This window comes from Danio rerio, chromosome 4 (assembly GCF_052040795.2).
Source record: "Danio rerio strain M-AB ecotype USA chromosome 4, GRCz13ab, whole genome shotgun sequence".
Lineage (NCBI taxonomy): Eukaryota > Metazoa > Chordata > Actinopteri > Cypriniformes > Danionidae > Danio > Danio rerio.
Genome location: NC_141024.2, coordinates 50,242,583 through 50,530,940, shown reverse-complemented (window position 1 = coordinate 50,530,940; position 288,358 = coordinate 50,242,583). Strand labels below are relative to the sequence as shown.

Sequence of the window (288,358 nt, the reverse complement as noted above, 5' to 3'; positions counted from 1 at the left end):
CGAGATCTAGAAACACGCTCCCGTAGAAATAATAATCAAATTTTTGGAATCCCGGAAGGAAGCATTCTGAATGAAAAGGGAATTAAGTTCTAAACACCACCGCCGGCAAGACTTAAAATCTTTTTGGTAAACGGGCCGATCATGTACAATTCAATGACGGAGGCATCAAGAGATCTGAAAGAAAAAGGACTGATAAACAGCGAATAAGAAACTATTATAGGAATCCCTGGGAAAGAGAAACAAAGACCTTGGGAAAAGGTTGGAGTGACATGGAAGAAAAGTAAGGAAAAACATCAAGCGAAGATCCGGGAAAAACTATGTGAATTTCAAAGGGACAACACTAGCTTTGTTTGAAAGGGTAAAACCTGACAGATCCTAACAAAAAACTCTAAGAGACTGGTAAATCTTCTTGACTTGATTCACCGATAATGGACCAAGGTTATAATAGTTTTGGATTTTTCATTAGTTTTAGTTTCTATTTCGTTTTGACTTTTTATTTTAATTTTTTTTATAATGTATTTATTAATTTTTAAGCAATACAGATCAGAGGTGGGACCAAGTCATTGTTTGGCAAGTCACAAGTAAGTCTCAAGTCATTGCCCTCAAGTCCCGAGTCAAGTCCCGAGTCAAGACAGGCAAGTCCCGAGTCAAGTCCCAAGTCAAAGGCAACAAGTCTCAAGTCAAGTCCAAAGTCCTATAGTTTGATTTTCGAGTCTTTTTAATGTATGGCTGTAATATCTGAATTTATTAAACAAACCTTTTTTTAATGAAAGAACATTGCTTAGATATATAAAGATACAAATGTAATTTTCTGAAAAAGTGCTAAACAGTGCTGCGTCTCGTCTACACAGCCTATTGCACAAGAATGAGTTCCACCAAAAAAAGAGTCCATTTTGCCTCACATCACACAGAAATTGCAGGTCTACTGCTGTCTAGTTCATTAAGTTTAGTTGTGCTATGTTATGTCTTCAGTGATCAACTTGTGATTAACTAAAACTATATAAACAACCTCAATGAGGCAGCAGTAGACCAACAACTCCTGTATGCTGCAAAGTAAAATTGAGTGAAATTGGTATTTTGTCAATTGAATCTCGTGTGTGCTAAAGAGATGGAGATGCAAATCTGTCTAGCAGCAATGTAAAATGGTAGCACATATTCTAATTGAAGTAGGCTACTTCATACAAACAATAACGTTGTTTTCTTCACATAACAATGAAGAACTTTGCTCTCTACCTTGTGTGATACGCTGCTCACGCGCAAATTTTCTCGCTCTCAAATATACACTGCTCACACGCACATTTTCCTGCGCGCTCTCAGAGATTATATACAGAATTTGTGTCTTGTGTTTCCTCTTCCTTTTGTGCTTTTTGATATGATTTATATTGAGGCACTATTTATTAACAATAACCAAAATACTAAAATAGACTTATTAAATTTTTTATCTAATAAACCATAACATTTTGGCTGTATGTTATATGATGAGATATTTCCAGTTTTTAAACACTTAAAGACACAGAGAATAGATGTTGGATGTAAAGAATGCATTTTGTTTTACAAACATTTATTAAACATCCAAAAGGTTCACCATACTAATCAAATAAAAAACATTTAAACAAAAATATAACTAACGCAAGCAGAAATGTAACTGTGATAAAAATAAGGAAAAACTTGATTAGGTATTATAGCCTACTGTATTATTCACTCTTTAAATAAATCTCACTATCAATCCCATTTTATCATGGCAACTAAAATAAAGTGAACACGTCTCTGCTGTCTTCCACATTATTGATGAGATTGTGGAGAACATTTTCCATGTCATCCTCTTCATTTTGAGGAAAAGCTGTTCCACAGGGCCCCTGAACACATCTATTGGCATGGACAGGGTTTTGAACAGTACTATAGTAAAGTACTTTAATTAATCTGTTGGGGTAATATTATAGTTGCTATGGTAACACAAGTGTAATATAAACAAATGACCCAGTGCTGTAGTTTTTTACAATAAAGGGTATATTATACTACAATTCACCACACTTTACTGTAGTAAAACTACACTCTGTATTTCATTTTATTAGTTCACTATTCTTAATACTACAGTATGCTGAAGCATTCATTAACAACTTGTAAATAATACTAGGCTTAAACATAGGCAGTATACCTAACTCTCAAAAACACTAGTATTTATTATAGAATTTACCTTAACCTCATAGTTTTTCGTGTATTGTTACTAAATAGTGTAGCAATATATAAACCATATCAACATTCTGTAATAATCAATTTATCAGGAGGATCTCTGGAGAGCAAAAGCAGGAAAGGTATGAAGCGCCAGTGTGGACAAAACTCTAGCAAACGCAGAGAGACTGAATACGCGCGTGAGAGACCAGCAAATCAGATTGAAGTACCTGCCCACTGGTGAAAGTAATGTCAGAGCCAATCAGATTTTTCTTTCTTTTCATAAAGAACGGGGTTCGAATCCCACTTAGGCACTTGTAAACAATCATTTTAGAACATTTTGTCAAAAATCCCTACTGAAAAAACAGCTTAAACCAGCCTAGGCTGGTTGGCTGGTTTTAGAGGGGTTTTGGCCATTTCCAGGCTGGTTTCCAGCCATTTCCAGCCTGGTCTTAGCTGGCCAGGCTGGGAGATGACCAGCTAAAACCAGCTATGTCCAGCTTAAACCAGGCTGGTCAAGCTGGTTTTAGCTGGATTTTGCTGGTCAGTTTCCAGCCTGACCAGCTAAGACCAGGCTGGACATGGCTGGAAACCAGCCTGGAAATGACCAAAACCCCTCTAAAACCCGCCTGGTCGACCAGCTAAAACCAGCTTACCAGCCTAGGCTGGTTGTAGCTGGATTTTTCTGCTGGGATATTGTTATGTTTAACCATTTATTAGAGCCACAAAGTATCTAAAACTTGTTTTCATGTTTGAATAGCCAATAAATGTGCTAAATAAATTAAAATAGAAATACCCACAGTGAAACAGTTATATAAATTTAAATATTAGTTTAAATACATTCATAGTGGTTTTAAATATCTTTTAATATGTAAAGTAGAGAAGTTCACATTCAACAAACTGAATAAAACAAGTCTTCGTTTTTAGTTTATTTAAAAACAATTACAAATGGAGTAATTCAACTCACAATTAAATGATCTCATTGAGTGATGGAATAATAAAGGTAAAACTTTAATTGAATGATCAGTCAAGTGTTTTCCTAAATGAAATCTGTTAAAATAAGAGTCCTACAAAACAGGAACAAAGACACTCATGAAACAAAATGTGATTGTTAATTGTATTTTTTATTAGATGGTTGGTTTTAAGTACTTTAAAAATAGTAGATAATCCTTAAATATAGAGGGGGAAATACAGAAAAACAAACAAACAGAAATTCAACAATATAGATGCATTACATTACAATCTCACAATAAAATTTTTATAAAAAACCATATAGAGGACTAAAATATTGCTAAGAGGCATAACATCAACAATAATAAAAATACCTTTAAGGTTTTAAATACTAAATAAAATTAATAGTATTAATCCAAAATATGAAAAATGTAACACTTTACAATAAGGTTGTATTAATTTATTAAGTTTATGTATGTACTAATGTGAACAAACAATGCAGTGCAGTTCATTACAGTATTCATTATTTTATGCTTTCATTAATGGAAATAAAATTATTGGTTAATTCTTGTTAAATCACAGTGCATTAACATTAATGTTAACAAGCATAACTTTAAATTGTAATAATGCAATAGTAAATGTTAAACTATAATTAATAAAGGTTTAGAAGTATAGTTCATTATTAGTTCATGTTAGTACATAGATTAACTAAAGAAACCTTATTGCAAAATGTCACCAGAAAATAACAAAACACTTTTTTCACAGTTTTAAGAGCTTTAAAAATAAATTATATATCTAGTTATTATGGCATGCAATTAATGTTACTACTAATTAAATAGTTAGAAAATACTGTCAGAGGATGGGCAAAACACAAAAATAAAACATAATATGCGCATTGACACAAACGACCAAGTGCAAAAACATAAATTACAGCCATGTTCATTCATAATTATTTTTGAAGTGTTTCAGTCAGGTTTCAGGGCTCACCACAGTACAGAAACCGCCTTAGTGAAAATAACCAACGATTTACTCTTAGCTGCTGACCGAGGGTGCGTCTCGCTATTAGTTTTACTCGATCTTAGTGCGGCATTTGATACCATTGACCACAATATCCTCATAAATCGCTTAAAGTCTACAGGTGTCCAGGGACAGGCTCTACAATGGTTTAAGTCATACTTAACTGACCGCTACCAGTTTGTGAATATTAATGGACAGCCTTCACAAATCTGCCCAGTAAAGTATGGGGTGCCTCAAGGATCAGTTTTAGGCCCTTTACTGTTTACAATTTACATGCTACCTATGGGAGACATTATTAGAAGACATGGGATCAGCTTTCACTGCTATGCAGATGATACTCAATTATATATTTCCACTAAACCTGACGAGACGTCTGAACTTTCTAAACTAACTGAGTGTATCAAAGACATCAAAGACTGGATGACCAACAATTTTCTTCTCTTAAACTCAGACAAAACAGAATTATTACTTATTGGGCCTAAATCTTGCACACAGCAGATCTCGCAACTCAATTTACAATTAGAGGGATACAAAGTTAGCTTTAGCTCTACTATAAAAGATCTGGGTGTCATATTAGACAGCAATCTAACTTTTAAAAACCATATATCCCATGTCACAAAAACTGCCTTCTTTCATCTGAGAAATATCGCTAAATTACGAAATATGCTATCCATCTCAGATGCAGAAAAGCTAGTCCATGCTTTTATGACTTCGAGACTGGATTACTGTAATGCTCTATTTGCTGGCTGCCCAGCATCCTCTATTAACAAACTTCAATTAGTACAAAATGCAGCAGCCAGAGTTCTGACCAGGTCTAGAAAATATGATCATATAACCCCAATTTTATCCTCCTTACACTGGCTGCCTGTTAAATTTCGTATTGAATTTAAAATATTACTTCTCACCTATAAAGCTCTAAATAATCTAGCTCCTGTTTATCTAACCAACCTTCTGTCTCGCTACGAACCAACTCGCTCCTTAAGATCTCAAAATTCAGGGCTTCTGGTAGTACCTAGAATAGCAAAATCAAGTAAAGGAGGTCGAGCCTTCTCTTTCATGGCTCCTACACTCTGGAATAGCCTTCCTGGTAATGTCCGAGGCTCAGACACACTCTCCCAGTTCAAAACTAGATTAAAGACCTATCTGTTTAGTAAAGCATACACTCAGTGCATCACCTAGCAGGTTCCACACTGGCTTCTACATCTTGCTTATATACACTATGAACAGCAGCTACGCTAATTATTCTCTTTATTCTCTATTTTCACCTGGGGATACTCATCCCGAGGTCCTCAGATTAGGCGGAGTCACTGATTGGATCCAAGACCAGCGACGTGATGATCCCAAGGATTCCATATCCGGGACCAGGCCATATCCTGAGCTGCTGCTGCGCTGATGGTCGTGGGGAGTGGAGAACATGAGTCTGATTCCAGCGACGCTCCAGGGACAGACGAGTCTTCGCTGAGGCCATCTTCCAGCATAAACCACGGCGAATGAAGTTCTGCACAAGACTTTTGGCCAGCGGAGAAATTAAAATGGTCGTGCCCAACTGAGTCTGGTTCTCTCAAGGTTTTTTTTCTTCACTCCCACCAGGTGAAGTTTTTTTTCCCTCTCCGCTGTCGCCACTGCCTCGCATGGTTCAGGATTGGTAGAGCTACGCATCGATGAATTTGCTCTTCAGTGTTTGAACTCTCAGTAATGATTAAATCACACTGAACAGAGCTAAACTGAACTGAACTGAACTTAAACACTAAAACCTGAACCACACTGTTCCAATTACTATGACCATTTATGTGAAGCTGCTTTGACACAATCTACATTGTAAAAGCGCTATACAAATAAAGCTGAATTGAATTGAATTGAATTGAGTAAAACAATGCTTTTGCACAACAGTAACACATTGTGAGTAGTAAAGTCTCTTACCTTTGACAGATGTTGTAAATCCGCTGAATAAAACAAAAGGAGCAGATCGCGGATGTGTTTATTTCACTCTCCGAGTCAGAATGAAAATGGCATCTTCAAATTTCCCGCTGGTGCAAAAACACGGAAGTGCGCCACAAAGCGCTAGTGGTCGAAAGTATGCGTGCATGCTCTCTGTCACACACGCACACACAAGCAGAGATAGAGCTTTCTGTGTCAACATACTTTTTATCTTTGGGCTTTTTATAGAAGGTAGCAAGTCTTTACAAGTCAATAGGCGCAAGTCCAAGTGAAAGTCCAAGTCATTTATGTTCAAGTCCAAGTCGAGTTGCAAGTCTTTTTATATTTTGTCAAGTCGAGTCTTAAGTCATCAAATTCATGACTCGAGTCTGACTCGAGTCCAAGTCACATGACTCGAGTCCACACCTCTGATACAGATACAACAACAAACAAGTGAACAGAACCTGGGGAGAAAGAAAAGAAAGAAAAAAAAGGGGGGGGGGGGCATTAATTAAAGTAGCGATATTGCATCCTTGTTAAATCAATCCTCTGATGATTATGGAGGTTATGTTTAAACCCATATGTAACAAAAATGGATCCCACCTCTCATGAAATAAAACATCTTTGCCATGTAGGACACAAGTTAAGTAGTCCAGTGGTACATATTCAAGTATTACCCTGTGCCATAAAGACTTTGTAGGAGTTTTGTCCGTTATCCAGTTCAGGAGAATACATTTTCTTGCACAAAATGTCAGGAACTTGCAAAGTGTTTTTTTATGCTTGTCCATATTAATCTCGTCGAATATCCCAAGCAGCATATGCTTGGGGTCACAACCAATATTAAAAGATAAAATTCCACTAATTTCTTGTTCAATCATGGCCCAGAACTTTTGAATTTCCCTGCAAAGCCAGAAACAATGAACCAGGTCTCCTTCCTCGGTTTTACATTTCAGACACATTGGTGACAACTCCTCTTTAAACTTGTGCCTCCGTGAGGGAGAGATGTGAGCTTGATGTAGAATTTTCAGTTGCATTGCTTTTACTCTGTTACATACACTTAGGGACATTGCATTTTTCCAAGCTTCCTTCCATTGATCATCTGTGATTTGTGTATCAAGGGTCCTTTCCCAAGTCTCTTTCAAGAAGCCCGTATTTAAAGAGCCACAATCCTTCAGGACTTTGTAGAAACAGCTTGTGGAATTGTCCCTGTATGAAAAAAGTTGTCAACTGAAATGTCCTGATTTTCAGACAGTCATTTTCGAGTACTGTAGTGTCTTTTTTCACAAAGTCTCTCAAAGTTGCAAGTAGCAGAAAAAATCTTGTCGCAGAATATTATATTTATTGGTCAGTTGGTCAAAAGACATTAAAATATTTCCATCAAACAAGTCATGTAATGTGGTGAGACCTTTTTGTGACCAGACTTTAAATTGTGGGTCTTCAGTTCCTGGCAGAAAGTCAAAATTATCACAGATGGGGTAAAGGTTGAGGTGAGTAGAGATCTCCCTTCCAAACGTTTTATAGATTGCCATGCTTTGATAGTACAAACCGTGATGGGATTATTGCAGGCAATTTTCACTGATTTAAGCTTTTTTTAAAAAAAGCACATTTCTGAGAGGGATTTTACAGAGTGAACTTTCAATGTCAAACCAAACTGCACTCCAGTCAGAAATAAAGTGCAAATGTACGCTTAATTGGTATTTTCGAATGTCTGGAAGGTCAAGACCACCTGCCGAGGATGAAAGCATTAAAGTTGAAATTTTAATACGTGCTCTTTTGTTTGCCCAAATAAAAGAATTAAACCAGCCATTCAGTTTCCTAATGATTTTGTGTGTAAAATTGATCTGAATCATTTGAATAGGGTAGAGTATTCGCGGTAGAATATTCATCTTCAGAAGGGAGATCCGACCCATCCAAGAAATAGGGAGAATGTTCCATCTTTCTAGGTCCATTCGAATGCGTTCAAAAAGTGGAATAAAATTGGCTTTATACATTTGTTTATATGAGGGGGTGACATTGATGCCCAAATATGTTAAACCTTCTGGGGCCCACCTAAATGGAAATGATGGTAGTGTTTGGGGTATTTGTTGTAAACTTCCTATAGGCATTGCCACTGATTTATGGTAGTTAATTTTATAACCAGAAAAATCTTCAAACCTGTCAATCGTTTCTAAGAGTTTTGGAGTAGAGGTTTCAGGATTTACCATGAATATAAGAATGTCGTCAGCATATAGAGCAATCTTGTGTGGTTTGTTTGATACCATAAAACCATTAATTTTATTATTTTCCCTTACTGCTTCTGCTAATGGCTCTATTATTAAGGCAAACAGAAGGGGTGAGAGAGGGCAACCTTGCCTTGTTCCTTTCTCAATTTTGAACATAGAGGATCTACAGCCATTAGTAAGTACAGCACTAAAAGGCTAATTATAAAATATTTGTACCCACTTAATAAATTGTTCACCAAGACCAAATCTATGTAACGTATGGAATAAAAAGGGCCATTCGATGCAATCAAACGCCTTTTCCGCATCTAATGAGATCACAAGACCTACTGATTGTTGTTTAGCAAATTGAATCACATTCAAAAGACGTCGCATGTTATTTACCGAGTTACGGCCTACAATAAAGCCGGTTTGGTCATCCTTTACTAATATAGGAAGAAAGCCTTTAAGGCGGGTGGCCAAAATTTTTGAAAGGATCTTCAGATCTACATTTAGCAGTGATATGGGGCGATATGACGAACAGTACTCTGGTTGTTTTCCTTTTTTCAAAATTAAGAATATATTTGCCTCTCTCAGTGACTGTGGTAGGCGGCCTTATCAGAAAGAGTCATTAAACATATTTAATAATGGATCCACTAATAAGTCTTTGAATCACAACTAAGTCCATCTGGACCAGGTGCTTTCCCAGATTGTAAACTCTTTATTGCTGCTAGAACCTCATTTTTAGATATAGGGGCAATAAGGGGTAATGACTGATCTTCAGAAAACGTGGGGAGATTAAGTGTCGAGAAGAAAAGCTCTGTGGTTTGTGTTGTGTCTCCTTTTAGTTCTGATTTGTAGAAATTCTTAAAATAATCTTTAAATGTATTGTTAATGAATATGCTGTCCATAGAGTGTTTACCGTTACTTTCTATAATAGATTGTATAGATTGAGAGTCAGATTTTTTCTTTGTTAGGTGTGCTAAATATTTCCTAGCTTTATCCCCATGTTCATACATTTTCTGCTTAGCAAAGTGAATTTTCACTTCTGCCTGTTTTGTTAAAAGAGAGTCTAACGCAGACCTTAGCGCCGTAATTTCCTTTAGTTTAACAGGGCTTGGTTTATTAATGTATGTTCTCTCAGCATCCCTAAGCTTAGACTCTAAAATCTCTTTTTGTTCCGCTTGTTTACGCCTTTTGCTATGTGTGTACTCTATTATAATGCCTCAAGAAAATGCTTTGGTTGTTTCCCATAATAAGGATGAATCTTCAGTTGAGACCGAATTGATGGACATAAAAGTGTTGAATTCCTCTGTAAAATATGTAATAAAGTTATGATCAGCTAATATAAATGGATGAAATCTCCAACCACTGGCTTTATTATTTTGATTTCCAAAGGAAAATTCAGTGAAAACTGCCGCGTGGTCAGATATTATTATATCTCCGATTTTGCAAGATGTTATGTGCTCCAACATATTTTTGGGAGAGAATAGATAGTCTATTCTCGTGTGACAACTATGAACTTTTGAAAAATAAGTGTACTCTCTCTCTGCAGGGTGGCAAGCCCTCCAAATATCTACATAATCAAAGTCTTCACACAGGGCCTTAAGTGTTTTAGCCTGTACTGATAGTAACGGTTTCCCTGCTGGGAATTTATCAATAATAGGACATAAATGGCAGTTAATGTCACCCCCAGTGAATAATGTTTTAACTCCCCAGTCTGCTAATTTGACAAAGGCTTCAGTAAGAAAATTATTTGGGTGACCAGGAGGCCAATAAATATTCATGAAGGCAATTTCTTGAGAGGGTGCTCGCTGCAGAGCCATTTGAGGAGAGCTGAGCTCCAGCGAGGGGGAGCATGAGCTGTCGCTCCTCCTCCTGTAAGCTGTTTTAATGCGTACACCAACCCCACCCCTAACTACCCCCAGTGACATCACTCATAGAAGAAGTGCAAAAAAGGTGGAGCTCAAGCTTAAGCTCCCCCTCGCTGGAGCTCAGCTCTCCTCAAATGGCTCTGCAGTGAGCACCACTTGAATTTCTTCCCCATGTAAAAGCCCTTTTAGAAGTACATAGCGCCCTCTAGTGTCTTTAATAACTTCCACTGATTGAAGTGGCACACCTTTTTTAATTAAAATAACTACACCCCTACTCCTTGAAGTAAAAGAGGAAATATGGGCTTGGGCATAACACCCCTGCGAAAGCTTAGTATGTTCTTGGTCATTTAAGTGGGTCTCTTGAAGTAATGCAGCGTCCAACCCCTCCTTGTTTCGATAAGTCAGGACCTTTCTTAACAGGTGTGTGAATTCCATTAACATTCCAAGTACAGACCTTCAGATTTACCATTTTAAGTATATATTAAACATAATGTGACCCCCATTTATATAGATAAGGTTGCATGAATATCGTACGAAAAGGGAAAAAAGAACGAAAATGAAAAAAAAATGGGGAGATAAAAAAAGGATTCATCCAAGTATACAACAAATACAAAACTGGAACAATAGAACAGTCATTAAACATCAAAATATTTCACACCAGCTCTCGTTATGAGAGTAACTGTGAATTAGAGGCCCCTTAACGACAAAAGGAACTACTAAGAAAACTCCTACCTAAATATTAAGCGGTAGTGCCGCTATAAACATCAGCATGGTTTTAATAAACCGAACAGTACGCCTTATTGGCCAATATTTCTCAAATACCCAGATAAATTCACAATGTCTGCCTTCACGTTAATGTGTGAGTGTCTGTGGTATGAGTTGGGCGACTATCACGCAAGTGGTCTCCCATCAGGTGATTCAGGTACTATCGGTAGACGTTGCATTCAACAAGTCTAGAAATGCCACAACAGCAGCTGGGTCATGAAACACCTTCACTGAGCCACGAAAATTTACCTTGAGGAGAGCAGGGTAAATTTGCCTATATTCCACGCCTATGGACTTCAGACGTTTCTTGACTTCGTCGAACATCCTGCGTTTACGGAGAACGGACGCGGAGAAATCCTGAAAAATCATCACTGTGCTGTCTATAAATTTAAAAGGAGAACCTCTGGATCCCAGCTCCCGCGAAGCATTTAACACACGTTGTTTGTCTTGGAAATTGTGAAATCTTACCAGGATAGGACGTGGTCGTTGTGTGGCGGGGGGTTTCGGAGCGAGGGACCGGTGCGCTCTTTCTAACTTTATACGGCCCTCTTTTGTTGTGATGACGAGGGTCTCAGGAAGCCATGACTCGAAGAATTGCTTTGGATTTTCACCTTCTATGCCCTCAGGTAATCCGACAATTTGGATATTCTTCAGTCTGCCCCTGTTTTCAAGGTCGTCCGCCCTTTCATTCAAATCGTGCATAAGTTTCTCCAGACTTTGTAGTTTAGTTTTGAAAGGGGACAATTCGTCTTCCACCTCAGATATCCTGGTTTCTGCTTCTGCAATCCTTTTATTATGCTCGTCTAGCTCCGCGTGGTGCATTTGCAGTAGCTGTGATATCGGGTCCATTTTATCATCTATGAGTTTAGAGATATTAGCTGTAATCTCCGTTGCCGCGTCCGACATTGGGTTTGTGGATGAGCTCGTGTTAGCGCCGTCAGGATGTTCGTTAGCCTCTTCACGGCTGGTAAACTGCGTTTTTTTACGTAGCATATTTTTCGATTGCCTCAGAAAGTAGTCATTCATGTTCATACTGTAAAATACTGAGTCTGCGCGTGTAAAAACGTAACCTACTGAAAGTTTTAAAATAAAATATGACAACGTGACACTACCGCTTAACTACACACAGCCTTCCTTCAAACCGCCATCTTGGAACCGGTAAAGGGATATTATTAAAAACATATTGATTAATAGAAACATAAAAATAAAATTAATTATAGGTACATGATTACAACACAACAGTTATAAATAATTGTTATTAAGTATAATAAATATATATTAGCAAAAGGCATGCATTTCTTTTATCAGATGGGTAATTATAACACATTAACACAATAGTAATCATAATAATAAACATTTAGCCGCAAAAGACAAAATTTTATTATTCAGAGCAGAATGACTGTAACACATTAGTTATACATAACTATAATTCATATAGCTCATTATTATTTAGCAGCTATATCTTATGGGTACATCATTGTAGTAACAGTTATACATCATATAAACATAATAAACATTTAGCAACAAAAGGCAGGCAATTACAGCTTTAAATTTATTCTTACAATTCATATAGCTAATGAAGATTTAGCAGAGAAAGACTATAATTTTGTGTAAACTTTATTTTGTTTTAGGCTAAGAAATACGGGGGGAGGGGGCTGTTGATATAGAGGTAAAGTTGGTTTTATATTCGCACATTCGTTCATTTAGAAGTCTCTATATTGTTTACCATGTTACTTTGAATATTCGATCGGAATTAGCATGCAAAATATGATTTGAAAACAACATCAACACTGTTTATTTGACTATGAACAATGTTGTACTTTGATAGTCATTGGCTTCTAATATGATTTCACTGTTTGGAGTTTGCAAATAATACTTTAAAGGAATTATATTATTAAGGGGAAAGTCTGACAGTGTGAATATAAAACCAACTTTACCTTTATGCTGTTGATGCGTCGACAAACGTTTTGATAAACACAAACAACTGTTTATACAGTACATATGCATGTTCATATAGATACAGTTATTAAATTAAACACACATTCAAACAAATTAATGATTTCTGCAATCGTATCTCAAGTCTGTAATGTTAAACAGGGTGCGGGTCGTAATCTTTAACACTCAATCAATCAATCAAGCCTTTATTTGTCACTACACTTTCGTATAGCGAAATTGGACCCCCCAGACCATAGACAAAACATCACAAACAACTTTTCAGGGGAGACAGATCTTAGGAGGCAGCATTTAGAAACGAAGAAAGATACATTTGGACAGTTAGGCTAAAAAACACCCCCTCAGCTGGCCCTTGATTAGGACAAAGTGAGAAAAGGGAGAAAAACAGCCCTATCTTAGCATAAGCACACCGGCAAGACACAACATAGACAGAAGGGATGGGAACAGGGGTAATGGAAAACAATCCGTTGAGTGCGGGCAGCCAACTGGCCCAGCAGCCAACACTATGCACAAAACAGTGAACTTAGGGTGACTTTTGTTAAAATTCTTGTCATACATTAATAAATCAGCGTTAGGAGGCTAAGACTGTGACATAACAAAAGACTACAATAAACAAAACAGCTTTTATCAGTAGATTTAAACGTTGACAAAAAGAACTTACCTTGATCTGTTATATTGTGCTGTGCGCTCGTGAGAATACAGCGGTGTTGTTATTCATTTGCATATGCCGCAACGCGATTGGCTCTCATCCATTCTGACAATGGAGAGCGAGAGCCAGACGATCCTGATCCAGGTAGCGCCACAGAGACTTAGTTAAAGGTCACCTACAGTGGTAGAAACGCTGAACTTTGTCTCAAAAGGTCTGCTACATAAACCCTTATGAAAGTTTGCTGTGACAGACAGAAAGGTAATAGAAACGCCCAACGTGGGGCTCGAACCCACGACCCTGAGATTAAGAGTCTCATGCTCTACCGACTGAGCTAGCCAGGCAACTTACTTAAGAACTAGACACTGTTGACATCAATACCTTCCCTACCCGTGACAATCTTCTGCTAAATTCTGAATTCATCTTGTAACGCTGGACAGAATGAGGCCCAGGATCTATGCCCAGTGCACGTGTTAGCAGTTGCAAGCCTGCAAAATGCTTAATTCGTCCCTGGGTGGGTTTGAACCACCAACCTTTCAGTTGCCAGCTAAACGCGCTAACCGATTGCTCCACAGAGACTTACTTAAAAGTCACCTACAGTGATAGAAAAGCTGAACTTTGTCTCAAAAGGTCTGCTAAATGAACCCTAATGAACCTGCGCAATACGCAAGGCGCAGCGCAATAGTCTTTTACTACTTTAAGCTCGGCGCAAGGGTCATTTTCAGGCAGTGCGCCACGCTGTTTAAATAGCAAATGCATTTGCGCTCAACTGTGCGCCCATAGGCGTTCTGGTCTAAAAAAGCAGGAGTGTTTTGGCGCGTTGCTATTTTGAGAAACTGTAAATAGTCTGATCTTTAGACCAGAACAAAGTCCGTCTATTGTCTGGCGCAAAGTGCGCCTGGCTTACACACTACACACAAGATGCAATACGCAAATATCTTTACATATGAAAAAGATATAATATATTAAGGATATATAATAAGGATATATATAGTATATAAATATAAATGATTAAAATATTACAAAACATATTAATTTATAGCCTACATTAATTTAAAAACCACTGCCTTCATACTTTCTTCATCTCGGGAGGCTTTTTCAGTTCATTCAATTTTCTTTTGTATAATGTTATCATTATTAGCAGTATTATTTATTATAGCCATATTAATATTTGTTTTATTAAAAACAAGCTTAGATTTGTCCACCTGTCAGGTTTTAGACCATATGGGGCATAGCGGGTGTATTTGGAAATAACTCAGTATTTTGACCAAACTTTGTTATTATTATTCATTTATTTTAGTTTGCTGGAAATTAGAACTGAATTTAGAAATAGTTTGAAACAACTCTTTGCACTTAACAAACAAAATTAATGTCTGTGCGGTAAGGTTTCCCTATCCACGAGAGCAAAAGTGAAAGTGAACTTACTTTACGTCATGTTAATAGCAATGCGCTTATGGCGTGACGCAGCTGGCTCTTAAAGGTAATGGAAGATGAGACTCTGATTGGTTTATTCTCAAAACACACTTGTAAATCATTAAGAAAATAAACTCAACCCTTTTAGACCATGCGCCATGATTTTCCCGTCCTTAAGTTAGCATAAATGCATTCGCCCTGAAAACGTTTGCGATCTGCGCATGGACCGTCAAAACAGAGCCCACAATGTCAATGTACAAAGTTCACGCACGTGCGCACACACAGATGCACACACACTGACAGACAGAGCGTGTTTAGCTTCCCACTCTTTTTACACGCATATGTGACAGGATACAGCTTAATCTTTACTGCTGTATAGATATCTGTCATGTTAATGTGCAAAATAAACCTGATTCTTTTATAATTGTTCTGACAAGCGGCTGTGCTGATGAAGTAAAGCTGAAGTGAATCACTGTACTTCATTACACACGTGCACTGTTTTAAAACACTTTAAACATGTGAAACTTACTCTTGATCACATTTGATGATGATTGATGATCCTAGCGAACTGAACAGACCTTTTATTCCCGGTTGCTTTGTGCACGTCTGGTCTTGTTGACATGATTAAACACGTGACTACCGGGACATGTTACTACGCGAAGCTGTCAATCAATTCGGTGGGCGGGAGGACTGCGCTTCTTTTTATCTTGTGTGATCAGATCATTGTTTCTGCACTGACACGTTGTTAGTATTTGCTTGCTGAAAGAAAAAATTACATCTTCTTTTTAAACTTTGTGTTTATGCTATTAACATACTGCTTGTTTTTTTCTTTCTTTGCAGTATTGGATTACATCTAGTCCTGATTGCATTTTTACTCCAGTTCCAGTCCAGCACAGTTATACCTGCCAATCAAGCACCTGAAGCTACCAAGCAGATGTCTGGGCAGCTGTGAGCCAAACTCTTAGGAACATTGGTTCTCCAGGAAGAGGACTGGACATAATTTCTGTAAGTGATTAACCTAGCACGGCTCCCCCTCAACTGGAAGCAGTAACTGGGAACCAAGACTCAACTGGTGTGATATGTTAAGATTATCTAAAAAATAAATTTTCTATGAATATTAATTTAATCTTTTTTATAGAATTATCTGTTGTCTGAGACCTGACTCTGGTGGCCAAGAATTACATTTCTCTTTTCTGCTTCATACAAAACTATCTATCTTACAGTAGCCAAGCTCAGTCAAAATAAAATCATCATATTGTTTAAACTTAGTTTTATCAGGTGATTGAAGTTGACGTGCAAACTCACTGTGTGCAGACACCTCTGCATGGAAGGCTGTTATGCCAGTCTCACAATGCATGAGCAGTGTATATTTTTTCTGCGTGCATGCTAACAACTGGGGTTCTCAGGAATTGCACAGAAATGGTTTTCTGCATGCATCCATCTATTTGTTTTCTATTCAACTAGTTTGTTTGCATTCTTCGTCTCTCTTTCTCTCTCTCTCTCTCTGAAAAAAATAAATAAATCAAAGCCTTAATTTGTTTTGAGTGTAGAAATGTCTAGAACTTTGTCATCCTGGAACTCCTGTAAAAATGGTATTTCCCGAGTTTCCCCAAAACATTCTTTACTCTAGAAATTTTAGGGTACAAATGGTAGGGAAAATACAAACATGAAAATTTAACTTTGTTTTGTTTAACTCAATATATTTTTTATGTTTTGTCTCACTTAGGTGATACAAAAAGCAGCTTGGCCACAGCATCCAAAGTGAAAACTTCTTGCAAGACACAGGGTGATGGAAAGAGCAGAAGATCAGTGATCAGACATAAGTATATTGATGCCCCTGAGAGGACAGATTTATAAATTAATGTTATATATAGTTGTTCTGTTTTATCATATATATATATATATATATATATATATATATATATATATATATATATATATATATATATATGTGTGTGTGTGTGTGTGTGTGTGTGTGACATTAATAACTTTTACATTGTAACACAAAACATAAAAAATAGTCAAAATGCATGAGTAGTTTTGAATCAATAAAAAATCTAAATGTTTTTAAAGCACCAAATCATTTGAATGGTTTCATGTCGGACGCAAATGCCTTAAATGCAGCTTTGACATCATTGGAATAAATTATATTTTAACATATTCAAATTGAAAAGTTAACATATTAAAAAGGAATAATTATTTACAAGGTTACTTTTATATTTGCATTTTTATAAACTAAAGCAGTTTTGTCCCAAACCTTTGAAAAATAGTCCATGTTGTCTTTATATTTTTAGATGCTTCATTTATTACTGATTTTTCTTTATGCTTTCAAAATATGTAATTATGCAGTTGAAGTGATATTGTGCTATTTTGCTACATAGTAGAAGTGAACTAGTTTTGTTCTGTGTTAAAGCCACAATGGCCCTGCATATAAGTGCTTTACTGGGACCTTATAGGCACATTTTGTGCCTGGACTCAACTTAGTATTAGTGGGACCTTACTATTTTGTTAATTACTAAATACCCACAGAGCATGCTTATAGGACATACTTCTGACCCAGATACTGTGCCCCAGTATAGCTATACTTCGCCCAGTGTGGCCATATACACTCCTCTTTGTGTGGACTTGCTTTGGGCCCACAGTGAACTTCTGTTTCGAGTGGGCCAGCCCACAGTTTGGTCTAGCGACATTGTATATGTTTTTGGTATAGACATGTTTGTATGGAAATTTGTGCACTAATACTGTACACTCAAGTACATGAAGGTGAGCTTAAGCAAACTGCATAAAACATTCAAAACTAAGAGAGACAATCTGCTAGTTCAGTGAGACGTCATGCAAAGTGGCTTCCGGGTCCAAGCGCTCTATTCAACTGAATGGGGAGACTCGTGAAATGGTAATAATAAATGTTTACAAAGCGATTTAGTTTCGAAAATCAAGATCACAACATATATGTCCATGCCTAATATACAATGGCCAGAAAGTAATTAATTTTTTTATAAATTGTTAAAATTCTGGTATTTGTGATGCAGCAAGCCCAGAGATTGTTGCGTATACTGACTTTATAAAAAATTAACTTTAATGTGTGATATGAATAAAAAGTGATCATAAACAAATAATTTCTCAACTCAAACGAGTGGCGGCTTGGACCCGGAAACAGTATTACATAAGTCACCAACACGTCACCACTTAACAAGTGAATAGAAAAGCATATCTTAATTAAGATATAAATTGTATCCCATTAAAATATTGTAGAAATTATCCTATAGGAATGGTTCCAAAATATGATGCTTCTATTTTGTCTGTATAAATGTGCGAGTCAGATTGATTTAGATCAGAAGTCCACTTCATGTTCATTAACTGATTTCACAGTTGAAAGTGCTACAATTAACATAGACATACCCTAGACAGCACAGCACAGCACCACTTCACTGCTCTTTCTGTGACAGCCAGGGGACTCATGCAGGATTTGAACCCAAGACCTCTCGCAACCTAAGCGAGAATCATACCCCTAGACTAACAAGTCCTGAAGTAGCACCCAGCAGTGCCACAAAAAAGTCTGTGAAACTGGTCTAAACTACTTTTTGTTCATGTTGTTTTTGTTACGTGCATCAGCAACCCCCATGGATACATATTTTAGTTTACAGGCAGAAAAAAAGTGGCCCAGTGGCCTAATGGATAAGGCATCAGCCTTCGAAGCTGGGGATTGTGGGTTCAAATCCCATATGGGTCGTTTTTGATGCAGTTCCTTTTAAGTTGGCTGTGCAGCACAATCCAGTGTGACCTTCAAAAAGCTAGGTTCATACCCTTAGGTCAAAAAGACATGACAATGGAAAACTCTTCAGAGAAGCTCTTTTGTCATTAGGTGTACACACCAGATCGTCTGAAAGCAATAGGAATCCTAAAGTGCTTTTTTCTGAGTTACAAGAACTTACTGAGTCATACAACAGATATAGTAAATGCTTGTGTTGGCCCAGTGGCCTAATGGATAAGGCATCAACCTTCCAAACTGGAGATTGTGGATTCAAGTCATGTTTGTTGGGTTACTTTTAAGTTGTGTGAAAAAATCCTGACCACTCGAAGCTTAGGTGTGATGATCTGAGGATAATAGTTAGCTTAGAATTCTCAGACTTGCTGCACACTTCAATTAAGATTCTTCCAATCTTGCTCGAATCTCACTGTCAAGTTAGAAACTAAATGGTTCCGCTAAGCTCTGGTAATGGAGATCTTGACTTCAAGTACCCCGTGGCTCTCAACTCACGGTCTCATGTTAGGTGGATGGTGATGAAATGCAAACAAGAAAATAGCTGCTGAAAGGTTGTGATTTCAAGTTAATGAGAGTGGCCTTGACTGGAATTCGAAACTCTCACGACCGGTCATACTATACGCTAGAACCATACCCCAGAACCAGAGACGCGAATGTGAATGATTACAGAAAGAAAAAGTTTGTCCATTAGTTTTTATTTGACGGAATTCAAACTGGCATTGAGATCCTAAAGTGCAGTTTTCCATGCAGTGGCATCTTGTTGAAGGCATACAAGAGATCCTTGATAGAAGACTGGTGACATGGCCCAGTGGCCTAATGGATAAGGCATCAGCCTCCGGAGCTGGGGATTGTGGGTTCAAGTCCCATCTGGGTCGTTCTTGAAGGTCTCACTTCTACTTGGGAGCAATGTTTGGTAGATGAAACACAGTAGCTGTGAAAACCTTGAGATGTTTTAGTGTGTCATTAACTTCCTTCATTGTCATCCATATTTCCTGTTATGACTAAAAGGGTAACAAGATTCCTAACACGAAAGGTCATTTTGAATCCTGCATGGTGCCTACAGAGAAGAGACTGCGTACAAACACAAAAATGGTGCTTGCATATAAAGCTGGTGCGTTGTTCAAGATCCATGAACAAATCTAACAACCGAATCATTGCCACTGCTTTTTTGTCTATAATTGTACAGGTTAGGCTAATTCAGATTAGAAATCAACTAAATGTTTATTAACTAAAGTCACAGCAAAAGTTGCTTCAATTAACACAGAAACACCAAAGCATCACTGCTTTTTCTGTGACCGACATAGGGCTCGTCTGGGATTTGAACCCAGGACTTCTTGCAACCAAAGCAAGAATCATACCCCTAAAGCAATGAGCCCTTTAGAAGCACTGCAGTGCCACAAAAAATTCTGTGAAACTGGTCCAATCTACTTTTTGTTCATGTTGTTTTTGTTACATGCGTCAGCAACTCCCTGGATGCATATCTGATTCAGTCCTTCAGCATCTTTTTTTTCTTCTTCAAATGAAAGTGTTTTACAGTAAAATCATTATGAAGTTGGTCTTTTGTTGCTAATAATTTATTTATATTATCTGATATATAACTAATTCTATTATATAGCTTTATCTCTTAACCAGGAGAAGGAGGGAAAATGCACTCACTCACTCAATGCAGTTGAATCAATGAGCAAAAAACAACACATTAAAGGTTACCAAGACATATATCACAACAAGAGAGATCTGTTATGGTACAGGCACAAATCAAGTGACAAAGAAATCAAGAAAGCAACTTTTAATCAGAAACTTCCACACCACAGCACATCAGCTTCTAAATGCACCCACTCTGTCTAAGGTAGGCTCATATATATATATATATATATATATATATATATATATATATATATATATATATATATATATATATAGCAGCTGGGCATAGTTAATCTGAAAGCAAGTTGGGCCGCGGTCACACTAGAGTTTGTGCTTGCAAAATTCTTTCGTACAGCGCTGCAAAAAAATGCGGGATAAAACAATATGATTAGACGTTGCTAAAAGCGACTGATTGCTCCATATAGCTCATGTTTTGATCTTCTATTGGTCTCATGCACTCACGTAATGCAAATTTCAAGCTTTGGTCTTACCAGATGCTGCAATCTAATCGTGGGAAAGACACTTGCTCCTGAGCAGATTCGAGCTTAGGGATGTGTTGCTGTCACACCAACGAGTCTGCCGTGAGTTTCAAAGAACACATTATACTGACTAGTTGCCAACTTAAATGTACTCTCTCATGTACTTAAATGTACTTTTCTGCCAAATTTTACAGACGCAGAGAGGACACAAAGCTTCCTAGTGAAGAGTGTTCACTGAGTGTTCCAGCGTTCACTGAGAGTGCACACACTCAAGCAGTTTGGCTGTGTTTAAAACCACATCTGGCATCGGTGGAATTCAAACCCACGCCCCGGAAGAGACTGGAGCCTAAATCCAGCGCCTTAGACCTCTCAGCCCCACTACCCTAGATGTATCCATGCAGTGGTCCCTTCTCTGCCAAATTTTACGGAAGCAGAACAGCAGAGAGGACTCAGAGCTTCTAGTGAAGCCCTTCAACTTTGGCCAAGGAGTCTACATTTGGATGTGAGCGGAAGCGTGCAGTATCACTTTGCAAGTGAAGGAACTCATCGGCATATTGCAGTGGTCAACACAAGTTGAATCTGAAATCTTGGGCATCTCCAATGGTCTCATTCATTGAACTAGCTTGAGGGCTTATACTATCAGGATAACAGAGCGCCAATTGATTTCGGGCTCCTCTGACCAGTACTTCTATGCAGATGTTCTAGTACCCTTCGGCTAACTAGCCAATGATTAATTAAATCAGTTAAATTAAAAACAATGGCCCTTGCGCATGCTTTTGCTCTCTGCCCCCTTTCGCCTGCCCGGACACCGTGCCGCCACGCGATTGGGTCACCACGAACTTCCACGCAAACCTCTTAAGTTTCGAGACTCACGAAACTGCACGAACTTTCGCAAAACCGACTCTCAGCAGTCCGTCACCTAGGTAACCCAGGACAACAGCCATTCACGAGCGTGTGAATCCCATAGACGTCATCGAAGCGAGAAACTACCCAATCAGGAGCACCGTGTTTCCCCAAGGCCAGCCGGCGAGGGAGATTCGACTTCAGCAAAAAGGGCGCAAGTAACACAAACTAATGTTGTCTCTTGCTGATCTTGTGCAGATTGATCTTAAGCAGTTAAAGATAAGCCATATCTCTGCTTTTGTGGTTTCTCAGGTGTTATTCTAAGATCTTGCAAGAAGTATTAGAATTAATTTAAGACGTTGTCAACTCATTTTGCATCCTCTGAACTGCCTCTGTGTGTATGTGTGAATGTGTGTGTTTGTTTGTTGTTTGCTTATTACGTAGTTAGTTTCATTTATCGTAGTGTAGCTCAATAAATCTTTGTACTCATTTTGTAAGAACTGTTTTCTTGTTTATGTGCTTCTAAGTCATTGCCTTGAGCTGTAGATCTTGTTACCTTGCTAAAAGTTAAACCAATACTGTGTTATGTTATGATCGTTGGCCACGTAAATAATATAAACAAGATTGGTAAGATACGATGTCTTCTATTTGCGGGACAAATGGTAGATAAAGTGTGAATCTTTTGATCTGATTCAATCTAACTCATTTGAGTCAAAACAATGATTCGAATCTTCAGGATCCGATTCATTGAAATTAGCTATTTAATCCCTGATCGATATTAAAACGTAGGTTGATCCCCTACACAAGTCTGTTTGCTCAAGCAGAGAGATCATTCTCAAGCATCCTAAAAGGACTGCCTGGCAGCGGAGGGATTAGAACCCATGCCCCAGAAGAGACTGGAGCCAAAAACCAGCGCCTTAGAACCCTTGGCAATGCTATCCCAGATGACTCCATGCAGTGGTCCCTTTTCTGCCCAATTTTACGGAAGCAGAGAGGACGCCGAGCTTCCTAGTGAAGCTCTTCAACTTTGGCCAAGGAGTCTACGTTTGGATGTGAGCGGAAGCATGCAGTATCACTTTGCAAGTCTGTTTGCTCAAGCAGAGAGGTCATCTCAAGCATCCTAAAAGGACTGCCTGGCAGCGGTGGGACTTGAACCCACGCCCCCGAAATGACTGGAGCCTTAATCCAGCGCCTTAGACCACTCGGCCACGCTACCCCACCTTCCTGTCAACCATAGTTCTTTCCCTATTTGAGCACCCCTGAAGGCATTTAAAGTCTACTCCAAACGGCAGCCAGCTGCAATGCATTTAAGCACCTGATTACAAGGTAACTGTTATTTCACAAACGAGTGAAATTACTCATTCCATCACAGCAGACCCCACATTGTTGTTATTATATTCAAATCCAGTTGTAGAGTATTACTACTTTAATTGTGAATCTTTACTGTTCCTGTTTCAATAGGGCTCTTGCTAAAATGAGCAATGGCAGAGAGAGACTTCCAGTGCAGACTTTGTTAAGATGCTGCAATCTAATCGTGGGTGTTATGGCCCAAACTCTAATCTGGCTCGAATAACAACAACAATCAAGGTTTGAGCCGAACATATGAAAGACACAGAAGTTTGAAATGGTTACATTGACGTTCCGTCAATACGTTTTATTTTTCCATGAATCATAAGTTTTCAAAAATTGACAAAACATTAACAAAAATCAAGTAGACAGGTAGGGAAGCTAAGGTAAACAGGTCTCTGACTAAACTGTTTTAAATGGACAGATCTTACCTAAACTCCCGTGAAAAGGAATAAAAAATAGGTGAGTCTTCCGGGCCACTGCTTACCTTCGCTAAACTAAATAAATAACAGAACGTGACTATGAAAAATAAACCCCTACCTGCTACAAAACAAAGTATCAAAATAAACAAACTAGTTAACACATTACAAACTAAGAATCAAAAGATGAACAGGAGCAAAACATTAAATGGAGCAGCATCTAGATGAATGATCGCTGGGCTTGCGCAGCACCGCCAGCCAGACCGCCTGAGCGCAAGCCACCACCGAGCTGAGGGAGGGCGAGAGACTGCAAGACAGAGAGAGACAGAGACGCCATTGCTGTCAGCCTTATATAGTGGGAATCCCCAGTGACGTCACGGGCATCATCCAATCCTGGATAAGCCGGGTAGAAACACTCATCCTAGTACTTGATTGCAACAAGCACAAACTGGGAATAAATAAATTAATTAAATAACACAGACCCACATAACACCCTTCACCTTAAGAGAATAAATTGTAGAGAAGAAAAAACATCTTACCTGAAAAAAAAACTACAATTTATTCTATCAGATGCGTGATAAAGCGTCCGCAATAACATTATCCTTTCCACGGATATGCCGAATGTCTAGTTGAAACGTTTGTAAAAACAAACTCAACCTCATCAAACGCTGGTTGTGGTTTTTCATCCGACTAATGAAAAGTAAGGGGTTGTGATCTGTGTAAACAATTAAAGGATACGAAACAGAACCAATATAAACATCAAAATGTTGGAGAGCAAGGACAAGTGCGAGCGCCTCCTTTTCAATGGTTGAGTAACCTCGGTGATGTTTATTAAATTTCCGCGAGAAGAAACAGACAGGGTGTTCGATTCCATTTATATCTGTCTGGAGGAGAACAGCACCTGCACCAGTGTCACTTGCATCAACAGCAAGAATTAAAGGAGAAGAAAAATTGGGCGCAGATAGGACTGGAGAACTAATCAAAATGGCTTTTATTTTCTCAAAACTCATCTGACATTCCTCAGACCATTCGAATGGTACTTTTGGACTGAGAAGGTCAGTTAAGGGACAAGCAACTACAGTAAAATTTCTACAAAAATTTCTGTAGTATCCAACCATCCCTAAAAAGCGACGGAGTTCACAGCGCGTAGTGGGCACTGGAAAATTACGAATTGCCTCCACCTTTGACTCGACTGGACGATTTGTCCACCACCCACAATTTTCCCAAGATAAGTCACAGCTGCTCGACCAAATTCACAATTTGCCAAATTGATAGTGAGGTTGGCACTCGACAGACGGTTGAATAAGGTCTCTAGTTGTTTTATATGCTCAGACCAAGACGTGCTATAAATAACCAAGTCATCCAAATACTCTACGCTGTTCTGCAAGCCTTCAATTATGCGGTTTACTAAACGTTGGAAAATTTGGCCGGTGCGTTTCGAAGGCCGAAAGCCATTACGGTGTAATTTAGAAAACGATCTGGTGTAACGAATGCAGATATTTCCTTAGCACGGTCACTAAGGCCCACCTGCCAATAACCTCGGAGCAGATAAATTTTTGAAACAAAAACCGCATTCCCAACGCGATCCATGCAATCCTCCATACGAGGTAACGGATAACTATCAGGCTTGGTGAGATCATTTACACTTCTAAAATCAGTGCAAAATCTAAATGTGTTGTCAGATTTTTTACAAGCAAACAGGGTGAACTCCATGGACTAGAGCTTGGTTCAGCGATGTTATTTTCGAGCATGAAATTTACCTCTTATTGCATCTGTTCTCGCTTTTCTGGACTTACCCGATAAGCATGCTGTTTTATTGGTAACGCGTCACCCACATCAATATCATGCTCAATTAAAGACGTACGGGTAGGAACATCCGAGAATAACTCAAGATGATTTTCAATAAGACCAACCACATCCGATCGTTCAGCAACTGTTAAATAGGAAAGATAAAAGTCAAGGTTTTGGACAATCTCAGAATTTTTTTGTCTTCCCGCCACTAACTCAGGAGCAGGAAACTCCACGTCTTCCTCCTCCAACAACACGCTGTCAGCAACAATGGGAGACAAAGGAGTGATCAACGGATTAGCACTGGACAGCGCACGGTGATCAGGAATTTCAGCACCGGACAGCACCTCGTTAGTCAACTGAGTCTCTGTGGGCAACACAGTTAAAACAGCAGCATTCTCTCTAGACACATTTGACGATCGTTCAAAGTAAGGCTTAAGCATGTTTATGTGACACAGCCGAGTTTTTTTCTTTCTGTCAGAAGTAGCAATCACATAGTCAAGTTCACTCACCTTTTCTTTAACTACATACGAGCCATAATAGCGAGCCTGCAATGCAGAACCTGACATTGGCAATAGAACGAGCACCTTATCACCTGGAACAAAACTGCAAAGTTTAGCACGCTGGTCAAAACGGCTTTTCATTTTCACATAACGAAATTTGAAAGCTATTGACACTGTGTCATTTTCTACTTCTATTGTTTCTTCCAACCTCTCTGATGTCATTAATATCTCTTCCCCATCTATGATACTGTCCAACTATCACTCTATTATTTCTGAAGTCCTGCAGCAGCAAGCTCCTATTAAGACCAGATATGTCCCCGCCAATCACACTTCTCTCTGGTTAACTCCTGAGCTCCGTACTCTCAAGGCCACTGGTAGACAGCTTGAAAGTCTCTATAGGAGAACCGGTCTTACTGTTCATTATTTGGCCTTTCAAGACCATCTTAAATCATATAAATCTGCTCTCATCTTAGCTCACTCTAAATTCATTCCTGCTACAATTAATAAATCAAGCAATAGGCCACAATCACTATTTAATACAATAAATAAGCTTACTAGCCCCCCACCTCAAAGGGCCTTAGCTTCAACTTTTGCTGTTTTGCTGTTCCTATTTGGATTATCTGCTCGATAAGACTAATGCTGTCCACCAGTGCGTTCCCACTGATACAGAGCTCAGCCATCCATCATGTCTCTCCAGTCAGTCTCTGTCTTGCTTTTCACTGACGACCCCTGATTCTGTCTCTAAGCTAATATTGAAATCCAGCTCATCATCATGTCACCTCTATCCTGCTCCTACCTCTCTCCTGAAACTCTGCCACTCTGTTATCTCTCCTGTCATCTCTCACTTTATCAATTCATCTCTCACCCATGCATCATTTCCTCTGCCACTAAAAATTGCTGCCATCACACCTGTGCTTAAGAAACCCAACCTTGACCCCTTGATTCTATCTAATTTTAAAATTTCCAATCTACCTTTCATATCTAAATTACTGGAAAGTACTGTTGCTGCCCAACTCCAGTCTTTTCTAGTTGATTGTAAACTCTTGGACCCTTTTCAATCTGGTTTTCGCCCCCTCCATAGTACCGAAACTGCACTTGTAAAGGTAGTGAAAGATCTATTGCTTTTTGGTGATTCTGGCTCCTTGTCTATATTACTTCTACTCAACCTCAGCTCTGCCTTTGATACAGTCTCTCATGATTTACTTTTCTCACGTCTCTCTGATCTGGGTGTTTCTGGTACTGCTCTCTCTTGGTTCTCTTCATATCTCTCAGATAGACAATTCTTCATCTCTGTTATGGATTTTCAGTCACCTAATGTCCCCCTGAAGCGAGGTGTTCCCCAGGGATCTGTTCTAGGCCCACCATTGTTCTCAATATACCTAATCCCACTTGGTCTGATTCTACAACGTCACGGTCTTAACTATCATTTTTATGCAGACGATATTCAACTTTACTCCGTATGTACACCTACCTCATCCGCCCAAATTGATAATATCTTTGCTTGTGTGAAGGATATTAATAATTGGCTCACCTCAAATTCCCTAAAACTCAACATGGACAAAACTGAGATAATTTTTATTGGCACCCCAGCACTTACCAGCAATATTTCCACCAGTTTCTCCGGTGAGATTGCTGGCTTGCACATTAAAACATCTACTTCTGTAAAAAAATTAGGTGTAATCTTTCACTCCACACTCTCTTTTCAGTCTCACATTAAATCTGTCACTAAATCTGCATTCTTTCATTTACGTCACATTTCACAACTACGTCCCTTCATCAGTAGCAAGGATGCTGAGACTGTCATCCATGCATTAGTCTCCTCACGCATCGACAGCTGTAATGCTCTTTTCATTGGCCTGCCTGCCAGCCTCATCTCCAGATTACAGTATATTCAAAACTCTGCAGCTAGAATACTCACTCATACCAAACGTTCTGCCCACATTCTTGTACGATCTCCATTGGCTCCTGGTGGCATACCGCATTAAATTCAAAATTCTCTTCCTTGCATTTTTATCCCTAAATAACCTTGCACCCTCCTATCTCTGCAACATGCTTGTCCCCTACACCCCAACTCGCTCTTTACGGTCTGCTGACTCTGGCCTTCTTGCTGTCCCTCGGTACCGCCTCTCTTCAATGGGGGGCAGATCATTTAGTGTTATCGGTCTTTGTCAGGTGACGTAACCCTCGCGACCGCCGAGTTGCATCATGGGTGTTGGCCGCCATTTGTGTTGTATCAGAGTTCGCGAGAGCAGTTTGCAGGTCTAAGCGATTTTCAAAACAAACACAATGTTACGTTCTTGCTGCGTTAAGAACTGTAACAGTAAGTCGCACGATCGAAAAGGAAACAGAATTAATCACGACGACAAATATTTTAAGTTTCCCACCTGGAAGCAAGGATATGGAAAGAATGTGGCAGAAATAACAAAGAGACGTTGGATGGCCTGGGTTGCTGCAGTGAGACGCAAAAATATATGTTTTGCAAACATATCTCCGTATATGTATGTTTGTTCTCGACATTTCCACAAAGGTAAGCACTTTTTAAGCTACTTTACGATTATCATTGATTGGGCTTTTAAATGCTCATGTTAATTCAATGTAACACTTCTGTTTTGAGTGTACAACATTTTACAATCTGATAGTAAAGCTAATTGTAAAAACAATTTAAATTCACGGAAGTTATAACTGACTTCAGCTGATTTACTCACCCCTTGTAAAACGCTTTATTTGTTTTTTTTTTTTTTTTGAAAACTTCCAGAATTTTTATTCATGTAGAGAATTTTTGTTAAATTTTTGAAAACTCCACATCTCAGCTTTATGAAACTGTTATTTTTTTTATCATTTTGGAAATCACTGTAGAAAAATCTAATTTAAGGAATTGAACAATTATAAGAAAATTAAATTCTATGACTGAGTTAATACTTTAAGAGGTTAAGCGTTAAACATATCAGGTTCCTTATGCTTAAAAGTGACATACTGCCATATGTAGCAATGTAGTGCTTTATTGTACTTATTCTTTCTATGTGAACAATGTTTTGCTGTAATTACATTTCTATTTTTGTTTTATGCAGGCCAACCTGCTTATGAAATGATGGACACCGACCCAGACTGGGCACCATCTCTACATCTGGGCCACACAGAAATTAAACAGACTGACACTGCACGCTCTGCAAGACGAACCAGGAGGGGGGAAATAAAGTCTACACTGCACTCAGCTGAACATGGGGGAGAACGACGTGCAGAGAAGGTGAGAAATGAGATTGAAGATTGTGAGAGACACACTGAGGAAAAAAGATACACAGAAGAAATGACACATGAGGTTGAAGATGGTGACAGACACACCGAAGAGGAGGTGACACATGAGGTTGAAGATGGTGACAGACACACTGAAGAGGAGGTGACACATGAGGTTGAAGATGGTGACAGACACACTGAAGAGGAGGTGACACATGAGGTTGAAGATGGTGACAGACACACTGAAGAGGAGGTGACACATGAGGTTGAAGATGGTGACAGACACACTGAGGTACATGAGACATAAACTGAATGTAAATTGTGCATTGACAGGTACGTGGAAGTAAACCGTCTTTTGGAAGAGAACCGACAGCTGCGTTGTGAACTGGACAAATACAGGATGTCGGAAGGATTTTTCAACAATAATGATGACAAAGTAAAGTACTACACCGGTCTCCCAAATTTAGGAACCTTTATGGCCTTATTTCACTTTTTGGTGCCCCTTATGCCTGACCAAAACAAAATTCTTAGTCCATTTCAGATGCTGCTTCTAACCTTTATGCGCCTCAGACTGGATTTGCCTGCATAACGCTTAGCCCACCTCTTTCACGTTTCACCAAAGACAGTCTACAGAACATTTAGTGAAATGATTTCTTTTCTGCACGCAAACCTGAAGCGCTCCATTGTATGGCCAGACAGAGAAACTTTGCACAAAGTTATGCCTCACCAGTTTGTGCAATCGTTTGGACACAAAGTAGCAGTAATTATTGACTGCTTTGAGATATTCACAGAGAAACCATCTAATCTTAAAGCATGTGCACAAATGTTTTTCAGCTAAAAGCACAATCATACAATGAAGTATTTGATAGGTATTACACCAAAAGGTTCAATTTGTTTCCTATCAAAAGGGTGGGGTGGCCGTACAAGTGACAAACACATCACACAGCATAGTGGGTTTCTCAACAATTTGCTGCCAGGCGATATTGTTTTGGCTGACAGAGGTTTCGACATAAAAGACTCTGTTAGCATGTTGTGTGCAGAAGTCAAACTACCGGCCTTTACAAAGGGTTACAGTCAGCTAGCTGCTAGAGATGTGGAAGAGACCGGAAAAATAGCACATCTGAGAATCCATGTGGAAAGGGTAATCGGGAATGTTTGTCAAAAATACAAAATCTTAACAGGAACTGTGCCCATCAACATGATACTTCCATGTGATGGTGAAGAAGTTACATTTGTAGATAAGGTTGTAACTGGTTGTGGTCTGTTGTGCACTTACAAACCTGTGTCCTACTGTTGTGTAGTAGTTTTAGTTTCAGCATGGGTTGAAGAAGCCAGATGTATAAATGAATTCCTTGAAAATTTGATAGATTCACAGCTAATTCCTTTGCATTTTTGTAACTTTACTTTCCCCCTAACTACTAGAGTGTGTTTGGTGTGTGATTTTTCTTTCTGAATAAATATGCATGAACAAATGTAAATAAAAGGAGAATAACAGAAGATGTGTTTTTATCATTATTTTGTTTTAATCACAAAAAGAAACTTGTATATTCAAACAAAACATAAGGTAAACAGTAATTATTTGAGCAAAATAATGCTTTAAAGAACTGAAGTGCCTTTGCTCAAAGGTAAACATTGTCAAACTGTAGTTTTATTTAAACTGAAAGTTCACCGTAACATTTACATGTACTTGCTAGTTACTTTCCCGCAAGTACTGACAACCCTTTATCAGTCTCTTTCGTTTGTTGAACACAAATAAATATATTCTGCTATAAATATGTCATATATTATGTAAACATGTCACTTTATGTCGAACACTTTGGGACAGAACCAACTTGCCCGCAAAGTACTGACAATCCTTTCTCAGTCTCTTTTGTTTGTTGATCACAAATAAATATGTCATATATTATGTAAACATGTCACTTTAAGTCGAACACTTTGGGACAAAAAAAACTTGCCCACAAAGTACTGACAACCCTTAATCAGTCTCTTTCGTTTGTTGAACACAAATAAATATATTCTGCAATAAATATGTTATATATTATGTAAACATGTCACTTTACGTCGAACACTTTGGGACGGAACCAACTTGCCCGCAAAGTACTGACAATCCTTTCTCAGTCTCTTTCGTTTGTTGAACACAAATAAATATATTGCGATATAAATATGTCATATATTATGTACACATATCACTTTAAGTCGAACACTTGGGACAGAACCAACTGGCTTCTTTTGCAGGTGCAAGCTGCAGCCCCACACATTTAAAATGGAACCAAACTGTTTTGCAATTTTTATTGTCACAAGCTACCATGTTGTCCTTGCTCTCAGGTCCACGACAAAGGCACCACAACTTAACAGCTGTTTTGCTCCTGCCCATCTTTGGTTTTGTTGAGGTGCGCTGTTTCTTGCGGAGATTTTCTGCTGGAACAAAACTGTCTTTGAGAGGCATCTGGCTTGAAACCTGAGTGAAGGCAGCACCAACGAGTTCAGGGAGACACACACACTCAAATAATAGGTGTGCTTTTTTGAGAACGGCACTCCACAGCTGGGGGTCAGGTGTAATACGCAAAACGACACAGTCTTATAAAGTCCACAAAATGAAATCACAATACTGTGCTTCAGCCACAAAAATCTGAGTTTGGACTTGAATGTAATATGGACTTGATCTTTTTAGTTGAAGCTTGCCATTCACAACTGTCAAACAGAAGTCTTTGTCACTGCATGCTTCCACTATTTTGCTGTCCCGGTACTTATAAGGGCACTTTATCTTTATGCTGCCTCTTCCACAGCAAGCACACTGCACTAAGCCATCCGGTGATGCTCCAACCTGAGGAAACTTGGGGTTAATGATAAACCCGCACTCTGTTATGTTCATGTAAGTATGATGTTTGGCATTGCACAGTTTATACTGTTTTCACCCATTTTCCTCATTATTCCTTCCCCAAGCAGTAGCAGGAAACTTGTTTGCAGTAGTATTGGGGTAACACACTGCCCTAACTGTTGATAGTGCAGGATTGTTTAAGTCAGACACAAAGACAGCATGCATATTAGATGCAGTAATTCTCCCAGCACGAAAGTGACACCAACTTGCACATCTGTGCTGCTTTCTTGTCTGTCCTTCGATGCTGTGTGCCTGCTCAGATGAAACATCAGCCTTGCAGGTTAAGGTTTTGCAGTGCTGGCGCAAAACGGACAGTTCACTGCCGTCCATTTTTTATCCCGCAGACTGTGCAGAGACTCAAGTGCTGAGAACGGCTGTACAGGGTCCACAAATGCCTAACAAGAAAAAGGCATGGTGGACAGAAAAGCAGCTTTAGGACATGCTTTTTCTATCTGCGCGAGGAGGGAGTCCCACTGTTCCTGTGTTGCAATGGCAAACATACACTTGTTCTCTGAAGTCCGTAATACTGGCACACTTGTAACTTCACCATTCAAAAGGCTGTTTAAAGACTTTCTTTTTGCCTTTGCTGAAGTAAAGTCTATTCTGTGTCCTGCCTCCGCTCCCACTTTTGTGATGTTCGTAGGTATCATCCAGTATGCAGGCTGGCCAGTCACAGTGGTTGTCTCCCTACATCGTACTACTGCCTTCAACTTAAAAAGTAGAGCTGCCACATGTGTGCATGTTTCTGCTATTCCTGCCATGCATGTGCAGTGACAACAGGATACAGCACCTGTTAAATTGATGATGGCCCAAGGCTTGAGTGGCGTGTCATTTAAACGCTGTGAGTGCAAGACCTGTATATAATACAAGAGTAAACATATTAATGTTGGATTCAATACACTTTTTAACAATGAAATCTGTAATGTATTTGACTAATAAAACACAATGTTAAGTTACTTTTTTGTTCTGTTTTGCTTTGATTACATTTATTGCTCATATTTGTATAAATACTTTCGACACAAGCATCTGTGTAATGATTTGCAAATGTAAATATTACATTGTATTTAGATATTAGAAAACTGCAATACACATTTAGATTTTATTACTCAATGATAGTGTTCAAACTAAAGCAATGTATATTGGAAAATTATTGGAACACTATTAAACAGTAATACATTCTAATTATGTATTGCAATGTTCTAATATATAACAACAATCTAATATTTATATTTACAAATCATTACACAGATGCTTCTGTCGAAGGTAATTTTACAAATATGAGCGATAAATGTAATCAAAACAACATTTATTTAAATATTCTGGACAAATACCATGACATTTTGTCATTTATATTATTATTATTTACAATATTATCAGCTTACCTTTGCTGTTACAACTGAGTTGTCACAGTCTGTCTGTAGAAATGAGTACAAATCCTGTACCCAGCCGTTTGTGAAGTGTCCATGGGCTTCTAAAGATTTGTAGTTTCTAAACTGTTCACTTGTGTATGCACTTACACCATAAACAAGGTAGTTTACGATGTCCAGGTAGGAAGTAGGAGGAAGGAAAGAGGGGTCGGCACTCCATTGTTTTGAAGTAATTTCGTATGGATCGATGTCCTGAATAAAGGACAGTTTTTCAAAATAGCGATCTTTGGCATTTTGGTTAAGTTTGTTGCGGTACAACGTCCTCTCCGTTTTCGTGTGTTTTTCTATCCAGATGTATACAAAACTTGTACGGCGCTGTTTTGTCTCTCGAGAGTTGTTGTGTTGTTCATAGAAACGATACCACCAAAATGGCGCATGTGTGACGTCACACACAACAAACGCACGTGACTGACAAAGACCGATTGCACCCAAACTCTAGAACTCTCTACCACGCTCACTCCGCTCTGCTAATAATATCTCTGAATTCAAATCCCGAAGATTTGATTTTATTACAAGAGACAAACTAGAGGTAAGAATGCATGAAGGAAATAAGAAAAAGGTGGAGTGGGGAGATTTTATACAATAATGGGGATGGGAGGCAAGGGAGAGGAGTTGCAATTTTAATAAAAGAAAACAGTGGGTTTTATGTAAAACAATATATAGTGACAAAGAGGGGAAGTGTATGGTATGTGAAATAAAGTATGAAAAGAAAAAAGTAATTATGGTGAACGTTCATGCCCCAACAAAGGAGTGCAAAAAGAACGAGTATTTTAATGTACTTAGAGATTATTTAAAGAAACATGAAAGAGTTATTATCATGGGTGATTTTAACACTGTTTTTAGTAAATTAGAAATGGCTGAGGGAATGGTTTTTAAAACGGAAAAGGGGAGAAAAGAACTGAAAATATTGATGGAGGAAATGAATTTAATTGATGTGTGGAGAGAAAGGAATGAACAGACAAAAGAGTACTCAAGAAGACAGTTAGTGGGGAATTTTTGTTGTCAAACAAGAATTGATTTTATTTTATGCACAAGAAATGTTGAAGGGTTTATAAGCAAGACCAAATATGAAGAAGCAAGTCTGAGTGACCATAAGCCACTTTTTATGAATCTAGACTGGAGTAATGTGAAAAGAGGGCCGGGGGTATGGGTTTTAAACACAGCGGTTTTAAAGAATGAAGACTATGTTTTAAGTGTAAAGGAAATTATTCAAAAGGAAAAAGGGAATGAAATCTATAATGAGGACAAAAGAATGTGGTGGGAGAACGTGAAGTATTTAGTTAAAAAGTTTACGATAAAATATTGTAGACAATTACAAAATTGTAAAAAATATAAGGAAAAGGAGCTGAAAGAAAAACTAGAAAACGAATTGAAAAATGAGAATGGAAAAAATATACAAAAGATAAAAGAACTGCAAGGAAGATTAAATGAAATGGAGGAGGAGAAATTTGAAGGTGCAAGATTAAGAAGCAAAGCAAAATTTACAGTGGAGGGGGAAAAGTGCACTAAATTTTTCTTTGATCTAGAGAAGAGAAGAGGGAAGTCAGAAATGATTAGAGAAATAAGGAGCAGAAATGGGAACATAGTAGAACAACATGAGGAGATTTTGGAAGAAATAAGATCATATTATGAGAAATTGTTTTGCACAGAGGGAATAAAAGAAAAAGAAAAAGGGGAATTACTAAATCTAATAAAATCAAGAGTAGAAGAAGGGGAAAAAAGAGAATGTGACGAGGAGATAAGAGAAGAAGAAATAAAAAGAGCAATTAGTGGATTGAACAAAAAGAAAAGTCCAGGAATAGATGGGTTGGGAAGTGAATTTTATATTGCTTTTAAAGATATTTTATCTAGGATTTTAAAGCAAGTATATGATGAAATTTGAGAAATCATTAAATGTTACGGTTTAATTAAGTTGTCTGGGGAAAATAAACGTAACACTTATAATATTAAATTATTACTGAGTAGATGGATGGAAAATACACCAGGACACCAAAATTTACATTCAATTCATTTATTCCTTTTATGAGGAGAAGAAAAATGAAGCCAACAAAAGAGAGGCTTACATGTGTGCGCTTTGTACAATGTATATATAATAATAAGAAGAAGAAGAAGAAAAGAAGAAGAAATACAATCAAAAGTTTTAGGGGAAAAAGGAACTAGAGTGGCGCCAAAGCAAAGAACTAAACAAAACCAAAAGCCACCTAAACTAGAACACAAGATCCCTCTCTAAACTTACTAATAAAAATCAAATTGTGAAAAAGAAACCAAAATCTTCAGCGTTTGCGAAGCAACACCTAAACTCCCTGAAATAATAAGCAAAAATACAAAATGTGGCGCTCACCCACTTACCTAGTGTTTCTGAACATTGAAGTTACCTACGGGCAAAATGTATGTGAAGTGGCTTAGTAAACTATTCCCTTTTCCCCAAAAAAGAATGATAAACTATTTAACCATGACTTAATTTACATCGATGTAGTTATTCAGAAACACAGAACAAAGCATACATTATGAATAGCAGCAAGCGAACACAAACCAACACGCACACACATAGCACTCTGAAAAACAAGGCGGGCCGGTCGAATTTAAAGTCCGTGGAACGAAATCCAATTGGTCCACGAGGAAACGCCCTAATGAGGAGTGACAGGCTCGGGATCCAATCAGCAGGTACCTAGTAGAGAAAAAGTAGCGGAACAAAAGGTGATAGGGCGAGACAAAGAGCGAATGACAGTCGAGGAGATGCGAAGAGAGCGAAGGGAGATAAGCAAAACAGAGAGGGAGAAGGCACAAAAATACAAACTCCCACGGACCGTAACAATCATCCTCCAGCCCCGGGCTACCTCTCGTAAGCAGGGTGAGAGAGGAGTATGAGCTCAGGTAGATCTTGATGAACTCCCCCGACTTGTTTCTGTTCTAATGACAGATATCCAGATGGCTAAAGGGAGATATATGGCTTCTAAGAGCTTGACTACGGTGCCAATTTAGAATGTTCAGTTTACTTAGGTTACGTGTTTTTGGGCTGTGGAAGGAAACTGAGGAAAACCCATGTGAGCATGGGGAGAATAAGCAAACTCTCCACAAATATCAACCAGTTCAATGAGGGCTCTTCTTGCTGTGACAATCTTTCTGTGAGGCAACAATACTAATCACTGGGCTGCTGTGTTGCCCATTCTAGAAAGGAGGAGGAGTAGGGGTGGGAGGGGAATTCCTCAAGATAAAGATAACTAAGGTTAGAAACTCTGGTTATTTATAGTGAGTTAGGAATCGTCTGATTGGTGAATCATGTGTTGGTTAATGTGGAACCAGCCGTGGACAATCATAAGCATGTGATCCTCTCGAAAGTAGTTTATAAATAAACCTCACGTCAATTAACAGCCAAACTACATGAAAAGGCTGCTGTTATGCATATACTCATGTTTGTGTGGACAAGGCCTTAATTTTGAGGACTCTGCTCTCCATTGTGAAGCTCCATGTGATTGCTGAGGCTTCTTTTATGTTTAAAGCCCTTTCCACACTCAATGCATATAAAACGCTCTCCTGAGTGAGTCTTCATGTGGTTCTTTATGGAGTATTTGTGTGTGAGACTCTTTCCACACAGATCACATGTGAACACTATGGTTCCAGTGTGACCATTCATGTGGTTCCTGAGGTTAGCATTACATGTGAAGCTCTTTCCACACTGCGCACATGCAAACGGCTTCTCTCCGGTGTGAACTATCATGTGGTGTTTGAGTGTGCTTTTATATGGGAAACTTTTACCACACTCTGTGCATGTGTAAGGTTTCTCTCCAGTGTGAATCCTCATGTGGAGGTCAAGATTTTGTTTTTTAACAAATCTTTTACCACACTGTGTGCAAACAAAAGTTCTTCCTCCATTGTGAGTTCTCATGTGGACTTCAAGGTTGCTATTTTGACTATAACTTTTTCCACACTGAGGGCAAGAGTAAGGCTTCTCCCCAGTGTGAATTCTCATGTGCACTGTTAAGTTTCCTGTAGTTTGAAAGCTTTTCCCACACTGTTGGCATGTGTATGGCCTCTCTCCAGTGTGAATTCTCAAGTGCACTGTTAAGTTTCCTGTTTTATGGAAGCTTTTCCCACACTGTTGGCATGTGTACGGCCTTTCTCCAGTGTGAATTCTCATGTGCACTGTTAGGTTTCTTGTATTATAGAAGCTCTTTCCACACTGTTTGCAAGTATAAGCTTTCTCCCTAGTGTGATCTCTTATGTGAACATCAAGCTTTGGCTTCTGACTGAAACTTTTTCCACATTGTTTACAGCTGAAATTACACCTAGGTTTGGATTTCCGAGGTCTTCCACGTGACAAAGTCTTTTTCGTCAGTGTAGGTTTTTCATCAGTCGTCATGTCTTGCTGTTTCTCTTCCATTTCATTCTGTTGATGAGTCTTTTCTTTCAGCAACATCAGGTCTTAAAAAAAAGAAGAAGTTAAATTTAGTATGAAGACTCAAAGCGATAAGCATGAAATGGATGTTTCACCCACAAATATAAATGACCATACCATTTACTCTCTCATTAGCTTTTAAACAATTCCTTTCTTCTGGAACACAAAGAAAGCTAACATTTGTTTTCACAATATCTTCTTTTGTGTTCAACAGAATCAACAAACCCCATAAAGGTTAAAAACCACAAGAGGTACAGTAAATGGTGAGGCTATTTTCATTTCTGTTTCATAAATATCTTTAAAGGGTTCCTATTATAAACCTTTATTATTATTATTATTATTTTTTTTTAAAGAAAAACTTATTAATATTATTATTTTTTATTTTTTTGAAAATAAGTCTTTGGTGTTCCCAGAATGTGTCTGAGGTTTTGGCTCAAAATCAGATCATATTCCTTTGAGAATATTTAATTTTGGTGGTCTGGAGGAAAACCAAGCTCTTTTTGCGCCTGTGGCTTTAAATGCAAATGATCAAATGCACTCGCTCAGGATTACTCGTGTTGAGTTCCCTCATGTGTATCTTCCACATGATTTAAACATTTTTAACTTGCTTGGAAAACTTGATTGGAGCAAACCCTGCATGTTCATAGCAAGTACGCATAATTTACTCTTCTATTTGTGAGTTTGCATTATTGTATATAACTTATGCAAATATTTCCTAGTACTGAGTTGAAGCTGGTTTAAAACATATGCTGGATAAGTTGGTAGTTCATTCAGCTGTGGCGACCCTTGATGAATAAAGAGACTAAGCCAAAGAAGCTTAGCTGAAGACCTACGTCGTGACATTTTATATACCTGCCAAGATGCAGAAATGCCATCTCAAAAGGTTACCTGCTGTTTGTCCAATCAGGGACAGTGGCATCTTAAATATACAAATAATAATGTTAACCCAGGGTTTGCCAATGTGAAACGTCGGTTAATGAAAACCCAGGATTATTTTATAACCCTTAGGGGCTTAAATTGGTTCTATAACAGTAAGTAGTTGCCATGGTAGCACACAACATAATCAATGCATCTGTGCTCAACCTTCAGGGTTTCATGACAGTAACGTGCACAAGCAAGTTATCTGGATTATTTTGACTGAACTCAGATTAGTTACATCAAATGATCTTCGAATTTCTGTTATGGAACCAACTTAAGTGTGGACGATTAGTTCGGCTCACTGAAGCCAGGTTTTCAACTTTAATCTCCACTTTTCTAAACCACTTTCATGAAACAGCCCCTGATCTCACATGCTATTGTTTTAGTGCTTCAGTTGCCTATTGGAGAAATGACCAGGAATAACGGTAGAAAACGGTCACACTACTTGCTCTACAAACAAGTGTATTCATGTTTATTCATACAAAGAAAAATAATAAAATAATAAAATATGACTTTGCAACATCAAGCAGCATTAGGCATGGGCCAGTATAAGATTCTGACGTATGATAACCTTGAATAAAATATCATGCTTTCACAGTATTGTGATTACTGCTCTAAAATATATTCTTTTAAATGTCTAGGTATAAAACAAACACTTTTTTTCCCTTTAAGCACAAAATATTTTCTTTTGAGAAATATTTATTTATTATATTTTGGAGCAGTAATCGTCAGGCTAAATCATTCAAATGAATCATTGACATCTGTTGTTTTCATTAGTTTCAAAAACAGATTGCTTTACGATTTGAAATGATATCTTTAGATATTTTTTCTGCTGGAGATAGTGTCTTAAAATGTAAAAAAAAAAACAACAAAAAAAAAAAACACTTGCATCCAGTTGAAGACAGAATTCAGAAGGGGCTAATAATTCTGTCCTTAAAATGGTGTTTTTCTAGCCGAAAAAAAAAAAAAAAGACTTTCTCCAGAAGAAATAAAAATATTATCATACAAACCGTGAAAATTTCCTTGCTCTGTTAAAAACAATTTGCCAAATATTTAAAAAAGAAAAAAAAATTCAATGGGGGTGTGGGCTAATAATTCTGACGAATTTTGGCGGTTTTAAAACCTTGACTTTTCCAAACCAGGCTACACCATGAAAGGAGTTATCATCCCTTGCGTAAGCAGCATAACAATGATTTTAGGATCTAAAAATTATTTCTTTAAAAAAAGTGTCAAACGCAAAAATTCAATGGCTGCGCCTGCTGGTACACAAAGAATATGGTCAATACTGACGAACTTCACACTCAAATTTTTGCATATCATCAGCATGCTGTAATCCATTTCTTAAGCAGAAAAGGTCATTTTTAGACTGGTTTGTTGGCCAGTTGTAGTCAGTGCAATGCTAAACGTTTTAGTTCCACTATAATTTGTTCCTTTTGTCTCACGTCGTCCCACAACAACATAAATATAGTTTAGATTACTGTACAATGTTTTATAATAATTTATTATTTTAGTATTTATTTAATTCCGCATATTTAAAATTGGGGGCATCCATATGACACACTTTTAACACAATAGCTGGTAATTAAGTATTAAGAGTATGATAATGATGCAATTCTAACTCAGATACTTTCTGTGAGAACTAGTAACATCTACTAAAATCAAGTTTAACCCAGAAAGAAGTTGAGAAAAAAGGGAATTGTGATCAATGTGACATATGCAAATGAAAAGTACTAAGCCAACACTATCACTGTAATAGCAGATATCTTCTTAGGAATACTGTAGGTCAAATATCGTCAGCTCAGTTAAACTTTTTTATATAGCGCCAATGCTCAAGGATGCTTAGAAGAACAAGAAAAGCAAAATGAACAAAACAATTAAAATGTCCTGTTTAAAATAAATAAACAGAAACAAAATAACTTCTATTCAACACTTACTTCAACAGTTTCTTTATATGAAAGTAATAACAAAAAGAAATCAAAGTAAGTCTGAGCAAGAAACAATAGCCACAAATGACCTGATTAAAACTAGTATTCCATTTTTTATAGTGATGTATTGTTAGAATGGAATGACATTATGCTATTTAATAAATTAAACCTTCGGTAATACAATTATTACACACTTTTCTGTTACTTTTTAAAATCTTTATATTGTCAGCTCAGTTAAACCTTTTATTCATTTATTGTTTTTATTTATTTTATATAGCGCCAGTGCTCATGGACGCTTTACAAACAGTAAAAGAGCAAGAAAAGCAATAACATTAAGAAGATAGAGAAAATGGGAAACTAATAACACATAAAAGAATGACAAAAGACACGAGAACAAGTGACGAAAGAAACTCATTCCTGTCTTTCAATGAGTGCTTATGTGCATTTAGGAGAACTAGGCAGCACACTCAGGGCTGCAAGAATGGATTTAATTTAGTATTCTTATTATTAAAATATATCTGAATGAGGATCAGATTTGGTGTTTGAGAATGAAAATCAACCTGTTTGTTCCTGCAGATCTTCCTGTTTGACTGTGAATGTTTCTTCAATCTTCACATCTTCACTCTCCTCTTTAATAAACGCCATCTTTACAACAGTGTGGACATCAGTCACTTCAGCAGGAAATTTTCCTCTGCTTTTGGACAATTTATCCTGTTTAAAATGAATAAAACAAAAAAAATGTCCTGTTTAAAATTAATAAAACAATGAACAGAAACAAAATAACTTCTCTTTAACACTTTCTTTATATGAGAGTAATTAACAAAAAAATCAGGTAAAATAGTAAGTCTGAGCAAGAAACAATAGCCACAAATGACCTGATTAAAACAAGCACTCAATTTCTCCTATACAGTGATGTTTACTTTGAACAGAATGACATTATGCCTATTTAATAAATTTAACCTTCATTAAAACACTTATTACACTCTTTACTGTAACTTTATTCAAACTTTATTCAGGTATGTTCTTAATTGTTTTGTTTGTTTGTTTTTTATTTTATTGTCCGCTTACAGCAATGTGTAGCACTTTTTTTTGCACAAGACAAATTTCCTCTTGTGGACAAATAAAGTTTATCCTATCTTTATTCAAATAATAGTCCTCATCACTGTGATTAAGATAGAACAACATTGTATAAAAGGTTAAAATAATATTGTTAACAGCAGGTACATCATTTATCGTTGAATGAAAAACCTGAAACTTTAATCAATCAGTTTTTTATCTGTGCAAAAGCTTTGACACAAACCTTTCTCCAGTTGAATCACAGTGCGGTAGCGGCACAGTCTTATGACATCACACACCACACCAAAATAAAAGTCTTTTTTTTGTTTTGCTTAGTCATGACTTATTGATACATTTCTCACACCTTTTATTTTCGATTTTACCTCATAACATTCTGGCTTTTCTTTGAAATGTCACACTCTATTGGTGCATGTAAATATGCTGCTTTTACATCCATGTCATGAACAATCAGATTTTCTTTGCATTAACACTCTTACACTAGTCATGTTAGCAGTTGGAGAAAAGACTTATCATAGTTCTCTTTGGCAACATACATTGTTTTTGCAAAAACCCATTTACCCACTAGACCTTTGCCTTTAGGTAGGTTGGTGAGAGCAAAAGTTGCATTCTTTTAACAATTGCATTTCTTCTACCATAGCTTTAACCTATTCACTTGCATTTACTGATGTAACCACGTCTTTGTATCTTTGTGGTACATTACAAACAAGTCAATAACAATAATCAATGTTGATCACATCACCTTCAAAACCACAAGCATAATCGCTTAAATAAGCTCGCAGGATTTTAACTTCTGGTTTATCTTCCACCGGTTTGTCTAAAATGAGCTCTTCCTTGGCACTTTGTGGGCTCAACTCTGGGTCTAATTTCACAGACACTCCAGGACTTCCTGATCTCAAAATCCTCCTCTACAACTGGAATCTTTGATTCACAATTTTTATCAGATACAAACTGAACAAGTCTGTGTTTCTGTACTTTTTTCATGTATGCTGGACTAAATACAACGTTGAACAGTGCATCCACGCATGTATAGATTTTACATTTTATAATGTTAGCATTCAGATATTATTTGAGTGTAAATTCAGCATGTGCAACTTACGTTTCCAGTCCTCAATGAAGAAGTGGGATGAAAAAATGGCCTCAGTGGGCTTTTCTTTGTAGGTATTTGGTAATAATCGCAATGTAGAAGTCAACAATCGTAGTTTGTCCTCAAAAGTTGTTCTCTTTTAGCTAAATAAGCTAATGAAGCCTCTGTTAGTGTACACTAGGCACTCGAGAATGATTGTCCCTCTACCTGTTGTTTCAATCTCCTGAGAACTCTGCTCATCTTCAGAACGCAAATGAAGACACTTTAAAAGAAATCAGAGAGCTCCTTCATCAGTCATAGACAGCAAGAGATCTGAGATGCTCAAAGTCCAGAAAAGGAACCAAAAACGATGTCAAAACACGTGACTTTTGTGGTTCAATTGTAATCGAGCTCCAAGAACATTTTGTGTGCAAGAAAATGGGGAAAAAAGCAGCCATGTTCAAAGTAGGAACTGTTGAACCATATAGTGTTTTTTTTTTTGTAGTTTTTTGCCCATGTATTCTCTTTATTTGCATTCAGCAGCAGAAACTCAAACAGATTTGGAACTAGAAGATGAGTAAATGACAGAATTGTATTTTTTTTTTGAACTACACCTTTAATGCTTCTGTAAGTAAAGGTAAATTAAATATTACTGAAGATATTGCTAAAGAATGGCAGGAAACATGGAACACAGATAATAAGTGACGACAATTCATGTGGAAAAAAAGAAAACCTATATAGGCCTATAAAGTTGTAGAAATAGAAAAGAAGAGGTCATAATTATGAGGATGAGATTTGTACTCAGATATTAAGAAGTAATGTTGTTGTAGTATGTCTACCTTTATAACCTTTATAAGTTTCTTTCCACAGCTACACAAAAGATGATATTTTGAAGACAGCTGTAAACCTGTAACCATTGACTTACATAGTAGGAAAAACAAATACTACTAAAGTCAATTGTCACAGGTTTCTTCAAAATATATAATTTTTTTGTTCAACAGAAGAAATAAATAAAACAAATAAAGGAAGAGTAATTGATGACAACTACATTTTTGTGTGAACTTTTAACTGTTAAAACTATCAAAACAGAGCCAACATAGGTTAATCTTTGAAAACCAAACTACTTCCAATATCATGTTAGGCCTAATGGGACCGCTTTTATTTTAAACCTTACTAAACCACACTGAAACATGACTGAACATTTTCACAAATTGATATTTATCTATAATAAATAAACCGTATTTTGTGGTCATTGGAAATTGGCAATAACTTTAATGTTGACATTAATTTAAACAGCAAACTGTTGGAGTGCTAACGTTACATAAACACTACGTTCAAAGAGGATAACATTATACAACTGGACGCATTGCTCAATTAAATGAATAACTAATCACTCAATGAGTCCAAACTTTTACATATAATGTTGAACATTTTAAGTAAAATCACTTTAAATACCAAATTATCACTTACCTGAAGCAAATGACAGGCGGGAAGAATGTTAAGCTCGCAGAGTAGATTTGTCAACTGAAGAGTGGTGTGGCAGATGTCTGCTAACGATAGACCTGTGTTCAGTTTCACGTGTTTTCCAAATGCAATCCCAAAGTCAGCCAGAAGTTGATGTCAACCGATGTCGGCCATAGCTCAGCCTTACTAGGCTCTTGTGTGTTTTTTGTTAACTGGCCCACATACTGCAAAAGGAGCTGTGAGCCAGAAGAAAATTCCCGCCTTTTCTGAATGTATGGCAAAACATATATGGTAATAATCTGGCCCATATCTGTAGAGCCATGCCATACCTCAGCCACATGTGCCAGCTATCACCCACATTTGGCCCAAATGTTCTTGCTATCTGGGGTTTTGTTTTCATTTTCTCTCTGTGAGAGCTCATCTGGAGTCACGTGTGGATTAACAGTGTACGCGACGCTCGACAACAATAACTTACGTGTCTAAGGAGGATTATTGTTTACCTGAGAGCTGTTCTCATCTGCAAACGCTGAGATCCGGATTCGCTTGTAGTCTTCTCTTCATAAAGACGCGGCTCTAGTTGCTGGTAATTGTCCTGCCTCTACAGATTTGGTAAGTGAGCGTCCAGTGCTCTTTGTTTATTCAGTTTGTTCGTATCGAACTAAGTTAACTATAGCACCAAGTGTAAACATGTTACCACCACAACTAAACTTTAACCTCGTGTAGGGTTTTTACCGCATTTTGTGACCGGAATAACACGCGCGGCTTTCTGACGCTACCTGCCGAGTGCATCTAAGTTTCCGGGAAATGCGGAGGGTTTTTTTCTCTCATCGCCGTGCGGTATCAAACATTGCATGAAAAATACACGCGTAGAGCAGATCCTCGAATCAAATATCTCGTTTGTCGCGAGGGGCATGAATGAATTCCCTGAATGAAAGAGCCAAACTGCAATTAAAGTCCATTTAATAATTTGGCAAATAATTAGACTACAGATGTCCATGTAGGTTAAACACCATCACTTTCTCCTGTGTGTTTATTTTGACTCTGAAACTCGCGCGTGCCCAAATAGACACTCCCACACCCTCCCACTTTAGTTCCTCTGAAAACTCCCCCTAAACAGAGCTGGACCAAACACTTTTCTGACTTTTTCCAAAGTAGAGGTGTGAAAACACCCTGCTGAAACGAGGGGGTTTCATGGCCCTTTAAATGTAAAAAAACTCAACAAGTGCTTTATTTCCAATACTGTAGCCTAAAACAAGCAAAACAAAGATCACATTTCCCAGGTAATTTCTCTGCTATGGTAAAGGGATATTATTAAAAACATATTGATTAATAGAAACATAAAAATAAAATTAATTATAGGTACATGATTACAACACAACAGTTATAAATAATTGTTATTAAGTATAATAAATATATATTAGCAAAAGGCATGCATTTCTGTTATCAGATGGGTAATTACACTGTAAAAAATTGCTGTTAAAAAACGGTCAGATTCTACGGTAAAATAATGTTTTTTAACTAAAACAGTAATATTCTGTTAAAAACAGTGCATTCTGGGTAACATTTTTGTTTTCGAGAAAGTAACCAACTGCAGAAAACTGTGAGCTAACAGAGTTCAGATTCGATGTTTTGAAGTCTGTGTTTGAAATCACACTTTGTGCCCTTGTTCACTATTTCATACACTAGTTAACTAATATAGTTCACCTGACAGTTTTAATGAACACTAATGAGTGAATTCAGACACTGATGAACACCTGCTGTTAATAATTACAATTACTGAAGAAAATAAACAAGAAACACAAACAGTGACTTGAGTTACAACATTAAATAAAATCAAATCAAATAAAACAGCTTCAGTCTCAGCAGAGGATCATTAAACAACTCTACAAACAACAGCAGACACACTTATTACTGACTGATTTGACTTCCATACTATTCTCATTGAGATCCAACAGAAATTAAGGTGTTTTTTGTGTCACCGTAATGGAGTGAGGGGCTGGTTTAGTTGGGCTCTTCACCCTTGAACTTATTAATTCAGACTCTCCAATTACTATAATGAGTTAACAAAATGCTTGTATTATAGCAATCAAGTTGGAAAGTCAATAAATAGAGAAATCTGTCTGAAATTAGTTCTGATAAGTGTTTTTGTTATAAATCTGGAAGAAGGGTCTCATGCAATAGATTTTATGCTTAGTTGCAGCTATTGATTTAAATAATGAGAAGTGGAAACAGAAAAGATACCTCTGTAATTACTTAACAGTTAAGAAATAACATATAAAAACAGTTCAGTTATGACAAATACACACTCAGACCTGATGAATCTGACCTTGTATCTCAACAATGGTAACATCTCAAATGTTTCATGCTGCAATGCATGCTGGGAGTGGCACGGTACAAATATCCCAGCATGCATTGCGGTATAAACAAATGTTGTATAATGGTCTAACAGTTTTCTTTATTTGTGTTTGATTCTGCTGTTGTTTATGTTTAGACTTTCAGTTGCCTGTTTGTGAGTTAAACTGTTAATTTTGTTAGTTGTCACCATTATTGAGGTTCATATGCTGATTATTGATGTCTCTTTGAGTGCGATTTACACCATAGAGCAGTGTTATTGTCCAAGATATTCTTAAAAACTTTCAGAAATCATTGCCATATATATACATATAATGTAAAACAATAAATTTAACATTGAATAGGAGCAGTAAATTTTATTATACTAAATGAGAACAGACTCTGCCATTTATAGCAACATGAACATCCCCAGATCTTATTTAGGTTTTTGGCTGGCTTGCCTCAACAAAGGAGTTTTTTAAACAAAGTTCTTAACAATTACAAAAAAACATTAGAGATGTTACCATTGTTGAGATACAAGGTCAGATTCATGAGGTCTGAGTGTGTATTTGTCATAACTGAACTGTTTTTGTATGTTATTTCTTAACTGTTAAGTAATTATGGAAGTATCTTTTCTGTTTCCACTTCTCATTAATTAAATTAATACCTGCATCTAATCAAAAAATTTATTGCATGAGGCCCTTCTTCTAGATATATAACAAAACATTTATCAGAACTAATTTCAAACTAATAGATTTCTCTAATTATTGACTTTCCAACTTGATTGCTATAATACAAGCATTTTGTTAACTCATTATAGTAATTGGAGAGTCTGTATTAATATCTTCAAGGGTGAAGAGCCCAACTAAACCAGCCCCTCACTCCATTACGGTGACACAAAAAACACCTTAATTTCTGTTGGATCTCAATGAGAATAGTATGGAAGTCAAATCAGTCAGTAATAAGTGTGTCTGCTGTTGTTTGTGGAGTTGTTTAATGATCCTCTGCTGAGACTGAAGCTGTTTTATTTGATTTGATTTTATTTAATGTTGTAACTCAAGTCACTGTTTGTGTTTCTTGTTTATTTTCTTCAGTAATTGTAATTATTAACAGCAGGTGTTCATCAGTGTCTGAATTCACTCATTAGTGTTCATTAAAACTGTCAGGTGAACTATATTAGTTAACTAGTGTATGAAATAGTGAACAAGGGCACAAAGTGTGATTTCAAACACAGACTTCAAAACATCGAATCTGAACTCTGTTAGCTCACAGTTTTCTGCAGTTGGTTACTTTCTCGAAAACAAAAATGTTACCCAGAAAGCACTGTTTTTAACAGAATATTACTGTTTTAGTGAAAAAACATTATTTTACCGTAGAATCTGACCGTTTTTTAACAGCAATTTTTTACAGTGTATGTTCTGTTCTTGTTTTTTCCCTTCACTATTTCTTCATTTGTTCATTGTTAATCCTCAATTATCATTTAATTAGTCAGTTAATTAATGAATTTACTTCAGCTTTGCTACATGTTTCTTGAACACTCAGTAGTGTGGACACTTCAATAAAAACTGAAGTATATGCTCTGGGGTTTAAAGGGTTAAAGGTGTGAGAGGTAAAAACAGTGTAAAAATGTATTTTAAAAGTAATATACTGTTAATTTAAACTACGGAAATAGACTGTAAAAAAACAGTAGATTGCTGGCAACCACAGCTGCCAGTAGATTACCGTTAAATCAAGAAAAAAACAGTATTTTACTGTTAAACCTGAAGCTAATTTCTTCTGTCTGTCACCGTTGTGGAGGGGAGTAGAGCCAGTGTATGAGTTAAAGATGAACAATGAACTGCTGATGTTATTCTGCATGTTTCTCTATTTAAAGACAGCGGCTGTTTAGTTGCTGATGCAGTCAGAATCTCTCTGGTGATTCCAGATTTACATGTATGTGTGCTGTTGTGAAAAATTTTCTAATTAACTAAAATAAGTAATCATCATAAGTATGCTTCTAAGCATATATAGCACATTACTTCATAAACTCATTCAGCAGTTGACCAAGTTGAGGCAGTTGCTTTCAGTGAGCAAAATGAGTTCACTTGAGTATTGTGTAAATCAATGTAGTCCATGTATTTTTACAGCAACATACTGTAAAATAACAGTACATTGCTGGCAACTGCAGCTGCCAGTATTTTACTGTTTTTTAACAGGACAATTTTTAACAGTGTACCCTAAGAAACAGCACTCAATCTGGCTGTCAACAGAACTGGTCATGTGGCTGTTTTCACCAATTTCCGGTAAGATTAGTCCCTAAAAGCACTGAAATATTACATACAAATGTTCCCAACTCTTTTCTTACTGGTAATTAACATATTTCTGTCAAATATTTATTTTATACAGATGGTTAGCACCTTAGCATAGGTAACGCTAGCGTTAGGCTAAAGTAGTGTTTATAAAAGTTTTGGCTTTTAATTACATCTTTATGTGTAGATGAAAGTTTTTTGTCAATGTTTAATTGGAGGTAGTCTAGTATATTTAGCCTAAAATATCTACTGTACTGTCAAAAATAAAGTAAAACCACTTGTGAAAAAACAGCTTAAACCAGTTAACAAAACTTACACTGTTTTAAGCTGTTTTTCCAGCAGGAACGTTAGAACATACTTTCACAGTAAAGTTAAATATTGATTTTAAAAAGTGCTTTGTGATTTCAGGACTGACACAATTACCACCACAACAGAATAGTAGAGATTTAGGGTGCTTTATCTGTAGTTCGCTTCATTTGGTCCGGACCAAGGGCAATAAATGATACATTGTTGCATTTTCTGCCATCTTTGGGTTGTTTTCTTACCACATTGTTGGCTTTAGTCCGAACCAGTTAAAAAGAATTGAAATGCAGTCATCTGACAAAATCCACATCTCTCATTGGCCAGATGTAGTTGAACATATTTCCTAAACTGCTTTTCGATTAGTCAGAATTCACATGTGGAAAAATGCCAATGAACTCCCGCAAGTAAACAAACCAGCAGACACAAAATGCCACTTTTTACTATGAAGGGATGACTACGCTGGCTGAGTCTATGCCTGCTTTAGACAAACTATACATGTTTTTTAGGGTCCCCCCCCCCCCCCCCCTCTCTCTCTCCGTTGGTAAAGCGCTGTCAACAAATATTTTCCTCCATATCAAATAATGCACAGCACATCGGCCTACGGCAGCTGGATTAGTCCAAAAGACGCAGTCCTTTTTGCAGTTGGGCCTGTTTTAGTACAAATCATATTCTCACCACAAACAAACCGCTCCAGGGTTTGTTTGAAACCGTACTGAGACCACCTCTTCAAGCAGGTCTCGATCAAGTGACACTGAGGGCCCTAACATACACCTGGCGCAATAAGGCGCAAGACGTGTTTGCCTCAATGTGTTGCTATGTTCAGACCAGCGCAACCATAATTTTCCCGTTTTGCATCACTTTGTTTAAATAGCAAATCAAAAAAAAAATTAAATACAAAGTGAACTTATTTGTAAAATATTGGTCTTTGTGCTTTGTTTCAGGAAGCAGAAAGACAACTGGACGAAAGAGAAATTGACTAAGAGATGCACACAAACAGAAACAGCATATAAAAATTTAATTGTTTGACAAATGCTTTGTTTTCTGCCAATAAAGCCAACTTTAATAACATTTTATTGATTAAGCTCTCTCTGTCTCTAACATTCAGAACAAAAAATAACATTCTAAGTCGGTTCCCTGAACATTTTGAAAACGTTATGGGAATGTAGTGTATAGAGGCCTAGAGGGATATATTAGTGGTCCCCTAAACGTCCTGAGAACATCCTGAATGTTCTGTGAAGGTCCCCAAAATAACATCCCCCACACCTTTAAAGAATGACCTTCTTAGAACGTTCTGGGAACGTTACTGACCATGACCTTAACACCAACAGGGACGTTCTGAGAACGTTCTGGGAATGTCAAAATTCTATCCGGGATTTTCCTGACTTTATAGAAGGCTTCCTGGGAACTAGAACAAAATACCTGCTGAAAATATTAAGAGTACACTGTTAAAAATTGTCCCGTTAAAAAACAGTAAAATACTGGCAGCTGCAGTTGCCAGCAATGTACTGTTATTTTACAGTATGTTTCTGTAAAAATACATGGACTACATTGATTTACACAATACTCAAGTGAACTCATTTTGCTCACTGAAAGCAACTGCCTCAACTTGGTCAACTGCTGATTGAGTTTATGAAGTAATGTGCTATATATGCTTAGAAGCATACTTATAATGATAACTTATTTTAGTTAATTAGAAAAGTTCGGTTTAACTCTAATGTCTTATTTTTCACAACAGCACACATACATGTAAATCTGGAATCACCAGAGAGATTCTGACTGCATCAGCCACTAAACAGCCGCTGTCTTTAAATAGAGAAACATGCAGAATAACATCAGCAGTTCATTGTTCATCTTTAACTCATACACTGGCTCTACTCTCCTCCACAACGGTGACAGACAGAAAAAATTAGCTTCAGGTTTTACAGTAAAATACTGTTTTTTCCTTGATTTAACAGTAATCTACTGGCAGCTGTGGTTGCCAGCAATCTACTGTTTTTTTACAGTCTATTTCCGTAGTGTAAATTAACAGTATATTACTGTTAAAATACATTTTTACACTGTGTTTTTACCTCGCACACCTTTAACCCTTTAAACCCCAGAGCATATACTTCAGTTTTAATTGAAGTGTCCACACTACTGAGTGTTCAAGAAACATGTAGCAAAGCTGAAGTAAATTCATTAATTAACTGACTAATTAAATGTTAATTGAGGATTAACAATGAACAAATGAAGAAATACTGAAGGGAAAAAACAAGAACAGAACATACAAAACTTTAGTCACAGCTTTATAATGAAATAACCTGAAGAACAACAAATGATTAAATCCTTTAAATGATCAGCGGATGATTAAACAACTCTACAAACATCATCACCAGCTACACTTATTACTTAATACATGTATTTTTGTATAACATCTACTAAAGTTCTTCTTGAGAAAAAGTTAAACTTTTACGTCACCATCATGGAGAACAGAGTTTGCTTTAGTTGGGCATTTAGCCCTGTCATATTTAACATTTATATATCTTGGCTGCTGCAATTGTTAAGAACTTTGTTTGAAAAGCTCCTTTGTTGTGGCAAGCCAGCCAAAAACCTAAATAAGATCTGGTGATGTTCATGTTGCTATTAAATGGCAGAGTCTGTTCTCATTTAGTATTATAAAATTTACTGCTCCTATTCAATGTTAAATCTATTGTTTTACATTATATGTCTATATATGGCAATGATTTCTGGAAGTTTTTAAGAATATCTTGGACAATAACACTGCTCTATGGTGTAAATCGCACTCAAACAGACATCAATAATGGTGACGACTAACAAAATTAACAGTTTAACTCACAAATAGGCAACTGAAAGTCTAAACATAAACAACAGCAGAATCAAACACAAATAAAGAAAACTGTTAGACCATTATACAACATTTATTTATACCGCAATGCATGCTGGGATATTTGTACAGTGCCACTCCCAGCATGCATTGCAGCATGAAACATTTGAGATGTTACCATTGTTGAGATACAAGGTCAGATTCATGAGGTCTGAGTGTGTATTTGTCATAACTGAACTGTTTTTGTATGTTATTTCTTAACTGTTAAGTAATTACGGTGGTATCTTTTCTGTTTCCACTTCTCATTAATTAAATTAATACCTGCAGCTAAGCATAAAATCTATTGCATGAGGCCCTTCTTCCAGATTTATAACAAAACATTTATCAGAACTAATTTCAGACAAATAGATTTCTCTATTTATTGACTTCCCAACTTTATTGCTATAGTACAAACGTTATGTAAATTCTGTTTTACAGCAGTTTGAAAGTCTTCTTAAATGAGTACAAGGGTGAAGAGCCCAACTAAGTCAGCCCCTCACTCCATTACGGTGACACAAAAAACACCTTAATTTCTGTTGGATCTCAATGAGAATAGTATGGAAGTCAAATCAGTCAGTAATAAGTGTGTCTGCTGTTGGTGGAGTTGTTTAATGATCCTCTGCTGAGACTGAAGCTGTTTTATTTTATTTGATTTTATTTAATGTTGTAACTCAAGTCACTGTTTGTGTTTCTTGTTTATTTTCTTCAGTAATTGTAATTATTAACAGCAGGTGTTCATCAGTGTCTGAATTCACTCATTAGTGTTCATTAAAACTGTCAGGTGAACTATATTAGTGAACTAGTGTATGAAATAGTGAACAAGGACACAAAGCGTGATTTCAAACACAGACTTCAAAACATCGAATCTGAACTCTGTTAGCTCACAGTTTTCTGCAGTTGGTTACTTTCTCGAAAACAAAAATGTTACCCAGAAAGCACTGTTTTTAACAGAATATTACTGTTTTAGTGAAAAAACATTATTTTACCGTAGAATCTGACCATTTTTTAACAGCAATTTTTTACAGTGCACAAGAAAGAAACTCATTCCTGTCTTTCAATGAGTGCTTATGTGCATTTAGGGGAACTAGGCAGCACACTCAGGGCTGTGAGATGGATTTAATTATGGGTATTATTACAATAAAGGTTCTGTCAAATCCATGAATTCATGCTTAACTTCTGTCCATTCACTCACAAGTTAATTTCATGAAAAGCTAAACCATTAATGAATGATGACTGCATGAGCAACAAAAGGTAATAAAATTATTATATTGATGAATATTATAACAATATCAACCTTTGCTAGTTTCCTAGTAACCCATATGTTAATATGAGGACAATATATCACAATAGTCATTTATGTCCTATAACTTCATGTTATCTGCTTCACTTACCTAATGTTTTGGAAAGGTAACAAAGTTGAGTATTGATTCATTTAACTACTTGCAAGTTATAGAGTTGTTCATCTATGAAAAATATAGAATGTTTATTTGCTGCTCATGCAGTAATCAGTATGGTTCAGCTGTTTATCACAATTATATGTGCATTACTTAAGCATTATTGCATATTATAGCACCTGTAAATTGTCAGGAAAAAAATATGACTACAAAATATACATATGGCATCCATCACAAAGAAATAACTTTTGACTTTTTAATCATAAAAAAACAAATATGTTCTGTTGTCATTACTTGCAAACACACCTGTCTCTGACTGCCCTTCTGCTGCTGTTTCTGTCTCCCCCTCGTACCCTGCGGGCTGACTCTCCTCACCCCCCCTCTCCATGTTCCCGCTTGTCTCCCGCGGGGACACGAAGGGGTCGAGGAAAGACAGTACCGCAGAGAACTTCCACTTCTTCCCTGACCCTGCTGCTGACCCACTTCTCTTCTCCGTCTCCTTTCTCCTCTCCTTCAAATATGTGTCCCTCAGACTCTTCCACTTCTTTCTGCACACTTCCTCTGAATAAACAACAACCCATAAGTGGGAAAGTAGTTGTCACATAATTATGGTTTTAATAAGCTGAAGTAGCTGGCTTCAGCTTGCAGTCTCAATACGTAAACACAGACATATATGAGTATTGAGTACTGTTTTATTTACTTACCAGATTGTCCGACCTCCTCACTCACTTTCTTTCAAGCAAGATCCTTTTTACTCCTGTTTCTGTAGTGAAATGAGCTGCTGTCATACAGCTTGGGATGGCCGCACACCACAACGATAACCCGCTCCTCCATTTTAAATTCTGCCTCCTCTCGTCATGTCAAAAGGACGCAACTAGAGCAAGCTCCTGAGTGGTTAACGCGACGCAAATGTCCGCCAAAGTTGAGATTTCTGAATTTGAGTGATTTGCGCGTCAAACGCGCAAAACGCTCAATTCGTACAGCGCCTATCGCACCATTCGCGTCGCAGGACGTCGATTCGCGCGTTTGCATTGTCTTAACATGTAAATCACTCGCGCTTGACGCGCGTGCCGCGTCCAGTGTGAACGCAGCATTAGAGAGGACAAGTCTGTTTATATTTCACTAGTCTAAATAATCTATTTAATTAATTTAATTAATAAATTAACTATATCAGTTATCTATTTAACTTTAGTTTACTTAGTTAAGATGCCTGTACTAAAGATAATTGTTTTTTCTGATTAGTCTATATTGGAGGTATGTATTTAATTGTTGTTTGCTTGGGTATTCTGACTGTACTAAAATGTGAAAACTGAAAATTCTGTGACCATTAACTCACCTTTACTTGTTCCAAACAAGATTTTATTTTATTTTTTTCTGATGTTGAACAATAATATCCAATAACTTATAATCTCTTTGGTTGTTAAAAACAGTAAATGCTGAATTAAGATTGTTCTTTTGTTTATTGTTTTATTATTTATATTGTCAGACAGCTAAAAAAAATTCACTATATGTGTTGAATCAGCTGCGCAAAGCGATTGGCATACAAAAAAATCTTGTAAAATTGATAAATATAAAGATTTTACGTTTATCGTGATAAATATCGATATCAACTGATATGAAAAAAATTATTGTGATATTTTTTTTGCCATATCGCCCAGCTCTACTATACAGTAGTGAGAACAACATCAACTGCATTACAAGTTCAAAACAAAAACAACACCTGGTACCGTTTAAACCATTGTACCAGATTTCCTAAGCTAAGAAACAGTAAAAAAAATGTAGCAATCTAGCACAGGAAGTACATAAGCAGCATAAAACAAGTAATGACTCTCTTGAATTTCATCATGGACAACATGAACTGGTTGGAGGAGAAACAGCGGACCTGTCGATTTATGTAAAACCGCCGGCCTCTGGGGAACAACAGGAGGACCCTACTATGGAAGGAAATCATGCTACTGTCAATGATAATACAGAATGCATATGTGAACATGAGTAAAGAGATAATCTTTCCCCAGATGAAGGACAATCGGATAATGAAATGGAATGAGACCTATCAACAATCGACTTCTCAGCCTTACTGAAAAGGGAAAAGCTGACCGATAAGCTGAAGGGGACCACTGCTGCATCAACATTACAAATATTAACCTCCAGAGGTGGATAGTAGTCAAGGAAAATGCTGGACAAGACAAAAACTTGAGTAATTGGTTTGCCTCCATATTTAAATCTTGGGGACAATGGTTGATAAAGTTGACGTATTTGGAGGTTACCATACTTGTTTTAGCTTAACTTTGTTGCTGTGTTGTGTCATTCATCAGATCAATGCTAGCCAGTGCTGCTGCCACACACATGGTTACTGTGCAAGTACAAGGAACCGTGCAAGCCCACCTCAACAGTGACTATGGCTATGAAAATATGCTTCCAAAATCCTCAGATTGGTCCATTGATGAGAACGTTACCACAAACCTGCTTGGATGAGTATCAAACCTTTTTTATCTTTTGTTTTTGAGTGTGCCGTAATTCTTGTTTTTATGTTATTCCTGTTTTGTGGAAAAGTAAGGGAGATTTTCAAGCGTAGACAGACCTTTAGAATAATGAATAGTGTAGGCAGGTAGTTAGAGGATATTTTGTTTTTTATTTTGGCACTTAGACTCTTTTACATATATATGCCAAAAATTATTCCTATACAATGCAAGTAATCTTATGTTGTTTTCTATTTTCTTTTTCCTCTCGTTCTTTTTTATCAGAATGACATGAATGAAAGGAGGGTTTCAAGCAGGTCATTATCTGTGCTACGAGACAGAAGTGCAAACAGAAGGACCTGAAATTAAGGATATTAATCCTATAATCTACAATATTATCTTTTAATACTATATTGGTTATGTTTCTGGGTATGAAATGGACATTTATCGAAGCTGCAGGGTTCACATACTCACAGGGAAAAAGGACTTGAACTGAGTGCTTAATGGAACCAACTGTCACGACCCGGCTCAAAGGCAATGACAAAATCAAAGGGACGACATACACCAGATGGTTTGGTACCAAAAGTATTTATTTAAACATTAACGAATAATAAAGTGCTCACTTTAGGTAAGCCAAAATCAAAGATTAACCAAAGCTAAAAAGAAACTAAACAAAACAAACAGGAGCAAAAGCACGGCTTTCCAGAAGCCAACACTGCTGGCTTTTATAGAGGGGAACTCAAGTGTTCCCAATTGAGCAGATGAGTCTCTGTCCTTCCCGCTTTCGGCCGATCAGTGGGTGGGTCAAAGAGACTTGTCACACCAACGATCATCTTGAAGCTGGCGAATGCTGTAAGAGTAGGCTCTACTGATGGCTTAAAAGCCTGCTGCTCGCTCCAACACCAGACAATACTTAGTAGTACCTCTGGCAATGTGGGAGCAATCATCTGAAGACCAGTAGACAGTATCTTTTACTCCTTTCTAATCAAATAAAGGGGGAGATGTTTGGTTCCGCCTCTCCACTGGAGTGCAGCATAGGGAGGTTGACATTTGGTAAAGACTGTGAAAGGCAACTTTTTGTTGCATTAGTGAGGTTGATTGTACTGATATGTTCGTACCTTATGCTGCATTCCGGTTGAGGGTTAGGAAAGAGACTTTCTTTTGATATAGTCCCTCTAAAGGCTGATTTTTACTTCTGCGTCAAGCCCATGCTTATGCTACGGCGCTGACGCATAGCCCTACGCCGTGGCCGTCGATGTTGCTGACGTGCACCTGTCAAAAAATTTAACTACACGTCGTGCGCAAGCTCTGTGATTAGTCGGCTTAGTAGCGCTGACGAGTCTGATTGGGACTGAGAGCCTTGCAGGCCCAATAGAGCGATTGTTTACAAGTGTGAAGTCCCGTGAGGAAGCTCCAGATAAAAAGTTTGTTTTGTGTTTACCTCATAGTAAAGTTGTTGCACGTCCGCCGGTTTCTGCTTAAAAAAGAGCGAGTTTGAGTCACTTGTACATTCAGGAAGTGTTCAGGAAAAACAAAGCACCAGCGAAGAAACTCAACACAGAGGAACATTTACACCTCACTGCCAACTAGCGTTTCGGAAGTGTTAATGCAGACCAACAGAGACAGCGCGCAGAAGTATAAATGCACAGCTACGCGTTGAATATTTAGCAGACCAGAATATTTTTTCCACAACAATTTACAATCACTTGTCTAACTGTCTTTGAATAAATCATAAGGTATGAACTCCTATTTTACAAACATACAAGGGCAATTAATGTCTATTTGCTCCGTGCGCTGCTCCAGATAGACAAACAAGCTACATCATCCTTTACCTTAGGTTCTTCGCAACAATATTAGTCCATTTTCAGCTTTTTCTGTTCTTGTGTGAATGAGTAATCCCCTGCTATGTCTTGTAAGTGCCAAATGCAACAAATTTGGGTCATGAAATTCCAAAATTCAAAAAAATACGATAACGTATTTACAAAATGACCCTTTTTTTTATACTAGTCATTTTTCAAAATCTTTTGTTAGACTTTGCACATTACTTTTCTAAAATATCTATTTATATATAATTGCAGTTTATTTATATTTGTACATTATTTATTTTACATTTAATGTGTGAAGGCCGTTTGGACATTGAAAAATAAAATGGAAAAAAGTACTACTGTGCCATTTGCTTTTTTGATATAGTGTTATGATTTTGATGTGGTTATGAAAAAGTAAAATTATGATTTTTGTGATAATAACCCTTGTAATATCTTGTTTTTCACTTTTGACAGGTAGGAAACTTGTGTTGTTTTTTCCCACCCTTCGGTTAAACTAAAATGATTCTTGCATACTACATGATTAAGACAAAATAATTTTTTCTCGTGCGTCCTGACATATGCTGGTAACAAACAAAAACTGTCCTCAGTTTGATAGAACACACAGGGCCTGAGTTATGCACTAAGACTTGCTTTAAAACAAAAAAAAACAAAGCTGTTTGTGTTGAGGTGGTTCATCATAGGACAGAAAACATATATATCAATAGTTAGCATTTAACAGCAGTGTTTTTTGTAATTTCAAAGGGTTTTCTTTAAAATGACATCAAGATATAGCATTTATTGTACTTTATGTGGGTGTGGTGAGACTTTAAATTTAGGTAGGGGGAAATACTTTTTTTTTTGACATGTTACCTTCTTCCAGTTGGAATAGAATAACTCTTGCATGCATTATTATAGGGAGAAATGTATTTTTCTTGTGTTTACTGACACCTGCTGGAAAAAAATGGAATTTTGATGGAGCACTCAAGGCCTGAGTTCCACATTTTTAACTTCAGTTTATATAAAACAGTATTTTATGAAATTTCAAAGGATTTCTTTTAAAATTATACCAAACTTTTGTATTTATTCCTATGCATGTGGTTATGGAAAGCTTTTTTAAATCGGAAGGCCAAATTAAGGCGGAAATACCCAAAATAGCCCAAAAGCTTAACAGGTCAATTTCTGATGAGCTGCTGAAACTCATCCCACACTGATGTTGCGGTCACACTAGAGTTTGAGCATGCGACATTTTGTTGTATGGCGCTGCGAAAAGGGGCGGGATTAAACAAGATGATTAGACATTAAAAAAAGTGAGCGATTGTCCAGAGAGGTCATGTTTTGATCTTCGATTGGTCTCACACAGTCAAGTAATGCGATTTCGCAGGTCAGAGTTTACCGAGCTTGAACTCTGCAACGCAGTGAACTGCAAAACTTGATACACAAACTTTCGTTTACAGTCTGACGGATTTGCGTGCATATGAATGGAAGTCTATGGGGAGAAAGGTCCAGTGTAACCGTGGCTTAGGTGCAAGTAAATGGTTTCTCTCCAGTGTGGATCCTCATGTGTCGGTTAAGTTGTGATGATTGTATGAAACTCTTCCCACACTGAGTGCATGTAAATGGTTTCTCTCCAGTGTGGATCCTCATGTGGTGATTAAGGGATGATGATTGGCTGAAACTCTTCCCACACTGAGTGCAAGTGAATGGTTTCTCTCCAGTGTGGATCATCATGTGTTGATTAAGGTTTGATGATCGGCTGAAGCGATTTCCACACTGAGTGCATGTGAATGGTTTCTCTCCAGTGTGGATCCTCATGTGGTGATTAAGGTGAGATGAGCAACTGAAACTCTTCCTACACTGAGTGCATGTGAATGGTTTCTCTCCAGAGTGGATAGTCATGTGTTCATTAAGGGATGATGATTTGCTGAAACTCTTCCCACAGTGAGTGCATGTGTATGGTTTCTCTCCAGTGTGGATCATCATGTGTAGATTAAAGTTTGATGATTGGCTGAAACTCTTCCCACACTGAGTGCATGTGAATGGTTTCTCTCCAGTGTGGATCATGATGTGTCGGTTAAGTTGTGATGATTGTATGAAACTCTTCCCACACTGAGTGCATGTGAATGGTTTCTCTCCAGTGTGGATCCTCATGTGGTGATTAAGGGATGATGATTGGCTGAAACTCTTCCCACACTGAGTGCATGTGAATGGTTTCTCTCCAGTGTGGATCATCATGTGTTGTTTAAGAAATAATGAGTGTCTGAAACTCTTCCCACACTGAGTGCATGAGAATGGTTTCTCTCCAGTGTGGATCATCATGTGTTTATTAAGGTGAGATGAGCAACTGAAACTCTTCACACACTGGGAGCATGTGAATGGTTTCTCTCCAGTGTGGATCATCATGTGGTAATTAAGGGATGATGATTGCCTAAAACTTTTCCCACACTGAGTGCAAGTGAATGGTTTCTCTCCAGTGTGGATCCTCATGTGAATCTTAAGATCGCCTTTTCTTCCAAAATTACTTCCACACTGAGTGCAGGTGAAACGATTCTTGTCTCTCCTTTTCAAAATACCATCAGTCTGTAAATGAGTTTTTTCCTCAATTTTGACATGATGTTCCTCCTCTTTCCTCTCATTCTCTTCAATTAGGTCTGAAATAAATAAAACATTAGTTTTCATTAAGTCTTAAAACCCTCATCAAAAGCGTAAAGGTGAAAAGACACTGGAAACATTGGCTACACACTGTAATTTTGATGCACATTAAATGTAAAATAAATCAGATCATATTTTGTTCAGTCCATTAACGTATGCACATTTAAGCAGATTCAATTCATCTTCATCTAGTCCTTTTACAATGCAAGTTGTGCTGAAGCCACTTAACTTAGAAGTTCTGGTAAATTGAAACTGTGTCAGTCCAGCTTTCAGAGTTTCTCATAAAAGTCATTTTGGTCATATTGATCAGACACAGATTTGAAAGCTGTAAAAAGCCTATTTTTATCCATATATATTCAGAATTACAACAAAATGTTTTTCTAAAATTTGTAAAGCAGACAGGAGATACTTGTTCATTCTGTGCCTGACTGGTAAATGCATCGGAAAAAAAAAAAAGTTCTGAGGTAACAGTTGAACAAACAGCTGAATATTTGCCTCGCAAACATGAGACATACCTGTACAGCATCTGCATAAAGGCTGAAATATGCACCTTTCCCCTTGTGTGCTGTTGGGTCATTTTCATCCATTCTGGGTTGATTTTGTGGATTCATTTGGTCAAAACTTTCTGTGTTTTAACAAACGGACTGATATTTGGGAACATCTTATTTTGACATAATCTGGGAAAATGCTTTGAAATAAAAAGCAAATCTCTCATCCGTTTCTGTAATAGTTAAATTACAGTGAGTTCATGCATCTAGCATATTGTTTTATAGCTATATTCTACTGTAACATGCATATATACATATATATCTCACAAAAGTAGCAGAACATTCCAGGAAATCCCTAATATGGATGACAATTAAAATTACAGTTAGCATTAAATAATAAATCGACTTTCTTATAAATATACCTAAGATGGCTGGAAGTACACATATAAACCATTTATTGGCGCAGTCGTGTAAATGATCAGTTGAAGCCTTTTAATATTTACTCAGATCTTATTTTCATTCAACAGCAATAGCTGGATGCCTTCATCCATATTAGGGATTTCCTGGAATGTTCTGCTACTTTTGTGAGGCATATATGGAATTTCTGCTCAAGTGTAAATGAAACAGGCATTACATGCATTTAAAGTGCTACAATGCCCACATAAACCTATTTTGAGGAAAACTAAAAAAAAAAGAAAATAAATAATTTTCTACTTAAGAAATAATTTATTGTACCATTTTTGATACAATTGTTGTTATTTAAAAAATAGTAGCCTATTGAACATCAATATATAGCAAAGTAATGAAGTCAGAAATTCCAGTATCTGGACAACATTACACCTTTGGAGGAGATCGGAGGCTCAAGAGGTATGATATGGCTCATAACAGACTAGTAAATGAGAAGTGGGTTAATTTATAAATGTTTTTTTCCATTTTGATGTTACGAGTTACGCTGGATCTAATCTCACTATATTTGCTAAAAGTGATATTTAATTCACCTTGTTCTCTGTATCTAACGTAGGGCTGGACAATAATATAATATCAATATATCACGATAGATTTTTTTTCAATAACGGTGATATGATTTTTAAACTCATTTCCGATATTTCGATACATTTGTGTATATGTTTTACATATGTTTTATTATGTTTTGTTATATAATATATATATATATATAATATATATATATAATATATATATATATATATATATATATATATATATATATAAGATTTTCTACCTTGTATCATTTGTCACTAAATGACTTTCCGTGCTCAGAATGAGCGTGATGTCACTTGCATGATGACAGCGCTCAGAAGTTGGTTAAGCTGCTCTGCCACAGAAAGCTACAAAATGAGCGACCTAAATACACATATAGAGGAACAAGCTTCCAGAAGTAAGAATGCAGACAAAGTAGTTGATGTGGACGTTGTTCGGCTTTTTAAGTTCCGATCAGCTTTTTGTTTCGGCGCTCTGCAAACTGTGCGGGAGAGCGATGCCGACTAGCATCGGAAACACATCAAATAGGTTCATAAAAGTTTAAATCAACCTGTCGCCTCACCATCCACCTTCCCGACACCAAACACAGATGGCTATGAGCCGCAGTGTAGGGTTTTGCATGTCTACACATGAATATACACATATAAACATATACTATGTTCAAAACAAGTATGACACTTGCACATATTTAAACCTACTGCATGCATACACCCACATACACATACACAGACATATAAACTCGATCCGAACATAAACTTAATCCTTGGATTAAATTAAACACAAACACACACAAACACAAAACTCTCTGCATGCTGGTATAGCACGCAAGGAAACTTACAAAATAAAATTCACAAACATATGTATCAGGAATCTGGTTATTTCAAAGCTGATGAAATAGAAAGAATTTGAATAATAGAAGTATTAAATCTGTTAAATAATGAAAATGTGTTATACAAAATGTTAGTTTATATAAATAGACAATATAAAAAAAATAGAACTATTTTATGTTAAATCTTTTAACTTAATTAGGTAAATACATACACAAAAATAGTCAGAAAGAACCCTAAAAGGACGTTTAAGATAAAAAGCAACCAGAACTTTAAATATACTCAAACAACTCTTTTCCTTTGCAAATATTAATGTAGCCTATACTCTTTTTAATTTGTTTTTTAATTATAATTATTATTCTTTTTCTATTTGGATTTTGGCATTATTTGACCAGAAATAATAAACTGCAGAAAACAGTCACGCTACTTGCTCTGCAAACAGGTGTGTTCATGACTATAAATACAAATAAAAATAATAAAATGAGAAAATATGACTTTGCAACATCAAGCAGCATTAGGCATGGGCCAGTATAAGATTCTGACAATATGATATCCTAAAATATATTTTCTTCTGAGAAACTTTTAAAACATTTTTGAGCAGTAAACATGTCAGGCTAAATAATTGAAATGAATCACAGATTTCTTTACGATTTAAAACAGCCTCTTTGGTCTTTACTGCAGGAGATACTGTTGTCCTAAAAAACAAAACATTAAAAAAAATCTTACATATACTGTAGGAACGGTGCAGCAGGAAATGTTGGCGGTTTTAAAACCTTGACTTTTCCAAACTGCGGTAAACCTTGAATATAGTTATTGTCCCATGCCTCAGCAGCATAACACTGATATTTATGATCTAAAAATTTATTCTTTAAAAAAGTCTCAAACAAAAAGATTCTAATGGCGCCGCCTGTTGGTGCATGAAGAATATGGTCTATATTCTGCGAATGTAAAATATTTTATAACAATTAATTATTTTAGTGTCCATTTCATTTAGCATGCGCTTTATTGGGGGGATCCACATTTTTTACATACTGTAAACCAGAGTTTCTGCAGGTTTTACAAAGATTAAATTTAAGACTTTTTATATTTTTAAGACCATTATGAATGAAATTTTAGACTCATAAAGGGCTAAAGGCTAAAGAACTTTTCAAATGGCCCAGATGGAAAAGATTTTTATTTGCCCCATCAAAATAAAATTTCTTTTTAAAAATAAAAAAATGAACAAATGTTTTTAAAGTTTTAAAAACTATAACAAACTAAATCTATGCACAACAATCTGTCCAGGTTGATATCCACAGCAGTAAATACATGGAGCACGTTTAAACAAATGTTATTGGGAGTAAAATAATTAAACCATTATGATAAATAGAGTTAAAAAGACCTTTTTGAATAAAAAGTTGAAAGTTTTATTAAGTTGAATTGTTGGTGATTGAATAGGTTTTGGCCAGATTGGGTAGAAAAACATGAACAAAAGAAAATAAAGACTTGTATAAAAAAGATTTAAGACCTACAACACAACATTTCAGTAAATTTAAGACTTTTTAAGGCCTAAAATGTTAAGTCTTTTATGAGAATACTGTAGGTCAAATATCGTCAGCTTAGTTAAACCTTTTATTAATTTATTGTTTTTATTTATTTTATAAAGCACTAAGGATGCTTTACAAACAGTAAAAGAACAAGAAAAGCAATAACGTTAAGAAGGTAGAGAAAATGGGAGACTAAAAACACATAAAAGACAAAAGACATGAGAACAAGTGACGAAAGAAACTCATTCTGTCTTTTAATGAGTGCTTATGTGCATTTATGAGAACTAGGCAGCACACTCAGGGCTGCAAGATGGATTAAATTTAGTATTCTTATTATTAAAATATATCTGAATGAGGATCAAATGACTGAGTTGGTCTTTGAGAATAAAAGTCAACCTGTTTGTTCCTGCAGGTCTTCCTGTTTGACTGTGAATGTTTCTTCAATCTTCACATCTTCACTCTCCTCTTTAATAAACGCCATCTTTATAACAGTGTGGAGATCAGTCGCTTCAGCAGGAGTTTTTCTCTGAGTTTGGACACTTTATCCTGTTTAAAATTAACAAAACAATAAAAATGTCCCGTTTAAAATAAATTAAACAATGAACAGATACAAAATAACTTCTCTTAACACTTGCTTAAACAGTTTCTTTTAATTATCAAAAAAAGAAATCAGGTAAAACATTTTTTTTTAAATAGAGGTAAAATTGGTTTTATATTCGCACATTCGGACTTTCCCCTTAATGATATAATTTCATTAAAGTATAACTTAAAGTAACTATAAAGTACAACATTGTTCACAGTCAAATAAACAGTGTTAATGTTGTTTTCAAGTCACACTTGCAAGCTAATTCCGATCAAATATTTAAAGTAACATGGTAAACAATATATAGACTGCTAAATAAACGAATGTGTGAATATAAAACCAACTTTTCCTCTTATCAGAAAAGTTTGAGAAACCCTGCTTTAAAACACTATTACACTCTTTTCGGTTTCAAACAATAGCCCTCTGCTACTGAGAATAAAATAGTACTACGTTGCATAAAGGGCTTAAATATTATTGTCCAAAGCAGGTACATAATTTAGCATCGGATAAAAAAAAATCTGAAACTTTAATTAAATCGGGTTATATCCGTAAACGTTTAAAAACACAAACCTTTCTCCAGTTGAATCACAGCGCTGAAGCGGCGCCGCCTGATGACGTCACACGTCACGACAAAATAAAAGTCTATTTTGTTTCGCTTTTTTGCCACTTACTGTTGCAGTCATGACTTATTTATACATTTCTCCCATGTTTTTCACTTTATAATATTTCTGCTCTCTCTTTCTCTCTCTCTCACACATTACACATTTTAGGAGCTTTTTTGGCATGACAAATAACTACATTTGTATTGTCAAAGCAGTGCAGCGTTGCTGTGTACAAACAAGACAGTGAAAAAAGGGCAGTAGTGCAAACAAATATGGATATAAAATATAATACAGAGAAAACACAGAAATAAATAAAATAAAAATAGATTAATGAAATTAAAAATAAATTAATAAAAATAAAAAGATTAATAAAAAATATTTAAAAAATAGATTAGATTTCTCTCTCTCTCACACAAACACACACTTCAGTATTTAAAGTTGATCAAAAAAATTTAATCTAAACATTTTAAGCCAATTTTGAGAAACTTTTTTTAATCCAGTTCATGATGACTTGCATGTCTACTACACATTACTTCCTATTAATATCTGAGTCCAAATCTCATCCTCATAATTATGTCCTCTTCTATTTCTACAACTTCATAGGCCTATATAGGGTTTCTTATTGTTTCATATAAATTGTCGTCTCTTATAATCTGTTCCACGTTTCCTGCCATTCTTTAGCAATCTTCAGTGATAATATTAAATTTACGAAAGCATTAAAGGGGTAGTTCACATAAAAATTACAATTCTGACATTTTTTTCATCCTCTACTTGTTCCAAACCTGTGTGAGTTTCTTCTGCTGAATGGAAATGAAGAGAATAGGCTACAGGGTCAAAAGGCAGCCACTATATGGTTCAACAGCGCCTACTTTGGGCATGGCTGCTTTTTTCAACATTTTCTGGCACACAAAATGTTCTCAGAACTCGATTACAACTTAACCACTAAAGTCACAGTCAAAGTCAATGTTTTTGGTTCCTTTTCTGGACTTTTGAGCATCTCGGGACTCTTGCTGTGTATGACAGATGAAGGAGCTCTCAGATTTCATCTAAAGTGTCTTCATTTGCATTCTGAAGATGACCAAAGTTCTCAGGGGATTAAAACAACAGGTAGAGGGACAATCGTTCTCGAGTGCCTAGTGTACACTATAACACGCATTCCACCACTGCTGATATACAGCCACATTGCACTGCTTTATTTATTTATTTATTTATTTATTTATTTATTTATTTTTATTGCAATAACAACAGGCCATTACAACAAATAGAAATACAAAAACTGATAGCACTGATACTTGTGATGATATTGCCAGGTAGGAGGCGACGTTCGCGCGACCTTGCACAACGTTCCCTGAAAGTTCGCTAAAGGTAATAAAAATCCAGAACCTTTACAGAACATAAGGGACGTTCTTAAAACGTTCTCTTTTAGTCATAAAATAACGTTACCAGTATGACTTAAGGAGGACATTCTGTTTTGGCCATTCTATGGTCACATAATAACGATACAAAGAGAACCTTTCTAACATTTACAGAACGTTTTCACATGGTCTTTTTTTAGTCATATAATAACGTTATGAATATGACTTTAGGAGGACGTTCTGTTTTGGTCCTGCAATGGTCACTTAATAACGTTACAAAGAGAACTTTTTTAACATTAACAGAACGTATCTACATAGTCCTCCTTTAGTCATATAATAACGTTTCGAATAAGACTTTAGGAGGACGTTCTGTTTTGGTCCTGTAATGATGTTACAACAACATTTCACAGCACCTGGAATTAACACAAATGAGTTTGAAGTTACAGTGTGTCTCATCCATTTGTGATTAATGTAAAAAACAATTATCTACAAAGGACAAAAGTAGCAAAAATGGACAGTATGTGATGGCTTTACTGTGTTAAACGGAAAAGGTTTTGTCAAAGAGTATCTTTTATATTCTCTTGTGAATGTCTACGCATATTTGTATGCACAAACACAAGTGATAATCAGAGGGAAAAACATCTTTGTTACATACCAGGTGAATAAGAGGCTTTCGAGAGAGCTGAGCTGAGCTGCTCACACATGTTCTGTTCAACTAAAAAACGGAGGAAAGAAAACAAAATTGGCACAGAAACAAGTTACATTTTGATTGTTAAAATGTGAAGACACTTTTGGAAAGAAATAATTGACCTGTTAAGAGTGTGTTGACTGTCTTACAGAAACCAGTAAAGAGCTGCATGTGCTTTAAGATAAATAAAGGACTCTAAACTCACATAAAGAACAAGTTCAGTGATAAATAAATGACAAAAAAATGCTAATAGTTAGCTCATTTCAATATATTGACTAAACTTGACAAATAAAACCTCAATGTGAAGTTCAGAAATTGTTTCTTTTAACAAATGATAATATATCACTGTATAATAATATAAGACTTGCATGACTATTATATAAGTGAATGTAGCTGTATGTATTGAGACATCAGTGTGGCTTGAGTCTTCAATGGTCATTTGCATCTTTACACAAAGACTTCAGCCAAGCAACTCTGAGAAGCTTCTACAAAAACAACACACAACTCTTGCATTACCTTTTAACCAGGCTTGGGAAAAAATAAATTGAAATGTCTTTCAAATCAAAATACCTCAACATAAGTGTGTCAATATTATCAACAACATGCAGCAGCCAAACTAAAAAATAAGCTTCCATCAATAGTCCTATTCACCTTATTCTCAGATGTCGAGCGGGCGCTGCCATTTGAATCTTTTTGTCTCGCGACTTCCGGTCACATTCACTTCCATTCATTTTTTGACGTTAACAACTGCTCGTTACGCTGCTTGATGTTGCAATTTAATATTTTCTTATTATATTATGCTTCTTGGTCTGTGTAGTCATGCAAACATTTGTTTGTTGAGCAAGTAGTTTGGCCATTTTCTGCCGTTTATTATTCCTAGTCATTTCTCCCATATGCGACTGAATCGGAAGTTCTAAGACAATCGCGAAAACAGGCACACTTCCGCGTTTTAGAATAAGGTCAATAAAACAAAAGCAACAAATCAAATGAAGATGGCTAAAGTCAACTTATTTTCCCAATACATCATTAATTCTCTGTAAAACTGGTTTGTAAAGCTGCTGAACTTTCCATCCCCCACTGTAATGTGTCTTGAGTCTTCACTGCTCCCCACTGCTCATTTGCATCTTTATACCAGCATTAATGGAGGGCAATTGAGTCTTATCCAATCACATTCCAGGTCCTGTAGCTTAGCAGGGTTGCATCTACATATTCTGGGTTCCTAACAGAAACGTCATTGGCTTATTTTGCTAAGTAAAGAGATCAACTTTGTATGACAAACTACGATTGTTGATTCCTACATTGGGATTATTACCAACAACAACCTACAAAGAAAAGCCCACTGAGGCCATTTCTCATCCCACATATTCATTGAAGACTGGAAAGGTGAGTTGCACATTCTGAATTTACTCTTAAATAATATCTGAATGCTAACATTATAAAATGTAAAATCTAAACATGCGTGGATGCACTGTTCAACGTTGAATTTAAGTTCTTCAGTCATTTTTAAAAGCTTCATTACAACTTTTTATTTAGTTTTTTGTTTGTTTGTTTATTTGGTTATGAATATTGTTTTTATCCTGACAAATGGACTGTAGCCCAGTTTCAACCCAAGTTAACCTAGTTAAGTTTCAACCTATTACATATATAGGTTGGAACTTGGCAGGCAGCTTTAAAGAATTTGATGTTTCCCCATTCAAACATACAAAGAGGTGGTAACATCAGTTGAATGCAAGTGAATGAGTTAAAGCTATGGATAAAGAAATACAACTGTTTAAACAAAATGCAACCTCTTACCAACCTACCTGAAGGTGAAGATCTGGGGGGTAAATGCTTTTTTTCAATTAACATAAAGATTGATGGTCTTACAAATACAAAACAGAAAGCAGATAAAGTATAAAGTGGAAAATGTATTAATAATTCATGACAAAGAGTAAGTAGGGGAAAAAGCTAAACAAAAAAAAAAGACTTTTATTTTGGCGTGGTCATATAGCTGTGCCGCTCCCGCACTGTGATTCAACTGGAGAAAGGTTTGTTTTAAAGCTTGTACACAGATGTAAACCAACTGATTAAAAGTTCAGGTTGTTAATTTCATGCTAGATGTACCTGCTGTTGACAATATTATTTTAACCCTTTATACAAAGAAGTAGTATTTTACTCACAATAAGGTCTATTGTTTGAATAAGATAGGATAAACTTTATTTGTCCCCGAGAAGAAATTCTTGTCTTGTGCAAAAGAGTGCTACAACGTTGCTGTAAGCAGACAAAAGTTTAAAGTTTAAATAACTTTAACTTTTGTTAAAAAACTTTGTTAAAGTTTAAATAAAGCAACATGTAAGTGTGTAATAAGTGTTTTAATGAAGGTTGAATTTTTTTAATTGCATAATGTCATTCTATTCTAAATATACATCACTATATATAAGAAATAGAATAATGTTACTAGTTTTAATCAGCTTATTTATTTATTGTTTCTTGCTCACACTTACCTGATTTATTTTTGTTAATTACTCTCATATAAAGAAACTGTTGAAGCAAATGTTGAGAAGTTATTTTGTTTTTTGTTCATTGTTTTATTTATTTTAAACAGGGCATTTTTTATTGCTTTGTTAATTTTTACAGGAAAGTGTCCAAACGCAGAGAAAATATATATATTATACGGAATGACTAGTTAAAACATGTAGTAGTAATGAATAGTTTTTACTTGAAGGGCACCTATTTTACCCCCCTTTCATAATTTAAGATAAGTCTTTTACGTCTGTAAAGTTTCAGCTCAAAACACCCATCTGATTATTTTTTATACATTTTAGAACGTTGAGATTTTCTGCTTTAATAACTTTTACTTAGTGATTAAACATTTTTTAAATTGTCTTAAAATGTTTAGAGTATAGGGTTTGATTAACTCCAAATATGTGTGTCTGTGTATGTCAGAAAGTGGAGGGAGAAATGTGTCAATAAGTCATGACTGCAACAGTAAGTTTAAAAAAAAGACTTTTATTTTGGCGTGGTGTGTGACGTCATAAGCATGCGCCGCGCTGTGATTTAACTGAAGAAAGGTTTGTTTTAAAGCGTTTACGCTTTTATAAAGCGATTGATTAAGGTTTGTTTTTTTTCATTCAGTGCTAAATTATGTACCTGTTGTTGACAATATTATTTTAAAATTTTATACAACGGAGTACTATTTCACTCACAGTAATGAGGACTATTGTTTGAATAAAGATAGGATAAACTTTTTGTTCCTGAAAGGAAATTTGTCTTGTGCTAAAAAGTGCTACACGTTATAGAGGTAAAGTTGGTTTTATAGTCACACATTCGTTCATTTAGAAGTCTCTATATTGTACACAATGTTACTTTAAATATTCGATCTGAATTAGCATGCAAGTGTAACGAGTGGTGGGCAAAGCAAGGCTTCGTGAAACAATGAAACAGTCGAAGCAAATGTGTGGAAGCTTCGAAACGTTTCGAAACCCCACTCTACAGTGACACCTAGTGGTAATTTTTTATGTATTGCACTGAAACAGTTTCAGCAAAGAACGATTGAACAAATTGAGGGATTAAACCCAACTTTGTACATGAATTCCCTCAAGTAACATAGTACAGTGGGTAAGGAGTCAGACTTCCATGCAGGGTTAGTAGATTTTGAAGCCAGTTTGTTGCAGTTGTTTTAAAATGCTTTAATACCAGTTGGTAATGCTTTGCTCTTGTATCGTTTTGTTTCAACATTGGTCTGATATCCGAATAAACAATTTGTGAATAAATATGTCTTGTTTTTGTCTTAAAACAGGGTTGTTGCTAGATCAAAAACGGTGGCCTGAAGTTATCAATAATTATTTATATTATTCATTAAATTTCCCATTTATTTTATTTTATTCATGTCTACCCTAACCCTAAACCCAACCATACTGTAAAAATATTTATTATTGTTTTACAGTGTTACAAAAATGATGCTAAATTGATGGCGTAACTGTAGCTGTATCCTATTTAGGCTACACAAAACAGAAACATGATTAAAATACATAAAACCATGATTCCAGAGTATTTGTACAAGTCGGGATTCGAACCCAAAACATCATGCTAGGCATAGAATCAATTAGCAAACACACAGTCCTCTAAGCCATATGAGACAGAGGTAGCTTGGAGACCTTGGCAGTCAAATTAGGATTCGCCAGGTCTCGAAACGTTTCTAAGCTGATCGATGCTTTGAATCGCTTCAGTCACGTGACTAGGTGTTTCGAACACTTTAGTCACGTGACTTTGGTGCTTCGGATCATGCTTCGGTGCAGTGTTTCGAAACACTTGCGCTTCGGGATCTCGACACTTTGTCGAAACATCAGTTTCACGTCAGCCATCCCTAAGTGTAACTTGAAAACAACATTAGCACTGTTTATTTGACTGTGAACAATGTTGTACTTTGATAGTCATTGGCTGCTAATATGATTTCAGTATTTAGAGTTTGCAAATAATACTTTTATGAAATTACATTATTAAGGGGAAAGTCTGAATTTGCAATTATAAAACCAATTTTACCTCTTTTTACACGTTGCTGTAAGCAGACAATAAAGTAAATGAAACAAACAACACGATTACGAACATACCTGAATAAAGTTTCAAAAAAGTTACAGAGATGTAACAGTGTGTAATAAGTGTTTTAATGAAGGTCTAATTTAATGTTAGTCCATTCTAAATTTACATCAATATATGTAAGAAATAAAGTACTAGCTTTAATCTGCTCATTTGAAGCAAGTGTTGAAGAGAAGTTATCTTATTTCTGTTCATTGTTTTGTTCATTTTAAACAGGATAAAGTGTCCAAACTCAGAGAAAAACTCCTGCTGAAGCGACTGATCTACACACTGTTATAAAGATGGCATTTATTAAAGTAGAAAGTGAAGACCTGAAGATTGAAGAAACATTCACAGTCAAACAGGAAGATCTGCAGGAACAAACAGGTTGACTTTTATTCTCAAAGACCAACGCAGTCATTTGATCCTCATTCAGATATATTTTAATAATAAGAATACTAAATTAAATCCATCTTGCAGCCCTGAGTGTGCTGCCTAGTTCTCTTAAATGCACAAAAGCACTCATTAAAAGACAGAATGAGTTTCTTTCTTGTTACTTGTTCTCATGTTTTTTGTCATTATTTTATGTATTATTAGTCTCCTATTTTCTCTACCTTCTTAAGGTTATTGCTTTTCTTGTTCTCCTACTGTTTGTAAAGCATCCTAAAGCACTGGTACTATATAAAATAAATAAAAACAATCAATTAAAAAAGTTTAACTGAGCTGACGCTATTTGACCTACAGTATTCTCATAGAAGATATCTGCTATTACAGTGATAGTTTGGGCTAGAGTTAGAATTAAATCATTATTATAATAACTAATTACCAGGGCTATTGTGTTTAAACAAAGTGTTTCGCAGGGTCTTAAAATGTCTTAAATTCCAAAATCTAAATCTAAAAATGCCTTAAAAACTCTTAAATTTACTGAAATATTGTGTTGTAGGTCTTAAGTCTTTTTAAACAAGTCTTAATTTTCCTTTGTTCATGTTTTGCTACCCAATCTGGCCAAAACCCATTCAATCACCAGCAATCCATCTCAATAAAACTTTTTATTCAAAATTGTCATTTTAACTCGGTTTATCATAATGGTTTAATTATTTTCCTTACAATAATATTTGCATAAATGTGCTCCTTGTATTTACTGCTGAGGACATTGACCTGGACAGATTATTGTGCAAAGATTTAGTTAATTATAGTTTTAAAACATTTAAAACCTTTGTTTATTTTTTTTTAAATTTTTTTTTACATTTTAAAAAAGTTTAGGTTGGAAAAAGTGTACGGATACAAGTAAAGCTTGTTTTTACACAATATAATTTTTTTTTTTGCTAAGAAATATATAAAATACTGTGTTTTTATATTAATTTATTATTGTATTATTAAATGTATTTATTAATTTTTATATATAATATAATTATATATAGGGCAAATAAAACCCTTTTCCATCTGGGGTATTTGAAAAATTCCTTATACTTTAGCCCTTCTTGAGTCAAAAATTTTAACCCTGGTTTAAAGTATGTCAGAAAACGTAGATGCCCTAATTTTAAATATGCTGGATAAAATGGACACAAAAAATAATTATTATTTTAAAACATTGAACTACAGTATTCTAAATTATATGACGATTTTGTGAGACGACATGAGACAAAACAAATTATAGTGGAATAATAACGTTTAGCATTGCACTAACTACAACTGGCCAACAAACTAGTTTAAAAATGACTTTTGCTGCTTAAGAAATGGATTACAGCATGCTGATGATATGCAAACATCTGAGTGTGAAGTTCGTCAGTATTGATCATATTCTTTATGTACCAGCAGGCGCCGCCATTGGAATCTTTTTGCTTGAGACTTTTTTTACAGAATGAATTTTTAGATCCTGAAAACAGTGTAAAGACCCGCGCACACCAAGATGTTTTTTGCGTTTTTAGCACTGTTGCCTCATGACGTTTCTGTGCAGAGTTTACACATTCTCCCGGTGCTCACATGGGTTTTCTTTCCACTGTCTAAAAACATGCAACTTAAGTTACTTGACTAATCCAAATCGGCATCTAGTAAGTAGTTATCTCTTAAGAGCAATCACTTTCTGTTCATTAGCTACTACAGAAGAGTTCTCGAGAACTCCCCTTTCGTCTTGCAAATGGGAGCCCCAGGCTCGTTAAGTGTAAACTTTTGAAATAAATGAAATGAAGTAGTAAAGTATGTAATCTTGCCATCTCATCATCACTCCAGTTTACAGCAAACGTGGCATTAAGCATTTGCATGTGCTCATTTATTCATTTTCCTTCGGCTTAGTCCCTTTATTCATTAGGGGTCGCAACAGCGGAATGAACAACTAACTTCTCCAGCATTTCTATTTAAACTGTGAATGCCCTTCCAGCTGCAACCCAGTACTGGAAAACATTTGTTATATAACATAATTTATCTACAATAATTCAAACTCAGAAATATAGGCGTAAGTTATGTGTACTTGCTATGAACATGCAGTATTTGTCTCAATCAGGTCTTCCAAGCAAGTTACAAATGTTTAAATCCAGTGGAAGATGCATATGAGGGAACACAACATGAATAATCTAGAGCGAGTGCATTTGATCATCTGCATTTAAAGCCACAGGCACAAAAAGAGCTTGGTTTTCCTTTGACCGCCAAAATTATATTTTCTTCAAGGTATATAATCTGATTTTGAACTAAAACCTCAGACGCATTCTGAGAACACCAAAGACTTATTTTACATCTTGTAAAAAAAGGTTCATAAAAGGAACTCTTTAAAGGGATACCATTTTACTCTCATGTTTACATGTGGTTTTAAACCTTTGAGTTTCTTGATTCTGTTGAACACAAAAGAAGATATTGTGAAAAAAATGCTGGCTTACTTTGTGTTCCATAAGAAAGGAAATGTTTAAAACCACATGACGCAGAGTAAATGGTAAACTCATTTTAATATCTGGATGAAACATCCATCTTTTGCTTGTCACTTTGTGTCTTCGTACTAAAGTTAACAATGTTTTTTTTTTTTTTTTTTTTTTTAAGACCTGATGGTGTTGAAAGAAGAGGCTCATGAACAGAATGAAATGGAAGAGAAACTCCAAGAAATAACGACTGATGAAAAACCTACACTGACTAAAAAAACTTCATCACGTGGAAGACCTCGGAAATCCAAATCTGCGTGTAATTTCGGCAGTAAACAGAGTAGAAAGAGTTTTAGTCAAAAGTCAAACCTTGATGTTCACACTAGGGAGAAACCTTACACCTGCGAACAGTGTGGAAAGAGTTTTGGTCACATACAAGGCTTTGAAAACCACATGAGAATTCACACTGGAGAGAGGCCTTTCAGTTGTAAACAGTGTGGAAAGAGTTTCACTCAAAAGGCAAACCTTGATGTTCACATGAGAGTTCACACGAAGGAGAGGCCTTACACCTGCGAACAGTGTGGAAAGAGTTTTACTTATAAACAAGGCTTTACAACCCACAAGAGAATTCACACTGGAGAGAGGCCGTACACATGCCAACAGTGTGAAAAAAGCTTCTATCATCCAGGAAACTTTGCGGTGCACATGAGAATTCACACTGGAGAGAGGCCGTATACATGCCAACAGTGTGGAAAAAGCTTCTACCAATCAGGAAACTTTGCAGCGCACATGAGAATTCACACTGGGGAGAGGCCGTACTCTTGCATCCAGTGTGGAAAGAGTTTTAAGCAAAATTGCACCCTTGAAGTCCACATGAGAACACACACTGGAGACAGAAGTTTTATTTGCACACACTGTGGAAAACGTTTTTCTCAAAAACATGACCTTAACATCCACATGAGGATTCACACTGGAAAAAAACCTCACACATGCACACAGTGTGGGAAAAGGTTTACTCAAAAAACAAGTCTTGACAACCACATGAGGATTCATACTGGAGAGAAACCTTACAGATGCACAGAGTGTGGGAAAACTTTCCCACATAAAAGCTCACTCAAACACCACATGAGAACTCACACTGGAGAGAAGCCGTTTGCATGTACTCAGTGTGGAAAGCGCTTCACAACCAAAGCTAGCCTCAAGAACCTCATGGATGGTCACACTGGAACCATAGTGTTGACATGTGATCAGTGTGAAAAGAGTCTCACACGCAAATAATCCATCAGGAAACACATCAAGAAGATTAACTCAGGAGAGGACCCTTTTAGATGCAGTGAGTGTGGAAAGGGCTTTAAACGTAAAAGAAGCCTCAACACTCACCTAAAGCTTCACAATGGAGAGCAGAGTCCCCAAAATTGAGGCCTTGTCCACACAAACACTGGTATATTCAAAACGGCAGCTTTTTCATGTAGTTTGGCTGTTCATTCAAGTGAAGTTTATTTATACTACTTTTGAGAGGATCACATGCTTATGTTTGTCTACGGCTGGTCCTGCATTAGCCAACACATGATTTACCAATCAGATGATTCCTGACTCACTATAAATAACCAGAGTTTCTTACCAGGACAAGTGTGAACTTTTGAATACATATCAAGTTTTCTGAAGATGAAACCCTTTGAACACCTGCAGGGCTGCAAGAACCCAAAATAACTCTATATGTTGATAGATTGTATGACTTGTTTCATATGCAAACAAGTATCTGCATCTGAAAAGGTGTGAACCAAATGACCTACAGGAACTCAAGAGTTGTGACCCAACCAAAGAAGTAGGCTGATCTCCAAGGGTTACATCCTTTGTTATAAAGTAATGTCTCACTTTGGGTTAAGTTAACAATGAGTTAACATCGCTGCTGAGGAACTGCACTATTCATTGTCTTCGATAAAGTCTTCTCCCCGTAAGAGCTTTGGTCAGCTTACTTATTTTATGTATTAAAGTCATCTATGTAAAAATTAATTAAGCTGTATTCCTCCTCTTCCCATCTACTGTGTGCCACCACTCAAGCTAGATTAGCAACACCTGTGTTTTGCCCTATAAAAGTTTGTGTGTAAAAAGCTCACATGAAAAAATTCCACACTTACGAATTGTTTATTAATTTACTTATCAAACATCAAATGAGGCATCCAGGGTGATTTTGCGAGCCCTTTTACTCGCTCTGGAAGAGTACGGTTCTTGAAGTGTTGGCAGGGAAGTGCCAGTAGCCGCATTTCCACTATCGGGCCAGTGCGAGCCAGGGCTTTTATCGGGCCGGGCCAATCGCCCGGGAGATGAGTAATGAGGCCAAAATTATGTTGCGTTTCCACTGTCGGGCTAGCAGTCGCAGCGCGTCCCCAGAAAGACCCACGAATCAAAAACAAATTAAAAACCATAAAAATGAAGACAACCGAAACAAACAAATGACACGTTACTGTACAGCAGTACATTATATGTTTATAAGCACAGACCTGTGTATTACCATTTGTAACTGATCTGCTTTTCACTCAATAACTTCAATTGACACCAAGCGCTGCTTTCCTCCACTTTATTTAGTCTTGCAGAAGACAATTTAACACAAACACGTTGTCTTTTGGCTTTACTGCACATTCGACCCCCTCATCAATACAGAGCAGCATTGTGAGGTTGAATGAATTATTTTCTTAATAATTTATGTAATTACATTTGGTAAATTTGACAATTTATACACAATTACACACATAATCTCTTATAATTTTACACTTTGAGAAATTATCAATTTAAAATGTATAGGAAAACACTTTTTTCCTCTACAGTTACAACAAAATGAAAATTTCTTTATCACTAGAAACCAGACTTAACTAGATACAAAAATGTGTAAAAGTTACACACAACAGAGCCACCTGGTGGACAAAGTTCAGCGTTTCTCCCACTGTAGGTGACCTTTCACTAAGTCTCTGTGGCGCAATCGGTTAGTATGTTCTGCTGTTAACTGAAAGGTTTGTGGTTCAAGCCCATCCAGCGATGAGTTAAGCGTTTTGCTGCCTTGCAACTGCTAACACGTGCACTGGGCATAGATCCTGGGCCACATTCTGTCCAGCGTTACACGATGAAATCAGGATGTGGCAGAAAATTTGTATGGGTAGGGAAGGTATTGATGTAAAGAGTGTCTAGCTCTTGAACAAAGTGTTCACCACCCTGGCTAGCTCAGTTGGTAGGGCATGAGACTCTTAATCTCAGGGTTGTGGCTTCATACCCCACGTTGGGTGCTTTTGTGACCTTTTTGTCTCTCTTTCAGCAAAATTTCAATCGAGTTTATATAGAAGACCTTTAGAGACAAAGTTCAGCATTTCTGCCACTGTAGGTGACCTTTCAATAAGTCTCTGTGGCGCAATCGGTTTGCGAGTTTGGCTGTTAACTGAAAGGCTGGTGGTTCAAGCCGACCCAGGAACGAATTAAGCATTTTTCTGCCTTGCGACTACTAACATGTGACCTAGGCATAGATCCTGGGCCATATTCTGTCCAGCGTTGCAAGATGACATCAGGATTAAGCAGAAACATTTTTCATGGGTAGGGAAGATATTGATGTAAATGGTAACTAGCTCTTGAACAAAGTCCTCAACAACCCTGCTAGCTTAGTCGGTAGAGCATGAGACTCTTAATCTCAGGGTCGTGGGTTCGAGACCTATGCTGGGTGTTTCTGTGACCTTTTGTCTCTCTTTCAGCAAACTTTCATTCGGGTTCATATAGCAGACCTTTAGAGACAAAGTTCAGCCTTTCTACCACTGTAGGTGACCTTTTACTAAGTCTCTGTGATGCATTTGGTTAGCGTGTTCGGCTGTTAACTGAAAGTTTGGTGGTTCAAGCCCATCCAGTGACGAGTTAAAAATGATCCTGCCTTGCAACTGCTAACACGTGCACTCAGCATAGATCCTGGGCCATATTCTATCCAGCATTGCAAGATGAAATTAGGATGTAGCTGAAAATTTGTATGGGTAGGGAAGGTATTGATGTACACAGTGTCTAGCTCTTGAACAAGGTGCTCATCAGCCTGGCTAGCTCAGTTGGTAGAGCATGAGACTCTTAATCTCAGGGTCGTGGGTTCGAGCCCCACGTTGGCTGTTTCTGTGACCTTTTTGTATCTCTTTCAGCAAACTTTCATTAGGGTTCGTATAGCAGACTTTTAGAGACAAAGTTCAGCATTTCTGCCACTGTAGGTGACCTTCCGTTAAGTCTCTGTGGCGCAATCAGTTAGCGCGTTTGGCTGTTAACTGAAAGGTTGGTGGTTCAAGCCCACCCTGGGATGAATTAAGTATTTTGCTGCTTTGCAACTACTAACATGTGACTTGGGCGTAGCTCCTGGGCCATATTCTGTCAAGCGTTGCAAGATGACATCAGGAGTAAGCAGAAGATTGTCATGGATAGGGAAGGTATTGATGTAAATGGTAACTAGCTCTTGAACAAAATCTTCAACAACCCCGCTAGCTTAGTTAGTAGAGCATGAGACTCTTATTCACAGGGTCTTATGTTCGAGCTCCACGTTTGGGTGTTTCTGTGACCTTTTTGACTCTCTTTCAGCAAACTTTAATTTGGGTTCATATAGCAAAGTTCAGCGTTTCTACCACTGTAGGTGACCTTTCACTAAGTCCTTGTGGCGCTACCTGGATCAGGATCGTCTGTCTCAGCCTCTCTCCTCGTCCAATTGTTGCGCTTGCTCTCCATTGTGAGAATGGACGAGAGCCAATCACCGCACTCGCTCTCCATCGTGAGAATGGACGGGAGCCAATCGCCGCTCTCGCTCTTTATTGTCAGAATGGATGAGAGCCAATCGCGTCGCGGCATATGCAAATGAATAACAACACCGCTGTATTCTCATGAGCGCACAGCACAATATAACAGATCAAGGTAAGTTCTTTTTGTCAACATTTAAATCTACTGATAAAAGCTGTTTTGTCGATTGTAGTCTTTTGTTATGTCACAGTCTTGGCCTCCTACGCTGATTTATTATTGTATGACAAGAGTTTTAACAAAAGTCACCCTAAGTTCACAGTTTTGTGCATAGTGTCATGAGCATAGGTCACGGCCCGCACCCTGTTTAACATTACAGGCTTTTGATACGGTTGTAGAAATCATTGATTTGTTCCCACGTGTGTTTAATTTAAAGGGGTGGTCCACTATGATCTCATATTTTAAACTTTAGTCGATGTGTAATGTAGCTGTGTGAACATCAACAACATCTCTGAATGTAAAAAGTTCTAAGTTCAATGCAAAGGGAGACCTTGGTTTTTACAGAGTTAGCTTAGCAAATCCTACAATGAAAAATTTTAGGGACTACAAAAAAATACTTCCGCCCCCCTGTGACATCACAAGTTCATTTACTGCGCATCTCACAATGCGCATGCAGGTAAGGGCCGTGGCCAGAAGCACTTTAACGTTATAGCGAGATGAAGCTAAAAATGCGTCTAAACGGCTGTTTCCACAGAGCTTCGTCTGTTTCTGTATTTAGGCTTCCAAAGGACACGACACAAAGACAGAAGTGCCTTCAGTTCAATATTAATTATCTTCCAGAGAATTATAAAATACTCAGCAAGCATGATTTGACAAAACAGCTCCAGAATCTCTCCAAGTTCAGTGCTGGATTCGGCTAAAATCTCCTCAAAGCAGAAGTTGTAAGCTACAAGTAAGTGTTTTTATTTGTTAAAATTGATCATGACATGTACAGTGTCTAGCATTAACGGTATGCTGTAGCAATGATGTAAACAATGCGAAATGCTGCTTTGCCGGCAAACGATTTAGCTACAAATTCATATCTATCAGCCAAACTGCTGTAACACACACTCACTCCACCAGCATGTTCGTGTCTCTTATGTGTGTGCGCACGGGACTGCTGATTGTCTTTAGGCAGCTTTTCCATGTGTTTCACATCTCAGATAATGAAGTCGCAAAAGATATGTGGATGATTCATATTACTTACACCTGCATATTCCGGATACTCGTGAAAGACGTCATAACGCATAGAGTTAAAAAAAAATACAGATTAGCTTACCTGACTAGTGGTCGCAGCAGAATAATAAATCAAGGCTCAACAGGTAGCATAAACAAAGTATGGGGAGAAAACAGAATAAACGAGGGCTGAAAACAAAAGGAGCACCACTCCACGGGCCTGTTTCAGTAAGGAGGTTCAAACAACTCAGAGTTTAAACTTGAACTCTGAGTTGATTTACCGAGAGATTAAAAACTCTGAGTTTTCGGTTTCAGAATAGCTGATCTGAGTTGGGTCAATCAACTTCGAGTAGACCAACTCAGAGTTAAGCGCGCACACCGTGACTTTAAAAAGGCATTATCAATGGAGCGCAGACATTACGAGTGACTATGGCAACATCTTATAAAAGAGATCACCATTTATTTCTCCAGCTGAACTTGATGTTCTCATGCAAAGTTATAGCAAATATGAGCGTATATATTTGAAAAGAAGCAACTATCAGTGAAGAAGAGACAGTTAGCGTGGGAAAACAGCTGCTCAAGTTAATGCCTAATTTCACTTTTTAAGTATTTGAATATTTAAGTATAATAAAATAAGTAATGTAATTTGTGACGTTTATATTTTTTTTATAAACTTTTTTTATACATTTATTAGTTGTGATAGAGGTTACAACCTCTACAAGTGATAGAGGTTAATATAACATTTAGAAGGTAAGCAGTACTAAAAATAATTTTTAGAAAGAATAATAATCCCATTAATCTAGTTACATGCATGTCGAAGGTGAATTTAATTATTTATTTAAAAAGGATAAGCCATTCTCGTACAGTTCTTCTGTGTGTGACTAAAATGTAGGCAATAGCTGTGTTTCCATCCAAATATATTACATAAATTTATGTGCAAAACTGGAATATTGCATAAAAGATGCGAATAAAATTCCATCCAACGAGTCAAAGAGAAAAAAATCATCACTTCCTGATTAAACTGGCACCAAATATCAACAGTAAAAACAGAATTTACTGTGGTAGAAGAAGCTGCGTCAATTTATTCTTTATTTAGCTTAATTAATGTACTTGCGCCTCGATGTCAGAAGACAATGCTGAAACACAATGAACACGTGGGGGCGTCTGAAGCCATGAGACGCGGAGACCCTTGACACGCTCCAGACGTTCGGAGGTAATTAATAATATACACTAATACTGAAACAGTTCAGGCATTTTAGAATGACTAAAACAATATTTAAGACGTGTTACAGTGTGCTCAGCCTGCTGGTTTGTTCATTTACACACATTTTCATTATCATATGATCATGATCTTTTTTTAATGTACATGCTGTAATTTGTTCAGTAAAAGTGTTTCCATCGTAGTTTATGCACACATTTTCTATCGAATAAAAGTTTATCCTACTGAGTTATGCGTGTTTTTTATGCATATTTAAAAAAGTTATGTGCATCATGACGTTTCTATCAATCGTTTTTATGCACGTATCCAAAATAAGCATAAAAATAGGTGGTCGGAGACGTAAGGCTAAGGCGAGAAATACCGCTTCATCTTTAAAAAAGAGGAGGAGACAGACAGAAACTCTGAGTTTAGAGAATAAAACCTGCTTCTGACCAGGTTAGATTCACAGAGTAAGTTACCACAGTAACTGACTCTGAGTTAAAGTTACCTCTCTTTCAGAAACAGGCTCGACTTACCCTGCTTTCTCCAGTTTAACAAACCTGCCATTTTGAAACGGAAAACCCAGAGTTTCTCTCATTTCAGGGTTAAAATACTCTGAGTTTTCAGTTAACCTCCTTTCTGAAACAGGCCCCACATCTGGACGGCCGCTCAAATCCCCGTCACTGAAACACTGCAGCGCGAGCTCTTAAATCGCCAACAGTCAATGGTCTGCAGGTGCGGAGGAATCAACTTAAAATCAAAACACAAACAGATACAAAACACTAGGGGCCTGTTTCAGAAAGGAGGTTAACTGAAAACTCAGAGTATTTTAACCCTGAAATGAGAGAAACTCTGGGTTTTCCGTTTCAAAATGGCAGGTTTGTTAAACTCGAGAAAGCAGGGTAAGTCAAGCCTGTTTCTGAAAGAGAGGTAACTTTAACTCAGAGTCAGTTACTGTGGTAACTTACTCTGTGAATCTAACCTGGTCAGAAGCAGGTTTTATTCTCTAAACTCAGAGTTTCTGTCGGTCTCCTCCCCTTTTTTAAAGATGAAGCGGTATTTCTCGCCTTAGCCTTACGTTTCCACCCACCTATTTTTATGCTTATTTTGGATACGTGCATAAAAACGATTGATAAAAACGTCATGATGCACATAACTTTTTAAAATATGCATAAAAAACGCGCATAACTGAGTAGGATAAACTTTTATTTGATAGAAAATTTGCGCATAAACGACGATGGAAACACTTTTACTGAACAAATTACAGCATGTACATTAAAAAAAAAGATCATGATCATATGATAATGAAAATGTGTGTAAATGAACAACCCAGCAGGCTGAGCACACTGTAACACGTCTTAAATATTGTTTTAGTCATTCTAAAATGCCTTAACTGTTTCAGTATTAGTGTATATTATTAATTACCTCCGAGCGTCTGGTGCGTGTGTCTCCGCGTCTCATGGCTTCAGACGCCCCCACGTGTTTATTGTGTTTCAGCGTTGTCTTCTGACATCGAGGCGCAAGTACATTAATTAGGCTAAATAAAGAATTAATTGACGCAGCTTCTTCTACCACAGTAAATTCTGCTTTTACTGTTGATATTTGGTGCCAGTTTAATCAGGAAGTGACGATTTTTTTTCTCTTTGACTCGTTGGATGGAATTTTATTCGGATCTTTTATGCAATATTCCAGTTTTGCACATACATTTATGTAATATATTTGGATGGAAACATAGCTATTGCCTACATTTTAGTCACACACAGAAGAACTGTACGAGAATGGCTTATCCTTTTTTTTTTATAAATAATTAAATTAAATTCACCTTCGATATGCACTGTAACTAGATTAATGGGATTATTATTCTTTCTAAAAATAATTTTTAGTACTGCTTACCTTCTAAATGTTATATTAACCTATATCACTTGATCAATAAAAAGGCAGACACACAAGTGCACTGTTAAATCATTTAAAACTAATAAATGTATAAAAAAAAAGTTCAGAAAAAAATATATAAACGTCACAAATTACATTACTTATTTTATTATACTTAAATATTTAAGTTCTTAAAAAGTGAAATTAGGCATTAACTTGAGCAGCTGTTTTCCACGCTAACTGTCTCTTCTTCACTGATGGCTGCTTCTTTTCAAATATATAAGCTCATATTTGCTATAACTTTGCATGAGAACATCAAGTTCAGCCGGAGAAAGAAATGGTGATCTCTTTTATAAGATATTGCCATAGTCACTCGTAATGTCTGCGCTCCATTGATAATGCCTTTTTAAAGTCACGGTGTGCGCGCTTAACTCTGAGTTGGTCTACTCGAAGTTGATTGACCCAACTCAGATCAGCTATTCTGAAACCGAAAACTCTGAGTTTTTAATCTCTCGGTAAATCAACTCAGAGTTCAAGTTTAAACTCTGAGTTGTTTGAACCTCCTTACTGAAACAGGCCCTAGAAGGCGACAAAGTAACATAAATAAATAAATAATAAATACATGGACATGTAACATCCATGCTTCTAATGATTGCTTATGAAAGGTTGATCATTTAATGGGAAGTTTAGTACATTTGGAGTCACAAGAAAGCAAAAAGTTTAATTCAAGTTCAAGTTCTATTTATTTATATAGCACGTTTCCAACTGCCACAGGGCTGCACAAAGTGCTTTACAGAGAGAAAATAAACACATGATGTGAGCATAAAACAGTAAAAATAGGAATAGGCTCATAATAAGAAGGAACATAGAAAAATTATCAATAAAAGAGCAAAAATAAAAAATAGTAAAAATAATAATAAAATAGTTTTTCCTAATTAAAAGATGCTACCACAGTTGACCAACTCTAAACACAATAGAGAACATGATTGTTTTAATCCAGCACATTTGTCAAAGAAGAGATTTGTAATATAAAACCAGTGAATGACTTTGGTAAAGGCAGTGCTTCATCCAATTCATTTTAAACATTGTCAAATCAAGAACAGTGAGTCCACCTTTAGAAAAGCTTATTGTTTTTCTTTTGACATATTCTGTCCCGTTTTTCCAGATGAACTGAAATATAGCTCTATCAATCTCTGTACACATTTCGGGATTATCATATACTGTAAGGAGAGAGCGGGATACAGCAGCCTTGATATTCCTTCAGCTTTGGAAAGTAGAAGACGTCCATGGATAGTCGGGTTCCTCTGAGACCAGCAATTAAACACAGTTGACTTTCTTCAAACATTTAGAAAAGTTCTGATCCTTTCAGAAGAACATTTATTTATTGTAATACTTCAATATGTGATGGTGTGCCTGACCTTAATTCCACAAACATCTGAGATATCACAATGAAGAATTGTCAACAGATTTTTCTGATTAACAGAAAGGCCAGAAGCATCCAACAATCATTGTAATGGCTGTGATATTTCAGGGACTTGTTTTTATTATGTATAGAGACACATGCATCATCTGCACTATTTGAATACCTTCAACATTTGAGCAATTGACCACATAAAGATTAAGAAGCTCTGCAACCACCAGAAACTGAAAAGGGGAAACAGTACAACCTTGTCTGATTCCTCTTCCAATGACAAAACGTGGAGAAGCTCCATGAGGCAAAGACACATTACTAGTGAAGTCTTTATACAGAGTCTGAACAGTTCTCACAAACTCTTGACCAAAGCCAAAATGCTTCAAAGTGTCTGGATGAAGGGATGCTCGACAGCGTTGAAGGCCTTGTAAAAGTCTAAACACAAAATGAGAGCATCATCGTTCACCAACTCTGAGCAATCTAAAAGGTCTAAAACAAGACGGATATTATTGAAACATGTCAATCTTTCATGAAACCTGATTGTGAGAGTGAAATGTGTTTAATCTTCTAGCATATACTGCAGTGAGAATTTAATAATCAGAATTAAGCAGAGTTACGGGACGCCAGTTATCAAGAAAAGGTTTCTCCTTATTTGGTTAAGGGATCAGTGTGATTATGCCTTGCTTCATTGATTCAGCTAATCCTCCTCTATCTGAGCTTTCTTTGAACATATTCAACATTACCAAACAGCCTATACAGTTCAAATGGCAAACCATCTGGTCCTGGGCTTTTATTAAATGGGTTTACTGTAATTATAGTGTCCAATTCCTCTACAGTTATTACAGTCTGCTCACCTCTTCTCTTTTCTGAATTAAGAAAAATAGGTTGAATTATTTTCTTCAAATTCTGGCCACTTGACCTTATGAACGCACCTTTGGCCGTCTCCACATAAAGAGTATCAAGGTCTTTCTTCAGTGTATATTACTTCTCTTTGTCCTGTTCGCTAGGAGAGGAGAGACATAAGCTGCGTCCCAAATCGCATACTTATGCACTATTCTACGCCATTTTGTAGTATAAATAGTGTAAGTAGTGTGTTCACACTGAAAATATAAAAAATAATAAGTGCACTTTAATTACCCGGATGATGCACTCATTCAGCCGCTAAAAGGAAGTGTGTAATGATGGACACTTCACACACTCAACGACTGCAGGTTTGCTCACATAGCAGAAGGGGCGAAGCTATCGGACGCACATGTTGAATAACTTTATTTATTTTGGATGGTGAAAGCAAAATTCTCCTATGAGAGTGTAGGAGATTATAGCGCCTCCCGATGGTGAATGCGTCAATACTCACGGCAGGTATTATTTGATAATTCGGTTGTTTATTTCAGTGATTTGGCAACCGTCAAACGTCATCAGGGAAACGGTTTGAATTTCCGCTTAGTAAAAAAACATTAGTGTGCCATTTGGGACAACACTACATACATGTACTATCCTGTTGAGTGTGTAAGTGCGTAAGTACATAGTGCATGAGTGCATAGTGTATAGTGTGCCATTTGGGACGCAGCTATACACTATTGTTTATACCCTGAATGATTGCAGAGCTCTTCAATTCCCTTGTGTTGGAGAGTTCTTTGCCAAACTGTATAGAGAAATTCAACATTCAAATGTAAAGGTTTCCCATTTTCTCATTGCAGAGTCTGAATCAGATTTGTTCAATTATTTGCTTAATACCTGAACAGTATGAAGAGTATTGTGAAAAGGGAGTATTTAGTTTACAATAGTCTGGCGGTCTAAGAACGCAATTGGAAGCCTTCGATATTTCAAGATCAATACACGCATGATCAGTTAGCAGAGCTTGAGAAACAGTACAGCAATTAATAAAAGAAGCTAGTCGATCAGATACCAGACATAAGTCTATTCTAGATCTTTACCACATGTCTGCTTTAAACCAAGTAAAACAGAGCTTACTGATTTCATGGCCGTGTCTGAAAGCATCCAACAATGAAAGACGTTTACAAAAGTCGATTATAACTAAATTAAGTAGTGTCTTTTAAAAGACAAGTCTATATGGTGTTAAAAGACAACACAGACGGGTTAAATCTGTCTTTCAATGTTGAAGTAGAGGGCTTTAATTACACAATCTATGCTACTTCAGAGAGTGTAATAAAATGTTTTGGCTGTGGAAAATTTGTCATTTGGTCCCTGCTTGCCCTGATGCGGTTGATCCTGCTCAGAGTGCTGTTTCTGACATTACACCTGCTGCAGAGACTGTGGCATCTCCTGCTGATGCTCCAGTCTCTGAGGTGGCAGTAGAGTCTGAATCAAATACATTGACTCTGGCTGAAATTGTTGCAGGCACTTCTGTTGTACCTGCTTCAGTTAATTCTGAGATAGATGGCATGAATGGTCACATTGTTACATCAGTATTGACAGAACATATAGCAGTCACTGGAAAAAGCAACGAGGCTGGAAATGAAGCGGAAATGCAAACTGAGGCATTTTTCAAAGCTCCAAGGAGAAAAGGCAGAGGTAAGACGACAATACCACAGGCCAAAGAAGACAAGAGCGAGACTGAAAGTGCAGTTTCAGACAATGACAGCGATTCTTCAGACTCCAATGATTCAGGCAGCTCTTTTCTTTATCACTAAATGAGGATGAAGAGCAGCCAGTGGTGTACAACACTGAACAACTAACTCAGCTTTCAAGAGAAACAAAGAGACTGAAGCTGAAGACTATTGTCCAGATCCATCTGCTCTTATAAGAGATGTAAAAAGGTGCATGAAGGAAGGAGCTTTCTGTGATCAGGAAGTGTACCGTCTTAGAAAATCCATGATAAAAATGAGAAAACAAATGCGTGAAGATGAAGAACAGGACATGGTGTGATAGCTTCTTCTGTTTTGGACTGCTTCTATCATTTATGAGAGACATTAAGATTGGAGCTCTACACTTGAATGCTGCTAGAAACAGTCAGAAGAGAATGTGTCTGTCTGAGTTTATAAAGATAAAACGTATTGATGTGACCTTCATTCAAGAGTCTCAGAGTGCTTTATTTAATGAAATAGACTGGAGAACAGAATGAGATGCTCAAGTGTTCATGAGTCACATGTCCTCTAATAGTGGAGGAGTAGCTCTATTGCTTTCACAGCAGTTTTCACCAATTCTATGTGGAGAGAAAGAAATAGTCAAAGGACGTTTATTACAAATGAAAGCAAAACTTGAGAATATTTTAATGACTTTTTAAATATTTACGCTCCTACAAAAGCAGATGAAAGAATAGATTTCTCCAATGCTTTTAGTGCTGTCCTTAAAGATATCAAATCAGAAGAGTTTTTCATTTGAACAGCACAGAGAATGAGAAGAGAGATCCAAATCACTCAGAAACACATCCTGCTTCACTAAAAGTGCTTCCACAATGAGTAAGAGTGTTTGATTTATGCGATGTGTGGAGGAATGATCATCATGAAAATAGACAGCACACTTGGGCACATAGTAAGAATCATTTTATTTCAATGGCAAGGCTTGATAGATTTTACATGTTTCATTTTCAAGCAGATTGTGTCAAAGATTGTAAAATAATTCCTGTTGGGTTTTCAGATCACTCTTCTGTTATTTGTACTATAATTGTTCATTCTGTGGAGATTAGGAGTGTCTATTGGCATTTTCATACGTCCCTTTTAAAAGATGAGGCATTTATTGAAATCTTTTCTCTTTTTGGAGGAATTTTAAAGAAGAAAAACATCTTTATTCTTCACTGCAGCAATGGTGGGATTGTGGCAAGATTCACATTAAACAATTATGCCAAGAATACACTTTTACTGTCACTAAAGGAGTCACTGAATCCATAAAGAAACTAGAGGATGAACTAACAGACCTGTTTAACACAACAGCAGCTACATGCAGTGATCAATCTGAAACCCGGAAATCAAACACAGATTTGCTGGCTGATCTTTGAGGAGTGAAAGCACAAGGAGCATTCATTCATTCATTCAGGTTTAATCAACATTACACAAATGGATGCTCCTTCTAAGCTTTATTAGTCTCGAACAGAAAAATGGCCAAAGTGGAATTATTCATTCACTAAACAATAATGCAGGAGAGGAACTTTATAATCCAGTGACATACGTAAACATGCTGTTCACTTTTATTCAGAATTATACAGATCATATAGAAGTTAAAGATCTCCCAAACACTGATGAAGACTCTAATGCCATGCTTGAGCTCTCATTGTCACAGAGTGAATTATACACAGCGGTAATGAGTATGGGAAGTGGAAACACTCCTGGTATTGATAAATCCCAGTAGACTTCTTTTAATCTTTGTGCTCCGTGATAGGTGATGATGTTCTTTTGGTTCTTGATGACAGTTTGAATAAAGGTTTACTCCCATTAAGCTGCAGAAGAGCTGTAATTACTGTGTTACCAATAAAGGAGACTTGCAAAGAAGAAGCAACTGGAGACCAGCATCACTTCAGTGCACCCATTATAAAATACTGTCAAAGGCATCAGCTACACGATTGAGTAAGGTAAAAGGTCAAGTAATACACCAAGATCAACATTATTAAATACAGAATAGATCAAATTTTGACAATATTTATTTGGTTAGAGATGTTTTAGAAGTAATTGGGTATTAATTGTGGACTGATCTCTTTAGAGCAAGAGAAAGCGTTTGACCGTATACAACATGAATAATTAATAAAGCTTTTAGAAATGTTTGGTTTAAGCCCAGCGTTTGTAAATATGATCAATGTTTTGTACAGAGACATTCAAAGTGTATTAAAAGTCAACGGTGGTCTAAGTGCTGCTTTTACAGTACAGAGGAGTTAGACAGGGATGTGCTGTGTCGGGGATGTTGTACACACTGGCTATCCAACCTTTGCTGAATAAACTAAGCTCTGAGATAAAGGGTGTGTGTGTTCCTCATTGTGACCTTTCTCTGCATCTTTTTGCTTATGCTGATGATGTTGTTGTTTCATATCGATTGCGGAAAACATTCAGAAACTGGATTTTATTGTAAGTGATTTTCAGAAGATATCCTCTGCTAAAGTCAACTGGGGAAAGAGTGAAGCCCTGCTTGTGGGTAGCTGGAGCGGTGTCCCTCCCAAGTTACTTGGAGGTTTGACTTGGAAGAAAGGAGGCTTGAACTACCTCGAGTGAAGATGACTGTGTTCAGAAGAACTGGAATGGCACGCTTGAGAAAATACAAGGACTTCTACAACAATGGAAATGGTTACTTCCCCAGTTATCGTATAGAGGCCGCACACTTATAGTTAACAGCTTGGTGGATCCTCTATATGGCACAAGCTGGCGTGTGGAGACCCCCCTATTGGTTTACTACCGAATCTTCAAAGAGAGATGGTCAATTTGTTCTGGGACAACCTACATTGGATCCCTCAAAGTGTTCTCTTCTCACCAAGAGATGAAGGAGGTCAAGGCTTGGTTGATCTTGTGAGTAGAGGAGCAGCGTATAGACTGCAGGTCATCCAGAGACTATTGTTTGGGCCCAAGAGTCTTGAAAAGCCGGTGGTTTTTGTCAGGAGATGACACTCCAGGATTGATGGACATATCAGTATCCAAAACAATGCCACGATTGAGAGACATTGTTGACAAACCAGACACTGGACTGAGTGAATCTTGCTAAATGTATGGGAATAGGATCAGTAAGGTTTGCACAGGAACTCTTAGATAAACTGAGTGTGATGTTGAATGAAAAACACTGTTGTAGAGTTCTAGTCTGGATCTTTTTATTCCAGATGACGAGGAGTTTTCCCTGATATCAGAATTGAAGCTGTTGTTGGAGATGTTGGGGATAATAGTCTATCGCTGTGTTTTAATGAAAGTGCTGATGTTAGTTCAGCCGAAGGTGAAATATTTGACAGAGATATTGTGAAAATAAATAACAAGCACATTTTAAAAGACAGAACTGACACGGTATGGAGAAACACACTGGCAGTAGAAGAAGTCATGAAAGCAGAATGGAGAATGATCTATAAAGCAGCACTGATGAGAAGAGGAGGACACTTGCAGTGGAGAATATTACATGCTGCTGTAGCTGTGAACACAAATGAGCCCTAATATCAGTGAGATGTGTCCATTTTGTCCAGAGAGAGAAACTATTGTTCATTGTTTTACAGAGTGTACGAGACTTTCTCCACTGTTTAATATCCTGACTGCTTTATTTTTACCAATGCCTCATTTCTGTCCAAAACAAGTTTTTATTTGAGGTTTTCAGTAAAGCAAATGCAGAAATACAAATGTCCACTAATTCATTTCTTATTGGCCAAGCAAATGAGCAATCTGTGTTTCTAGGAGAAATGAAATCAACAAAGACATGGACAAAACACTGCATCTATTATTAAACACAGGAGTACATCTAGAAGTGTTGTGGAGTTAATGACTATAACTTGACAAATGCAGTGACTGTTGTTGAGTGTGAATGGTGTTGTGATGCTGGACTGTGTCTGTCATCAATCAAGAATTGCTTTATAAATGAACTAATGTCAATAATAACACATGTGGAAATGAGATGCACAATCACTGAATAATTACAATTACGGGTTTTTATAAATTTAAAATCTTTTTCACTCTCTCTCTAATTTTTTTTCTCTTTAATTCAATAGTTGCTTTATTGTCATGACAAATGTTACAGATGTATTTCCAAAGCAGTTCTAAAGTTTACATAGACATAAAAGAACATACATATCTAATAAAAAACACGTAAACAGTAAAAAAAAAAAAAAAAACTGAAGTACATATAATAATGAAATAAAAATATGAATAATATATAACATTATTATTCAATATATCATATTAATACTCAATATACCACATTATTATTTAATATGTCACATTATTATTCAATATATCATATTAATACTCAATATACCACATTATTATTTAATATATCACATTATTATTCAATATATCATATTAATACTCAATATACCAAATTATGATTTAATATATCACATTATTATTCAATATACCACATAATTAATCAATATATCACATTATTATTCAATATATCACTTAATTATTTAATATATCACTTTTTTAATTCATCACATTGTTTTTCAATGTATCATATTATTATTCAACATATCACATCATTTATATAATATTATTCATTTATAACAATAAAAATAATAATAAATCTGAATAATCTGTACATTTAACAATCAACAGTTAGGATAAAACAGTAATAAAACTAATAATAATCAGTATATTTACAATGGTTGATTTATAATAGTCTAGGTGTGTGTGTGTGTGTGTGTCACTGAAGTTTTTCTTGGTCTGCTCTCTGTTTGTGTCAGGCATTAATGTATTGGGCCGCTAGAAGGACACACTCAGTTTTTCCCCTAGTAAACACTGCAGCTAGGGTTGTATTGTCTGACTTAGTGAATTGTGGGTAAACGCTCTGTAGTTTAGTGTAGAATGTTTCTCTGATGTGCTGATAGTTTGTGCAGCGGGTGAGGAAGTGTTCCTCCTTCTCCACCTCTGCCTGGGCACAGTGTGGGCAGACGCGTCTCTCTCTGGGTTGCCAGTTCTGTCTGTATCGGCAAGTCTCTACAGTCAGACTGTGAGCACTCATCCCGTATTTGTCTTATTAGTTTACTCTCTCTCTCACACACACACAAACACACAGTCACACTGTAGTCAACACATGCACACAAACAGCAGTGAACATGCACACACACTCTCTCTCTCTCTCTCTCTCACACACATGCAGTAATAAACATGCACACACACACACACGCACGCACGCACACACTGCTGCTGACTGCTCCTGCAGAGGATTCTGGGTAAATCTCTCGTCAGTCTTCAGCTCAGTTTCACTGATGATCCAGGATAAAACCCAAACCCAGGGCAGAGCGGCTCAGTGAATGTGGTCTGGACTGAGTGGATGAGGCTCATTGTGTCTCTATAGATGTTGTAGAAGATCAGAGATCCTGCACTGTAATCCACAAACACTCCTATTCTACTGCTGAGCGGCTTCACTGGGAGATCAGTGTGTGTGTTATTGTGACTGAATGAGAAATTGGAGGAAGAGCAGAACAAACTCCAGGACTGAACATTATATCCAAACGCACACTCAACACCTCCTCCCTTCCTCCTGATGCTCTTATATGACACGGATATACAAACACCAACATCTCCACTCCAGTCAATCTCCCAGTAACAGCGTCCACACACACTCTCTCTGCACAACACCTGAGGATAATCAAATCTGTCTGGATGATCAGGATACGGCTGATTCTCTTCCACACTCTTCACCTCTCTGTTCTCCTCAGACAGAATGAGTTGAGTGTGTGCTGTGTTTGGATCCAGAGTGAGGAAACAGACATCTGAACACAAGAACACACACATTTACAACCACAGCTGTGTGTGTGTGTGTTCGTGTGTGTGTGTGTGTGCATGTGTGTGCGTGTTTGTGTGTGTGTCTGTGTGTGTGCATCTGTGTGCGTGTGTGAGAGAGAGAGTTTGTGTGTGTGTGTATGTGTGTGTGTGTGCATGTATGTGTGAGAGACTGAGTTAGTGTGTGTGTGTGTGCATGTGTGTGTGTGTGTGTGTGTGTGACAGAGAGTAAGTTTTTTTTGTGTGCGTGTGTGTGCAAGTGTGTGTGTGAGAGAGTTTGAGTGTGTGTGTGTGTGTCTGTATGTATGTGTGTGATAGAGTGTGTTTGTTTTTGTGTGAGAGAGTAAGTTTGTTTGTGTGTGTGTGTGTGTGTGTGTGTGCATCAGGCACGTGCACACATAGGGCTCAACCTGTGCAGTGCACATGCCCTTTTTAGTGTTGGATAGAAAGTGCCCTTCCAAAATGATCAATAGTGCCCCCGCGACACACTCTCTCCCGCCCTTCAGTAGGCGCGCGACAACACTGCTCTTGATTACGCGCACTCATCCCCCGCTTTAAAGTACGCGCGACAACACAGCTGCTGAGAACGCTCGCGACAACACCGCTCTTCAGTGTGTAAGTGAGTGAGTTTGTATGTTTGTATTTGTGTGTGTGTGTGTGTGCGCGTGTTTGTGTGAGAGAGTGAGTTTTTGTGTGCGTGCGTGTGTGTGCATTTGTGAGTGTGTGTGGCTGTATCTATGTCTGTGTTTGTGTGTGTGTGAGGGAGAGGGAGTGTGTGTGCGCACATGTTCACTGGTGTGTGTGAGTGTGTGTCTGAGAGAGAGTTTGTGTGTGTGTGTAAGTGTGTGTCTGTGTGTGTGAGAAAGAGAGTGAGTTTGTGTGTGTGTGTGTGTGTGCGTGACATGCGTGCGTGCATGTGTGAGAGTATGTGAATGTATGTGTATGTGTGTGTGTGTGTGAGAGAGAGTTTGTGTGTGTGTGTGTGTGTGCGTGTGTTTGTGTGTGTCTGTGTGTGCGAGAGTGAGTTTGTGAGTGTGTGAGTTTGTTTGTGTGTGTGTGTGTGTGAGTTGTGTGTGTGTGTGTGTGTGTGTGCGCGCGCATGTATGTGTGTGAGAGGTAGTTTTTGTGTGTGTGCATGTGTGACATATGCCTGCGTGCCTGTCTGTGTGTGTGTTTGTGTGTGAGTGTCTGTGAGAGAGTGTGTGTGAGAGTGTGTGTGTATGTGTGTGTGCGTGCATGTGTGTGTGAGAGACTGTGTGTGCGTGCGTGTGATTATGTGTGTGAGTGTGTGTGTGTGTGTGTCTGTGAGAGAGTGTGTGTGTGTGTGTGAGAGTGTGTGTGTATGTGTGTGTTTGTGCGTGCGTGCGTGTGTGTGTGTGAGAGACTGCGTGTGTGTGCTGTGTGTGTGTGTGTGTGTAGTCCTACATTTGCGTGGTCCTGCTGTAATCCTCGTGTGTCCTCCATGATCCAGACTGTAAACACACACAGATGGAGAGAATGAGCTGTTTAGTTTCCCCCTCAGCTAATAAGCTAAAGCTAGCACTGAGCTGCTCAGCTACACGCTCCAAACTCTTGAGCTAAAACACACAACACTTGTTGGTTGAGCCGAGATGCACAATGAATGTAACACAGTGCGTTCTTTTCCTCTGCTGTTGGTGAAGCGAGCGCAGATACTGCTCATGTTGATGGAGACACCCTGCTGCAACATTCATTTATTACAGTGATCACACTTAGCTTTGCCATCGTTCTTCAGCACATGCAGCCTTTGAGCACATGTTGCAGTCCATCTCTAAACTATGTTCAGATTATTAAAGCTGCTCGCCAGCGCCCAAGTTCCTGACAGATTAGCAAGTGAAAAATACACATGTGTGCACAGAGAAGAGGAATCCAGATGTTGATTTTAGAACAAGAGTCTGAACATTAATCCAAGTGTCTGATTCCAGAATCTGAATCCATCTTCAATCCCCAACCCTGTTTCTGACCTGATATTGTAGGATTCTTCAGCAGAAATGGAGGAAGAAGTTTCTCTGCTCAGCTCAAATGCTGAAACTGTACAGTGTGTCCCGCTTAAGCCTAGTTCACACTACAGGATTTTAAACATCAGAAGATCGCTGTTCCGTTTACACTACATGACTTGACTTTGTGTCTTTTAATCTCTGAGGTGTGCAACACTCCGTGAACGATCCACAAGAGGGGGGTCACACACTACATGATCTGACAACAACTCATTCCCCATCAGCTCATTCAAGCTACCAAACCACAGCCAATGAAATTTTGAGGGAGGAGTCATCAGAAAAAGCTGAACACTATTGGCTGCTTGTGTGCTGATGACATCACTGACAGTGTTTCAAGCTTTGGAGAAAGCATTTAAAAACATCGTCAAATCAGCTGATTTATGAGCGGATTAATCACTCATCTGCAAGGTTCCAGTGGATAGATACACAGAGAGTTTTTAATTTTTGTAATTGTATAACTCTTTGAAATAAAACTAACAAATAACACCCTGCCGTTTTCTAACCATCAGTGTATTTCTTTCTGACATTGTTATTTTTTTATTACAAAACAGTAAAGAACTGAGCATTTCTGCCTTAAATTACCATATTGGTCAAAATGACTGCATGCATGTCTGATACTTTTCGCTGTGACTTTCAATATGTGTGCATTTTCTTGCCTGGCAACTTCCTGCTAAAATAAACAAAACTTTCTGATGGCAAAATCATCAATTTACTTCAGATATCTTTCAAAACTGCATATTCTGTGCTGTTAAAAAGCTCCTGTTTGAAAGTGAAAATGAAAGCCAAGACCTTTAAGTGTTTTAGTATCTTAACTACATATTTATAGGCTGTATTACCAAAAAAAGATTATATTTTTAGGGTAATGGTGTCATTAAATATGATGCCAGACATTCAAAGCTTAATTTTAATATCTCAATAATAGCTTTGAATGTAAATATGTTGTGACAATATGGCATTTTATATGAGAACGGTCAGAATGAGCAGTATGGTAATTCTAATAGTTACACAATTCTAGTTCCAATGTTAATATAGCCTCCTCTCATGTCTGTGCTAACGCAGAATGAAGCGAGTGCACCGATGCCCATTCTGACCAATCACAGATGTTTCTGATGAGCTCCTGAACACACAGGCATTCAGCTCATGTTGATATGCTCTCTTATTGGCTGCAGCTCGTCACTACATCTGACCACACTCGGGGTTGAGTCGGCCGACTGCTCTGGAATATTCAGCATGCTGAATGTTGGATTTCCGTCTGCGAGGTGTGGGCGACGTGTCAGCGAGCCTCGTTGATGCGTTGTTTAGTAGGTCACACATACAGAGCGGCGAGCGCCGTGCACCCGCAGATTTCTTCCCCATCACAGCCCGATCTGTCGGCGAGCTCGTTAACTTCCAAATCGGGCTCAAATCAGGCTTAAAATCCTCTAGTGTGAACTAGGCATTAATGTCACTGTAACTGAGCCAATACACTCCAACATTTACAGAGGAGATTCATTTCACACTCAATGATTTGCTCTTCATAGACATGACTGGAATACTCTACAAGCTGTTTCTTCTGTCTGTCCTCACCCCATAACCCTCAAAGAAAACTGAAGCTGATCACAAAAGAGCTTTCTAGTGTCTTTTTAAAGCCATTCAGTGTAAAAGCACAAGGCCAGTGCTGCTCCACATACTTGAGTTTGTCCAGTGTGTAGTTTGGATCCTCCAGTTGTTCAGAGAGCAGCTTGACTCCTGAATCTCCTGGATGATTGTAGCTCAGATCCAGCTCTCTCAGGTGTGAGGGGTTTGAAGTCAGAGCTGAAGACAGAAAACCACAGCCTTCCTCTGTCACCATACAGCCAGACAATCTACAAACACAGCAATAGTCCACATCACACAGTTGGACAATCACACATCTCTTTGTGTTGTGAAGATGCTGACTGCTGTTTCTGCTCATGTCAACAGCAGTGATGAACACACACATCCTGATCAGCTCTCCTTATTGATCGAGCCCTCGCATCAGCAAACACACACACTCACACACTCAACAAGGACTCGACATCATCTGTAGAAGTGTACAGAGCAAAGACGTTGTTCATAATACACCACATCAAGCTGTAAACTCTGCTGTGAGGAGGAAGAAGACACACTTGATCATCTTAAAGTCATGTATTAAGTGCTGCTATTCAATGATCCTCCACATAGTTGGATTGTTTTTGTCATGTGAGAGACATTCTACAATACTGATTCAGGATTTTTTGTAATGATCAATAGTGATGAGTAAAGTAACACTGTAGGGTCATATTAGGGTATTTAATGTTCCCATTCTTGAACGCATTACTTATTCAAGAATCCATTGAATAAATGCAGGATAATAAACCAACAGATCATTTTCAGCAGATCACAATCATCTGTGGACATTTATAAAGTTAAAGTGAAGTTACATCTGACATTTCACTTTCACATTCACACTTTAGCAGAGAATGAAGAGAATAGCAAACCTGTAAACCCAGCTGAGCAGTGTTCATCTAGTGTCAGAGATCATACACACCTTTTACAGTGTTGATGTGTGCTAAAATCATCAATGACAATGAGTGATCGTCCTCTTTACACTCTTTTGAGCTGTTAATTGTGCAATAGTTTTTGCACATCAATAATGCATCATCTTAAAGTGATTTTATAGTTGATTTTAATATATTAAATAGATAAAAGTGTGATTTGTAGATGATTGACACCTAGATGCAGGATTACAGCTGGTTGTATGACTGTAAGACATGAACTCAAATGTTGCAGAGGTCTGAAATGTGTAATCAGGTGTAGGACTGGGTAATGTCAGACAATATTTATTAATAATTGCCTTTAAAGATATCTTCATATCTGATAATCTCGTCTCTCCACTCACATCTGTCATGGGACATGCCCACACACGCACACACACACACACACACACACACACACACACACACACACACACACACACACACACACACACACACACACACACACACACACACGATCTCTGAAGAGGAATAACTAGAGAAAAAAGAAGCGCTGGTGAACTCCTCTGAATGACCAAAACACCCAGGCGGGACAGAGCAACAGACAGATGCTGAGCTGCTTATCTTGGAGGATGGCCAGCACAAACTCAATGCAGCTTCACACTCTCGTCCAGCCCTACATCACAGCATCATCAAGACGCATTTATTAACTACTAAAACTGTGGACAAGCAAATATGATACAGCCTATAGATACTGTCTAGCCAGTGCTCAGACTAATATGTGTGTAATGTGTTGAGGCCGCAGCTCATGATTGGCCATCCGCTTTCTCTTTCACTCACACATTCCTCTCCAAAGCGTGTGAGGGGGTCTAAACCTCAGATTATACTCATGAGCAAAAGGCCCGATCTCTCCTTCACATGTCTGGAGCTTTGTTTGCTTTATTTGTGTGTTAAAGTCATTCTAGATGTCTGTCAGCCTGTTCCTGTGGGTGAGATGGAGCGACTGACACATGAAATAAAGCTTTAGCATATGCATTCATCTACAATCTAAAGGGAAGTGTCGTGTTATTACTAGACCATTTACACTTACAGACTGGGCCGACATTCAATTGATCACTTCACTAGATTATCTTCCCTCAATAATGTGGATTATCTAATCTAATCTAACTTGATCTAATCAAATCCACATCGCCCAGCCCTAATCAGGTGTCCAGACTTTTTTTTTCTAGATGTCTGTCAGCCAGGAGTCTTGAGAAACAGAGCGGTGTCCCACATGTGTCTGAGTGACAGTGACTGATGCGCACTTGAACAGGGCACTCATATGAAGGAGGAGCAATAAGACGCAGCCGCAGACAAGCGTATCACACGAGAGTGTCAGTGCCCATTCTAGACTCACAGTGGATGTAACAGTGATGTTCCCTGTTTTCCAGACAAACACGCTCAACCAATGGCTATTGCTGGACCAAGTTCATGTCTGAATATTAGCGAGTCCTAGACTACAGAAAGAAACGTCTTGAGTCTGGACTCGAGTACTACAGCCCTGACAGTCACAAACTTCAGCTTGTAGATCAAACTTTACTGTATAAAGAGCCACAGAACATGACCTGATCTTCATTTGTATATTATATTGTGGACGATGATGTAAATAAACTAAAACAAACACAAACCCACTCTCTTAATGTCTCTTTCACCAGCCTGACAGTCACATTCACACTGATGGAGCGTTAGGGGACTTTTATTCTGTCAGCTGAGAAACATCTGATCAATAATCATGAGCGCTGACTCTCCTTCACACACAGCCTTTCTGACAGAAGATCTTCAGTCAATATATTGCTTCATGTGAATGAGTAATCAGGATTATTTTTAGATCCAGTTGTAATAAATACATCAGTTCACCAGGTCCCTTACAGTAAACTGCTGAATACATGCTTATAGTGTGTCTTCATATTATTGTAGTGGTTTAGATCTGTGGTCCCCAACCCCCAGGCGGGTGCTGGTGCGTGGATCAATCAGTACCGGGCTGAACAAGAATGAATTATCTTTAAGTTGGCAGATAAAGAAGCTGCATTTAAACTAGATTTGTGGGGACGGCGCGTGAACAGGCATATCGGACGTGTTTCAAACATTAGCGCGGATTTTGTGTGAGACTGAGCCTGCGCCCTCACTCACCAAGCTGGTGCACGATCACCAGTCTTCACTGTTAAAGGAGTTTGAGAAACACTTTCGCATGTCGAGATGTACATGATACTGTATGTGTGTGTGCTGGCGCCCACGGGCTGTTTCACAGGCACATGCAAAGCTTGAAGGTAAACAAACAACGGCTTATCATAAGCATCTTATCGATAATAATTTATACGGTTGGCATTAAAGTGAACATATAAACGTTATGTGACTAATTTCTAGCAGCTAAATGTGTCTGGAAAAATATTCAAATATTCTCATAAACCGCGTGGACGTGAATGCGTCTGACTGTTCTGATTGGCTAAAGCAGACGTCTCACGTCAGCACGTTATAGATGTGCATGCGCTCTTTTTCCAGCAATCTTCTGTCATGAATCTGGTTTGTTAATTGTCAATCTTTTTCCCCTTCTGTGTCTTCCCGTACCAGCTGTCAGCGCTTGCAATCAGCGCGAGCGCTGATCAGCAGTCACCTGTTCCCGCTTTGTCATTATTGACACCACTATATCTACCTCCTTTGTTTCTCCTCCTGTTGTCAGATTATTGTTACTCTGTGCGTTGTTCTCCGTGTGGTTTGTGCTTTATTTGTCTTGTCTCGTCAAATCTCCCCGTGATTCATCCCTCCTGTGTTCATCGTTTCATGTTGAGTGCCGCAGCCTGCTTGATAACCTGTAGACTGTACTCTGACCATCAGCACCCGGAGGTCAGTGTTTCCTGCATCGCTGTGGTGGGCACGGACCGATCGGCTCACTTCCTCTCTCGGCCCCGGCCGTGGGTTTGCCTTTTTTGAGTTTGCTTTGAAGAACCGGATCTGTGTGATTCATTTGAATTACTAACGGCCTTTGTTGAACTGTTAATAAAGACTGGTTGATCTGCACAAACCTCTCCTTTGATTCTGTTATGTGACATCTTCCTTCTATGGACCATCTCGTTGCAAAGAAATAAGCTCAGGGCTCCCATTGATTTAGCGTTACTGATGTAATAATATGCTATATTGTTGGAGCAATGTGTTAATAAAGTTATTACTTCCTAATGTTATAATAGCATTGTAATGTTGGAGCAATGTGCTAGTAAAGTTCCATATGAGTACACAGTGGATTCACATTGACCGGTCCGCAGTTAGAAAAAGGTTGTGGACCACTGGTTTAGATAATATTAAGAGTGTCGTGAGACTTTTATATGTTTAGAAGAAACTGCAAACTGAACAAACAGCAGAGCATGTCTAAACTTCACCAGGACACAACAGATATACATATAAAAATATAAAATATGAATAAATAATTCAGAGGTAATTCATAATAAAGATCCTTAAAATAAACTGATTCCTTTAACTTTAAGTCACATTTGGGTATATTGGAAAAAGAGAAGCTCTGAAAGTGCAACATTTCATAATGGACTAAGTAAAGCTTTTAAATATATTTATAGATAAACATACATCATTAAAGCTATGATTAAAATCACAACCCTGTAAATGTTTTGTTTTTTTCTTCTGTCAATCCACTGAATGGGGATACACATCAGGTAACCCAATATGAAACTGTATCTGTTGAGTGGAGAATCATTTACCTCAGTGTGTCCAGTTTACAGTGTTGACTCTTCAGTCCATCAGAGAGAAGCTTCACTCCTGAATCCTGCAGGTCATTGTTACTCAGGTCCAGCTCTCTCAGCACACAGTTTGAGGATTGTAGAGCTGAAGACAAACTCTCACAGCACTGAACAGTGAGATTACATGTGACCAGTCTGAGAAAGAAGAACACAGATTACATTAACAGTGTGATTTCAGTCATTCATCTGATGTAAAAACAAACTATGAGGTTAATAATATGACAAAACTATTGGAATTTGTGTCAATTAGAATTATTGACTATTGTTATTTATTAAAACTGAGTATTAAATGTCATCTAATATATTCTTGAATATTTTGAAATGTGAGAAAACTGCTAAATTTGAGTTTAGATAAGAGGACCACGAGACTTTATATATTTATGAACCTGCAAAATGCAAATGATCAGAGCCTGTCAAACCTGCTCCAATAAACCAATTCACAGATAAACTATAAATATAATCATTAAAAATATAAATAAAGATTTAGAGGTAATTAAATAAAATAATCATTAAAATACACTGATTTCCTGAACTGTTTAAGAAAAAGAGCAACTTTCTTTTGAGAAGAAGCATTTTGTAGTTTCTCCACTAATGCTCTTAAATATATCTGGACATTTTCATCTCAATCTAAACACTTTTTAATGTTGTAGAGTGGAGAATCATTTACCTCAGTGTCTCCAGTTTACAGTATTGACTCTTTAGTCCATCAAAGAGAAGCTTCACTCCTGAATCCTGCAGGTCATTGTTACTCAGGTCCAGCTCTCTCAGCACACAGTTTGAGGATTGTAGAGCTGAAGACAAACTCTCACAGCACTGAACAGTGAGATTACATGTGACCAGTCTGAGAAAGAAGAACACAGATTACATTAACAGTGTGATTTCAGTCATTCATCTGATGTAAAAACAAACTATGAGGTTAATAATATGACAAAACTATTGGAATTTGTGTCAATTAGAATTATTGACTATTGTTATTTATTAAAACTGAGTATTAAATGTCATCTAATATATTCTTGAATATTTTGAAATGTGAGAAAACTGCTAAATTTGAGTTTAGATAAGAGGACCACGAGACTTTATATATTTATGAACCTGCAAAATGCAAATGATCAGAGCCTGTCAAACCTGCTCCAATAAACCAATTCACAGATAAACTATAAATATAATCATTAAAAATATAAAATATAAATAAAGATTTAGAGTTAATTAAATAAAATAATCATTAAAATACACTGATTTCCTGAACTGTTTAAGAAAAAGAGCAACTTTCTTTTGAGAAGAAGCATTTTGTAGTTTCTCCACTAATGCTCTTAAATATATCTGGACATTTTCATCTCAATCTAAACACTTTTTAATGTTGTAGAGTGGAGAATCATTTACCTCAGTGTCTCCAGTTTACAGTATTGACTCTTTAGTCCATCAAAGAGAAGCTTCACTCCTGAATCCTGCAGGTCATTGTTACTCAGGTCCAGCTCTCTCAGCACACAGTTTGAGGATTGTAGAGCTGAAGACAAACTCTTACAGCACTGAACAGTAAGATTACACATGGCCAGTCTGAAAGAAAAAAAAATCAAAATTACTGTGTAATTTTTAGTAAGATCTTTAATGCAATACATAATTATAATCCATCCATCCATCTAACAATCTACAGAAAGAAACGTCTTGAGTCTGGACATTTTGCAGTTTACTCAGTAAAGCTTTTGAATATATTTTTACAAACATACATTAGTACAGCTATGATTAAAATCACAACCCTGTAAATGTTTTGTTTCTTCTTCTGCCAATCCACTGAATGGGGCTCCACATCAGGTAACCCAATATGAAGCTGTATCTGTTGAGTGGAGAATCATTTACCTCAGTGTGTCCAGTTTACAGTGTTGACTCTTCAGTCCATCAGAGAGAAGCTTCACTCCTGAATCCTGCAGGTCATTGATACTCAGGTCCAGCTCTCTCAGCACACAGTTTGAGGATTGTAGAGCTGAAGACAAACTCTCACAGCACTCAACAGTGAGTTTACAGTCCTGTAGCCTGTGTAGAGGACAGTAAAAGACACTGTAATATTGTGTGTGAGCGTGATGTAATTATTAAAGTGTCTATAATGAGTGATTTCTCCTCATAGGGAAAAGGAAAAGACTCCTTTAACTTTTCAGAGTTGCTTTGATGGTCACAAGGAGGAAGATCAAACATTTGTATTTCATTATTACATAAACTTTATAAAGAGAAGATCTCTGGACCAAAATGAGTCGGTCAGACAGATTTAGTTTTTTTTTGCTATTTCTGTTCCATTCAGATCCTCATATTTGTTAAATAAAGCAAGACTCTCATATAATATTAACAGACAGAAAATATGACTTTACAAACTGTATTGCAAATAAATCACATCAACATCTTCATATTAGTCAATAATATTCCTGAAATTAATATAAAACTGACTGAATATAACTTTACACACATGAACATCAGTAAATAAAGAGACTCAGTGATGGGCTGAACATCTGCAGAAACACAGCTCATTTAGAGACGCCCCAAAAACACCAAAGAACACCAATCAATGATCATTTCAGCAGAAATGACACTAAAGAGCAATATTATATCTGATATAAACAGGGTTTCTCATATTTGACCTCACATTAAATATGAAATATTCACAATAAATAAACAGGAATAAAATACATCACAGCATATGCTCATTACCTCATCAGACTTTACAGCATTTCACAATGTAAAAGTCATTTGTGGCAGCATTTATTTGATGGAAATGTTTTTATTTTACCTCAGTGTGTCCAGTTTACAGTGTTGACTCTTCAGTCCATCAGAGAGAAGCTTCACTCCTGAATCCTGCAGGTCATTGTTACTCAGGTCCAGCTCTCTCAGCACACAGTTTGAGGATTGTAGAGCTGAAGACAAACTCTCACAGCACTGAACAGTGAGATTACAGCGCTGTAGTCTGTGTAGAGGACAAAGAGCAACAAAATCAGCAGTAAGAAATGAGCAGTGTTGTGTTCATGAGTCCAGTCTACAGTGATAAAAGCAACACTGGAAATAAACTATATATATATATATATATATATATATATATATATATATATATATATATATATATATATACACTGCTCAAACAATAAAGGGAACACTAAAATAACACATCCTAGATCTGAATGAATGAAATATTCTTATTAAATACTTTGTTCTTTACACAGTTGAATGTGCTGACAACAAAATCACACAGACATGATCACTGGAAATCATATGTATTAACCCATGGAGGACTGGATTAGTAGTCACACTCAAAACTGTAATGATCTGCAGGAATTACTGACACACTCCAGACTAAGGATGCACGATATATTGGCGCCTATATCGTTATCGGCCGATAAACGCTATTTTTAAGATTATCGTTATCGATCCGATGTCTTAATTAGGCCGATATATTTAAGCCGATAAATTAATTGTACAGACCTGTGTGCCGCGCTCGCGTGGGCGGAACATGTTCAGACTTGTCCAGTGCACTATAATGGATCTCTCCTCACACTATTTATTCCTTCAAAGTCTGTCCTTTCTTCACGTGGCATTGCTGTGAGTTAATAACTCAGTAAATAACCACGTTCCTCATCATTGTAGATATGCTTGATTGAGAGTCATTGTGTATTTTGCTTTAAATCGCCTCAGGAGTAATATTACATGTGGAAACCTTTCCTGCTCCGTCTCTTTGTTGTGTTAGAGATATCAGGGGAGATTCACTTATTACTCCAGGGCCGAATAATGTTAGTTTCGGGGTGAACTCTTTTCGTTGCTTAACTTGGTCCAAAATATTTATTACTTTCCGTGTGGTACAACAAATAAGCCACCAAAGAGGGAACATCACAGAAAATGGTCTCATTGTGAAAAAAACGCTCCTCTTTTCTCTCTCCTGTCTCACAAACACCCCAAACTGCAGCCCAGTCCCGTTGAAGGACTCGCACATTTTACAACACGTGTAAACATAATGGTTGTTTGTAATCTGATTATTTGTTATTATTAACGCGTTGCTGGTCATGTGTTGTTGATGTAAGATAGTATTCAGTTTGATCGGAATGTTCATATTGATTATAACGAGCTCGCGTGAGAGCTGTCACCGCACACACACACACACACACACACACACACACACTGTAGCACGGGGGAGAGGCGAGAGTTGAATCCAGTCAAAGGGGCTCTTAACTAGCCGCTTATTCTGTCTTTATATTCTGCTCTGTGTTTGTCATAAAGTCAGCTCAATGCAGGTTTTGTATCAAAATCTGACTCTGATGGCAACTCTGCCTCTACAGTTGAGTAAAACTCTCAGCGGTTTATCATAAACTTTTCATCGATCATTTTCCCGCGATTGACGGCAAGAACGAGCGCAGAAATGTTGTCTGATTAACAAGCAGCACCTACATGTGACATGTCAAAACGCCAAATAGGATGAATCTGTGCCGCATTTTCTAAACGTACTCTCTGTATTTAGCTGTTCGCTTGTACGGTGGCTCTGAACTGTCAAAACATCTCTGATAAAGGCTTTTTCGGACATGACATATTTGTAGATGTGTACATCACTGTAACATGTTTTATTCATGACCATTTGAGCTGGTTTCAGTCCTTAGCTCTTTAATTTTCATCTTATTTAAATATATTTAACTTGCTTGTCAATTAAATACCATTTTGTTATTTAAACTATTATTTTTATGCAACAATCAACTTGCATGTTAATTTGCTATGAAGAAAAGAAAATAATTTTTTGCATGCTGATTTATGTGAAATCGTGAATATAGGTCTATAATCACCTTGTAATTTTGAAGTTTTAGCTTTTTTGCTTTGAGTATAGACTATTCAGTTCATAAGAGCAGTTCAATCTTTTATGAACTTTGCTGTATAAAAATATAACATTCATACATTCATTTTCTTGTCGGCTTAGTCCCTTTATTAATCCGGGGTCGCCACAGCGGAATGAACCGCCAACTTATCCAGCAAGTTCATCAGCGGATGCCCTTCCAGCTGCAACCCATCTCTGGGAATTTTTTTTAAAAATATATATATAACAATTTTAAATACTTATAATTATCGGCATATATATATCGGCTATCGGCCCCCAATTCTGAAGAATTATCGGTTATCGGTATCAGCCAAAAAATCCATATCGGTGCATCCCTACTCCAGACACATGGACATTTTCAGAACAAGAATATTTATTTCATTTAAAATAAACAATTTATTTATTTATTTAATCTACATTAAACTAAACCTGTATTTCCCCATTCATATGACTGTAATGAATTATTGAACAGATTATTAATAACTAATCAGAGAGCATTTTACTGAGCTCAGTGTAAAGTTTAGTGTTTAGGCCTACAGTAAATGTAATATTAGAGGCATGTCTGCGGCGAGACGGCAATACTGTGTCTAAAATTACACTATTTCTCTGATCAGAAAACAAACACAATTATCCAAGAGCAACACTGTGTTAGATTTGAGCAAATACACATCAACAAATGTCCTATTCAGCTGGAGGAGCACAGGGATTTACAGGGATTTGAGTTATTTTCCAGGATAAACTGTAAAGCAAATGAAGTAGATTATTAAATAAGTACAAATGTTGTTTGTGTGAGTAAAAAGTCAAGAAAAGTTTGTTAAATACGTTTAGAAATGATGAAATAAATGAGCAAATAAGGAAACAGAACACTGCCGCCGTGTCCCCATGCAGTAATATGGTGTATCAGCGATCTCACAGGGGGACGATATGGCCAGCTAAAGATTTTCTGTTAAAGCAGGGCAGTGATTCACTAAACTGATCTGAGTCTTCAGTGCAGACTGATGTGTGTCTTCTGTGATCAATCAATGAATACTCACAGAGCTCTTCTGCAGTTTCTCACAGCTGCTGTCAGTCTCCGTCTTCCCTCAGCTGATGTGTTGAATTTATTAAAGTCTAACTCATCCAGCGGCTCCTCTGACATCTCAATCATGTAGGAGATTGTTGAGCAGTGAGCAGGAGAGAGTTCCTCCTCTGAGTGTTTGTCTGATTTCACAAACTCCTGAATCTCTCTGGCCAGAGTCTGATCTTTCACCTCCAGCAGACAGAGGAACAGATTGATGGATCTTTCAGCTGAGAGATTTTTCGTCTTCTGAAACAGTCTGATGGGTCTTTTACCTGAGAGTTCATCATCTGTCTTGATCTTGTCTTTAATGTACTGTGTGATTTCTCTGATGTTCTCTGAGCTCTCCTCTGTGTGTGTCAGCAGATCCTGGAAGAGTCTCTGATTGGACTCCAGTGAGACGCCCAGCAGGAACCGCAGGAACAGATCCAGATGACCATTACTACTCCTGACAGCTTTATCTACTGCTGAACTGAGCAGATTATACAGAGACTTCTCAGAGCTGGACTGTAGATATTGATCATATGAATATTCACTGTCATAAATCCCCCTCAGCGGTTCTCTGTTCTCTGTTAAATGGCAGCAAAACACAAAGAAAGCAGCCAGAAACTCCTGAAAGCTGAGATGGATGAAGCTGTAGACTTTCCTCTGATGAATCACAGATTCCTCCTTGAAGATCTCAGTGCAGATCCCAGAATACACCGAGGCATCAGTGACGTCTATGCCACTCTCAATCAGGTCCTCCTCATAGAACATCACATTGCCCTTCATCAGCTGTCTGAAAGCCACTTCAGCAAGTTTGAGGATCACTCCTCTGTTGGCCTGCCGGAGTTTCTCTGGATCTCTCTCTTCATACTTCTGCTTCCTCATGTTGATCTGAATCAGCAGGAAGTGGATGTACATCTCAGTCAGAGTTTGAGGGATTTCTGCACTCACATCTTCTTCCAGGAGCTTCTGAAGCACAGTGGAGGAGATCCAGCAGAAGACGGGTATGTGGCACATGATCTGGAGGCTTCTTGCTCTTCTGATGTGGGAGATGATTCTGCTGTCTTGATGCTCGTCGCTGATTCTCTTCCTGAAATATTCCTCCTTCTGAGGCTCAGTGAATCCCTGAATTTCTGTCAGACGGTTGATGTATCTGGAGGGGATCTGATGGGCTGCTGCTGGTCTGGAGGTGATCCAGATGAGAGCAGAGGGAAGCAGATCTCCTTTCAGGAGGCTCCACATCAACACAGCCACTGATGAAGATTCAGTCACAGCACAAACTTTCTTCTCATCTGATGAAGATTCAGTCACAGCACAAACTTTCTCCTCATCTGAAAAGTTCAGCGTGATTCTGCTTTCATCCAGACCATCAAAGATGAACACAACTCTACACTGCTCATAAATCTTGGGCTCCAGATCTTCAAGTTCAGGATGAAAGTCCAGCAGAAGTCTGTGAAGACTGTACTGATGATCTCTGATCAAGTTCAGCTCTCGAAATGGAAGCACAAACATGAAATCTACATCCTGGTTGGCTTTTCCCTCGGCCCAGTCCAGAATGAACTTCTGCACAGAGACGGTTTTCCCGATTCCAGCGATGCCTTTAGTGAGAACAGTCTTGATCTGGGCTTTCTCCTGCTTGATCTTCTCCTCATGTCCTGCTCCAGCTGAGGCTTTAAAGATGTCATTGCAGTAGACTGGAGTGTGTTGTGAGGGTTTTGTTCTGGCTCTTTTCTCCATCTGTAAAACCTCATGTTCTTCATTCACTCCTTCACTCTCTCCTTCTATGATGTAGAGCTGTGTGTAGATCCTGTTCAGGAGGGTTTGAGTGTCTCCATGGTTGACTCCCTCAAATAATCTCTCATACTTGTTCTTCATGCTGGTTTTGTGCTGCTCTTTGACTCTCTGAAGTTCATCATGTTCTGGTTGGAGTGAATCCTGCTGCAGGTCTCCAGTCTGATCATCTCTATACACACTGCAGGAACAACAACAACACAAACAATCAATGAGTAGACCCCATGGTTATACCTTATGGCTCGGAAATTATGTAAAAAAGGGAGACATCCAAGATAGCCAACATTATAGAACACAATTTATTAAAGAGACTCTGTATAACATATTAAGTATAATAAAAATGTCCTGATGAATACTGAAATACAGTTCAAGTGTGGGCAATAATGTACAACACTAAATACCTTTGGGCAGGTGATGGTGATTTCTCACTTAGGTTTGGTGGAGGACCCATTGACCGGTCACTCTTCAGAGACACAGCGCTGGACACACATGATCCTGATCTCACACTGAACACACCAGAGGAAAATGAGCATCACAACCTCAAGGTGTTTTTCAAGGTGTAAGATAAATCTTTAATGAGTTAAATTTCAGATCAATATAGCCATCAGATCATTATTATACTCTTCTGAATATGTGAATCCCAGTCCAACACTCCCTCTTGTGTGTCTCCTGCGTTCAAAGTTTTTGGTTGAAGTCAATATTCATATTAAATATATTTAGGTGGCGTTTACTTACAGCTCTGTGCATTCTCTCATCATGTTTTTTTCTTCTTTTTCTACATTTTTGCTAATTCTACAGCAGAATTTATGCAGAATGATTTCCATAGGTGTCGTAATATCAAAACTAAATCATAATCGTATCATAACTAAAAACTTAATACATAAAATAAAAATAAAAACTTTTAAAGTCTTATTTAATGTTTACAATGCTAATCCATTTAGATCCACATATTTGGTAAACAAAACAAATCTGTCATATAATATTAACAAACAGAAAATATGACTTTACAAACTGTATTGTAAATAAATCACATGAACATTTCTTATATAGTCAATAACATTACTAAAATTAATGTATAAACTGAATAATATAAATGTGCTCACATTTACACTAGTAAATAAATAGACTTAGTGCACAGCAAATTCATTGGTGTTAAATTTCAAGTGTTGTGGTAATTCAGAGTAAAGTGTTAAAATTCTAGAGTTAGATAAAGGTAAAATAACCCTCTCGGCGTAAGAAGCTGATTTGCCTCCTTGTCACACAGAGTAACATATATCTACCTTTGTAGAAAACCCTTGTATTTGAGAAACTAATCAGAGTGTCTGAAATCTCGCCACACCCTCATTCACCTGGCCCTTAAATTGGTCAATTAGTTTAGTCCACTAGACAGAGCGAATGACCACAAATAAGTGAAATCAGACACCTGCTGATAAACACCTGCTGTTAACAAGCACAATCACTGAAGGAATAAGAAATTGAAGGAAGAAATAAATCTACAGACACAGCCTCACACCAAACCAACTGAATTAAAACAGAGGATTAAACAACTCAATTAAATAATAGCATAAGCAGCTTCACTGATTACAGTTTGACTTCATTTCTGTAAGAATATTTGACAAAGAACAGAGTTTTATATTTTTTATTAAAAATATTTCATTTGACCTCACCATCATAGAGATCAGAGGCTGCTTATTTGAGCTCTTGAAGCTTTACTCTTATAGCCTAATATTTCTCTGGCTGCAATAGCTGTGTTTCTAAAACTCATCAGCTATAGCAAGAAAGGTCAAGAGAAACTATACTGTTTATGCTTAATTATTATAGATTTAATTTCTGGTGTTTATTAAGTTGATTCATAAGAATATGCAAATATAGTTGTATTAAAGCTGCATGGGACAATTCTACTGGTAGTCTGCTACTCTTCATAGAAAATTCAACAAACAATTAGGATGCAATTAATAACTAGAGTGTCATTCAATAAACATTCAAGCTCCAGCTTGCTCTTTATGACACACAGGCATCAAGAATAAGGACATGAACCTCAACTGTGGTTGCTAAAAAAAAAAAGCCGCATACACTGTAAAAAATTGCTGTTAAAAAATGGTCAGATTCTACGGTAAAATAATGTTTTTTCACTAAAACAGTAATATTCTGTTAAAAACAGTGCTTTCTGGGTATCATTTTTGTTTTCGAGAAAGTAACCAACTGCAGAAAACTGTGAGCTAACAGAGTTCAGATTCGATGTTTTGAAGTCTGTGTTTGAAATCACACTTTGTGCCCTTGTTCACTATTTCATACACTAGTTAACTAATATAGTTCACCTGACAGTTTTAATGAACACTAATGAGTGAATTCAGACACTGATGAACACCTGCTGTTAATAATCACAATTACTGAAGAAAAGAAACAAGAAACACAAACAGTGACTTGAGTTACAACATTAAATAAAATCAAATAAAATAAAATAGCTTCAGTCTCAGCAGAGGATCATTAAACAACTCCACAAACAACAGCAGACACACTTATTACTGACTGATTTGACTTCCATACTATTCTCATTGAGATCCAACAGAAATTAAGGTGTTTTTTGTGTCACCGTAATGGAGTGAGGGGCTGATTTAGTTGGGCTCTTCACCCTTGATCTCATTTAAGACGACTTTCCAGCTGTTGTAATACAGAGTTTACAAAACGTTTGTACCATAGCAATAAAGTTGGGAAGTCAATAAATAGAGAAATCCATTTGTCTGAAATTAGTTCTGATAAATATTTTGGTATAAATCTGGAAGAAGGGCCACATGCAATAGATTTTATGCTTAGTTGCAGGTATTAATTTAATTAATGAGAAGTGGAAACAGAAAAGATACCTCCATAAATACTTAACAGTTAAGAAATAACATACAAAAACAGTTCAGTTATGACAAATACACACTCAGACCTCATGAATTTGACCTTGTATCTCAACAATGGTAACATCTCAAATGTTTCATGCTGCAATGCATGCTGGGAGTGGCACTGTACAAATATCCCAGCATGCATTGCGGTATAAATAAATGTTGTATAATGGTCTCAGTTTTCTTTATTTGCGTTTGATTCTGCTGTTGTTTATGTTTAGACTTTCAGTTGCCTGTTTGTGAGTTAAACTGTTAATTTTGTTAGTTGTCACCATTATTGAGGTTCATACGCTGATTATTGATGTCTCTTTGAGTGCGATTTACACCATAGAGCAGTGTTATTGTCCAAGATATTCTTAAAAACTTCCAGAAATCATTGCCATATATATACATATAATGTAAAACAATAGATTTAACATTGAATAGGAGCAGTAAATTTTATTATACTAAATGAGAACAGACTCTGCCATTTATTAGCAACATGAACATCAGCAGATCTTGTTTAGGTTTTTGGCTGGCTTGCCACATCAAAGGAGCTTTTCAAACAAAGTTCTTAACAATTGCAGCAGCCAAGATATATAAATGTTTAAAATGACAGGGCTAAGAGCCCAACTAAAGCAAACTCTGTTCTCCATGATGGTGACGTAAAACTTTCACTTTTTCTCAAGAAAAACTTTAGTAGATGTTATACAAACATACATGTATTAAGTAATAAGTGTAGCTGGTGATGATGTTTGTAGAGTTGTTTAATCATCCGCTGATCATTTAAAGGATTTAATCATTTGTTGTTCTTCAGGTTATTTCATTATAAAGCTGTGACTAAAGTTTTGTATGTTCTGTTCTTGTTTTTTCCCTTCAGTATTTCTTCATTTGTTCATTGTTAATCCTCAATTATCATTTAATTAGTCAGTTAATTAATGAATTTACTTCAGCTTTGCTCCATGTTTCTTGAACACTCAGTAGTGTGGACACTTCAATTAAAACTGAAGTATATGCTCTGGGGTTTAAAGGGTAAAGGTGTGAGAGGTAAAAACACAGTGTAAAAATGTATTTTAACATTAATATACTGTTAATTTACACAACGGAAGTAGACTGTAAAAAAGCAGTATATTGCTGGCAACCACAGCTGCCAGTAGATTACTGTTAAATCAAGGAAAAAACAGTATTTTACTGTAAAACCTGAAGCTAATTTCTTCTGTCTGTCACCGTTGTGGAGGAGAGTAGAGCCAGTGTATGAGTTAAAGATGAACAATGAACTGCTGATGTTATTCTGCATGTTTCTCTATTTAAAGATAGCGGCTGTTTAGTTGCTGATGCAGTCAGAATCTCTCTGGTGATTCCAGATTTACATGTATGTGTGCTGTTGTGAAAAATAAGACATTAGAGTTAAACCGAACTTTTCTAATTAACTAAAATAAGTTATCATTATAAGTATGCTTCTAAGCATATATAGCACATTACTTCATAAACTCATTCAGCAGTTGACCAAGTTGAGGCAGTTGCTTTCAGTGAGCAAAATGAGTTCACTTGAGTATTGTGTAAATCAATGTAGTCCATGTATTTTTACAGCAACATACTGTAAAATAACAGTACATTGCTGGCAACTGCAGCTGCCAGTATTTTACTGTTTTTTAACGGGACAATTTTTAACAGTGTAGTTCATGCCGCAATGCATGCTTGGTGCCAGCATAGTACAAAGCTCCCAGCATGCATTGCAGCATGAATAAATTATGCAGCTTTATGTTCTTACAATCTCTTTCTTTTCCTTTATTTTGTGTTGTTTTTGGGAGGTGATATTTCAGCAGTGTTTTTTTTTACTTGATTTTTATTTTTTTGTTTGTCACCATTATTGAGATTCAAAGACTAATTATTGATGTCTGTGTGTTTTTGAGTTCTGCCATAGATCAAACATTCTCATTGTAAATATTGTTTTTATTTTATTGGAGCTTCAGTGGTTTCATTTATGTATATTATTTATTTCTCCCACATAACTAATATGATACTGAATTAGAAAACAAGCAGGAAAGGATGGCTATGTTATCATTAATAATCTCTTCAGACTGACACTTTAATTTTCTTTCAGCTTTCTATGCTATATGTATAAATAGTGTAATTAACACTAACTATAGCAGCCAAAATAAAAGACATTTATAGTAAGAAGTTGAAGAGCCTGACTAAAGCAGAAATTTTATTAAGAGCTTTTGTTCACATGACAGAAATAAAGTCAAAGGTCAGTAATAGGTGAAGCTCCATGATAAGTTGTTTATTTGATGAGTTTTTTTTTAAAGATGTTGAAAAATAACATTTTTTATTGTGTAATTTTTTTTATTTTTATTGATTATTATTTTATTTAGAGTTTTTTTTTTCTCAGTTGATTTCATCTTTGGTTTTGGCTTGTGTTTTTCTGTCCTTCAGTGATTCTGCTTGTTAACAGTTGTTTATCAACAATTCTCAATCCTCCTTTAATTAGACACTTAATTGTCTCATTAACTTCATCACTGTCTGAGTGTTCAGCCCTCTGTAGTGAGGACACTAGTGAGGATTTTGCTGTGGAATTTAAGGCTTAAGTGTGTTCGAATGAAAAATACAGACTATGGGATGTATTTTTAACAGAAATATTCTGGAAACTGAATTTACGAATGTAAAATGTTGAAAACAGCAGATTACTGGCAACCACTGCTGCCAGTATTTTGGCATACATTTAACAGATATTTTACACAATAAGAGTTTGCTAATTAACACTCTGGGTGTTAAAAATTTTAGCACTTTCAAAAATGTTATTTTAACACTTATAGTGGTTCCCATATAAACACTGAGGGAGTGTTAATTTTAACTCTAAGGTAGTTAAATCTACCAAATCTAAAATTTGCAGTGTGAGATCGAAACAAAATACAGACTGTTAAATGTGCTTTTAACAGAAATATTCTGTAAACTGAATTTATGAATGTGAAAAACAGCAGATTACTGGCAACCACAGCTGCTGGCATTTTTCCGTAAAATCTAAAAATGAAAAAAAAGAAAGAAAAACAGCAAAACGGTTTTTGTGTCACCATTGTGGAGGATAATAGCGTCTCTGTTCAAGTCCAAGATGAACTGAGAAAATTTGATGTTATGCTGCATCTTCTTTTGTTTAAAGGTAACTGTGTAGTTACTAATGCAGTCAAAATCTACTAGCAATCACACATGAAAACATTATTGCATCTAAAGACTTTACATTTTCGTGCACTAAGCTATGATTTTGTAAAATAAACAATGTGTTAGTTCATGAAATATGGTTATTTTTTGTAAATTTATACAGTTATATAAAACTTCCATGTTTTTCACAAAAAGGTTCTGGCAACCACAGCTGCTGGTATTTTTTCGGAAATTTAACAGATATTTTACACAATAAGAGTTTGCTAATTAACACTCTCTTGGTGTTGACAATGTTAACACTTTCAAAAGTGTTATTTTTAACACTTATAGTGGTTCCCATATAAACTCTGAGGGAGTGTTAATTTTAACTCCAAGGTAGTTAAATCTACTATCTAAAATTTGCTGTGTGGTGGGCTAAAAACCTGCGTATATCTGCACACACAGAGTGCATGTGGGTCAAAGTATTACTAATAACAGAAACATATGATAAGTTTATTATATCAAGTTTTTTTATGTATATATATAAATAAATCACAAGGTGCAAGAGGTGAACAGTGTGATTTGTTGCTTTTTTCAGATCAGCACAACTTTAATTTTCATGTTTTATGTCATGTTGTTAAAATAGCACATCCGTTTGCACCATTTTGTGGATTGTGTTACAATCTATAAAGGAGGTGTGTTAAGGCTATTTTGAAGAACTAAAATAGACCGCACCTTTGAGCAACTAAAACCTGCTCTCAGCACAGATTAAAGCTGTCTGTAATCTAGAATGATCTAAACACATTTGCTGAAGCTGTAAACTGAAGCTTTGTCCATCATTTGATCAGGCAATAGCAACACAAATAAGTGCATTGTTTTTGGTCTTTGTTCTTCAGAGAAAGTGTTGAAATAATGGTGTAAAAACAGAGTCAATACCTGTGTTTCTCTGAGAGAGAGTCCTTTACTCGCTCCTCTGCCATACTGCAGCTAAAACACCAATGCAGACATTAGCAGAGCTTTGAGGAAACAATCAGCCGCTGACCACCACCTGGAGATGACAATATACTGAGATGAAGAACAGCACACTTTACATACACACTTCTTCAAATGAATGCAGTTCCCTGATCTGACACCTCATATATTTCACATTTAATATATGTTATATACGTTGTCGAGTGACATACTACACATTTAGTTAGTAGTCAAAACGTCTGCTGACAGATAAGGGTTAAATGTAATTTGTTTAGTGAACATCAGCATTTTAATAAGAAATAAATAAATTAACAAAACCAAGCCATAAAAAAAAAACAATCTGAACCACCTCTTTAAAAAAACTAGTTTTTCAGCAGCTTTTCTTCCTGTTCAACTTGAAGGTCTGCTTTAACTTTACTTTTGATTTCGTGACTCTAAATGTTTAGAGTTATATTTAATGCTGAATTATTGGACACTATTGAGTCAGTCTGATATAGAAGAGCACAAACACTTTAAAGGGATTAAAAATAAAGCTTTTAGACACAGTGTTTAAATGAGTGTGTTTGACTCAGTGTTTAATCTGTGTTTGAGGATTTGATCTTCAGGATCAGACATTTAAATCACACTCACACATATAAACCCTTCATCATCTCCACAAATCAGCGTAATGTAGAAGTGTTAAACTCACATGCAGAAGTACAGACGCTCTTGTGCAGCAGGAACACAATCTGAGCTCTTTCACTCTTTCACTTCACTAAAACGCACCTGTGTGATCTACAGGTGTATCCTGAAATATTATTGGCTCCACAGAGTGACACTGACATGAATATTCATGAGATTCTCCTGACTGTGGGCGTGTCCTCGAGACAACACACAAACCACTGGAGCTGAAGATATCTGTGCAGATTCTCTGAGCACGAGTGTGTTGAAGGAAGATTTAGAAAAGGTAAACAATTTAGATGAAATCTGAGAGGTCTCTGAAGAATATTTACAGCAATGTCGAACCTATAAAATAAGATTAGAGATTCATATATAAATAAGTACACCTCATACAGATCTCTGTTATATTATTATTTTCTATAGGGTGCTGTTCAATAATATTCAATAAGTGTGTTTATACAATATGTTGAAAAGGTTTAGGGATTTATTGGTAGTTTGGGACTGATTGACAGCTATACCTTATACCAGCATAAGCACACTTTACAGTCAGCAGCCATTTTGCAGGGTGCAGAGCAGTCTCCAAACACTCCAGTGGTAAACCTTCAGAAATTCAAACTCCAGGCAAGAATCATACTGTCATTACTGTGACAAAAATCACCACTGTCTTAATCAGTGCCCAAATTTTGCACAGCTAACCAGTGAAGCTAAATAAGAGATGCTGGAGGTATGGATGAAAAAATCAAGCTGCTCAATGCAGGTGAAAGGCCATCTGTAAAATTTGTAAAGGCAAACACCTAAATGTCCTACATGACCGCAACACAAAATCAGCTGAGATGAAGCAAGTTGAAATGCCTCTAGAAAGTCAGATCCTGTACCTTGATCGGCCAGCAAACGGCAGCCAGGTCATGTTGAAAATCAGTAAAGTGTTGTTACACAATGGCAAGCATTTACTGAGGGCTTATGCAATTCTGGACGATAGGTCTGAACGTACCATCTTGCTTCATAATGCAGCAGAACAACTTAAGCCTAATAGACAGGAAGAGAAGCTTTCTTTAAGGACAGTTCGACACGACACCCAAGTTATTCATGGTTCAAGAGTATTTTTCACTCTTTTTTCCAGCATATCAGCCAGACAAAAGATTCAAAATAAAGAGTGCTTTCACTGCAGCAAATTTGAGTCTGGCTAAACATTCACATCCAGTTGCCCTATTGCAAAAAAAATATAAATATCTTAAAGGACTGCCTCCTTATGCGTTTTCGCAGGCCCAGCCAGTGCTGCTTATAGGTTCTGATCATCACAACTTGATCACCCCATGGAGCCAGTACAGCAAGAGCCCAGAACTGGCAAAGGTGTACAACCAAGATGTCGAAAGGCTGGAGCAATCTGGTTATGTGATCAAATTATCACCCAAAGCAATCGAGCAAACACATGAATCCTGGTACGTACCACACCATATGGTGCACCATAATGGCTAACACAGGGTAGTGTACAATTGTTCCTTCCCGTATCAAGGCCATAACCTTAATAAGTATTTGCTGCATGGGCCCACTTTTCCTTCCACCTTGTTAGGAGAGTTGCTTCGCTTTAGAGAGGATTTTGTTGCCATCATGAGTGACATTAAAGGCATGTTCCATCAGATTTGGCTGCTCGAAGAAGAAAGACAGCTTCTTAGATTTCTGTGGAGAGACATGCATTGTGATAATCCAGTCAGCATCTATGAGTGGCGAGTTCTGCCATTTGGGACAACATGTAGTCCATGCTGCGCAACATTTGCTGTCCTCAAACATGTTCAGGAGAATACTGTGCCAGGTGAAGACACACGTGCAGCTGTGGAGCAACATTTCTATGTGGACAATTACCTGCAGAGTGTAACATCAAGTGACAAAGCATCCAAACTGGTGAACAAGCTGCAGACTCTACTTATGTATGGGGGGGTCGAATTAAGGCGGTGGGGTTCTAACATCCCTTCTGCTGTTGCTCACTTTCCTACATAAGCTAGATCTGAGAAAAAAATAGCTTTAGCTTTCTGAAAAGCAGCGAGATGTTTTTGAGTCCACCATGGGTCTACGTTAGCTCTGCCAAACAGACACACTTGGTTACAAAACTCATCCAAGGGAGCCACAAATACCCACAATGAGGTACGCCTACCAAGTCTTAGCCTGTCAGTATGACCCACCAGAGTACATAATCCCCTACACAACACTAATTAAAGCATTGGTTCAAAGGTTATGGGATAAAAAAATAAAAAAAAAACATGGGTGGGATGACCCATTGCTGCCAATGGAACTTATGCAAGCCTGGCAAGAATGGGAGAAGGAACTGCAGCACCTGAACAACATTGCCATACCACAGTGCTACACCTGCACAGAGCTAGATTCTGAGTCCTGCTTAGGAGACATCCACATATTCTGTGATGCTTCGAGTCAAGCATACGGTTCAGCAGCATATTTGAGAACACAGAGTCTTCAAGGCCAAGCTGAGGTTGCATTTGTCACAGCCAGATCACGAGTGTTCCCAAAACAACAGCTATCTGTACCCAGGCTGGAACTTTGTGCAGCACTTAGTGGAGCTCAACTAGCAAAAGTTCTAGAAAGGAAACTGACACTGAACATTCAGAAGGTTCATTTATGGAGTGACTCCAAGACAGTCTTGTCCTGGATCCAATCCGATTCATGCAGATATAAAGTGTTTGTGGGTACACGAATCGCAGAGATTCAGGAGCTGACTGAAAACAATCCAGCAGACGACATAACCCACAGCAAAACCCTTCAGCAGCTCTCAGTTCCCAGTCAGTGGCAGCAGGGTCCTCAATTTCCGTGCCAAGACTCAAGTACCTGGCCTTAAGATACAAAGAAATCAGTCCTAGACATTACTGATGAGGAGAGTGGGGTAACCTTTTGTAGCCTGACCACGATAGACTACTCTGATATAATGCAAGAATTCTCACAGTACCACAGCTTTGATCAGTTGGTGGAACATAAAGCACAAGAGCAGTTAAAGCAAACTAATCAAACCCGAGAAGTATGTGCCCAAGACCATGCAGCTGCTGAGTACTGAGTCCTGAAGCAGGCACAAGCCATGTGCTTTCCAGCTGAACTTAATGCATTAAGAGGTAACAAACCCTTACTTTCCAACAGTAGATTATTAGCCCTAGCCCCTGAGCTTGACCACTCAACTGGACTTATTAGAGTCGGTGGTCGTCTGAGACATAGTGAACTGCTTAAGCCAGATACCGTGCACACAGTTGTACTTGAACCCAAAAACCCACTCAGTCAACTCCTGATTCAGCATTATGATGAAAAACTCCATCATCCTGGCCCAGAAAGAGTGTTGGCGGAGTTACATAGAAAATACTGGATTGATCAAAAAGATATCAACTGTTGAATCGACTGAAGAAATATGGATCCTGTTAAACTGGAGAGTGAAGATGTGAAGACTGAAGAAGAGGCGCTTACAGTCAAAAAAGAAGAGTCTGAGGAACAGACAGGTCGGTTTATTAAAGCTCATTTCATCTGTGTGTTCACTAAACATCTTCAGCTAAAAGTAGCTAAAACTAGTTTTACATTCGCACAAATATTCTCAGTTCATCTCGGACTTGAACACAGACGCTATTATCCTCCACAATGGTGACACAAAAACCGTTTTGCTGTTTTTCTTTTTTTTTTTCATTTTTAGATTTTACAGAAAAATACCAGCAGCTGTGGTCGCCAGTAATCTGCTGTTTTTCACATTCATAAATTCAGTTTACAGAATATTACATTTAGACTTTCTCATTAATAATATCACTTCAGAAAATGATTCTGTGCTAATTCTGACTAGTGAAATCATATATTAAGTAAAAGTTGTTTTTATAATTGTTTGTTTTGGTACTGTGACAACTAAAGACAGGCTACTGTAAATATTGGCTCTGAAATGGCGCGTAAGAATGACTTCAACATAACATTAGCACTGTTTAATTGACTGTTAATATTGTATATTGATGGTCATTATATAATAATATAATATGATTTTACTATTTCAAATTAGCACAGAATCATTTTCTGAAGTTATTTTATTAAGGAGAAAGTCTGAATGTGTGAATAAAAGACCAACTTTACCTCAATAAATCACATTATTAGCCAACGACTATCAAAGTACAATAGTCACAGTCAAATAAACCGTGCTAATGTTGTTTAAGTCATTCTTATGCGCCATTTCAGAGCCAGTATTTAAAGTAGCCAAAATTAACAAATGTACGAATATGAAGCAACTTTACCTCAATTTATAAATCAATTCATGACTATTGTGCAGTTGTTGTTGTTTTAATATTTAAGTTATAATGAGTTAACAAAGGTTAAATGTAATATATGATAATATATGATATATACTTTGTCAAGTGACATTATATATATTAACTAAGATACTGAGTTAGTACTAAAAACGTTTGCTGACAGTGAAGGGTCAAATGTCATTTGTGTAATGAAAGTCAGCATTTTAATAATAAAAATAAATGAACACAACCAATCCTTAAAAAACAATCTAAACCACCTCTTGAAGAAACCTGTTTTGAGCAGCTTTTCTTCCTGTTTAACTGGAAGGTCTGCTTTAACTTTACTTTTGATTTCGTGACTCTGACTCTGTTCAGAGTTATATTTAATGCTGAATCATTATAAACTATTGAGTCAGTCTGATATAGAAGAGCACAAACACTTTAAAGGGATTAAAAATAAAGCTTTTAGACACAGTGTTTAAATGAGTGTGTTTGACTCAGTGTTTAATCTGTGTTTGAGGATTTGATCTTCAGGATCAGACATTTAAATCACACTCACACATATAAACCCTTCATCATCTCCACAAATCAGCATAATGTAGAAGTGTTAAACTCACATGCAGAAGTACAGACGCTCTTGTGCAGCAGGAACACAATCTGAGCTCTTTCACTCTTTCACTTCACTAAAACACACCTGTGTGATCTACAGGTGTATCCTGAAATATTATTGGCTCCACAGAGTGACACTGACATGAATATTCATGAGATTCTCCTGACTGTGGGCGTGTCCTTGAGACAACACAAACCACTGGAGCTGAAGATATCTGTGCAGATTCTCTGAGCACGAGTGTGTTGAAGCAAGATTTAGAGAAGGTGTTTGAGATGAAATCTGAGAGGTCTCTGAAGAATATTTAGAGCAATGTTGAACCTATAAAATAAGATTAGAGATTTATATATAAATGAGTACACCTCATACAGATCTCTCTGCTATATTATTATTAATTTCTATAGGACGCTGTTCAATAATATTCAATAAGTGTGTTTATACAATAGATTAGTCAGTACCAAAGGCAAAACTGAACTAACTGAACAAAATAACTGAAGATCACAGTGAAGAGAAACAGCACACACAAATGAATAATGTTTAACCAGAGGAAAAATCAAGAAAACCATTAAACTGTATTACATTCAGTTGAAATGTTGTAGTTTGTCTTTTATTTATTGTTTGCAACACATAATTTAAATGTACATGTGTTATCTCTCTATTTCTGAAGGGGTTTCCAAACTTATTTTAATCAATATATCTGTTTATCGATACTCGCTATTACAATACGGATGTTTACTATTTTGTATGGTCATTTCTCAAAATTCAGGATGAATGACAATAAAAATATAAATAATTTTCCTCAGTAACTAAGACAAAGTTTTGACGTGTCTTGGTTGTGAGAAATGAATTAATATTATTAGTAAAATCAAACTTAGCAGCTCTTATTTATTTGTTCTTTTTATTATATGTTTAAAAGTAAACATAACATTAGGGAATACATATGCATATCAAAATATTCTTCATCATTTAAATAATATTTTTATTCATTTTAATGCTTGTGAATGACTGAACCACAAATAATAAATAGTCAAATTAAATCAGAGGAGATGATTGTGCAAAATATTCTATTAATAATGTATGTAAAATGAATTTTTTTTCATGTTTTGTCCAATATCTCAAGAATTGGTGACATGTTTAGATATACAGTTGAAGTCAGAATTATTAGCCCCCCCTGAATTATTAGTACCCGTTTATTTTTTCCCCTATTTCTGTTCAACAGAGAGTAGATTTCTTCAACACATTTCTAAACATTATAGTTTTAATAACACATCTCTAATAACTGATTTATTTTATCTTTGCCATGATGACTGTCTTTGCCATATTTTTCAAGACACTTCTATGCAGCTTAAAGTGACATTTAAAGGCTTAACTAGGTTAATTATTACACACATTTTTCTCATTTTAGTTATCACTAAGAGTTATTAAGTGCGCTTTTACTACAGGAAATGCACATATACACACATTTTTATGCACATATGTTAAAGGAGGAGCATATGTTGACTGTTTTACTTGCTTTTCTATTTTTAGACTTAGAAATCTTTAGAATCACTTTTATATTCATTTGAATCTCTTTTTCTAGCACCATGAAGAGAGGATTTGCTTTTCCTAAACTTGTATTTATGCATGTGAAGTTTACATAATAATATAATAAAGTTTATAATAAAACCAGCATCTTTTAAAGAGCAATGCTCAACATAAAAACCCCAAATCACATGTTCATAAGATAAGGAAAATTGTGTTAAAATTTAATTAGCAATAAAAGCTTCAACATTAATCAAAAATTTTGGAGTATATTGGCAAAACCAGAATCAATGTAAAAATAACTTCATTAAAGCTTTCACAAAAACAGCATTCAGACTCAATATTAGTTTTACACAGACATTTTTTTTTAATGGGATAAACTCTATGAAGTCAGAAGCTTAAATCCAGAGAAACATATACTGACTGAGGTCTGGTCAGGTTTAGGAGGATAAACAGAAAGCGCTGATGTACAAACACTGCTTTTGTACAGCATGTGTAGACCAGCAGGTATTGCCCCAGTCAGTATCGTAAACTCCTGTAATGGAGGAATTGTGTATCTTGTGATAAATTCTGTAAGTGTAAATAATGTTCCTTCATTATCAAATAATTGATTCACTAATATTAGTCCGTTGTTATATCGATTGTGAAAAAATAGCGATTTATTTTTATACAGGATATTGACATTATTCCAAATAAGAAAACCATGAGGAGGAGTTGTGTTTATAAAGCTCCATGTTGGAAGCACTTGTTAGTGAAGTATAGAGAGTTTGATTAGGAGTTTTTCAATTGAATAATTACACATTAAAATAAATTCTAAAACCCCCATATGAGAGAAATGAAACAGGGGGTAATATTACAGATAGATGAAGTATTTAGAAGAAATTTTTTTCCTCTATCGCACACTGCGCCTCGTGCACTGGCTTTTGTTGTTGTTTGTGTTCGTCACAACTGAAATAGCGAGAAACGAGTGTCCAGATGTTTACTAGCTTATATTATATAATGTACTGTTCATGATCGCGCTTGCTAGATGCCTTTTTTTCCTCTATTGCGCACTGTGAAGACTCTTGCTGAAATGGCCGGGGTTGACGGGGGGCTTAGATGAACTCCAATCAACCATGTGGCCAATGGGGGGGTGGGGGGGGTGGGGGGGTGGGGGGGTGGGAGGGGGGTTGGGGTTGGACTGACTGTTAATCAGGCTAGCAGAAAGGAAAAAAAAGGTGGCTGGGTCATGCCCTCACCCTTCAGTGGATGTGGGTTGATGGCTGGCGAGTCATCTGGGCTTCTTTGGAGTGCATTTGGCTAGGACGTGTCTTAAAGGCATCAGGTGACCACCTTCCTAGAGTCTGGATTTGTTGCTGTTGTAGGGTCCACCCAGTTGGTCCAATGACGGTATCCACTGGTGGATGAAGGTTCACTGCATGTTCGGTCTTTCGAGTGCACAATGTTGATTTATATTAAACTTAGCTCATATCTGACTCCAATTTTAGTATGAGGTGGTTTAGAATATTAATATATTTATCCTCGTTATATCTGACTCCAATTATAAAACATTGAGAAGGTTATTTTGTTTCCGTTCACATTAATTTAGATTATGATTGAATATTCTTTTGATTTGTTATTATACCTTATTCTCATTTACTCAGATTCCGATAGCATCCCGAGTCTTGCACCAGCCGGGTATACAATCTCTTAATACAAGCTTGTCAGTCTTGGTCATTAAACAGAGGCGATTAACCACTCTCCTAAAAAGGCAGAACCCTACTTACTCAATTTAGGAGATTTTTATGTGGTCCCCATAGATCTGTTATCTACTTAATAAAGACAAAGTATTTTAATAATAATCGCACAGGATTATAAGTTTGTAGATGAAGGCCTAAATATCCACATTTAAAGTAGTTTCAACAATATTTTGTTGTTCTAAATAGTTGGCCTTATACAGTCTAAGTATACTTGAATTAATGCCAATTTGTTAGTCGGATCTCTAACAACATTGTAAAGCGTGCCACGCTGCTCCGTCTAACATGTTTTAGTCCGTTACTAACCTGTACAGTGGCTTGTAGTGCTATGGACAACAACATTTACCAGTGATAATAACACAAGGTTCAAAACATAATTTATTAGTCAGGTAAATTTATTATGCCAAATTCAATGAGTTAATTCATAAACGATCAGAGATGTATAAAGTACTAGAGAACCATACTTAAGTAAAAGTACAAGTGCTTTATCAAAAATTGACTTGAGTAGAAGTAGAAGTGCTCTTTAAGCACCATACTTAAGTGGAAGTACAAAAGTATTCAACATTTTTTGTACTTAAGTATTGCAAGTAGTTTATTTTAAAATTTACTACTCAAGTACTGAAAGTAAAAGTACAAGTATTGTGTAATGTAGTTATTAAAGAAAGCAGTCAAAATACACTAATTGTTTTGTTTATTTTAAAAATCTTTTAAAATAATTCAGCAGAACGAAAAGAAACATGGCTTATGATACTGTTTTTCTCTGTAAATATTTTCTATGGTACAAGAGCTCACATCGTCAGGCCCTTTTACCAGAAAATGCCTTCACTGATGAGATCATTCAGCCTGTTCACTCACATACATACTCTCTCTCTCTCTCTCTCTCTCTCTCTGTCATACACACACACACACACACACACACACACACTGCCCTGCACACACCTAAATGTACACTCTCTCCCCACTCTCACACATTCATACACTCTCACACACACAGTTCTCTCTCTATCTCTCTCTTTCACACACACATTTTTGTGAATTGTGGGGACATTACATAGGTTGCAATTGTTTTTACACTCTCTTACACACACACACACACACACACACACACACACACACACACACAGGTAAAATCACACTGTTGTTTTCTCTTATTCACACATTATTCACTCTCACTCACACACACACTCACACTTTGGGAGTTTTGAAGTTTGATTGGTTAATACCACAATAAACAGGAGTTCTGTCTTCTGGAAGCACTCGTGAAACTAAACTAAACAAGCAAACTAAATCCTGCTTCACTAATTCACTTGATTTTGATTGTATTGTAAAAAAACAGGAAAATGTGTGTATTACTGTGTTAAATGAAAATCTGAAATATTTTATGGCTTATGGCTATGATTTAGTAATAATTTTTATTTATTTTTATTATGTTTTTAATGAAATTGGTCTTACAGTTCATATTTTCTGTAGTATATTTATTAATTCTGGTACTTTTACCATAAACCAACATCTCAACCATTTGGTAGAGGCTGATATTTTAGAAATAATGTGATGTGTTGAATAAAAATGCACTGATTGTGTTAACTAGCAACATTAGGAGTTAAGAAATGCAATCAAAAAAATTTCTATTGCTTTTGTCTTGGTGTGACAGTTAAAGGGTTTTTTTTAAATACAATTTTGTCCTTTAATACAGCAGTCAGATATACAAACTGTGCCCTTAATTTGACCTGCTCAAAGAAAACACTCTTTCTGGATGTATCAAACAAAACTCATGCACAGAAGACAGCATGAGCATTTACAGCTAATAAACTCATGTCAATATTATCCCGCCTGCTTTTTGAGCGCTGACAGGTGGGTCTTACACGGCTATGCGCTGTTCACCCATGGCGGGAACAATACGCGATTATCACAGGTAATAGACACAGTGGAGAAAACTTAATTGCACATGAGACACGCTCATGTCTGGATCCACAGCTTTAACAGCTAAGAATATAGGAAAAGTTACCTTACAAACTGGCCAGCGGGTCAAATGTCCAAAGTGAGATAGCGAGAGATAGGCAGGGGTGAAGTTTTACAACATTTCTCCCTAATAGTAAACTAGCGGGTGGTATGCTGTGCCGCCTCGCCCTCGCGCCTCCGTCCTTCGCCATAGTATTGCGACATCGCGCACAGGAGATAAATGACGTCATCACGTAATAACCGGTTATGACCTATTACTGAACTGATATCAATCATTTTGACACCCCTAGTAACGAGTAACAATGCAGCACATAAAAAATCTATCGGAGTAAAAGTATTAAACTCATGGAAAATATGTACTTAAGTAAAAGTGGAAGTAGGAGAAAAAAGTAATACTCTAGTAAAGTACAGATACTGCCTTTTAGTACTTAAGTACAGTAGTGAAGTAGTTCTACTTCGTTACTATACATCTCTGTAAACGATCAATACAAAACATCAAATTATCAAAGACAAATCCAAGATGAAAAGATGCATATCCTGACTTTGAAATATACATAACATGGAGCAGGCCCTATGTTATGGGCTGATCTGGTTAGGCAGAATCGCCCTGAGCCTTTCTCAAACCTTACCTTAAATAATCCAAGAATTCCCTCAAGGAAGGGGGTGTGTGTATAACAAAAGGCATTCACACTTAGTGGAAAAGTCACACCCTTCACAGTGGTTCAAAAGATGCCTGAAGTTAAATATTTATTGTTTTGATTATATCTATTTCTGAGAGAATGAGACCATTGTACCAATCGCACTGAGACATTTCAAATGATATCAAACATGATAGTTAAAGTCAGTTTGGTTAATCTAGAACATTCAAACATTGAAATGACCATATGTGTGAGATGGGGTGGATGAAGCCGAGTTTCAGCGGGCTCAGATGCAAATGCAGCAGGAACTGGTTTTTCCCGCATTCCCACCTGCTGGGTTGTGGAGTCACCAGTCTCTGTTTTCAGCTCATGTTTTGAATGGTCAAAGATATCAAAATATTTGCAATATTTCAACTCTTACACTGTAAAAGCTCTTTGTGCATCTGTGATGGCTGCTTATATTTTGAAAAATAGTATACAGAAATGAGAGAAAGTAATTCAACACCTTTAATACATTTTTTAAGACTCTTTCGACACATTTAAAGACCTTATAACCGCTTTTCAACCAGAAATGCTGGCGAGATTTATCTTATAGAATATTTACAAAATATTAAATGTAAGAAATTAATCCAAACTAAAACACTCGTATACGGAAAACATGTATATAAAAAACTAGCCGATTCGAAAGGTTGTCACCTATAGAGCTGCAAAATAATGGTGTTGCAGTAAACAAGCAGCAAGCTGTCAAATCTTAGTAGAATTCTACTGATTACATAACTACCTAGTATTCTGATATTCACAGCTTGAATACAGTCAAACTTTAGCATACAAAGATACCTTGTACAAAAATTAATTTTATTACCTTCCAAAGGAATATAAGATTTTCTAATACTTTAAAGGCCCCCAAACTTCTCTATATTGACTTATCAACTCCCAACACCCTCTAAGCCCCCACAGATGCCCTGTTTATAAGTGACTGGGAGAAGCCTGTGTGGCAAAGAACTGCTATAAAGCATCTCTAAATCAGAATTGTGTTACTTTGTGTCATCTATAAATAGAGAAGGGTGTGTGTGGGGGTGGGGGGGTGCAGAGGGAGAATAAGGCTCGGCGGAGCAATTCTGCTGTTACAGAGGTGCAATGGTAGTCAGCATTGGAGCATTATGAGTGCTTAATATAGTCAATAGTGATATGAAGAGTAAATAAAAGAGGGGCACAGCTATAGCGCCGCTGCAGTGGTGCTTTAGGTGAATGTAACTTGGCAGGGCGTCTCCTCTACTGTTGCAGAGGTGCACTGGTAGTCAGTGTAGTATAGTCATGCATGTTCCCGTAAGAATGTAAAGCCCTGTCGTTAGTGATATGTAGAGGTGAGAGTAAATAAGGGGTCGGCTAGAACGTCGCTGCAGTTGCGCTATATGGGATTGTAGCTCAGCTAAGCGTCTCTGCTGCTGCAGAGGTGCAGTGGGTCCGTGTGGAGGCAATGTGTGCTCCTGCATAAGCATATGCTGCTGTATTTATGCAGGGGAGTGTGATGATACTGGTATGGGAAGCTTATATATGAGCTTGATTAGAGCGTTGCTGCTACGGCAATTGAAATTTGTGTGACCCCTAAATGGGTCAGAGCTGGTGAATAAGAGTGAATGGAAGTAAGGAATAATTGGAGTTTGGAGGGAAAATTAAAGGAAGAAAAGAGGGAAAGAGGCCTAGAAATGCATGTAGGTGGAGGTCTGCTGGAGAGGATCAGCTGGGCTTCCCTGATAAGGTTTTACTCTCTTGAGGTATAAAAAGCTAAGAGGGTTTGAAATGGGTGTGTGTGTGTGTTTGGTGGTGGTGGGGGGGCGGGGGGAGTTTTTCATCCTGCAGTTAATCAGCTATGCTGTGGTATAATGTTGGATGAAATTTTGATGTTAGCTCAGAACATCTCAAAACCAAAGTCTAGAGTGAATATGGCATTAAGGGTGTGGGCTGAAGATGAATTTGCATACGTGAATCAGAAACATTTCCATTCAATAAATGTGCAAATAAAATATGATGCACAGACTTATTAATGATTCCTATTTGTCTTCTTTGTGATAAATAGTAGGCAAAATCTTATATGCAAAATGAGTTCATCAGACGCTGGATTCGAAGGGTTGAGTTCATGCTCCTGCATTTTACGAGCTGCGCCACAGAGACAGTTATGAGTACTGCAACATTTTACACATATAAATCACACTTTTTCCTGTTTACTACATTCAGTGCGATGTTCAGACCCAACTGTGTTAACCGCATCAGCTAAACTCTCCCACTCAATTTATTTATTTTTGTTATTAATTCCGGTGGACAAACAAATAACACCAAATAACACCGTTTTTCTCCGGTCTACCTCCGAAAGGAGCACCTCTAATTCACATTCTGTTCAAAGTTTCTCGTTTCGCATGCTTTTGCCATTGCTTTTACCTTTGGTTTTGCCAAAGTAGAGTCATTAGCATATTCAGGAGGCAGGGAGGGGTTTTGTGCTCATGCATGTTGCGCTCAGTTTTACGTTCATTTGGATGTACAAAAGAATATGCGTGGGATTTAGCGTACGCAGTGTTTCATACATCTGAATTTCATACTTCTGAAAAATGTACACATTTACAGCTTTGTGCGTACGCAACATTTTAGTATGATTTCCACGCAAGTCTTCGTACATGAGGCCCCTAATGTGCCAGCGTCTTGCGGGGATTCAGGCTTGATTGCAGGTGAAGTTTTGAGGAGAGCAGGGTTCTGGCTGGAGGAGTTGTTGTTTGTTTGTTTGTTTTTCATGTCGGAAGGTTAAATGATGCTGAAGCATAGGTTAAATGCTGGAGCGTTTAAAGAGGGAAGCATTCTTCCAAAACGAAGATGGAGCAATAAGGAGAAAGTGAACCATTTATATTAAGCTAGGATCACTCTGATTGGATTACTACTGATAACGGATGTGTGGCCAGCAGTGCTCAATCATATCACGTGCTCCTCTCGAAATTAGTTTATGAAACATCTCTTAAGCTGCATCGAATGAGCGAAACTCTGTAGACACTAATCAGATTTGTACGGTTTCGCTCCTGTGTGAATCCTCTATTGTGTTTTCAGATGTGTTAAGTGATTAAACCTCTTGTCACATTGTAAACACTTGTGCGGTCTCTCCAGTGTGAATCGTCTCGTGCAGTTAAAATTTTGGAGCTGTAATAAAAGTCTTCTCACACTCAAAGCACATATACTCTTTCACACCAGTGTGGATCTTCATGTGGTCATTAAGGTTTGCTGATTGGTTGAAACTCTTCCCACACTGAGTAGATGTCAATTGTTTCCCTCCAGTGTGGGTCTTCATGCGTTTATTAAGGTCTGAGGAGTTGCTGAAACTCTTTCCACACCGAAGCTGCAATCACATTAGAGTTTTAGCATGGAAAATTCTGTTGTACGGCACTGCAAAAAGGGGCGGGATTAAACAAGATTTTTAGACCTTAAAAAGGAGAGCGTTTGGTTCATATTTTATATTTCTGTCCAGAGAAGTCATGTTTTGATCTTCGATAGGTCTCACACTGTCAAGTGATGTGATTTCGCAGGTCAGAGTTCACCAAGCTTGAACTTGAGTGAATGGTTTCTCTACAGTACGGCTCATCATGTTTTAGGGAATCAACCTACATTTTAAGATCGATCAGGGTTTATTAGCTTATTTCAATGTACCGGATCTTAAAGATTTGAATCATTGATTTGACTCAATTGAGTCAGACTGAATCAGGTTAAAAGATTCACACTTTATTTACCATTTGTCCTGCAAATAGAAGTCATCGTATCTTACCAATCTTGTTAATATTATTTATGTGGCCAACGATAATAACATAACACAGTATTGAGTTAACTTTTAGCAAGGTAACAAGATCTACAGCTCGAGGCAATGACTTAGAAACACATAAACAAGAACACAATTCTTACAAAATGAGAACAAAGATTTATTGAGCTACACTACGATACATGAAACTAACTACGTAATAAGCAAACAAACAAACTCGCACACACACATACACACAGAGGCAGGTTAGAGGATATAAAATGATTTGACAACCATCCTAAATTAATTCTAATACTTCTAACAAGATCTTAGAATAACACCTGAGAAACCACAAAAGCAGAGATATGGCTTATCTTTAACTGTTTACGATCAATCTGCCCCAGATCAGTAAGAGACAACGTCTGTTTGTTACTTGCACTTTTGCTGAAGATGAATCTCCCTCGCCAGCTGGCCTTGGGGAAACACGGTGCTCCTGATTGGCTGGTGGCTTCTGTGACGTCCTTGGAATTCCCTCGCTCGTGGGTGGGTAGTTTTGGGTTACTGAGGTGACAGACTGCTGAAAGTCGGTTTGCGGAAGTTCGTGCGGTTTCAAAGCAAAGTTTCTTTGTTGCAGGGTGTTTTTAAGTGACCTGGTCTGATCCATCCCTATGGCACTGTCTGCCAATGAGCAGTTGCCATGAAGGGCGGGGCCACACCGTGGGCCCACGTAGAAAGGGTCAATCATTAACAGACTGCATGTAGATTTTACATGGTAAAACTCTTGCAAGATTGAAACTATCTTAAATAAAATGTTACAAGACAAATACTGTTTGTACTACTAGTTCTCATTTACACCAACATAGGGCTGGGCGATTTGGCAAAAAAAAAAAATCTAGGTTTTTTTATAAAGTTTGACCGATTCACGATTTCGATTTTTTTTTTTATTGTGTTACTAGTCTTCTCAAAACATTACAACAACATGACTGAAGTAACACTCTCTTTAAAAGTAACTTAAACCATCTGGTTAAGGAACATTGTATTTTTAATGGCCATGTCATACAAAAATCGGTCAAGGTGTAAAAAAATGTTAAACAAATTAACGAGTTAAATAGCGTTGCTGACGATTTGAATAAGAAATATTTGTGTAAATATTGCACTTGCAGGAATACAGAGGGATTTTTTGCATGTTTTGCTGAGCCTCGGAAAGATTGGCTGTCAGCTCGGTTTTGACTTTTTCTTCTGATTAAATGACAGGTTGTAATGATGCAGCCTTTTTCTTAAAAGAAAAAAGGACTGAACATGGAAACTGTAAAGCCTAATTTAACCTAATGTGTGAAGTTGTGGACGCAAAGCAGGAGCAAAAACAAGTACCAGATGTGTGTCTAATATAAATTAATATATTTAATATATTTTTCTTTTTTTCCCCTTTTAAATACCGATCATTTGATGTGCTTTGCTCCACTCTCTGTATCATGCTGCCTGATCTGTCTTGTTTTCAACTTGGTCCGCTAAATGACGTCATGGGGGCGGGTACTTTCCTTTTCACTGCTACTGGCCCTCTCCTCTGCTTGTGTTCAAACCAAAAGATCGGCGCAGTTTTTCACATGGCAGGCTTTTACATCCTTCAAACATGTTGAGATCGAGTTTATCGACTTGATAAGGTAATATGTCTTGACAATACACACAGACGTGACTCAGACTAATGCAAAGTAAAATCCTACATGACTTCACGCTTTAACAGGCAGTCAAGCAGGTCGCACACCAGAAGCGCCGCGACACATGACAGTTTAAAGTATCACACACCAGACGCGCACATTCGCATAATATTTAACATGAAACTAATCAGATGGCGCTCTGTGGCGCGGCTGAAATATGACCTGCGTCCTGAATCGTGGTGCGGCGAGTCACCGAGAGGCGCTTCTGGTGTGCTTCCAGCTTCATACAGAGTGAACCAAAGCGCATTGGTGCCATTATAATGTATTAAATATATATATATATATATATTTTTTTTTAAATCGCAATTTCTCAATTTGATTCAAAATTAAATCGTCTGAAAACGTAAATTCGAATTAATCGAAAAAAATTTTTGAAAAATCGCCCAGCCTTACATCAACAGATTGCAAATGTCACTACCTTTCATTCAAGACCAGATATCATACATTTCAGACAAATACAGATCAATTTATTCTGCTTTAAGGGTTAAAACAACACATCGATTAACCTGGTTGGTTGAAATAACCACAGCATATGAGGAACATTATGGTTTATTATTTAAAGATACATCTGCCTTAGTTCTAACATTTTAAAAGATTGTCTTTCATTTGTATGCATTAATGTTTCTAGAGATTTTTTGTCTCTACAAAATTGTGCATCTGACAGGATGTGCCCAAAGCACATGACCATGTAGAGGAGTCATTTAAAAGTCTTGTGAGGCGGTTCCTGCTGAAAATCCTGTAAAGCCCCTTTATTAAGTTTAAATCATTTACTAATTTTGCTGAAGGGTACCTGGAACATCTGCGGCCAAAGTATTGGTCAGAATAACTCAAAATCAATTGGTGCTTTGTTATCGTGATGGTTTAAGCCCTTAAGCCTGTTCAATGACTGAGACAATTTGCAGATGCCCAAGATTTCAGATTCAACTCGTGTTGACCACTGCAATATGCCCATGAGTTCCTTCAACGTGTTTATAAAAGAATGATGATTTGCTAAAACTCTCCCCACACTGAGTGCATGTGAATGGTTTCTCTCCAGTGTGGATCATCATGTGATAATTAAAGGATGATGATTGGATGAAACTCTTCCCGCACTGAGTGCATGTGAATGGTTTCTCTCCAGTGTGGATCTTTATGTGTTGATTAAGGTGTGATGAGCAGTTAAAACTTTTTCCACAATGAGTGCATGTGAATGGTTTCTCTCCAGTGTGGACCCTCATGTGTTGATTAAGGGATGATGACTGGATGAAACTCTTCCCGCACTGAGTGCATGTGAATGGTTTCTCTCCAGTGTGGATCTTCATGTGTTGATTAAGGTGTGATGAGCAGTTAAAAGTCTTCCCACACTGAGTGCATGTGAATGGTTTCTCTCCAGTGTGGATCATCATGTGATAATTAAGGTGTGATGATCTGTTGAAACTCTTCCCACACTGAGTGCATGTGAATGGTTTTTCTCCAGTGTGGATCATCATGTGATAATTAAGGTGTGATAATCTGTTGAAACTCTTCCCACACTGAGTGCATGTGAATGGTTTAGCTCCAGTGTGGATCCTCATGTGGTGATTAAGGTTTGATGATTGGTTGAAACCCTTCCCACACTGAGTGCATGTGAATGGTTTCTCTCCAGTGTGGATCATCATGTGATAATTAAGGTGTGATGATCTGTTGAAACTCTTCCCACACTGAGTGCATGTGAATGGTTTAGCTCCAGTGTGGATCATCATGTGGTGATTAAGGTTTGATGATTGGTTGAAACTCTTCCCACATTGAGTGCATGTGAATGGTTTCTCTCCAGTGTGGATCATCATGTGAATCTTAAGTTTGGATTTGCTTGCCAAACTCTTTCCACACTGAGTGCAGGTGAAACGATTCTTGTCTCTCCTTTTTAAAACACCATCAGTCTGTAAATGAGTTTTTTCCTCAATTTTGACATGATGTTTCTCCTCTTTACTCCCCTCATTCTCTTCAATTAGGTCTGAAATAAATAAAACATTAGTTTTCATTAAGTCTTAATACTCTCATCAAAAGCTGAAAAGTGAAAAGACACTGGAAACGTTCGAGGTTACTAAAGTAACCCTTCGTTCCCCGAGGAGGGGAACGGAAGCACTATAAGTGGATTTGATGTTCTAAATCCACGTATGGGAGGATTCGGTTCAGAAGCCGCTCGTCTGAAAGAGTATTGAACGGGCCAATGAAAGCAATGAATTGGCAGCGCAAGCCTGCGCAGGTGTACTGCATAGCCAATTAACTGAGCATATAAGCACACCTGGCGCCAGCAGACGCTATCCTTTTTAAGCTGAAGAGACTTTTAACAGCTAAGGGACAGTCATTATGGCGACGGAGTATAGTGCTTCCGTTCCCCTCCTCGGGGAACGAAGGGTTACTTTAGTAACCTCGAACGTTCCCCTTCGGGGGAAACTCCAGCACTATAAGTGGATTTGATTTTCTAAATCCACGTATGGGAGCCCATTGAAAGCGCCATAATGACTGCACCTTACCAACACCCATCATGAGAGGGCAGTCAGGCAAGGGTGACGCACTTAACCGTGGCGGAAAAGCATATGGGGATCACCAGCGGGGATGGCCATAGCAGGCACCTATACCCAAAACACGGACTGACCAGCGGGCAGACCTACAACGTAGTGGGCCAGCAAGTGACTCCTCCGCTGAGTCACTGCTGGGGGCCTCGGAGGAATCTGCAGGGCTCACCGAATGGGGAACTTTACTGACAGACAGGAGGGTGCACATCTCTCCGTGTTCGGGAAAAAAAGGCACCGCAAGCGTGCTACAACACCTACCGAGTTGTTTCCTCAATCACCAAAGGTCCCTAACACCCTTGAGGAAACCGGCTCCACTCGCAGATTATAAAACCTTGCAAATGTGTTGGGTGTCGCCCAGCCCGCATCTCTACAAATGTCTGTTAAAGAAGCGCCGCGCGCACACGCCCAAGAGGATGCAACGCTCCGAGTGGAGTGCGCACGCACTCCCGGGGGGAATGGCTGACCTCTGCTCAAATAAGCACATGAAATGGCCTCCACAATCCAGTGGGATAAACGTTGTTTAGACACGGCACTTCCCTGCTGCCGTCCGCCATAACACACAAAGAGCTGCTCAGAAGATCTAAAGTTCTGAGTACGGTCCACATAAATGCGCAGGGCATGAACTGGACAAAGTAAGGACAGGGCTGGGTCTGCCTCCTCCGGGGGCAGCGCTTGCAGGGTTACTACCTGATCTCTAAAGGGAGTGGTAGGAACTTTGGGCACATAACCCGGGTGGGGTCTTAGGATAACGTGAGAAAAATCCGGCCCGAATTCCAGGCACGAGTCACTGACCGAAAATGCCTCCAGGTCCCCGACCCTCTTAATGAAGGCCAACGCGACCAGCAGAGCTGTCTTCAGGGACAGAAATCTTAAAGATACTGTATGTAGTTGCTCGAAGGGATCAAATCGCAGGCTCGTGAGAACGAGGGCGAGATCCCAAGAGGGCGTGAGAGGGGGGCGAGTTGGATTAATTCGCCTAGCGCCTCTGAGGAACCGGATGATGAGGTTATGCTTTCCCACGGTGCCGCCAACCACCGCGTCATGATGAGCGGAGATGGCGGCAACGTAAACCTTGAGAGTGGAGGGCGACAGCCTACTGTCCAGCTTCTCTTGAAGGAAAGAGAGCACAACACTGATCTGGCAAGATCAGGGGTCTTCTCAGCGAGAGACACACCACTTCACTTCAGGGCATAGGCGCGCCTCGTGGAGGGGGCTCTAGCCTGAGTGATGGTATCAACCACCGCGGGCGGCAGGTTACCGAAGTCTTCCTCGCGTCTATGGACCACACGTGGAGGTTCCAGAGATCAGGGCGAGGGTGCCAGATGGTGCCTTGTCCCTGAGAAAGTAGGTCCTTTCTCAAAGGTATCTGCCATGGGAGGGCCGTCGCGAGGAGGGAGAGCTCTGATATCCAGGTCTGGTTGGGCCAGAGGGGCGCAACTAACAGAACCTGTTCCTCGTCCTCCCTGACCTTGCACATTAACTGCGCGATCAAGCTCACTGGGGGAAACGCATACTTGCATATGCCCCGAGGCCAGCTGTGGGCCAGTGCATCCGTGCCGAGAGAGCCCTTGGTCAGGGAATAAAACAACTGGCAATGAGCGTTCTCGGGGGAAGCAAACAGATCGATCTGGGCCTCCCCGAATCGCGCACGATGGACGCTCTCGCGAGCGAGGTCATGCCTACAGCGCGCGCGCGCGATCAGTTCTCTCCGCTCGCTCGCTGGTTCTTCTCTCTGCTCGCGCGAAACAGATTTGATTTTTGTCAGTCCTGGGGCGGGACTTGGTGTACTTGTTATCTCTAACGCTATTGGCTACTCTGCCTTTCCGGAAGTTAGCCGGGATTGGACGCAGGTAAGCTAGTTTCCCCGTTAAATAAAAATATATAGGATATCTTATCATAATGTCACAATGTGAAACTAATAGACTCACTTTCTCAGTAATAATAGGTGGAGACTTACTTTCAATAATGAGATATTTCTTGTAATAATTAATCTCATAATAATGCCTATTCTTACCATCATGACCAAGTCATATAATGACATATCAAAATAATGAGATATATTTCTGTAACAAACTTTATTACTTTGGAGAGAAAGAGAGAGTTATACCATGTGGCAAAAGATCTCTCCATTAAACAGAAATTGGGAAAAAAATATACATGGGCTAATAATTCAGGACGAATAATTCAGACTTTAAATGTGTGTTTTGAACCATTTGATGAAGTTTAGCACCTACATTTAAACTAAACTCAAGCCAAATTTATGAACATGAACTCACGTGTTCAAATTTATAAAAATCTTTTTTTTCTTAGACTCATTGTCCTTGACTCATTTTCTTATGAAGAACAAGTCAGAATAAATTGGATGGACAATAGTATACAAAATAGGCTACACATGCATGAAGTGCATAAAGTACAAAGGTTTATAGTAAATATATTGCCATTAGTCATTCCACTAAACAGTTAAAGTCAGAATTATTAGCCCGCCTGAATTATTAGCCCCCTGTTTATTTTTATCCTAATTTTTATTTAATTGAGAGATTTTTTTCAAACATTTCTAAACATAATAGTTTTAATAACTCATTTCTAATAACTGATTTATATTATCTTTGCCATTATGATAGTAAATAATATTTGACTAGATATTCTTCAAGACACTTCTATACAGCTTACAGTGACATTTAAAGGCTTAACTAGATTAATTAGGCAGGTTAGGGTAATTAGGCAAGTTATTGTATAACGATGATTTGTTCTGTAAACTTTTGAAAAAAATAAATAGGTTAAAGAGGCTAATAATATGGACCTTAAAGTGTGTTTTTTAAAAAATTAAAAACTACTTTTATTCTAGATAAAATAAAACAAGAAATAAGTGGGATAATAATTCTGACTTCAACTGCATATGTGACCTTTAAGATGTGGGCATGTTGTATGAAAAAGTGGTATTTGTATGCCTCTGAATTGGAATAATGTAATGGATAGTGAGTAAAGCCAAACGAAGACTGTAGAAATTAAATTGTTGCTCAATAGGTGGCGATAAACACCCATCTGAATGTCTGTCACTGTATTCTTTATGTTTGATTGGGCTAATCATTTTTGATTGAAGTCTTTATATGCAGGTTATTCAATCATTAACTAAAAATGAGATTGAAAAATAAAAATTATATATATATATATATATATATATATATATATATATATATATATATATATATATATATATATTTTTTTTTTTTTTTTTTTTTTTTTCCACTGATCTATATTACAAAAAAATTTAATAATTATAATAATATACAAAGCTGCACTGCACATCTGCATTGTATGGAAAGATCTAAAAACCAAACAAACTCTTCTGAAGACAATATTTCCTAGAAAGATCAACCCCAAGTGTCATAATGAGCTCTGCTGTTGTGGTTAATAATGAAGTAAAATACAACAAACCAGACAAGTGCTGCACGGGACAAATCAAATGGGTTCAGAAAGTCATGTTACAAGAATGCAAGTCATTATTTTAGAAGATTAATTATCATCATTTGACTGTTTCTCGAGATTGAATCCTCATAAAGTTCTCAGAAAGTTTCTTATGATTATGACTTGCAAATTGTATATATATTTAATGGCGTGATCTTTTAACCTGCGTCCAATCCCGGAACTTCCGGAAAGGCAGAGTAGCCAATAGCGTTAGAGATAACAAGTACACCAAGTCCCGCCCCAGGACTGACAAAAATCAAAACTGTTTCGCGCGAGCAGAGAGAAGAACCAGCAAGCGAGAGGAGAGAACTGATCGCGTGCGCGTGCTGTAGGCATGACCTCGCTCACGAGAGCGTCCACCTTGCGCACAGATGATGATGTGCGCGCGCGGGACTTGTTTTCTCGCGCTGGATCAGTTGAGCACACGCATGAAGATCCCCTGTGCGCTCGCGAGCTGTAGTTTTCTCGCGTGTAGACCTGTAATCTGCTCACGGTTCACTTCTCCTCGCGCGCAAACATCACCGCTGCGCTCGATTAATATTGGCATTGATTTGCCGTCATATACAAAAATCTATTTGTAATAAAGTTCACGGCCATTTGGCCGCCGGGAAGAAAGAGGCGGAGAACCGACGCAGGTTTAAATTATTTATTAATAACAGGGACGGCAGCTCCTCATGGAGACTGCCGTCTAAACAAAAACAAATGGATGGCAGCTCCTCATGGAGACTGCAGTCAAACTGAAAGCAAAAGTAACACAATATGCCCGGGCCCGGTCCTCTCTCGCCTTTCTCTGCCATCGTTCCTCCTCTTATAGTCCAGAGCTCCTTATGTGTGATTCAAGGCCGTTGCGCACCACAGGTGCATCCACTTACGCGGCGGCCTCATTCCGTTCCCACGGCTCTCGGCCACACCCCCTCACCACATACTGTAACACGGTTCTTTGTGTGGGAAGAAGACAGGGTCGGTGTTGAGGTAAGTGACAATTTTTATTATTATTTGCAATGTGTCAACGACAGCTCCCAATGTGCTGGTTGTCGCTCGGCTCTCTCTGCCATCGTTCCACCTTTTATAGTCCAGAGCTCCTTCCGTGTGATTCGAGGCCGGGGCGCACCACAGGTGCATCCACTTACGCGGTGACCTCATTCCGTTCCCACGGCTCTCGGCCACGCCCCCTCGCCACTCTATTCAGCAAAAATAGTATTTAAGTAAAGTCTTTTTTTTCTTTCGCTCAGCCGAGCCTTCTGTTGCTGTGTGAAGCAGCCTCCGTCAGTCACCTTTTCTTTCCCCACCCCTTGCTTCTGAATGTCATACATGCGCGCATGCACTGCGGTCTCATGAGGAAACGCAGCTTTTTGACATAAAGGTCTTCTTGTTCCCAAATACAAATACTTTTTTTTAAGTATTTGTTTGAAATAAGTATTTGTAAAACACACCCTATTCGTGCCTTTCCGAATACCGTATTCGGGTTCGGCTCTACCCCTAGGGTGCACGTTATCCATCTGTTATTCATAAATCATTCTCAGTTTATGTTGTTTACGAGGCTTGGATGAAGTGGACAGGTAAGAAGGTCACGTGACATACATTTTGCAATACTTAGGACTACTCTTCTGTATAGTACATTAGGTTAAGGGCGAGCGCCACCCCTTGTACTTTTTGGATAGATAGATAGATAGATAGATAGATAGATAGATAGATAGATAGATAGATAGAGAAAACAGTCAGGACTCGGAAGACTCTTCGCATGTTAATTATATTGTTTACACATAGTTGGTTTGCTAGATGCTTCTGGGGAGTTAGATTTAGTTTGAGTTTTGTTCTTTTCATATCTTTAGCGCCGCCCGCATCCCTTCTGCCAGCTCTGCTGTTTTGTCCCATCTTTGTATTTGTCTCAGTGTTGTATGTATTGTAAATGGTATATATTTGCTTTACTTAATGTTTCTTTATTTTGGACTAATTCGTTGTTTTCGTTCACTTTTGGGAATTGTAAATAAAGTCACATATTTTTGGTATTACTTTGGTTGTCTTGCACTTATTCACTGTTTGTATAAATATATTTTAATTACCTATAAATGTCAAACACCACCATCACCTAGACTAACATCAGAGGTATGTAACTCTGGCCAAAGTATCCAACTGCTGTTTACATTTCAGTGAGGATGAATTATAAATATTTTTTTTGTGGCACACATCTCTGCTACTGACTGATCCTGCAGAGGATTGTGGGTAAATCTCTGCTCAGTTTCTCAGTTTCACTGTTGATCCACGCTCAACCCAGAACCCAGGATAGAGTGGCTCAGTGAATGTGGTCTGGACTGAGTGGATGATGCTCATTGTGTCTCTATAGATGTTGTAGAAGATAAGAGTTCCTGCACTGTGATCCACAAACACTCCTATTCTACTGATCTGCTTTAATGGGAGATCAGTGTATTTGTTATTGTGTATGAAATAGAGTCTGCCATCATAGAAGGTTAAAGTCCAGGACTGAGCATTACGTCCAAACCAATGGTTATTACTGTCTACTTTCCTGTTGATTCTCTTATATGACACTGCTATATCCACATCTCCACTGCAGTCAATCTCCCAGTAACAGCGTCCACACACACTCTCTCTGCTCAACACATAAAAATGATGAATAAATCTGTCTGGATGATCAGGATACGGCTGTTTCTCTCCCACACGGGTCAGCTTTCTGTTCTCCTCAGACAGAATGAGTTCAGGGTGTGCTGTGTTTGGATCCAGTGTGAGGAAACAGGCATCTGAACACAAGAACACACACATTTATAACCACAACAACACTCACTACAGCAGTGTTCATGTGTGTGTGTGTGTGTGTAGACGTACATTTGCGTGGTCCTGCTGAAATCCTCTTCTCTCCTCCATGATCCAGACTGTAAACACACACAGATTGCCCTTCAGTCAGTAACACACTGCACACACGTGAAGTTTCATAAACTAATTTCGAGAGGAGCACGTGATATGATTGTGCACCGCTGGCCACTCATCCTTAATCAGTAATAATCCAATCAGAATGATCCTAGTATAAATGGATCACTTTCTCCTCATTTTCATTTTGGAAGACTGCTTCCTGCTACAAATGCTCCAGCATTTAAACTACGCTTCAGCATCATTCAACCTTCTGGCATGGAAGAACAAACAATCAACAACAACAACAACAACAACTTCTCCAACCAGAACCCCGCTCTCCTCAAAACTCCAGCAGCTGCCTCGCCAGCAATCGAGCCAGAATCCCCGCAAGAAGCCGGCATATCAACTCTTCCATCTTCTACTTCATCTGCTCCTCACTACACAAGCCACAACCTCGTCTAAACTTATGACGCCGGCGATTCAAGCCACTGGAGAGAAGCCGAACTCACAGATCACCTAACGTTAGCGGTCCACTTTCGGTAATGTGCATGCTTTAGAGGGAAGTCTGGCGAGATCAGCGTGAATAGAACGCTTTAAATGAAGAACTCACCTCTCAGCCTCCCGCTGGTCAGCAGATCCATTACATTCCCACAGCCGAAATAGTTCGAAGGCAAATGACAAGGCAATCTAATCCATAAACATATGTCCACAACACCTTCATTCGTCGATATACATCCATGAAAAGGTGCACTGATATCCAAACCAGTTGCTGGTGAGAGTGGAGCCATACTTTCACGCATAAACATTGTAGCGATCTGATCTACAAAATGGCCGCCGGCCTTTGCACTCTGAACTCTTGACCGTGACTCCAAGGAGCCAATAGCTTAAAGGGGAAGTATCACCATCCAATGAGCTTTCCAAAACTGGAGACGGTCCCGCCTTCTCTCCCGACAAATTCATGAATGGACTGCGTGCAGAGACTTTGATTCCGGCCAAATAAGCTTAAGATTTCCAATCATGTTGTGATTACAGACATGTTACTTATCATGGATGGAGTAAAGCCATGATAAACGTTCGAGGTTACTAAAGTAACCCTTCGTTCCCCGAGGAGGGGAACGGAAGCACTATAAGTGGATTTGATTATAAAAATCCACACATTGGGAGGTTCGGGTTCAGAAGCTACTCGTCTGAAAGAGTATTGAACGGGCCAATTAAGAATGAATTGGCAGCGCAAGCCTGCGCAGGTGAGCGGAATAAGCAATCAACTGAGTATATAAGCTCACCTGGCGCCAGCAGACGCTATCCTTTTTAAGCTTTTTAAGAGACTTTTAACAGCTAAGGGAGAGTCATTATGGCGACGGAGTATAGTGCTTCCGTTCCCCTCCTCGGGGAACGAAGGGTTACTTTAGTAACCTCGAACGTTCCCCTTCGGGGGGAACTCCAGCACTATAAGTGGATTTGATTGTTAAAATCCACGCATTGGGAGCCCATTGAAAGCGCCATAATGACTGCACCTTACCAACACCCACCATGAAAGAGCGGTCAGGCAAGCGTGACGCACCCAGATCACGAGAGGCGTGGTCCTCCAACGTGCCCTTGGCCCTAACTTATCCTACTTCAAAAGAAGTTTTACGGAATAGGTATCTTTTTTGGGAGTCGCTAGCGTCTAGATAATTCTAGGAATACACGACAGTACGTTGGGAAGCGTGCCATCCCAGTAGGGAGGACGCTGCGGAGACCATTCGCACCCAATAGGGGGAAACAAATGGAATTACATATGGACTAACCCTGAAAAGGGGGAGTGCGCATAAAAGGTGGTTAGCAGATAGGGAAAGCACGGGTCCGCCCAGGGGGGGAAGTTAACCATGGCGGAAAAAGCATATGGGGATCACCAGCGGGGATCGGCCATAGCAGGCACCTATACCCAAAACGCGGGCTGACCAGCGGGCAGACCTACTACGTAATGGGCCAGCAAGTGACTCCTCCGCTGAGTCAGTGCTGGGGGCCTCCGAGGAATCTGCAGGGCTCACCAAATGGGGAACTTTACTGACAGACAGAAGGGTGCACATCTCTCCGTGTTAGGGAAAAAAGGCACCGCAAGCGTGTACAACACCTACCGAGTTGTTTCCTCAATCACCAAAGGTACCTAACACCCTTGAGGAAACCGGCTCCACTCGCAGATTATAAAATCTTGCAAATGTGTTGGGTGTCGCCCAGCCCGCAGCTCTACAAATGTCTGTTAAAGAAGCGCTACGCGCACACGCCCAAGAGGATGCAACGCTCCGAGTGGAGTGCGCATGCACTCCTGGGGGGCGCGGCTGGCCTCTGCTCAAATAAGCACATGAAATGGCCTCCACAATCCAGTGGGATAAACGTTGTTTAGACACTGCACTTCCCTGCTGCCGTCCGCCATAACAGACAAAGAGCTGCTCAGAAGATCTAAAGTTCTGAGTACGGTCCACATAAATGCGCAGAGCGCGAACTGGACAAAGTAAGGACAGGGCTGGGTCTGCCTCCTCCGGGGGCAGCGCTTGCAGGGTTACTACCTGATCTCTAAAAGGAGTGGTAGGAACTTTGGGCACATAACCCGGGCGGGGTCTCAGAATAACGTGAGAAAATCCCGGCCCGAATTCCAGGCACGAGTCACTGACCGAAAATGCCTCCAGGTCCCCGACCCTCTTAATGGAGGCCAACGCGACCAGCAGAGCTGTCTTCAGGGACAGAAATCTTAAAGATACTGTATCAAGTGGCTCGAAGGGATCAAATCGCAGGCTCGTGAGAACGAGGGCGAGATCCCAAGAGGGCGTGAGAGGGGGGCAAGTTGGATTAATTCGCCTAGCGCCTCTGAGGAACCGGATGATGAGGTTATGCTTTCCCACGGTGCCGCCAGTCACCGCGTCATGGTGAGCGGAGATGGCAGCAACGTAAACCTTGAGAGTGGAGGGCGACAGCCTGCTGTCCAGCTTCTCTTGAAGGAAAGAGAGCACAACACTGATCTGGCAAGATCGGGGGTCTTCTCTGCAAGAGACACACCACTCAGTGAATAGACTCCACTTCAGGGCGTAGGCGCGCCTCGTGGAGGGGGCTCTAGCCTGAGTGATGGTTTCAACCACCGCGGGCGGCAGGTTACCTAAGTCTTCCTCGCGTCTATGGACCACACGTGGAGGTTCCAGAGATCGGGACGAGGGTGCCAGACGGTGCCTTGTCCCTGAGAAAGTAGGTCCTCTCTCAAGGGATCTGCCAAGGGAGGGCCGTCGCGAGGAGGGAGAGCTCTGATATCCAGGTTCGGTTGGGCCAGAGGGGCGCAACTAACAAAACCTGCTCCTCGTCCTCCCTGACCTTGCACATTAACTGCGCGAGCAGGCTCACTGGGGGAAACGCATACTTGCGTACACCCCGAGGCCAGCTGTGGGCCAGTGCATCCGTGCCGAGAGAGCACTCGGTCAGGGAATAAAACAACTGGCAATGAGCGTTCTCGGGGGAAGCAAACAGATCGATCTGGGCCTCCCCGAATCGCGCCCATATCAGCTGAACAGACTCGGGGTGGAGTCTCCATTCTCCAGAGTGAATCTGCTGCCGTGAGCACATCGGCTGCACGGTTGAGCATACCTGGGATGTGAATGGCGCGCAGCGACTTCAGCCGCGGGTGACTCCAGAGGAGCAGACGGCGGGCGAGCTGAGACATGCGGCGAGAGCGCATACCCCCCATGCAGTTGATATACGCTGCCGCCGCCGTACTGTCCGTCCTGACCAGCACGTGTTGCTGCCCCAGCGCCAGAGAAAAACGGCGGAGAGCAAGGAACACTGCCAACAGCTCTAGGCGATTGATGTGCCAATGCAGCTGGGCACCTACCCACAGGCCCGCAGCTGCATGCCCGCGACACACGGCTCCCCAGCCTGTGCTGGAAGCATCTGTCGAAACAACAACATGACTGGACGCCTGTCCCAGAGGCACACCGGCCTGCAGGAACGAGGGGTCGTTCCAGAGGGTGCGGCGACACATCGCAGTAACAGAGACTCGGTGTGTGCCCGCATGCCACTCGGAACTCGATCTTGAAGCCAGTGCTGAAGTGGTCTCATATGGAGCAATCCGAGCGGCATGACGGCCGCAGCGGAAGCCATATGCCCCAGGAGCCTCTGAAAATATTTCAGTGGGACCACTAACTTGCTGTCGAGCTCCCTCAGACAGTTCAGCAGCAGGCGAGCGCGCACTCCGGAGAGGCGCGCTACCATGGTGACCGAGTCCAGCTCCATCCCGAGAAAAGAGATCCTCTGCACCGGGGCGAGTTTGCTCTTTTCCCAGTTGACCTGCAACCCCAATAGGTGGAGATGCAGGAGCACCTCGTCTCTGTGCGCAGTCAATTGCTCCCGAGAGTAGGCTAAAATCAGCCAGTCGTCGAGATAATTGAGTACGCGGATGCCCGCAAGCCGCAGAGGCGCTAGGGCACCCTCCGCGAGTTTGGTGAAGACCGGCGGAGACAGAGAGAGCCCGAAGGGGAGGACCTTGTACTGCCATGCTCGACCTTCGAACGCAAACCGCAGAAACTGACGGTGGCGTGGAAGAATGGAGACATGAAAATACGCGTCCTTCAGGTCTATGGCTGCAAACCAATCCTGAGGACGAACGCATCGGAGGATGCGCCTCTGCGTAAGCATTCTGAACGACAGCTTGTGAAGGCAGCGATTCAAAACGCGCAGATCTAGGATTGGCCGTGACCCACCGCTCTTTTTGGGTACGATGAAGTACGGGCTGTAAAACCCGCTCTCCATCTCGGCTGGAGGTACCGGCTCGATTGCACCCTTTGCCAGGAGGGCAGCAATCTCCTCTCGCAAGACAGGGGCGGACAGGGGATTGACCCTGGTGAAATACACGCCCGTAAACCTGGGAGGCCGTTTGGAGAACTGTAGTTCGTAGCCGAGTCTGATCGTGCGTATGAGCCACCGCGAGGGGCTGGCCCGCGCTAACCAGGCAGGCAGAGCCCTCGTTAATGACGTCATCGCAGCAATCGTTGACGTACCCGCGGAGGGGCAGCGAGGAGCGGGTGTGCTGATCCGGGGAGCGCGAGGGTCCCACAGAAGAGCTGGAGGAGAGCGTTTCGCTCTGGCTCCGCACCCTGACTCCTACGCGGAGCGGGTGTGCTGATCCGGGGAGCGCGAGGGTCCCACAGAAGAGCTGGAGGAGAGCGATTCGCTCTGGCTCCGCACCCTGACCAAGGGGGGGCTTGGGGGCTGGGAGAAGGGAGACCTTCCCCCCAGCGCCCGTGAGCCGCTGGCGGAGCATGCAGACCTTGCGAGCTGAGAGGCGGCGCGTCGCAGGCTGGCAGGGCCTGCAGTGCCCGTGAGCCACTGGCGGAGTGCACCGAACCTACGAGCTAGAGAGCTGAGCTCAAACTGGCAGATTTCGGGCTGTCACCTCCGGAGAAGTGAAAAAGTGCCCTTTCATTTCATGGCAGTAAAAAGTGCCGTTGGAAATGGCGCCCCGCCCTCCAGCGGGGAAAGAGCAAGTTCCCTCCTCTCCAGATGACCTGTCCCAGGGACGCTTCGCGGTCCGTTTGCCAGACTTAGCGGCGTTCTGGGCAGGGGGAGTGGCCTGCTTCCGAGGTGCTCGACGCGCTCGCTTCGCCAGAGGCGAGTGCGGGGGCGGTGCAGCTCTCGTAGGCGGGCGCCTTCGGCGAGGAGCAGGTATGGATGGCACGGCGGGCGGAGCGGGCTTACGGGGCCGCCGATTAGACATCACCCATCGGACTGCTCTCTCACTGCCTCGAATTCCTGGGTGAATTCGCAGACTGTGTCGCCGACCAGCTTGGGATATGGGCGAGTCAAGAAAGCAGACTTTGTCAACTTCGCGCATATCAACCAAGTTTTGTTAGAGGTGGGGCTTCTGGACCACTAGTGTGGACATCGTCCTCCCCAGAGCACACGCAGCGGACTTAGTAGTCCGAAGAACTTAGTCGGCTGCGGTGCGAAGCTCATAAGCCTGGGTTGGACCCACCCTCGTGCAGCTCGGCCATGCAGGCATGCAAGGCGGATGCAGCCTGGTCCGTAGCTTTGTAAGCTCTAGCTCCGAGGGAGCCGAAAACTCACAGGCTTTGGATGGGAGACGAAGCAGACCCCGCCAAGAAGAGGCGCTGCGCGGATTAACCGCCATCGCACACTCAACCTGAGGAATCGCCACATACCCCCTGGCTGCTCCACCACCAAGAGTGGTGAGGGTGGAGGGACACGCAGCACAAGCAGAAAAAAGGTGCTCTTTAAGACCGCGTGAGCCTACTGTGCGTCGCCGGGAAGAAGGGAACGCCCCTCTAGTCGGTCCGGCCGCGGAGCTGGGGGATAAACCATCTCCAACCCACGGCCGAAGCAGCCCGGGAAAGCACAGCTAACACGTCCGTTTCAGTATCCGTTTTGACAGCGCTCACCTGCCCGAAGGGGGCGAGCGGGTCCGGATCATCGTCGGACAATGAAAGCCCACCCTCCGATGCCGCGGAGGACATTTGATCTCCGGTGACAGCGAGCGTGAGAGCTACCATCTGATTAGACGGATCACTCCCAGCGCCCGAAGCTTGAATGGAGCGCTTGGAGGAGCGAGAGGTCCGCGAGCCCTTAGGCGGCGAATTATCTCTCGCTGGAACCCTCAGATCTGCCCGAGCGCCCGCTGCAGAACAGGAGGCGACTGGGGTGGCTCGCTCTCTCACGAGAGTTTGCCGCGATCTCAACTGCGCGACGGTCATGGCATCGTAGTGACGTCATGAACCGCCCCCGAGCACCACATTAACATGCTGGACCCCCAAACATGTAATGCAGTGATCGTGCCCATCATCAGGAGCCAGGAAACCCCCGCAACCAGAAACGCACAGTCGGAGCGCCTTCCTGAAAAGGACGTGCTGCACGACTGTGTTGCTCTTTTAGGATGCTTTGCAACAATACGCACCGCTCTGGAGGACCGGACCCAAAGGGACGCCAGGCAAGGGAGAAACCCAGCTCGACCATCTGCCGCTGCATGGACTCGCTCTGGACTGGGAGACACTCGTTCGCTCGAAGTGGCTGTAGACAGCAGTTGGAACCCTCATGAAGCTCGATCAGAAAAGTCTCTGAAGCAAAAAGGATAGCGTCTGCTGGCGCCAGGTGAGCTTATATACTCAGTTGATTGCTTATGCCGCTCACCTGCGCAGGCTTGCGCTGCCAATTCATTCTTAATTGGCCCGTTCAATACTCTTTCAGACGAGTAGCTTCTGAACCGAACCTCCCAATGCGTGGATTTTAACAATCAAATCCACTTATAGTGCTGGAGTTCCCCCCGAAGGGGAATATTACATTCACACTGTTCCTATTAAGTGGCAACATCGTTTTTAAGTTTGATGTAGGCAGTTGATATATTTACATTTTATTAATAATTATATATATATATATATATATATATATATATATATATATATATATATATATATTTATAAATAATAATAAATAAATAAATAAAAATAAATAAATAAATAAATAAATAAACAAAAAATTATGAAATGAGTATTACCCAGCAAGTGATAGACAACCTACACATCAAGCAGTAACTCTTTTGTATCACGCCAATTGTGACTCTCATATCAATACACCTGAACGTCAGTCAGTTTATAATGACAGTAAGAAAACAATTTCCTGCTTGACTGCAACAAATAAAAGGAGGACATTTCTGGCCATGGAGTAGCCTTTCATAATTATACTTTGTGTTAAATACATTCGACTTTTAAAAACTTCTATATCAGTGAGGGGTTTAAACTCCACTCCATCATCATCTCACCAGCTCTCCAAGAGGTTTCCAGGACTTCCAGCATAGAAACGCCCCATACGCTCAGTTCTCCTTCTAATTACCACCCTGCAGGAGGACAAATGCCCACTTCTACAACCATGGCACATTGTGACATTAAGTATTGGAACATGCATTAACAAAGGCGCTTCTATTCACAATCATCCATACACTTATGAAGACTCCTCCCACAAATATCAGCCAATACAATTAATCATGTCTGCTGTACACGTGCCATGTTGCTAAGATTTCATTTCTAATTCTCTCTTGTTTTCCATTTTAGAGTTCAAGACTGCCAGCTCCTGAAACTGCCCTCATTCAACCCATCACACTCTTCATCCATTCCTAATGCATTTACACTCTTCGCAAAGATACTTTCTGCTCATACAGCCCACACCCTTGATACCATATTCACACCCCCCCCCCCCATTTACTCTTCATATCACTATTGACAATATTTAGCACTCATAACGCTCCAATGCTGACTATCATTTGTACTTCCGCTATAGCAGAGTCGCTCCGCCGAGCCTTATTCTCCCCCTGCATACCCCCCCCCCCCCCCTCTTCTTCCCATTTATAGATGACACAACCGCCCTGTCACACGATTCTGATTTAGAGATGCTTATAGCAGTTCTTTGCTCCACAGGTATCCCCCAGATCAACTCCCAGTCACTCTTACACAGGGTGTCTCCGGAGTATCAGAAGGTGTTGGGGGCTGATAAGTCAATATAGAGGAGTTTGAGGGCTTAAAGTATTAGAAAGTCTTAAATTCCTTTACAAGGTAATACATTTATTGTTGTACAAGGTATCATCGTATGCTAAAGTTTAACTGTATTCAAGCCGTGAATATCAGGACACTAGGTAGTTACGTGATCAGTAATATTCTAAGGTTTGACAGCTTGCCGCTTGTTTACTGCAACACTATCAGTCTGCAGCTCTATAGGTGACAACCTGTCGAATCGGCTAGATTTTAATATACATGTGTCTGTATTCGAATGTTTAGTTGGATTCATTTGTTACATTTTAATATTTAGTAAATATTCCGTAAGATAAATCTCGCCAGCTTTTTTGATTGAAAATGGTGATAAGGTCTTTAAATGTGTGGGAAAAGTAATAAAGGTGTTGAATTACTTCTCTTATTCCTGTATACTATGTTTCAGAATATGAGCAGCCATCACAGAAATACAAAGGGCAGCAACAAATCCAGATCCTAGGAAGGTGGTCACCTGATGCCTTCAAGACATGCATCCTAGCCACTGGCCCCCCAAAGAAGCCCAGATGGCTCTTGTCAGCCATAATCCCACATCCACTTAAGGGCGAGGGCATGACCCAGCCACCTTACCTTCTCCTTTTTCTTCCTTCTAGCCTAAGTAACACTCAGTTTCCTCCCCCAGCCACATAGGTAATTGGAGTTTCATCCAAGCCCCCCGTCACCCCGCCACCCTGGCCGTTTCCGCTGGAGTCTTCACAGCCCCCTCCCATTTCCCGACTCCTGCCGGACCCCGCCCCCCTAAAGCTCTGACTTCCGCAGAAGTGTTACCCCGAGCTACGACCCCCGCAGGGGTCGTCTCACCGTCCCTTCCAGGCCTTAGCAATCTTTATTTATATATATATATATATATCTATATACACCTGTACATAGATATATATCTATAATAGCGCTGTCACTCCCCCGCTCCATCTTCTCGTTAGGAGGCGTTATCTCATAACGGAGTGTTCCTCGAGCACCTAACTCATCCCGTCACCCTCTAACAGGAGTCTTCACTGTCCAAATCCCCTTTCCCAGACTCCTGCTAGAGTAGGCCAGCTTGCCCTGTTCCCCAGGCGCCGACCCCCGCAGGGGTCAGTCACTGCCCCCCCCCAGGCCACTGAAACTCATTATATATGTATATCTATGGACTTTCGTTTATAGATATATATTTATATAGAGCGCTGTCACTCCCCGCTCTATCTCCAGTCGGAGTGTTCCACGAGCATCGACTCCAGCAAGAGTCTGGCAAAACTTGCCACTCACCCTCTAGCAGAAATCTCCACCGCCCAAATCACACTTCACGATTTCTGCTAGAGATGGCAAAATAAAATAAAATAAAAAATTGCTGCACCCAACTCCCGCAGCGCCCATTCTGACTCACAGAAGTCTCCTGATCACCCCCTCCAGGCCTTAGATTACCCCATTTTATATATATATATATATATATATATATATATATATATATATACTCTCTCATATATACATAAATATTTATATATAGCGCTGCCACTTCCCTGCTCTATCTCTGTTTGGAGTGTTCCTTGAGCATATTTTTGACTCTTAATGAGCCAACCCCGCCCACCCCTTATGGCCCCCCTTTACTAGTCTCCACCCAACCCCCTCTGGCTTCCACAGGAGTCAGTTTCAAACTTTGCTCCAACTGGAGCCCCCTACTCTTTCTTCATTCCTTAATTACTATATCCAGCAGCCGGATATAGTAAAAACTTTCTAGCTTTTTGGGGGAAATTCTTTGAAATACTCGGCTGCTGTCCCGAGCTAGATGCATTTTTTGGGGAGCGATCGAGACCTACCTGATCTCGGTTCTCCTGATATGCTTCTAGACCGGGCGGGAGCCCTGGGCTCAAATATCTCAGAGCTCAGGGTTCTCTCCCGGGACAGCATGCCAAACCTGCTATAAGTGCCAAGCATATCTAAGTGGGAACTCTTGAAGTGAAGTTTCATAAACTAATTTCGAGAGGAGCACGTGATATGATTGTGCACCGCTGGCCACTCATCCGTAATCAGTAATAATCCAATCAGAATGATCCTAGCTTAGTATAAATGGATCACTTTCTCCTCATTGCACTATCTTCATTTTGGAAGAATCCCCCCTGCCACCCCATCTCCTCCTTTTTCTCCCCTTCTAAAGGGGGAGCGATTGAGACCTACCTGATCTCGGTTCTCCTGATATGCTTCTAGTCCGGGCGGGAACCCTGGGCTCAAATATCTCCGAGCTCAGGGTTCTCTCCCGGGACAGCATGCCAAACCTGCTATAAGTGGCAAGCATATATAAGTGGGAACTCTTGAATTTATTTTCAGCAGATCTGCAGTCAGAATTAAACACATCAAACATCACTCATCATGTTCACTTTTTTAATTCATTCATGTTTACATTAGAGGCCTGTTAAATGCTGATTAGCTGCATAGATTCTGATTAGCTGATTAATGCTGTATATTCATATTTTATGAACTGCATTTGCAAAAGACATTAAATAAATGCATTTTTTTCATTAAAATTCACGCAAAGTCTTTGTTTTGTTGCTATTTAATGTGTGGAAAACGAAAGAGACTAAGGGCCCTATCATACACCCGGCACAATGTGGCGCAAGGCGCAGCGCAATACTTGTTTGATAGTTTCAGCTTGGCGCAAGAGTCGTTTTGAGGCATTGCGATACGCTGTTTAAATAGCAAATGCATTAGCGCCCATTTGTGCGCCCATAGGCGTTCTGGTCTAAAAAGGAAGGCGTTCTGAGGCGCACTGCTGGCGCGTTGCTATTTTGAGAAACTATAATAAGATTTTTCATTAGACCAAAACAAACCTGGTCAAAACTCCGGCGCAGAGTACGCACTGCTTAATATGCACAAGAGAGCAATAGGCAAATATCTTTACATATGAAAAAATTTAAATATTAAGGATATATATAGGATATAATAAGAATAGATATAGGATATAAATATAAAGGATTAAAATATTACAAAACATTATTTTCTAGCCTACTGTAACGAGGAGACTGACACGGAGGGATCCATTATGAAGTATTTATTAATCACACTCTTACTCAAACATTCACTACGCACAAAGGTGCAAACACACATCCACAGTAGCAGCAATGGTATCAAGGCTGGCGGCAGACAGACACAGAGTGATTTACCAGGCATGGGTCAAAGGCAGGCGGTGTGATTCAGAGTCTGTGTATCAGGCTTGGGTCGAGGGCAGGCAGCGAGTATCAGAGTCTGTGTAACAGGCTTGGGTCGTGGGCAGGCAGAAAGCAAAGCAGAGTCAGAAACGGGCTGGAGTAATGCACAGGAGTTCAGGCAGGATATAACGCTCAGTAATGCTGGCCGGGGCTGAAACAAGACTTCGCCCTGAATGACTGTTTGAGTGCGGCTTATAAAGGGTACGTGGGTCTTTAACTGAAATGGGAATCAGGTGTGCACGATCAGTGTAAGTGGATGATGTAATGCTAGAAGTCCGGAGATGGCGGCCTCTGCTGGCCAGCGAGGGGAATGACTTGGACCGAGTCGGTGACACCTACATAAATATGAAAAATCACTGCTTTTATGTCTTCATCATCTCGGGAGGCTTTTTCAGTTCATGAGGCATGAGATTTAGCCTGTGAAATGTGACTTTTGACTTCTGCTTTTTGATTTCTTTGTGTGTGAATGTTTAGCAGTAGCAGGCATTATAAGAGAAGAAGAATCATAACTGCATGTTCTCTGTTTGTGCAGCACTTGAATAAATAAGACAGCTGAACCTGCAGACAATTAAGACTGGCCCAAGTTACACATTAATAACTCCATAAGTGTATCCTACAGGTGGGAACAGATGAATTCAGGCTGCAGCAGATGCAGATCTTGAAGAGGGACTTCAGGAGCCTAATCGAGACGGTCAGACGTACCTCGCCCGCAATGCATGCAATTTCTGGACCACTTCCTAATTACCGCTGAGGAAATGAAAGGTTCAATAGACTCTTCTCTCTGAATGAATGGCTATTAAAGTAGTGTGAAGAACAGAAGCTGCTCTTTGCTAATAACTGGAATCTTTTCTGGGAGCGTCGTAGGCTTTTCCGTGCTGACGGCGTGCACCCCAGTCGAGCTGGAGCTGAACTCCTGTCAGACAACATCTCCAGGATGCTTTATTCTGTCTGACTAGTAAGTGTAAATCCACATTTTAGCCATATAGTCTCTTGCTCGTCCCACTCAAATCACAGTACTGCATATCTGGTATTAAGAATCAAAAGGTAAAGTGAAAATGGACATTATTTAAAGAGCCCATATTATGGGTTTTTGAAAATTCCCCTTCATATAGTGTGTAACACAGCTCTAAGTGAAGTATCCAGCTAAGGCTTAAATCTGTAAGAGTACAGTGTTTAAAACGGTTGATTCATCTATAAAAGAGTTGACTCATAGTGCTTCAAACGAGTCGCCTTGATACTGAGTCATTAGGTGTTTCGCCATGACGTACGAACGAAACCAAGTTATTCACGTGCACGCGCAAACCCGGGAGATTTCAAACCTGAGGCCCTGCCCTCTGACGCATTAACGCAGACACACACACCCACCCACAAACACACGCACACAAACATGCCGGTCGATTGAAGTCACACTGCACTATTATCGAGCCTCTACCCAAAGATGAAACATCAGCATAATAACCAAGCAGTTGGAAACTACTGGAAACGTCTGCAAACTACATGCTACAAAGAATACATCATCAGCGTTTGTTAAAGGAAGGATCAGTAAAGAGTAACTTACTGATGAACGTCAGGATGGGTTTCTTTCTCCATTTCTCAAGTGTAAGTACGTGTGATTAAAGTTGTTGCCTCGTTGACTCTAGCTTGCAAATGTATTTAGTTGTGATTTATTACTTGTAACCGCGTGTACTGTATCAGGTTAACTGGCTATATTCTCTTATCACGTGCAAAGTCACGCGACACGTGCTGCTTTGTTTACGGAGCTCCGTGGACAAGGGTAGTGTGTGTGTGCGCGCGTTGTCGCCCGGAAGTCTGTGTGTGTTTTTGTGTTTGTGTGCGCGGACGATGGCAATGTGTGTGTGTGTGTTTGTGTCTGTGAAAAGAGCAGAGTGAGACAAGCTTGGATATCTCCTCGACAGGTTTAGGAGTTTTTGCTCAATAAAATAGTTAATCGTCTGAATTTTCAAGTCCATCGACTTTATTTACATTGACCCACTGGCAGCTAAAATCCACGCCTACACTATCGAGCGTGTATGAACTGTGATTACTTATATATTGCTGATTAGCTGTTGTGCATTTTACTCTCTGACTGAAGGCAGTCGGCCAATCGCAACAGGCTGTCATTGGTCCAATCAGCGCAGATTAGCTTCACGCTAAGGAGGGGTTTGGGAACAAATGAATCACTGGACGATTCTTACGGGAGTCGCTGGGATAATTAGGTAAAAATAAATGCAGATTATGAGACCATGAAAGTGTTTTTTGACCTTGCATGCATATTAGACTGTTGTTGGAGACCCTTACAACCAAGATATGACCCTATTTCATGTATAATATGGGCTCTTTAAAGCTCAGTCTCCTAAACATTAGGGGCCTCATGTACGAAGACTTGCGTGGAAATCATACTAAAACATTGCGTATGCACAAAGCTGTAAATGTGTGTAAATTCGCTGTTAATTCGCTGTAAATTTGGCGTACGCAGTGTTTCATACATCTGAATTTTTTACTGCGTACGCCGAATCTCACGCATATTATTTTGTACATACGAATGAACGTAAAACTGAGCACAACATGCACGAGCACAAAACCCCTCCCTGCCTCCTCCCCCGTATGAATATGCTAATGACTCCACTTTGCCAAAAACCCAATGAAAAAGCAATGGCAAACACAAGCAAGAAGAGAAACTTTGAACAGAATGTAAATTGGAGGTGCTGCTTTCGGAGGTAAAGCGGAGAAAAGTGGTGTTATTTGCAAATTTGTCCTCCGGAATTAACAACAAAAGAAAATAATAGAGTGGGGAGAGTTTAGCTGATGCGGTTAACACAGGGGTAACACAGTGGGGTCTAAACATCGCACTGAGAGTGAATTAAAAAAGAAATGGTCCGATGTAAAGGTGTACAATTTTGTAGTGTCTATTTAGGCTAAGTGCAAATAGCACACCTCGTTGGAATGAGCTAGTTGAGTGATTTCCACCCATTACTGTTTGATTGGCAGAGACAACATAACTAAACTGAGCGGCAAACAGCAGTGTGATTGGCGTAGCTCATGAAATGGCAACATGTTTTGAGATGTTTGATTGTGAACCTAGTTTGAATCCAGTGTCTGATGAACTCATTCTTCTGTTTTCCCCCACTGCATATCAGATTTTGCCTACTCTTCATCACAAGGAACACAAGTATGAATTATTATTAAGTGTGTGTATTATGTTAAGCGCATTTGAGCATCACATATTATTTGCACATTTATTGAATGGAAATGTTTCTGATTCAAGCATGCAAATTCATCTTCAGATGGTGCCTTTATATCCATGTGTGTGCAGTAGATCGCTCAGATTACATTGGGAAAACCGGCGACCGCTGCATATTGCGTTTTAATGTTTGGATGGTCAACTGCATTATATGGAAACCTTATAAACCTGCTAGATGAACCCGTCTCATAAGAAATTCACGTACACCAGACATGAAGTTGGCGTGGACCTGCACACATTTTCATGTTCATTTTATTGTTAGTAAATCCAAACGTGAGCGTGAAACCTGGCATACGCAAAGTTTTTGTGCATACGCAGTGTTGATACATGAGGCCCCTGGTCACTAGCAGCTAAAGCACTTATCATAAATTACGAGGTATGCTATCCATCTCTGATGCAGAAAAGCTATTCCATGTTTTTATAACTTCGAGGCTGGATTACTGTAATGCTCTATTTGCTGGCTGCCCAGCATCCTCTATTAACAAACTTCAGCTAGTACAAAATGCAGCAGCCAGAGTTCTTACCAGGTCTAGAAAATATGATCATATCACCCCAATTTTATCCTCCTTACACTGCCCTCTGTTCAGTTTCGTATTGAATTTAAAATATTACTTCTCACCTATAAAGCTCTAAATAATCTAGCTCCTGTTTATCTAACCAACCTTCTGTCTCGCTACAATCCAACTTGCTCTTTAAGAGATTAAAACTCAGGGCTTCTGGTAGTGCCTAGAATAGCAAAGTCGAGTAAAGGAGGCCTTCTCTTTCATGGCTCCTACACTCTGGAATAGCCTTCCTGATAACGTCCGAGGCTCAGACACACTCTCCCAGTTCAAAACTAGATTAAAGACTTATCTGTTTAGTAAAGCATACACTCAATGCATCACCTAGCGGGTTCCACACAGGCTTCTGCATCTTGCTTATATACACTATAAACAGCAGCTACGCTAATTATACTCTTTATTCTCCATTTTCACCTGGGGATACTCATCCCGAGGTCCTCAGATTATGCGGAGTCACTGATTGGATCCAAGACCAGCGACGAGATGATCCCAAGGTTTCCATATCCAGGACCAGGCCGTATTCTGAGCTGCTGCTGCGCTGATGGTCATGGGGAGTGGAGAACATGAGTCTGATTCCAGCGATGCTCCAGGGACAGACGAGTCTTAGCTGAGGCCAGCTTCCAGCCTCCACCGTGGTGACTGAAGCTCTGCACAAGACTTTTGGCCAGCGGAAGTTTTCAAATCAGGTGAAGTTTTTTTTCCCTTTCCGCTGTCGCCACTGGCTCGCATGGTTCAGGATTGGTAGAGCTACGCATCGATGAATTTGCTCTTCATTGTTTGAACTCTAAGTAATGATTAAATCACACTGAACTGAGCTGAACTGAGCTGAACTGAACGTAAACATTAAAAACTGAACCACACTGTTCCAGTTACTATGACCATTTATGTGAAGCTGCTTTGACACAATCTACATTGTAAAAGCGCTATACAAATAAAGCTGAATTGAATTGAATTGAATAAATGAAATAAAGACAGACAATAATCTTAACACACTCTGTCTCACTGAAACCTGGCTGAAACAGAAGGACTATATTAGCTTAAATGAAGCAACTCCTCCAGGATTCTTATATAAACATGAGGTAGAGATCTGCGCGGGACTAAAATTTGAATCCCGCTCCCGCCCGCACCCGCCAGGTTTTAGCCCGAACCCGACCGCTCCCGCTTATATTAAGAATTTATTGTCCCGCTGCCCGACCCGCCCCGTTTTCTGGCCACGCGCCCGATCCCACTAAAGAGCGGGGGAGAACAAAACCGAAAATCCCCCAGCTATACAGTCCAAACAGCCAAGCTGTCTGTATAAACACACACACACACACAGCACCAAGCACACACACAGACAAATCTCTCTCTCTCTCATTCGCACGCACGCGCACTAACACACACACAAGCCCCAAGCAGATACACAGGCGTTTGCTGTTATATCAACTCAAAGGCTTGTTATACCATGTATCAAGTACCAATGTAATACCAAAAGGTTTTATATAAAGCTATATAAATACTGAATCGCGCCAGCTCTGCAGCGCACATTACTCTTGGGCCGATTCCGGCGCGGATGCGGCAGCGTCGGCTCGCTTACGGCCGCCGCATCTGGCCGATTGATTCGGGCCGGAATCGGGCAGTGAGTACACAAGCATCCGGAGTCCGGCAGCCGGAGCCGGGCTGAGTAGTAAGTCTAAGGCAGGCGAGAATCTAGCCGGAACTGGCCCAAGTGTATTTTACTATCTGGGAAAGCTCTCTCTCTCTCATTCGCGCGCGCGCACTAACATACACACACACAAGCATCAAGCACACACACAGGCAAAGCTCGCTCTCTCTCTCTCTCATTCGCATAGCAATATCCGCAATATTGCTAGACAGCCCGCTCCCGTCATGATGCAGACCTCTAACATGAGGCTCATCAAACTGGTCGTGGTGGTGGAGTTGCATCAATCTTTAGTGATTTCCTTAATGTTAATCAGAGAAACTCACTTATGTTTTACTTTATTGAAGTGTTGGTGTTTCATGTTATGCTTCCAAATATTATGCAAAAGCCTGTTATCTCTGGCTTTAATCATCATATATAGACCGCCAGGACCCTATGTCAATTTTCTAAAAGAGTTTAAAGAGCTGATTAAAATTCTGACTTACTAATTAAAGAGGAAGTGAAGCACTCACTGGATTGTACACTGGATTCCTCTTTAGTGAAAAAAATATACAACAAACTCCATTAATGAGACCATTTAGCAGAAAACGGCATGTTTTACTATAACTTTTAGAGCTAGGGCACTGCCATCTTGGAATATAACTGTGTCTGATGTCACGAGGTTGGTTCTGTTGCCTCAGCTGAACAGATGAAGTGGAAGTAAAGGACTGAACATGGAGACTGGACAGCCTAATTTAACCAGCTGAGGACAAAAAAGAAGACTCTTTATACCACATGATGAATATACTACAAGTCATTCAATAATTCCAATTGTAAAAATATAAAGTCCAGCTGAATTGAGCAGCCAAATAAACTTTAACATTCTACCCTAATAAAATTACCATACATCGCTAAAAAGAGTTCATCACTTTCCCTTTCCTTCAGGGTAGTTCCTACTTTTAATAGTTTTAATTAATTATAAAACATATTTCTATAAATTGGTATTATCATCTAAATAATTTCAGGACAATTTCAGGTATTACATTGAAGTGCTATAGACTGTAGCACTGAATAAATGAAGACGTCAGGACAGATGACTTGCAGAGGATAATAACAAATGTACATAGAGTGCACATGGTCATGACATGCAAATGTGAGAGCGGAAAAAGCGCACGCATTCAAAGAGATTTCATAATCTTACATATTATGAGCGGCTTCATCATACATGCACATTATAGAACTGCACTACATCATTACACCTGAAGCACGCCCTGAATGAAGCAGTTAAGGCTCCTTATTGTACACAATGATGAACTCTGAGGTGCAGAACATCAATCTGGCCTTCTGCTTTAATGACAATAAACCTCAGTGACAACACGTCGACCAGAAGGACACCATTGGTACCGTTCAGCAGTGGAGACACAAGCCTGATTAAGGTGCAGTGTTGTGCAAGTTACTTCCAAACTGTAATACATTACAGATGACTTATTACTGTTATTTTAAAGTAATCCCTTACATTACTATATTACTGTCTCAGAATTGTAATATGTAACATTACTCTTATCTTACTTTTTAGTTACTTTCCCCAAAATAACTACCGAATTAGAACTTGACATTATAAAATGACTAAATGTACTGCAGAGCATTTTACATCCAGTAGAAAGCGGTATGATGTAGGATAATGACTGTGACCTGTCCAGGCTACTAACAATATAGTATATTACTGGCAAAGTGAAGGCTCAAGACAATGCAAGAAAGGACAAAAATCAGATACACAACTGATCTAAGTCTGTTAAAAGTATGGTAGAGGTAAAGTAATTATCTGGCAATATCTGTGAATAGCTAGACTATATTCATATTAGCCACGACAAACCTATATGTAAACTTCAATGCCGGCAGCTAGCTCTCTGCAACTCTCACATGGTCGCCCACTGAAGCTAAGCAGGGCTGCGCCCGGTCAGTACCTGGATGGGAGACCACATGGGAAAGCTAGGTTGCTGCCGGAAGTGGTGTTAGTGAGGCCAGCAGGGGGTGCTCAACCTGTGGTCTGTGTGAGTCCTAATGCCCCAGTATAGTGACGGGGACTTTATACTGCTCAGTGAGCGCCGTCTTTCGGATGAGACGTGAAACCATTAATACTCCCAGGATGTCCTTTAATAAGAGCAGGGGTTTAATCAGGGGCCAAATCTGCCCACTGGCCTCTGTCCATCATGGCCTCCTAACCATCCCCATATCATAATTGGCTTCATCACTCTGTCTCCTCTCCACCTATCAGGTGTGCGGTCTGGCGCAAAATGGCTGCCGTCGCGTCATCCAGGTGGATGCTGTACACTGGTGGAGGATGAGAAGATCCCCCCCCCCCATTGTGTAAAGTGCTTTGAGTGGCCAGAAAAGCGCTATATAAATGTAAGGAATTATTAGTTATTATTATTATTATTTATGCCATGACAAAATGCAGATTTATTTATTTTCTTATTGTTGCCATTATTGTATTCACTTTCAATTCAGGACTCACAATCTCGGTCTTGTGTTCCCTCTTCTATTCGTGCTTTTTGATATGATTTATATTAGATCACTATTTATTAACAATAACCAAAATAGACTTACATATTACATTGTAAATCTAATAAACCAACATTTTTGGCTGCATGTTATATGATGAGATCCAGTTTCAAACACTTAATGACAGAGAAAGTCGAATGTAAAGATTACATTTTATTTTAAAAACATTTATTAAACACCCATTAGGTGCAACATAGTAATCAAATAAAACATTTAAACAAAAATAAAAACTAATGCAAGCAGAAATGTAACTAATAGCAACACTTGATAAGGTATTATAGCCTACTGTACTATTCACTCTTCAAATAAATCTCATTATCAATCACATTTTATCATGGCAACTAAAATAAAGTGAACTAGTGTCTGCTGGCTTCTACATTGTTGATGAGATTGTGGAGGACATTTTCCCTGTCATCCTCTTCATTTTGAGAAGCTGTTCCACAGGGCCCCTGAATACACATATTGGCATGTACAGTGTTTTGAACTGTACTACAGTAAATCCTTCAATTAATCAGTAATACTATAGTTGCTATGGTAACACAACAAGTGTAATATAAACAAATGATCCAGTTCTGTAGTTTTTCTTTTACAATTGTCACCGACTCGGTCCCGGTCATTCCCCTCGCTGGCCAGCAGAGGCCGCCATCTCCGGACTTTTAGCATGACATCATCCATCTACACTGATTGCGCATACACCTGATCTGAATCATGTTAACGACCCACGTACCTCATATAAGCCGCACTCACACACTCAGTCAGTGCGAAGTCTTGTTCAGCCCCGGCCAGCATTACTGAGCGTTATATCCAGCCTGATCTCTTGTGTACGACTCCAGTCTGTCTCTTACTTTGCTTTGCCTTCTGCCTGCCCACGACCCACGCCTGATACACGGACTCTGATTCTCGCTGCCTGCCCTTGACGCAAGCCTGATACACGGACTCTGATTCACGCTCACTGCTCTCTACTCATGCCTGGTAACTCACTCTGTGTCTGTTCACCGTCATTCTTGAAACCATTACTACTACTGTGGATGTGTGTGTGCACCCAGGTGCATATTGTGTGTTTGAGTGAAGTTGTGATTAATAAATACTGCATAATGGATCCCTCCGTGTCAGTCTCCTCATTACAACAATAAAGGGTATATTATACTACAATTCACCACACTTTACTGTAGTAAAACTACACTCTGTATTTTATTTTATCAGTTCACTAAATCAGTTCACCTAATATTACAGAATGCTGAAGCATTCATTAACAAGTTGTAAATAATACTAGCCTAAAACATAGGCAGTATACCTAACACTCAAAAACACTAGTATTTATTACAGTATTAATCTTAACCTGTAGGTAAATAGTGTAGCAATATATAAACCATATCAACATTCTTGGGATAACAATTAAACAGGAGGATCTCTGGAGAGCAACAGAACGAAAGGAAGAGGAAACAAGGCACAGATTGTGAGTCTACATCATCTGACGGAGCAAGAGCAGATCATTCGCACGAACGTGGAGCTCAGAGGCTGAAATTTTTTATTTGTTAATGTCTTACAGGCGAAAAGTTTGTTGTAATGCACGCGTTACTGAACATGCACAAGAAAAATATTACTGAAAATTTATTAGTAATGCCTTACACTACTGCGTTACAGGAAAACGTAATAATACTACTATAATACATTACTTTTGTTACGCATTACTCCCAACACTGTTAAGGTTACCCGTCCTGAATTGTACTGTACTGTACCACTCAGGGGAAATAAGGCATCATACTCACTGTTTAATGCACTTTATGTCTATACTCCTGCACCTTCTTTTACATTCCCCATAGTTGTGTTGAGCTGGAACCTGCCTCTACAGAGAAATCATCTAAATTAAACATCTATATGCTCCTCCACATACTTGAGTTTGTCCAGTGTGTAGTTTGGATCCTCCAGTTGTTGAGAGAGCAGCTTGACTCCTGAATCTCCTGGATGATTGTAGCTCAGATCCAGCTCTCTCAGGTGTGAAGGGTTTGAAGTCAGAGCTGAAGACAGAAAACCACAGCCTTCCTCTGTCACCATACAGCCGGACAATCTACAAACACACACACACACACACACACACACACACACACACACACACACACAGTCCACATCACGTTAGTCTGACAGACATACGTAACTAACACACAGTCACCTGTAAACTACAGATACAAATGTGAATTTTACAGATATCCTTTATTACTAATATATTTTCCTACAATTAAATGACAATACTAGTCTTTAAAGAATATAGCATGGAGAACGCTCTGGTTACTAAAGTAACCCTCGGGGAACGGAAATGCTATTAGTGGATTTGGACTATAAATCCATGAATGGGAGACTTCGTTTCAGAAAGCCAATGGTCTTAAAGAGTATGTAACTTCTGAAACCTCGAACGTTCCCCATTGGTTAGGGAATTTCAGTGCTATTCAGTGGATTTGATTTTGAAAATCAAGGTTACTGGATCTGAGCTGGATCTGAGCTACGGTTCTTAACAGTGGCGGAATAAGCATATGGGATCGCCTAGTGGGGATCACGCATAGCAGGCACCTATACCCAAAAACGCGGGCTGACCAGTGGGCAGACCTATAACGTAGTGGGCCAGCAGGTGACTCGTCTGCTGAGTCAATGCTGGGGGCCACGGAGGAATCTGCAGGGTTCACCTGACGGGGAACTTTACTGAAAGATAAAAGGCGCACGTACCTTCGTGTTAGGGAGAATGGCGCAGCAAGCGTGTTTTAACACCCTACCGAGTTGTTCCTCAATCACCAAAGGGTTACCTAATACCCTTGAGGAAACCAGCTCCACTCGCAGACTGTAACCTTGCAAATGTGTTGGGTGTCGCCCAGCCCGCAGCTCTACAATGTCTGTTAGAGAGGCGCCACGTGCACGCGCCCAAGAGGATGCAACGCTCCGAGTGGAGTGTGCACGCACTCCCGGGGGACACGGCTCACCCCTGCTCGAATAAGCAAGTGAAATGGCATCCACAATCCAGTGGGATTATCCCACTTCCCTGCTGCCGACCGCCATAACAGACAAAGAGCTGCTCAGATGATCTAAAGTTCTGAGTACGGTCCACATAAATGCGCAGGACGCAAACTGGACAGAGTAAGGAAAGGGCTGGGTCTGCCTCCTCCGGGGGCAGCGCTTGCAGGTTCACTACCTGATCTCTAAAGGGGGTGGTAGGAACCTTGGGCACATAACTGGGGCGGGGTCTCAGGATAACGTGAGAGTTGTCCGGCCCGAATTCCAAGCACGAGTCACTGACCGAAAATGCCTCCAGGTCCACGACCCTCTTGATGGAGGCCACCCCAAGAGGACATAAGAGGGGGGCGGGATGGATTAATTCGCCTAGCACCCCTGAGGAACCGGATGATGAGGTTGTGCTTTCCCACAATGCCGCCAGCTACCGCGTTATGATAAGCGGAGATGGCGGCCACGTAAACCTTGAGAGTGGAGGACGACAGCCTGCTGTCCAGCTTCTCTTGGAGGAAAGAGAGCACAATACTGATCTGGCAATTTCGGGGGTCTTCTCTGCAAGAGACGCACCATTCAGTGAATAGACTCCACTTCAGGACGTAGGCGCGCCTCGTGGAGGGGGCTCTAGCCTGAGTGATGGTATTAACCAACGCACTCGGTAGGTTACCTAAGTCATTCATGCGTCTAGGGACCACACGTGGAGATTCCAAAGATCGGGGCGAGGGTGCCAGATGGTGCCCTGTCCCTGAGAGAGTAGGTCCTCTCTCAAAGGGATCTACCAGGGGAAGGCCGTCGCGAGGAGGGAGAGCTCTGATATCCAGATCCGGTTGGGCCAGAGGGGCGCAACTAACAGAACCTGTTCCTTGTCCTCCCTGACCTTGCACAGAAACTGCGCAAGCAGGCTCACTGGGGGAAACACATATTTGCGCATGCCCCGAGGCCAGCTGTGGGCCAGTGCATCCGTGCCGAGAGAGCACTCGGTCAGGGAAAAAAACAACTGGCAATGAGCGTTCTCGAAGGAAGCAACAGATCGATCAGGGCCTCCCCGAATCGCGCCCATATCAGCTGGACAGACTCGGGGTGGAGTCTCCATTCTCCAGGGCGTAACAGCTGCCGTGAGAGCACATCGGCTGCATGGTTGAGCGTGCCTGGAACGTGAATGGCGTGCAGCGATTTCAGCCGCGGGTGACTCCAGAGGAGCAGCAGCGGGCGAGCTGAGACATGCGGAGAGAACGCATACCCCCCATCCGGTTGATATACGCCGTCGCCGTACTGTTCTTCTTGACCAGCACGTGTTGCTGCTCCAGCACCGGTAAAAAGCAGTGGAGAGCGAGGAACACTGCCAACAGCTCTAGGCGATATATATCCCAATGCAACTGGGCACCCTTCCACAGGCCCGCAGCTGCATGCCTGCGACACACGGCCCCCCAACCCGTGTTGGAAGCATCCGTTGAAACAACAACCTGACTGGACGCCTGTCCTAGAGGCAAACAGGCGTGTAGGAACGAGGGGTCGTTCCAAGGGCTGAGGGCGTGGTGACACAGCGCAGTAACAGATACTCGGTGTGTGCCATGCGCGTCTTGGGACTCGATCGTGAAGCCAGTGCCGGAGTGGTCTCATATGGAGCAATCCGAGCGGCGTGATGGCGGCTGCGGATGCCATATGCCCCAGGAGCCTCTGAAAGAACTTCAGTGGGACCACTAGTTTGCTGTCAAGCTCTCTCAGACAGTTCAGCAACAAGCGAGCGCGTTCCTCAGAGACCTTGGTGACTGAGTCCAGCTCCATCCCGAGAAAAGAGATCCTCTGCACGGGGGCGAGTTTGCTCTTTTCTCGGTTGACCTGAAGCCCCAGTAGGCGGAGATGACGAAGCACCTTGTCTCTGTGAATAATCAATTGCTCCCGTGAGTGGGCTAAAATCAGCCAGTCGTCGAGATAACTGAGTATGCGGATGCCCGCGAGCCGAAGGGGCGCTAAGGCACCCTCCGCGAGTTTGGTGAAGACCCGCAGAGACAGAGAGAGCACGAAGGGGAGGACCTTGTATTGCCACGCTCGACCTTCGAACGCAAACCGCAGAAACTGGCGGTGGCGTGGAAGAATGGAGACATGGAGTACGCGTCCTTCAGGTCTATGGCTCCAAACCAATCCCGAGGACGAACGCATTGGAGAATGCGCCTCTGTGTGAGTATTCTGAATGGCAGCTTGTGCAGACAGTGGTTCAAAACGCGCAGAGGGATTGGTCGTGACCCACCGCTCTTTTTGGGTACGATGAGGTATGAGCAGAAAAACCCACTCTCTATCTCGGCTGGAGGAACTGGCTCAATTGCACCCTTCGCCAGGGGGGCAGCAATCTCCTCTCGCAAGACAGGGGCGAACAGGGGGTTGACCTTGGTGAAATACATGCCCGTGAACTTGGGGGGCCGCTTCGTGAACTGAATCGCGTAACCGAGTCTGATTGTGCGTATGAGCCACCGGGCAGGCAGAGCCCTCGCTAATGAAGTCATCGCTACAATCGCTGACATACCAGCGGTGGGGCAGCGCGAAGTGGGTGTGCTGATCCGGGAAGCATGAGGGTCCCGCGGAAGAGCTGGAGGAGAGCGATTCGCTCTGGCTCCGCACCCAGACTCCGGAGAGGGGGCTAGAGGGCTGAGGGAAAGAAGACTGTCCCTCCAGCGCTCGTGAGCCACTGGCGAAGCACGTAGAACCTGCGAGCCGGAAGGCAGCGCATCCCGGACTGGCAAGGTTCGTGCTGTCACATCCGGGGAAGGGAAAAATGCTCTTTCATTGATGTTTTCATGGCAGTAAAAAGTGCCGTTGGAAATGGGGCCCCGCCCTCCAGGGGAGAAAGAGCAAGTTCCCTCTTCTCCAGATGACCTGTCCCAAGAACGTTTCGCGGTCCGTTGCCGGACTTAGCGGCGTTCTGGGCAGAGGGGGCTGCCTGCTTCTGAGGTGCCCGACGCGCTCGCTTCGCCAGAGGCGGGGGCGGTGCATCTCTCGTAGGCGGGCGCCTTTGGTGAGGAGCAGGTATGAATGGCACGGCGGGCGGAGCGGGCTTACGGACCGCCGATAAGACATCACTCATCAGATTGCTCTCTCACCGCCTCGAATTCCTGGGTGAATTCACAGATGGTGTCGCCGAACATGCCAGCTTGGGATATGGGGAAGTCAAGAAAGCGGACTTTGTCGACTTTGCCCATATCAGCCGGGGGTGGCGCTCCTGGATCACTAGTGTGGACATCATCCTCCCCAACGCACACGCAGCGGACTAAGTAGTCCGAAGAGCTTAGTCGGCGGTGGTGCGAAGCTCATAAGCCTGGGTTGGACCCACCCTCGTGCAGCTCGGCCAGCGCTGGTAGGTGGTTATCGCATGCAAGGTCGGAAGCAGCCTGGCCCGCAGCCTTGTAAGCTCTAGCTCCGAGGGAGGCAGATAACTTACAGGCTTTGGATGGGAGACGAGGCAGACCCCGCCAAGAGGCGCCGCGCGGATTGACCGCCATCGCGCACTCAACCTGAGGAATTGCCACATACCCCCTGGCCGCTCCACCACCAAGAGTGGTGAGGGTGGAGGGACATGCAGCACGAGCAGAAAAAAGTGCCCTTCAAGACCGTGTGAGCCTACTGTGCACCTCTGGGAAGAAGGGGACACCCCTCTAGTCGGTCCGGCCGCGGAGCTGAGGGATAAACCATCTCCACCCCACAGCCGAAGCAGCCCGGAAAAGCACGGCTAACATGTCCATTTCAGGATCCGTTTTGACAGTGCTCACCTGCCCGGAGGGGGCGAGCAGGTCAGGATCATCATCGGACAATGAAAGCCCACCCTCCGATGCCGCGGTGGACGTCTGGTCTCGGTGTCATTGTGCGTAAGGGCTACCATCTGTTAGACGGATCGCTTCCCCCGCCCGAAGCTTGGATGGAGCGCTTAGAGGAGCGGGAGGTCCGCGGGCCCATGGGCGACGGATTATCTCTCGCTGAACCCTCAGATCTACCCGGGTGCCCGCTGCAGAGCAGGAGACAACTGGGGTGGTTCGCCCTTTTGCAAAGGCTAGCCGCGATCTTTACAGCGCAACAGTCATGGCATCGCAATGACGACATGAACTGCCCGCGAGCAGCGCATTAACATGCTGGACCCCCCAGGCATGCAACGCAGTGCCTGTGCCCATCATCCGAGGACAGGAAACCATCGCATCCAGAAACGCACAGTCGGAGCGCCATCCTGAAAAGGACTTGCTGCAAGACTGTGTTGCTCTTTTTGAACGCCAGGCAAGGAAGAAACCCAGCTGGACCATCTTGCTTGTACACACTCTGGACCGGGAGAATGCTCTCGTTCGGAATCGCTGGATCACAGCAGGAGGAACCCTCATTGACTCGATTAGAAAGTATCTGAAGCAAAAAAATATTGAATGCTTGCTCCACCTGTGCTTATATGCAGAGTTAATTGGCAATGAAGCACACCTGTGCAAGCTTACGCTGCCAATTCATTGCATTCATTGGCCCGTTCAATACTCTTTCAGACAAGCGGCTTCTGAACCGAATCCTTCCCATACCTGGATTTTCAAAATCAAATCCACTGTATAGCACTGAAGTTCCCCAACCGAAGGGGAACTCCAATGCTATTAGTGGATTTGGACTATAAATCCAAGAATGGGAGAAAGTATGGAAAAACACCATAATGACTGCACCTTTCCTACGCCTCCGATGAGAGGATAGCCAAGCAAGCGTAAGCGCTCCTGCATCAAGAGAGGCGCGGTCTTCCAACGTGGTCCCTGGCCCTTACTTATCCCACTTCAACAGAAGTTTTACGGATTTAGATATTTTTTTGGGAAGTCCCAAGCGTCTAGATAACTCTAGGAATAATACGACAGTACGTTGGGAAGCGTGCAGGCCTGATAGGGAGGATAGGGAGATATGTTGGCAAAAAATACATATGGACTAGCCCTGAAAGGGGGAGTATGCATGTAATAGGATGGTTAGCGGAGAGGGAAGACACGGGTCCGCCCGTGAGGGGTAACTGCACCGAGGCTGAATAAGCATATAGGATCGCCCAGTGGCGATCACGCATAGCAGGCACCGATACCCAAAACGCGGGCTGACCAGTGGGCAGACCTACAACGTAGTGGGCCAGCAAGTGACTCCTCCGCTGAGTTAGTTCTGGGGGCCTCAGAGGAATCTGCAGGGCTCACCTGACAAGGGAACTTACTGACAGATAAAAAGGAAAAAATACCTCCGTGTTAGGGAGAATGCCGCAGCAAGCGTGTTTCAACACCCCACCGAATTGTTTCCTCAATCACCAAGGGTTACCTAATACCCCAGAGGAAACCGGCTCCACTCGCAGATAGTAAAACTTTGCAAATGTATTAGGTGTCGCCCAGCCCGCAGCTCTACAGATGTCTTTTAGAAAGGCGCCGCGTGCATGCGGCCAAGAGGATGCGAAGCTCCGAGTGGAGTGCGCACGCACTCTCGGGGAACACGGCTCACCTTGGCTTTGATAAGCGAGAGAGATGGCATGCACTAACCAGTGGGCCAACTCTGTTTCGACACGCCACTTCCCTGCTGCCAACTGCATAACAGACGAAGAGCTGCTCAGATGATCTAAGCTCTGAGTGCGGTCCAGATAAATACGCAAAGCGCGAACTGGATAAGTAAGGCTGGGTCTGCCTCCTCCTCCTTGCAGGCTCACTACCTGGTATTAAAACGGAGTGGTAGGAACCTTGGCACATATCCCAGGCGGGGTCTCAGGATGTGAGAGTAAGCCAGCCCAAATTACAGGCACGAGTCACTGACCGAAAAATGCCTCCAGGTCCCCGACCCTCTAATCGATATCAACGCGACCAGCAGAGCTGTCTTCAGCGACAGAAATCTTAAAGATACTGAGTCGAGGATCGAAGGGATCTGGCGCAGGCTAGTGTTAATGAGGGCGAGATCCTAAGAGGGCATGAGAGGGGGGCGGGTGAGATTAATTCACCTAGTGCCTCTGAGGAACTGGATGATGAGGTTATGCGTTCAGTCGGTGCTGCCAGCCACCACGTCATGAGAGCGGAAATGGCAGCCACGTAACCTTGAGTGTGGAGGGCGACAGCCTGCTCTAGCTTCTCTTGGCATAAGAAGCACAACGCTGATCTGGTAAATTTCGGGGGTCTTCTCAGTGAGAGACGCACCATTCAGTGAATAGACTTCACTTCAGGGCATAGGCACGCTCGAGGAGGGGGCTCTAGCCCGAGTGACGGTATTAACCACCGTAATCGGTAGGTTACCTAAGTCTTCCTCGCGTCTAAGGACCACCCGTGGAGGTTTGTGGCGAGAGCAAATACCCCCCATGCAACTGGGTTCCTTTCCACAGGTCCGCAGCTGCATGCCCGCAACGCACAGCCCCCCAGCCCGTGCTGGAAGCATCTGTTGAAACAACAACATGGCTGGACACCTGTCCTAGAGGCACTCTGGCCTGTAGGAACGAGGGGTCGTTCCAAGGGCTGAGGGCGCGGCGACAGAGATCCTACAGAAGCCTGAGAAAAGAGATCCTCTGCAAGGGGGCGAGTTTGCTCTTTTCTCGGTTGACCTGAAACCCCAACAGGTGGAGGTGCCGGAGCACCTTGTCTCTGTGCATAATCAATTGCTCCGAGAGTGTGCTAAAATCAGCCAGTGGTCGAGATAATTGAGTATGCGGATGCCTGCATAGGAGATCACCCATTCAAACTGTAGTTTGACATGAATACACACCCGTGAACTTGGGGGGCCGTTTCGTGAACTGAATCGCATAGCCGAGTCTGATTGTGCGTATGAGCCACCGCGAAGGGGTGGCCCACGCTAACCAGGCAGGCAGAGCCCTCGCTAATGAAGTCATCGCTACAATCGCTGACATACCAATAGTGGGGCAGCGTGGAGTGGGTGTGCTGATCCGGGAAGCGTGAGGGTCCCGCGGAAGAGCTGGAGGCGAGAGATTGTCTCTCACTCCGCACCCAAACTCTGGAGGGGAGGCTTGAGGGGTGGGAGAAAGGAGACTGTCCTCCCAGCGCTCGTGAGCCACTGGCGAAACGCATCGAACCTGCGCGCTAGAAAGCATAGCATTTCAGACTGGCAGATCTCGCTTTGCCAGAGGTGTTTGCGGGGGCGGTGCAGCTCTCGTAGGCGGGCGCCTTCGGCGAGGAGCAGGAGACATGGATGGTACAGCGGGCGGAGCAGGCTTACGTCCCGCCGATAGGTGACATTACCCATCGCCTCAGACTGCTCTCTCACCGCCTTGAATTCCTGGGTGAATTCACAGACTGTTTCGCCGAACAGGCCAGCTTGGGATATGGGGTAGTCAAGAAAGCGGACTTTGTCGACTTCGCGCATATCAGCCAAGTTTAGCCAGAGGTGGCGCTTCTGGACCACTAATGTGGACATCGTCCTCCCCATCGCACACGCAGCAGACTTAGTGGTCCGAAGAGCATAGTCGGATGCGGTGTGAAGTTCACAAGCCTGGGTTGGACCCACCCTCGCGCAGCTCGGCCAGCGCCTGCGCTTGGTAGCGCTGGAAGGTGGCCATCGCGTGCAAGGCAAAAGCAGCCTGGCCCGCAGCCATGTAAGATCTAGCTCCGAGGGAGGCAGATAACTTAAAGGCTTTGGACGGAAGACGAGGCGGACCCCACCAAGAAGAGGCGCCACGCGGACAAAGATTGACCACAATAGCGTGCTAAACCTGAGGAATCGTCACATACCCCCTGGCCGCTCCACCATCAAGAGTGCTGAGGGCAGAGGGAAACGCAGCACAGGCAGAAAAAAAAGTGCCCTCCAAGACTGCATGAGCCCACTGTGCACCTCCGGGAAGAAGGGGATGAGAGGCTTCAAAGGCTTCACCCTCTGGTCCTCTACGTAGCACCCATCTAGTCGGTCCGGCCGCGGAGCTGGGGGATAAACCATCTCCAACCCATGGCTGAAGCAGCCAAGGAAAGCACGGCTAACATGTCCGTTTCAGGATCCGTTTGACAGCGCTCACCTGCCCGGAGGGGGCGAGCGGGTCTGGATCATCATCGGACAATGAAAGCCCACCCTCCGATGCAGCGGCGGACGTCTGATCTCCAGTGTCATCGAGCGTAAGGGCTACCATCTGGTTAGACGGATCACTTCCCCCGCCCGAAGCTTGGATGAAGCGCTTAGAGGAGCGGGAGGTCCGCAAGCCCGTGGGCGGCGGATTATCTCCTGCTGAAACCCTCAGATCTGCCAGAGTGCCCGCTGCAGAGCAGGGGACAGCTGGGTTGGTTCGCCCCTTTGCAAGGGCTAGCCACGATCTTAATTGCGCATTAGTCATGGCATCGCAATGACGACATGGACTGCCCGCGAGCATCGCATTAACATGTTGGACCCCCAAACATACATACAACGCAGTGATCAAGCCCATCCTCCAGAGACAGGAAACCACCGCATCCAGAAATGCACAGTCGGAGCGCCATCCTGAAAAGGATGTGCTGCACGACTGTGTTGTTCTTTTAGAAAATAAGCAACTTACACGCACCGCTCTGGAGGACCGGACCCAAAGAACGCCAAGCAAGGGAGAATCCCAGCTCGACCGTCTGCCGCAGCGTGTACCCACTCTGGACCAGGAGAATTCTCGTTCGCTCGAATTGCTGTAGAAAGCAGGAGGAACCCTCATCGACTCAATCAGAAGGCTGTGAAGTCTCTGAAGCGAAATTGATAGCGTGTGCTTGCTCCACCTGTGCTTTTATGCGGAGATAATTGGCAATAAGTTCCAGGTGCGCAAGCTTACGCTGCCAATATATTGGCATTTCATTGGCCCGTTACATACTCTTCCAGACAATTGTTTTTCTGAAACGAAATCCCCATTCATAGATTTATAGTCCAAATCCACTAATAGCATTGACGTTCCCCATCCGAAGGGGAACAAAGGAGATCACTCATTCAAACTGTAGTTTGACATGAAAATAGAGACAGTTATCAGGAACAACAATATGCTTTCTTTACTGCAGCTATACATAACCTGGATAGGGAAATTGTGTGTTCACCAGGAGCACAGGAAGGTCCTTATATAATCATGGCAGTTATCTAAACAAACCTTCTCAAGCTCTTTTGAAGCTGAGCCCCTTTTACGGTGTTGTATGATCCTTGGTGATTGTTGTTAGTTTTTATTAAATGAGGAGAAATTTCTCATTCTTTACCTAAATGATGTGGGTCCTAATTTATGTTATTTTAAAATAAAATAAATCCCTTAAAATACAATTTGCAATGGTGCTTATTGATTTTTGGTGGTGCTCCTACATTTTTTCTGTTGCTCCCAAATTCTTTTTGGTGCTCCTAAATATTTGAAGTTGGAAGCACCGGTGCTACCAAGTAAAAAAGTTAACTCTGAGCCCTGCTATACAACACTCACAAGTTCAGTGGACTTAAGCATTGTCAAGATGATCTCCATAAGGAGATCCTATATTAGTAGGCCTCCGTCGGTCAGTGTTAACCATGGATGACGTATCCTAGCTCTTATCTTGAGGCATGACTGATTGACTGAGACAGCGTCGTTGGTGGCTGAAGAGACCAATACGGTCTATTTGAGACGCACGCCGTATAGGGGTACTTTATAGATAGTGGGAGCTTATCCCCATTACCGCCCCCGGCTATGACAACCTTGGAATCCTGTTAGAATGCTTAGATTGAAAAAGCTTTTAATCTCAGTAAATATGCTGCAAATTCAGCTAATGACCATTTCAGTTCTTAACAACCTATAAAACATTTCCATTCTCTGCTGTGCATCATGTAGAGAAGTGCAGTTTGAGTTTTACTTCTGAAGTGAACACTGAACATCATTGTGAGATCTGCTCAATAAAATCTGACATTTGATGACTGATGACATTTACACTGACTCATTTACATCCAATAATAAAGGAAATCAGAGAAAGGAATAATTTGCATAATATTCTAAAGCACAGTACAATAATCAGTACTGCACATGTGTTTCTCTTATCTCATCATACTTTGTGGCATTACACAATATTTACAACTAAGTATGGTAACATTTATATTGTGAAAATATGTGGTGGAATTGATTGTACCTCAGTATCTCCAATTTACAGTCTGGACTCTTCAGTCCATCAGAGAGAAGCTCCACTCCTGAATCCTGCAGGTCATTGTTACTCAGGTCCAGCTCTCTCAGGACACCGTTTGAGGATTGTAGAGCTGAAGACAAACTCTCACAGGACTGAGTGGTGAGTTTACAGGACAGTAGTCTGTGTAGAGGACAGAACAAACAACTGTATTAATGTGTTAATCTGGCAGAGTTCTTCTCACACTGTTGAATGTTTATGTGTCCAGTCTGCAGTGTTAAGGTGACACTAAAACTGGTGTAGTTTATGAGATCATTACTGCTGAAGACCTGCAGTTAACATATGTAACCCTTATTTCTAACTGTTTACAGATCAGTCTCTCCAACGTGGGTATCATAAATAAACACGGGTTACCAGGATGATAATTTGTTTCTTTTCTTTAATCTGGAGCATCAACATAACACTCACAAACAGCATTACAACATCATTGCATCTGCCAAACTTTTGTCCACTTCCTTTTTTTTCTCCCTCTCCTGCTTTCTGGTCTGCCTCCCTTGAAGGAGCCAGAGCACAACAATAACTGTGTCACACCAGAGAACATGGTGCTCACTGACCACGTTTGCTTCCTGTTCCTAGAAATAAAGTTCCTGTTTTTAGGAATATATTATTGAAGAAAATGATTGCCATTTACTAAAACAGCTACTGTAAAATTAGTCCTGAGATGTTTATGAATGATTTTACAATTTTCTTTTTAAGCCATAAGAGCTGTCATTTATCGAACTCTGATTGAGACGGTTGCACCATTGGACAGTTTTGTTGATTAAGCTCTGAAATATAAAAAAATTGTAATACCAGCAGTTTAAATGGCAAATGGTATATCAAGACAAATAAATGTTGAACAATTTATTGCCCTTTAAATGACGACAATATTAATTATATAAACTTGTCATTGAAAATGCAACATCATGTCAACAACCTCTACGCATGTTTAAATAATATTGAAATGAACTATCCTTCACTTGATAAAATATATAAATAGCTTTGATTAAACTAACATATACAACATAGCTCAAAACAACTGATTTAAGTAAATAAAGCGTCAATAAATGAATATAGTCATAAAATAATAACTATATTAATGTAACTTAGTAAGCCTGATATATTTATCGTTTTTATTATTAATTTGACAAATTATAAATTGGGTTCACTCCCTTACAGATATAGTGCATAAACTGCTGCAAGCTATATAGACACTAGTGAAGAAGTGAGAGATTTCAAACACAGCATTAATGTTTAGTAAAAGAAACATAAATATATATAAACATCAGGGCTCGACAATAAGGACTGCCTGATGGCCCAGGGCCAGCGTGAGAGATGCTCGAGACAGTTGACAGGATCATTACTGACTTGATTGGGCCAGTGCTGCCTTATCACTAAAGTTTAATTTGGCTCTGACTGACAAATTGTGCCGTGTGACCAGTTTTACTGCAAGATGTTCACCGTATGCACAGATTTAGGAGACATTCATGCAGAATACCTCTTTACGCCCAAAAAAAAAAACACCAAACGCAGTGCTCAGGAATGGTTTAAAAGAGTTGTCATGTCCACTTCCTGCAGTACACAAATTTATTTCAATTCACCTTTACTTGTATAGTGCTTTTACAAATTGTGTCAAAGCAGATCAGTTTAGCTCAGTTCAGTGTGGTTTAATAATCACTACTGAGAGTCCAAACACTGAAGAGCAAATCTATCCATGAGCAGCTTTACAGATCCTGAACCGTGCAAGCTAGAGGTGACAGCGGAGAGGAAAAAACCTCACCAATAGGCGAAAGTGAAGTATAAAAAACCTATGATAAACCGCTGAGAGTTTCTCTCAACTGCAGGCACGAGTCAGATTTGCCCTCGGAGTCAGATTTTGACCTTATCATTGAGCACAGATGACTTTATTACAAACATAGAGCAGAATATAAAGACAGACTGTGGTGGAGCGTTGAGAAGCCCTGTGCTGGATTCAGTGACTGTCAGATCAGATGTGTGTGTGTGTGTGTAGTACACAATGACATTCTATCAAACATATCTAATATGATAGGGAACATGGTTACTTACGGAGTTATTAACGCACAGGAATACCACATGAAGAAAGAACGGACTGAAGGGATAAACAATGTGAGAAAAGCACCATTATAGTGCACTGAACAAGTTCAACACATGCATGTGTGCGGGGCAGATATTTCTGTACAACTACATAATATATCGGCTTAAGGATATCGGCCTAATTTTGACATCCGACTGACAGCGATAAGTTTAAAAATAGCATTTATCTGCCAATAACGATATGGCCGCCGATATATTGTGCATCCCTAATTTTATATTTGTTTTTCTACATCTATTTCTATATTTATTTTTTATAAGATTGTCAGTGTTTTTCTTCTTATTATACTTCATAATTTAGATTCTTATAAATATTATTTTTAAGTTTAGGGCGGATGTGTCAGCATTTCACTGCATATCACAATGTATATGACTGCTGATGTGGCAAATAAAAAGTCCTGTACTAAACAGACTTTTGGGAGTGCATTAGGTGGCGCCTACCACCTGAGGAAATAGCTTTGTACCCATTGGCCACCTTACCCTCAAGGGAGGTAAAGGCGGAAGCACATGTTGACCGTGCACAGAAAAAACGCTCTCTATGCCAGCGTGTGCTCGCTGTGCACCCCTGGGAAGAAAGGGACGGGGGCTGGAAAACTCATCTTACATCAGCCCACATGTCACACCCTCTAGTCGATCCAGCGGTGAGACTGGGAGACAAGCCATCTCCAGCTGCACTGCTGAAACAGCCCAGGAAGCAATAAAGAACTGTGTCCGTGTATTGCACCCCGTAGGAGGGAAGTGAGCCCGGTCTGTCATCTGAACTGTTCACCCTCCGATGTCACGATGGACCTTTGATCTCCGGTGTCATCAAGCAGAGGCAGACTGATGTGTGTCTACTGTGATCAATGAATGAATGAATGAATACTCACAGAGCTCTCCTGCAGTTTTTCACAGCTGGTACCAGTCTCAGTCTTCCCTCATCTGAAGCGTTGAATTTCTGCAGCTCAAACTCATCTAGCGGCTCCTCTGACATTTCAATCATGTAGGAGATTGTTGAGCAGTGAGCAGGAGAGAGTTTCTCCTCTGAGTGTTTGCCTGATTTCACAAACTCCTGAATCTCTCTGGCCAGAGTCTGATCTTTCACCTCCAGCAGACAGAGGAACAGATTGATGGATCTGTCAGCTGAGAGACGGTCATCTCCTTTGATCTTGTTTTTAATGTACTGTGTGCTCCTCCTGATGCTCTCTGAGCTCTCCTCTGTGTGTGGCAGAAGATCCTGTAAGAGTTTCTGATTGGACTCCAGTGAGATGCCCAGCAGGAACCGCAGGAACAGGTCCAGATGACCATTACTACTCTCTACAGCTTTATCCACTGCTTGTTTATGTGCATCTTCTATTGACACATAATCCCTCAGTTCCTTCATTGTTATAGTCACATGGTAGTAAAACACATGGAAAGCAGCCAGAAACTCCTGAAAGCTGAGATGGATAAAGCTGTAGACTTTCCTCTGATGAATCACAGATTCTTCCTTGAAGATCTCAGTGCAGATCCCAGAATACACCGAGGCGTCAGTGACGTCTATGCCGCTCTCAATCAGGTCCTTCTCATAGAACATCACATTGCCCTTCATCAGCTGTCTGAAAGCCACTTCAGCAAGTTTGAGGATCACTCCTCTGTTGGACTGCAGGAGTTTCTCTGGATCTCTCTCTTCATACTTCTGCTTCCTCATGTTGATCTGAATCAGCAGGAAGTGAATGTACATCTCAGTCAGAGTTTGAGGGATTTCTGCACTCACATCTTCTTCCAAGAGCTTCTGAAGCACAGTGGAGGAGATCCAGCAGAAGACGGGTATGTGGCACATTATCTGGAGGCTTCTTGCTATTCTGATGTGGGAGATGATTCTGCTGGCTCGATGCTCGTCGCTGATTCTCTTCCTGAAATATTCCTCCTTCTGAGGCTCAGTGAATCCCTGAATTTCTGTCAGACGATTGATGTATCTGGAGGGGATCTGATGGGCTGCTGCTGGTCTGGAGGTGATCCAGATGAGAGCAGAGGGAAGCAGATCTCCTTTCAGGAGGCTCCACATCAACACAGCCACTGATGAAGATTCAGTCACAGCACAAACTTTCTCCTCATCTGAAAAGTTGAGTGTGATTCTGCTTTCATCCAGACCATCAAAGATGAACACAACTCTACACTGCTCATAAATCTTGGGCTCCAGATCTTTAAGTTCAGGATGAAAGTCCAGCAGAAGTGTGTGAAGACTGTACTGATGATCTCTGATCAAGTTCAGCTCTCGAAATGGAAGCACAAACATGAAATCTACATCCTGATGGTCTTTTCCCTCGGCCCAGTCCAGAATGAACTTCTGCACAGAGACGGTTTTCCCGATTCCAGCGATACCTTTAGTGAGAACAGTCTTGATCTGGGTTTCCTCCTTCTTGATCTTCTCCTCATGTCCTGCTTCAGCTGAGGCTTTAAAGATGTCATTGCAGTAGACTGGAGTGTGTTGTGAGGGTTCTGTTCTGGCTCTTTTCTCCATGTGTGAAACCTCATGTTCTTCATTCACTCCTTCACTCTCTCCTTCTATGATGTAGAGCTGTGTGTAGATCCTGTTCAGTAGGGTTTGAGTCTCTCGATGGTGGATTCCCTCAAATAATCTCTTATACTTGTTCTTCATGCTGGTTTTGTGCTGCTCTTTGACTCTCTGGAGTTCATCATGTTCTGGTTGGAGTGAATCCTGCTGCAGGTCTCCAGTCTGATCATCTCCATCCACACTGCAGGGACAACAGCAACACAAAGAATCAGTGAGAAGACTAAAGATCTTTGTGGAGCAGGTGATTTTTGCTAGTTTCAATATGGTGCAGGTTTCATTTTCATGTTTTGCTCCTTGTTGTTTAATTGGCAAATGCATTCGGACTCATTTGTTTGCTCATGAGTGTGCTGGTCTGAAATCTGGTGTGTTAAGGTGCATTGCTATTTTGAAGCAAATAAAATAGACTGCAAAATTGACCAACTAAAAGCAAGTCTAAAGTCAAAGACACAGGGTTTTCATCTGTGATTTAGAAGAGTGTACTAGTGTTATGTGCTTCTGGGGTGCAAAATGCACAATTACATTGCTTAACACACACACACAGGGATTTACAGCTATACAAAAACATATTTAAATTTTAAAAAGTAAAGCTTTACAATGTTAAAAAAGAGCATTATAAGTGGCATCATTGTGCAAAAATTTATTTTTCAGCTTTTATTTACATTTGAACAAAAAAACTTCATGTCCAAAGTTATTCATACCCTTCTCAATAATCAACAGAAAAGCCTTTATTGGCTATTACAGCTATCAAACTCTTGCTAGAATTGCTAAGCAGCTTTTTGCATGTCTCCACATGTATGTTTTGCCCATTTATCTTTAGTGATGAACTCCAACTCTTTCAGGTTGGAGGGTCTCCTCACCATCACCCTCAGTGGTGGAGTCAGAGGGGTGTCCCTCTAAAAAATGTATTTGCTGCTGGCAGTTCCTGATGCTCATTGACATCTCATTTGTCTAAAGAAGTTTCAAAATTTTTGCTAGCAACGCCAAGCTATTTTTAAATCAACGATGAGCCGAAGACAAGTATTACTCTACTAGCCTAACTATATTTCCCAAGTGAAGTAGCGCAGTAGCGTCCACACGAACTACATTTACTGATCACAGATCAATAAGTGATGGCACTGACATTTACAGAGCTGTGAGATCAGTGCCTAGCCGATGAAAGTAAATCCATATGATGGCAAGAATGGTGATTTCTTCTTCATGCTTTTTGGTGGTCGACAACAAACTTTTTGATGCATTACTGCCACCTCTCGCTTTTTTCACTGTCACCAACCAGTTAGGCTGAAGATGAGAGAGAGGAGGTATATCTGGAGGAGAAAAAACTCCTCTCTCTCTCTCTCTCTCTCTCTCTCTCTCTCTCTCGTGCGCATGTGTGTGCGTCTGTGGAGCGGGTGAAGCGTGACTGTGAGAGCGACTGTGTTTTTTCCCAACTTTCACGGTTAGTTTATTGCTTAATTTACTTTGGAATATTGTGTTGAGTTTTTTTTAGCTTCTTTTTGGCCATTATGGCCGCGGTAAAGGAAAGTGGAGGGTTAGAGCAACTAACTAGACGGCATGGAATCAAAGTGCCGGTCGGAGTTGATTGTTCTGTGGAAGAATGTAGCCTTGCGGTCGGACAAATAGTTGGATGTGAAAGCATAAGATCTGCTTCTAGAATGAATCATGCGATGGTTCTTTTTTTGGATTCAATAGATAAGGTGAACAAGGTTGTAGAACAAGGCATTGTAGTGAAAGACGCACATACAATGGTTTTTCCTCTGATAAATCCGGCGAGGAAAGTTATGTTGTCAAATGTTCCGCCTTTCATAAAAGACGACGTTTTAGAACGAGAATTGTTGCGATATGGACAAATTGTTTCAGCAATTAAAAAGATCCCGGTAGGATGCAAATCACCACTGTTGAAACACGTTGTTTCGTTTAAACGACAGGTGTTTATGGTGTTGAAGCAAGGACACGAAGAGCTGAATCTCTCATTCAAATTTACGATCGATGGGTTTGATTATGTAATCTTCGTTACAACTGAAACAATGAAGTGCTTCAACTGCAACAAAGAAGGGCATTTATACAGATTTTGCCCAGAGAAAGAAAAAGAAAAAGAGACAAATACAATTCAGACTCAAAATAACAATGCTTCGGTAGCAGAAATCAATGTAAATGAGAACGAACAAGATGAAAGTGAAGTAGCGATAAATGCTGCACAACCCAATGCAACAGAGACGAACAATGACATTAGGGAAACAACAGTAGGCACAAAAGACGCTGATGTTGTTCTAGAACAAGAATTAATGGAAATTACAGAACCTAATCTTGAATTGCTAAACACTAAGCGAAAGGCAATAAAAAGTGCACATAATGAAAAAAATCCAAAAAAAGAGTCACATCAAAGAACAAATAGAAATCAAAGACATGACTAATGCAGGCGCTTGCAGTGAGATGGAATATTCATCGGAATCTGATAGTGAAAAAGAAATCTCTACACAAACAATGTTGAAATTAAGAGAGGAAGAGAAGTATGATTTGGACAAATTTCGTAGGTTTCTACAAGTAACAAAAGGAAAAAGAAATGTGGTAGTAGAAGATTTCTTTCCAAATCTAGCTAATTTTATTGAATCTGCAAGAGACGTGATGAAAATTGTGGGTGGAGATGGACTTGTTGAGACTGAAATATATCGTCTTAGGAAATTAGTTCAAAAGACAAAAGCACAAATGAAAAAAGATGATTTGGAAGGATCACAATAATAAGCAAAATTATGTAGTGAGTTTTATCTTAATAGCCATTTCTCTCTTGATTATGGCTGAGTTTAAGATTTCCTCACTAAATTTAAATGGAGCACGAGATATAAAAAAGAGAGCTTCTTTTTTTGAACTAATTAAATTAAAAAATATTGACATTTCATTTGTCCAAGAAACTCATTCATGTATTAATAATGAGGTTGATTGGCATAAAGAATGGGATGGCACTATTATAATGAGTCATAAAAGCTCTACCAGTGCTGGCGTGGCCATTCTTTTTTCAAGATCATTTTCACCTTTGTCTTATGAAGTGGAGGAAATTATAGTTGGTAGGTTAGTTAAAGTTACTGCAAGATATGAAGGAAAAAAAATTATCTTCATAAATGTATACGCTCCTGTTATTGCAAGAGAAAGAATGATTTTTTTAGAAAAATTAATTGATACTTTAGAAGGATGTAACTCTGAAGAATTTCTTTTTTTAGCTGGAGATTTTAATTGCACAACAAATAATTTAGACCGAAATCACGTTGAACCACATATGGCTTCAAGAAATAAGTTAATAAGTATTGTTGAAGCCTTTGATTTAGCAGATGTGTGGCGTGAGAAACATAGAGATTTTAGACAATATTCTTGGACCCATTACAGAGAAAATTATATCTCTATGGCTAGAATTGATAGAATTTACTGTTATAAACATCATTTACAGATTTTTAAATCATGTGCTATCTCTCCAGTTAGTTTCTCAGATCATGGTTTAGTATGTGGAGTGGTTTTTATAAATTCAATTAAAATAAAAAGTGCATACTGGCATTTAAATGTTTCCTTACTAAATGATAATTTTTTTAAGAAAAGTTTTATGCATTTTTGGAATAACTGGAAAATTAATATAAAGAATTTTGAATCAATTCAGCAATGGTGGGATGTGGGGAAAATTAATATTCAACAATTTTGTAAACAATATACTCTTAATACTTCCAGAAATACTGCTAAATTAATAGAAGAAGTCGAATATGATATAATAAAACTTCAAGTGTTAAGTGATTCAACTCGAGATCAAACCCTTTTACAATCTATCAAAAAGAAAAAAGATTTTTTAGGAGAACTTCTTGGAATTAAAGGACAAGGATCACTTATAAGGTCACGGTTTCAAAATTTTAATGAGATGGACACATCAACCAGTTTTTTTTTTAGTCTTGAAAAAAAAAACGGACAAAGTAGAATAATTCATTTATTGTTAGATAATAATGGAAAGGTTTTGACAGAGCCTGCTGAAATACGGAAGAGAGCGATTGATTTTTATTCAGATTTATATGCTTCTGAGTATCAAGAAAATCTAAATATTACACACAAGTTTTTTGAAGGTCTTTCAGAAGTACCAGCTGAAATAAATGCTGCACTTGAACAACCATTGAACTTATTTGAACTACATTCAGCCGTGATGAGTATGGCCAGTGGTAAGGCTCCAGGAATTGACGGAATCCCTATAGAATTTTATAAAACCTTTTGGAGTATTATAGGTTCAGATATGTTGGCAGTTTTTAATGAAAGTTTTATTAAAGAGCAACTCCCTTTGAGCTGCAGAAGAGCAGTGTTGACTTTGTTACCAAAAAAAGGGGATTTGAGAGATATTGCAAATTGGAGACCTGTTGCTTTGTTATGCGCTGACTATAAAGCTCTGTCTAAAACCTTAGCAAATAAATTAAAGAATGCAATGAATTATATAATACATAGTGATCAGTCCTATTGTGTTCCGGGTAGGTCGATTTTTGATAACATACATTTTATAAGAGATTTAATTCATACTTCTAAACTATTTGGTTTCAATTTTGGCCTTTTTTTAATGGATCAAGAGAAGGCTTTTGATCGAGTTGAACACGAATATTTATGGAGAACAATGGAAGCTTTTAATTTTTCTTCTGTTTTTTTAAATAGGATTAAAGTTCTTAATGGAGGTATTCAGAGTATGTTGAAGGTCAATGGTGGCTTAAGTGCACCGTTTAATGTAAATAGGGGAATAAGACAAGGGTGCTCCTTATCAGGAATGTTATATACTTTAGCCATTGAGCCTTTATTGAATAGATTACGTAGTGAATTGATAGGGTTAAATATTGATGATAATTTTAAACCTGTGTGTACTTCTGCTTATGCAGATGATGTCCTTGTTATCATTAAAAGTCAAAACGATGTTGAGAAAACAACCTTAATAGTAAATGAATTTGGTAAAATTTCATCTGCCAAAGTTAATTGGAAAAAGAGTTCAGGTCTGATAGTACGAGATTGGAGAGATGAAAAACCTATGTTACCAGGTGGTCTAAACTGGGTTAGTGAAGGGTTTAAATATTTGGGTGTTTTTTTAGGGAATGATTCTATAGAGGAAAAAAATTGGAATGGGATTGAAGAAATGGTTGATGGAAAATTGAAAAAATGGAAATGGCTTCACTCATGTCTATCATATAGAGGTAGAGCTTTGATTATTAATAATTTGGTAGCCTCTATATTGTGGCATAAATTAGCAGTTTTAGAACCTCCAGCTGATTTATTAATAAAAATTCAGAGAAAGCTTGTTAATTTCTTTTGGAATAAATTGCATTAGATACCACAGAATATTTTATATTTATCAAAAGAACTAGGAGGTCAAGGTTTGGTTCACTTGACAAGCAGAAAAGCTGCTTTTAGGATACAATTTGTGCAAAAGTTTTTATATGGAAAATTGGAAGTTCCATGGCGAGTGTTAACTGAAAATATCTTAAAACAGTTTGGAAATTTGGGATTAAAACAAACAATTTTTCTTTTGGATACCAATGTTTTAAATGTGAGAGGTTTTTTTCCCTTTTATTGCAGTGTTTTCAAAGCTTGGGGTGTTGTAGAAAGAAAAAAAATGTGTACAAAAAATTCCTCCTTGTTCTGGTTATTAGAAGAACCAATTGTGCATGGATCACGAATTGTTTTAAAAAAAGATGATTTTGTTGGACTAAACGATATCTTCATCAAAACTGGAGTTTTAAAAGTGAAGGATTTGTCAATGTTAGCAGGTCCAAATCTAAATAATGTGAAAACAGTGGCACAAAGACTTGACATTCATTCTCTAAGGAAAGTTGGACAAATTCTAACAGTTTTTCGGGACTCTTTATCAGAAGAAGAAAAGTTAAAACTTAAAAACTGGATGAATGGAAGCGAATTGCCTGAATGCACTGACTTTTTTCCCGACATATGCGTAAGACCAAAAATGGAGGAAGAGGACTTTGAACTTTTATACTGGATTTTTAAAAATGACGTTCGTTTCACTGTTTTTAATTCTGTTGGTGGAAAATGTATTTATTCATTCTGTGTTAAAGTGTTAAACAAAGGAAAACTAAAAAATAAGATTGACACACCCTGGAGAAAATTTTTGAAAGTTAAAGATGAAATAATGCCAGTATGGGAAGCAATTTATAAGCCACCATTGACAAAACGGGTTGGAGATATTCAATGGAGAATACTCCATGGTATTATTCCTGTAAATGCTTTTGTGTCTATTTTAAACTCTGATGTTACAGATTTATGTCCTTTTTGTAATTGTAGAGAGACAATTTTTCATTGTTTTCTTAAATGTGAACGATTATTTTTATTATTTGAGTTTTTAAAGGAATTGTTTGAATTGTATGGAGAAATTTTCTCTGATGTTTGTTTCATTTTTGGAGTGAAAATTGGGAAAAAAAAGAAGAATGTTTGTAAAATGTTAAATTATTTGGTAGGACAAGCGAAAATAGCAATTTACATAACAAGAAAGAAAAAAATAGAACAAAGCACTGATTTAGATGTTTTGTTGTTTTTTAAATGTATAATAAGGGCTAGAATACAGCTAGAATTTAATTATTATAGATTGATGGACAATATTGTAGGTTTTAAAGATATTTGGGATTCAGATGGACAGATATGTACTGTTATAGGAGAGAACTTATCTTTTTCTGAATTATTTTAAAAGAAAAAAAAAATGTGCTAATGTAATTTTTTCAATGATCTTATACTGATTGTGTATTGATTCCTTTTTAAAAAAAGGCAAAATAAAGTTTGTTAAAATCTCTCTCTCTCTCTCTCTCTATATATATATATATATATATATATATATATATATATATATATATATAATGTATGTATTTGTGTGTGTGTTTATAGTTAATTACTATTAGTTCATGATAGTTACTAATGATTGTCACATCCCCGACTCTGTCCTGCTGCTCCACCTACCACTCTCTCTCATCATCAAGTTCCCTCAGCACCAATCATAGTTCTCCATCTCCTGCCACCTCTTATCACCGCTGACAACAGTCACCTGATTTTTAAACAGTGACACCTGCACCCCTCATCAGCACTCCCTATATAACCTCGGTTCACCTTACCTTCTCCCTCACTTGTCTGCTTCCATGGGTGTTTCCCCTCTTCTAAGTAGTTGTGGGCAAAGCGAGGCTTCATGAAACACTAAAACAGTTGAAGCAAATGTGTCAAAGCTTCAAAATGTTTCGAAACCCTACTCTACAGTGACACATAGTGGTCATTTTTTATGTATTGCACTGTAACAGCTTCAGCAAAGAACAGTTAAGCAAATTGAGGTATTAAACCCCACTTTGTAGAATTGAACATTCAAGAGATTTAGTGGAGAGGTTAGGGTGTCTGACTACCAAGCGGGGATAGTGGATTTAGATCCAGGCTGATACAGCTATTTTTGAATGCTTTAATACCAGTTGGTAATGCTTTGTTCTTGTTTTGTTTCAACATTGGTCTGACAACTGAATAAACACTTTGTGAATAAATGTCTTATTTTGGTCATAAAACAGGGTTGTTGCTAGATCAGACACAGTTGTGGCCAGAAGTTAACAAGAATTATTTATAATATCCAATAAATTTCCCATTTATAGTTTTTTTTTAACGTCTACCCAAACGCAAGCATCACAGTACTGTAAAATATTAATTATTGTTTCACAGTGTTACAAACTGAACCCAAAAGTCATTTGAAGCATAGTAACAGCATGCAGACACACAGTCCACTAGGCTATATGAAACAGAACTTTTTTCTGACCCTGGCAGTCGAATGCAAATTCACCAGGTCTCGAAACACTTCTAAACTGATCGATGCTTTAAATCGCGACTTGGGTGTTTCAGATCATGCTTCATTGCAGTGTTTGAAAATCTGTGAAAGTATTTAGTGCTTTAGGTCTTGCTTTGTTGACATTGAAAAGAGGATTGACCACGGCCTGTTAAATGACTGCTGATTGTATATATTTGTACATAGTAAGTAGGGAGCTTGACGCCATTTTCTTTTATACCTTCTTTAATTTATTTTTTTTTCAATTCAATTCAATTCAGCTTTATTTGTATAGCGCTTTTACAATGTAGATTGTGTCAAAGCAGCTTCACATAAATGGTCTCTTGTCCTCTCTTGTGGACAAGAGAGTAAGGTAAGAAACCCAGCTGGCACACGACCGACCTTCAACGTTAAAATATGGTTGAAATAAGGTCAGATGTGTTTTGAACGTTGAAATAATGTTGATAGAACGTTTAATGTTGAACGGTTGAAAAACAGCCTGCATATGACAAGGCTTCAACGTTGAAATGTGGTTGAAAATACGTCAGTAGTTGTTTTAATGTTGAAACAATGTTGAATGATAAATGGTTGAAAAAAGTTACAGAAATCCTTGTACAAATCAACGTTGACATTTTTTTTTATCATGATCTGTATGTTGAATTAACGTCATGGCTTCACCCAATATTCAACATGTTTGGTTACCATGGTATCAGAGGACTCGGCGCACGCGGCCGCGCGCAGCGCTTCACTTCACTTAATTACGAACACCTGACCTGCAGTGCAGCAGAATTCAGAGGTAAGCGTGTTTTTAGATGCTTTAATGTTTTATTTACCCCCCGATTTTGCTTTACACACAGTGTATCTTAAATGTGACTTGGTGTAGTGTTTCGAATTTTGAAGCATTTAAAACTTTCCAGATTGGTTTTTAGTCTTGTTTGCGCTCCGGTGACGCGCAGCTAACCTCGAGGTAATGTCACATGTTTAACATTAGTCTAAATGAGCGTTTTTATGGCAAATTCAAAGCGATAAACTCCAAACGCAGTTTAAAGTTACTGAGCAACGTTATAAAACAATATCCTTTTATACGCTGTATCATTAGTGTTATTATTACAAAGTGAACTGCTGTCGTTTCACTGTTGTTGTTGTTTTTGCTTATAGAGATGTAACTTACTCCAGAGACGCACTAACTTGCACAGCATTGAATGGAAAAGGCTTTGTCCATGTAAGTTTACTTTACCTTTAACTAAGCTATCTGTTAAATCTTCTTGGTGCTTTGGTTGGTGATATTCTCTTTCTAATCTGTTTGTTTATTGATTGTTAGGCTATGTTGTGATATTATATTGTTATATTGATATTATTATTGTGAAATCATGTTGTGATGTTATACTATGTGACAGTATTGGGGAACAAATATGTATTTAGTTAGAAATTAATGCTTAAATTACACTTTGTATAGTAGCAGATAAGAGGTGTAATGGGTTTTAATTTTCTGGGTTTTCTGGAAGGTCCAGTTGAGGGGCATCAAGAACACGCAGATGGCCTAAACCTGTGTCAGCCTGGACAGACTGCAGTTCTGCTATTCCACGCCAAGGCTTTTGTATGGATGTCTGACTACTGCTGTGTTCTCTAAACTAGGTATTACTGGAGCAAAACAACAGCACCTGTTACAGTGAAATTTGTATTCATAAAAATAGTGATACATGTGTAGCAGGTCCAGTACATGTGATGTCATTGAGAAGTTGTTTTTATTAAATGTCATTAAAACAAATAAATAAACATGCTATTTAAATAAATCTAAATATTAAAAACTTGAGGATTAAGATGAGAAATGAAATGCATCATCTGTCTTGCGAAAGGGGTCTACTTAAGAATTCTGGTGTTTTCCAACTGAAAGGGATAGTTCACCCAAGAATGAAAATTTACTCACATTTTACTCCCCAAATGGTTTAAAACCATTATGAGTTTATTTTGTTGAACAAAAAAAAGAGGCTATTCTGAAAAAAAAAAAAACTAAAAACCTGTAAACATTGACCTCCATAGTAGAAAAAAATACTATAGAAGTCAATGGTTATAGATTTGCAGCTTTCTTCAAAATATCTTCTTTTGTGTTCAACATGGTCAGTAAATGACGACAGAATAAACATTTTGAACTATCCCTTTAATTCTCTGTCCTACATGAAGACTTTTGTAGAAGTGCTGCTCCTTCTAGAGTTTTTCTCAACCATATGTCTAAAAAGCTTCAAACAGCTTTTACAGTACATGTAATGGTTTACAACAACTTGTAATTATTATATGTGTTGAATGTTTCATGATTCTTTACTGCAGCCTTTGTTTAAAAAAAAAAAAAAAAAAAAAAGTAATTTTTTTGAGAATCTGAAATTTGAATTCTGGAAATGCTGGCACTGGTGGTGGCGAAGGGCTTCCTGACGATATCACACCTAATTCTTCACTTCTCTTAGTTAGAAATATTCAGATGGATGAGACAAAATTATTGAGTGTGACGATATTATAGGACAAATTTGGATTCAATAAAAAATAAATATTTGAATTTCACTTTGTATAATAGCAGATACCAACTTAGTTGTAACCTCCTATTTCATTTATTGCAGGTTATCTGTAAGCTCCATTTGAGGTCATCAAGGACATACTGATGGCCTAAACCAGTGTCAGCCTAGACAGACAGACAGACATCTATTGCAGTTCTGCTACACAAGACCAAACTCTCTGCTTTTGTATGGATGTCTGACTAGTACGGTGTTCTCTAAAGGTATAACTGGAGCAAAACAACAGCATCCGTTACAGTGAAATTTGTGTTCATAAAAGATATGTGTAACAGGTCCAGTACATTTGTCATAAAGGTTAAATCACAGCAAGTACTGTAAAAATAACTTGTTTGCCTTTGCCACAACAGGTCATGGTGTGTGCATACTGCTCGTAGTAAACACATGCTGATCTGATGCGGGAGAGATATACGCAAACACATTTGTATTTACTGTTTTGTTTTGCCTCACTAAAGTGTTGTTGGAGCTTGGTATGTTCACAGTTGAAATCACTGAAGTCACATGGAATGTTTTGACAATGTGTTTTGTGCCTTATCTTGACAATGACCATCTTGGGACTATTGCTGTCTGTAGAGGATGAGGAGCATTTAATCTAAAATATTTTAGTTTGTGTTCTGAAGATTAACAGGTCTCTGGGATGACACAAGTAATTAATAACAGAACCTATATGAACACTTAATGTGACATGTAATAGTGAAATAGTGGTCCTACATTCACAAATGTGAGCCATTATTATAAGACCCATGTGAACATGCAATTTTTATGATACTAATAATAATGGAATAACAAATTGCTTTTACTGTTGTGTTTGTGAGAGAGAATCAAACCATATATTCTACACATTTTCTTGATGATTTACTGAAATATTTGTCTACATGTTCCACTGTCACAGGTGCTCAGTTTTGCTGAAGTAATGCTAAACACAATAATACTTTATGCAAAAAATAAATAAAAAATAAATATTTAGCATGCAGACCTGCAAAGTGAAGGAGCAATGTCAGGTTTAGATTATAGCATGAGTTTTCACTATTGTGAAAGTGAAGCCATTCATTCACAATGAATTGGAATAGCAAACCTCATTATTGATTTTGTAGGAAACTCACCTGGTGTTTGAGAAATAAATATGTATTTAACTGCTAGACTGATATAGATGTTTTAGTGTTTTACACTTGATTCTTTGTCCCCAGTGCCATCTTTTACCTCAAGTGTTTCTCTCAACCTATAAAACCTCAAACAGATGTAATGTATTTCACTTGTGATTCTTAGTTGTAAGTGATGTTTTTTATTATTATTTTTTACTGCAGCCACTTTAAAAATGGGTATTTTGTAAACTTTGTAAACAGAATTGTATTTTGGAGACTGTGATGGTTGAAGTGTAGTTTAGTTACTTAGTTTAATTTAGTATCTGTCTTTCTGAAGATGGTAACACTTTACAATAAGGTTGTATTAGTAAGTGTTAATGTATTTACTAACATGAACAAAGAACAATGAAGCATCTTTCATATAAAAAAAGTACAGTTCATGTCAGCTCAGTGCGTTAATGTTAACAAGCATACATTTTGATTTTAATAGCATCGGGACATATTTCAATTAATTAAATGATTAATAAATGCTGTACAAGTATTTGTTCTTTGTTCATGTAAGTAAACATTAAGAAATCTTTAATTCATGAAACCTAATTAAAAAGTGACTAATTGTATGCCTTTTTCTGTATTTGAGTGTACAGCATGTATAGTAACCTGCATGGTTTTAATAAACTATGTATGCTGTAAATGTTGCTGTATATTTAGAATAAGTGAAATAATGAGGTGTGTATTAAATAAATTGATACACAGGCTAAGTTGTGTATTTGTGTTGTGTATTTTTTATTAGTAAAAATTTTTTTGCTATATTTATGGACTTTGCGTTGTATGTAATTTCTATTTAACTTACGTTAAATGTATGACGGTGAAACAACGTCACGGTATCAACGTTGATCCAATTTGCAAAATCGAAAGGTAATTCAACCTTCATTCAACGTCTACAAAACGACCATAATTCACCCATGAAGAAGGTAAGAGTGAAACAACGTTGTAATTTCAACGGTGAATCACCGGTGGTGGTCCGACGGTGAAACAACGTCACTATATAAACGTTGATCCAATTTGCAAAATCGAAAGGTAATTCAACGTTGATCCAACCATAGACCTGACGTTGATTCAACGTTGAGTCACCGTTGAAATGCCGGCTGGGCTGTAGCTTAGTTTAGCTTTTTTACATATTATGTTCCATTACTCTAAATGTTTTTTTATTTTATTTATGGCTTATATAAAAATATATATAAACGCTTCGCTCTGAATCTGATCATGCAAGGATCATGCGCAAAAATGCGCATTTGTCTTAGGCCTGGCTATTTTAAATAGATCTGTAAATTCTGTATTTTAAAAATTGATCGTTTATAAGGACTAAGCTATTAATAACTGTAAGTCTTCGAATGGAAAAGTTTTGATTAAAGTCCTGTAGTTTTAAAGATTTTCTACAATTTAGGAAGAATTAGATTAAAGAAAACTTAATTAGGCATAGGCCTGTAGTGCGCGAATGCACTTCCCTTTTTTATTATTTAATGCAATAGTAAAACCATAAATGCAAACAGTTAGCAGCACAGAGAAGAGCCAATGTCAAGTTATTAGCGCAATGCACAGACAGCTAGCTCGTCAGTTAGTCTGAACTACAAAACTACAAGCCATTATTTATTGTCAAATAAGTCTGTGTTTAATTAGTTCATTTAAAAATGTGTTCATTAATCCAGCGTTTTAGAATTTCTCAAAAGTCTTGTTGAGTGAAGAATACGCGAGAAATATATTGCGGCTCACCTTATATCACCTTGGCTCACCTTAAATATATATATATATATATATTACTATTATTATATATATATATATAATACAAAATGAAATAACAGATAGGCCTAATGCTACTAACAGCAACAACAAATAAAATAATAAGACGGGCGCACTTTGGCGTTGCAATAAAATCTTAAAGATCTTAAAACCTGCTTCTTTTTGTTTGTAAGGTATTGTTTTCGTTATTACTGATTCAAATTACTGGAGTATGGGAGACGGAGCGGGCTAATCAGGCGCAATCATCGAATATAGGCTATTCAATGCAAGCCGGCACCTCTGTATTGACTGCATGACTGGATGTGGTGAACTGTCATGATTTTGGCTTTTGCAGGACACTGAGTAATGCTCATCAGAGGGGATTTAGAAGTGGTCAAAGCCACCTGATGAATAAGTGGTGATAGCCATACATACCTGCGCGAACCCGTTCTCACGGGTTGCCTGCGTTTATAGCCTATCGATTTGCGACTTGTAAAAACGTCCTTGTCTTTTTATGAGTCATTTTCCGAAACTTTAAAAGCACCATGCATGCGCAAATTGAAAGCCACATACACCTGACTCTTACATTTTTCACGACACACATCTGCCAATTTTATTTTATTTTTTTAAGTTTTTACGCAATTTAGGTCATTTTAGGTCATTTTAAGTCATAAGTTTACATACGTTGTATGTTGCATTATAGGCCTACTGACCTAAATAAGCTTTTTGCATCACTTTTCATCACGCAGTTTAAAAGTTTACAGGCAATTCCTTTTAAATTACTTTTGGTGCAATAAATAAGCCAGAATAGTTGAACGTGTTACCATATTCTTTAAATGTATTTATGACATTTAGTTACTAAACAAGGTAAATCATAATTAATTGTGCAGTGTTGGTTATCTTAATTTTTTCAGCCAACACTGATTGAGAATAATGCTGCACTATTTTATTTACAAATAATTTAAACGTTTTCTTTTCCCCCAACACATTCATAATCATTACTCTTGCCAGCGCAAGTTTCATGCGCCCGCTTGAGCGCCGAATAGGCTAAGCCCATGCCGGCGCTTATATAGGCTATGCAAGATGACAATTTGGGTGGCACCACGGCACATGCTGGCACACCCGTGGCTATGCCCCTGCTACAATAACAACAGCAACCACAACAAAATAATAACAAAAAATAATAATAAGATAGGTAGGCTTTGCCGTTGCAATAAAATAATAGTAATTATCAAATAAATAATTAAAATAGCCAATAGCATATAATTAAAATAGGAGGAAATTTAATAGAAATGGTACCATTTGTTATAGCCCCATGATGGGCCGTTTTCTTATTCTAGTCCTTACAACTATTAAAAAACTAAGTAAATAATTATAATAATAGTTTTATTATTATTATTATTATTAGTTATTACTATTATTTAGGCCTACAGCGCATGCAAACCAGGTGCTGCTCAGAAATGGCTATCTTTGCTCAGCATCAGGTGCACAGCAGCAAGTTTAGCACCGAACTATGAATTTATTTTAATGGCAAATGTTTAATAATACTACTAATTTACGTTTTTATTTAATTTATACATACGCAATGAGTGTAAACCTGCTAACTGTGTGTGGTTCAAATGATAGAATATAAACTTAGTTTATTTTTAATTAAATAATAATAATAAAAAGCCTGGGTGCAGGGCTTTTATTTTGAGGGCGACGTCACAAGCTCCGATTTGGTTGACCAATGAGAGGAAAGTTGGCGTTTCAGCACCGCCTACATGTGTATAATGAACTTTAAACTCATTTATTCGTTTTCCTACCTTAAATCAAAAAACGAAAATCCAGCCAAAATCTCGTTTTTTTGTGAGCAAAAGAAAAACCGAAAAACTGCAGTTTTCTTCCTTTCCTTTATTCCGTTTAAAACCAGAAAATAAATGATGCACGCCCACGCTGTGTTCATTTTTTTGATCAAACGAACAAACAAAAAAGTACACAATTTTTTGACTCATTATTTCGTTCTGGTTTTGTGTTTGTTTTAATATTTCGTTTTAAGTTAATAAGCAGAATAACAGATGAGTTTCCGTTTTTTCTGCCTACAGAATAAACAGAAAAATGAAATATTCATCGTTTTTTTGATGTTTCATTTTCCGGAATAAAAGGAATAATCAAATGAACGGATGATACACGGACCGTGAAGCTGGACCAGTGCTGTTATTGCAGAATTTCACACGGCTATCAGCCAATCAGATTCAAGAACCAGCCAGAACTGTTGTATATATATATATTATAATTTACTGAAAGATTCTCTGCATAAGAAACTAAATCTGCCACTAGGTGTCTCTAAATGAGTTGCCAAAGTCATTGATTCATTTGATTTACTCAAACAACTGATTCATTCAGGAATGACTCTCTTTACTGTATTGTTGGTTCACATAAAATACTCAAAACGGTCCATGTGTGAGCAATAATGTGAAACACAAAATACCTTTTGGCAGATGATGTCTTCTCTCTGAAGTATGGTGGTTCATCTTTAGACCGGTCACTCTTCAGAGACACATAGCTGGACACACATGATCCTGATCTCACACTGAACACACAAACACACCAGAGGAATAGAAGCATCATAATCTGCTGCATTCATTCATAATTTCCTATGAGCTCAATTAGCTAAGGTTAAACCTTTATTCTTCACTTGTGTTGCCTCTTCCTATAGCAGCTGAATGTGTGTTAGATAAGTTTAAGTGTTTAGTGAAGTTAAAGAAGCATTACTTGTATCACTCTTAATGTTCATTATTTGCTCATTAATGTCCTTAATCATGCCGAATTTTAATTTTTGGATGTCAAAAAAATAATAACTAAAAAAGCCTGTGTGTTTTATTTGTTCTATAGTTTTACAAATAAAAAAGTTTGTCATTTGTCATTACAGTAATACACTGCTCACTAAAATAACATATCCTAAATCTGAAGGAATGAACTATTCTTATTAAATACTTTGTTCTTTACATAGCTGAATGTGCAGAAAACAAAATCACATAGAAATTATTAATGTAAATCCGATTTATTAACCCATGGAGTTCTGGATTTGGCGTCACACTCAAAATTGAAGAGGAAAAACACACTACAGGCTGATCTAACTTTGATGCAGAGTCCTTGACACAAGTTAAAATGGGGCTCAGTAGAGTGCGTGGCCTCCACATGCCTACAATTTCTGGGCATCCTCCTGATCAGGTGGTGGATGATCTCCTGAGTGATCTCCTCCCAGACCTGGACTAAAGCATCTGCCAAATCCTGGACAGTCTGTGGTTCAATGTGGCTTTGGTGGATGGAACGAGATTTGATGTCCCAGATGTGCTCAATTTGATTCAGGGTCTCAGGTACAAGCGGGCCAGTCCATAGAATCAATGCTTTAGTCTTGCAAGAACCGATAGCACTCCAGCCACATGAAGTCTAGCGTTGTCTTGCTTTAGGAAGAGCCCGACAGCATAGGTATATGGTCTTACAAGGGGTCTGTGGATCTCATATCGGTACCTAATGGTAGTCAGGCTACCTCTGGCGAACACTGCATCTGCATCAGAAATGCCACCCCACATCACACCAGTCATGCTGGAGGATGTTGCAGGCAGCAGAACGTAATTGATAGTAGGATCGATATGATTCTTGCCACAGTTCACATTGAAGTGCCATCCAGGATGAGCTGCACTACCTGAGCCACTTGTGTATTGCAAGAAGGTTATTTCTTATGAACTAGAAATTATGTCAGAAATTATAAATATTTTAAAATAGGCACTATCCTTATAAATAAACTGCATTGTTGCAATCTAAACAACTACATTCTCCACTAAATAACAGCAGGAATATTTGTCAAACTGTAGATGGTCCTCTGCTTGTTACTGTATGTGGGCGGAGTAATACAGAAGGGTGAAGCTGGACCAGTGCTGTTATTGCAGAATTTCACACGGCTATCAGCCAATCAGATTCAAGAACCAGGCAGAACTGTTGTATATATATATTATAATTTACTGAAAGATTCTCTGCATAAGAAACTAAATCTGCCACTAGAAATTAATGTTCACGTTTTGGATGTCTAAAAATAACAACAAAGTTAGCTTGTATTTTATTTTATATTTCTTTATAGTTTAATAAAGCAACAATTGAAGTTTTGGTGCCATTTGTCATTATATTAATATTAGTCTATATTAAAAGGGTCTTAAATAGGTCTATAAATAGTTGGAAACCTGGTTAACGGGGGTTTTGGTGTAAGATCAGTTTCATTAGGCTAATGCATTACCATAAAAAATTAAATATTAATTACCTTACAAACTGTCTAAGGCAGGGGTGGGCAAACTTGATCCAGGAGGGCCAGTGTCCTGCATAGTTTAGCTCCAACCCTATTCAAACAGACCTCCCTATAGAGTTCAAGTGATCTTGAAGACACTGATTAGTTTGTTCAGGTGTGTTTGACTAGTGCTGGAACAAAACTCTGCAGGGACACCAGCCCTCGACGATCAAGTTTGCCCATCCCTGGTCTAAGGGTGATAATAATAGTTTTTTTAAATGAATTTGTGGTACTTTATTTATTGTTATAAAAAAATGTGATTTTAGAAGATTGACTGACAAGTGATAAAAAAAATCATTCATACCTTTTGGCAAATGATTGTGTTTTCTCTCTGAAGATTGGTGGATTGTCTTTAGACCGGTTACTCTTTAGAGACACGGAGCTGCACACACGTGATCCTGATCTCACACTGAACACACAAACACACCAGAGGAATAAACTGCAGGACAAACTTTAAGAGTTTAATGAGTTTGTGTAGTTTATTTCAGCACAAACTAATTGTTGGCTGAAAGTCTATCTGATCAGGTCTGCTACACAGATATCATGGGTAAACAGACACATGACTAGGCCCACACGGAATCTGTGCACGCAGAATTCCACCGATTTTTAGCCCATCATTAATTATGTTTATTTACTTGAGTAAAAGTGTGTAAATCTGTATTTATTCAGTTTTTTTTTTATTAATTAAAGTAATATTATTGACTAATATGAAAATTTTCATCAGATTTATGCACAATGCAGTTTGAACAGTCATATTTTCAGTCTTTTAGTAGAGATATTATATGAGACACTTGCTTTGTTTAACACATAAAGTGAATCATATTGGATTTGCATTTTAAACATTAAATAAAAGTATTAAAGGTATTATTTATTTCACATATTAAAGTTTTAGTCATGATACTCCAAAAATCATTCCGCAGAAATCCACAGATTTTTTTACCAAAATTCTCCACAGAAATAGCAAAAAACGCCCGCAGATTCCGTCTGGCCCTGCACATGACACATATTGAGCTCTGGTAAAGCTGTCTGTAATCTAGAATGATCTAAACACATTTGCTGAAGCTGTAAACTGAAGCGTTGTCCATCATTTGATCAGGCAATAGCAACACAAATAAGTGCATTGTTGTTGGTCTTTGTTTTTAAGAGAAAGTGTTAAAATAATGGTGTAAAAACAGAGTCAATACCTGTGTTTCTCTGAGAGAGAGTCCTTTACTCGCTCCTCTGCCATACTGCAGCTAAAACACCAATGCAGACATTAGCAGAGCTTTCAGGAAACAATCAGCCGCTCACCATCACCTGGAGATGACAATATACTGAGATGAAGAACAGCACACTTTATAGCAATCAATGCTCACTTCACTAACAACACCGCACTCAAACAGACCACATGATGAGGGACACCACAAACAACACCACACTGAAACAGACCACATGATGAGGGACACCACAAACTGAGTCTCAGTCATCTCACTGCATTCACAGCATATATAAATAAAATGATAAACATTAATGCAGTTTGTCTGTCACGATAATTTCTGCTTTAGACAGCTATTAACTTATTATTTGATTTATTTATTTGCTTAGTTAATAGTTAGTTAGTATTGAAACGTTACCAGCACGCCCGGCCCCAATCAATTTGGCGCCCTAGGCAAGATTTCAGGTGGCGCCCCTTCACATCGCAGTAAATTCCACTGCTAGTGTACATGCAGTCATAAGAAACTAAATAGATTTTTGATCAACTACTGCCTGCTGGGAAAACATCAGATAAATATGCCAATGCAATTAACATTATTGCTGAACAGATCTAATATTTACACATTTGCTTGAGGAAGAAATGATGGGGACAGTTAATGCAGTTTAAGAATTATCCGCACTCTTCCGGTTAACGGAAGCTCTGCTTTCACTTTCGATTTCCTGACTCTGTTTAAAGTTTATTTTGTGCTGAATGGTGTGATATTATCGAGTCAACCTGATACAGAATTGCACAAACACTTTCAAGAGATAAAAATAACCCATTATATTGTTGAAATGACCGTGTTTGGACTGTGTTTAATCGGCGTTTAAGTCTTTAAACTTCAGGAGCAGACAGTCCTACAAATCACGCTTATAAACACACTAATACACATATAAAGCCTTAATCATCTCCCCCAATCAGCGTAATGTAGAAGTGTTAAACTCACATGCAGAAGTACAGACGCTCTTGTGCAGCAGGAACACGATGTGAGCTTTTTGGCGCTTTCGGTTTGTCAACTTCTTCAGTATTTTGGCGGTTGTCAAACTATAATGTGCTTCACCGCCTCCTGCTGGACTGGCTGATTTTAACATGGAGAGAGACACGGGGAAAATCTCACCATAAATTCAAGGGAAATAAATCGCTGATTAAACAAAGAAATCCGGTTAAAATTGTAAATTCTTTCTAACAGACCAGATTATTTCAGACATTAATTATTGTAGTTTCCATATGCTGACTCTAGTATATAATCCAGAGTAAATTAATATTTCTCTTTTGTATGGATAATCTTGACATTCTGTTATTACATGCTGCACATGTTTCACACTGATTACAATGTGAGTATAAGTCATGTGTGTGCTTCTCTATAAACACAGTGTCTTGTTTAGTTCTGGATGTGCTATTCTGAAGCGGTTAAGATCATTTCCTCACTCCGATTATTCCCCATTTCTCTTCCTTCACAGATTCACCATTGGATTGTATACAGATGTCTTCCTGAGTCATTTATATCCCAGTGTTCCTGCCTCATACTCTCTGTCTGTATCTTTATTATAGTTTTGACTTCAGCTTCACTTAATTTACCCTGATTTGTGTGTAAATGTGAGACTGTGTGGGTGTTTCCCAGTACTGCATTGCAGCCACTTTACTTTTCTCTTGCATATGTCCTCCATCAAATCTAACATGTTCTCTAGAACTCTACAGTCTCCACATTAATCCTGTTCCTGAACTCCATTAATGTCAGTGTTGAGTTTAGTCGAGTGTGTCCTCACCTCAGTCTAGTTCACATCACTTCCTCCTCTCTGTTTCTCACACACACACACACGTGTTTATTTGTCTTCACTAATATTTTAATGTTATATAAATGTCGTCTCTTCTTATTTTCATCCTAAACTCCTCATCATTCTGTCTGAATATTTCCCTTGATAATAGATTTATTTCAGCTTTTCCTCCATCATCTGTCTTCCTCCTCTTCATCGTCTCCTGTGCAGATTGATCAGCAGTCTGATGTCCATGTGTTCCTCTATGTGCAGGTCTCCAGCAGAACTCGACCGTCCCTCTTTCTGATATAGACCATACAGAAGTGTGAACAGCTCATGTGTTAAAGCTGCTCTAGATGACCTGCGGCTGATTAAAGATGTTCAACTGATGCTGAGTCTGAACACATCAGCCCCAGGGTGAGCGCCGGGATGCCAAAATAAAAGTACAGGAGGTCACATTTAATATATTTACATTTATGCATATATGATTTCCGAGAAGGCGACACAGTGGCGCAGTAGGTAGTGCTGTCACCTCACAGCAAGAAGTTTGCTGGTTCGAGCCTTGGCTGGGTCAGTTGGCGTTTGTGTGTTCTCCAGGCGTTTGCATAGGTTTCCTCCGGGTGCTCTGGTTTCCCCCACAGTTCAAAGATTACAGGTACAGGTGAATTGGGTAGGTTAAATTGTCAGTAGTGTATGAGTGTGTATGGATGTTTCCCAGAGATGGGTTGCACCTGGATGGGCATCCGCTGTGTAAAACATGTGCTGGATAAGTTGGCGGTTCATTCCACTGTGGTGACCTCAGATTAATAAAGGGACTAAACCGAACAGAAAATGAATGAATGAATAATAAATATATCCCAGCTTCATTAGATCTCTAAGGCGACTGTACATTTCTTGAGTTTCTAAACTGAATTGAGATCAGGTGTCAGCTGATGTGTTCTGGACATTTTCCTCGCTCCACTTCAGAAAGCCGCCACTAAACCCTGAACCAGAACTGTTGGTTGCAGTTTGTTGCCATTATAAATCTCAGAACTGTCAGTGTTTAAAGCTCATCGTATTAATCTAACAGAAAAGGTAAAAACACTTTCATAAATAACATTTTCTTGAAATAAATCAATTATAAATACATTAAACTTAAAGAGCATGGAGTAATGTTTCAGAAGGAAGAGCACACTGCTGACTCCGCTTATTTTGATGGGTTCATGCTGAAGGAGTTCAATCGACATGCACATTAAACTGCATCTGGACACATATTGGCTGGACAGAAAGCACCAAGGCCTTAAATAAAAACTAATAAAATCTTCTTTCAGGGGAAGCTCACTTGTATAAAAAGTGTAGAATGATGCTGAGACGTCAAGAAAAGTCACACAGAACTGGGGGGTCAAGACTATTGCTCTCACGGACAGAGCCCTTCATGTACTGTATGTCAACAGAAGTGCCGGCCGCTTGTGCTTTCACTTCAGTTAATAGTTGTTTATTTCTCTCAGTCCTGGAAGTCCTGCTTTAAGTTTGTGGCGTTCTGTTCAGTTTTATCTGTGAGGACAGAAGTAAGACAGGTACTCAGTCTTCTACCACAGAGTCATTGTGTTTGATCTAGACTGGCTCATCACTGATGCCTGAAGCACATCTGACTCCATGTGTTTCTGAAAGGGTTCAAATAAATTCAACCCAACGCAGAAAACATTTACACAGTGATGTGGCCCAGATCAGTGAGGCTCGCTAGCCATGTTAGAGGATGTAAACTAAACACTGCATTTGTCCCAACCCTCGCCTCTTGGATTTCTTGAAGCAGTAAGTGGATGAGATTATAAGAGATTCACATGTGCTTTAACAGTCAGAGGAATGATTGTGGAGCTGTGGAGCATTATTTACACATGCATAAATGTGTGGTGGGAAAGAAGAAGAACTGGGAGAACTTTCAACATTTCTGTCACAAACCAAAGCTATCTGTCATGTCCCCGAGGCACTTCTCTGAAATTGCATGTAGAAACAAATTAATCAAATACACACAGTGTCTACATTTTTTTCAGTATTACAACTATTTATTTGAGTTATTTTCTTGTGATAAATAAAAATAAAATTAAAAATAAGATTTATTTTAAATGAAAAACAGGCTACAGAGTTATGTCCCTCAATATAAACTCAACCCTATTAAGCTAGCATTGTTCCACCTATAGAAATTTATATGTATTATTACATCACAGACAGGAAGTGACATCAGCTCTCTTTAACAGCACGGTGCAAAAGAAGGCGAGATATATTGTCATTTATTTACATTTTTTGAGGTTTATTATGGTTAGGAAGGGTACGGTCAAGCTTAACAATTCAACCCTGTAACGTAAAACTAAGATGGAGTATGATTGTTTTCTTAATGTCCAAACAATATGACATATTCTAGTTTAACTGCTGCCGTGTGGATCTTCTCTCTTAAACCACACGAGGAGCAGCGGCCATTTTGTTTCAGTAACTCAACCCATCACACTCGACCCCGTCACTCATCTCATAGTTTCAGGGTTGTAAACTTGTAACAGGATTGAGATTTTCTCCTAATTTATCGAGAACATTTCAGTAAATATACACTGACTATAACTTTATTTAGTTACTGAGAGAATATCTGAAGCAGTGTTTCCACTGAAACTGTGACACAATCTTATGTCAGACATGGCGCCCGTATCAGCAGCAGATTTTATATTGAATGTGTCACGAGTTTCATCAGGAGTTAAAGCTGATCAAATCAGAACATGTGAAGTAAAAAAAGACTTTAATTATGTAAACAGTTCATTTGCTCATCTCTATATCATGTGACAATTAGCCAACGTTAGAGAGGGGGTCATTAAGGGCAGAATTCATATTAATATTAGCGATAAAGAAGCTTCAGCTGTCAAAAGGTTGAGGAATATCTGGTGGTCTTCTGCTGCTGTAGCCCATCCGCCTCAAGGTTGGACGTGTTGTGTGTTCAGAGATGCTCTTCTGCAGAGCTCGGTTGTAGCGAGTGCTTATTTGAGCTACTGTTGCCTTTCTATCAGCTGGAACCAGTCTGGCCATTCTCCTCTGACCGCATCAACAAGGCATCTGCGCCCACAGAACTGCCGCTCACTGGATATTTCCTCCCCTAGAGATGGTTGTGTGTGAAAATCCCAGTAGATCAGCAGTTTCTGAAATACTCAGAGCACAGAACAGCCCGTCTGGCTGTATAATTTTATTATTATTATTAAGCATTTTCATTAAGAAGACTGTTTTCTGCTGCAGTTTTTCTTGATGTTCCAGGAAATAAAGGTTTAGTCATGATGTAGCTGTTGCTCCTGTTCACTGCAGGTTCTGTTCAGCAGTATAGTTGGGAACACAGGCCTTTATCAGCATTTGTAAAGGTTACTAACGCTCCAGTTTCCTGCAGCACTTCACTGTTCTGAATTCTGACTGTAGTTTGGTTTAATGAATTTTAATGTCATCTCAGTGTGATCAATGCCTAAATGTTTTACTGAAATAAAGAAGTGTTCTGGTTTAGTCTTAGATTTAATTTCACATTAATTAAAACAAATTAACACTGAAATGAAAGTGTCTCCTCAACCCTGTTACGGTCTTCAACCCCGTCACTGTATTCTCCACCCTGTGACATTCATATTGTTTAAGAGAAACAATTAAATATAGAAAGACCTCTTGCTGAGGACCAGCCAGCATGTTAAGCCTGACATTGTGAACATGTGGTTTAGGTAAGTCATCTAAAGTTAAAGCTTTTTTAGAGAAATGAAGAGAGCACAGATGCATAAGTTGTATAATTGTACCTTAAATCACATCTGAATCTAAAACTCCTCAGAAATGTGATGTTTTAGCCATTAAACTGGTTTGAGGGACACATGAGCAACAGGGAAATGTTGGTTTTACAGCAAAACCTTTGTGAAATACTATCAGTTTAGTCCGTTACAGGGTTGAGAATAACGGCTGTCCAAATAAGAATAAAAGATGAAAATAATATAAAGCTTTAATGGCTGAGGTGGGAAAAGATGATGTTGTGAATGTTTCAATTGTGCCTCATTGTGTAGGCTATTTAACAATATCATCAACACACTTTTAAACATGAGTTTGCTCAAGCTGAACTATTAGCCAACGCCAGGAATGAGCCTTATATTCTCTCAACTCTTAAACGTGCGCACACTACAAGATCTGAACACATCGGGCACAGCACACTACAGGATACTATTGAGACGACTGTGCCTGATGGAGCACATAACCCGACTGCAGAAGAACTCTGCTGTTTATTATAGGCCAGCGCACACATATCTGAGCGACTGCCAGAGCGAACAGCCTGCAGAATGAAGACAACAGCTGCTTGTTGAAGAGAGCACATCATGTCCAAACACACGTCTGATATCCTGATGATTATTCGGGATCAGAGAGAAGACGAAGGCAGATGAACAGAAGGAATGGATATGTGATGATGCTGTAGGGGAAGAGCGGTGTGGAGAGTTTTGTATAAAGCACCATTGACCAAACGTGTTGGGCATTTACAATGGAGGATTCTGCAGGGGATTATGGCAGTGAACGCTTCATATGTGTTGTTCACTCTAGTGTCCATGACGAGTGTCTCTTCTGTGCACATGGAGAGACTGTGGATCATCACGGCTATCTGGAGTGTAGACGCTGAACACAATAGTTTGATATGTGGAGCAGAGTTTTCCTGAAATGTGGACAGAATTGGACTCAGTGTGAGTTTCTTCTGGAGCTGGCGATAGTCAGAGACACAGACTGAAATGGCGGCTCATTCACTGTTCAGCTGCTCAAGCAAAACTTGCTCTACTCACCACAAGAAGAACCAGAACAGATGATGAACACCATCAAGAGATTTACAGTTTTAAAACAATTCTCTCTCTCTCACACACAACACACACACACACACACACACACACACACACACACACACACACACACACACACACACACACACACACACACACACACACAGACAGACACATACACACACATGAACACACACACACTCTTTCTCTCTCAAACACACACACTCAGCTGTGGTTATAAATGTGTGTGTTCCTGTGTTCAGATGTCTGTTTCCTCACTCTGGATCCAAACACAGCACACACTCGTCTCATTCTGTCTGAGGAGAACAGAGAGGTGAAGAGTGTGGAAGAGAATCAGCCGTATCCTGATCATCCAGACAGATTTGATGGTGCTTATCAGGTGTTGTGCAGAGAGAGTGTGTGTGGACGCTGTTACTGGGAGATTGACTGGAGTGGAAGTTATGGTGTGTGGATATCAGTGTCATATAAGAGCATCAGGAGGAAGGGAGCAGGTGTTGAGTGTGTGTTTGGATGTAATGCTCAGTCCTGGAGTTTACTCTGCTCTTCCTCCAGATTCATATTCACACACAATAACACACACACTGATCTCCCAGTAAAGCTGATCAGCAGGAGAATAGGAGTGTTTGTGGATCACAGTGCAGGAACTCTGATCTTTTACAACATCTATAGAGACACAATGAGCCTCATCCACTCAGTCCAGACCACATTCACTGAGCCGCTCTGCCCAGGGTTTACTGTGTGTTCTGGATCATCAGTGAAACTAAGCTGACTACTGACGAGAGATTTACCCAGAATCCTGTGCAGGAGCAGTCAGTAGCAGTGTGTGTGTGTGTGTGTGCGTGTGTGTGTGTGTGTGTGAAACGAGCGTCATTTGTGCCTGTAACATCTGATGATCTGCTTGAAGCACAAAAATATCCTAAAATGTGCCACTTTGTTCCTCCCAAATCTGTGTTGTTTTGAGGTTTATGTGTGTGTTTCTGTGTCCATAAGATATATTGAGTTGATAAATGTTATATTTGTGTAAATATTTCATGATTTGTGTAGGGAGTCAACGGATCGTTCAAGAACCGAACAAGTCACAGACCATATTATTCTTAAAAGATTGGTTGGTGACTACATGTCTGAGCTTTGATTTAATTTTTAAAGCAATTCACAGGCACCCAGCAAAAGGCTATCCAAAGGATGACTTGACAGTTGCGATAACAACTGTGTGCTAATTAACTCTACACTCAAAAACTCCCCAAACCGGTTTTTGAGTGTGCCTTTTGGTTCGCGCCTCCTTTGGCGTCTGCAAGGAATACACATTCTCAGGCAGACACAGAAGTGATCAGAAAAGCTTCCAAAGTTTAAATGGACATTTAAGTAAAACTGTGTTTATTTGAGTAATAACTGTGAGTTATTATGAGACTTTATTTTAACAACTATGCTATCAAAGCAGTGTCCACACAAGGTGCCAACCCGGCCTTCTACCCAGATAGCACAGGTACATCGCGGAGACGTCTTTGAAAGATCGTAACATCTGCTAAACATCGCATTCGATTGAACGTTTTTTATTTGTTAATGAGCAGTCTTCCTTACCTCTATTAGACGTCTATACGATGAATTTTCAACTCCTGAAATTACAGAGGCATGGCTCTGGGAAACAGACGCGACCAGCTTAAACTAGAATAAGGAGCTCTTTTCACTGTCAGAGATGTCGCAACGCATGGGGTGCAAGGCAATGTGACTGATAATGTGTTTTGCATTCATGACGTTCAAAGTTTGTGCTTGATTATCTTTTATGAGGGTTTTAATGAGTACATTTTATGCACACTATTTCTTTTTAGTTAAAATAATAGAAACTGTAGAACTATGCTCTAAAAATTATAAAAACTTGAAAAAATAATATAATTTTCAAAAGAAAAAACGTGCAACAATGTACATGCAAACACATTTTGGACCACATGCACAAAGCCTTTAAATCTTTTTGTTGTTGTTGTTAAATTATATGATCCATCAATAGGTTGAACAAAATATATGCAAAAAATAAATAAATAACAGCAGTAATCTTACCAGCTTTTTATTGGTCAACGTTTACTGTCTGTTATTTTGCTAAAAGCATAATATACTGTATATACATCATTTTTGGTTGCTGCTATTTTAAGTCCAATATACAAGCTTGATCATTTGAGTAACAGTTCAGCTTATATCGAGCGGGGATCCAAGGCTTTTTGTCATTTAGATTTGACCCGTGCTATGGGTTGAACTGTAACCTTTTATATGTTTTGTTCAAAATAATAAATTAATAAACAAGCCAAAACCGACAATTCCAAAAATAAACCTTGATAATATTACTGATTTAAGAAAAAGCCTATGGAGGAAATGCACTCTACAAATGTTAATTTAATTTACACTGCCTCACAAAATTGAGACTAACTTATGGCAGTTTATACATTGTTGCAAATGAAAAGATAATTTAAATCATCATGGTAAAAGACATTTTAAATTGTTATCATTTACAAGAGAAAAAATAGGCTCTTATAAAAGGATCCACAACACTGATCAGTGAGCACATACAATTTATGAACATGTACAGATGTATTTGGTGTCTGTATTGTATGTACAGATGTGCCAAAAAATTCTAAATGATGAACATGACTTTCAACACTTATTTAATGAAGCTTTTAAAAGGAAAAATCCTCCATTTAAGATACACTTTATGTTCAGATAATTGTTCATTTAGCATCACTGTTGTAAAAGCTGACTGCAATGAATGAAACATAAACATTTAAAATTAAGCAGAACAGTTTGTATAAGTTGCTGACTGAATTTTGGCTTTTCCCATGCCATAACAAAATAAAACATGTTATGCGATCATAAGGCAAATAATTACAATAGAGTCTTATGCAAATTCAAGGGACTTCTGGTTTTATAAACATACTGTATTTACTCATCTGAATATAACTATATAATTCATTAATAAATATAATAGCAATAATCTTACATGTAACAATTTTAGTAATTATACTTTTTACAGTTTCTGTTATTATAATCTCAACAAAATGTTAAATTATAAAGTATAGATTTTAGTAAAATGTAGTTATTAGAATTACTGTGCTCCATTCTCTTCTTAACTTCACATAAGAGCACAACCATCAAATACATAGAGGAGAAACTGGTTCCACACAACTGTCCAAGCATCAGACAGGGAAAACCACAAACTGCTTGATTATTTGATGCATTGTCTAAGCACAGTTCAAGTTCAAAAAATAAATTATTCCAAAAAGGTTTCAATTTAAACAACCCCATTTACTTCATGTATAAAAGCTCCAGTTGATACAACTTTGACATGGTCAGACCTTAACTGCACTGTTGTTATGTCAATTGTTATAAGAATTGTGTGGTAAGGATGCAGTAATTATGCATAACAGTCACATTCTAAAATTGCTTGACATTAGTTGAAATGGTGTTGAATAACTTGTTTTTTTTTACAATACATAAAATAACATGGCATTTCATACAATTTCAGTTTAAAATGTATTATTGGAAATTAAAATAAATGGCTGCAGCCCAAAACAATTAACTATTCATATGTTACTATTTACACAGCAAATTCATTGGTGTTAAATTTCAAGTGTTGTGGTAATTCAGAGTAAAGTGTTAAAATTCTAGAGTTAGATAAAGGTAAAATAACCCTCTCGGCATTAGAAGCTGATTTGCCTCCTTGTCACAGAGTAACATGTATCTACCTTTGTAGAAAACCCTTGTATTAGAGAAACTAATCAGAGTGTCTGATCTCGCCCTACACCCTCATTCACCTGGCCCTTAAATTAGTCAATTAGTTTAGTCCACTAGACAGAGGGAATGACCACAAATAAGTGAATTCAGACACCTGCTGTTGAACACCAGCTGTTAACAAGCACAATCAGTGAAGGAATAAGAAATTGAAGGAAGAAATAAAACTACAGACACAGCCTCACACCAAACCAGCTGAATTAAAACAGAGGATTAAACAACTCCATTAAATAATAGCATAAGCAGCTTCACTGATTACAGTTTGACTTCAATTCTGTAAGAATATTTGACAATGAACAGAGGTTTATATTTTTTTATTAAAATATTTCATTTGACCTCACCATCATAGAGATCAGAGGCTGCTTATTTGAGCTCTTGACGCTTTACTATTATATCCTAATGTTTCTCTGACTGCTACAGCTGTGTTTCTAAAACTCATTAGCTATAGCAAGAATGATCAAGAGAAACTATACTGTTTATGCTTAATTTTTATATATTTAATTTCAGGTGTTTATTAAGTTGATTCATAAAGATATGCAAATATAGTTGTATTAAAGCTGCATGGGACAATACTACTGGCAGTCTGCTGCTCTTCATAGAAGATTCAACAAACAATTAGGATGCAATTAATAATTAGAGTGTCATGCACTAAAAATTCAAACTCCAGCTTGCTCTTTATGACACACAGGTATCAAGAATCAGGACATGAACCTCAACCGCGGTTGCTAAAAAAAAAAAAAAAAAAAAGCTGCATAGTTCATGCCGCAATGCATGCTGGGTGCCAGCATAGTACAAAGCTCCCAGCATGCATTGCATTGCAGCATGAATAAATTATGCAGCTTTATGTTCTTACAATCTCTTTCTTTTCCTTTATTTTGTGTTGTTTTTGGGAGGTGATATTTCAGTAGTTTTTTTTTTTTTACTTGATTTTTATTTTTTTGTTTGTCACCATCATTGAGATTCAAAGACTAATTATTGATGTCTGTGTGTTTTTGAGTTCTACCATAGATCAAACATTCTCATTGTAAATATTGTTTTTATTTTATTGGAGCTTCAGTGGTTTCATTTATGTATATTAATTATTTCTCATACATAACTAATATGATATTGAATTAGAAAACAAGCAGGAAAGGATGGCTATGCTATCATTAATAATCTCTACAGACTGACACTTTAATTTTCTTTCAGCTTTCCATGCTATATGTTTAAATAGTGTAATTAACACTAACTATACCAGCCACTATAAAAGACATTTATAGTAAGAAGTTGAAGAGGCTGACTAAAGCAGACTCTGTCCTCCATCATGGTGACTTCAAATGAACAACAGAAATTTCATTAAGAGCTTTTGTTCACATGACAGAAATAAAGTCACTGGTCAGTAATAGGTGAAGCTCCATGATAAGTTGTTTAATTTGATGAGTTTTTTTTTAAAGATGTTGAAAAAATAACATTTTTATTGTGTAATTTGTTTTATTTTTATTGATTATTATTTTATTTAGAGTTTTTTTTTTCTCAGTTGATTTCATCTTTGGTTTTGGCTTGTGTTTTTCTGTCCTTCAGTGATTCTGCTTGTTAACAGTTGTTCATCAACAATTCTCAATCCTCCTTTAATTAGACACTTAATTGTCTTATTAATTTCATCACTGTCTGAGTGTTCAGCCCTCTGTAGTGAGGACACTAGTGAGGATTTTGCTCTGGAATTTAAGGCTTACGTGTGTTCTAATTAAAAATACAGACTATGGGATGTATTTTTAACAGAAATATTCTGGAAACTGAATTTACGAATCTAAAATGTTGAAAACAGCAGATTACTGGCAACCACTGCTGCCAGTATTTTGACATACATTTAACAGATATTTTACACAATAAGAGTTTGCTAATTAACACTCTGGGTGTTAAAAAATTTTAACACTTTCAAAAATGTTATTTTAACACTTATAGTGGTTCCCATATGAACACTGAGGGAGTGTTAATTTTAACTCTAAGGTAGTTAAATCTACCAAATCTAAAATTTGCAGTGTGAGATCGATAAAAAATACAGACTGTTGAATGTGCTTTTAACGGAAATATTCTGTAAACTGAATTTATGAATGTGAAAAATAGCAGATTACTGGCAACCACAGCTGCTGGCATTTTTCCGTAACATCTAAAAATGAAAAAAAAGAAAGAAAAACAGCAAAACGGTTTTTGTGTCACCATTGTGGAGGATAATAGCGTCTCTGTTCAAGTCCAAGATGAACTGAGAAAATTAGATGTTATGCTGCATCTTCTTTTGTTTAAAGGTAACTGTGTAGTTACTAATGCTGTCAAAATCTGTTTGCTAATTGCAATCACACATGAAAACATTATTGCATCTAAAGTCTAAACAGTTTTTTGCACTAAGTTATGATTTTGTAAAATGAACAATGTATTAGTTCATGAAATATGGTTATTTTTTGTAAATTTATACAGTTCTATAAAACTTCCATGTTTTTCACAGAAAGATTCTGGCAACCACAGCTGCTGGTATTTTTTCGGAAATTTAACAGATATTTTACACAATAAGAGTTTGCTAATTAACACTCTCTTGGTGTTGACAATGTTAACACTTTCAAAAGTGTTATTTTTAACACTTATAGTGGTTCCCATATAAACTCTGAGGGAGTGTTAATTTTAACTCCAAGGTAGTTAAATCTACTATCTAAAATTTGCTGTGTATAAAAGGTATGGTGGTGGAAAGGCCATCACTCAAAAATTGACCAATAATTTCCAATGCAGATGCACCAAAGGGTTGGGGTGAGATGGTGGCATTTAAACCTTCGTTGAGTGAATCCTTATCTTGTGGTCAATGGAAGTTTGCAGAGACCCCCTAGTAGTCACTGGACTTTGATAATATTTTTTCTTTTGCAGAAAGTCTTATTTGTTTATTTTCGTCAAGAATAAAAGCAGTTTTTAATGTTTTTTAACAGCCATTTTAAGGTCAAAATTATTAGACCCCTTAAGCAATATTAACTTCTGATTATTTACAGAACAAACCATTATTATACAAAAACTTGCCTAATTACCCTAACCTGCCTAGTTAACCCTTTAAAAGTCACTTCAAGCAGGACTTCCGGTTATGGTAGTGTTAGGGTAGGACCTGGTGTGGAGAGCTCCCGAATAATTTCACTTAAATAACACACCGTAAAGACCTTTAGCGTAACAAAAGTACTTTATTTAACATAATAAGTTGATAAACTTCGAACATTACAACAAACATGCCGAATCCAAAGAAAATGGACAACAAAAAGGATGATACACACGACACGAGGCAGCCACTATCCGAACCCCCGCCCTGGTTCCACGCAGAAATGGAGAAAGGATTTCTCAGAATCCAGGAGTTAATTGACGGATGCCTGAGTAAATTTGCAGAATCCGTGGAGAAAATGGGTAACGAACTACAATCGATGAATCTGAGAATGGTGGAGGTAGAAACTAAACAGAAGGAGACGGAAGAAGCGGTAACGAGCCTTCACAAAGATGTCGCGGATGTTAAATTGGCTGCTGACGACGAAATCAGACTGCTGATAGATAAAATTGATGAACTCGAAAATCAATCTCGTCGCCAGAATTTACATCTTGTCGGTTTCCCAGAGGGAGTGGAAGGTAGGAATGCTGTGGATTTTTTGAAGGAATGGTTACCTAAGATTCTGGATCAGGAGGACGAGTTCTACGAAATTGAAAGAGCTCACCGCACTTTGCAACGACGACCGGCTGAAAATGGCAAACCGCGGGCCATTCTGGTTCGATTCCTTCGGTACAGAGACACACTTAAGATCCTCAATGCGGCCAGAGAAAAGGGCAAGCTCACCTATGGCAACTCTAGCATTATGATTTTTCGGGATATGTCATCCACCCTGTTTAGAAAGCGACAAAAATTCAGCGCACTCAAAAGACAGCTACGCAATAACGATGTGTCTTACGCCGTACTTTATCCTTCGACGCTGAGGATTCAGCTGCCTGAGGGACAAAGATCTTTCAACTCCAAGGCATCGGCAGAAACTTATCTTCGACAACATCATCCACATCTGCTTGTCGGATAAGACACTAAAACTATATCGACGAATTCCGGATCATCCAACTCTAACATTACCTGAACAATCACACCAAACTATGCTAAAAATATACGGTGGATAACTTTTCTCTCAGATGAACATGTTAGAACTTAACGTTAACTCTGTCAAGAGTGATCTTTATATTGAAAAGCTGGCAAGAGAAATATATGTTCATATTTTTGTTCAAATGTTTACTAACTTGCATATTTCGGAAGTAAAGTACATAATATAAGTATTTGTGGGGATATACATAACTTTTTAGGGAGCTTTAAGTTTGGACAAGAAGTCAAGGTCGACTGTATGATGCAGTGCACACTCAGTCATAGGGGGTTTAAAGTTTCACACTTCGTTTGGGGAAGTGGAGGTAGGGGGGATTGGACAGAACACATATTCGATTTATTTAGGTGTTGGGCTGTTTAACCATATGTTCTCAAGGCACTCAGGAAATAAAACATTAATTTATAGTTAATGTCAGATACACTGAAATATAAATATGTGACTTGGAATGTTAACGGTTTAAATCAAAGACTTAAAAGAAAAAAAGTAATATTATACCTCAGAAAGCATAATATTGGAATTGCTCTTCTACAAGAAACACACTTGACTGATCCCGAACATCTAAATCTTAAAAAAGCAGTGGTCTGGACAAGCTTTTTTTTCTTCCTTCACATCGCAATCAAGAGGGGTGGTCATACTTATTGATAAAAACATTCCCTTTAAAATGGAATCTGTTGATAAAGACAAAGCAGGCAGGTATATTATTTTAAGAGGAACGATTGAGATGCAAAGAATAACCTTAGTAAATATATATCGTCCTGAAATGGAAGGTGCCGATTTTATTCACAGTATATTCTTTAAATTTGCTTGCCCAACTGCAGAGCTGATAATTGGAGGAGACTTTAATGTAGTTTTGGACCCAGTGTTAGATAGATCATCTACTAAACTGTTACCCTTAAGTCAAGTTGCTAAAGCTCTAAAATACGAACTTTCAAGTTTTAATTTAATAGATGTATGGAGATTTAAGAATAAAACAAAAAAAGAATATTCCTTCTACTCGCATAGGCATAATAATTACTTCAGAATTGACTACTTTTTTGTTCCAAAAGCGAAGGATTATTTGATTGAATTGTGTGAGTATTTACCAAGAATATTGTCAGATCATGCCCCGTTACTTATTTTGGCGCAATGCTCTCTGGAAATGCCTAATTATAAGCTTTGGAGATTTAGGGGCCATTTACTATATAGCTTTGACGCATTAAGCTTCATAAATAATAATATAGAAAATTTTATTAGTACAAATAAAAGTTCTGCTTCTTCGGGTGTAATCTGGGAGGCCATGAAGGCATTCTTATGGGGTCAAATCATAGCTTTTTCTTCCGGTAGAAAAAAACAATATCAAAAACAGTTACAATCACTTGAAAAGAAATCTCAGTAATGGAAAGGGAACCTTTTAGAAATAAAGATGCTCAGCTGCTTCAACAATTGCAGTAAAAAAAATGGAATATGATATTCTATCATCCAAAGAAACAGAAAATGCACTTCTCAGATCACGGCAGAAGTATTACGAACATGGAGATAAGATCGGGAAAATGCTAGCATGGCAAATAAGAAAAGAAGAAATTAGTAAATCTATACCTAAAATATATTCATCCGTAAATAAAATTATTAAACACCCCAAATTAATTAACCAAGAATTCTTAGATTTTTATAAGTCACTTTATAAATCTCAGGGAATAGAGGAGGCGACGATTAAAATGTTTTTAAGTAAATGGGATATACCAGTCTTAAGTGATAATGATCGAGAAGAACTTGAAAAAGAAATTTCGAAAAAAGAGATGCAATTTGCAGTTACTGCTCTAGCCGGGGGTAAAACACCTGGGTTAGACGGGTTTTCGATGGATTTTTATAAAACTTTTTTTTCTAAATTAGCAGACCCGTTGTTTTCAATGTATACAGAGGCAATTCATAAAAAAGAATTACCAGAGACTTTAAACCAGGCTTTAATCACAGTTCTTTTAAAATCTGGCTAAGATCCTAATCTATGTGCTTCCTATCGGCCAATCTCACTGCTTAATTCTGATTATAAAATTCTTACCAAAATGATTGCATTACATTTAGAGCGGGTACTGCCTAGTTAAGGTCACATGGACCAAACTGGATTTATCAGAAATAGATCCTCTTTCGATAACATACGGAGGCTAATGAATATTATTTATTCAGCAAAACAAATTGATTTTCCGGTGATTGCTCTTTCTTTAGATGCAGAAAAAGCTTTCGACCGAGTGGAATGGTCTTATCTGATTGCGGTTTTACAAAAAATGAATTTCGGTCCAAACTTTATTGAGATGATTAAGATGTTGTATAGGAATCCATCGGCATCCATCCGTACTAATTCTGATGTATCTGAACATTTTTATTTATCAAGAGGAACCAGACAGGGATGTCCCCTCTCCCCGCTATTCTTTGCTCTAGCGGTAGAACCCCTGGCTATTGCAATACGGACACTTAAATCAATCTTTGGATTAGAAATAGGAGGTTGTATACACAAGATATCATTATACGCGGATGATGTGATGCTATATCTAACTAATCCTGATTTATCTCTATCTAATTTGTCTCAACTCTTAGAAAACTTTAGGGACATATCTGGCTATAAAATTAATTTTAATAAAAGCGTTATGATGCCATTGAATTCGGCTGGGGAGAAAATACCCTTAGATAACATTCCTTTTTTATGGAATACTGAAAAAAATTGTTTATTTAGGAATAAATATTCCTTCGAAATTGGAAGAAGCATACTCTTTGAATTATTCCCTACTACTTAAAAAGGTAATTAGAGATCTGGAAAGATGGAATCCACTAGCATTATCACTAATTGGCAGGATAAACTGCATAAAAATGAACATTCTTCCTAAATTTTTATATTTGTTTCAGACCCTCCCTATTTCTATCCCACAAACGTTTTTTTTAGGAATCTCAACAGCTCAATTAGAAATTTTATTTGGAATAAAAAAAAACTCCTAGGATTAAACTTAGGACATTACAGATGACATCCAAAAAAGGTGGACTACAACTTCCCGATTTTTTGTTTTATTTCTGGGCAGCACAGATGAGAGCAGTGTGGTTTTGGCAGATGGAAGGTACATTGTTACCCTTATGTTTACAAATAGAAAAATATCATGCAAAGGAAATACCTTTAGATAAGGCCTTATTCATTCCTTTGAATTGTGTTATGAAGGCAGTTAGTAACCCATTCATTAGGCATACTTGCAAATTGGGGTTTGTAATCAAGAAAAAAAATAATTGGCTACTTTCAGTGTATAATAATACTCCGTTTCACTGTAACCCATCTCTTCCTGAAGCATTAAGAGATGGAATAACAAAATACTGGTATAAAAAGGGAATACAGATGTTTGGAGATTTATAAGAGCAGGGCGTACTAATGACATTTGAACAATTGAGATTAAAGTTTTCCCTTCCTGTTAAACATTTTTTAAAATATATTCAGGTGAGACACTAATTATCACAATGCAAAAGGGTAATTTAGGACCTCTCTCTTCCCTCCCAATAGATGCTATTATAAGAAAGAGAAAAGAACCCAAAGGATTTGTGTCTTATATGTATAGCAACCTTAACGATTTGTATGGGATGGAAGTGTCATCTTCCAAACTTAAATGGGAGAAAGATTTAGAATGCATTTTTGATCAAGATACTTGGGAACATATCTGTAAAAGTGCCTTAACATTTTCATTTAATAGTAGACATACATTAATACAGTTTAATATTTTACACAGGGTATATTATACACCTGAACGATTGCACAAAATAAGTGATTCATATTCAGAACATTGTTCTAGATGTAAGATTGAGGTTGATACATTATTTCATATGTTTTGGACATGTTCCAAACTTAAAACCTATTGGAGAAATATGATACAAACTATTAGTAAAATTGCCAATGTTAACCTTTTACCTGATCCAAGATTTATGTTGTTGGGGGATGAGTCGGTTCTTCTGTTCGATCAAAGGAAAAAATTACGTTTAATTAAAATGGCTCTGATAGCAGCAAAGAAATGCATTGCTATACATTGGAAATCAGTAGAACCACCAAGTCATATTGTATGGCTTAGAGAACTTTCTTCTTATGTTCCTGTTGAAAAAATAATGTTTAATCTTAAAAAAAAAACTCTTAAATGTTTGAAAAGACTTGGGGAAAATTTATTGAATACATGAATAACTTGGATGTTACATTGACTGAAAATACTGATGGAAAAGTATGACACTTCATTGCTTTAATCCTGTATTTGTCATTATTGTTTGTTTATTTCCTCTTAATTTACACATCAGCTCGATGTCTGACAAGTATGTCTGTTTAAGTGTTCTGTCTTGTGAGGGTGGGAAAGGGGTGGAGGGTGGTTAGAAAAGAATGTTTACATGTATACTGAAATTACTCTGTAAATTTTTGATGTGAAAATAATAAAAAATATATTGATAAAAAAAAATCCATGTTGTACACTGTCATTCAAATATCAACATGTGAGGCTTCCCTGGAGCAGAAAAAGAAATGCTCCATATTTACACATAAGAGCAGACTGCACATTTTCCTCTTGCCCAGCCAAATACTCATTCACAAAGCAAAGGAAACCTCATGAACGGGGCAGAAAAGTAAAAATATTAGTTCAACAAACTGGACATGTACAACACAAACTTTCAGAAGCGAAGGCTAGGCCAGCTACATACCTTACAAGAGGCAAAATAGCAAAGTCAATTATGCATGGACCCAGTCAATAATTCTATAGCACACTTCAATCAACACCTACAGAGCAGCATCTGTCTGGGAACATGAGTAAATGCCTGAGTAAAAAGTATTAAAAGTGATAACCTCGGAAGTTCGCAAAAGGGAAGCCATTCACTCTGACATCCTGAAAGAAGTACACATAATACAATACTCAGAGAATGTGACAAATTACTTCAAATTACCAGGGTACATACAGTTTTCCAGTACAGACCACTTCTCTGTTTATTTGTACACAGAGCGTGTTATCAGCTTTCTTCAACATCATTTGCGATTCGGCCCGATCAGCCGAATCGTGTGTTTTACTATGCACTCGTTCTTCCAGGAAAGGATAGAAATGCACCACCTCTGCCCATTTGTGAAATGCTCTCCAACGCTTACTCAGTGCCGCCAATCACATATTAGCTCATGAGCTTTCAATTAGATTTGTCAAAATACACCAAAATCAACATTCACCACATCGAGACTGATTACAGCTGGGCTTTGATGCTGAGTGTGCTTCATGCTTTCAACAAAGAGAACATGAGCTGTTATCTTGACAGAGCATATCAGTTCTGCACGGGACAAAAATCATGGAATGAAATTAAGTCATTTACTATCCTGCATATTTGCTCACCGCACATTTTGAAAGCTGTCAGACAGTCCATCCGTAGGCAAACAGATGACAAGGGTCTGGGAGACTTTGCCACCTATGCTTTCGCCAGACTCCAAAATGCCGCCAACATGACACAAGCAACAATTGTGTTCCGTGCACTGTGTGTCCTGCTCACAAGCCCACAAAACACAAGCTGTGTTAAGGAAAGTCTGTCTCTTTTGGAAACTGTCATTTCAAAGAGCAAAGACAATCCACTTGAAGAAAATATGCAGCCTAAAGACTGGGAAATCTATGAGAGTGAAGAAAGGAGAAATTCATTGACCATCATGGCCAGATCACCATTCGTAGCTTATTTTAAGCAAGTTATGGAAAAAGTGAAGAAGGAAATATCAGATGGTCTATCAGAGTTGCCACAAGAGGACAACCCATACTTCTGTCCAAGCATCATCACTATCCTTTTTCACACCTAAGATAAGTCATTATTTGTAACTTTAGATGCCATGGTTTCTAAAACAAAATCTGTCAGTGTTATCTTCATTCTCATCTTCAGCGCTTTACAGTTTTTCGCGGTAGTAGCTCTCTCTGTCATCCCAAGCCAGAAGGCATTGATTGACAGCTGAAATTTCAGTGCTAGAGCAGGTGTGGGCCAATAAGAAGAGCACGAAGGCAGGGATAACATTACGGACTTGGCTTTGGTTACTGCAGCAAGTTGACATGACAACTGTTTTAAACCATTCCTGAGCGCTGCGTCTCGCGCTTTAAGTGCAGGTGGTCCAAGTAACATCCAAGTAAAAACTGGTCGCACACAACAATTTTTTGCACTCGCACAAATGCTCCCAAATATATTTTGAGGTCGCATATTTCGGGGGCATATGCGACCAAAATGGTCGCAATTTCGAGCCCTGTTGTATTTCCTCCAATCTATGACATATCTTTTTGATTTTGGGATCTTTGATTTTATTGATACTCTACTCTGCCTATTGTTTCCTTATTCTTGCTTAAACTTATTTGATCATATTAAAATATCTGGATCTTTTTATTACCATATTTAGTCTCTATATCTGGCAATATATCTGGCAATATTATATTCTTTTATTTCCAGCTAGGTTTTCAAGTTATATATTTCTACTAATTATAGCAAGGGATTTTACGTGTATAAAATAGAATTCCTTTATGTCTTTCTACCAGTATGTTACTCAATGACTCGAGTCTTGGTGTGTCGTTGGTAAGTTCGGTTAAATATCATTCTTTCATGTAAATCATGTAAATGTCCATCATCTGTAAATAAAGTCAAGAAGTTTTACCAGCCTCTCAGAGTTCTTTGTTAGGATCTGTCAGGTTTTACTCTTCTTTCAAACAGAGCTAGTGTTGTCCCTTTAAAAGTCACATAGTTTTCTCTTCTTCGATGTCACTCCAAACTTTGCCAAAATCTTTGTTTCTCTTTCCCAGAAATTCCTATAATGGTTTCTTCTTCGTTGTTTATCAGTTCTTTTTCTTTCAGATCTCTTGATGCCTGTCATCAAATTGTACATGACCTGCCCGTTTTCCAGAAAAGATTCTAAGTTTTGCCGGCGGTGGTGATTGGAACTTAATCCCCTTTTCTTTAAGAATTTTTCCTATTGGAGCAAAAACCCGTCTTTTCTGTTGGAATTCAGGTGGGTAATATTGGTCAAAGAAAATCCTTTTTTCGTTCCACTGTATTACTTTCTTTATCCATGCAAAGTGGAAAACCAGGTCCTTTGTTTTGTTTTCCAGTAAGAATATCAACGCTGATCTAGGGTGTGTGTCATCAGGTTGTTTTGGTCCGAGTACCCAGTGACACCATTGGATTTTAAGGTTCAATTCATCAAGTGACAGTTTGTTTTGCAATGCAATGCTAGCTGACGGGCTATTAGCTATCCTGTCCGTCTCTGATTTTTCATCTGTTGATTTCTCGTTTTTTTCAGGTTTCAATGGTTGTTTTGTCCTAGCCTTTTTGTCCCCCCTCAATGTTATTTAAATATGGTTTTGGTTATTACATATGATGTAAAAAGGAGGATTAATACCAGTGTGTATGGGAGCTCTCTTTCTATGCTGCTACATGTGTCAACGCCATACTGGAAACCATCCCATGTGTTTCTTAAGCTGCCCCGAATGAGTGAAACTCTGTACACACTGATCATGTCTACGGTTTCTCTCCAGTGTGAATCCTCTAATGTGTTTACAGGGTTCCTGAGTGATAAACCTCTTACTGCAGAGTGAACACTTGTACGTTTTTTATCCAGTGTGAATCCTCTGGTGCTGTTTCAATTCTGCAGCAGTAATAAAAGTCTTCTCGCACTCCAAGCACATTTACTCTCTCACACCAGTGTGGATCTTCATGTGTTTTTTAAGGTGTGATGAGTGGGTAAAAACTCTTCCCGCACCGAGTGCATGTGAATAATCTCTTTCCCGTGTGGATCCTATTGTGTTTATTAAGGTATGATGATTGGTTGAAACTCTTCCCACACTTAGTGCATGTAAATGGTTTTTCTCCAGTGTGGATCTTCATGTGTCTATAAAGTGATGATGATAGGCTGAAACTCTTCCCACACTGAGGGCATGTGAATGGTTTCGCTCCAGTGTGGATCTTCATGTGTCTATAAAGCGAGGATGACTTGCTGAAACTCTTCCCACACCTAGTGCATGTGAATGGTTTCTCTCCAGTGTGGATCCTCATGTGTTGATTAAGGGATGATGATTGGCTGAAACTCTTCCCACACTGAGTGCATGTGAATGGTTTCTCCCCATTGTGGATCATCATGTGTTGATTAAGGTGTGATGAGTGGCTAAAACTCTTCCCACACTGAGTGCATGTGAATGGTTTCTCCCCAGTGTGGATCATCATGTGTTGATTAAGTTGTGATAAGTGGCTAAAACTCTTCCCACATTGAGTGCATGTAAATGGTTTCTCTCCAGTGTGGATCCTCTTGTGTAGATTAAGATTTGATGATTGGCTAAAACTCTTCCCACACTGAGGGCATGTGAATGGTTTCTCTCCAGTGTGGATCCTTATGTGTAGATTAAGATTTGATGATTGGCTGAAACTCTTCCCACACTGAGGGCATGTGAATGGTTTCTCTCCAGTGTGTATCCTCATGTGTTGCTTAAAGGATGATAATTGGCTGAAACTCTTCCGACATGGAGTGCACTTGAATGGTCTTTCTCCAGTGTGGATCCTCATGTGTTGATTAAGGTTTGCTGAGTGGCTAAAACTCTTCCCACAATGAGTGCATGTGAATGGCTTTTCTCCAGTGTGAATCCTCAAGTGAATCTTCAGTTTGCTTTTGATTGCCAAACTCTTTCCACACTGAGTGCAGGTAAAACAACTCTTGTCTCTCACTTTTAAAATACCATCAGTCTCTAAATGAGTTTTGTCCTCAATCTTGACATGATGTTCCTCCTCTTTACTCTCCTCATAGTCTTCAATTAGGTCTGAAAAAAAAAAGTTAAGTTTTTAGTAAATCATTAAAGCTCATCGAAAGCTGAAGTAAAAGGGCTCTAACACATTGGCTACACAAACCTTAATTTTAATGCACATTAAATGTAAAGACATAGCAGATCATATTTAGATTAATCTTGTCACATCAACCTCCTGGGGTCCATTACACTGTCACCAACTCGGTCCCAGTCATTCCCCTCGTTGGCCAGCAGAGGCCACCATCCCCAGACTTCTAGCATTACATCATCCACCTAGACTGATTGTGCACACACCTGAACTGAATCTCGGTAATGACCCACGCCACCTATATAAGCCACACTCAAACCACTGTTCAGTGCGAAGTCTTGTTTAGCCCCGGCCAGCATTACTGAGCGGTCTTTCCTGCCTGATCTCCTGTACATTACCCCGGACTGTTTCTGACTCTGAATTGCCTTCTGCCTGCCCACGACCCTTGGTTGTTACACGGACTCTGAACCACGCTGCCTGCCCACGACCTACGCCTGTCATAAGGACTCTGAGCCACGCCGCCTGCCACTGATCTATGCCTGGTAAATCACTCTGTCTGTTAGCCGCCAGCCCCACAACCTTTATTGATTACTGTTGATGTGTGTTCGCACTTTAGTGCGTGTTGGATGTTTGTGTTTGACTGTGTCTAATAAATACTGCCAAATGGATCCCTCCATGTCAGTCTCCCTATTACATACACACATGCACATTTAAGTGTATTCTTATATGATTAATCCCAGATCATTTTTGGTCATATTGATGAGACACAAATTTGAAAGCTGTAAATGGCCAGTTTTTTCATTTTTGTATGCATTCGTAATCACTCAAAACAACATGTTTTTGTAAAACTTGTAAAGCAGATAGGGAATGTTTTTCATTCTGTGCCTGAATGGTAAACCTGTCAAAAAAAAACAGCTGAATCTCTGAGTATTTGCCTCCATAGACATGAGACATATCTGCATAAAGCCTGCACCTTTGAATGACAAATGTTCTAAGGGTTAGTAATCTACAGTGCAGAATTCTAATACTTAACAGTCTCAGATCATCAAACAAATGTGAATATTGTTTAAAGAGAACACAATTAAACACATTGTGCAGTTTTTAAGGTTTTTATTCTTAAAAGGAAGACAAAGTACTGAACTACATAGCCTTGTGTGAAAATGTTTTTCCCCATTAAAACATAACTTTACTTTTTCACACCGGCTTCAAGTTCTCTAGCCACACCCAGACCCGATTACTACCACATGTTTGCAATCAATAAATCACCTAAATATGACCTATCTGACAAAGTGAAGTAGACCAAAAGAGCCTCAAAAGCTAGACATCATGCCAAAACCTAAAGACCTTTAAATACAAATGAGAAAGAAAATACTTGTGTCACGAGTTAAAAAAAAAGTGAACTCAAATGCAGAAAAACAATGTGTTTGGGGAGTGAGTCCTGGAATAAGCAAAAGTCAAAGTAAACATCTGATCAGGTGAGCACTGAGAAAGTGCCGTGGGAAAAAACAACCAGACACTCACTCACTTGCATTCCTGCACACGAATACAGGGTGAGAAACAAAATAATATGCACACAAATGATTGATAACATACTGACAAACATGAAGGGAAATGATGTTGTATAAACAGGAAAAAAAGGGAATCGAGAGCTCCTGTGACTGCAAATAAAAGCAGATAACGAAATAACCTGTAACCCAGAACAGAAGAGAGCAAATCTGTGAGGTATGGTGACAGTACCCCCTCCCTCAAGAATGCCCCCTAGCATTCCCTTAAGACTCACTGTGGATCTATTTAAACTGATCAATGAGAGAGCGGTCCAGAATATTCAGAGCCGGAATCTAACATCTCCCCTCTGGACCATAACCCTCTTCCAGTATATTATCAATACTGATAATCTTTCTACCTCTCCTCCTCACAACAAGGAGCCAGTGCACTGTGGATGTGAATGCACCCTCAACCAGTCTGGGACGCAGAGGTTATGGGCTGCAGGGGGAGAGAAGAATGGGCTTGATATTGGACATATGGAAAAAACAGATGAATGTCTTTAAACTTAGAGCTTAATTTGAACAAACACTAGACTGAGCACCTTGATAATAGAAAAAGGTCCAATAAACTTGGGTCTCAATTTATGTGAGGGAAAGCTGAGAGGAATGCCTTTGGAAGACAACCAGACTTTCTGACCACACATATATAGAGGGAGCAAACGCTTCATTCCTATTGCCAGTCCTTTTCTGGTGATCCTTCATGTCTAGAGGCATCTCTGAATGAAAAAATGCATAAGGAAACAATGGCATCTGGTTTTTGGGAAGAGAATACGCTTATTTCACACGGCCACCATTTTAAACAAAAAACCATTTTAACGAAAGCTAGGCTGTGGTGGGAAAACACATGGAAGTATAGGATCATCACTGTAAACATTGCAACAACTAGCTGTGGACTACAAACCTCCAGCTGTTGCCGTGATTTCAAAGTGCAGATGGTGCCTGGCCATTGGTCTGTGGATGGTGCTCGTTAGAGGCTAGTAGTCGCCCCCAGCTGTCGGCAGAATTCTGCCCAAAACCTGGACACAAATTGCAGACCCCTGTCTAAAACCATGTCAACTAGGAGGCCAAGAATACGGAACATGTGGTCCAAGACAATGGCTGCTGTTTCCCTCGATGAAGATTATTTGAGGAGTGAAATAAAGTGAGCTGCTTCAAAAATCTGCCCAATACAGTGAGGACTACTGTGTTGCCACTGAATGGTGGTAACCCAGTGACAAGCCAACAAAAACTGACCAGTGTTCCACACCATTGAGAGCCACCAGAACCATTAGCCCCATTTCCACTATCGCACCAAAAGCGAGGGAGCCCAGGCCAGTCGCGTTTCCACTGTCACTTCCAGGGCCTGATCAGGCCAAAGCTGGGCTTCTTTGGAGCGAAATATAGGCTATAGCCTATTTTATTACTTGCCCTTATGTCCTGAAACACTTAACACTCTCCTTTCCTTTCGTTTTTAAATAAATTGCTCTTAGTCATTATATTTTCAAAACTTGAGGCCCTGGTATACTGAAAACTAGCTGTCCTGGAGCTCCACCTTCCTTGATGTGTGGTGTCTTCCCAGTGATTAGTTTCGCATTCGGGGAGTAAGAAGGAGAACATCATCCAAAACAACACTAGCTACATGAATACACTGGAGAGTGGAGTACAGATGTATCCGCACCTGTACAATCACTTGCAAAGAGAGATTTTAAGCCGCTGAGATGCTGTTTGTCAGATGTTTATGAAACTATTCTTCTCTCAGCCGCCAGCAATGTTTACGGTAAACGCGATGAGCGCAACACATTTACAACCCCACCTACTGCAGTGTAGGAAAACAGAATACCATCACTCAGCCTTTTCAAACATTATTTAGACATGAAACATCCTGTGCTTGTTTTGCTGCATTCAGGTCATGTGTGCAACTTTTTGTCCAATTGTAAAGACACTGATCAGATTTGTACGGTTTCTCTCCAGTGTGAATCCTCTTTTGTGTTTTCAGATCTGTTAACTGATTAAACCTCTTGTCACAGTGTGAACACTTGTAGGGTCTCTCCAGTGTGAATCGTCTGGTGCAGTTTAAATTTGAGCTGTAATAAAAGTTTTCTCACATTCAAGCACATATACTCTTTCACACCAGTGTGGATCTTCATGTCTACATTAAGGTTTGCTCATCAGTTGAAACTTTTCCCAACACACTGAGTGTATGTGAATGGTCTTCAGTGTGGGTCTTCATGCGTTTATTAAGGTCTGATGAGTTGCTAAAACTCATCCCACACCAAAGCTGCAATTACACTAGAGTTTGAGCATGAGAAATTCTTTTGTACGATGCTGCGAAAAGGGGCGGGATTAAACAAAATGATTAGACATAAATGGTTTCTCTTCAGTGTGGCTCATCATGTGTCGCTTAAGGGATGATGATTGGCTGTAATTCCTCCCACACTGAGTGCATGTGAATGGTTTCTCTTCAGTGTGGATCCTCATGTGTAGATTTAGGTCTGATGAGCAGTTAAAACTCTTCATACACTGAGTGCATCTGAATGGTTTCTCTCTAGTGTGGTTCCTCATGTGTTGATTAAGGTTTGATGAGCAGTTAAAACTCTTCCCACACTGAGTGCATGTGAACGGTTTCTCCCCAGTGTGGATTCTCATGTGTTGATAAAGGTTTGATAAGCTGCTGAAACTCTTCCCACACTGAGCGCATGTGAATGGTTTCTCTCTAGTGTGGATCCTCATGTGTTGATTAAGGTGTGATGAGCAAATAAAACTCCTCCAACACTGAGTGCATGTGAATGGTTTCTCTCCAGTGTGGATCCTCATGTGTAGATTAAGGTACGATGATTTGCCGAAAGTCTTCCCACACTGAGTGCAAGTGAATAGTTTTTCTCCAGTGTGGATTTTCATGTGTAGATTAAGGTGTGATGATTGGTTGAATCTCTTCCCACACTGAGTGCATGTGAATGGTTTCTCTCCGGTGTGGATCCTCATGTGAGTCTTAAGAATGTCTTTTCTTTTAAAACTCTTTCCACACTGAGTGCAGGTGAATTGATTCTTGTCTCTTCTTTTCAAAATATCATCAGTCTGTAAATGAGATTTTTCCTCAATTTTGACATGATGTTCCTCCTCTTTACTCCCCTCATTCTCTTCAATTAGGTCTGATATAAATAAATAAAACATTAGTTTCCATTAAGTCTTAAAAACTATCAAAAGTGAAAAGACACTGGAAACATTGGCTACACACACTGTAATTTTAATGCACATTAAATGTAAATAAATCAGATCATATTTTGTTTGGTCCATTAACATGTACACATTTAAGCAGATTCAATTCATCTTTATTTATCTAGTGCTTTTACAATGTAAACTGTCAAAGCAGATTAACATAAAAGTTATAGTAAATGGGCTCTATGCACAAACTCTGCTGACGTGTTTCCGGTAGAATATCAGTCAGGCTCTTCCGCATAGCGAAATCTGATAGTGGCGATTTCGTTCTACAGTGAAATCTAATAGCGGTGAAACCTAAACAAATCAGAGCATGGCAAAGAAGGAAGATTGAAGGATCTAGTGCCAGTGGATGCTCAGCATCTGAAACATCATTATTGTTGATTAATACACCAGATCAGACTAATAATCACAGTGAAGAGGTAGAGTAACTGAAAGGAGACTGCTTCAATGCTACTTTTAGTGATGTTAAAAGATTCTAAAGGTACAGTAAAAATGATGTACTAGAATTTAACCAAGATGATAGTAGTAACAAGTTGTAATTGTATTTTATATAAAATATTAAATTTTTAACCATATTATAGTAAATTATATTATACTGTATATACTGTATACATGCATATACACACCCACATCAAACATTCTAGTATCATATAAGAGGTCAATAACAAACTAAAACAAATATGTTAAGCACAAGTCTTTATACTCAAAGCCAAATGCATTTCTATCTGATTTATTCATTTACATCCTACAACATCTAGAGTCATGCGTTCAGAGTAAGAGCAACTGTGAGGGAGAAGCCATCCTTCACAAGACTATAGGTCCACACTGAGCATCTCATCCACAGGGTGAAGCAACAAGCTGGACAGTCATCGTCTCTTTCTATTACAGCGAGCATCAACCAGATTTACACAATGGCTTACCTTCTGCCCATCAGTAAAAGTTTAAGCTAAAGATTACAAACATAAATAACAGAACAATTTGAGTGAACATTTGCTCTGCACTAATGTAAATATATAAATCACTGTAGATACTTGCACTAATGTAATTATGCAGAGTTTATTGTGCAGAATTATGTGATGTACCACCTCCGCCTTCAAGCAAAAATCAGGCAGGCAACTTCTGTCAGACCCCCAGTGATGCTCAATAATGCAAAATGCATTTGTTTCAAGTAGCAAAAATGTAACAAATGGGATACCCTCTTAAACAAATTTTCAACAAGGAAAACCCCAAACTATCTAAATATAAGTAATTAGACATTTGCACTGCAGCATAAATATAAATAATTTTTTTGACACGTGTAAATTTGACAATTTTAAACAAAAAAAGTTGTGTGAGTGTTTGTTCAAATCTGCAGTCATCTTGACAGGTAAAAAAAAAAAAAAAAAAAAAAAAGTTTGGCTTCCCCTGAAACAATTTGATGTTATTGTAGATGAGCTGGATCCCGAGTATAAATAACCATCCCGAGTATAAATAACCTTTCACTCAAACTTTGCAGCTTATCTGACTTCACTATCAACCTGAAATGCTGATCTCCCGTCACTCCACTCTTATAGGACAGTGAGAAATAACCCATAGTAACGTTTATACTAATGGATATTGAGGACACAATGTACACATACATGTAAATAGATAGACAGGCAGATGGATAGAAATGATACAGGTAATTAAAACAACATAAAAATCAATATGAACTATGAGGAAAAAAAGATATGGCTAGCATTTAATTGCTTTTCTTATATATAGCATAATAATACTCACCCTCAAAATGATCGATGCAACTCGAAATGTAGAATTTTAACCCCTTTTCTTCTTTGCTGTTTGGTGTGACAGCACTCTTTCTCACGATTCCATTATTGTCCTTCATGGTTATGCAAGGAAACTTATAAACAACGAGTGTAATCTATCATCATCAACTGCGCCATCCGCTTACAGTGATCGTGGTGCTGTACCAGAAGTTGACATGAGGGCTAATCACAAACGCGGAAGAGATCTTGCATAGAGTCCATTAAAACTGTGTCAGTCGAGGGGGCGCTGCCAAGCGTGATGGAGTAAACACGTGTTTTCAGCGCTCCTATATAATCTTAAAAAACTGTTATATTAACAGCTGTTTAATGTCTGGGAATGAACAGTATTTGTTCTTGCAAACGAACAGAAGACCACGTTGATTAAATACAGTCAAGGATGGCAGCGAATCTCCATAAATACAAGTATTCTGGCCCTACCACCGTAAGGCCCGAAGCCTCGGGGCAGAGTAGTTCCAGTGAGCCTGGATCTCCTTCTGGACGGCCTGACGATACAAATACTGTCTTCGAGAAGATAAAGGCGGACATTCTCTGCTCCTTAAGAGTGGACAAATGATCTGTAATAACTAAAAAAATTGAAGAACGCATTGACAGAGGATTTTGATGCACTTAAATCTGAACTACAGGCTATGAGACCCGAAATCTTGAATAATGCCACCGCTATGCCATCTGAAATTGACCAAATAAAAGAGAACATTAAGGATGTAGAGGGAGGACTCTCAACTTGGTCAGACGAGATGGTCACTCTCCAAGCAACTGTAACTAAACTCACAAGGCACGTTGACGACTTAAAAGAAAAATGTGAAGATATGGAAGGGCGCATGAGAAGGTGGAAATATGCGCGTTACTGTAATCTCCGAGCTCCCGGGATCAAAACTACAGCAGTATTTAAACTGCTAAAAAAAGTGCTTCAAATGAACAGAGATGTCAAAATTGACCACTCACATCATAGCCTTGTTCCAAAAAGGCCAGGGGACAAGCCTTGTACCATAACCGCAAAGTTACATTACGATGGAGATGCCGTGGAGATCTTACAAAAAGCCAGAGAACGCACAATGCTCATTCACAACGTTAATCAAATCACCATCTTTCAGGATTACGCCGCCAATGTTGCAGGGGCAGAGCAGTCTTCACTGATGTCAGGAGAGCTCTTCGGGGGCGACAGGACGTGCAATATGGACAGCTTTTTCCGGCAAGGTTCCGAATTTCACACAATGGAAAAGAAAAGTGGTTTCAGATTCCGTCCGAGGCAATGGATTATGTGAAAAAGAAAATCATATCTGACAATCAATCTAATAGTTGACACTTATTCTACCTGAAGATTACAACACTTAACGATGAGTATCCTGCATTCAAACTTATTAGGTGATAATCCACTCTCGACTCCTTACGTTGGATTTGACTGATCATTACAATTAATTTCCCTGAGGTATTTGTTTTCTTCCATGAAATGAACGGATTAGCTAACTTTATACAGCAGTTTTTATGCTTGGAAAAACACGTCTCTGTTTATGAAGCTGTTAATTTTGAGTTTCAAAAATTATGGTTCTGTAGGAGTCTGAAACACTGCATACGCCGAATAACACGCATATTCTCGTACATTCGAATGAACGTGAAACTGAGCGCAACATGGAAGAGCGCAAAACCCCTCCTTGCCTCCTCCCTCGAATGAATATGCTAATGACTCTACTTTGGCAAAACCCAACAAAAAAGCAACAGCAAAAGCAAGCCAAATGAGAAACTTTGAATAGAATGTTAATTGGAGGTGCTGCTTTCGGAGGTAGACCAGAGAAAACTTGTTATCTGCAAGTTTGTTCTCCGGAATTAATAACAAAAGAAAAAAAATAGAGTGGAACAGTTGAGCTGATGCTGTTAACACAGTTAAGTTTGAACATAGCACTGAGTGGGTTTAAAAAGAGATAGTGTGATTTATAGGTTTAAAATTTTGCAGCGTCTTTAACAGTGTGAGTGGCGTAGCTTGTAAAACGCATGGTAAATGACACATTCGAGCAAGAACTCAGTTTGAATCCAGATTCTGATGAACTCATCCCCCCCCCAATGTTCCAATGTCTTTTTATTTCATTCTATTTTTTTCTTTTATTACTTAATTTTATTTACTTAAATATTTATTGTTTCTTTAACTTAGTAAATATCCAAAAAGATCTTGAGCGTAGATTTATATTGCTAAATGGCTCTATGGATAGCATTGAACTATCACTCATGAATATATATGCTCCAAAGGAGGATAGACCAGCTTTTATTAAAAAAAGTTTTCAACACAATTATACAGCATAGCTCAAGAATATTAGTAATTAGAGGAGACTTCAATTGTACTATGTCACAACACTTAGATAGACAACCCATATCCAATACCCCATGCTCGTGAATGAGTATAATAAAATCTTAATCTTCAGAACTTACGTATGACGTATGGCGAAGCAATTTTCCAAATCCCAAAGACTTCACATTCTATTAACATAGCCATCAGTCTTACTCCAGAATAGATTATTTTTTTACTTCCAGAGATGAGCTGCACAGAATAACTAGTATGAAGATATTACAGATGGCCACGTCGGACCATTTACCAATAGAAATATTATGGGACTTAGGTAATAAGCATACTTCCAAACAATGGAGACCTAACACTTCGCTCCTCAACAATAATGAATTCATTTCATTTATCACAAGTGAACTTAAATTAAATTAAGTATAAATGACACCTCAGACGTATCTCCACTAATCGTATGGGACTGCGCAAAAGCATATACTAGAGGTAGGATGCACGTGAAGTTGCTGAAGTAAAGGATCAAACTTTGATGCATCACTTGCTTTTGTTCATATCTCGGACAGTTCTACCTATTATAATTTATTAAAATATTAATGACAGCAGAACATGGGTTGCTCTATACATATTTTTATTATGGCAAGAATAAAAGCAAAAAAAAAAAGTACACCTTCTAAAAAAAATACATGTTTCTTTAAATTTAGCCCGCTCCACAATTCACACATTACTGTCTGGCTAGTTTCTCTCCTCTTCTTATGCTAAAAGGCAATAATGGTTCAACAATTCTGACCTTTATCACCAATAAAGCCTAGAAAGAAAGGGCATCAGTATATTGTAAGCCCATAGGTTCAAATAATCCTTTCCAGTTATCTGTGTGTTTTGTTTTCTTGGAGTTTCAGTGCACTTTACTGATGCGTATCTAAAAACAGTTCGCGGAGAGAGAAAAGAGAGAATGCTTTTTGGCATTATATTATACAGTTAATGACGGTATGTAAGGGTCTAAATGTTGTTGTTCTGAGTTTGTATGTTAAGCGGTCTACAAACTTTTTGCGAGTGTTTAAGCTGGCCTCTGCTGATGAAACTGCAAACTATCTACAGTAAACTTTCTTTTAATTGAATCTCTGACTCCTGCTCTTTATCTGATAGACTTGGTTTCATGGCTTTGTGGTTAAAAAATTGTGGTTATAATGAAAGTCAATGGGTGAAAAACAGCCAAGAACATAATGAAAGGGTATAGGGCTGCACAATTATCATATTATTATCATGATAACGATATTTGTGGTCCACAGTCAATAATTAAATATAGTCATGATTTTACAGCATAAACACCCAGCCATTATTTTAATGAGTGGAGTTTACAGATTGTAGCACAACACAAGCATGAGGTGACTGCGTCTAGATTGCAAGTGTTTTTTTCGAGGAATGTAATGGTGATCAGGTAGCCTTTGCTCCTGTTTATTTCAATTCAATTCACCTTTATTTGTATAGCGCTTTTACAATGTAGATTGTTCAGTCCAAACTTCCCAAGGTAACACAACAAACCTCATTAACCACCTTAAAAGCCATCACAAAGTGGCAGTCATCAGTGTGTCAAGTGTAGGAGAATTCTCCTTTGCATTTTTTATGCATTACTAATATCACTAAACCAGACAACATTTGTTTTATAAGTTACCAAATATTCACAGAGATTTAGCAGTTTCTTTTTCAGATGCATTTGCCAGTCTATAGACAAAAGACACTATTCTATAGTTTCTATGTAAAAAAATAAAAATAAAAAAAGAAGTCATTGTGGCCCTGTTCACACGGGTATTCAGGTTTGTTTTCATCAATCTGATGCAACTTTTATTATTTACAAAAAAAGAAAATGCAACTAAGATTTTCAGATCAATTAACTAACTTAATTAAAAGACTAGCCTTTTAATACATGTAATAATGGAAATAATAACTAATTTCCTTTATTTCCGATTAGACGATGTACTTTATTCAGTTTTAATAGATATATATGCTTTTTTTAAAGTAAAATTTGTTTAACAAATATTTTAAATGGCATTCAATTGCAACATTTAATTTTTTTTCCTAATGCTGATATTGGTTGGGTAATAAAGCATGATTTAGTTTAGCTTGCATGTGTGGACATAGTTTGACGTCTTTACCTAAAACTTAAAACATTTATTTAAAATAAAACTGAAAGAAAAAAGGAGACTGACATTTAATTTAAACCACTTGTTTGGTTCTTAAGCCATGATCTGTCTGCATTAATTGAAACGGTATCGTTGCCTGACCTTCATTGATGAAATTGAATTATGAATTATGACATCCTGTCGCCGGGCCTGCTACAGCGATACTTTATGGTTTGAGAAGAAACAAAAGTGGAAACTGTGGATGAAAACCTGTTTGGGAAGACGGGGATAACATGAATTATCTATTCTTCAACGAGAAAAGATCGCAGACACGACACCATGACGGCATTTATTATACAACGCAGGTCGTGTTTATGATCATTAATTTTAACAACTAATATTAATAGCATATCAATAACTCCTCGCACTTTAAACTTTACCTTTTAGAGCTTGTTCTTGTTGGCGCAATATGGGTTTATTACATGTAGGCTATGAATCAGATTATGAAGAATGATTAAAAACATGCTTTTTCTTTGTTGCATCCTATCGGTCAGGTGTTTTATTTATTTATTTATTTATTTATTTATTTATTTATCTATTTTTAAATAAAAAAACAAGCCCTGCAAATTGTTTCATCCAAATTATTGGTTCGCCTTTCTCGTACGCCACAAATCCAAAATGTTCCCAAATAGGCAATGTAACAGGTTTTCCAACGAGTTTCATGGCTGAATTTGAACTCGCTGAATCGCCTCTAACGTTATATTCATAAATGTAGTCCTTGGCAACATCTGTAACAAAAAAAAAAAAAAAGAAGCCCAGTGTAGCAGCCCTTCAGCTTTCAAAGAATAGGCAGAGAGTTTTTGACGGGTGCATTTAAAAAGGTTTACTTGGATGCAATAAAGTTCATCACATAAATCATCGTCTCAGTTCTTTGTTGTATACACAGAAGCATCAAAAGACCAAAGGCACCAAAAGCACCAAAGCACCGTAAAACTAGAGAAAACAAACAAACAACATAGAAAAACAAACAACAAACATTTACAAAACATCTAACATTTTCCAAATAAATCAAACAATAAACAAAACATACCTCGCTCTGCTTGCCGAAGGGACACTAAAAGCTCAAGGCATTCTTCCGAGCTGTACCTGTTAGCTCGTGAACAAACGTAAATTGCTCTTACTCTGCTTTGTCTCACTTAAATCCTATTAGTCTAGAGCGCCCTCCTGTGGTGACTCCAATTAGGGCAAGCAAAGCGAGTACATTAAATCATGGGCAGTTACACTCCCACCAAATCATGGTATGAATCAAACAAACAAAACAAATATCATACATGATTTTAACTTCAAATTTAACTCACAAAATAAATCCACATACAAAATTAACATTATTTGTCTGATGCAAGAAAGTTGCAACTAATCACTCTCAACTATAACAACCAATTTTTGGATTGGTCGCTCAATAACTGAATGTGAAGAATGGTGCCCCAACCCCGTTTTCTGTTTTTGTTCTCCTGTTTGAACTTTAACGCGTCTAACAAGGCCATCGTTACCTGGAAAAACCTCAACAACCCTACCTAACTGCCATTTGTTTCTAGGAAGCATGTCATCTTTAATGATTACAATGTCATTTACTTTAAGATTACGTCGAGGTACGTGCCACTTCTGTCTTGTGGATATATTCAGGAGATATTCCCTTTTCCAACGACTCCAAAACTGTTCAATCAAGTACTGAACCCTGCGCCACCTTTTTGTAGCATACACGTCTTCCTTTAGAAACTTCCCTGGGGGAGGAAGAGCAGTCTCGGATTTCATTAAAACAAGATGATTAGGAGTTAAAGGTTCTAGTGATTTTGGGTCGTTTATTCCATCCACAGTTAATGGTCGACTATTAACAATAGCCATCGCTTCATAAAACAATGTTCTTAGAGAAGAGTCATCCAGTCTACCAGGGCACAAAGAAAGAGTAGAATTCAGCACATTACGCACAGTCCTAATTTGACGTTCCCAGACACCTCCTGAGTGACTAGCTGAGGCAGCATTAAAGATAAACTCACACTGATTTTCCGCAAGATATCTCTCCAGTGTTTTGACATTGCATTCCTTAAGAGCCTGTTTGAATTCATTTCTAGCTCCTACAAAGTTTGTACCACAGTCGCAATAAAGTTGACGAACAGCTCCTCGCAGACTTATGAAACATCTCAAAGCATTAATGAACATGTCTGTTGATAGGTCTTCAAGCATTTCAATGTGGACTGCTCGTGATGAAAGGCAAGTGAAAAGAAGGCCATACCTTTTGTACTCCTTTCGTCCCTTTTTTATAATAAATGGACCAAAACAATCCATACCCGTGTAGCAGAACGGGGAAGAGGCTTCAGTACGTTCTTTTGGAAGTTCTGCCATTTGTTGTTCCTCCACTGGTCGCCTGAGTTTCCGACATTGAACGCAATTGTAGATTAACTTAGCAACCGACTTACTGCCACCAATAATCCAAAATCCATGTGTCCTGAGTTCCATAAGCGTTTGGGACCTTCCTTGATGGCAAATTTTGCTGTGATAGTGTTTTAGAATAAGGTTGGTAATGTGGCTCTCTTTGGGCAAAATTAATGGATGTTTAACCTCTTCGCTAAGAGATGATCCTTTCAACCTTCCTCCAACACGAAGACCATTTTTCAAGATGGGATCCAGGTGGAAAAGTGAACTGGACTTCTGAAGAGTCTTACCTCCTTGGATTGTTTGGATTTCTTGGGAGAAGGCTCGTTCTTGAATAAGCTTAATCACAGCCTGTAATGCACACTTGCGTTCTTCAACGGTGACAATATCCTTAAGACATTTCTTCCTTAATGCTAGCCTTTTTATTCGAGCAACAACATTGATTAGAGTTCTCAGGGAAGAGAAGTGGCCAAATCGATCAAGGAAGTTAGCAGTATCACTACTTTTAGTCAGCCGTACCTGTACAAGTTTGACTTCAGGATCTCCTACTAGTAATTTAGTTGAAGTGTTTGGAGCTGGACACACTTCTTGGTCCCATAGAAATGTAGGTCCAGTCATCCAGTTAGTAGATCTCAACTCTGAAATGAGTAAACCTCTAGAGGCATGGTCAGCAGGATTTTCAGATGTGTTGACATGATACCACTGGCTTGTATTTGTAATTTCCTTGATTAATTGAACACGATTAGCGACAAACACGTGAAACCTTCTTGCTTCATTGTTGAGATATGCAAGAACAACTTGTGAATCAGACCAAAAGAACTCTTGATCGATCATCATTTGCAGTTCAGCTTTTAGCAAAACACTCAGTCTAGCAGAAACCACCGCAGCAGCCAATTCCAGTCTTGGAATACTCTTGATTTTTATAGGTGCCACTCGAGCCTTGGCCATTACTAGGCAACAATGCACTTCATTTTTGTCACTCTTGACTCTTAAGTAGGAACATGCACCATAACCAAGGTTGCTTGCATCTGAGAAATGATGCAACTCTGTCAACACAATCTTACTAAAGGACGAAGGATAGTAACATCTTGGAACAGTAAAATGTTTCAAGTCCTGGAGACTATTTTTCCACTCCTCCCACCGTGGAATTAAGTCATCAGGGAGAGAATCGTCCCATTCCATATTTCTCTGACAGAGCTCCTGCAAAATGCACTTTCCCTTCAAAAGGAAAGGAGCAACAAATCCAATGGGATCATATAAGGAAGATACAATTGACAAGATACCTCGACGTGTTGCAGGCTGATCTTTAAGTTGAGTGTTGAAACTGAATGTGTCATCCTTTGTAGACCACTGTATGCCAAGAACATGACCAGATGATTCAGGAGTCAAATTTAGTGGCTTAGAAGAAACCGCCCACTCTGACGAATCCACACAGCGCAAGACATCTTTCTCATTTGAGTTAAACTTATGGAGACGTAACCCTCCAAGCTTGCACAGGGTTTTAGCTTCTGCAATCAAATCTTTAGCTTCCTGTATAGATGGAACTGAAATTAAGCCATCATCCACATAAAAGTTATTATTCACAAATGAAGAGGCTTCAGAATACTCAGATTTGTACTTCTCTGCGAGATACTTCAGGCCAAAGTTCGCACACCCAGGAGATGAAGCTGCACCAAAAAGATGCACAGTCATTCTATATTCAATGGGCTCTTCTTTCAAATCCCCATTCTTCCACCATAGGAATCTTAAATAATCTCTCTCTTCAGGGGGGACATGAAATTGATGAAACATCTTTTCAATGTCACATGTCACAGCAACGGCTTCCTTCCTGAATCTACAAAGTACTCCCACCAGAGAATTAATCAAATCTGGACCAGTAAGAAGAGTATCGTTAAGAGATATGCCACAGAATTTTGATGAGCAATCAAATACTACTCTTAACTTGTCTGGCTTGTGAGGGTGGTAAACTCCATGATGTGGTATATACCAAGCTATTTCTTTATCAGGTATTACTGGAGCAATCTCTGCATCTCCCTTGTTGAGCATTTCTTCCATAAAAATCTTGTAATTCTCATGGTACTGTTGATTTGACCTTAACTTCTTACCTAAATGCTGCAGACGTAATAAAGCCAGCCTCTTGTTGTTAGGGAGTGAAGGTGGATTACTGCTCTTGAAAGGAAGAGGTAACTGAAAATGTCCATCTTCTTTATGCTTGATGTTATCACTGAGATAACGAATAAAGCGGACATCTTCCTGTGACACATATTTGTCTTCATAACTTTTCTCATTAAAGTCACACTCCAAAACTTTCAAGACATCATTAGCTGTTGGAACTCTCATTTCTTTCACAGACACTCGATGAACAAAACTTTGACTTCCTTGTCTGTCTAAGTGGGGATTACAAAGACCAATAATGCTCCAGCCCAGCGCGGTTTTCTGTGCAAAAGGCTCATTTTCCTTACCGATTATGACCTCTAGGGGAGCCAACGCTGAAGGGCAGTCATATCCAATCAATAGTCCTATATCACAACTCTGAAGTGGTGGCATTTCATTGGCTATGTGCTTAAGATGAGACCAGCATAATGCAGTTTTCTTCGTTGGAATGTGAGCTTTATCCACAGGAATGAAATCACACGTATACACTTGAGGTATTTGGATACATTTCCCACCTTGAAGTCCTCGGATTCGTAGACCACTAACCTTGTTACTTGAAGTAATTGTGTCTGTAGTCGTCATAGTACTGAGTTTCAGCTTCACCGCTTGACTGCTCACTTGCAGCTCATCAATAAAATCCTTCAAAATAAAGCTTGTGTCACTTTGTGTATCGAGTAAGGCATAGGTAAGGATCTCATTTTGTGGCTCTTGTACTGTGGAGATAAACACTGGAACAATACTAGAAGTAGCAGAGACATGTTGTGTTACTGCATAAGACATTGCCCTTTGGCCCTCTTGACTTGTATATGCTTCTGATGTAATATCTGCTTGGGATACCTCTGAATGTTTGCGTTTATCTTCGTGCAGACAAGTTGGATGACGCAGTCCACATGTTCCACAAATATGCCGTCTCCTACAGTCCCTAAAAATATGCCCTCTTCTCAAGCATCCAAAACACATGTGATTTTCACGAATGAAAGATCTTTTATCATCCATGGGCTTCTCTGCAAAGATAGGACATTTAACGATACTATGAATTTCACTCTTACACACAGAACATGGTGATGTTACCTTGAATTCTGGTCTTGAATCTTTTACTTGAGCCTTAATATTGAAAGCTTTTGCTCTTTTCAGATACTTTTCATCTGGAACCTTTGAACTGACTAGCAGTGGAGAAGTGAAAGGGTTGCAAGCTATCTTTGATTCCTTCTTCAAGAATTCAGCAAATTGCTTAAAACTTGGATAGTCTCCTGTCATATCCAACTCTTCAACAACAATTCTGTTCCATTTACGGACAATCCATTCTGGCAACTTCTTAAGCAACTTGTAATTTTCCTCACAATCATTCAAGATGGACAAACCTTTGACTTGTGGAATAGCTTCAACACAACCTTGCAAGAAATCACTGAACTCTCTCAAGGAAAATGGATCGTTTACTCCCACCTTGGGCCATTTCATGAGTCTCTCTCGAAAAGCACGCTGAATAATGAATGGGTTTCCATACCTCTCCTCCAAGACTCTCCAAGCACCCTGATATGTATCATCTGAGTTCTTATAAAAGAACCCTTCTACGGCCTTATGAGCTTCTCCTGCAAGATAGGTTTTTAAATAGAACATTTTCTCACTTGCTGGGATGGATTTACAATCAATGAGTGCTGTGAAGGACATTTTCCATTCAATAAACTTCAGAGGATCACCATTAAAAGTGGTTGGTTCTGGAACAGGTAAACGACTTATACTTAAGGAGTTCACTAATGCTTGAGCTAAATTCTCAGTCTCTTTAGTTTTACTTTCTTCTTGAAATGTTTGTGAAGGTAATGGATTTATCACAGGATTACGTTGAGGTTTGTTAGAAGCTTTTCTTCGTTCAGGATAAATGACATTTCCGGTCTCGTCGTCTTCCAAACTGCTCTCTTCAAGACAACTTTCTGCATTGTTATAAGCTTTCACTCGAGCTGCAGCTACGTTGACATCTTTTTCCGCTTGTAACAATTGCAATTTTGCTTTTTCTTCTTCTAACTTAGAGCGAATTTCAATTTCTTTCTGTTTAATATCCGCTAACATTCTTGCTTCTTCCAGCTTCCAGTCATTCTCCAGTTTAACTAGTCGAGCTTGCTGATTGGAAATTTCTTGAATGGCCCTTTTCTGCTCTACTTTAGCCGCAAGTTCTGCCACTGCATCAGCTCGTTTACTTGAAGCTTCAGAGGAAGTTTCTGAGACAGCTGACGAACTTTCTACAGTCTGTGACGATACTGAGATAATGGTCTCTGTATTGGTACAACCAAATATAGACTCATACTCCTCTTTGTTCAATATCTGCCTAACTCTCTCTTTAACTACTTCCCTTTTTTGAATGACATCAACAGTTTCTATTCGTTTGCTCACCAAATCACAAATTTCTGTACTCAATATGGAACAAACATCTACTCTTCTTACAATCTCTTGAGTAGCAGTTTGATTACGCAGAAATGGGGCATAATGTTGAGTGACAACATCCTGACTAGTTTGAATGTCTTTCAAAATTTGCTCAAGCTCTTCACATGTGCATAAGGCTTTTAATTTACATCTAATTTCTTTAGCTGTCTGCTTCCAGGAAGTATAAGCTTTATTAAAGGCTTTCTCGTGCTTTTTTGTCTCTTGTTTTTGCATTTCTAAACCCTTTTCTGTGGGATTTCTTTTTCGAGAGCTTGATCTTGATCTAACCTGTTGCATTTCTGTTGTACTATTCAGATCTTTATCAAGAACTGACCTTTGACTTGCTTGTGCCGCCATTTGCTCCGCTGTGTCGTCCATTTTGTCTGTCTACAACTTAAATCAGCAACCTGCTTACATCAGACAAATTTAAACACCTAAAATATTATAGCAAAGGTAATAAGTCAAAATCACATGTGCAACAACAGTATAAACTCCTAAGACTTTAAGCACTTTAAAATTGCAAACATTTGTCTAATACATGCATCATGAATATAAGCCCAACATTACACAAACACCTTGAAACATGAGCACTTAAATCATTAGTCACTCCTCATTCTCAAACTTCAATTACTGCATACAAATTCATCAAAGCATACAAATATAAATCCTTTTTTTTCTTTAAAAATTGCAATTATCCCAAAAGTAATAAATAGATAACTATTTTTCCCTTTCTTGTACCTCTGAGTCCACAACGTTTGTTTGCAGTCACCTTTCAGTCTTTCATGAAGAGTTTTCCCAGTTAACCGTGTAAAGTCGCCGTCCTAGTGTAGTTTCAGTCTGTTGTAGATACCATGCAGTGCCACAGACGAGATGAAGGCTTGTAACATGACACTCATGTGATGAATCACCAACGTGATGCAAACGCCATGTGTAGCAGCGAGTTTTACTGTAGCAGCCCTTCAGCTTTCAAAGAATAGGCAGAGAGTTTTTGACGGGTGCATTTAAAAAGGTTTACTTGGATGCAATAAAGTTCATCACATAAATCATCGTCTCAGTTCTTTGTTGTATACACAGAAGCATCAAAAGACCAAAGGCACCAAAAGCACCAAAGCACCGTAAAACTAGAGAAAACAAACAAACAACATAGAAAAACAAACAACAAACATTTACAAAACATCTAACATTTTCCAAATAAATCAAACAATAAACAAAACATACCTCGCTCTGCTTGCCGAAGGGACACTAAAAGCTCAAGGCATTCTTCCGAGCTGTACCTGTTAGCTCGTGAACAAACGTAAATTGCTCTTACTCTGCTTTGTCTCACTTAAATCCTATTAGTCTAGAGCGCCCTCCTGTGGTGACTCCAATTAGGGCAAGCAAAGCGAGTACATTAAATCATGGGCAGTTACACCCAGTGCTCTTTTTTTATGTCACTGGAAAACGACTGAATCAGCTGGTGTGCGTGAGTCGTGTTGCTGTCGATGTTATAATTGTAATTTTAAAAATATTATGATATTCAAGATCTGTAAAGTAATACAGCTCTGGATTGAACCAGCAACCCCAAGTCTCCTCCATCATTAAAAGTTTGCCATAGTCACCTTGACAACCCAAACACTGCTGTCACCTCAACAGAAACCCTGCAGTGCTTTCATTTGATTGAAGAATAAAAAAGACGAGACTGAGGTTATACGCTTTTTCCCGCTCGAGCACACAGCACGCAACAGCAAAACACTCGCGGTCGTTAGTAACTATTCAACATATGCCCCTTATGCAGCCAAACTTTAAAAATATATAAAGTATTTTTTTTATTGTTTAACTGATAACATTAATCGGTTACAAATGCACTCTTTCGGTTAACAGTTAATCGGTTATTTTGAGGATTCCTATAATTAAACTGCATGTGCAGGCTCTGAATTTTTTTTTCCCCTCAGGGCCGCACGCCGGAGATCCGGCATGGTGCCAGAATACTTTAAGCAAACAGTCACACTACTTGCTCTACATACAAGTGTGTTAATGACTATACATACAAAGAAAAATAATAAAATGAGAAAATATGACTTTGCAACATCAAGGATTTGGCATGGGCCAGTTTAAGATTCTGATGGTATGATAAACTAAAATATATTTTCTTCTCAGAAACTTATAAAATATTTTGGAGCAGTAAACATGTCAGGCTAAATCATTCAAATTAATCACAGATTTATTAAAAAGGCACAGCAGAAAATGTTGGCGGTTTGTAAAACATTGACTTTTCCAAACAGCGGTAAACCTTGAACATGGTTATCGCCCCATGCCATGCCTAAGAAGCATAACTCTGATTTTAGGATCTGAAAGTTAATTCTTTAAAAACGTCTCAAGCAAAAATATTCCAATGGCGCCGCCTGCTGGTGTATAAAGAACATGGTCTATAATCTCAGACTGTTCAATGTTTTATAACAACTAATTATTTGAGTGTCCATTTCATTCAGCATATTTAATATTGGGGGCATCCACAATTTTTGACATACTTTAAACCAGGGTTTCTGCAGGTTTTACCAAGTTAAATTTAAGACTTTTTAGACATTTTTAAGACCATTATGAATTAAATTTTAGACTTATAAAGGTCTAATGGCTAAATAACTTTTCAAAATACCCAGATGAAAAAAATACTTTTTATTTGCCAAAAAAATATTATAATTTAATACATTTAATAATAAAATATTAATTAATCATATTTTTAACATATTTTAGATATTTATTTGAAAAAAAAAATATTGTGTAAAAACAAGCAAGCTCTACTTGTATTCTAACATAAACGTACATCATAATAATAAAAAATGGACAAATGTTTTAAAAGTTTTAAAAAACTACAATAAACTAAATCTGTGCACAACAATCTGTCCAGGTCGATGTCCTCAGCAGTAAATACATGGAGCACGTTTAAACAAATGTTATTGTAAGGAAAATAATTAAAACAGATAAATTATAAAACGGTGTTTTTAGGATCTAAAAATTAATTCTTTAAAAAAAAGTCTCAAGCAAAAAGATCCCAATGGCGCCGCCTGCTGGTACATGAAGAATATGGTCAATATTCTGAGACAGTACAATGTTTATAATAATTAATTATTTTAGTGTCCATTTCATTCAACATGTTTAATATTAGGGGCATCCACATTTTTGACATACTTTAAATCAGGGTTTCTGTGGGTTTTACTAAGTTAAATGTAAGACTTCTTAAGACCATTATAAATGAAATTTTAGACTCATAAAGGGCTAAAGGCTAAACAACTTTTCATATGGCCCAGATCGAAAAGGTTTTTATTCGCCCCATCAAACAAATATTAAAAGTGAATACATTTAATAATACAATAATAAATTAATAATATATATTTTTGATATATTTTAGATATTTCTTTGAAAAAAATAAATAAATATTGTGTAAAAACAAGCCAGCTCAACTTGTATTCCAACATAAACTTTCTTTATAATAAAAAATAAAAAAAATGAACAAATGTTTTAATAGTTTTAAAACACTATAATAAACTAAATCTATGCACAACAATCTGTCCATGTCGATGTCCTCAGCAGTAAATCCATGGAGCATGTTTAAACAAATGTTATTGTAAGGAAAATAATTAAACCATTATGATAAATAAGGTTAAAAAAAGTTTTTTAATAAAAAGTTTAAAGATTTATTTAGGTGGATTGTTGGTGATTGTATGGGTTTTGGCCAGATTGAGTAACAAAACAAGAACAAAGATAAATAAAGACTTGTTTAAAAAAAAAAATAATAAATTTGTTTAAAAAGATTTAAGACCACAAACACAATATTTCAGTAAATTTAAGACTTTTTAAGGCTTAAAATTTTGAGTCTTCTATGAGAATACTGTTGGTCAAGTATCGCCAGCTCAGTTAAACCTTTTTAAATGTATTGTTTTTATTTATTTTATATAGTACCAGTGCTCAATGACGCTTTACAAACAGTAGGAGAACAAGAAAAGCAATAACCTTAAGCAGGTAGAGAAAATGGGAGACTAATAATACATAAAAGAAAGACAAAAGACATGAGAACAAGAGACAAAAGAAACTTTTTTCGGTCTTTCAATGAGTGCTTGTGTGCGTTTAGAAGAACTAGGCAGCACACTCAGGGCTGCAAGATGGATTATATTTAGTATTCTTATTATTAAAATATATCTGAATGAGGATCAAATAACTGAGTTGGTGTTTGAGAGTGAAAACCAACCTGTTTGTTCCTGCAGATCTTCCTGTTTGACTGTGAATGTTTCTTCAATCTTCACATCTTCACTCTCCTCTTTAATAAATGCCATCTTTATAACAGTGTGGAGATCAGTCGCTTCAGCAGGAGTTTTTCTCTGTGTTTGGACACTTTATCCTGTTTAAAATGAACAAAACAATAAAAATGTCCTATTTAAAATAATAAAACAATGAACAGAAACAAAATTCAACACTTGCTTCAACAGTTTCTATTAATGAGAGTAATTAACAAAATGAAATCAGGTAAAACTTTCTTTAAAACAGTGGTTCTCAAAGTGAGGGGTCATAGAGGTATTGTTGGTTTTATATTCACACATTCGTTTATTTAGATTTCTCTGCTGTTTACCATGTTACTTTGAATATTGGATCGGAATTAGCATGCAAGTGTAACTTGAAAACAACATTAACACTGTTTATTTGACTGTGAACAATGTTGTAATAGTCATTGAATTCTAATATGATTTCGCTATTTAGAGTTTGCAAATAATACTTTTCTGAAATTATATTATTAAGGGCAAAGTCAGAATGTGCGAATATAAAACCAACCTATCTCTATGAAATGGAGTACTAGTTTTAATCAGCTCATTTGTGGCTATTGTTTGAATACTTTTCTGAAATGATATTATTAAGGGGAAAGTCTGAATATCTGAATATAAAACCAACTTTACTTCTATAGATAATTGAGGTGAAGTTGGTTTTATATTTGGGTATTCAGACATTCCCCTTAATAATAAAATTTCCTAAATGTATTTTTTGCAAACTCTAAATATGGAAATCATATTAGCAGCTAATAATAACCAAAGTACAGCATTGGTTACAGTCAATTAGATAGTGCTAATGTTGTTTAGAAGTCATACTTGCATGCTAATTCTGACAGAAAATTTTCAGTAACATGGTAAACCATACAGAGACTGCTAAATAAATGAATGTGGGGGTCGCAGGTTATAGAGGTAAAGATAGAGGTAAAGTTGGTTTTATATTTGCACATTCAGACTTTCCTTTAATAAATTAATTTCATAAAAGTATTATTAGCAAACTTTTAATAGTAAAATCATAATTACAACATTGTAAGTACATAAGTACAACATTGTTCACAGTCAAATAAACAGTGTTAATGTTGAATTCAAGTCATACTGGCAGGCTAACTCTGATCAAATATTCAAAGTAACATGGTAAACAATATAGAGACTTCTAAATGAACAAATGTGTGAATATAAAACCAACTTTACCTCTATTTTAAAGCTCGCATTACACACTTTTCTGTTTCAAACAAAAGCCCTCGGTTACTCAGAATAAAATAGTACTACGCTGTATAAAGGGTTAAAATAATATTTCCAACAGCAGGTACACAATGTAGCATCGGATGAAAAACATGAAACTTTAATTAAATCGGGTTTTATCCGTAAACATTTAAAAACACAAACCTTTCTCCAGTTGAATCAAAGCGCTGAAGCGGCGCCGCCTGATGACGTCACATACTACGCCAAAATAAAAGTCTTTTTGTTTAGCTTTTTTGCCCCTTACTGTTGCAGTCATGACTTAATGATACATTTCTCCCTTGTTTTTCACTCTATACTATTTCTGCTCTCTCTCTCTCACATTTCACATTTTAGGTGCTTTATGGGCATGACAAATAACTGTACATTCATATTGCATACGTACAAACAAGACAGTAGTGCAAACAAATATGGATATAAAATATAATACAGAAAAAACACAGAAATAAATAAAATAAAAATAGATTAATAAAAATAAAAAGATTGATAAAATAAAAAAATTAATAAAAATTAAAATAGATTAGATCTCTCTCACAAACACACACTTTAGTATTTAAAGTTGATCAAAGTTTTTAATCTAAACATTTTAAGACAATTTTGAGAAACTTTTTTAATCCAGTTCATGATGACTTGCATGTCTACAACACATTACTTACTATTAATATCTGAGTCCAAATCTCATCCTCATAATTATGACCCCTTCTTTTCTTTTCTATTTTTACAACTTTATAGGCCTATATAGTGTTTCTTGTTGTTTCAAATGAATTGTCATCTCTTATTAGCTGTGTTCCATGTTTTCTGCCATTCTTTAGCAATCTTCAGTAATACTATTTCATTTACCCTTACTACCTGTTTGAGTTTCTTCTGCTGAATGGAAATGAAGAGAATAGGCTACAGGGTCAAGAAGCAGCCACTACATGGTTTAACAGCTCCTACTTTGGACATGGCTGCTTTTTTCAACATTTTCTGGCACTCAAAATGTTCTTGGAACTCGATTACAATTGAACCACTAAAGTCACATCACAGGTTTTGACAATGTTTTTGGTTACTTTTCCAGAAAAACCACTGTCAAACCAAGCATCTCTGGACTCTTGCTGTCTATGACAGATGAAGGAGCTCTCTGATTTTATCTAAAGTGTCTTCATTTGCGTTCTGAAGATGACCAAAGTTCTCAGGGGATTGAAACAAAAGGTAGTGGGACAATCGTTCTCAAGAGCCACATCGCACTGCTTTTTTAAAATTTATTTATTAATTTTTTTATTGCAATAACAACTGGCCATTAAAGCAAACAGAAATACAGAAACTGATACTCGTGTGATATTACTCATATATTCATTCATTTTCTTTATAGCTAATATATTCTTTATATTAATCAGGGGTCACCATAGTGGAATGAACTGCCAACTTATCCAGCAGCACATGCTTTACACAGCGGATGCCTTTCCAGCTGCAACCCGTTACTGGGAAACATGCATACACACTCATTCACACACATCGCATGTCTATGGACTTTGTGAAAACCAGAGCATCCGGAGGAAATGCACGCGAACACAGGGAGAACATGCAAACTCCACACAGAAATGCCAACTGACCCAGTTGAGGCTCAAACCAGCAACCTTCTTGCTGTGAGGCGATCGTGCTACCCACTGCAACAGTGTGACGCCTCAAATATGTGTAATTATTTGAGGTATTAAACTGGTATTGGTGAAGAACTATGGTTACTAAAAGGCACCATTCAGATGTAATAATCTGGGCAATCAAGCATGTATTGTTATAGACACCTTTGCTTATGTGTCTTAAGAGATGTTAAGCAGGTCCTGTTCATGTAATATGATTTAGGCTATCAAGTTGGTATTGGCATGAACAGCTATACCTGTTAACAGGTTTCATATATGTAAAACGGTCCTATTCAGTTAATGGTCTGGACTATTAGGCAGCTATTAATAAAGATGAATGCACATGATAATGAGCCATTTATTTAAATGAATATGTGACACAGATATTTAAATTTCATTGTTGCAAACAAGTTACAGGAGTGAGTGCAGTTGTTGTTGTATGTGATGTTCACCACTGTAATTACACCATAGTCAAACAGAAGTCTGAGAAATGCTGTAGTTGGTGCAGGTGGAGCAGGTTAATCACGTTAAAAGTTCTGCATTGTGTAGATATAATAGTGAACTCTTGTCATTGAATTACGCTGTATAAACTGCCTATACAATAATTTAACTTGTGACATAATTATTTTCTAATTATAAATATATAGCTGCATGACAGATTTGATAGTGGACTCCACAAAGGTAAGAACAAAGCTTGAAATCGCATCACGTGAGTGCATGAGACCAATAGAAGATCAAAACATGAGCTATATGGAGCAATCAGTCGCTTTTAGCAACGTCTAATCATATTGTTTTATCCCGCACTTTTTTGCAGCGCTGTACGAAAGAATTTTGCAAGCACAAACTCTAGTGTGACCGCACTTTATATATATATATGAGCCTACCTTAGACAGAGTGGGTACATCTAGAAGCTGCTGTGCTGTAGAAGTTTTTGATTAAAATTATGATTTGTGCCTGTACCATAACAGATCTCTCTTGTTGTGATATGTGTCTTGGTAACCTTTAATGTGTTGTGTTTTGCTCATTGATTCGTCTGCATTAAGTGAGTGAGCGCATTTTCCCTCCTTCTCCTGGTTAAGAGATAAAGCTATATAATAGAATTAGTTATATTTCAGATAGTATAAATCAATTCTTAGCAACAAAAGATTACTTTTATAATGATTTTAGTTTTAAAGACTTTAATTTGAAGCAAAAAAGATGCTGGAGGACTGGATCAGAAATATGGCACCTGATTGCTTCTGCAGCTTGTACATAACATTTCACAGCACCTGGAATTAACACGAATGAGTTTGAAGTTACAATGTGTCTCATTCATTTGTGATTAATGTACAAACAATTATCTTCTAAGGCCAAAAGTAGCAAAAATCTACAGTATGTGATAGATTTACTGTGTTAAAAGCAAAAGGTTTTGTCACAGGGTATCTTACATATGCTTTTGTGACTGTCTATGCATATTTGTATGCACAAACACAACTGATAATCAGAGGGAAAAACATCATTGTAACATACCAAGTGAATAAGAGCATTCGAGAAAGCTGAGCTGCTCACACATGTTCTGTTCCACTAAAAAACTAAGGAAAGAAAACTAAATTGGCACAGAAACAAGTTACATTTTGATCGTTAAAATCTATAGACACTTTTTAAAAAAATAATTGATCTGTTAAGAGTGTGTTGACTGTATTACAGAAGCCAGTAATAAGCTGCATGTGCTTTAAGAGAAATAAAGGACTCTAAACTCACATAAAGAACAAGTTCAGTGATAAATAAATGACTAAAGCATTGCTAATAGTTTGCTCACGTCGATGTATTGACTGAACTTAACACAAATAAAAGCTCAATGTGAAGTTTAGAAATTGTTTCTTTTAACAAATAATAATAATGTATCACATTATAATAGTATAAGACTCACATAACTATTATATGAGTGAATGTAGTTGTGTGTGTTAAAGTCAGTGTGGTTTAAGTCTTCAATGCTCATTTGCTTCTTAAAACAAAAACCAGCCAGGAAACACTGAAAAGCTTCAACAAAAACTACACACAACTCTTGCATTACCGTTTAACCATGATTGGGAAAAAAAACTATAAAAATGTGTTTTAAATCGAAATACCTAAACATAAGTGTATCAACATTTACTACAAAATGCAGCAGCCAAAATAAAAAAAGCTTCCATCAAAAATCCTATAAAACAACAGCAACAAATAAAATGATGATGGCTAAAGTCAACTTATTTTCCCAATACAACATTATTTCTCTGTAAAACTTGTTAGTAAAGCTGCTGAACTTCCCATCCCCCACTTTATGTGTCTTGAGTCTTCACTGCTCCCCACTGCTCATTTGCATCTTAATACCAGCATTAATGGGGGCCAATTGAGTCTTATCCAATCACATTCCAGATCCAGTAGCTCAGCAGGGTTGTATCTATATATTCCGTGTTTCTAACGGAGGCTTCATTATCTTATTAAGCTATAAGAGAACAACTTTGGAGGACAAACTACGATTGTAGATTCCTACATTGGGATTATTACCAACAACAACCTACAAAGAAAAACCCACTGACGCCATTTTTCATCCAACTTCTTCATTGAAGACGGAAAAGGTAAATTGCACATGCTGAATTTACTCTCAAATAATATTTAAATGCTAACATTATAAAATGTAAAATCTAAACATGCGTGGATGCATTGTTCAACGTTGTATTAAGTTCTTCAGTCATTTTTAAAAGCTTCTATACAACTATTCAGATTTTTTGTTTGTTTTTTTGGTTATAAATATTGCTTTTATCCTGACAAATGGACTGTAGCCCAAATAAGCCTCAACCTATTACATATATAGGTAGGAACCTGGCAGGCAATTTTGGAGATTTTGATGTTTCCCCATTCAAACATACAATGAGGTGGTAACATCAGTAAATGCAAGTGAATGTGGGTTAAAGTTATGGATGAAGAAATGCAATCGTTTAAAGAAAATGCAACCACTTACCAACCTACTTGAAGGCAAAGATCTAGTGGGGGGTAATTTTATTTTATTTTTTCAATTAACATAGTGATGGTCTTACAAATACAAATCTGTAAGCAAATAAAGTATAAAGTGGAAAACAAGGGAGAAATGTATCTACCTATAAGTCATCACTAAGAGTAAGTGGGGGAAAAAAGTAAGTAGTGGTGTGATATCATAAAGCTGCGTCGCTCCCGCACTGATTCAACTGGAGAAAGGTTTGTTTTGAAGCTTTTACACAGATGTAAACCAACTGGTTAAAATTTCAGGTTGTTCATTTAATGCTAGATGTACCTGCTGTTGACAATATTATTTGAACCCTTTATACAACAAAGTACTATTTTACTCACAGTAAGGTCTAATTCTTGTATTGTGCAAAAAAGTGCTACAAAGTTGCTGTAAGCAGACAATAAAATAAATAAAGCAAACAAAACGTTTAAGAACATATCTGAATAAAGCAACAGTAATGGGTGTAATAAGTGTTAATGAATGTTTAATTTATTTAATAGCATGATGTCATTCTATTCGAAGTATTCGTCATTATATATAAGAAATGTAGTTACGTTACTAGTTTTAATCAGCTCATTTGTGGCTAGTGTTTCTTGCTCAGACTTACCTGATTTGTTTTTGTTAATTACTCTTATATAAAGAAACTGTTAAAACAAGTGTTGAGGATAAGTTTGTTTCTGTTCATTGTTTTGTTCATTTTAAACAGGATAAAGTGTCCAAACATAGAGAAAAACTCCTGCTGAAGTGACTGATCTCCACACTGTTATAAAGATGGCGTTTATTAAAGAGGAGAGTGAAGATGTGAAGGTTGAAGAAACATTCACAGTCAAACAGGAAGATCTGCAGGAACTAACAGGTTGGTTTTCATTCTCAAAGACCAACTCAGTCATTTTGATCTTCATTCAGATATATTTTAATAATAAGAATACTAAATTAAATCCATCTTGCAGCCCTGAGTGTTCGCCTAGTTCTCCTAAATGACATAGGCACTCATTGAAAGACAGGAATGAACGTTGATCACTATTCCCCTTTTTTAATAAACTTTTTTTATGGTTTTAAAGTTGTTTCTAGTAGTTGTTACTAGTTCTCACAGATAGTAACTGAGTTAGAATGACATCATAATTATATTAACTAATTGCCAGGGCATTTCCCTATTTAAAACCTGCAGTGTCTTAAAATGTCTTAAATTTCAAAATCTAAAATTTTAGGCCTTAAAAAGTATTAAATTTACTGAAATGTTGTGAGGTCTTAAATCTTTTTTTAAACAAGTCTTTATTTTTCTTTGTTCATGTTTTGTTACCCAATCTGGCCAAAACCCATACAATCACCAACAATCCATCTTAATAAAACTTTAAACTTTTTATTCAAAAAGGTCATTTTAACTCTATTTATCATAATGCTTTAATTATTTTCCTTACAATAACATTTGTTTAAACGTGCTCCATGTGTTTACTGCTGAGGACATCGACCTGGACAGATTGTTGTGCATAGATTTAGTTTATTATAGTTTTTAAAACAATTTGTTCATTTGTTTTTTACTTTAAAGAAAGTTTATTTTGGAAAAAAGTGTGTGGATACAAGTCGAGCTCTCTTGTTTTTACACAATATTTAAGATCTTTTGCTAAGAAAACTCTAAAATAATTTAATATTATTATTCCATTATTATTTTATTATTAAATGTGTTAAATTATAATATTTTTTGATAGGACAAATAAAAATCTTTTTCATCTGGGGCATTTGAAAAATTCCTTAGTCTAAAATTTCATTCATAATGGTCTTAAAAATGTCTTAAAACATCTTAAATTAAACTTGGTGAAACCTGCAGAAACCCTGATTTAAAATATGTCAGAAAACGTGGATTCCCCTAATTTAAAATATGCTGAATGAAATGGAGACTAAAATAATTAATTATTATAAAACATTGTACAGTATTCTAAACTATATGATGTTGTTGTGGGATGACATGAGACAAAACGAACAAATTATAGTGGAACAATAAACGTTTAGCATTGCATTGACTACAACTGGCCAATAAACTAGTGTAAAAATATCTTTTGCTGCTTAAGAAATGAAGAAAATCAGCATGCTGATGATGTGCAAACATTTGAGTGTGAAGTTCATCAGTATTAACCATATTCTTCATATACCAGCAGGCGGCACCATTGGAATCTTTTTGCTTGAGATTTTATTTTTAAGAATTAATTTTTAGATCTTAAAAGTGTTATGCTGCTTAGGCATGGGACGATACCCCTTTTCAAGGTATACCACCTCAACGTTTTTCAAATGTCTCATGGCTTCAAACGTCACCACCTGTTCATTGTGTGTCGGCATCATCCTCTGAGGAAAAAGTCATTTATTAAATAGAGAAAAGTTTTATATAGCTTCTTCTACCGCAGTAAATTCTGTTTTTACTGTTGATATTTGGCGTCAGTTAATTAGGAAGTGACGATTTTGTTCTCTTTGACTCATTGGATGGAAACGCTGCTTTATTTGCTTATCTTTAATGCGATTTTCTAGTTTTGCAAATAAATTTAATTTGCATTTAGGATGGAAACACAGCTATTGCTTACATTTCAGTCACACAAAGAACAAAGTCACTTACGAGAATGGAATCCGGTTATAATCTCCACACTCTTGGTTCTCCCCTTCGGTTGTGTCGTCTCTTCCATCTTGAAGTCCCTCCAATATCTTCTTTTACTAAGGATTATACTTGCCATACTTGATATACACTTGCTATATTCAGGCTTATTACTCCCAACACTCTTATTAACTTCCAATTAACCAATCATTAAAATTTGCACATCTTATACTCTTTATCAGTGTAGGTACTTTTTTTCCAATAAAACTAGAATTAAAATAAGAGTTACAATAAAAAATGGTAACAGAAAAAAAATATTTTTATTTATGCGTAAAGAAGAAATTGAAACATGAAAAATTGAACTCACGTCATTGGGTAAAAATTATTAGTTCTAATCTGATAAAAGAATTGAAACAGAATAAAGAGAGTTTAAGAAAACAGATTTTCTTTCACATGTAACCATGTGAAGAGGATTAATGATGAAGTCAAAATTCAGCTGAAAGGAAATAATAAGAATATTGAGTGATTTTTAGTCAGCTTATAAAAGTATATCAAGATTGTATGAGCAACTACTTGAACCGAAATTACGTAGAACTAATTAGTAGCCAAAAGAAAATCATAAAAATGATTAGAACAAACTAAGTAATAAATAGTTGAGAAAATGAATTATCAAAAATAGTGTCAAATTCAAAAACTGATTGATTATTAGTGAAATACTTAAACGGAGGATTATAAAATTAGCCAGCGTAGTGAAGAGGTTTTATTTTGTTGAGCAATTAAGAGAAACACCAAGACAAGGTGATATGCAATCCATGTTAGACATTTTATTTAAGCAAAATTTTAATTGAGTTATAAACATAGATGTGACTAATTTAATTTGAATACAATTTTACAAGAAAGCAACAAATAAAAGATTGTGTTTAGTTTATGATTTAGAAGCAATTAAGGAGAAGAGATTTTAAAGTTGAGGTTAATAGTGTATGCAGAAATATGGGCATACTGATAATAAAAAGCCACCACGTGTTTATTGTGTGTCAGCATTGTCTTCTAAGGTGACATTTATTTAATTAAATAAATAAAAGTTTCATGTAGCTTCTTCTACCACTGTGAGTTCTGTTTATACTGTTGATATTTGGCGCCAGTTAATTAGGAAGTGACGATTTTGTTCTCTTTGATTCATCGGATGGAAACGCTGCTTTATTCGCACATCTTTTATGTGATATTCCAGTTTTGCAAATAAATTTAATTTGCATTTTGGATGGAAACACAGCTATTGCTTACATTTCAGTCACACAAAGAACAAAGTCCCTTACGAGAATGGCTTGTCCTTCTTTAGTGAATAATAAGCTTAAATTCACAGACCTTCGACAGGGACATGTACTGTAACTAGATTCATGGGATTATTACTCTTCTAAAAACTATTTTTAGCACTGCTTACATTCTTATTATTCAAATATTTTTATTTTGTTTTTTAAAAGTCTTAAATTTTTCCACAACACACGTATTGACCAAAAAATTAACATGGTACAAAGATACAGAAATACTCACACCACATAAAGAAAAAGGGAGAAAGAGAAAAATAAAAAAAGTCAAATAAGTCAAATAAATAAATAAAACAGATAAAACAAATTTTAAAAAAATTAGGGATAAACTCACACGTAGGATATAATAACCCCTGAGTGTTCAATGTGGGATAGGAAAGGCTGCCAAACCCTTATAAAACTTTTTAACAGAGCCTCAGATGGTGTACTTACGGTCCTTGAGTTAAAGATGTGAAAATTCTAATATCCCATGTTTGTGGGATGGCAGGTTTGTTTTTTTTCCACCTGAGAAGAATCAGGCATCTGGCCAATAAAGAAGAATAGGCAGGGATTTCTGTGATAAGGCTGACAGGTACATTTTATCGGGCACTGTACCAAAAATTGAGGTCAAAGTATTAGGATCCATATCTTTATTATATATAGATGAAAATAATCTAAAAATATTGGTCCAAAACATTATTGTATTCTAGGGCATCCCCAGAACATATGACTCAGATCTGCTGGCTCTAAACCACATCTGGGGCAAGATGAATCTGACCCTGGATACATTTTTGCCAGCTTGCTCCTAGATAGGGGAAGCATATGAAGCACCTTAAACTGAAGAAGACCATGTCTAATACATACAGAAGATGAGTGGACCAGTGCTATGGCATATTGCCAGGCTGTATCTGATATTTCTAGTCCCAGTTCATCTTCCCATTTTTGCTTTATACAATTTAGGGAAGGGGAGGCAGTTCTTTAGACCACTTCATATAACATGGACTTCATACCCCTTTGATATGGGTTCATATTTACCAAATCATCTATCCAGCATGCTTATGGTTGGTTCAGTGAAGGAGAGAAGTGTTTTTAATGAAACTACGGACCTGACGGTACCTAAAATATTTGACTGGGGAATCTCAATGTCTGTTAACTGTTGAAATGAGATAAATATGCCATCTTTAAACAGGTCCTTAACACAGATAACTCCCTTCCTAAAGCATAATTGGAATGCTGAATCTATAAGAGAGGAAGAGAATAATGGATTTAACAAAATGGGAGCAGAAGGCAATGCTTGTTTATTATTAAAGTGAAGTCTGAATTGTGACCATATTCTGAGTGATCCATTAATAACTGGGTTATTTGTAGAATATTGTTTACTAACTGTGTTGTGTCCGGTAGTGGAAATACGTTGGATCTTTACTGAAACATGACACTAGAACGTTTTAAACAAAGCAAAAAGGATTTATTATTCTTTAGTGGTTTTACAGCAGCATGATACTGTCTCACACTCCACTATCTCACACTTCACTATTTGCACCTCCTATAACCCAGCAGCGCCCCCTGTATACATTTACAGCTGAATTACAACAACAGTAGCATTCAGCAATATGAACAAAATAATACACTTTCTCTTTTCTTTCATTAATTCTTATCTTTGGTGAACAAACACCACAAACTGGAATGAAAGCACAAAGTATTGAGCGTAATGACACTGGATTAGACGTGTGCTGTTCCATCAGTAACCAAAGTGGGCCCTCATCATTACAGATGTTGGAAAACCAGAATAGTGTTTCTATAGTCAGTTTGTGTAAATTGGCTGTGCAATAATAGGGTATATGCCTAAGCATGCTAATTGGGCTTCTAATTTGCCAGTAACCTGGGTTAAGTGCTTCCGGTGAACTGTATGCCAATGCAAAAATCTGCACGTTTAAGGTCTGTTTTCGTTAGAAATCAGCAATCTCCACTGCCCGAGTGATATCTGATATAAAGTGGGTCTCAGATTGTACAAAAAGCACTGCATTACATTACGTTTTTCCCTGCCATGTCTTTATAATATGAGCATTTATTTTACCCCAGTATATTAAATTGAGCTTCTGCGCTAGCCTGCCGATTCTGACCAGCTGGCCACCCCTGCTCTACTCATTTCACACTGCAACCGTTCAGTCAACTTTTTTTTCTCAAGCACACCACATAATGCTGCCCTCTTCAACTCTCCTCCTCTTCCTTTATACTCTCACTAATTTCCTTGTTGCCGTCCCATGGGTGAAGACCAATTAAACAATGTTAATTGTTGTTGTAAACTTCTAAGAGCCCAAAAACCTGGGGGGTACTTTCGGTTGTCTTCAAAGCAGAATACTTTTAATAAGAACACAGCATGGTTGTGGCATCATCGAAAGTAAACTCTAAACTGCACAGCAAACACTACATTTATACATTTTACAGCATGTAGGTTGGGTCAGATGCAAATTAAGTGTTAAACTGCTTTTTCAGTCCTGGTCTCATCATGTTCTGGAGACAGAAACTGCCTAACCAGTTGACCGAAACGAGAAAACAAGTTACACAGCCGTGCTGTGAATCTGACACTTTGCATTACTTTTAAATATAAATTTAAATTACCACACTGTCTTCACAGGAAATACCAACTATCATAAAAGCATGATTATAAGCTGTCATGGCTTTGCAATTAAAACAATATTTTTATAATAGAGGCCAATGGAGAAAAAACAGACATGAATATAACAAAAAGGGAGTAAATTTGCCCAGTGTATTGAGTCAAAATAAGATGTTCCCAAATATCAGTTCATTTGCTGAAACAGAGAAGGTTTTGGCCAAACTAAGCCTCAAAATCACCCCAGAATTGATGATAAAGACCCAACAGCACTCAATGTGAACGCTGCACATTCTAGCCTTTATGCAGATGCTGTACAGGTATGTCTCATGTATGTGAGGAGGCAAATATTCAGCTGTTTGTTTAGCTTTTACCTCAGAACTTTTTTTTTCTGATGCATTCACCAGTCAGGTACAGAATGAACAAGTATTTCCTGTCTGCTTTACAAATTTTAGAAAAAAAATTCTTATTATGAATATATACAAATAAATATAGGCCATTTACATCTTTCAAATCTGTCTTATCAATATGACCAAAATGACTTTTATGATCATTTATGTAAGGAACTCTGAAAACTGGACTGACACGGTTTCAATTTACTATAACTTCTATGTTAAGTGGCTTTGACACAATATAAATTGTAAAAGCACTAGATAAATAAAGATTAATTGAATCTGCTAAATGTGTACAGGTTGATGGACCAAACATAAAATGATCTGATTTATTTTACATTCAATGTGCTTCAAAATTACAGTGTGTAGCCAATGTTTCCAGTGTCTTTTCACTTTTCAGCTTTTGATGAGTTTTTAAGACTTAATGTTTGTTTTTTCAGACCTAATTAAAGAGAATGAGGGGAGTAAAGAGGAGGAACATCATGTCAAAATTGAAGAAAAAACTAATTTACAGACTGATGTTATTTTGAAAAGGAGAGACAAGAATCGTTTCACCTACACCTGCCCTCAGTGTGGAAAGAGTTTGGCAAGCAAAAGCAAACTTAAGATTCACATGAGGATCCACACTGGAGAGAAACCATTCACATGCACTCAGTGTGGAAAGAGTTTTCGCCAATCATCATCCTTTAATAAACACACTAGGATCCACACTGGAGAGAAACCATTCACATGCACTCAGTGTGGAAAGAGTTTTCGCCAATCATCATCCCTTAATCAACACACTAGGATCCACACTGGAGAGAGACCGTTCACATGCACTCAGTGTGGGAGGAGTTTTAAATGCTCATCACACCTTAATCACCACATGATGATCCACACTGGAGAGAAACCATTCACATGCACTCAGTGTGGGAAAAGTTTTCGCCAATCATCATCTTTTAATAAACACATGAGGATCCACACTGGAAAGAAACCATTCACATGCACTCAGTGTGGGAAGAGTTTCAGTCAGTCATCACACCTTAATAGACACACAAGGATCCACACTGGAGAGAAGCCATTCACATGTACACTGTGTGGGAAGAGTTTTAACCGCTCATCACACCTTAATAAACACATGAGGATCCACACTGGAGAGTAACCATTCACGTGCACCCAGTGTGGGAAGAGTTGCAGCGAATCAACATCCCTTAATCTACACATGATGCACCACACTGGAGAGAAACCATTCACTTGCACTTAAGCCGTGGTCACACTGGACTTTTCTCTCCATAGACTTCCATCAAGTGTGCCGCAAGCCTGCGTTTGAGTAAAGGTCTCGGCCGTTAGATCGCCCCCTGGGGGCTGGCTGCAGTACAAGTCATAAAGCCCGCCTCCTCTGTGTTAATGAAGGAGACTTGAGCACAAATAAAAAAATTAATTACACTTGCAATAAAATGTCCCGAAAGATGGTTCTGGTCGATTAAGGCACTGGTTATTGTGCTGAAATAGGTGCAGATCTTCATTTTGTAAAAAGTTTGTTTTTAGCAGTAATTTAATGCTGGGCGTGTCATCGTGATTGACAGCTTCTCAAAGCAGACCGTCTGAGCTTCGGCAGGAGACTGAAGTGTTATTATTCGATTTCTGTGTTATTTTACCATGACAAAATGAGTTCAGCAGTAAACTATAGTTTCTGGCATACATGATTCTGGTGGAACACTGTTTATTAGCTATGGTCAGGGCTTTTTTTCGGGCTTTATTAGTTTGATTATACACGCCTTGCCACCCAGATAGCAAAATACACTCGGGCCAGTTCCGGCTAGATTCTCGCCTGCCGGAGACTTACCCCTCAGACTGACTACCTCTGCTGGACCTACTCCGGATACCTGGACTCAATGCCCGATTCCAGCCCAAGTCAATCGAACCAGATGCGGCGGCCGAGCGAGCCGGCGCTGCCGCATGCAAGCCGGAATCAGCCTGTGACGCCGCGAGTAGGTTATGCGCTGCGGCCCGGAGCTGGCGCGATTGAATCTTCATTATATAAAACCCTCACCTTTGTTAACGTTATTACATCCATTTGTTTTGATATGACAGCAAACGCAGGCTACTATGTAAACGCAAAGTGTATCACTGAGTTTAACCTTTGAATAAAGATGCAAACAGCATACATCGCAAATATTTAAATAAAGGACAAAATAAAAACCTGTATTGATTGCACAAGTATTAAATAATAATACAATTGAATACATTTTGTAGTGCACAAGAATTAAGAAATATAAAAATGACAATAAAACTGCACAAAAAAATAAACTAATAATAAACAAATAAATTAACAATTTAAGCGAAAATCAATAAACAATATACTAGCGATGTTGCAGCACATTGTATTAATAGTGCAAAGTTTTTTTTTGCACAAACTGACAAATTGCAGGGTTGGGATGTGTAAATATCCTGTTGATATTTGGAAATCTTGCTGTATTTATCTTCTAAACGCACAATTGTTCCCGCATGGTAAATCGTTATGGTGTGTAGGCTATATTTTGGGTTCTGTTGATGGCTAATTAAAAATATAAACCTTTCTAAAAATGTACGTGTTGTTTATATGTTACTGTTCAAATTTTATAGAACAGTATTTTATTTTGTTCTGATATTCAGGCTTGAGTGTATAAAAGATCATTTATTTCTGCAGTCCAGCATGTATTGCTTTTATTAAAGTATAACAGCTTAAATCACACTGTTTTAAACCGTAGATTATTCTGTTTTTAAATGTAAGTGCTTCTGTTTACATCAGCGAGCCTTTGTTATAGTGCAGATACAGGAGGTGTCAAGTGAGAAGTTCGGGGGGCGTGGTTGATTTTACATAAAGCGTTTGGTTGGAAGCTCGACTCCGCTCATTTTCGCGGCTCCTCCTCTGGCTCCATTAGACAGTCCTTCTGCGCATGTCAAGGTTCCAATTTCAGCAGTCTTTTGCGACAGTTTGTGCCCATCAAGCAGGCATTTTGCCCTCAAGGCGTTCAATGGGAAAAGGGGCTGTCGCGTCGTCCATATTTTTTACAGTCATTGACTTCCATTCATACACATGCAAATGCATCAGAACGGAAACGCAAGTTTATGCGTAAAGTTTCGCAGTTCACTGCCTTGCTAAGTTCAAGCTTGGTGAACTCTGACCTTGGAAATTACATCACTTGACTGTGTGAGACCCACACTGGAGAGTAACCATTCACATGCACTCTGTGTGGGAAGATTTTCAATCAATCAGCAAACCTTAATGAACACGTAAATGTAAATGTGTCACATTTGCCGTAAACACAATGATGGCAGCTGAGTGAAGAACAGTTTCATAAACATCTGGCAAACAGCACCTCTGCTGCTTAAAATCTCTTTGCAAGTGATTGTACAGGTGTGGATACAACTGTAGTCCAATCTCCAGTGTATTCATGTAGCTAGTGTTGTTTTAGATGATGTTCTCTGTTTGACAAGACCCCTGTGGGGGTCGGCGCCCGGGGAACAGGGCTAGTTGGCCGACTCTGGGAAAAAGGGGATTTTGACGGTGAAGATTCCTGTTAGAGGGAGACTGGACAAGTTTGGTGCTCAAGGAACGGCTCATCGGAGCGACTGCTGTTGCAGTGGTGCAGTGGTAGTCAGCGTTGGAGCGATATGAATGCTACATATTGTCAGTAGTGATCTGTAAAGATGAAGTAAAAGAGGGGCTCAACTAGAGTGCCACTGCAGCGGTGCTATTGGTGAATGTAACTTGGTGGGGAGTCTCTGCTGTTGCAAAGGTGCAGTGGCACTCAGTATTGCATATTTATGCATGTTCCCATAAGAATGTAAAATCCTGTAGTTAGTGATATGTAGATGTGAGAGTGAATAAGGGTTCGGCTAGAGCGTCGCTGTTGTGGAGCGTGGCTCAGCTTAGCGTCTCTGCTGCTGCAGAGGTGCAGTGGGTCAGTATGGAGGCAATGTGTGCTCCTGCATAAGCATATACTGCTCTATTTATGCAGTGGAGTGTGATGATAGTGGTATTGGAAGTGTAAGTGTATACGAGCTTGTTTAGAGCGTTGCTGCCACAGCAATTGAAACTTGGGCGACCCCGAAATGGGTCAGAGCTGTGGTAAACAAGAGTGAATGGAAGTATAGGACAATTAGAGGGAAAAATTAAATGAAGAAATGTGGGGAAGAGGCCTAGACATGCATTGGGGTGTACCCTTGTGTAAATGATCTGTTTGCTTTATAAAGAGAGTTTCTTCATCCTGCAAAGTTAGATCAGCTATGATGAGGTGGAATATGGGATTGAAATTTTGATGTTAGTTCAGAACATCTCAAAAACCAAAAAGTGTAGTGTGAATATGGCATTAAGGGTATGGGCTGTATGAGTGAAAATGTATCTTTGCTAAGGGTTGAATGAGGGCAGTTATCTGGAGCCGGCAGTCATGCGCTCTAAAATGAGAAAATAAGAGAGAATCAAAAATTAAATATTTACAGCATAGTATATATACAGCAGACATCATTAATTGTTTTAGCTGATATTCATGCAAGGTTTCTTCATAAGTGCATGGGCAACTGTGAATGGAAGCGCCTTTGTTAATGCATGTTACAATAACTGTAATATCTTGATGTGCAAGGGTTGTTGAAGTGGGCATTCGACCCCCTGCAGAGTGGCAAATGGATGGAAGGCTGAGGATATAGGGCGTGTCTTGGCTGGTGGTCCTAGAAGTACCTCTTGGAGAGCAGGTGAGATGATAGTGGAGGGGAGTTTAAACCCCTTAGTGGTATAGAAGTTTGTTTAAAAGCAAATGTACCTAACACAGTCAATGTATGAAAAGTTACTCCATTGACTCTCATTGAAATATCCTCCTCCGGTTTGTACCAGTGAAGCAGGAAATTGCTTCTTTGCCTTTTCACATCTCACTGACTTCCCATTATAAACTTTTCTATGACACTCGTGTGTATTGATATACGAGTCACGATTGACATGTTATAAAAGAGCTTCAATGCTTAATGTGTTATATGTATTTCAGTAGCTGGGTAATACTCTTTTCATTTTATTTTATTTTTTATTTAAATGTAAATATATCAACTGCCAACATCAAACTTGAAAAATAATGTTACCACTTTGTAGGAACTGTGTGAATGTAAAGTTTAACATTAGCTTTTACTAAATCCATGATCAATAACATCACATATGGAATCTTAACATGATTGAAAAATCTTGAGTGTATCTGGCCCGATTCATTCACAAAAGCTGCGTCCCAAATCGCTTACTTATGCACTATTCTACGCCATTTTGTAGTATAAATAGTGTAAGTAGTGCATTCACACTGAAAACACTAAAAATAATAAGTGCACTTTAATTACCCGGATGATGCACTCATTCAGCCGCTAAAATGAAGTGTGGAATGATGGACACTTCACGCAGTCAACGACCGCAGGTTTGCTTGCGTAGCGGAAGGGGCGGAGCTATCGGACGCACATGTTGGATAACTTTATTTTGGATGGTGAAAGCAAAATTCTCCTACGAGAGTGATTATAGCGCCTCCCGATGGTGAAAGCGGTTATACTCACGGCAGGTTTTATTTGATAGTTTTGGTCATTTATTTCACTGATTTGGCAACCGTCAAACGTCATCAGGGAAACGGTTTGAGTTTCCGCTTAGTAAAAAAACATTAATGTGCCATTTGGGACGACACTACATACATATACTATCCTGTTGAGTGTGTAAGTGCATAAGTACATAGTGCATGAGTGCATAGTGTGCCATTTGGGACGCAGCTAAAGTCTTTGCACTCAGTCGATTCATGAAACTGTCAAAAGAGAAGGCGGGACCATCACAGGTTTGGAAAGCTCATTGGATGGTGGTACTTCACCTTTCAGCTATTGGCTCCTTGGAGTACCAGTCAGAGTTCAGAGTGCAAAAGGTTGGCGGCCATTTTGTAGACCAAAATAGCTACGGTGTTTATGCCTGAAAGACTGGCTCCACGCTCTCCAGCGGCAGGTTTGGGTGATAACAGTGCACCCTTCCATAAATGTTTATCAACGTTTGGATATGTTGTAGACTAATGTTTGTGGATTAGATTGCCTTGTAATTTGCATTTGAACTACTTCAGCTGTCTGAATGTTATGGATTTGTTGACAGCCAGGAGGCTGAGATGTGAGTTCTTTGTTGAAATCATTCCATTCATGCTGGTCTCGTCTTTCAAAACCTTTATGAAATGTTTAGTCTTTGTTGGAGTGTTGTTATCTAGCGAGGCATGTCTGTTATCGAAAGTGGACCCCTATTAGATCAGTGAGAGTTCGGCTTCATTGCAGTGGCTTGGATTGCCGGCGTCTTGAGTTTAGTTGGAGTTGTGGCTTGCGTTGTATGGGGCAGTTGGAGTAATCTGATTGGATTAATACTGATTACAGATGAGTGGCCAGTTGTGCTAAATCATATCACGTGCTCCTCTCGAAATTAGTTTATGAAACTTCATGTGTTGCAGCTTTTATTAGTAAAGATTCTTTACTTTTGGGTTCAAGATTCTTTCTAGTTTACTATATTTACTATTTTGAGTAAAATAAAAACTTGTTAAATATTTTATGATTTGGGAACATATTTTTACATTATTAATACACTGTGATGTTCCCAAGACTCTAGATTGGAGTCTAAATTATAGAGGTAAAGTTGGTTTTATATTCGCACATTCAGACTTTCCCCTTAATAATATAATTTCATAAAAGTATTATTTGCAAACTCTAAATAGCGACATCATATTATCAGCCAATGACTATCAAAGTACAACATTGTTCACAGTCAAATAAACAGTGTTAATGTTGTTTAGAAGTCACACTTGCATTCTAATTATGATTGAATATTCAAAGTAACAAGGTAAACAACATAGAGACCTATAAATGAACAAATGTGTGAATATAAAACCAACTTTACCTCTATGTCTAGGTGCCTGCATTACTCCTCACAGGGGAAAATAAAAGTTGTTGTGCAAGCTACCCCAGGACACTGTGGCTACTAAGGAGTCCTCATGTCAAGACCTGCCATCTTATTGACTCTTTAACCTTATGGTTTTCTTTTGCATTACTTCTATCTTGTAATTAAAGTGTTGTTGTGATTAGATCCTAAGTTCTTTATCTTCATTAATATTCCTCGACATTTTTTGGTTGCTTTGATTGATTGCTTTTGTAATGGCCTCAAAAGGATTATAAATGTTTAATTTTATTTTTAATGCCTTTATTTTATTTGTGGTTTATATATAAATCTGAATAAGTTGGAGAGAGCAGCGTACAGGGATGCATGCATGCACCAATGAGGGCGCTGTGAGAAAAGAGACATTGTGTGTTCATAAGAGAAGAAGAGTCAGATAAGTGATTCAGTCTGTAAGTGAACCGTTCTTGTAAATGAATTGTTGTTGTTCAGTCCCGAATCGTCACAGAAAAAAAGACCGGAGCAAATAAATCTACAGAAAATCAAATGACTGTCCTATTCATTGTTCAAGGGGGCAACACTTTATAAGTTACATTTTATAATAAATATTTTGCATTCAGGCTATTTTGTTGGTTCATCTCTCTTTTATGTAACGACTTATATGAGCAGGTCATAACACTTTGTAAAATGTTTCTAGTTGTATCTGAGATATTGTCCTTTCAGTCATGATCATAGGTAAGAGTAGGAACCTAGATTGAGCGGTAAATTGAGAACACTGCCTTTCGTCTTCGTTCCTTCACTACAATTGACAATCACATCAACTGCATTACTGCGGCCGCTGCACTGATCCATCTTTTAATCTCACATTCCATTCCTAGTGAAAAACACAAATACTTGAACTCCATGTGGGGTAAGGACTCTCCTCCAAACTGGAGATGGCCTCCTTTTTCTAGTCAAGCTCCTGAGAGGTGTTGTTTCTTTTCTTTCCTTGTCACACTCAGCAGCAAATTGTCCCTCTGCATGCTGAAGGTCCATGTCCTGTGAAGCCAATAGGACAACATTATCTGCAAATGACCGAGACCGTCCTAGCCTGCATCTACAATTCTGTCAGTAAAAGTTATTATATTGTTGAGATAAGCCTAAAAAGACACATTTACAAAATAAAATGAACAAAAAAAATGGATGGATAGGGATTGTAGTTGTGGAAGAGGAAGCAGGATGGCTTTTTTATCCTTAAACCAAGATGGATCTTCTCCGGAGGGATGGACCAGTGCGCGAGATGTCTCAGACTGAAGGGGTTATTGTTCCAGAAAAATAAATTGATTAAATTATCAAACTGTTTTAAATATTGTAAAGAATTATTTACAGGGATATACTGAAGCAGAGAAATAACTTTAGGAAGGCAATTAATTTTGAGTATGATAGTTTGCTATTTTGAGTACCGCAGAGCAGTGGTTCTCACTCCATGGTCTGGTGCTTGTGCAAAATGAGTTGACAACCTGTGAAAATCAGTAAATATTAAGTTTAAGAACAATTTATTTAAAAACAAGGAAAGGAAAGTGTTAAGTGTTTCAGGACATAAGAACAAGTAATAAAATAGGCTATAATCTATATTTCGCCCTTAGGAAGCCCAGCTTTGGCCCGATCAGGCCCTGGAAGTGACAGTGGAATCGCGACTGGCCCTGGCTTGCTCACTTTTGGCACGATAGTGGAAAAGCAGATAATGGTTCTGGTGAATCTCAAAAACTGGTCAGTTTTTGTTGGCTTGTCACTGGGTTACCCCATCCAGTGGCAACACAGTAGTTCTCACTGTAGTGGGCAGATTCTTGAAGGCAGCTCACTTTATTCCCCTCCACAAATTACCTTTATCGAGGAAGAAAGCAGCCATTTTTTTGGACCACGTCTTTCGTATTTATGGCCTCCTAGTTGACATGGTTTTAGACAGGGGTCCCCATTTTGTGTCTAAGTTTTGGGCAGAATTGTGCTGACAACTGAGGGCGACTCCTAGCCTTTCTCACGAGTACCACCCACAGACCAATGGCCAGGCCGTGCAAGCTAATCTGTGGCTGGAGAGGGTCCTGCATTGCGTCGCATGCAGGGAACCCTCATCTTGAAGTTCCAGATTAACCATGAGTTCTCCCTTCCTATCTTATCTATGGGCTTGTCTCCCTTTCAGTGCTACTTAGGCTACCAGCCCCCTCTGTAGACTGATTTCAAGAGGCTGCCATTTTAAAAGTGAAATCGAAGCTACGTTGGAAAAAAAAACAGAAGTATTGTATGGAGTCACACAGCAACATTATGAACCTGGGTGTACATCTTAATCTCAGTCCCCGTCCCCACTGTGTTTACCTGGTGCCATGAACTAAATTCTAGGAGGCCACTTAAGCATATTACTCTTAAAGAGATTGTAATTTTGTTTGATGCCTAATCTGTTATTAATTGTTGGAATTAAACTGAACTAAATGATATTAAAGTGATGTTTACACTATCTGCATTTTGAAATCGTGGCAACAGCTGGATGTTTGTAATCCACAGCACGTTGTTGCAATGTTTACAATGCTGCTCCTATACTTCCATAGTTTTTCCCACCACAGCCTAGCTTTCATTCTATAAAATGGTGGCCATGTGAAATCTCCTGTTTACTAGACTGGCGCTTTGACCAACTAAGCCACAGCGCCAAACGACCTTGACAGGGGCTAATTGTTTAATTCGTAAAAAGAAAAAAAAAAGTAGCACTGCATGTGTGAATATCTGGACTTGAAATATTAAAGTCCAATTGGTTAGGCATTACCACACTATGCTATATAAAGCCATCGTCCAAAGCCCTCTTGAACGAGCAGCGTTTTTAAGGATTTGAGTTTTGTTAAGAAACCGACTGCTAAACATCCCGCTGCGTAAACACTTGTTACTCTTAACAAAAAGCAACTCTGGCACCTGTAGATTAGGCACTGCTGGGATTTGAACCCAGGATCTCCTGTTTACGAGACAGGCACTTTGACCAACTAAGCCACAGTGCCAACGATGAAGAGGAGGCAAGACGTTTTTGCACACAGAGACTAAAAAAAGACAGCAAGTCTTAAAATGGCAAGCAAAGAGGTTGTTTAACTATATTTGTCGCACTATTCATTACGCCTCAAAGCTATACAATTTTATAATTCATTCCGGTAAGCTCTATAAAACAGGCACACACACACCACCTGGTCTAAGGCGCTGCTGGGATTTGAGCCCAGGATCTCCTGTTTACAAGACAGGCGCTTTGACCAGCTAAGCCACAGCACCACAAAAATTCACAGTAAGAGACATTTGCCGGATAACAAAAATTGAAGAAGAAAAAATGATACACAACAAAAACCAGCATGTCAGGATGCAGAAAATGCTGAAAAGACGGATGCAGTCTTTTTGAGTCTGGATGATCATGTCTCAAACCTGACCGGTAACCTGGCCTCTGTTCAAGATCAAAGCAAAAAGTGCATGAATTTATTTTTATTTAATCTACCCTAAATCATGTGTTAGGTGTTTTTTGGAACCTTCAGATTCATTACATCCAAACCCAGAGTCAGCTCGGAAAATGGAAATCAGGACAAACATATGCTATCGGCCATTGAAAGAGTTTCAGATCAGAAAGCCACTCTCCCATAATCTGAGGGAAAGGTGCAGTTTGGATTTGAACCTAGGACCTGCTGTTCCCAAGACAGCTGCTCTGGCCAACTTAGTCTTAACACTAGGGATGTAACGGTATTGTAAATACCGTCATACCGCAATATTAATTTTTTTCGATATTACCGTAGTCGCATGACTCGGTAAAACTATAGGTCTTCTGAGAAAATTTGCTCAGGCGAATGAAGCGAACGGGAGGTACCGGAAAACTACAATTCCCATAAGCCCAGGCTTGGCCATAATCCCTTGCGGTCTGTTGTCGCTACAGATCCAGTAATGCGGAAATGGAGTGTGCTGCTAGAAGCGGGGATCAAAAAGAGCTGTAAAACTCTAAAGCGGGTGTTGTCGCCGCGCGCTTCCTGAATAGTGGTGTTGTCGCGCGAGTTCTTATCAGCTGTGTTGTCGCCGCGCGCGTCCTGAATAGTGGTGTTGTCGCGCGAGTTCTTATCAGCTGTGTTGTCGCCGCGCGCGTCCTGAATAGTGGTGTTGTCGCGCGAGTTCTTATCAGCTGTGTTGTCGCACGCGTACTGTAAAGCGGGGACGGAGGGTATGTCGCGTCGCGGGGGCACTTTTGATCATTTTGGAAGGGAACATTCTATCAAAGACTAAAAAGGGCATGTGCACTGCACAGGTTGAGCACTGTGTGTGCACGTGCCTGCAAGTTGGGGAATACGACTAATAATCAGTCATGGGGACTGCAGAAACACAGCACACTGTTCAGATTGATGCAGACATGAGATCTCTATCTCACTCATGGTTTGTGCTCTCAAGTGGGGGAAAGACAATGCACAACGTTACCCACTGCTGTCAACCTGGGCCAAGTCATATCTCTCTTGTCCTAGAAACCTCAGTCCCAAATGAGAGGGTTTTTTTCTGTTGCAGGGGACATTGTAAATGCCCAGAGATACCAGCTTTTACCAGATTATATTTATATGATAATTTTCCTTTAAACCCATCTCTGTCTAAGTGAGTGAGTGATTAAATGTTGAATGTGATTTTTCAACACTACTAAATTTAAACTTTATTTTTTTACATGGTTTAATATTTTTTTGTTATTAAAATTGAAGTTCCTGTTTCAAAGCTTACAGATAGATGGCTAATTTGTATGTCATTGACACTTTTGGCACTTTTTTGGAGTATTTTCATAAGTTTTGTTTTTTCCTGTAAATGATTCAATAAATACCGTACCGTGACATTCATACCGAGGTAATACCGTACCGTGAAATTCTGATACCGTTACATCCCTACTTAACACTAAAAGAAAATATGATTGGATATGGATATGATTCTTCCAAACGCAGTTTCATCTAAGACAGTAGGGGGTGGGGGGGAAGCAAAATGTACTATGCTTTCTACTCAGTTACTTTGCACATGCATAAAGAGGCTCTCAAACGACATTGCTGATGATTTCAAGGATCGATAGATCTGATCTGATGATCTGTTATATGATCGATAGATCTGTCCTTCACAACACAAGCAGCGATCTCAGATCAGTTTATCCAGACATTCTAATCTAATTCGCGAACCTCTTTAAAGAACCAAATTAGTGAGAGATCAGCTATCAAGATTAAAAGATTCAGGATCTGCCAAATCATCTTAGATCATTTAAGCGAGGTACAAAGAACGGACCCCATGGAATATGACTCGGGAACTACGAGTCCTCTCAGGAAGTGATTTGTTAATTCACGCGTGCACACATTTGTGCAAGTGGTATAGTTATTTCAAGTCTTCATCACATTTCGAGTCGTTCATCGCAGAAAGGCAGAAACCAATCATATGCATTTAGAGCCGGAAAAAAAGAATTGATCCGTTCATCTTTCCTCTATCGGGTCTGAGTCACTTGTTCATCACAGGCTAATCATACGCATTTAGAGCCAGAAAAAGAATTGATCGGTTCACCTCATGAGTCCTCTATTGGGTCTGAATCACTCATTCCTCACGGGCCAATCATACGCGTTTAGAGCTGGAAAAAGAATTGATCTGTTCATCTCTCGAGTGCTCTATCGGGTCTGATTCACTCCTTCATCACGGGCCAATCATACGCATTTAGGGCCGGAAAAAGAATGGAACCGCTCATCTCTCGAGTCCTCAGGTTATGTCATTCTGTCACGTAAATAACGAACGACTTAAGACTTGATAGGTGAACTAATTATCATGGCTCCTATCGGCTCAGACTGTGTACATTGGTTAAGATTAAATGTGACTGCCAGTGTAACATGAACGAACCACTGACATTAGAAGACATGAAGAGGTGAGCTGAGCAAAGTGACAAAAATGCCTTTAATGACAAAAGAGCAGGTAAACATTAAAGTATTATTTTCTCCTTCTTTAAATATTCTATTTATCACTTATGTGTTACGCAATCAACCTTTTGGGCTAGTTGTAGATGTGTTTGGAAGCAATTCGTAAAATTTTAATAACATTTTGGCAAATTGAACCAAATGAACGAAATGATTTGAAAAAAGATTCGATGAAAGAGACTCAAAGATCCGAGTCAGTAAAATGATCCGAACTTCCCATCACTAAACAGGTTTTTAAATGGATGCATGTAGTATGCAATAAATAATGCACTTTGCATTGCTTGAGAAAAAATACCAAATTATTATAATCTATTTTACAAATGAAAGTAATTAGAATTTACAGTTTGTAGTTGTTTTCTCTGAAATGATGCAAGCAATCAATAAAGATAAAGGCCTTACTGTTTAAATATATTGCAGTTTATTACAAAATATACATCTAAACACACACAGCAAGCATATGACAGAAATAAAACAATTATATATAAAATACAATTTAAACTAAAGTATAAAAGGCAGAGGATTCTTATGTAAACACAGCAAGCATATTACATAAATAAAATGACTATATATATATATATATATAAATAAAATCCTATTTTGAAAATAAATTAAAATGCAAATACAAAAGTAACTTCAAGTTAGTTGTAGTCAGAATTATGAGCCTTAATAAATTACTCTTACCCGTCTAGTTAACTTTATTCACCTAGTTAAGCCTTCACATGTCACTGTAAGCTGTGTAGAAGTTTCTTGAATAACATCTAGTAAAATATTATTTCATAAATGTGTTGAAAAAAATATTCTCAGAAATAATAAACAGAGGGTTAATAATTCAGGGGGGCTAATAATTCTGACTTCAACTGTATGTATATGAAGAGTTTGGTTGCAAAACGCGATAAACCCCATTTTTTGACATTTGGATTTTATTATTGTAAATCATTGTTCAGATGTACCTTAATCTATGTGTGAATTTCTGCCCTTAATAACATTTAAGAATGTACATTTTAGGCCGAGTACAACATGTATTTTTTTCACAAAACCTAAAATCAATGTTTCTTTTGATATCGAATCCACGTTGATCACCGACGTTGATTCAACTTCGTTTTGCTCATCGGGGTAATGTTGAAACGACGTCAGGCAATCCATTCAAATCTAACCTGAAATCGTCACAATTGGTTACTTACCCAACGTTGAATCGATGTTGATTTTCAGTCGATCGAAACAACATTATACAATCCACACATTTCCAACATATAATCAACCTAATTGGTTTGTCTAATGTTGAAATGATGTTGATTTTAGGTCAACTGGAACATCATAGAATCCACAGATTTTCAACATATAATTTATCCAAATGATTTAACGTTGAAATGAATGCTTACACAACCTTTTCAACATTAAACCAACACATATTACTAATATATATTATTAATTACAGTTTTTTAAAGGATACATATTATTTAATCTGTACATATGACAAAACACACCACAATATGTCATCATTTTTTATTTATACAAATATACAGCTGTACACATTCATCAAGAGCATAAATTCATTCAACTCTTCTATACACACAGTACACTTAAACACAGAGAGAACATTTAAATTATAGGCTAAAATAGTGAAAACCAATTACTCAAAAAAATAAAACTGTAGAATATTAAATACATTTGTCTATTTGTGTTCTATTTCAACACGTATTTTTCATTGGAGTAAAAATGTATTTGATTTCAGATGTGCATAATAACAATTTACTATTAGGGTCAAAATACAGGTTTAAATCTCAATGCTTAAGCTGTTTAAAGAACAACTTTATTGAATTAATTGAGAAAGATACAATATGCCTTTCTATATTGTATAGAATATATCACAGAAACTAAAATGCAGATGCAACCATAGAAAAAAATATTCTCGCTGGATTAGCAGGGTCAATAAATAAATTAAATAAAAATAAATTAGTTTTTTAGGTGGTGTAAAACTGCCGGGAAGCCGTTCCTCTACAGTACCACTTTTGACTAGAATTCCATCCCGGATTTTCCAGAAATACAAAGTATTAGTGACCCAGAGACTTGTCTGAGAACAAGCTTGAAATATTACAACCACGGGCTAGAATTGCAAGTTTTAAGTTTTTAAAATTACAATAATTTTTTTTAAAATATCATTGTTTAATGACTAAATGCTATAAATAAAAACAGCGCTGCGACTAAAGAATGTAAATACTGAATAATCCTATGCAATGCACATGATCCTATTATAACGATCACTGTGAACAATAAGCTAAGCGTTTGTTATATATACAAACTACAAATATAAAAAACATTACAATAATTTAAGCAATGATATTCTATATGTAAAAAAAAAAAAAAAAAAAAAAAACTTTAAACGGCGTCTCGTCAGAGCTGAATCTTTGCGGTCACCACACAGGCTCTTTAAAGGGCACCTATGGTAAAAAATCTACTTTTCAAGCTGTTTGGACTAGGGTTGGGCATCTAAGCTATAATGCCGATCCGATACGCATCTCGATACAAAGAATACGATCCGATATATTAGCGATACATTTGTGACATATTGCGATGCAACACGATACGATTCACACCCATATCACGATACAATGCGATAATTCAGCACTAACTGATTAAATTAAGTTTATGAGATTATGTAAAAGAAGATGCTGTGCCATTGAATGAGTTTGATTATTTATTAACCAAGCAAAACCAAGACTTTTTTTACAAACTGGCTTTTCTCTCAGAGCCAGAGTGTCAGTTTACAGTTGAGAGCAATTTTAGAACATATAGCACATATTATTGAAGTATTTTCAAGATAAACAGAATGTATAAGTGCAATATATATTAATATATATATATATATATATATATATATATATATATATATATATATATATATATATATATATATTTGCACTCTTTCAACATAAAGGTTTAGCATTGCACAACAAGAATTGTGATTTAACTTTTCAACTATGAAAACAGGTTTTACAAAGATATATTTTGCCACTGAATATTCAAAACTTAAGGTGGTGAACTAGCAGTGTTATGCTGCTTTGAAACATCACTGTCACTGTAAACAACAGGCTAATAAAAATATAACAAACCAGCAATCTTCTTGCTGTGAGGTGGTCAAACTACCCACTGTGCCACCGTGACACCCATTATTTTTATCATTATTATTATTAATATTATTATTATTATAATTAAATAAAAATTAACAGGAGGAGGTGTTTAAAACCGCCTAGGGCGGCAGTATAGAGTTGGCGGCGTCCGCAACACCCAGTTATATCCGCGCATAGGGCGGCAGAATAGAGGTCCACGACACCCGCGCGTCCTCAGTTATATCCGCGCATAGGGCGGCAGAATAGAGGTCCACGACACCCGCGCGTCCTCAGTTATATCCGCACATAGGGCGGCAGAATAGAGGTCCGCGACACGTCACTTCATTTTCATAACCGGTCACTTTCGTTTTCACATTGGGGTTGAGGGCGGCGTGATCGTCCTCTGCCTAGAGCGGCAGTTCAGCTTGCTCCGGCCCTGCAGATGAACAATGCAATAACATCCGTTATTGGAAAAAAAAACTTGCAATGCTTTTCTCACCACTTTTGGAGCTGGTAGCTACAGTTGAAGCAGTGCGAAAGCCGGGGATGCAGAAACACTGGAAAATGCTTTCACAACAACACCGTGGCGCCGCTTCAAGTGAGATTTCAGATTACTCGTACGTATTTTATAGATGCGCGGCACATTTTGCAAATTGCATCTGTCCTGTCAAGTCGTCCATCCTTAAATCCATAATGTTGCCATACTTTAGATTTAAAACTCGGTGGGGAATAAAATGTTTGTTTTGCTTCTCGCGCTTTCTGAGGGCGCACCACTAGCTTCATCCGCACACCTGATACACTGAATTGTAGTGTAAGTGTACACATCCGCAAATCCGTTGCTAAGGCTTACTTTATGTAGGTTGATTAAATTATCCACCAAAAACAGGTTGACAACACTTGTTAATAAATAAAAAATACATTCTATATTAAAAATATAAGCTGTATCTCGGAAAAACCGATGCATCTCGCAAAAACCGATGCATCTCGATTTGCTTCCAAAATTTCATTCATCCTCTGCTGCTCAACCGATGCACTCGCATCGAGCACGCGCATAACCGCGTATCGATACATATCGGTTAATCTTCCCATCCCTAGTTTGGACAGATCTGTGTGTTGGTATAGTGTATAGACCGTCATACTGGGGTGATATGAACACACCCAGTCTTTTTTTTTCAATTTAACTACAAAAAAAAGGGTCGGCCAATTGGAGCGGTTTTCAAATCAATCGCACCATTACGTAGGTGTGCGATCCCCCCGCCCACCGAATTGATTGACAGCTGCGCGCATTAACATGTCCGGTAGTCACGTGTACATGTCAACAAGTCCAGGCAGACATACGCAGAGCAACCGGGAATAAAAGGTCTGTTCTGTTCGCTAGGATCAGCTATCATCATCAAATGTGATTAAGAGTGAGTTTCACATGTTTAAAGTGTTTTAAAATAGAGTATGTGTGTAATTAATTACAGCGTTTTACTTCAGCTTTACTTCAACAGCACAGCCGCGTGTCAGAACAATTATAAAAGAAGACGCTTCAATCCCGGTTTGTGGAAGTTAAATCAGGTTTATTTTGTACATTAGCATAACAGATATCCACACAGTACTTGAGGTTAGCCTTAACTAAGACAAAACCACCCCCTGCTGGAAATCAGTATAAAACAGCATCTTGTAAAAGGTATAATGAAAAATCTGATGGGTATTTTGATCTGAAACTTTATATACACATTCTAGAGACGCAAAAGACTTATATTAAATCTGAAAAAAGGGGTAACCTAGGTGCCCTTTAACCAATATGGTAATTTAAGGCAGAAATGCTCAGTTCTTTACTGTTTTGTAATAAAAAAAATTACAATGTCAGAAAGAAATAAACTGATAGTTAGAAAACGGCAGGGTGTTATTTGTTAGTTTTATTTCAAAGAGTTATACAATTACAAAAATTGAAAACTCTCTGTGCATCTATCCTCTGGAACCTTGCAGATGAGTGATTAATCCGCTGATAAATCAGCTGATTTGACGATGTTTTTAAATGCTTTCTCCAAAGCTTGAAACGCTGTCAGTGATGTAATCAGCACACAAGCAGCCAATAGTGTTCAGCTTTTTCTGACGACTCCTCCCTCAAAATTTCATTGGCTGAGGTTTGGTAGCTTGAATGAGCTGATGGGGAATGAGTTGTTGTCAGATCATGTAGTGTGTGACCCCCCTCTTGTGGATCATTCACAGAGTGTTGCGTAGTGTGAACACCACAGAGATTAAAAGACACAAAGTCAAGTCATGTAGTGTGAACGGCACAGCGATCTGCTGATGTTTAAAATCCTGTAGTGTGAACTAGGCTTAATGCGATTTCGCTGGTCAGAGTTCATCAAGCTTGAACTCTGCAACGCAGTGAACTGCAAAACTTGACGTACAAACTTGCGTTTACAGTCTGACGCATTTGCGTGCATATGAATGGCAGTCTATTAGGAGAAAGGTCCAGTGTAACTGTGGCTTAGGTGCAAGTGAATGGTTTCTCTCCAGTGTGGATCCTCATGTGTCGGTTAAAGTTTGATGATTGGCTGAAACTCTTCCCACACTGAGTGCATGTGAATGGTTTCTCTCCAGTGTGGGTCCACATGTGGTGATTAAGGGATGATGATTGGCTGAAACTCTTCCCACACTGAGTGCATGTGAAGGGTTTCTCTCCAGTGTGGATCCTCATGTGTTCTTTAAGAGATAATGAGCGACTGAAACTCTTCCCACACTGAGTGCATGAGAATAGTTTCTCTCCAGTATGGATCCTCATGTGGTGATTAAGGTAAGATGAGCAACTGAAACTCTTCCCACACTGAGTGCATGTGAATGGTTTCTCTCCAGTGTGAATCATCATGTGTAGATTAAGGTTTGATGATTGGCTGAAACTCTTCCCACACTGAGTGCATGTGAAAGGTTTCTCTCCAGTGTGGATCCTCATGTGGTGATTAAGGGATGATGATTGGCTGAAACTCTTCCCACACTGAGTGCATGTGAATGGTTTCTCTCCAGTGTGGATCCTCATGTGTCGGTTAAAGTTTGATGAATGGCTGAAACTTTTCCCACACCGAGTGCATGTGAAAGGTTTCTCTCCAGTGTGGATCCTCATGTGGCGATTAAGGGATGATGATTGGCTGAAACTCTTCCCACACTGAGTGCATGTGAATGGTTTCTCTCCAATGTGGATCCTCATGTGTTGTTTAAGAAATAATGAGTGTCTGAAACTCTTCCCACACTGAGTGCATGTGAATGGTTTCTCTCGAGCGTGGATCATCATGTGGTGATTAAGGGATGATGATCGGTTGAAACTCTTCCCACACTGAGTGCATGTAAATGGTTTCTCTCCAGTGTGGATCCTCATGTGAATCTTAAGATTGTCTTTTCTTCCCAAACTCCTTCCACATTGAGTGCAGGTGAAGCGATTTTCGTCTCTTTTTTTCAAAATATCATCAGTCTGTAAACGAGTTTTTTCCTCAATTTTGACATGATGTTCCTCCTCTTTACTCTCCTCATTCTCTTCAATTAGATCTGAAATGAATAAAGAAATAAAAAAACACCAGTTTTCATTAAGTCTTAAAAATCTCATCAAATGCGTAAAGGTGAAAAGACACTGGAAACATTGGCTACACACACTGTAATTTTGATGCACATTAAATGTAAAATAAATCAGATCATATTTTGTTCAGTCCATTAACGTGTGCACATTTAAGCAGATTCAATTCATCTTCATCTAGTGCTTTTACAATGCAAATTGTGCTGAAGCCACTTAACTTAGAAGTTCTGGTAAATTGAAACTGTGTCAGTCCAGTTTTCAAAGTTTCTCATAAAAGTCATTTTGGTCATATTGATCAGACACAGATTTGAAAGCTGTAAATGGCCTATTTTTATTCATATATATTCAGAATTACAACAAAACGTTTTTCTAAAATGTGTAAAGCAGACAGGAGATACTTGTTCATTCTGTGCCTGACCAGTAAACGCATCGGAAAAAAAAGTTCTGAGGTAACAGCTGAACAAACAGCTGAATATTTGTCTCGCAAACATGAGATATACCTGTACAGCATCTGCATAAAGACTGAAATGTGCACCTTTCCCCTTGTGTGCTGTTGGGTCATTTTTATCCATTCTGGGTTTCTTTCTGTGTTTTAGCAAACTGACTGATATTTGGAAACATCTTATTTTGACATAATCTAGCATCTATGCATCTAGCTTATTGTTTTATAGCTATATTCTACTGTAACATGCTACGTCAGTTAGCATTAAATTATAAATCGACTTTCTTATAAATATACCCAAGATGGCTGGAAGTACACATAAACCATTTATGGGCGCAGTCGTGTAAATGATCAGTTAAAGCCTTTTAATATTTATTCAGATCTTATTTTCATTCAACAGCAATAGCTGGATGCCTTCATCCATATTAGGGATTTCCTGGAATGTTCTGCTACTTTTGTGAGGCATATATGGAATTTTTGCTCAAGTGTAAATGAAACAGGCATTACATGCATTTAAAGTGCTACAATACCCACATCAACCTATTTTGAGGAAAACTGAAAAAAAAAAAAAAACGTAAGAAATAATTTTCTACTTAAGAAATAATTTATTGTACCATTTTTGATACAATTGTTGTTATCTCAAAAATAGTAGCCTATTGAACATCAATATATAGCAAGGTAATAAATTCAGAAATTCCAGTATCTGGACAACATTACACCTTAGTTAAAAATTCTGTCCAAAAGAACATGCTTGCAGCTTCGTATCACATCGAATAACAACTCACACTATAAAATAAATTACATTTTCAGATTGGAAGACAATTACATTTTCAAAAAACAAACAGAAACTGCAAATCAGGAGGAGATCGGAGGCTCAAGAGGTATGATATGGCTCATAACAGACTAGTAAATGAGAAGTGGGTTAATTTATCAATGTTTTTCCATTTTGATGTTACGAGTTACGCTGGATGTAATCTCTCTATATTTGCTAAAAGTGATATTTAATTAATCTTGTTCTCTATATCTAACATAGGGCTGGACAATAATATATCAATATATCACGATAGATTTTTTTTCAATAACGGTGATATGATTTTTAAACCCATTTCCGATATTTCGATACATTTGTGTATATGTTTTACATATGTTTTATCATATCCATCTATCCATCTATCTATCTATCTATATATATAGATAGATAGATAAGATTTTCTACCTTGTATCATTTGTCACTAAATGACTTTCCGTGCTCAGAATGAGTGGATGTCACTTGCCTGATGACAGCGCTCAGAAGTTGGTCAAGCTGCTCTGTCACAGAAAGCTACAAAATGAGCGACCTGAATACAGATATAGAGGAACAAGCTTCCACAAGTAAGAAAGCAGACAAAGTAGTTGATGTGGACGGTGTTCGGCTTTTTAAGTTCCGAACAGCTTTTTGTTTCAGCACTCTGCAAAAAAAAGTTCTATAAAAAAATAGAACTATTTGATGTTAAATCTTTTAACTTAATTAGGTAATTACATACACGAAAATAGTCAGAAAGAACCCTTAAAGGACGTTTAAGATAAAAAGCAACCACAACTGTAAATATACTCAAACAACTTTTTTCCTTTGCAAATATTAATGTAGCCTTTACTCTTTTTGATTTGCTTTTTAATTATAATTATTATTCTTTTTCTATTTTTTGACGATGTGGATTTTTGTATTATTTTGACCAGAAATAATAAACTGCAGAAAACAGTCACGCTACTTGCTCTGCAAACAGGTGTGTTCATGACTATACATACAAATAAAAATAATAAAATGAGAAAATATGACTTTGCAACATCAAGCAGCATTAGGCATGGGCCAGTATAAGATTTTGACAGTATGATATCCTAAAATATATTTTCTTCTGAGACACTTTTAAAATATTTTTGAGCAGTAAACATGTCAGGCTAAATAATTCAAATGAATCACAGATTTCTTTACGATTTAAAACAGCCTCTTTGGTCTTTACTGCAGGAGATACTGTTGTCCAAAAAAACAAAACATTTAAAAAAAAACTACATATACTGTAGGAACGGTGCAGCAGGAAATGTTGGCGATTTTAAAACCTTGACTTTTCCAAACTGCGGTAAACCTTGAATATACTTATTGTCCCATGTCTCAGCAGCATTACACTGATATTTAGGATCTAAAAGTTAATTCTTTAAAAAAAAGTCTCAAGCAAAAAGATTCCAATGGCGCCGCCTGCTGGTGCATGAAGAATATGGTCTATATTCTGCGACTGTAAAATATTTTATAACAATTAATTATTTTAGTGTCCATTTCATTCAGCATGCTCAATATTGGGGCATCCACATTTTTTGACATACTGTAAACCAGGGTTTCTTCGGGTTATACAAAGTTAAATTTAAGACTTTATGATATTTTTAAGACCATTTTGAATGAAATTTTAGACTCATAAAGGGCTAAAGGCTAAATAACTTTTCAAATGGCCCAGATGGAAAAGATTTTTATTTGCCCCATCAAAATAAAATTTCTTTTTAAAACTAAAAAATGAACAAATGTTTTTAAAGTTTTAAAAACTATAACAAACTAAATCTATGCACAACAATCTGTCCAGGTTAATATCCACAGCAGTAAATACATGGAGCACATTTAAACAAATGTTATTGTGAGGAAAATAATTAAACCATTATGATAAATAGAGTTAAAAAGACCTTTTTGAATAAAAAGTTGAAAGTTTTATTAAGTTGAATTGTTGGTGATTGAATTGGTTTTGGCCAGATTGGGTAGAAAACATGAACAAAGGAAAATAAAGTAAAAAAAAGGCACAATACAGCACAATATTTCAGTAAATTTAAGACTTTTTAAGGCCTAAAATGTTAAGTCTGTTATGAGAATACTGTAGGTCAAATATCATCAGCTTAGTTAAACCTTTTATTAATTTATTGTTTTTATTTATTTTATAAAGCACCAAGGATGCTTTACAAACAGCAAAAGAACAAGAAAAGCAACAACGTTAAGAAGGTTGAGAAAAAGGGAGACTAATAACACATAAATGAATGACAAAAGACATGAGAACAAATAATGAAAGAAACTGATTTCTGTCTTTCAATGAGTGCTCGTGTGCGTTTAGTAGAACTAGGCAGCACACTCAGGGCTGCAAGATGAATTAATTTAGTATTCTTATTATTAATATATCTGAATGAGGATCAAATAACTGAGTTGGTCTTTGAGAGTGAAAACTAACCTGTTTGTTCCTGCAGATCTTCCTGTTTGACTGTGAATGTTTCTTCAATCTTCACATCTTTACTCTCCTCTTTAATAAACGCCATCTTTATAACAGTGTGGAGATCAGTCGCTTCAGCAGGAGTTTTTCTCTACATTTTGACACTTTGTCCTGTTTAAAATGAACAAAACAATAAAAATGTCCTGTTTAAAATAAATAAAACAATGAACAGAAACAAAATAACTTTAACACTTGCTCCAACAGTTTCTTTTAATTATCAAAAAGAAATCAGTTAAAACATTTCTTTAAAAATAGAGGTAAAATTGGTTTTATATTCGCACATTCGGACTTTCCCCTTAATGATATAATTTTATTAAAGTATTATTTGCAAACTCTAAATAGCGAAATCATAATAGCAGCAAATGACTATCAAAGTACAACATTGTTCTCAGTCAAATAAACAGTGTTAATGTTGTTTTCAAGTCATCCTTGCATGCTAATTCCAATCGAAAATTCAAAGTAACATGGTAAACAATATATAGACTGCTAAATGAACGAATGTGTGAATATAAAACCAACTTTACCTCTTATCAGAAAAGTTTAAGAAACCCTGCTTTAAAAATAGAGGTAAAGTTGGTTTTATATTCGCACATTCGTTCATTTAGAAGTCTCTATATTGTTTACCATGTTACTTTGAATTTTCGATTGGAATTAGCATGCAAGTATGACTTGAAAACAACATTAACACTGTTTATTTGACTGTAAACAATGTTGTACTTTGATAGTCATTGGCTGCTATTATGATTTCACTACTTTTCCAAATAAAGAGTTTGCAAATAATACTTTTATGAAATTATATTATTAAGGAAAAAGTCTGAATGTGCGAATATAAAACCAACTTTACCTCTATGCTTTAAAACACCTATTACACTCTTTTCGGTTTCAAACAATAGCCCTCGGCTACTGAGAATAAAATAGTACTACGTTGTATAAAGGGTTTAAATATTATTGTCAAAAGCAGGTACATAATTTAGCATCGGAATAAAAAAATCTGAAACTTTAATTAAACCGGGTTATATCCGTAAACGTTTAAAAACACAAACCTTTCTCCAGTTGAATCACAGCGCTGAAGCGGCGCCGCCTGATGACGTCACACGTCACGACAAAATAAAAGTCTTTTTAAACCTTTTTTCCCACTTACTGTTGCAGTCATGACTTGATATATTTCTCCTTCGTTTCCACTTTCTCACAGACGCACAAATATTCAGTATTTGGAGTTGATCAAATCCTTTACTCTAAACATTTTAAGACAATTAAAAAAAACTTTTAATCCACCAAGACTGTTTAAAGCAGAAATCTCAACATTCTAAAAGGTATAACAAATAATCTAATGAGTGTTTGGAGCTGAAACTTTACAGAAAAAAAAGGTAAAATAGGTGTCCTTCATGTAAAAAGTATTCATTACTACTACACGTTTTAGTTCTTTTAACTAGTCATGACTTATATATAGTTTTTCTCTGCGTTTGGACACTTTATCCTGTTAAAAATTAACAAAGCAATAAAAATGTAAAATGAATAAAACAATAAACAGAAAGAAAATAACTTCTCTTCTTCTTATATGAGAGTAATTAACAAAAAGAAATCAGAAAAGTCTGAGCAAGAAACTATAGCCACAAATTAGCTGATTAAAACTAGTAACACAACTATATTTCTTATATTTAGTGATGTAAACTTAGAATGGAATGACATTATACTGTTTAATAAATTAAAGCTTCAGTAAGACACTTATTACTCACACGTTGTTCAATAGTGGTCATTACTGTGAGTAAAATAGTACTTAGTTGTATAAAGGGTTAAAATAATATTGTCAACAGCAGGTTCATAATTTAGTATCAGATGAAAAACCTAAAACTTTAATTAATCGGTTTCTTCTTCTTTTTATTTGGGTTTTACTGGTGGTTGTCAACCAGACTTGTAGGTGCATTACCGTCTCCGACCGGAATGGTTGAACAATAACTGAAGTGTAAAAATAGAGGGGGGGGGGGGGGGGGGGGGGGGGGGGGGGGGGAAGAGGGAGGAAATGAAAATAAATAAATGAATAAATAAAAAATGTGGGGTGGAGTGGGCTAACAATTAATTCCTAGATTATATCATCTTTATATTCTTTTCTCTAAATGGGTTTCTTAAACAAATTTAATTATATCGTCATATACCTCACTAGATTTATTCCCTAATAAACCAGCCAATGTGAAATCCTGAAGTTTGCTCTTTTTAACTGATTGAATAAGATCGTATCGTTCTTTATTATATTTACTACAGTGGAATAAAACATGTCATATTGTTTCTTGTTGATTACAGTGTATACATTGTCCAGTTGGGTGTTTCCCTATTTTATATAAAATATGGTTGAGTCCAGCATGACCTATTCTCATCTGAGTTATAATCGTACTTCCCTATGATTTCTGTTCTCCCTCCTTCCAGCAACGACTTGTTTATGTATATTTTATAGATGTCTGCCTGTTTCATTGTTATCCCAGTATAATTGCCATACTGATTGTTCTTAATTTGATTTTAGCTTCTGCTTTACTCAATGGGACTTCTAGATCTACTTCACTAATTCTAAGAGCTTGTTTGGCCAGAATGTCCGCCTTTTCATTGCCTTCCACACCTTAGTGGGTAGGAACCCAAATGAAATATACAGATTTGCCCATCATTTTAATATAATATGTCTTACAGAGTATGTGAACTCTATTAATTACTGCAAAACATCAGAATGTTATTTCGCATTACGTCCATATAGGAGTGATTCAATCTTTCAACACTTAGTCTAAGTGGATTATATAAATTAAACAAAATTGTGTTAATGTTTGGAGTAAAAGTTTTGATCAACTTCAAATACTGAAAGTCTTTGTATGTGAGAGAGATAGCAGATGTTGTGTGAGGTGGAAAATGAAGGAGAAATGTCTCATGTCATGACTGCAACAGTGAGTGGCAAAAAATACTGAAAAGAAAGACTTTGCCAACAGATTAAAACAAATCTTGATTCTATTATTTCTGAAACTCAGTCTAGGTTTATAAAAGGCCGCCATGTTTCTAATAACATAACATAAGTTTTGAATTTGCTCGATTATGCTGATTCTATTCATTCAGATGGTCTCATTCTTTTTCTTGATTTTTATAAAGCCTTTGATACGGTTGAGCACCAGTTTCTGTTTTTAAGCATTGAGGTTATTTGGATTTGGGGAAACTTTTGTTAACACTATGGCTAAGGAATCAATAGTTAAGTGATTGTTAATTTTAAAACTTCTAATGGATTTGATATTTTGTGTGGTATTAGGCAGGACTGTCCAATCTCTTTCTTTTCATTTTTATTAGTTTTTATTAGTCCTTAAGCATTGTGCAAAATCAAGATTTTAAAAAAATTCTGTTTTTGAAAGGGAGATTAAGATTTCACAATTGGCAGATGACACCACTTTATTTCTAAAAGATGACTCAAACGTATGAAAGGCTTTAAACTTAATTTCTGATATCTCAAGTGTTTCTGATCTAAAGCTGAATATCTCCAAATGTGAGATAATGCCTGTTCATAATTTGAGTTAGGAATATATAGAAGATATCCTTGTTAAATCCACAATTAAATGGTTGTTTATTTATGTTATTTAAAATCTTTTAGTGAGACAGCACTTGAATTTATTTATTTTTTTTGTCTAGGATCAGCAAAACTAAAAATATTCTTAATTCCTGGCTACAATGGGACCTGTCATTAAATGGAAGAGGGTCTTTCTCATTTTGTATATCCGACTTTATCTTTATTTGTTGAAAACAAAGTGGCCAAAGAAATTAATACTGTTTTCTTGAAATTTATCTAGAAGAACAAACCTCTTAAATTAAAAAAGGAAGTTCTTTCTAATAGTAAAGCAGAGGGGGTGTAAATTTATTAGATTTTTCTGACACCATATACATTTCTCAAATTAATTGGATAAAGAGATGCCTAACCAATCCAACGTCTATTTGTTTTTTTATTCCCAACTACTTTTTCTTAACAAAATATGTAGTCTTTTGTTTCTTCTTAAATTAAATTATCTTCCCTACAAGCTATCTTTAGCTTTGTCTAAATTCCACCAGCAATGTCTGCTTGCTTGGAAGCTTGGTTATGTTCACAATGTTTCTCCCCACCGATTATTCTTATGGAATAACCGAGATATTACAATCAAAAACAAATCGTTATTTTTCCAAAGTTGGTTTAAAAATAACATTAATTGGATCCTTTGCTTGTTTGATGATGCAGGAAACATTCTTTCGTGAACCATTTATAACCTACCACTATTTTCCAACTCCTCCTAATGAATTTAATAAAGTTGTTAGGCAATATCACCCGGTTTAGTTCACCTAGTTAAAAGTCACTGTACATTTAACTGTAAATTTGCTTTTAGAAGGTGTTAGTCTGTTAGATAAGAAACGTAACAATAGCTTTGTGCGTCAAATTTTCCAATGTAAAAGGAAAATTTCATCTAGAGGAAAGTTTTACTGGAGGTCTTTGGTTAAGGATATAGACTGGAATAGAACCTGGCTTTTACCTGGGAAATATTGCATTTTCCAACAAGGCTAAAGAAATGCATTTTAAAATTTTCCATAAAATCGACCCTGTAAAATGTAGTATTTACAGTTTTTTGGACATCGACAGCTCCTGTTCTTTCTGCAAACAAGTAGAGGAAACACTACTACAGGGGTGGCCAACCCTGTTCCTGTAAAACCACCTTCCTGCAGATTTCAGTTGCTACCCATATCAAACACACCTGAACCAATTAATTAGGACCTGAACACCACGTGATAATTACAGGCAGGTGTGTTAGATATGGGTTGCAACTGAAATCTGCAGGAAGGTGGTTTTACAGGAACAGGGTTGGCCACACCTGCACTACTACATATTTTTTGATTGTCCAATATCCAAGCAATTTTGGTCACTTCTAAATTCTCATATATCTGCTTCTGCCAATGCTGTGAATTGCTTTAATCTAAAAGACTGTAAAAGACCCAAAAGCTAAATATCTGGAACGCATCATACTTTTTTATTCTTATATGGCAAATTTTTCATTCACAAACAGAAATTCACAAATAATTACCCATCCTTTTTTCATTTTAGAATAGAATTTAACTTCCTCCTAAAATCACTTTATATTATTAAGAATAATACAAAAAAAAAATCTAAGATTCCTGAAATATTATGCAGATGTATTTAAAGAAGATGCTCAATTTTGCTTTCCTTACGGTTATTTGGTTAAGTGTCATCGTAATTTCATTCATTTAATTTTGTTTGTTTAATTTAGTAATTTTAGTATTAGTATTATTACTCTAAATCTATTAATATTTTTCCCTTTCTGTGTGAGGGAGCCGTAGGTGAAGACATGGAGGCGGATTAACCCCAAAAGCTGGAGGTTTATTAAACAAACAACTAGCATCAACAACATGAACCAGGCAACGACAAGCAAACAAAGAGGCAGTCCAAAAAGGCAAACAAGGCAGAGTCCAAAATCCAAAAACAGTAGTCAAAAGAGCAGGCAAAAAGGTCGTAACACAATGGCAGAAATAGCAGTAGGAAAACCGCTTAGTAGGCAGTGAAACTGGCAATCGGTCTTTGTCAGTCACGTGCGTTTGTTGTGTGTGACGTCACACCGGCGCCATTTTTGTGGTATCGCTTTGCTTGACAACTTGAGAGAGACACATAACGCAAGAGAGATACACGCCATAAAAAGATCAAGCTGGAGAAGTACAAGAAAATCGAGAGCACGCGGTACCGCAATAAACTAAACAAACATGCAAGGGATCGTCATTTTGAAAAACTGACTTACATGCAGGGTATAGATCCGTTTGAATTAACTGCAAACCAACGGAGTGCGCTGCCGCCAATCCCTCAGTGCTGATAATGACATGTCATACTGTATATCATCAATGTCTTAATATACATTGTTTTAGTTTGAACATCATTAAACCACAGTAAGTATTTGTAATTATGTATTGCATTTTTTTTATTTCATTAGGTAAATCTAATACTTACATTTACAAACTATTGGACAGATGTTTGTATCCAAAGTATTTTACAAATATGAACCATAAATGTAATGAAAGCAACAGAACAAAAAAAATGTAAATACTATCATAATTTTATTAAGTCAAATACATTGAGTGCATAGAGAACAACATTAAATAAAATAAACATTAGATAAAATAATACACCCAAATATTAAGATATGTTGAACACAAATACAGATATTATGATAAAAGCTGAAAACCTGTAACTACTGACTTCCATTGTATTTGTTGGTTTTTCTACAATTTCAAATTCAGATTTTCAGCTTTCTTTATGATATCTTTATTAGTGTAAAGAGAAAAAAAATAAACTCATAAAGGTTTAGATCCACTTGTTGGCAGGTAAATAGTAAGTAACTTTAAATTTGTGGGTGAACTATTTAGCTCAAACTACTGATTGACTTATTGTTTTACTTTAAGCAAAAGCAGTTGTCTCAGTTCTTTAAAGGATTATTTAGTTCAAGTAATAACTGCTTACCTTGTGTTTGGTTCTGATGTACCAGTTTTGTTATTGTGAAGAACAAAAACAATAAATGAGTTCACAACACATTTTAGGACATCCTTTATTTACTTACATTTATACAATTGATATTTTTATTCAGGCACTGAGGGAAAAGTCATTTCTGGAGGAATGCCTCATACGGTTTACATAAGACAGGATGAAACATCAGCAAAACACACTCATACGTACAGCGAAAGAAAACAGTTACAAAAATGAAATTGGATTTTTTTAAAATAATGTTTCAATTAAGCACAAAAAACATTTACACACCTGGGCTTTTAACTCTTATTGACATCTACAGCTCTTCTACACTACAAGTGAACGTTGGCTTGTTTGACAGTTAAAATCCTATGCTGTAATGTGACATCTTCACCTTCACAAGGGAGTATCATGTTTATGGCTCTGTGCTTGTTATTAAGATTTTGTTTTTTTTTTGTTTTTTTGTTTGTTTTTTTTACTGTTTGGTACTTTAGCATCATTCTTATTACAAAATCCATCAGACATCCTGTATCCTTCAAGTTCACACAGCAGCTGTCAGTTCTCCTCCAACAGGTGGTTTACTTCTACGCATGTCCATACACAATTTACATTCAGTTTGTCTCAGCTACCTCCTTAGTGTTGTGCGTCTTCTCATCAGTATCTCTCACCATCTTCAACCTCAAGTGTCTCCTTCTCAGCATGTTGGTCGTCCACATCTTCAGCTGACTGCAGTGTTGGTTTTCTTTCCCTCCTCTAAGTTTGTCTTGCAGTGTCTGTCTGTGTAGTTTCTGTGTGGCCCAGATGTAGAGATGCTGCTCAGTCTGGGTCATATGCAGCTTGGCTGACAATGACAAAGTTAGAAATGTATAAACAGCAAAAATATAACACAGAAAGAATAAGTAAAAAATAAATGTACTATAACGCTACAAGCTTATGAAAAATATGACATATTTAGCATAAGAAACCGGAATTGAATATTGAACTTTAACTTTGTCATCCAATATATTTATTTTTTCTACAGTGAAAAATAACTGAGATTTAAAACATTTAAGGGAATGATTTCAACAAAAAACTATGTTTGTTTTCAGAAAAAGGACAGTCAAAAATGTACTTTTTTGTCAGGGAGTGAGTACATCAGCAAATCTAAGTTGTAATAAAGAATTTTACAATATTTTTCCAACAAATACTTTACAATCTTAAATCCATAAGCACTAAGTTGATTCGTAAATATTTAAATGCAGTTCTACCCCAAAAACTAAAATTATTTGAAGCTCAAGCAATGACAGTTGTAAAGTTACTTAAATAATCGTTCGTACTTACCTTTGTGATAATGTTGAGAGCATAAACGGAGAAATGAAGATATATTTTGCGTCTCAATGCAGCTGGCCAGGACACCCGATGCATCCGTTGTTACCGCTACAGTCTGTCAATATACTTTCTTCCGAGCGGGAAATTTAAAATATCTGTCGTCGTGATCATTTATTACCTTTCCGATCGTCTGATTTACTATTACAGCCCTTAACACAACAAGAGTTACACTGTATTTACTCAGCGAAAGACGCTAAAGCCCATAACAGCTCACGTTAACTCGGATACAACACAAATGGCGGCTATGTCCCATAATGCAATTCGGTGTTTACGACAGTGACGTCACCTGACAAAGACTGATACTTCGCAATGAACACACATAAGCAGTGTGCTTATATATGGTGGCTACCAGGAAGTACCACAGAGGAAGTACCCAGTCAATATTCGGGAGAGAGCTCCCTCTGGTGGGCGAATGAATGGTAATCTGCCATATTCGTTAAATTCTGTCTAATGGTATTATTTGTATTTGTATGTGATTTTAGATATTTTTTCTTATGACTATGTAAATTATTGCTCTTTTTAGAGATCTGTCTGACTTTGTTATGATGTGCTTGAATTGTCAGTTTAAGCATTAATAGAAAAAAAAGTTATTCTACTGGAGAAAGGTTTGTTTTAAAGCTTTTACACAGATATATAAAGCGATTGATTAAAGTTTCAGGTTTTTCATCCAATACTAAATGATGTACCTGCTGTTTAAAATATTATTTTTAACTTTTATACAACATAATACTATTTTACTCAAAGTAAAGAGGACTAT

At 38.3% G+C, this 288,358-nt stretch overlaps 10 protein-coding genes, 2 long non-coding RNA genes, 7 other non-coding genes and 3 pseudogenes across 28 annotated transcripts in view; 10 read left to right on the top strand and 12 right to left on the bottom strand.

Annotated features, from left to right (window-relative positions):
* znf977 (zinc finger protein 977) overlaps positions 1–280 on the top strand; it is a 15,248-nt gene extending 14,968 nt beyond the window's left edge. Inside the window, exon 3 of the mRNA XM_087248773.2 lies at positions 1–280. This exon is cut by the window's left edge and continues 1,868 nt beyond it. The gene's annotated coding sequence lies outside the window, so the exon portion shown is untranslated.
* A 13,481-nt stretch (positions 281–13,761) lies between these two features.
* trnak-cuu (transfer RNA lysine (anticodon CUU)) lies at positions 13,762–13,834 on the bottom strand. The gene has a single exon. It is a non-coding gene; the product is annotated as a tRNA-Lys (tRNA).
* Positions 13,835–13,995: 161 nt separating this feature from the next.
* Positions 13,996–14,069, bottom strand: trnaa-ggc (transfer RNA alanine (anticodon GGC)). The gene has a single exon. It is a non-coding gene; the product is annotated as a tRNA-Ala (tRNA).
* A 4,491-nt stretch (positions 14,070–18,560) lies between these two features.
* trnar-ucg (transfer RNA arginine (anticodon UCG)) lies at positions 18,561–18,633 on the top strand. Its single transcript has one exon. It is a non-coding gene; the product is annotated as a tRNA-Arg (tRNA).
* An 835-nt stretch (positions 18,634–19,468) lies between these two features.
* trnar-ccg (transfer RNA arginine (anticodon CCG)) lies at positions 19,469–19,541 on the top strand. Its single transcript has one exon. It is a non-coding gene; the product is annotated as a tRNA-Arg (tRNA).
* A 3,225-nt stretch (positions 19,542–22,766) lies between these two features.
* Positions 22,767–22,848, bottom strand: trnal-aag (transfer RNA leucine (anticodon AAG)). The gene has a single exon. It is a non-coding gene; the product is annotated as a tRNA-Leu (tRNA).
* A 5,127-nt stretch (positions 22,849–27,975) lies between these two features.
* On the top strand, positions 27,976–30,426 carry LOC137491426 (uncharacterized; annotated as a pseudogene). The gene is made up of 3 exons (XR_015942574.1): positions 27,976–28,216; positions 28,758–28,933; positions 29,186–30,426. The product of XR_015942574.1 is annotated as an uncharacterized LOC137491426, transcript variant X1 (transcript).
* LOC147844893 (uncharacterized) lies at positions 30,420–36,044 on the bottom strand (annotated as a pseudogene). The gene is made up of 3 exons (XR_015482265.1): positions 36,033–36,044; positions 33,181–33,660; positions 30,420–32,652 (listed from the first exon to the last, which is right to left on the bottom strand). The product of XR_015482265.1 is annotated as an uncharacterized LOC147844893 (transcript).
* Positions 35,221–42,782, bottom strand: LOC137490929 (uncharacterized). The gene is made up of 3 exons (XM_087249017.1): positions 42,638–42,782; positions 41,025–41,175; positions 35,221–37,647 (listed from the first exon to the last, which is right to left on the bottom strand). Exons 2-3 carry the CDS (start codon positions 41,107–41,109, stop codon positions 36,656–36,658), a joined length of 1,077 nt encoding a protein of 358 aa, XP_087105143.1. The 5' UTR covers positions 41,110–41,175; positions 42,638–42,782; the 3' UTR covers positions 35,221–36,655.
* A 13,493-nt stretch (positions 42,783–56,275) lies between these two features.
* LOC137490930 (uncharacterized) lies at positions 56,276–65,204 on the bottom strand. 2 transcript variants are annotated; one of them, XM_087248963.2, is made up of 3 exons: positions 65,154–65,204; positions 64,397–64,546; positions 56,276–60,159 (listed from the first exon to the last, which is right to left on the bottom strand). In XM_087248963.2, the coding sequence occupies exons 2-3, from the start codon at positions 64,479–64,481 to the stop codon at positions 59,030–59,032; spliced, it is 1,215 nt and encodes a 404-aa protein (XP_087105089.1). In that variant the 5' UTR covers positions 64,482–64,546; positions 65,154–65,204; the 3' UTR covers positions 56,276–59,029. The 2 variants fall into 2 exon arrangements, with proteins under 2 accessions (XP_087105089.1, XP_088506637.1); XM_088650511.1 differs by lacking the exons at positions 64,397–64,546; positions 65,154–65,204 and adding an exon at positions 61,229–61,687 and having other exon boundaries at positions 56,276–60,943.
* Positions 65,205–68,461: 3,257 nt separating this feature from the next.
* LOC110439461 (uncharacterized) lies at positions 68,462–77,050 on the top strand. Of its 2 annotated transcripts, none has more exons than XM_087249004.1 (3): positions 68,462–68,611; positions 72,020–72,169; positions 74,810–77,050. In XM_087249004.1, exons 2-3 carry the CDS (start codon positions 72,085–72,087, stop codon positions 75,904–75,906), a joined length of 1,182 nt encoding a protein of 393 aa, XP_087105130.1. In that variant the 5' UTR covers positions 68,462–68,611; positions 72,020–72,084; the 3' UTR covers positions 75,907–77,050. The 2 variants fall into 2 exon arrangements, with proteins under 2 accessions (XP_087105130.1, XP_087105131.1); XM_087249005.1 differs by lacking the exon at positions 68,462–68,611 and adding an exon at positions 70,248–70,605 and having other exon boundaries at positions 71,579–72,169.
* Positions 77,051–107,547: 30,497 nt separating this feature from the next.
* On the bottom strand, positions 107,548–117,077 carry si:ch211-22k7.9. The gene is made up of 3 exons (NM_001126485.1): positions 117,013–117,077; positions 116,289–116,339; positions 107,548–109,856 (listed from the first exon to the last, which is right to left on the bottom strand). Exon 3 carries the CDS (start codon positions 109,432–109,434, stop codon positions 107,548–107,550), a length of 1,887 nt encoding a protein of 628 aa, NP_001119957.1. The 5' UTR covers positions 109,435–109,856; positions 116,289–116,339; positions 117,013–117,077.
* Positions 110,132–192,381, top strand: LOC101884316 (uncharacterized). Its single transcript, XR_015483724.2, has 6 exons — positions 110,132–111,426; positions 113,897–115,779; positions 187,873–188,064; positions 188,427–188,490; positions 188,774–188,903; positions 189,878–192,381. It is a non-coding gene; the product is annotated as an uncharacterized LOC101884316 (long non-coding RNA).
* LOC137490929 (uncharacterized) lies at positions 133,625–245,178 on the bottom strand. 5 transcript variants are annotated; one of them, XR_015483390.2, is made up of 5 exons: positions 245,139–245,178; positions 243,683–243,832; positions 228,014–228,614; positions 223,959–226,185; positions 222,607–223,773 (listed from the first exon to the last, which is right to left on the bottom strand). XR_015483390.2 is itself a non-coding variant. In XM_088650534.1 (4 exons), the coding sequence occupies exons 3-4, from the start codon at positions 224,002–224,004 to the stop codon at positions 220,416–220,418; spliced, it is 1,131 nt and encodes a 376-aa protein (XP_088506660.1). In that variant the 5' UTR covers positions 224,005–226,185; positions 243,683–243,832; positions 245,139–245,178; the 3' UTR covers positions 216,852–220,415. The 5 variants fall into 5 exon arrangements, 4 of the variants coding, with proteins under 4 accessions (XP_088506659.1, XP_088506660.1, XP_087105142.1 ...); XM_088650534.1 differs by lacking the exons at positions 222,607–223,773; positions 228,014–228,614 and adding an exon at positions 216,852–221,500; XM_087249020.2 differs by having other exon boundaries at positions 222,607–226,185.
* Positions 141,211–199,256, bottom strand: LOC137491177 (protein NLRC3-like). The gene is made up of 9 exons (XM_087248519.2): positions 199,189–199,256; positions 198,193–198,304; positions 197,313–197,417; positions 195,158–195,259; positions 177,810–179,657; positions 174,799–174,972; positions 163,668–163,841; positions 142,023–142,069; positions 141,211–141,937 (listed from the first exon to the last, which is right to left on the bottom strand). Exons 2-9 carry the CDS (start codon positions 198,234–198,236, stop codon positions 141,417–141,419), a joined length of 3,015 nt encoding a protein of 1,004 aa, XP_087104645.2. The 5' UTR covers positions 198,237–198,304; positions 199,189–199,256; the 3' UTR covers positions 141,211–141,416.
* Positions 205,029–205,579, top strand: LOC147844891 (tripartite motif-containing protein 14-like). The gene has a single exon (XM_087247641.2). The coding sequence runs from the start codon at positions 205,031–205,033 to the stop codon at positions 205,577–205,579; it is 549 nt and encodes a 182-aa protein (XP_087103767.1). The 5' UTR covers positions 205,029–205,030.
* On the top strand, positions 215,767–218,517 carry LOC147844890 (uncharacterized; annotated as a pseudogene).
* LOC147836790 (uncharacterized) lies at positions 228,934–278,233 on the top strand. Its single transcript, XR_015943011.1, has 3 exons — positions 228,934–233,281; positions 240,876–241,465; positions 278,214–278,233. It is a non-coding gene; the product is annotated as an uncharacterized LOC147836790 (long non-coding RNA).
* LOC141381692 (uncharacterized) lies at positions 249,058–259,062 on the top strand. The gene is made up of 3 exons (XM_087249482.1): positions 249,058–249,204; positions 250,318–250,467; positions 256,934–259,062. Exons 2-3 carry the CDS (start codon positions 250,383–250,385, stop codon positions 257,632–257,634), a joined length of 786 nt encoding a protein of 261 aa, XP_087105608.1. The 5' UTR covers positions 249,058–249,204; positions 250,318–250,382; the 3' UTR covers positions 257,635–259,062.
* Positions 266,332–266,405, bottom strand: trnat-cgu (transfer RNA threonine (anticodon CGU)). Its single transcript has one exon. It is a non-coding gene; the product is annotated as a tRNA-Thr (tRNA).
* Positions 266,594–266,667, bottom strand: trnat-ugu (transfer RNA threonine (anticodon UGU)). Its single transcript has one exon. It is a non-coding gene; the product is annotated as a tRNA-Thr (tRNA).
* LOC141381670 (uncharacterized) lies at positions 273,994–280,819 on the bottom strand. Of its 2 annotated transcripts, none has more exons than XM_088650557.1 (3): positions 280,769–280,819; positions 279,687–279,868; positions 273,994–275,983 (listed from the first exon to the last, which is right to left on the bottom strand). In XM_088650557.1, the coding sequence occupies exons 2-3, from the start codon at positions 279,769–279,771 to the stop codon at positions 274,935–274,937; spliced, it is 1,134 nt and encodes a 377-aa protein (XP_088506683.1). In that variant the 5' UTR covers positions 279,772–279,868; positions 280,769–280,819; the 3' UTR covers positions 273,994–274,934. The 2 variants fall into 2 exon arrangements, with proteins under 2 accessions (XP_088506683.1, XP_087105198.1); XM_087249072.2 differs by having other exon boundaries at positions 279,687–279,836.
* Positions 280,820–288,358: the final 7,539 nt, after the last annotated feature.

What these genes read in the sequence shown, in the direction of transcription:
- LOC137491177 (XM_087248519.2), bottom strand. Translation starts at nt 198,236, where the DNA reads ATGGCAGAGGAGCGAGTAAAGGACTCTCTCTCAGAGAAACACAG. An exon ending in AAGACATCATCTGCCAAAAG is followed by an intron (nt 179,658 to 195,157) that starts GTATTTTGTGTT and finishes TTGTCCCTGCAG; the next exon opens with TGTGGATGGAGATGATCAGA. An exon ending in TTCAGCAGGACCACGCAAAT is followed by an intron (nt 141,938 to 142,022) that starts GTACGTCTACAC and finishes TCTTGTGTTCAG; the next exon opens with ATGCCTGTTTCCTCACACTG.
- LOC141381692 (XM_087249482.1), top strand. Translation starts at nt 250,383, where the DNA reads ATGGCGTTTATTAAAGAGGAGAGTGAAGATGTGAAGGTTGAAGAAACA. An exon ending in AGATCTGCAGGAACTAACAG is followed by an intron (nt 250,468 to 256,933) that starts GTTGGTTTTCAT and finishes TTGTTTTTTCAG; the next exon opens with ACCTAATTAAAGAGAATGAG.
- LOC137490929 (XM_087249017.1), bottom strand. Translation starts at nt 41,109, where the DNA reads ATGGCGTTTATTAAAGAGGAGAGTGAAGATGTGAAGATTGAAGAAACA. An exon ending in AGATCTGCAGGAACAAACAG is followed by an intron (nt 37,648 to 41,024) that starts GTTGATTTTCAT and finishes CTTTTTTTTAAG; the next exon opens with ACCTGATGTTGCTGAAAGAA.
- LOC141381670 (XM_088650557.1), bottom strand. Translation starts at nt 279,771, where the DNA reads ATGGCGTTTATTAAAGAGGAGAGTAAAGATGTGAAGATTGAAGAAACA. An exon ending in AGATCTGCAGGAACAAACAG is followed by an intron (nt 275,984 to 279,686) that starts GTTAGTTTTCAC and finishes TATTCATTTCAG; the next exon opens with ATCTAATTGAAGAGAATGAG.
- LOC147844891 (XM_087247641.2), top strand. Translation starts at nt 205,031, where the DNA reads ATGTGTGTGTTCCTGTGTTCAGATGTCTGTTTCCTCACTCTGGATCCA.
- LOC137490930 (XM_087248963.2), bottom strand. Translation starts at nt 64,481, where the DNA reads ATGGCGTTTATTAAAGAGGAGAGTGAAGATGTGAAGATTGAAGAAACA. An exon ending in AGACCTGCAGGAACAAACAG is followed by an intron (nt 60,160 to 64,396) that starts GTTGACTTTTAT and finishes TATTTATTTCAG; the next exon opens with ACCTAATTGAAGAGAATGAG.
- si:ch211-22k7.9 (NM_001126485.1), bottom strand. Translation starts at nt 109,434, where the DNA reads ATGAAGAACAAGTATGAGAGATTATTTGAGGGAGTCAACCATGGAGAC.
- LOC137490929 (XM_087249016.2), bottom strand. Translation starts at nt 243,767, where the DNA reads ATGGCATTTATTAAAGAGGAGAGTGAAGATGTGAAGATTGAAGAAACA. An exon ending in AGATCTGCAGGAACAAACAG is followed by an intron (nt 221,501 to 243,682) that starts GTTGGTTTTCAC and finishes TTTTTTTTTCAG; the next exon opens with ACCTAATTGAAGACTATGAG.
- LOC110439461 (XM_087249004.1), top strand. Translation starts at nt 72,085, where the DNA reads ATGGCATTTATTAAAGTAGAAAGTGAAGACCTGAAGATTGAAGAAACA. An exon ending in AGATCTGCAGGAACAAACAG is followed by an intron (nt 72,170 to 74,809) that starts GTTGACTTTTAT and finishes TTTTTTTTTAAG; the next exon opens with ACCTGATGGTGTTGAAAGAA.